This window comes from Heptranchias perlo, chromosome 19 (assembly GCF_035084215.1).
Source record: "Heptranchias perlo isolate sHepPer1 chromosome 19, sHepPer1.hap1, whole genome shotgun sequence".
Taxonomy (NCBI): Eukaryota; Metazoa; Chordata; class Chondrichthyes; order Hexanchiformes; family Hexanchidae; genus Heptranchias; species Heptranchias perlo.
The window spans coordinates 23,889,024-24,158,236 of NC_090343.1; the positions used below are offsets into that span (position 1 = coordinate 23,889,024).

The 269,213-nt window shown below is 41.6% G+C and overlaps 4 protein-coding genes across 6 annotated transcripts; 2 read left to right on the forward strand and 2 right to left on the reverse strand.

Annotated features, from left to right (window-relative positions):
* Positions 1–30,067: 30,067 nt before the first annotated feature.
* On the reverse strand, positions 30,068–83,451 carry slc17a9b (solute carrier family 17 member 9b). 2 transcript variants are annotated; one of them, XM_068000490.1, is made up of 13 exons: positions 83,101–83,451; positions 66,327–66,524; positions 63,115–63,254; positions 47,723–47,822; positions 44,368–44,498; positions 44,140–44,236; positions 39,911–40,007; positions 37,853–37,979; positions 36,663–36,697; positions 36,449–36,564; positions 34,505–34,560; positions 33,338–33,367; positions 30,068–31,653 (listed from the first exon to the last, which is right to left on the reverse strand). In XM_068000490.1, exons 1-13 carry the CDS (start codon positions 83,220–83,222, stop codon positions 31,511–31,513), a joined length of 1,392 nt encoding a protein of 463 aa, XP_067856591.1. In that variant the 5' UTR covers positions 83,223–83,451; the 3' UTR covers positions 30,068–31,510. The 2 variants fall into 2 exon arrangements, with proteins under 2 accessions (XP_067856591.1, XP_067856593.1); XM_068000492.1 differs by having other exon boundaries at positions 37,892–37,979; positions 83,101–83,450.
* An 8,964-nt stretch (positions 83,452–92,415) lies between these two features.
* LOC137335238 (glucose-induced degradation protein 8 homolog) lies at positions 92,416–119,862 on the reverse strand. The gene is made up of 5 exons (XM_068000493.1): positions 119,780–119,862; positions 113,079–113,206; positions 105,004–105,200; positions 98,952–99,149; positions 92,416–95,753 (listed from the first exon to the last, which is right to left on the reverse strand). Exons 2-5 carry the CDS (start codon positions 113,194–113,196, stop codon positions 95,580–95,582), a joined length of 687 nt encoding a protein of 228 aa, XP_067856594.1. The 5' UTR covers positions 113,197–113,206; positions 119,780–119,862; the 3' UTR covers positions 92,416–95,579.
* Positions 119,863–120,223: 361 nt separating this feature from the next.
* LOC137335239 (dnaJ homolog subfamily C member 5) lies at positions 120,224–177,643 on the forward strand. Its single transcript, XM_068000494.1, has 5 exons — positions 120,224–120,359; positions 157,141–157,257; positions 164,069–164,282; positions 166,214–166,388; positions 171,234–177,643. The coding sequence occupies exons 2-5, from the start codon at positions 157,151–157,153 to the stop codon at positions 171,323–171,325; spliced, it is 588 nt and encodes a 195-aa protein (XP_067856595.1). The 5' UTR covers positions 120,224–120,359; positions 157,141–157,150; the 3' UTR covers positions 171,326–177,643.
* A 6,915-nt stretch (positions 177,644–184,558) lies between these two features.
* LOC137335240 (enolase-phosphatase E1-like) lies at positions 184,559–217,068 on the forward strand. 2 transcript variants are annotated; one of them, XM_068000496.1, is made up of 10 exons: positions 184,559–184,866; positions 194,723–194,871; positions 195,454–195,619; positions 195,729–195,824; positions 201,222–201,455; positions 201,561–201,583; positions 201,665–201,789; positions 204,742–207,833; positions 215,275–215,390; positions 215,915–215,999. In XM_068000496.1, the coding sequence occupies exons 1-9, from the start codon at positions 184,699–184,701 to the stop codon at positions 215,368–215,370; spliced, it is 4,149 nt and encodes a 1,382-aa protein (XP_067856597.1). In that variant the 5' UTR covers positions 184,559–184,698; the 3' UTR covers positions 215,371–215,390; positions 215,915–215,999. The 2 variants fall into 2 exon arrangements, with proteins under 2 accessions (XP_067856597.1, XP_067856596.1); XM_068000495.1 differs by lacking the exon at positions 215,275–215,390 and having other exon boundaries at positions 215,915–217,068.
* The last annotated feature ends 52,145 nt before the right edge of the window (positions 217,069–269,213 follow it).

Here is a 269,213-nt window from a genome sequence, read left to right on the forward strand (position 1 = left end):
ATTTGGAAGCTTCAATTTGCTTTGTTGAAGTAGTACCAGCTGAGGACAGAGCGAAGGAATGCCAGCACCAGTTTATGAAGCAAATTGCAGATCTAAAAAGGCACTTAGAAATGAAAGGCTTTTGAACTTCTACCGTTACTCACCGACATTCTCCCTGATGAGATCAAATGGTGGCATCAAAGAGCATGTTCTTTCTCCTGAAAATGTCAGGCTGCCAGCAGCTGGAGAGCACAATGAATCCCTGCAGCCAGAAGTCAAGTAAATTGAAGCCCCTAAGGATGGGATGGGGGACAGAGGGAAGTATTTTAGAATGAAATATTCTCTCTACAGTGATATTCTCCTTTAACTGTGTACCACATGTATGATTGATTTGTCTTCCTTTCAGGGCATCGTTATGTTTACAATCCAGTCATACAATAGAGAGAAAATGAAAACTGCAAACGTTAGAAATCTGAAATAAAAATAGAAAATGCTGGAAATATGCAGTAGATCCATCTGCAAAAAAAGGTTAATGTTTCAGGTGGAGAACCTTTGGGTTAATGTTTTGGGTGGTGAATTTAAGTAGAAACTGGGTTCTGATGAAGGGTCTGTTCAGAACTTGATTTCTCTTTCAGATGCTGACGGGTCTACTGTGTATTTTCAGCATTTCCTATTTTTATTCTAGTCGTATAATACAGAGCAGACAAATGGTTCATTGATTGTACCTTTCCAAATGTTAATCTGTAAATTCTTAATTAAAATAGGTCAGTCTAAGTCTTCATTATTTATTAACTACTAGACTTTAATCACTAAGTTTATAATTTCTTTGCAGTATCCTTTGGGGTTATTTTAAACCGCAAGAACGGGTTGGTTGGGGACGGATGGGAGTTGAAAATAGTTGTTTTTTGGGTCGTGACCGTGGCTTTATTTCCGGGTTTAACGTCGGCGCGGAAAAGTACAGGCTTCCCACTGGGAATGCAAAGTCGGAAAATTTTGCTGTTGTGATCCAAAAAACCAACTCTTTTCAACTCCCACCAGCCCCCAACCCACCCATTCTTGACGTTTAAAATCACCCCCCTTGAGTCTGTTTTTTATTGTACGCCTACAACAGCATTCCATTAACTGCACATCCTTCTTCTGGGGCATAACTCCCTGGGTTGCAAAGAGCCTTTCTCTTCTTGCCTTTATTTCTACCGTCATTATTTCCACCACAGCTTCTGTGAATCTTGTGGGCCTTGATCACCGCAAACCTCTCAAATGATGCTCTTTTTGTCATTGCTTTTCAGCCTTCAGGTGCTGCTCCAGTTTTCTCTCTATCTCCCCCTTTTGAGTCACCTGGTGTGCTTCTGGCCATTTCTGGCAGCAGAGACCTAGTCAGTAGCAGGATTCTTGCTGAAATCCACAGTAAAGTTTTCCCCTGAACATTATATCAGCAGACGATAGCACCCACTAAAATACTGACCGCAGCACGCAGCATGCAAATTTTTATTTAAGTTGTCCAACTCCTACTTTACTGCTGGATACTTATTTTTTATGCTATTTCCATCTCACTCTTGCTAATAGTTTCAGCATTGCTCTTGGTGCCATGGTTCTTCATTTTTTCCTCCTTCAGGCATTCACCACAGGGGAGAATGGTGCTTCCCTTAGAGAAACATCTTTTCCTGTGTTATGTAGAAGAAGAAGAGGATGATGAGGGGTGACAACATAGGGAGGCCAGGTTGATCAGGTTGCTTAAGGGGCTTCGGGTGCCCACCTCCATATTGATATGAAAAGGCAGTCAGATTTCAACCTTACCATTTAGCAATGCTTAAGAAGGATGAGCTTCCTTTGTAAGGCAATTGTGTGACCTGCTTATCCTGGACCTGGAGCCCGCCTCTATCAGAGGCACCACATTACCATTAACAGAGGCACCACATTACTGCTATCAGAAGCACCACATTATCACTATCAGAAGCACCACATTACCACTATCAGAAGCACCACATTACCACTATCAGAAGCACCACATTACCACTATCAGAGGCACCACATTACCACTATCCAAGGCACCACATTACCACTATCAGAGGCACCACATTACCACTATCAGAGGCACCACATTACCGCTATCAGAGGCACCACATTACCACTATCAGAAGCACCACATTACCACTATCAGAAGCACCACATTACCACTATCCGAGGCACCACATTACCACTATCCAAGGCACCACATTACCACTATCAGAGGCACCACATTACCGCTATCAGAGGCACCACATTACCACTATCAGAGGCACCACATTACCACTATCCAAGGCACCACATTACCACTATCAGAGGCACCACATTACCGCTATCAGAGGCACCACATTACCACTATCAGAGGCACCACATTACCACTATCAGAGGCACCACATTACCACTATCAGAAGCACCACGTTATCACTATCCAAGGCACCACATTACCACTATCAGAGGCACCACATTACCGCTATCAGAGGCACCACATTACCACTATCAGAGGCACCACATTACCACTATCAGAAGCACCACATTATCACTATCCGAGGCACCACATTACCACTATCAGAAGCACCACGTTATCACTATCCGAGGCACCACATTACCACTATCAGAGGCACCACATTACCACTATCAGAGGCACCACATTACCACTATCCGAGGCACCACATTACCACTATCCAAGGCACCACATTACCACTATCAGAGGCACCACATTACCACTATCCGAGGCACCACATTACCACTATCAGAGGCACCACGTTATCACTATCAGAGGCACCACGTTACCACTATCAACCATAAGGGCACTCAACTTCAATGCCACTGGCTCTTCTGAGGCTGCTATGGGAGTCATATGTAATATCAACCAGTAAGCTGTACACCAATGCATCAAGCAAGTGAATGTTTGCACAAGCTGCCCAGTTCATCACCTTTCCTATAGGCCTAGCATATCAATATGAGAGGACTATCACCTTCTATAGAATCGCAGGATCTCCCAGGCACAAGGTGCAATCAACTGCACCCACATTGCCATATATGCCCCTTGAGCAAATTGTAGGTTTTAATGGAAGGATGAGTTAGCTGGAAAGAATGGCCTCCTTCATCTGTACTTATCTTTGTGAAATGAATAGATGGTCACAATATTCATAGCTACATCCTAAATAAGCAGCATTTTCAAAATCTAAGTGTTACATTTGTCTAAGCTTTGATCATTTGGTCCATATTGGCAACACCACTGGAATAGTGAGTGAAAATGCTTGACTTTCTATATTTATTATGGAAGGATGAATGCCGTGTCTTCAGCTGCTTAGGCCCTACGCTCTGGAATTCCCTCCCTAAACATCTCCGCCTCTCTAACTCTCTCTACTTCTTTAAGATGCTCCTTAAAACCTACCTCTTTGACCAAGCACCTGTCCTAATATCTCCTTATGTGGCTCGTGTCAAATTTTGTATGATAACGCTCCTATGTTAAAGGCGCTATATAAATGCAAGTTGTTGTTGTTCTTATCTTTTTTTCCTGTGAATGTGATATGTAAAGGAGACTTTTTCTCTTGCAGCAGTTCTAAATCTGTCCATTACATGTAATATTGTAAATGTATGACTGCACCAGGCTGGACTAAAGCTCAATGTTGAACAATATGGATTGGGCCAGAGATGGTGAGATCAGTTCACATACCAAGCTACAAAAACTGTACAACTAAAAAGAAAATTCATGAATACTAAGAACAATAAAATCAGAAAATACTGAAAATACACATCAGGTAGGTCAGTATCTGAAACATTTCCGGTGTGGCCTTTCATTGGAACTGGAACTGGACAAATGCTGATCAAGCTGCTGTATATTTCCAATATTTTCTGATTTTATTTCAGAATCAGGTTGATTTTATGAATACCAGTGGTGAGTTTTGCCCACTGGTCATGCATATTGGGAAAATCAGGGGCATGGTTTTCTCTCCATTATGGTCAGTTACCTACCAGAATTGCACATTTGTTAAATGGGCCCTAATATGTGAGACAGGTCAAGTGCTGTTGATTGTTTGATGTTACTGATTTAAGAGTTTATTTATATTTTTGTCCCTCAGAGCATCATGACGTATCAAATTCCTATTAGGAACAATAAAGGGTGAAGAGTTCAATTGCCAACAGCACTAACTCATAGGAGATCTAATGCCTTGCCCCTCCACTGGAAGTGAGCTGTAGGCGGGAAGAAAGGTGATTTGGAATGGATGAGTATTTGAAAGGGTTGAGATGTCACTATATATTTTCAGTACAGGAGCTCTCAAATGTGTTTTGCCCTTTCCATATCTGATGTTTGGGATGTAGTGCAAGATCATTATCTGCTTCGTACAGCAATACAGACGAAATATTGCAGCTGATATATAGAATGACAAAACTTGTAGTGAGAGCAGTAATTAGGTAATGAGTCTCAGTTTATGGAAAACTTTTCAATTGGGAAAGGGAAAGAATGAATTTTCTTTCATTTTCATTTAGTTAAAATGTGCCCTTTCTGAAGAAGTCTGTCATATTCCAGCTAAGACCAAAGTGATTAACATTTCTAACTCTACAGTACACATATGCCAGGCTTTTTTTAGTGGAAGTGATCAGAAAAATTAACTCGTTTTTCAAATTAGATATGTTTATACTGTACTCTCACTGCATGACATGTGGAGTGATGAATTAATCAAAGTGAAGTGCTGTTTGCATTTTCTGATTATACAGAAAGTGATTTAAACACAAACCTCTTTTTAGTTAATTCTCTTTCAGTTTGTAAACAGTAGCTCCTCAATATTGCAGTAAGAGTATAAGTGTGCTTCCTTCAATATCTCCACGTTCTGTGTTCCTGACTGCTCATATGCCTGCCAGCATGTTACACATTAAGGAGACCGTGTTGCCAATATGCCTTAGTAAGACTATGAATTGAACCTTTTGGCAAGCTTAATGACATTATTTTTGCAAAATTATATAAAATGCGAGGTAGTTGGAACAGATTCAGTCACTGAAGTGGGGAGGACGCACAAGGTTTTATGAACACTTGATGAACATTGTGTCTTTTTAAGAATTTCAGTACAACAATCAAATTTATGTTTGCTGAAGGTGATGTTGATCTTGTCTATAAGGCCAGAGCAACGTTCATGCCATCTGTCACCTTGACTATATGCAGTGTCCTCTGGGGAGAACCCGCTGGCTCCTGACCGCTTACAGATTGTACAGCCTGCATCTCCATAAGGCTCACAAGTACAGAGCCAGATGGCAAATGCATGCACACATTATGGGTCTTTATCTCTGTGCAGGAAATGTAGAAACCATTAGAGTTCTCTGTTGGAAAAATCTAGAGTTCCCTGTTAGATCAGCACTCACTGGCACTACCTGATTCATTAACTGTTGCAGTAGTAGGTGAATATATAATTCATAGCAAGAAAAATAAGATTATAAAGAAATTATTCCTTTTGTTCAATTAGTTCCGTTTTAAATCTTTCAACAGGCAAATTTACATGTCAGTACCTTTTGCAATTTCAAGCTTCGTAAATTAGGTCAAAACACAGTTTTGACCATTATAAAATCATGTATCATTATTGTAATGAATACAGTATTAGTAAGGAAGAAATTAAGCCTAATGGCCCTAGTACATTTTAAGAAGCTAAAGGAATCTTATCATAAGCTTTTGTAAAGGTTAGCGAAATTTATTTGGTTGCAAAATAAATTTACATTTTCCCATTTCAGACAGTAACAACTTTAGCACAAAAAACGTAAGCACAAAATAATCTATCCCATCATCCACCTCAAATTGATGATATTCACTAATTGCTTTTTTACATTAAACCTCTGAATGTTGGCTTTCCTGTACAATTTTCACAATGTGCACAGCTCCTCACGTGCAAAGCTGCATTCTCCTAAATTTCTCACTGTTGATTCTCCAGACCAGAATTAAAGAGTTGCTGTCAGAACACAAGCTGCTCTTTATTAACAATATTGTATTTTAACCTCTCTTGTTTTTTTACTTTATTTACAGTTATGATTTGCTGTAGTGTAAGAGGCAAAGTAAATTCAGTGGTGGAGGATTAATGAGATTTATGTTGAGAGAAGCTGCTCAGTTTTTTGGAAGAGGCCACCAGAATGAAACAAAATCAGATTGGCTATGGTGCCAGGTGTATTTGTTCTTCCTCAATCTCAATAGGCACACTGTAACACAGAGGTCAGAAAGTGTCAGGGGCAGTTAAACACTCTCAGTGTTCACTATGGGATAAGAAGCTTATTTCATCTCTCGCTGGAAGGATCTAAAACAATACGCTTGGTGACAGTGCAGCTCTCATTCTTTAAAACCATTCAATTGAGAAAGTGTGCAGATTAAGGCTAGAAAATAATGCTAATTTCAGCCTGAGCCTGAGAAACTCTTTGAAATCTAGATGCATCACTCTCAGTAGTATCAGGAATAGATCTGTTATAAAACAAACTATGTCAACCTTAAATTCAAAACATAAATATTGTTGGATTACTGCTCTTTTCTATATATTATATCCTGCAAAAGTATTAAATAGACCCAGTTTTGTTTCCACATTATTCTGAAGATAACTGCATTTTGTGGAAGAGTTCTATATTTGGAAGTTTCACAGGTACTTGAAACAGCTATTTAAATATTCTAAGTAGATTATGATATGTATAAATTATGACATTGTAGAGAGTTAAGCAATTATGAAAGGCTTTAAAGCAACAGATTAAGCTGCAAAGTTTATTAAAAAGTTTCAGTTGCAAGCAGCAAAGCATCTTTGTGTAGTTTATAAGTATTGTTTCAGTATACGATGGTAGTCTGAAAATCAAGAATTGTCCTTTTGTCAAATACTGGTGTGTAAAAGATGATATCAACAATAGCTGAAGAAAGCGTTCTCATGATATTGTCTGAGAGGCTGGTGTGACTAATTCTGAATAGACAGTGGGTCTGAAAATTTATTGGCTGTGATCCATGCGCATACGCCAGGATCATGCCCACTGGTGCCCTTCAGCATTGACCTTGCCAGGGTCTTTGGGAGGGCACTCATTAGCATGGGACAGGCAGGCATAAGCACCATGTTGGGCACATTTCCACCTCCTGCCCTTGGTGGCCAGAAACTTCAGCATTCACCTGCCCTTGAGGAGGGATTGCTCAGGCCTCCTCCTGACCCCAGCCATGACCTCCTTGGCCTTGTGTTAAGGGCTAATCTCCCAGTTTAAAAAAAATGTTGAGGGCTTTTTTCAGGAGTCCAGGCTGCATCTTTGGCCTGGAATAACTGGTGGGGCTCACATCTGCCCATGAAAAGGCCAGTACACTTTACCTCAGTGTACATCCCCTCCTCCACTGACACACTGGGTTCTGACTGAGCCAAAGGAGCAGGAACAGCCAGCATAGGAAGTCCCCATCCCTGACTGCACCTCTTTGCCATCCTTTGGCTTGTAAAGGTTTGGCGGAAGTTCCGCCTCTTACCAGGTAAAAATGAAACTCCAGAAAACTGTGAAGACCCAGTGCAGAACCCCTGAGCAATTTTAGCCCTAGTACAAAGTTTCTCAATCTTCATCATTGCGTGTCAGCATTTTTATCATATACAGCTTTCATACATTTCACTTTCATAGCAAGCTTTTCATTGATCACCCCAGAAAATTTGTCAGCTTTAGTTGACCTATCTGTAGCCAACTCTGACAAGGTTAAATTAAAAGGAAAAAGTGCAAATGCTGGAAATCTGAAATAAAAGCAGAAAGTGCTGGAAATACACTGCAGGTCAGTCAGCATCTGTAAAGAGTAAAAACAGCTTCTGATGTGTCAGGTGTGTACTTTCATCAGACATGGTTATATGTTGTGACAATTTGTTTCCATCTTCTAAGAAATTGGTTAGCAAATCACTTCATATATGAATCAGACTTATGAGGATAAGTTCTGGAAATACAAGATCTGAACATCTCTGACCAAGTACATGGGTCTTCCATGCTCTGTTTTGGATGATAGCTGGTACACCACTCCCTTAGTTCCTATAACGGATATTTTTACACATTCAAATAATTCTAACTGTTCTTATGTCTTTATTGGCACAGTCCACCCTGATATTACTATGGCTTGGATCTACCACTGTTTGCTCATAGAAACTGTAACACGAAATGGTCATCAGTGGAATACCTTTCTCTTTTTTAACATGCATAAAATCCTGAATCTTCATCTTTTCATCAAACAGGCACTAATCTTTCCATGACCATTGGTCATTAAAAAAATTCTTTGATACCCAGTTCTAGGTGCACTGTCTGGCTCAATCATAGCTGATTCATCCAAGGTAACTGATATAAATGTAAATGAGAAATAGACAAAATAAACAATGGGTATTTCCTGATGAGCAAATTTCTCCCTTGGTATCAAGCCATAAGGTAAATGCATATGTTTTATGAATAGAACTCTGGAAGCACCATGATAAACATGTGTTACATGTACCTATGTCACATCAGGAGATACTCATTTACCAACATTTGTCACTTTTCTATAGCCTAGACCTGGACAATGAATTTTTTTTTACAGCTGCTGATTTCCAGATGGCTACTTTTGATGTATAATGGTCTAGTTGCTAAATGTGAGACCTGGAGGATGAGTGAAAACAGTTTCATGAAAAGTGAAGCTATTCTGTGTTTTCTGTTTTTTGGAGGACTTCAAGAATCGATGATTATTTGTTATCATGTCCAAGAAAACAACTTCTCTGCTAATTGTATAAACCTATTTATTTGTAGTTATTGCCTAATAGTCACAGTTACAGTTTTCATTTTGGGGTAAATTCAATTTAGTCTTTCTCTTAGAAACATCCACCTTCACTTGTCAGGTATTTTAGATGATCTAGCATAACGCAGTAGAGTCTGTCTTTCTTCACACCTTTTAATAAGTTAATTGACATAATTATTTACATTTTAGCCATTTTTTACATTTTTAAACTTCTTAAAGGCTTCTCAACATAAAACGCTAAACATAGATGGCCTTAGGGACTTGGAAGTGTGAATTTTTTGCCAATGTCCATCTGACTAGTATTTTCTCAGTGTTCCCATGATTGAACCAGAAACAGTATTTGCACTTCTGAAGCAGACCCCACCCCCTTCCCTGTGGTCTCTGTTGATGGTCATAACCGTCAGGAGTTTTATCATGTTACTCCATCTGGTGGTAATCCTTCTGAAGAACCTTGTAGTTTGCCTTGTCTCTTAACTGGACAATATTCTAAAGAAATCCTTTCATTTATGATTGGGTGTTGTGCTCTCTTATCAAGCTTTGTAACAGTTTCTTGTACAGCCATAGGAAGAAAATTTTAAATTGTAGAGGTTAAATGCTCCCTCCCAAATATCCAGGATGGTGCATTTCTGTGCAAAACACTCTGGAATTTTTGCATTAAGAATAGTTCATTCTGGTTGTCATCTTTAGAGATTTTTGGTTTAAACTATATGGGCTCGAATTTAGCAGGCCTGCGGGTTCCCAGCGGGTGGTCCTCCGGGAGCGTCGAAAACGCGGACGGGTAATTGTTCGCGTCCCCCACGCGATCGCGGGATAATTGGACCCATTAAGGCCTGCTTCCGGGTTCTGCGCTCCCCAGCTGCGTGCCGGCCGGCTGCGCATGCGCAGTACCGTCGACGCGATGTAGGAGCTCCAGTTAAAGGGGCAGTCTCCCAAAGCCCCTCCTGCTGCAAGCAAGAGGTCTGGGAGAATGGCTCAACCAAGGGGAAAGGCTGCGCCCCGTTTTTCAGATCTGGCACTGCAGCTGATGCTGGAGGGCGTGAGGAGGAGGAGGGAAACACTCTTCCCTGAGGATGGGCGCAAGTTCCCTGCCGCCGCAACCAGGAAGGCATGGGCAGAGGTGGCGGCGGAGGTGAGCAGCAGGGGCAACACCCCAAGGACTTGGGAGCAGTGCCGCAAGCGCTTCAATGACCTGACTAGGTCTGGCAAGGTGAGTACACCAACGCACCCTCCCACATCCCGTCCCCACCATCACGCCAAGCAGATCACAACCCCCTCCTGCACAGCCACCACTGCGCTCCATCAGCAATCCTCACAGCCACTCATTCACCATCCTCGCCGTGCACGCAAGTACCCACCGTCCCTGACCCCACCCGAACACTACCACACACCCCAATCCCCATGCAATGGGATGGGCACGTGGCCCACACTTCCTCCCATCCGTTCCGCGCCACGCTCAACCCAACCACACCGATGCTCGATGCGTCTCACGATGCAAGACGCACCCACTCACACATCTGTGTTTTGCCTTCACAGGAGAAGAGGAGCAAGAACAACCGCGAAAGGGCACGCACCGGAGGTGGGCCGCCGCAAGTGGTGGAGCTCACCGACGCAGAGGTGGAGGCGCTCGACCTCGCCCGCACGCGACATTGCCTGTCGGTGGCCGATGGCGAGTGTGTCGCTGCCGAAATGGGCGGTAAGGGAAAGCTGACACTCAACACCCATGATCGCGAGTGACCGTATCATCACCTGCCATCAGGCGCACTGTCAAGTTGGTCCACATGCCTCAAAGTGCCCTCTGTTCTCTTGCAGGTGCGTCTTTGGATCAAGCGAGCATGGAGGGCGATTCCTCAGAGGACATGGCGGTCTCTGAGGGTGCATCGTCACATCAGAGCCAACCATCCACCAGCGCAGAGACACGCACCTCGGTGGGTCCCATTCGCCAACTAGTTGGGGTAGCACTTGGTGAGTCACTGCGCACGAGTGAGCATGAGCAGACCCTGGTGGCAGGGGCAGCCGCGGAGGGTCCGCGACGGAGGGAGCACTCATCTCCAGGCTCTGCTCAGCCGGACCCAGATGCTGAACCCAGGGGGCCACCAGAGAAAAGGAGAGTCGTCGAGGGCCACCAGCTAATTGCTGAGGTGCTGGCAGAGGTGCCGCGCGCATTGTCCACAATAGCGCAGGCGATGGAGGAGTCCACCTCCTGCATGTGGGCATTGGTGGCGCAGGCACAGGAGGGTACCGGCGACACAGTGTCGCGGGTAGGTGCGGGACTGTCTGCGGTGGAGGACAGGCTGGCCTCCCTCGAGCGTCACGCACAGCTCCACTTCGAGTCCTTGCAGGCCCTCACAACGTCTGTACGGATTCAGGGTGAGCAACATTCCGACGCCACCAACAGGCTGAGGGATACACTAGGGGTGGCCTTGCAAGGCCTCACACATGCCATCCAAACTGCCGTCCAGCAGGGTGGAAGGGGTGATGTGGGCCGAGGCCAAGAGAGGGATGATGGTGACCGGGGACATGGAAGCGGGGACGCCTCTCAAGGCGTCCCCACGTCCCACCCGTCGCCCACCTCTCAACCAGCACCCGCAATGGTGCCTCCTCTCCAGGTGGCCGAGTCTGCCCCTGCCCCGGTGCAGGAGGAGCAGTCTGTGGAGGTGCCCTCACGGGCACCGAAACCCAGGGGCCGTCCGCCAAAAGCATCTACCCGGTCAAGGCAAGAAGACGAGCAACCTGCCACTACCTCTGCTGGAGCCACAGGGGTAGCACCACGTAGGGGTTCCCGGAGAAGAATTCCAAAGGCCTTATAATCACAAAGGGAATACACCAGGGTGTTTATTATTTTGTACTTTGTTTCTTAAATGATGTCACATTCCACATATTAAATAGTCTATTCTCACCACTCCTGCCACCTCTCGTCCATTCTTCCGCGGCTTGTGCAGTAGTTGCGTTCCGTGGAGGCCATCATGACGGCGAACACCTGCTGCCACCCATTGGGCACACTGCTGTGGGTGCAGGATTACTGGCAGCACTCTTCAGTGGAGGGGGCTGGTATGGCCGCTCGCATGTGCAGGTGAGGAGATGCGAGCGCCTCGCAGTGTCTGACTCTAGGAGAACCGTTGACGTATGAGTGCGTCCCTGGCCCGGCGACCATCCCGGTGAGTCGCGGCTCGGCGCATGGGTCGTCCAACATCCTCGGGCGCGTCCTCCTCCTCCTCCTCCGCCTCCTCCTCCTCCTCCTCCTCCTCCTCGCCCTCGCCTTCCTCAATGTGGGTGGCGGGTGTGGATGGGGCCTCCTCCAGCGGCACCCCTCTCTGTTGGGCCATGTTGTGCAGGGCACAGCAGACAACTATGATTCGTCCCACTCTGAATGGTGTGTATTGGAGCGCTCCCCCAGAACGATCAAGGCACCTGAAGCGCATCTTGAGAAGCCCTATGGTCTGCTCAATTGTAGACCTGGTAGCAGTGTGGCTGTCATTGTACCGACGCTCCGGCTCGGTGATGGGGTTCCTCAGAGGTGTCATGAGCCACGTGTGGAGGGGATACCCCTTGTCGCCGAGGAGCCAGCCGTTGCCGGCGTTGGGTGCCTGCAGGATGGGCGGGACGGCGGACTCCCTGAGGACGAAGGCATCGTGGCAGCTGCCGGGGTATCTGGCGCACACGTGTAGGAATCTCTGGCGGTGGTCACAGATGAGCTGGGCGTTCATGGAGTGATACCCCTTCCTGTTGATGAACAGCCCTGGCTCATGCGGAGGTGCCCGTATTGCGATGTGGGTGCAGTCGATTACACCCTGCACCCGTGGGAAGCCGGCCATGGCATGGAATCCAACCGCCCTCTCCATCTGGCTGCGCTCGTCCATGGCGAAGTTGATGTAGTGGGAGGCCCTGCGGAACAACCCATCGGTGACCTGCCTTATGCACTTGTGTGCAGAGGACTGACAGACCCCGGTGATGTCCCCGGTGGCACCCTGGAAGGAACCAGATGCGAAGAAGTTGAGGGCAGTGGTGACTTTGACGGCGACAGGTAAGAAGATGCTGCTTGGTCCATCAGGGAGCAGCTCGTCGTTAAGGAGGCTGCAGATGTCGGCGACTACCTGGCGATTGACTCTGAGCCTCCGTATGCACTGCTCCTCGGAGAGGTCCATGAAGCTGAGCCTCGCTCTGTACACCCTGTGCGGAGGGTAGTGCCTCCTGCGACGCATCTCTCTCTGCGGTTGCCCTCCCTCCTGCTGTGCAGGTGGGTGTGCCGCAGCACCGTGTTGGGGGGCCCCACCTCTCCGAGGCGGACGGCGTGGACTGTGAGGCTGCTGGGGCTGGTCATCCTGTTCGTCCTCCGACGATGTCAACGCACCACCCATCTGGCAGGTGTTGGTGTGAGGGGTTGTGCAGGGTAGGTGGGTGGGTCCTCGGACTGGGGCTGCGGTTTCGTGTCGGTCTGTCCTCTGGCTTGGCGGGGGTTGGTGGAGGGCAGGGGTTGCCCTATGTGACGCGGTGGCCTCCTGCGTGGGTGAGGGCGCTCCCCCGTGGAGCGCACCTTGGCACCTGGCACAGGCTGCTGGCTGCAACACGCCTGGTTTGAAGGGTCCTGTTTCCCCCAGTGTGGGAAACTGACTGCTTTGACCGTAAAATCCCACACTTCCTCTTTTGACAGCTGCTTCAGCTCATTAACTGACCACAACGAGCAAGTTAAGTGCTCTCAAGTGGAACCCCGCTGGCTTTAATTGCCTGCGGGATTCCCACCAGCGGGGCTTGCGCGCGCAGCCCCGCACGTCAGCGCGGTACCCGGAAGTGGCCGGGATTTCGTCCGAATCCGGTCACGTGATCGGAGATCGGGATTTTCGGGGCCCCCCCGCTGGAAACCCGCCGGAAACCCGACCCTAAAATCGAGCCCTATGTTTTTGATATGAAGCCAGATTCAGAATCCTAAGGGTTAATTCACATCTTTTCTATTATTTTGATAGAGGAGGACAGGCTGGAGCAATTGGGGATCGATGCATTAATGAGCTATCCTGAAAGTTATTGAACCCGTCATGGAAGCTGTTGCCTTTACTGGTCTGGAGAATAGGTGATTATCACATTCCGACACTTCCAGAAGGCATTTATACGATATGTTGAGAGGAGCTGAATTCATTTGTAAACAGGATGAGGTTGTCTGGCTGAGGCCTACATTTAGGAGGCCGGTAGTCAATTTAATTGGCATCTCAGCTGGTGTATAACACTGAGAAGAACAAGAATGGCACCGTCATGGGCACACCTCACCTCCAAGTTCACATACATCCTGACTTGGACATATACCACTGTTCCTTCATCAGCACTGGGTCAAAATCTAAGAATTCCCAAGCTAACGCACTGTGAGAGCAGCATCAGCACAAGAACTGCAGCAATTCAAGAAAAAGACGCAACACCACCCCAGGGCAATATGTGAAAGGCAATAAATAGAATAATTGCCATCATCGCTTAGATCCCAAGAACAAAATTTTCAAAAATACAATCACTTAATACATTCATCTGAAATTCCTCTCTGTGCTATTTTAGGCAGGCTAACATCCTGGGTATTGAGGCTTTGGAAAGAGTGCAGAGGAGGGCCACTAGACTAATTCCCAGCATCTTAGTTATCAAGATAGGCTAAAAGAGCTGGGACTCTACACTTTAGAGAAGCGTAGACTTAGGAGTGATTTGATCGGGATTTATAAGATGATGAAGGGAATAGATTGTTTTTGAGTTGACAGCTTTTTCCAATTAAATAGGTTAGGGAGGACCAAGGGTCACAATTTTAAGTTGTACATTTTAGGTTAGATGTCAGGAGGTGGTTCTTTTCCCAGAAAATAATGGACCTCTTGAATAGGCTGCCGGCTCGTGCAGTGGATGCCGATTCACTGAATTCCTTCAAGCGAGCACTGGATCTGTTTCTGGTTGGTGCGGAGATCACCTCTTACAAAAGGTAGGTATTGCATAGAATTATCAGGGCCAGAGTGATTTCCTGGACTAATTTTAATCACCTAGGGGGAGTCAGAGAGGAATTTCCCAAGATTTTTTCCTCCCAAATTTAACGCAGAAAAATGCGAAGTGATACATTTCGGTAGGGAGAACGAGGAGAGGCAATATAAACTAAAGGGCACAATTCTAAAAGGGGCACAGAAGCAGAGAGATCTGGGGGTATATGTGCACAAATCGTTGAAAGTGGCAGGACAGGTTGAGAAAGCGGTTAAAAAAGCATACGGGGATCCTGGGCTTTATAAATAGAGTACAAAAACAAGGAATCCATGATGAACCTTCATAAAACATTGGTTCGACCACAACTGGAGTATTGCATCCAGTTCTGGGCACTGCACTTTAGGAAAGATGTGAAGGCCTTAGAGGGGGTGCAGAAAAGATTTACTAGAATGATTCCAGGGATGAGGGACTTTAGTTATGTGGATGGACTGGAGAAGCTGGGGTTGTTCTCCTTGGAACAGAGAAGGTTGAGAGGAGATTTGATAGAAGTATTTAAAATCATGAAGGGTCTAGACAGAATAGATATAGAGAGAAACTGTTCCCATTGGTGGAATGGTCAAGAACCAGAGGACATAGATTTAAGGTGATTGGCAAAAGAACCAAAGGTGACAAGAGGAAAAACTTTTTTACACAGGGAGTGGTTAGGATCTGGAATGCACTGCCAGGGTGGGTGGTGGAGGTAGATTCAATTATGGCTTTCAAAAGGGAGCAGGATAAATACTTGAAAGGAAAAAAATTGCAGGGCTACGAGGATAGGGAGGGGGAGTGGGACTAGCTGGATTGCTCCTGCATAGAGCCGGCATGGATTCGATGGGCCGAATAGCCTCCTTCCTTGCTGTAACTTATCTATGATTCTAAATTGGCCTGCGTTTTTATCTGGTTTTTCACATCTCCCAAAAGATCACATGGTTTTGGGTGGGACGGGTAGGGTATATATTGTAATACACAAGGTATCACAATTGTGTGGGACAGGTTGGGTGGACGAGAGGGTCTTTTCCTGTCCACCTTTGTTCGCATGATTCTCCACTAAAATAGTGGAGAGAGACATTACAGATGAATGCGTTAAGCAATGTTACCCTATTATTCAATTGTGTCATTTCAGAGCAAATATTTTAGACATACATTCGAGAAATGTATTGCTTTCACTGCCAGATTCATGGCCCTGTTCATATGAATAGGAATTAGGTAATATTGTGTAACATTGGAAGAGGGTTGAGAATAAGTGCCTTTAATAATAACATTTTATCTTTGAGAAAACTGCCACTGCACTAACCTGAATTTCACATCATAACATATTGGGGTTAAAAACAAAATACTCAGTATTAAGTTCTTGTTACTTTTGCTACAATAGCAGTTAGAGAAGAAATATAATTTTATTTGAAAAACAAAGATTTAATTTTACTCCCAATTTTTTTACTATAGTTTGCTGCTATTTGAGGTTACTATAATTATTGTGCCCTAAATCTCAGCAGCCGTCTTCAGATACTATAAATAGTATTTCAGGTTAATAATAATCAAAATCTAGGCATTTGAAGGAGATTGGTGGTTATGAAATGGGATTTTGTGAAGGCTTAAAAATCTGAAATTTTGCATGTACTATACTGCATTTAAATCTTTCCTGTTAAATTTTATATATGTATTGTACCTTAAATATGGTTTGAATTTTAACAGAAAATAACAAAAAATTCTCTGTGTTGTAGTAAAATTGCATTTTGGTTTTTAAGTACTTAAAATCTGCATCATTAGAATGCTAAGTATTTCATGTTAACAATTAACAATCCAAGTCCAAGCACTTGAAAAAGGTCAGTGTATGTGGAATACTTGAGGATCATCTGTACAATAACAGCAAACAGCAGTCAACATGAAATCAGAAGGGAAAAATGCTGCCTGACCACTTTAAAGAAGTGATAACCCAAGTGGACTGTGGTAAGCCCTATGACATTGTGTCATGTTGATTAAGTTCTACACTAATTAAATTCAAGATGTGGAGATGCCGGTGATGGACTGGGGTTGACAATTGTAAACAATTTTACAACACCAAGTTGTAGTCCAGCAATTTTATTTTAAATTCACAAGCTTTCGGAGGCTTCCTCCTTCCTCAGGTGAACGATGTGAAAATGTTCACCTGACGAAGGAGGAAGCCTCCGAAAGCTTGTGAATTTAAAATAAAATTGCTGGACTATAACTTGGTGTTGTAAAATTGTTTACAATTAAATTCAAAGCTGTGGGGATTCCGGGTGAACCTTGAGAATGGATAAGAAACTGGCCAAAAGGTAAGAAACAATAAGTATTTATTAAACAACTTATGTTGGGGTGGGGGGGTTGTGGGAGTACGGAGAGGGCTGTCCCAGGGTTCAGTGTGGGGTGCATTAACTTTTTCTAATTTACATAAATAACCTGGATTCAGAAATTGAGTGCAAAGTGCTTACATTTGCGGATGATACCAAAAGGAGAGGCAATGGAATCAAAAGAGACAGCTCAGAAATTATAAATGAGTTGGACAAGATATGTACGTGTGTAGAGTGATGGCAGGTGAAATTGACTGCAGACAAGTGTACAATGCTACACAAGGAATGAAGAACAGACAGCACATGCACTTCGTCAATTGCATTGAAATAATTATGGGCAACTCCGAAAGAGACCTAGGAGCCTTAGTAAACATAATGCCAAACATGTCCAACCAACGCAGAGCAGCAATCAACAAAGCCAACTGGATGTTGATCTACAGAGCCAAACTAGTAGAATATAAGTCAGAGGAGGCAGCGATCAAACTGTACAGTGCTCTGGACAGACCACACCTCCTATGACCCGTTCTGGTCGCCAAGAAACAATGGAGATGCTGGAGGTAATGCAGAGAAGCACCTTGAGGCTGATCCCTAGTGTCAGCGGTTTGAGTTATAAGGAAAGACTAGAGAAAATTGTGATCTTCAGCCTGGAAAAGAGGCGCCTGAGGGGTTATGGTATAGGAGTGTGTAAGATTGTTAGGTACAGAAAAATATTACCTTGAATTAAGTTACAGGAGTAAAACAAAAGAACACAGGTTCAAACTAGTAAAAGGTAAGATTGAAATCATGAAATTCTTCACACAAAGAGAGATCAACACATGGATTAGACTTCCAGATAGGGTAATGGAGGGAAAAACCCTGGAATCGTTTAAGAAACAATCGTATGCTACATTGGGGGTACATTAGGATATCTCTGGATGGATGAATTCAGATGAGCCAAATGGCCTTTCTCATCCATAATTATCTTATGATCTTGTGAATGAACACATTTTCATGCTATCATGTAAATCCTGACTTTGGGTTCTGAAGGAAAAGGCGCCCTCTAGTGACATGAGCTGTGCAAAGTAACTGAATAAATTCCTCTCTGCTATTTTCATGGAGAGCTCAATCCATTTCAATTAAATAAGTTAACATTCCCATTAAAATAGCAGAGTGAGGAATTTTGTCACAAGTTTGTTAAGCCTTCAGATGATAACATCACTTAGTAATTTCCGGGTTTATTTCTACATTCTGTCCTTCCTTTAATACAATTTACTTCGCAATATGATGGGCCAAATCTTCCTGGAAAAATAATGGCGTGTTAATGACACACGCCATTATTAATGTGCAAATTGGCCAGCAAGTTCAAGGAATGAAGAGATATGACTTGAGTTGTCAATCTCCAGAACTTGCTGGTCGATTTACATCGCTCCACCGTTTGCTTCACACAAACGACATCTCGCCCTTAGCCTTCCCGTTATTTTTAAGAACTTGCTGGATTTGCACATTAATTGCCCATAAAACTCACCGCAGAAAGTTAGGGCTCATAATTAATAGCAAAGTACCCTTTTAACAATGTGATAATTGTTAATGTAATACCAATCAATCTCTCCGGCCTAGAAAGGGAACAATTCAAACTGTTGAGTCTCGTCCCTGTTGTTAGAGATTTTAAAATTGTCTCTGTCTATTTTTCCTCTCTTTCTCTTAATGCAATCTTTCTTTCCCCCTCTTTATTTCTCTTTCTGTACCTGATTTGATTCTAAAATTCACCCTTTCTAATTCACCCTCCTTCTCTGTTGTGTTTCTGTTTCTTTCCCAATCCTTAAATATAATTTGTTAAGGAGATAGACTGTTTGTCCTGTCATTCACTAAGGTCCCTCTTCACGCCGTAATCAGCTCATCCTTCCAGAAAGTGCAAACAAAATTACTGTCACCCATTACATTTCTTAAAAAAAAAATTTGTATTGCATGGAAAATTTCTCAACCTTTTTATCTGGGACTACACCCCAACTACATTAAAATATTCTTGGTAGCTAATCTCTGTTACAAAAGAGCAGATTTTAGGAATAATTTAATTAGATTCTCTCAAACTATGTTATTTCGTGAGTTACTTTTCATATTAATTGAAAATTGCATCACATTCTAATTACTTAAATAGTTCTCCTGTGAAAATTTATTTGAAGGAGTATGTTCACAGGACAAATATTCTAAACCCACATATCACAACAGTAACCTAACTGGCAATCACACTGCCTCCACTGGAGCCAAGCTGTAAACCAGGCCCCCTGGAGCTCTACAGAAACCTCAACCAAATTCTGTGGCATGAATCATAGAATCATAGAATGATACAGCATAGAAGGAGGCCATTTGGCCCATCCTGCCTATGCTGACTCATTGAAAGAGCTGTCCAATTAGTCCCACTCCACCGGTCTTTCCCCATAGCCCTGCAATTTTTTCCACTTCAAGTATTGATCCAATCCCTTTTGAAAGTTATTATTGAATCTTCTTACATCACCCTTTCAGGCAATGCATTCTAGGTCATAACCACTCGCTGTGTAAAACAATTTATCCTCATGTCACCTCTGGTTCTTTTGCCAATTACCTCAAATCAGTGTCCTCTGGTTACTGATCCTTCTGCCACTGGAAATAGTTTTTCCTTATTTACTCTATCAAAACCCTTCTTGATTTTGAACACCATTATCAAATCTCCCCTTAATCTTCGCTGCTCTAAGGTGAATAACCCCAGATTCTCTCCATGTAACTGAAGTCTTTCATCCCTGGTACCATTCTAGTAAATTTCCTCTGCACCCTTTCTAAGGCCTTGACATCCTTCCTAAAGTGTGGTGCCCAGAATTGGACACAATACTTCAGCTGGAGCCTAACCAGTGTTTTATAAAGGTTTAGCATAACTTCCTTGCTTTTGCACAGTATGCCTCTATTTATAAATTGTAAACAATTTTACAACACCAAGTTATAGTCCAGCAATTTTATTTTAAATTCACAAGCTTTCGGAGGCTACCTCCTTCGTCAGGTGAACGATGTGAAAAACCTTTTCCCTGAGTCTGTAAAAGTTGGCCATTGACCAAAATTCATAGATGGAAGGTGCAGTTGAAAGGTCACCAAACGAATCAACAAAACACAGTGGAATGTGGGAAAAAAAACAAGGTTGAATTAAACAGCCAGCACCCAGTGAAGCCAAGGGTGATGTGGGAAAAAAAACAAGGTAGGATTAAACAGCCAGCACCCAGTGAAGCCAAGGATTTATAAAGCCAAGGATCCCAAATGCATTTTTAACAGCCTTCTCAACTTGTCCTGCCACCTTCAAAGATTTGTGTGCACACATATATCTGTGTTCCTGCACCTCCTTTAAAATTGTACCATTTAGTTTATATTGCCTCTCCTCATTCTTCCAACCAAAATGAATCACTTCACACTTCTCTGCATTAAATTTCATCTGCCATGTGTCAGGTCTGGCTGATCTGTTCTCTTACGTAGGGTTCGTTGGTTTCGCTGGAAGCCGCTCTCCTCTCTGGAGAGCTCGGGTGGCAGAGGAATCAGCCCAAAAGTCAAGGCTGAGTTGCACGAGTGAGGAATCCGAGAGATAAAAGAGAAAACAAGGGGTTTCGGGCTTCCACTTCGGGCACTCCTCTCTTGCAATAGTTTTTAACGTTAACAAGGTTACTTCAATGTTTGTTTAAAAGTTCTTTCAAAGCCTCCTAAAAGTCCTTGATGGGTTTCGATGGCCCCTTGTTTTGCTGCAGTTGCCTCTCTCGATGGGCTATTATTCTTTGAATTAATGCTGATTATTGATCACCTGCTATACAGGGCTCCTTTTGTAACCAACGTCCTAGGTGTTGATCAGTTTTGCTTTAAAACAAAGACATGACCCCACCATGTCTGGAGACGTGATTCACTGGGTCCTGGCTGTTTAATTCAACCTTGTTTTTTTTCCCACATTCCACTGTGTTTTGTTGATTCGTTTGGTGACCTTTCAACTGCACCTTCCATCTATGAATTTTGGTCAATGGCCAACTTTTACAGACTCAGGGAAAAGGTGGAATTCACTGAATTCTACACTTTAACAAATCCAAGTTGGCTTTCATTTATTAACCTATATTTTTCCAAATGCCAATTAATTTTGTCCTGGATTAATGTCTCTAAAAGTTTCCCAACCACTGACGTTAGGCTGACTGGCCTGTAGTTACCGGGTTTATCCCTCTCCCTGAATAGGGATGTAGCATTTGCAATCCTCCAGTCCTCTGGCACCACACCAATATCGAAGGAGGATTGGAAGATTGTGGCCAGAGCCTCCGCAATTTCCACTCTTACTTCTCTCAGCTACCTGAGATGCATCCCATCCGGACCAGGTGACTTTTCTACTTTGAGCACTGCCCACCTTTTTAGTACCTCCTCTTTGTGTATTTTTATCCTATCCTAGGCTGCAGCAAGTCTGTCCAGAATTTGAAGACACCTTAATCCTAATGTAATAAATATTTTTTAAATGCTGTACACAACAGCATTAAACTGGTGGATTTTGTTTAGAATAATTGTGCATAGTAAACTGTTTAAACACATTTCAGTATGCTCAGCCTCTTAAATTGTGTGCTCCTTCTCTCTGTTTACAGTAATTGTTTCCACTTAACACCTAGCTCCCTCACTTGACTGTTCCATTGATTTCAATGGAAAGGAAAATCGGGCGGTTTCTAATTGAAAATTGCCCAGAGTTTCTACGGAACCATCTGATTTAAAAATCTGACATTAGTGACATTAAGGAATCCCCAAGTATTTCACATCTTGCACAACTGCAGGTGAAATGTGTAAGGTGTGAAATGTATGAGGATTAAGGAATTGCATATCAATGAGGATTAAAAGTTTGGTGTCACCTGCACTATTCAGAATCAGAAGAGCAGACATTGGAGCCGATTTTTGCTTTTGGGCAGCTGACCGGCAGAGCGCGCCAGCCGGGTGACTAGTGAGCAAGGAGGCCAAGGCCATATTGAGCTTGGACCTCATTTAGAATTCACCAGCAAGCTGAATGTTGCAGCTCACTGGCTCTGGCTGGCACAAAATTGGACGGCTTGGATGCTGTGCTGACCCGCAGGTAGGTCTGGGCAAGGGAGGAGTCGAGTGCTGAGGGGTGATGAGCCCTGGCTGGCAGTGACCCACATTATTTTTGTGGAACCAGAAAGAGCACTCCTGGCTCCACAAAATTATAACACAAAAACTGCTCTGCAATGTTTTTGGAACAGGCATCATGGTTGGGGGGGGGGGGAGGGGGGAAGACGAGCACGCGCTCTGCCTATGTGTCCCTAACTACATCATAGGACCCTTATTTGCATAATCAAGAGGCCTACCACCTGAAACAGGTGGGTGCATCAGCTGCCCAAGGAGAGGCTCCTTTAAAAATGGTGGCCTTCGGTGTGTCAGAATTAATGGGGCGGTAAGTCTACCAACCTTGTTCTGAGGCTGCTATTGCCCTATTAATGCAGATTTGGCTGGATGAATCATAGAATCATAGAAAGGTTACAGCACGGAAGGAGGCCATTTGGCCCATCGAGTCCATGCCGGCTCTATGCAAGAGCAATCCAGCTAGTCCCACTCCCCTGCCCTATCCCCGTAGCCCTGCAAATTTTTTTCCTTTCGAGTACTTATCCTGCTCCCTTTTAAAAGCCATGATTGAATCTGCCTCCACCACCCACCCGGCAGTGCATTCCAGATCCTAACCACTCGCTGCGTAAAAAAGTTTTTCCTCATGTCACCTTTGGTTCTTCTGCCAATCACCTTAAATCTATGACCTCTGGTTCTTGACCCTCCCACCAATGGGAACAGTTCCTCTCTCTCTATTCTGTCCACACCATTCATGATTTTAAATACTTCTATCAAATCTCTCAACCTTCTCTGTTCCAAGGAGAACAACCCCAGCTTCTCCCATCTATCCACGTAACTAAAGTCCCTCATTCCTGGAATCATTCTAGTAAATCTTTTCTGCACCCTCTCTAAGGCCTTCACATCTTTCCTAAAGTGGAATGCCCAGAACTGGACACAATACTCCAGTTGTGGCCGAACCAGTGTTTTATAAAGGTTCATCATAACTTTCTTGCTTCCTTACTCAATGCCTCTATTTATAAAGCCCAGAATCCTGTATGCTTTTTTAACCGCTTTCTCAACCTGCTCTGCCACTTTCAATGATTTGTGCATGTATACCCCCAGATCTCTCCGTTCTCTGTTCCTGTACCCCTTTTAGAATTATAGTTTATATTGCCTCTCCTCAAATCCTGAAAATCGGCCCTATTGGTTCCACTATAGTTACAATGGGGAAAACTGCTTCGAGAAATGAAACCTAGTAGGAGTTACATTTCATACATATACATGGTTGTGGAAATTTAGACTCTAGGGTCCAGACATAGCCTCCTCTTAAAGTAATTTATAAAAATGTTTACCAAGTATTTTATATAAACTAAATATCTTATAGGAACCTATGGCCATAATTCTTATACATGTATGATGATGAACATAATTCTTAATGATTCATTGTTCATGAGTCAAGTTAGTCTATTCACTGAAGGTAAATCACCTCCCATGGGTCTTCACGGTATGTATTTTCCCCCCGAAACAAACACATTTTATTATTCAAATATTCAATATAGTTAGTTCAGACACATGGGAGTTTCAAAGATATACTTGGATTTTAAACTTGTTTTTACTTCATGTCATTCTAAATTATTTCTTTGATCAATATTGCATGAAAATAAACTTCATATGTACATTTTACTTAATTTGTTTGCTCATTCTAGGTAATACCTCCCACTATCTGTGCCTAGCTATCAAGTACTAGCTATCAATAGAAATACTAGCTCTAAACTGCAATTAGTAGGGAACAGAAGCCAGAAAATCATTAAAATAATAACCATGAAACCCACTGAAAGAATTGACATTTCCCATAATTATTAATAAGGTGTGATCTAGAGCTGAATATAGCAAGGGGAATAGTTCAATATAATGATTTGATTGGAAGCAAAGCAGTCAAAGCAGATTCCTTCTGGTTAGACTAGTTGTTCTCTGACAGAGTCAAATGAAAATTATCTAGATTCCCTGTGCAGTGCACTTTTTTTTACTGTCTGGCATTATTAAGGACCACCCGGCATCGGACCATTAGGTACCGGACACGACAAAGGCAAACCAAGCCCAGTTGACCCTGCAAAGTCCTCCTCACGAACATCTGGGGACTTGTGCCAAAATTGGGATCCAAGCAACAGCCTGACATAGCCGTACTCACAGAAACATGCCTTTCAGCCAACGTCCCAGACTCTTCCATCACCATCCCTGGGTATGTCCTGTCCCATTGGCAGGACAGGCCCAGCAGAGCTGGCGGTACAGTGATATACAGTCAGTCAGGAGTGGCCCTGGGAGTCCTCAACATCGACTCCGGACCCCATGAAATCTCATGGCATCAGGTCAAACATGGGGAAGGAAACCTCCTGCTGATTACCACCTACCGTCCTCCCTCAGCTGACGAATCAGTCCTCCTCCATATTGACCACCACTTGGAGGAAGCACTGAGGGTAGCAAGGGCACAGAATGTACTCTGGGTGGGGGACTTCAATGTCCATCATCAAGAGTGGCTCGGTAGCACCACTACTGACCGAGCTGGCCGTGTCCTGAAGGACATAGCTGCCAGATTGGGCCTGCAGCAGGTGGTGAGCGAACCAACACGAGGGAAAAACCTACTTGACCTCGTCCTCACCAATCTACCTGTTGCAGATGCATCTGTCCATGACAGTATTGGTAGGAGTGACTACCGCACAGTCCTTGTGGTGACGAAGTCCCATCTTCATACTGAGGATACCATCCAATATGTTGTGTGGCACTACCACCGTGCTAAATGGGATAGATTCAGAACAGATCTAGCAGTTCAAAACTGGGCATCCATGAGGCGCTGTGGGCCATCAGCAGCAGCAAATTTGTATTCCAACACAATCTGTAACCTCATGGCCTGGCATATTCCTCACTCTACCATTACCAACAAGCCAGGGGATCAACCCTGGTTCAATGAGGAGTGTAGAAGAGCATGCCAGGAGCAGCACCAGGCGTACCTAAAAATGAGGCGCTAACGTGGTGAAGCTACAACACAGTGCTACTTGTATGCTAAACAGCAGAAGCAACATTCCACTGACAGAGCTAAGCGATTCCACAACCAAAGATAAGATCAAAGCTCTGCAGTCCTGCCACATCCAGTTGTGAATGGTGGTAGACAATTAAACAACTAATGGGAGAAGGAGGCTCTGTAAACATCCCCATCCTCAACGATGGCAGAGTCCAGCACGTGAGTGCAAAAGACAAGGCTGAAGCGTTTGCAATCATCTTCAGCCAGAAGTGCCAAGTGGGTGATCCATATCAGCCTCCTGCCGATATCCCCACCATCACAGAAGCCAATCTGTGGCCAATTCGATTCACTCCACATGATATCAAGAAATGGCTGAGTGCACTGGATAAAACAAAGGCTGTGGGCCCCAACAACATCCCGGCTGTAGTGCTGAAGTTTTGTGCTCCAGAACTAGCTGCGCCTCTAGCCAAACTGTTCCAGTACAGCTACAACACTGGCATCTACCCGACTATGTGGAAAATTGCCCAGGTATGTCCTGTCCACAAAAAGCAGGACAAATCCAATCCAGCCAATTACCGCCCCATCAGTCTACTCTCAATCATCAGCAAAGTGATGGAAGGTGTCGTTGACAGTGCTATCAAGCAGCACTTACTCACCAATAACCTGCTCACCAATGCTCAGTTTGGGTTCCGCCAGGCCCATTCAGCTCCAGACCTCATTACAGCCTTGGTCGAAACATGGACAAAAGAGCTGAATTCCAGAGGTGAGGTGAGAGTAACTGCACTTGACATCAAGGCAGCATTTGACAGAGTGTGGCACCAAGGAGCCCGAGTAAAATTGAAATCAATGGGAATCAGGGGAAAAACTCTCCAGTGGCTGGAGTCATATCTAGCACATAGGAAGATGGTAGTAGTTGTTGGAGGCCAATCATCTCAGCCCCAGGACATTGTTGCAGGAGTTCCTCAGGGCAGTGTCCTAGGCCCAACCATCTTCAGCTGCTTCATCAATGACCTTCCCTGCATCATAAGGTCAGAAATGGGGATGTTCGCTGATGATTGCACAGTGTTCAATTCCATTCACAACCCCTCAGATAATGAAGCAGTCCGTGCCCGCATGCAGCAAGACCTGGACAACATCCAGGCTTGGTCTGATAAGTGGCAAGTAACATTCGCGCCAGACAAGTGCCAGGCAATGACCATCTCCAACAAGAGAGGGTCCAACCACCTCCCCTTGACATTCAACGGCATTACCATCGCCGAATCCCCCACCATCAACATCCTGGGGGTCACCATTGACCAGAAACTTAACTGGACCAGCCACATAAACACTGTGGCGACAAGAGCAGGTCAGAGGCTGGGTATTCTGTGGCAAGTGACTCACATCCTGATTCCCCAAAGCCTTTCCACCATCTACATGGCACAAGTCAGGAGTGTGATGGAATACTCGCCACTTGCCTGGATGAGTGCAGCTCCAACAACACTCAAGAAGCTTGACACCATCCAGAACAAAGCAGCCCACTTGCTTGGCACCCCATCCAGCAACCTAAACATTCACTCCCTTCACTACCACCGTGGCTGCAGTGTGTACCATCCACAGATGCACTGCAACAACTTGCCAAGGTGTCTTCGACAGCACCTCCCAAACCCACAACATCTACCACCTAGAAGGACAAGGGCAGCAGGCACATGGGAACACCACCACCTGCACGTTCCCCTCCAAGTCACACACCATCCCGACTTGGAAATATATCGCCGTTCCTTCATCGTCGCTGGGTCAAAATCCTGGAACTCCCTACCTAACAGCACTGTGGGAGAACCTTCACCACACGAACTGCAGTGGTTCAAGAAGGCGGCTCACCACCACCTTCTCAAGGGCAATTAGGGATGGGCAATAAATGCTGGCCTTGCCAGCAACGCCCACATCCCATGAACGAATAAAAAAAAAGTTAAAGGACAAACATGATTCCATCTAGTCAACGCAACTGTTTTAGTGACTTAAGCAAGTTAATCATAGAAGACAATTACTGCGATTTCCTTCTGATACTGCACTGTAGTAAATGAAGCTAGGAACATCTTAGGAACTGTTTCCAAGTTTTCACTGAACAAAGTCAGAAATTAAATCCTATGCGAATGACCACGGCTCAATCTCTCCTGAACTTATTGCTGCCTTTGACTTAGTCAAAAAATCCATCCAGTTCCAACATCATTTATCTGCTAGCCATCTCCATGGCACCGCTCTCTCCTAATTCATTCATACTTGTCACAACGAAGACATCGCATCTATTCCAATGGTTTCTCCATGTCTCCATGGTTACATTTAGTGTTGCAAGGGGTCCATTCTTGGTCACCTCTGCCTCCTCGTCAATATGCTGCCCATCACCAATGTAATACAGAAGCATAGGGTCAAGTGCAACACGTATATTGACACCACCCAGCTTCACCTCTTTGCCCGCCACAATGACCCCAAGGTTGTTGCAACACTTTCCAAGTGCCTGTCCGACTTTAAGACCTGAATGAGCTGAAATTCCTCCAGATTAATGCTACCATATTTAAACCATCTTTCCAGAATCCCACCAGCACCTGCCTCTGGTTTTAACTCCAATCTCCCTGGCTGCCACCTTGGGCCAAGTGCAGAGAGATTATTAAAGTACATTAACATTGTGCCTGGGTTAGTGCTAGCACTTAAGCCTTTCAAGACTGGTAGACAAACCAGTCAGTTGAGTTCCTTTGCTTGACTTCTACGTAGAGCTCTCAAACACTTCTCAGAAGGGAGTAGCTGCATGATCCCCACCTATTACAGTCTTCCTTGGAATTAACTAGATATTACGGGTATTGAAGTACCCTAAAGATCTGTGCTGAGACCGCTTGTTTTACAAATTTATACAAATGATTTGGGCATGGGCACAAGAAGATTGGTATCAAGGTTTGCTGATACCAAATTAGGGAGCATTGCAAACTGCAAGGAAGAATGTAGTTTGGCAGGCAGATTAGCTACCTAGTCTGTGTGTGCAGATAGATGCAGAGAATTACAAAGTAATACATTTTAAGAAAATAGTGAAAAAAAGGTAGCTAAATTCAAGAGTGAAGGAACAGAGATCCAAGGGTGTAGAACCATAGAAAAGATACAGCACAGAAGGGGGCCATTCGGCCCATCATGTCCGCGCCGGCTCGAAGAACAACCAGGTGCCCATTCTAATCCCACCTTCCAGCACCCGGTCCATAGCCCTGCAGCTTACAGAACTTTAGTTGCAGGTCCAGGTACTTTTTTTTTAAAAAAGAGTTGAGGGTACCTGCCTCTACCACCAACTCTGGCAACGAATTCCATACACCCTCTGGGTAAAAAAGTTTTTCCTCATGTCCCCTCTAATCCTTCTGCCAATCAGCTTAAAGCTATGTCCTCTAGTTCTTGAGCTCTCCGCTAGGGGAGAGAGGTACTTCCTGTCTACTCTATCTGGGCCCCTCATAATTTTGCACACCTCAATCAAGTCTCCCCTCAGCCTCCTCTGCTCCAAGAAAAACAACCCCAGTCTATCCAATCTCTCCTCGTAGCTGCAATTCTTGTAAATCTTCTCTGCACTCTCTCCAGAGCAATTACGTCCTTCCTGTACTGTAGTGACCAGAACTGTGCACAATACTCCAGCTGTGGCCTTACCAGCGTTTTATACAGTTCCATCATTACATCCCTGCTTTTGTATTCTATACCTCGGCTAATAATGGAGAGCATTCCGTATGCCTTCTTCACAACCTTATCTACCAGTGCAGATACAAAGATCTTTAAAGATTGGAGTTCAGGTAGAAAAGGTAATAAAAAACGTAAATGGATACATGAGTCATTGAATATAAAATTAAGGAAGTGATGTTGAATTTATACAAGACATTAATTAGCTACAGTTGGAGAATTGCATGCAGTTCTGGGCATCCCATTATAGGAAGAATATTACAGTCATGGTAAAGGTACAGCAAAGATTCACTAGCATAATAACAGGAATAAAAGATTATAGTTTTGAAGGTTCAAAAATTGGCCTTCTGGAACAGAAAATTATTAGGGGTCTCAGGTTTTCAAAATCACAAAGTTTTGGGGAGGGTAAAAAGTGAAAAATATGGTAACATGCTGTATGATGCAGCTCTCCTTTAATGCCAAACATATTTTGCTCCCTCCACTCGTGATGGATAAAGACACTACACCCAATTTGAGCAGATAAGAAAAAAATACACTAGTATTTTGAAGTTGAAATCCATTATATATGCCAGCACTGTATGGAGTGCACCTTTTCTTTTAGTAAATTAGGTGATAACACCATGCTGCATGCAGAAACAACTGCAAGAACAGATGTCTCGTGAATTTGTTTCTGGTGGTTTGTGTGCGCTGTGAAATGCTTGATACCAAGGGCAAGTACTCTAATGGATGCCCCACCATCCCGATTCAGCTAGTGATTAACTTTACATCTGAATTTCTCAATACAAGGGGCAGATTATTATTAAGCCCCAATCAGACAGTGATACGAATAGTAGTGATCAATGCTAAAAAATCATTTACAGCATTCAAAAAGATACTGGATAATTACTTAAAGAATAATAAAAGGGTATGTGAAGAAGCAGGAAAATAGGATTGTGCAAAATCAGTCCCCCACAGGGGCCTATATTCAGCACAAACAAAAAAACAAATTTACTTCCTTCTGCGCAAAATTTCTAGGCAAGAAAATAAGCTGCCTCTGCTCACTCTTTTATGCTGAGATATTACATTATTTGCTCATTGATCTTTTTTCTCGATAACATTTTTGATTTAAGAATTACTGAAATTACTTCTTAAAAAGTGACAATCTCGATAGTAGTATTGACATGTCAACACACTGACACTGCACAGTTTCAAATGATAAATAATAGGTTCTCCTGTATGAAGCACTAAAGATCAATTAAAAATTTTCAACATTTGTACATCTTAATAGACAGATCATTGGACAGAAAGGGCTGCACACCCAGCAAAACAGAAGATAAAATATTGATATACAAACTTTATTGCCATAAATATTTTACAAAACAAAAGCAGTTCAAAGTTTTTCAACTCAATCCAAAGAGAATTTTTTATCCCGCAGAGCCAATGATTTAGATATTAAGCACAATTTATTATTTAAACATCTTATAATTGCAATGCAATTTAAAGTTCACTCATTTTGTTTAAAATTTATATATAATTACATGAAATATTTCAGATTCTGAATATACAGACATTGATGAATAATACAAGTTTTGCAGATTTATTAAACTTATCTTTAATCTTATCTTATGCAGTAATCAGATAGACATCATAACTGAATTTAATTTGAAGCTCGCCACAAAGGCATTTGCTGCTCACAATGTAAAAGCTAACTACAGATGGCAGAAAGAGGAAACATGCCAAAATAAGTTTTATAAATTGTACATTTTTGAAAATGTTGATAATCATGAAAACAGATATTTCATAAGTACAATGATACGCCGTACATGGAACACATAAATAGTAAATAAACTGCACTTCACTACGTTGACAAGCTGACAGTGGGAACATACCGCCAGGAAGAATTCGGCTGGGATACTTGAATGAAGTTTAGTTTAAGCCAATCATTCTTATCAACAGAATTAATAAAAGGCAACTGACATACAGATTTGTAATCAACAAATGAAATATACAAAGATATGGAGGCCTTTAATGATAATAAATTGCAGAACTAGATTTTAGACTTTAGGTTTTGAAATTTGGTCTGAGCTGTGGAAATAACCAACTAAGATAAAATAAATAGTAACATACAAGTGCAAGAACTCTGCAGCAATGAATTGAAGAGTGTGCTCTTATTACTCAAGGAATTGGAATGTTAAAATGGATAACTGTACGCTTCAAGACTTAGAAATGAAGACTATTGTTGATCTAATATTAGTTACTAATATTAGAATAATGTGCTAACTGTTAAAACAAACATTCTGTGGCCACCAGTGTGCCTGTGGCCAATGATGAAATAGCTGATACAATGAAAGGTTCAAAGCCTGTCAGCTACATTTTTCCTGAATTTAAGCTTGGTTCTCCATTAATTAGGACCCTACTTTAAGAATACATGATCTGCATGTCATCTTACTGACAAGTTACAAATAGAATTAATTTTATTTTCTTCATAAGTTTATATTTTTACATTCTGATATATGTTCTATCCATGTAAAAATAGTATCTCTCCAACAAAATAAAATCACTAAAAATAGCGTAAACATTTTTGTGCATATTTAAGTACTGCTTTTGTTTGAAACAGGATTTCAGCAGCAGCTTGTTTATAAACAAAGTACAATAACGAGAAGATCAACAGTTCCTTGACCATAAACATCATTTCTAACATTAACATTTAAAAGTATATTCTATCTTTCTTCTTCAAGATTGTGTTCAATAACTTCAGAATTCAACTTGGTTTCAGATCATTACTTAAATGTCTACTCGTGTTGCTTGACCAAAGATGATAAAGATAGATAGGCCAAATGTGTTGACTATGCTGATCAAGTTGAAAACTGATGGCCAGGATCCTGAGCTTTCTATGAGGTAACCTGCAAAGTACACTAAAGCAACCCCTGTAATGAAGAAAAAGTAAAATTAACAATTTTGGTGTCTGTGGGGAAGTAGGAAGCATGAAAAAGAATCACTTGCATTTATATAGCACTTTTCACGACCTCGGAACATCCCAAAGTGCTTGACAGCCAATTAAGTAATTTTGAAGCGTAGTCACTGTTGTAATGTAGGAAACGCGATAGCCAATGGGCGCACAGCAAGCTCCCACAAACAGCAACGTGTTAATGACTAATCTGTTTTTAGTGATGTTGGTTGAGGAATAAATATTGGCCAGAATACCAGAGATAACTCCCCTACTCTTCTTTGAAATAGTGCTGTGGGATTTTTTACGTCCACCTGAGGGCAGAAGGGGCCTGGGTTAAACGTCTCATCCAAAAGACCGCACCTCCAACAGTATAACACTCCTTCAGTACTGTGCTGGAGCGTCAGCCTAGATTTTGTGCTCAAGTCTCTGGAGTGGGACTTGAACACACAATTTTCTGACTCAGAGGAGAGAGTGCTACCAACTGAGCCTTGTTCAAATCAAACCTCTGACACATCACTTAGCTGTTTCATTCAGCCAGTTTTGCATCAATGGGACATTGTTTTCACATGCACGATGCAAAATCGGTAGCAAAACTCATCGGTCAAGTTGGTGATCTGACTCCTGTGCGCACTAAAGTCAGGAGGTGCAAGACTATCTCCAGGATGCAGTTTTAAATCAATAACTGCAATCCAGTACAACATCAAGTCTAAAAGAGTTTCCATATGAATCATATGACCACCAGGGAATCTTCCTAATATTAAAAAAGTTAAATTTTATAAGGATCCCATACTCCTGTTTGCAATCTACAAACATTGCAATATAACAGTCAGCGAGAAGTTTTCTGCACACGTGTGCATACACTCAGCTCCTACCCTGATAGCCATAGAACACTGTGCACCCAACAGCATTGCATGGGTCTATCAAGTATGCATAGCAGCTTACAACTACTGCTCCGAACCTGGTAACTTCAGTAGATAATCCTAAAAAGAAAAATATTGAATACTATAGAAATGAAGCCTACTTTGTCTTCTTCCTGCCCCACCTCTATTTTCTTTCCACTTTGAGAAGTATGGACAGCCATTTTTTTCTTACAGTGTCGTTCCTTCAATGCCACTCTCCAAATACCACAAATTCAGGTAGAGTATGCATCACTTAAGATTCTCTCTAAAACTGTAAAAGAACATCTATTGAATTTGATCTTTGGGAGGGACGGCTGTGGGGGGGGGGTTTGGAAGGGGGAGAAGAGAAGAGTGGCGGGGGAAGACATCGCGGGTTACTCAGCCATCTCCCAGCCCGCCACAGTTAAACCAGAAGTAAGCGCACTCGTGGCGGGTTAGGGTTGGGTTTCAGATTTTTAACAATTTAAACCCCCCCCACCCCCAACCGTTGTTGGCAGGGGGGTAAAATTGGCCCCTATGTAGTTCTTGTAGACAGATAGAAAGGAGGCAAAGTCATTTGAGTGCTTATGAGTTCAAATTCCACAGCTGTAGAGATGGGTGAATGAGGCCATTACACAATACAGCTCTTGACTGAATATATTACAGCAGATATTATTGTGTAAACTTTGATAAACATTGTGTACATTTACAGGGCTGTGCCAAACCAAACATGCACAGCGCTGTGCTAACCCAAATGTAAAAGTAAAAAAAAAACATACTAACCGACTAGGGCTCCGCCAGTGTTCATAACACCTATGTAATTCATAAAACAAAAGTTAAAAATCCACATATACTAAATTTATTCCTCAAGAAGCTTAACTAAATAACGATTCTACACCAAAATTAATACAGTCCATAGAACAAGTAGATAACCAAGTTAACCATTTTATTAATTCAGCAGGAATATATACTGATCAGGAATTCCCAGTGAAATGTTAGTAAAAATTTACTGTCCCACAATTTCCAGTGCATGTTTAATGTTTGGGGGGGGGGGGGGGAACTGCAATTTGTACAATTTCACATTAGTGATTGGATATGTGTATATATTAATGTGCTGCTGTGGTGTAAACTGGGTCATAAAAAAAGGTGCAACCTGGGCAAAAGATCACTTAACAGGATTTTTAGGGCTGACTTTGGGCAATTAACTAGAATGTTTCCAATTGGTGCAGACACAAAAATCTTAAAAATCCAGGAAAGGCACACAAAACTCACACCCGCTGTATCACTGCAAGCTCGCTACATGATATCTTGCCTCCATTTGTTCATTTTAGCTTTCCTGGTTCTAACACCTATCTTGTATACCGGAATCTTTGTAGAATTATAGCTTTTAGATATTAGCACACATAAACTGATGATGTTTGGTAGATTCAAAACCTGCTGTTAACAATGAGAGATTCCACTATTAGCTACAGGCAGTCGTTCTAATGTCTGATTCATTTCTTAGGTCTAAATGGAGTGGTTCAGTGTACTGCTCTCGCATGCTTTGTACCAGAGTGCTTTAATGCAGATTAACACCCACCATTTCCCACTCCGCAAGTTCACAGTCAGGAACCATGTTGCTACAAGGCGGTTAGGCACTTTCCCACAAAAAAACAATGGGAGCAATCATTTTGCAGCACTGGCTGAGGGAGCAGGCCATCTGACCACTCCCAGCTAGAGAATGACATATGGCATGGGGGAAACAAAGAGTATAGAACAAAAAGTACTAATAAAATATATTAATCATGAGTTTGCTCTGACTATGAGCCTGGTTAATGATCATTGTTGATAAAGGTTGTTTGTAACTCCCTTGTGTTTCTGCCAACCTCTGATATAAATATTTCTTAACATGGCAAAGTGTAAAGGGTTTTTATTCCCATGCAAAAAAACTTAGTTGTAACTGCTACTTACCAAACAACGAGCCAGCGCACGATGGTGCTAAATCTAGAACATTTACAGACACCCCACTATTAAAACAAACAGAGAGAACAGTAAACCATCTGAACTTTACTTTCTATACAGTAGATTTTCACCTGGAGTAAAACGTAGTTCTGTGCAGCACTAAGACTAGATCAGCTAAATACAACTTTCAAGACTTCATACGAAAGCCTATTTAATCATTTATTTAGCAATTCAATCTTAAAAACTAGGACTTAACTTAATATTTTAAATCACTTGCGAGCATAATGTGCTATCATCTGTACAAACAAATGAACTTATATAGAGCCGTATCACATTTTCAAGAGTGCTTTACAACCAATGGATTACTTTTGAAGTGTAGTTGTTGTTGTTACGTGGCAGCCAAGTTGCACACAGCAAGATCCCACAAACCGTGAACGAGATAAATGGCCAGATAAATCGTTTTTTGCTGGTGTTATTTGAGGAGGAATTAATTCCATGGAATCTTTTATATCCACCTGAGCAGGCAAACAGGGTCTCAGTGTTATGTCTCATGAGAAAGACTTACACTTACATAGAACCTTTCAAGTCCTCAAGACACTCCACATCCAATGAATGACCTTTGCTTTGAAGAGCAGTCACTGTTGTTTTGTACGGCAAACACAGCTGCCAATTTGCATACAGCAAGGTCCCACAAACAGCAATGAAATAAATGGCCAGTTCATCTATTTTAGGTGTTAGATGAAGGATAAATGTTGGCCAGGATACTAGGAGAACTCCCCTGCACTTCCTCGAATAGTGCCATGAGATCTTTTACGTCCACTGAAAGGGCAGATGGAACCTCGGTTTAAATTCTCATCTGAAAGACAGCACTTCCAACAATCTAGCACGCCCTCAAAACTGCACTGAAACATCAGCCTTGATTACACGCTCAAGTTCTGGAATGCAGCTTGAACCTATAACCTTCTGGTTCAGAAGCGAGAGTGCTACCACTGAGTCAAGGCAGGTCAACAGGAAAGGGATGATGGATAAGTGGGACAGGATACAGGCAGCAGAGTTTTGGATGAGCTTATGTTTATGGAGGGTGGAGGGTGGGAGGCTGCCTGGCTGCCCAGGAGAGCATTGGAGGAATTAAGTCTGTAGATGACAAAGGTATGAAAGATGGCTTCAGAGACTGATGGACTGAGCTAAGAGTGGTAGTGGGCAATGTTACAGATGGAATTAGATGGTCTTTTATGATGAAGAGGATATGGGATTGGAAACTCAGCTCGGGGTCAAAAAGGATGCTAAGATTACAAAAAGTCTGATTTAGCCAAAGATGGTGACCAAGAAAGATGATGGAGCAGGTGGCAAGAGTACAGAGTTTCTGCCAAGTACTAAAAGTAATGGCTATTATTCAAATACAAGAAAATAAAGAAACAACTTGCATTTACATAGTATCTGTCACATCCTCATGACATCCCAATTCACTTGACAGGCAATGAAGTACATTTTTGAAGTGTAGTCACTGTTGTAATGTAGGAAAATGTGGCAACCAATTTGCATATGCGAAGCCCCACAAACAGCATGGAGATAAACGACTAGATCAGCTGTTTTAGGTATTGGTTGAGAGATAAATGTTGGCCAGGATATTGAGAAATTCCCTGCTCCTCTTTGAATAATGCCGTGGGATCTTTTATGTCCACCCAAGAGGGCAGACGGGGCTTCAGTTTAGAGTCTCATTCGAAAGACGACACCTTTAACAGTGCAGTACTCCCATAGTACTGCATTTAAGTGCAAACCTAGATTATGTGCTAAAGTGCCTGGAGTGGGGCTTGAACCCACAATCTTCTGACTCAGGTGATAATGCTACAATGGAGCCAAGGCTGATACCTTAAAATAGTTTCATACCATATATTGTAGAACCTAATAGATAGCCCAAGAGCTGCAAATTTAATACAACCAATCTTAGCTTACCTGTGACTGAAGGTCTGAAGTCCTAAACTAGTAGATAGAAATATTAAGGCTTGGTGATAGCTGGATGAGTAACTCAATAATTTGGTAAAGATACTGGATAATCCCATGGCAATCACCTGTTTAAAAAAAATCATCGGGAATTGGTTTTATTTCTAGTCTCGCACAGCTGAACTATTTCCAAAATGTTTTAAATAAAGTTTTTCAGTCTTCATACCTGCATTAACTTACGCACCTTAGCGGTATCAAACCCTGAAAAATACAAAAAAGTAAAAATCATAATATACAAAATATTACATTATCAGTGTTGACAAATGTACAAATTTCTCACCTGCATGAATGTTTTGTTTGCCAAAAGTGTTTATTTCAACATATTTCAACAAAAGAATAAAATATAACTTTGGCATTCTTTTTGGTTTTTACATCAGATTTCTAGCATCTGCAGTTTTTTTCTTTTTTACGGATTTGATTTATGGACTTGATAATAACTTTACCATACCTGATTCTAACAAATTACAGCTGAAGCCAATTAAGGAATCTATAAGGAATTTATACACCTTATAATTGATCATTTTTTCAAATTAAATTGGAAATGGATCAGAGCTGCTTATCACAATAATAAATTACATACTTTCTCTTCAAATTTCTTTTGTTTGAAATTGCCATTGATTGAGGGTAATTTTAAAACGTTTACAGTTTATTAAAGTGCACCACTAATAATTTTGGAAATGTAAAGGGAACCTTCAAAACATAGTAAAATTGGCACTTTGTAACCCTCCTCCCAAGATCTGTGTGTCCAATCGCACCCCTTTTTAAAGTGGCGTGGGAAGTTTCAGGAGCTAGAGAAGTCCAAGTTATTTTACTATACTGACTGCAGTGGTCCTGAAAAACTATTACTAGGTGATACATCATGGTATTGTGCACAAGCTGAGGAGGTGATCAAGCTATGTCCGATGGGGCCAAGTGTGTGGAAAGAGGCCAGCAATTATGTTTAGGGTGAAGGAGGGAGTCAGGTTAAGGTTTGCAACATCTGGGTAGCAAGGATGTTTGTTAGTAAAGTGGGATGGCTCACAAAAGGAAGATAATTAATTAAAAAGGAGGGGAGTAAAGGCAGAGGTGGATGCAGGAGCAGCATGTAATCATAGGTTTGTGCAGGTAGTCTCTGCTTCCAATGGCACAGTACCCAATGTAAATTAGCTGTACACACCAGAAAGTTGCTGATTTGATTCTATTCATTTATAATTAGGGCCAATGCTTTATGCTGACCAAGTCAAATTCCATTCTTATTATGAGGTTTGGGGATCAAATTCCATGATCCTATTATTCTATGAAAACTCTAAACCTGTAAATACTGTCTTGTACATTTTCAACTAAGAAAGATTTTGTTTTCCATTTCTTTCTGCTTACTCGTATAACATTGCAAGTCAGGTTGAGCTAGTTTCTCACCAAGCCTGATCAGATGATCGGACAGCAAGCCACCAAACAAGGAGAACGGGATTGCAACAGCCCATGGAACTACATTGAAAACCCAACCCTGAAAGATAAAGATAGAATGCAGTCAGCTCTCAATGAGAACATCCTTCTTCAAATTAAACTCAAAATCTTAGCTTAAATCATTCAAACTCAGTATCTGAATGCCCAAGATATTTATAATCCTATTTTGTCAGCTGCTCACCTGTTCCTACTAATGTATTCTCTTTTCCAATCACAAAGGAAGCGCAAGAGAGATTATATAAAGTTAATATACATCTCAGGATCAAAAAAGAAAACCTGACAGAAATTATTACAATAATCTCAATGAGGAGTCTGTAAATAATCACAAAACTCTGCTGCACCAACAGGGTAATTTTCCGACTTTGCACTGCTGGCAGGGAGCCTTGCCCGCTGGGAGTGTACACTGGAAATTAGGTGAGCGCTGCAATTAATGTTCAGAAAATCATGCACAGTATGGCACCTAAGGCTCCATGCTGGCAGCGTCATGTTGGAAAGTTACCCTCTGGTGCCAGCAGCAAAAGGAGTTAAATCATTTGTCTATGCACTGTACAAATGCATTTAAATTACAACTCCATAGGTATCTTTGCAGAGTGCTCATAGGGTATGAGCTGCAACCCTTTAAGTACTATGCTGACACCTTCCAAAATTATATACAATCACAGAATAATTTAACAAGCACTATGATATATGAATACAGCTTCTTGGTACCCGACAATCAACATGGGGCAAAAAAATCAATTATTCTCCAGGAAATTGCTCCAACTTGTTTGGCTAAATAACTTCAAATGCTACAGACTATGCCCAGAAGGAGGAAAGCAGTGACAAAAAGACAAAACCACTGCCAGACTGAACGGCTCAGGCTTTCCAACTCCCCTCGGTGAAAATAGTGAAGTGATGTTGTTATATCTTAGCTGAACAGAGATTTTTCAGCCAATGACAAAAAAAAGTAACTTTAAAAAAAAAGCTTAAAAGTTGTGGACCACCTGTGTTGGAAAGAATACAAAATGTTCCCTTTGTTTCACTGACTTTCCCAGTGGCTGGAGAGCTCTGTACAGATGAGTGGTAACAAAAACAACTTCATTATCTGCTTCTGTTTACAATGGCACTGACACCAGCCCCTCGGATTCGTCTCCAAAAAGTCAGAGGTGACATTACAATATATATAGTGGTAATTTGCTGCCAGTTTTCAGCAGTTGCGTTGACAGATCTGTACTGTAAAATGAGTAGTAAGATTGCTTCTTGGTTTTTGAAAAAGTTGAAAATATTAACAGTATGGCCTGCATATATTGTGCCAGGAAATAGAAGACAGACAAGTGAGCTTGAAGGGCATGAAGTGACCGTTTTGTGCTGTTTAATCTCAGTTCTCCAGTAGAGTACATGTGAAGTGTCATCATTTCCAAATTAGAAATCTATCCAGAGTTTGAAAAGTGCAGCCAAGTTTAGGTTTCAAAAGATTAACACTTATAAACAATCTTACATACTCACCAATTTAAATAGGAGTCTGTAATAATCATTAGCTTTTTTTTTTGCTCCAGGTTTTTCCTTCATTCTCCATATACCATGCAATGTTCTCCACCTGCGAGGGCAGGCAAATCTCTGCTACTGTAACTCTACCCAAGTGCTAAAAGATGCCCAGAGCCACCATGGGCACATGCCCTAGGATTTTATCCTCCCTGCAGGGGAACTGCCAAGCCTCAAGTGACCACTTCCTTCTGATGTCATGATCAAGAGCGGAACCTCATCACCATGGCTACAGATTTACAGTTTACACAGAAAAATGGACAATCACAGAATTTGATTCTGCTATTCTGAAATTCGTCTTGTTGAAGAACTTGTTTTAGTGAGGAAATAGAATATTGCCACATATAAACACCAAGTTCTGAGGGGCTTTTTGCTAAAATATAATAATGAATTAAGTTAGCTATATCTTATGAAGAACTAGATATGTTCCACAGGCTACAGACAACACACCTTAGATTCAGGAAACAAATCATGGAAGAAGGTTGGCATCCACGACAAAAGACAGAAAAAAGTGCTGCCCATGCAAACATGAGCTACAATGACAGCCCTGTTTAAAAAAAACAAAAATTATTAAAAGAATTACATGTAATAGACTAAATAATACAAAATAAGAAATGTAGTAGTGATGGAAAATCACCAAGAACGTGAAGAGACTGAGAATGCCAGACCTCATTAGAAAAAATATTAAAGACTCTCCCAAGATGAGGTCGTCAAAACTATGCATTTCCACTGAGTGGTGGCAGAGGAAAGAAGGTGCTTTTCTATTGGGATGGAGGGAAATAAAATTAAATGTTGCAGGAGACTTTAATTCAAAGTTAACAGAGCTGAACTTTTTTCACTAGATTTTTTTTTAGGGGGGTGAAATATGAGATATATATTCTTTAAAATGCTTAAGGGGAATTGACGGTGTAGATGTAAGCAGCCTACTTGACTTGGGCTGTGAGCAGAGAACTGCAAGTCACAGGTATAATATGAACAAGCCTCAATCGAGACCACAGATTGGAACACATCCTCCTCCCCGACATAGTGTAGTGGCTATGTGGAAGAAACTGCCAGCACAAAAGTTAATGCTTTATTGATTAACTCTGAAAAATGGAGGTGGATAAATATCTGGTTGGGAATGGATGGAAGATTATAAAGATAGGTATGGGCTGAAATGATAAGATCTTTCACAGGGCAGGATAGTTCCTATAATGTTAAGGTCGGGAGTTGACTGCCTTTATCATTGGAGGCTAGCTATCTAGAAATGAAGAGTTTACAAATGGGATGGATAGATATTCTGGAGTTTTATTGGATCACCTTTGCCAATCAGGAAGTATTCATACAGACGTTTTCTTCAGGAAAATAAATTAGGGGGGGGGGTGGGGTTACCGCAGAATTCATGATAGTGCGGATTGTACATGGTCTGTAGAAGGAGTGAGCTTGATGGGCCAAATGGCCTTTCCTCATTCCATGCTTTCTTATGTAAATCAACCCAGGACACTCACACGCAACTTATCAAAGGCTTGGGAGGAGGCACCTGCCTGTCCTCTCAACTGGACAATGAAATGGGGCAGGAGGGGAGGGAGGAAAGAAGGAAGATAGAATAATTTCTGGAGCACTTAGGTGTCACTCAATTACTCAAGGAATCAATTTAGGTTTCACCTTTGACAAATGATGAACATGTACTTTCAATATTTCTGGGAATAGCTGCAAAATTTTCAGTAAGCACTACCATTGATTGTTCAATCGCTCTAAATAGCCAGAATCTGTTATTCTATTTGCCTGCTCTACCTGTGAGAATCATCCTGAATGGAAGATATTGGGGTCGACCTTTAAGTCCCGAGTGGGAGCAGGGCCTGGCGAGTGACCGAGGGTGGAGGCAGGGTGGCCCAGCCGATTTTAGTGGCAGGGCCTCATTAGCATGCCGCTGGCTGACTTCCCGACCAATGTGACCTGGAAGTCGGCGGGAAGTGGATGCCCAGCTGTTAAAATCGAGCGGCTGGCAGCTGCCGCCAGGGACCAGAGGGAACAGTCCGGTCTGGCTCCAAGTGATCAGGAGGGGGGATCCGTCAGGGATCGTGGTTGGGGGAGAGGCAAGAGAACGCTGAGGCCCAAGGTTTCCTTGTGGAGCCCGGAGAAGCACTGCTCATAAGGAAACTTTTTTTAAAATTTAAAATCTTACCTTTCTGGGCCTCTTCTGGCCTCAAATCTACTTCCCAACAGATTCGTCTGGCAGGGAAGCCACCATTGCTCCCCCACATAGGCCTCAGGTTAATATTGCAGTCGAGCCCCAATTATATCATCTGAGCCCGATCTGCATATTTAGAGAAGGACCCTGCCGGCTTTGGGCAGGTGTCCTTGCTGACTGCAATTTAAAATTGTGGTGGGAACCCAGTGGGCAAGTCCCCCACTCCATTTTAACTACCCCCAACCCGGTTTCCACCAGACGGAGAAGGGTTAAATTTCTGCCCATTGCTTCAAAACATGGAACCTAGAACATCTATGGTTAAGTTATGATACATAGTCCACCCTGCAATCAGCTAAGTATCCATCCTTCACCAATCTCTTTTATCTTTAATTAATATCTTTTATCAGTTAAAAAAGAGACATATATTTAGCTATTTTTAGCATGGGAAGAAATTATATATTTCAGTTTGTGTATAAAAAAAAATCCCTTTGATTCTGTTTAAAACAGAATTTGCATCTTTTTGGATAACAACAAAATGTCCACAGTCCAACAGATGTGCTACACCCAAGCAAAGAATGCAAATTTGTAATGTCAATCTACCCTCATGTAAATCTTTTCAAGTTAATTATTGTGAGCCAAGGTCTCTCATTTGGATGTAATTATGTTAATTCTAATGTAAATACTGCCATCTAGAGGCTGGAAACCCCATCTAAAACTAGCAATCTAGCTGTGCCAAAGGCAAATCTCTCCTAAATAAACTAATACAACGGCTTGGTGATAAATTCCAAATCTCACTTAAAAAGCTTTCCACATACAAAACCATGCCTATCTCCTGCAATGTAGTTTCTTATGGACAAAATAAAATTTAAATCCTGCTGAAAATTCAACATTTTAGACCACAATTTCAATCTAGTCACTGAAGATTGTCTTTCACATTGCACACTGGCTTGGTAATGGTTGGATGTTATGCCTTTGCCAATTCTTCTTCAGAAGTATGAACTGTTGCAGTACCATTTCAGTACCACTAGATATCTCTAGCGTGTGCTGCACTCGACAGTACAAAGTACTACTAGTGACACCTGGTGGCAGAAGATCGATATGGCTTAAGTTCTTTTTCTTTTTCATAATCAACAATAACAACTTGCATTTATATGGCGCCTTTAACATAGAAAAATGTCCCAAAGCAAGCATTAAAAGGGGTACTATCATCTTGTAAAGGATCTATTATGCCATTTAAAGCCAATTAGATTATTAATCCTGGCAGACATCAACCCTCATCACACACACAAACCTTTTCCATAACAATTCAAAATTATAAAAGAAAAACAAGCAAGAATAAGAGAAAGTCCTATTAGATGAAGAATCAAAAGGATCCTAAGTCTTTACACTATAAATGGCAACTATAACAAACTAGGAAGTCCTAGTCTAGAAGCTTTAAAAATATAAACTTTACCAAGTCAGAATTTTCATAAAACGCAAAGTGCCAAAAAAATGTAAAAATTAATCAAAATAAATATACTGTTGATATTTTCTTAAATACCAGTTACAGAATTGACAAGGTTAATTTATCCTTGTTGCATCATGTTAAGTTCGGATTTTTATGCCACATAACCAGAAGATAATGAAAAAAAATTTGCAGTATCACTCAACTTGAGATACAATGCTTCCCTTCACATTCTGATCACTTCAATATAGGGCAGGTAATGTGTCACAGGGCAACATATCCACAAAATTCTACACTTGCTGCCAGAAAGCCACAAAAGTCCCAGAGACAGTGAAAATTTTTTTTTTTTATTCGTTCATGGGATGTGGGCGTCGCTGGCGAGGCCAGCATTTATTGCCCATCCCCAATTGCCCTTGAGAAGGTGGCGGTGAGCTGCAGTCCGTGTGGTGAAGGTTCTCCCACAGTGCTGTTAGGAAGGAAGTTCCAGGATTTTGACCCAGTGACTATGAAGGAACGGCGATATATTTCCAAGTCGGGATGGTGTGTGACTTGGAGGGGAACGTGCAGGTGGCGTTGTTCCCATGTGCCTGCTGCTCTTGTCCTTCTAGGTGGTAGAGGTTGTGAGCTTGGGAGGTGCTGTCGAAGAAGCCTTGGCGAGTTGCTGCAGTGCATCCTGTGGATGGTACATACTGCAGCAATTCGCAGAAAATGCCAGTTTCTAAGTGATAATAAAACACTTGTCACAATAAAGTCACTTGTCATACTTGTAAGCTAAGTTTAAACTCTAAGTTAGAAGCTTGTGAGTTCAAGCCCCACTCCATGACTCAAGCACATAATCCAGGCTGATAGCACTACTGCACTGAACTGTCTTTCAGATGAAATGTTAAACTGAGGCTTCATCTGCCCTTTTTGGTGGACATAAAAGATCCCATGGCACTACTTGAAGAGCAGGGGGGATCTTCTGGTGTCCTGGCCAATATTTATCACCCAGGTTGTGAAAGGTGCTATATAAATGCAAGTTCTTTCTTTCTTAAGCCATCTAGAAAGAACACTGCAGTCACTTACCAGACAGGAGCTCTTCTAAACAATTTTCTCCATGGAACTTTATTGTCCTTTGATTTCACTAGACTGTTGCCCAAACTTTCCAAAGATATAATCTGGTCTACATGACATAAATTGTTACTAATGTCATAAAGATATGAACATAACTGCACAAAGGAATAGCAAATCTCACTGAAGGCCAAACAATGATAAACAGACAGCAATTGTAACTAAGTAACAATGTATATTTACCTTCTCCTTTAAGGAGATATTTCCACATACAGTAGGCCCACAGTATGGAAGGAAAGCCAGAGAAGTAGAACACACTCTCCCAGCCATACCAGTCCAACAACACTGATCCAACAGCCCCGGCTAATAATGTTCTACAGAAACAAAAAAAGGGGTCAGGCTTCATTACCATCCATTGAAAAGTGATCAATCGCCATAAACAGCCAGTACTTCCTTTTTCCCAGTATTGTTATGTTCACAGAATTATTTTCCAAGTGTCAGCAATGCTCACTTTTCAACACAGTGCTATGCTTTGGTACAACACATCATCATACCATGTAAACATGACTATGGAACAACAACAATTTGAATTTATATAGCGCCTTTAACATTGTAAAACACCCCAAGGCGCTTCATAGGAGCGTAATCAGACAAAAATTGACACCAAGCCAAAGAAGGCGATGTTAGGACATGTGACTAATAGCTTCATCAAAGAGAAAGGTTTTAAGGAGCATCTTAAAAGGAGGAGAGGCGGAAAGGTTTAGGGAGATTATTCCAGAGCTTAGTGCCTCGAAGGCTGATGGCATGGCCGCCAATGGTGAGGTGAAGGAAGTGGGGGAATGAACAAGATGCCAGAGTTGGAGGAACAACTTGTTCTTGGATGGTTGTAGGGCTCGAGGAGGTTACAGATATAGGGAGGGGGGAGGCAAGGCCCCCCCCAGCCCTACTTCTGCATCTTCATTCAAAAAGGGATTTGAACGAGGCCAGCGAGCCCAGGGGTGATGGGTGAATGGGACTTGAGGCAAGTTACGATACAGATTTTGGATGAGCTCAAGTTTATGAAGGGTGGAAGATGGGAAACAGTCTAGCAGAGGATTGGAATTATCAAGTCTGAAGGTAATGAAAGCGAGTATCTGTGTGTATATACCAATGTTCTGCGAAATAAATAATTATTTCACCCCAAGTTTCTGACCGAGAAATCCTTGCTCCTTTCCTCCCTTATCCTCTGCAATGAGCGACTCCTCATCCTCAGTGATTTGCATCTCCATCTCAACTCACTTTGTCCTCCCTTAACCTTTCCCTCTATTCAACTCTCCTACACATATTCATGGCCACCTTCTTGACCTTGCCATTGTACATTGCCTCTCTACTATCTCTCGATCAAGAATAAGGCCATCTTTGACCATTTCCTTGTATCCCTCACCACCCACATCCCGCTACTCCCTTCCAACCCCACTTCTTTTGCATCCGTCCCTAGAATAAATTCTCCTCCAAGTCACTTACAACTGCACTTTCAAACTCCCAACTGACTAACATTAGGCCCTCCATTCACCACGATACTCTGCAGCTGTCAAACTGCTCAATTACTCCCTCTCCTCTACCTTTGATGCCCTTGTCCCCAGTAAAATCTTTACTCTCTCCCACTCTGGTTGTTCCCCCAGCTTGGTGATATTTTTGTCCGATAATACTAGTATGAAGCACATTGGGGCATTTTTCTATGTTAAAAAGCATTATATAAATACAAGTTGTTGCTGTTGTTCAAATCATGCTGTCGGTCGTGGCTCAATGGTAGCACACTCATCTCTCTCAGTCAGAAGGTTGTAGGTGCAAATCCCATTCCAGAGACTTGAGCACAAAACCCAGGCTGACACTCCAGTGCAGTACTGAGGGCATGCAGTACTGAGGCAGTGCAGCACTGTCAGAGGTGCCGTCTTTTGGATGAGACGTTAAACCAAGGCTCCATCCACCCTCTCAGGTGAACATAAAAGATCCCATGGCACTATTTCAAAGACGAACAGGGGAGTTCTCCCCGCTATCCTGGCCAATATTTATCCCTTAACCAACATCATCAAAATAGATTATCTCATCATTATCATACTGCTGTTTGTGGGACCTTGCTGTGCACAATTTGGTTGCCACAATTCCTACATTACAACAGTGACTACACTTCAAAAGTACTTCATTGGTTGTAAAGCAGTTTGGGACATCCTGAAGTGGTGAAAGGTGCTATCTTAATACAAGTTCTTTCGTTTCTTTCAAATCATTAAGCTGCTTTATTCCAAAGTAAGGTGGATGGAGGGGAAGAAACTAAAACACTATCTAAAAGGCTGCTTCACAGAAGTAAGCAAAATCCAACAGGAATCTATTATTTGTTTTGTAGTATGACTGCTTCACAAGGGATACCTGTATTGGGGAACTAAACTTTTGCCCACCTTTCATCCAGTGTCAGATACAGCACCAATTAGATATCCAGTAAGATTCCCTCCATAACCCTCAACCTATTACTACAGTGTAACATTTACATTTTCCACACTAGCCATCCTTATTAGCAGCCTCACCCAGGCATGTCATAAGCATCAGTATGTAGTTCTGTGCTGTGACAGAGTAAGTAGGGACTGGGTCAAGACAAGCTAAACCTAGTAAACTTTGGACCCTTTTAGCCAGCAGAAAGAAGAGAGTCTGGGTTGGATTCAAACTAGTTCCCAGGAGTGAGCCCACTGGGCCACATCCTAAATACAAACAAAATAGAATGAAAATCTAAAAGAAAACTCAGTACTCAGACGGCCTCAACCGGGATCTTGGGTTCATGTCACACTACACGTAACCCCACCAGCAAACAAATGTTATCTGTTTTTAATATAATGGGTCATTGACTGTCTTCCTTCTCTCTCTCTCTCTCTCTCTCTCTTTTTTTTGGGGGGGTTTGTATATTCGGTGGCCTTTTTAGGTGACACCTTTCTGTCTGCTCACTGTGATTGCCTTGGCAACGGGCAGTAATCACCAGGCATTGTTCTGTGATTTTCAAATGCGAAGGATTCGAAAATGTCATTTCCATACCGTTCACCTGACGAAGGAGGAAGCCTCCGAAAGCTTGTGGAATTTAAAATAAATTTGTTGGACTATAACTTGGTGTTGTAAAATTGTTTACAATCAGTACATAAGGTGATGCATTGTGCAAATCAAGTTACTAAACCTAAGCAACCAAAAACTGAAGAAACTAGAACAAGAAATTGCAGTAATGCATCAGCAGCAGAATCAACCAAGAGGAAGGGCACTTAGCTTATTCATTGTCTTGGCAGAGCTATTAATCCATTTAAAATAAACAGGTTAATGCCAGTGTTCAAATAGTTTACAAAGGGATGACATGAATATACTAAGCATTTGTCTACTAATAATAGCAACAGTAATTTCTAGCCTACAATGTTTCTAATACATTTACTAGTTATTTTTAGGATGCTAGTGATAAGCATAGGGGCTATTTGTTCATTTTATTTTGTGTTAAAACAGACAGTGTGGTCATCAGTTGTTAAGATTGGACTTTTCTACCCTTAATCTAAGGACTTATCTTCTTGGAATTAGCCTGAAAGATGTGACTTACCCAACCTGAGCACCTGTGCACACTGTACTGGAGGTAAACGCTCGATCACTTTCCCGCACTTTATTGGAGAATAGGCTTGCCAGGGATGGATAATAAACACCTAATTCTCGCCAAAAAATAAAAAATGAAAATATTATCCTATGTAATTATTACTTAGCTCAATTGCAATTATCATTTTAAGTTGAAAGAGTTAACGGTGCTCTCAGAATTAAAATATTGAGAACTTTTAAAATTTCTTAAAACTCTAAATGTCACCATGGGATATTTCGACATACAAGAGATAATTTTGAGAGAGACTGTTCCCAGAGTGGAGACTCAGTAGGTGGGAGCAAAAGTTGAGGATAGAGCTATCACACTCCAAGGCCAATTCTATGACCTGGCAACTCCCATCTAGTGAGGCTCCAAACCAGGAGAGGAATCTCGCAAAATTGCACCTATATAGTCTAAAGTGTTTATCCTGTTGATTGGCCCCATTCAGTGATTTCAGATTTGCAACATGTCACATTTGTGTTGTTAACTGTACAGCAGCAGAGTGTACACAGTAGTCATAGCCATTGCTAGCATCTCAACGCTATCTCATTTTATGAATGTGCATATTCAAAATAGGTAAACGGCCTAATGGCTGGTCATTCACATCACTGCTGTGCCGCAGCTAAACGTCAGGGTGTGAAAGACTGGGAGGGGCCTTCTGAGATGGACTTTAAACTGCAGAACAAAAAGGAACCAAAAATGGGCGGGGTATTGGTGAAATAAAAACTGATGCTTCTCGGAGTGACAACAAATATTGATTTTGTTAAACAAATTTTATAATATTAGCAAATAAAATGTATAAAAGTAGTTCCCTATTAGCTCAGTAGATGAATGTACCATGCAGAATGTTATTGAACCATAATCAGGAAGATCCCAGATTAAAATTAACCTTTGTTCTCAGGGTAACAAGGGGAAAAAAAACTCAGCATTGTTCCAGCTCGCGCTTGTTAATCGCTACTGGAAGTACACACGTGTGGGTGCCAGGCAAGGACAGAATTTGGCTCAATGGAGATGAACCCCATAGTCAAATAGCCCACTGGTGCTCACACAAAGAATAGCTACTTGGGCAGGGTGCTGAGGGGAAAGTGTTGCTAGTGGAACCATAAACCTGTCAGTAAAGAAAGGGGAGGGATATTGGAGGGAAATCAGAGGAGAAAAAGTATTTCTTATGTTTTACACATACAACAGATGGAAATATAGTAAAACAAACACAAATATAATGTCACATACAGAATCTGTAAATCCTTTGAGATTGAAGGAGCCTGGGTTTGTTATATACGAGACTGATTTTCAGCCATAGTTCTGAAATCCAGATCCTCACCAACTGCGGTAAATGCTAATCTGTTAAAGACTAACATGATAAATTCTTTAACTGCTGAAGTCCAGCCAGTATAAATACCATAATCCAGACTTGAGCCAACCCAAGCTGTCCTATTATTGTAAATGCAAAATGTTTCTCCTCAATCAACTCTACTTTGAAAGACACCAAAATACTTTATATTATTATAGAACCTGACTATTTGTTGGTGCAATTTTCAATTTCAAGCAGTTAGTCTATAGTTTCCACATGCTGACTTACATATTTATGACTTGTTATTTCATGATGCTGTAAACACATATTAACCAGAGTTTAACCCAAAGCTCCAGCACCCGACAATTAATGCAGCTTCCTGTATTTCACTCACCGGTGAACAGAGATTTTCAAGTTTTTCTGTGTGAGAACCTCCTGCTCTCTGTGTGAGAAACTCCTAGGATCCCCCTGCTAATACCGACACACTACAAGGGCCCTCCTGTAAGTATTCACACACTCCCAGAGACCTCCTGTAAATATTGATAGGATCCTGAGACCTCCTCCAAATAATGTCATTCTCCCAGAGGCCCTGTCCTCACTTCTGAAAGATAGTGTCAGCCATCCAAAGGAAAAATAATGCTATCATCGGGGGAAACATTTTTTATTAGTATATACAGCAACAGGTTAAAAAAACATATAGAACTTGGATTGCTTTGGAGATATCTTGAATCCCCTCATGGACCTAAGGTTTGGGGACTCTATTTTAAAAATATATGATCCAGAAAACAGTTACACTCAGATCCTTTACTCAAAGCACTCCATTATTTGGTCTGTACCATGATTTTTTTTCCCCCTCCTACATGCTTTGCTGCTTCTGGTTCTCAATGGTCTAAACTAAACTCACTTTTATATACCTTTTAAACTTAGCTCACAGGAAATCAAGGTGGGAGAACTTTGTATTTTTTTATTATAAATCAGAATATAACTAGGGTGGGTCGATGGAACATGCAACAGAAAATTTAAGTGCTGAATGTAATGGAAGGACTGAACTAGACAACCTGTGATAATAATTGAATATTCTAGCAGTGAGTGAAGTTCTGGACAGTGTCTTTGGACCTGGAGCTATAATGTGGGAAAATGTGAGGTTATTCACTTTGGTAGGAAAAATAGAAAAACAGAATATTTTTAAAATGGTGAGATACTATTAAATGTTGGGGCCCGATTTTAGCACCCGGTCTCGGGTGCGTTCTCGGCGGGGGGGCCTCTAAAATCCCGAAATTGAGGAGCGGGACCCGATCGAGCCTCGATCGCGCCCACTTCCGGGTTCCGCGCTGACGTGCGGGGGTGCGTGCGCAGCCCCCGCTGGTGGGAATCCCGCAGGCAATTAAAGCCAGCGGGGTTCCACTTGAGTGTATTTATCTAGGTATTTCAGGTCATTAAATGACCTGATTGAGCTGTTTATTTAACAAGTGTGGAATTTTACGGTGAAATGAGACTGTTTACCATACTGGGGGAAACACTCACACTCCCAACGGACGTGTTGCAGCCAGCAGCCCGTGGCAGCTGCCAAGGTGCATTCCACAGGTGGGGGGGGGGGAAGAACCTTCACCAACGCAGGAGGACACTCCGTAACATTGGGCAACGCCTGCCCTCCACCACCCTCCTCCAAGCAAGAAGATTCACCGGCGTGGAAGGGCAACCCCTGTGCGAGGACACACTTTTCTAGCGTGCACAACCCCGCAAACCTAAACCTGCCAGATGGGTGCTGCGTTGACATCCTCGGAGGACGAACAGCATGACCAGCCTCAGCAGCCTTGCAGTCCACGCCGTCCGCCTCAGAGACGTGCATCCCCACAGCACGGTGCTGTGGCACATCCACCTGCACAGCAGGATGGAGGGCAACCGCAGAGAGAGATGCATCGCAGGAGGCACTACCCTCCGCACAGGGTCTACAGACCGAGGCTCAGCTTCATGGACCTCTCCGAGGAGCAGTGCATACGGAGGCTCAGAGTCACTCGCCAGGTAGTCGCCGACATCTGCAGCCTCCTTAATGACGAGCTGCTCCCGGATGGACCAAGCAGCATCTTCTTACCCGTCGCTGTCAAAGTCACCACTGCCTCAACTTCTTCGCCTCCGGATCCTTCCAGGGTGCCACCGGGGACATCACCGGGGTCTCTCAGTCGTCTGCACACAAGTGCATAAGGCAGGTCACCGATGGGTTGTTCCGCAGGGCCTCGACCTACATCAACTTTGCCATGGATGAGCGCAGCCAGACGGAGAGGGTGGTTGGATTCCATGCTGTGGCTGGCTTCCCATGGGTGCAGGGTGTAATCGATTGCACCCACATAGCAATACGGGCACCTCCACATCAGCCAGGGCTGTTCATCAACAGGAAAGGGCATCACTCCATGAACGCCCAGCTCATTTGTGACCACCGCCAGAGATTCCTACACGTGTGCGCCAGATACCATGGCAGCTGCCACGATGCCTTCGTCCTCAGGGAGTCCACCGTCCCGCCCCGCTTCCACGCACCCAACACCGGCAACGGCTGGCCCCTCGGTGACAAGGGATATCCCCTGCACACGTGGCTTATGACACCTCTGAGGAACCCCATTACCGAGCCGCAGCATCGATATAATGACAGCCACATTGCTACCAGGTCTACAATTGAGCAGGCTATAGGGCTGCTCAAGATGCGCTTCAGGTGCCTTGATCGTTCCGGGGGAACGCTCCAATACACGCCACTCCGAGTGGGACGAATTATAGTTGTCTGCTTTGCCCTGCATAACATGGCACTACAGAGAGGGGTGCCGCTGGAGGAGGCCCCATGCACACCCGCCACCCACATTGAGGACGACAATGAGGAGGAGGAGGAGGAGGAGGAAGAGGCGGAGTACGAGCGAGAGGAGGAGGAACGACCCATAGCCCGATCACCGGCTCACCTGCGTGCTCGTCAGGCCAGGGAGGCACTCATATGCCAACGGTTCTCCTAACAGCACACTGTGTGAGGCGTTCACATGTCATAACGTGCACAGACGAGGGTCCATACAGGCTCCCTCCACAGAAGAGTGGTGCCTGTACACCTGCACCCACTGTATTATGCGCAATGGGTGGGACGGGGTGGTCGTCGTCATGATGAGGCGCACGGAAGGGACATATTGCACAAGCCGCAGAATTATGGACAAGAGGTGGCAGCATTGGTGAGAAAAAGTGAGTTTATTTTGTGTTGCCATTCAAAGACTGGAAATAAAAAGATAACAAATAGACAAACACCCTGGTGCAATCCCTGTGTGCTCACAGAACTTTGGGTTCTCGTTTCCTTGTACCCCTACGTGGTGCTACCCCTGTGGCTCCAGCAGAGGTGGTGGCAGGTTGCTCCTGTTCGTGCCCTGACCTGGTAGATGCTTTGGGCCAATGCCCCCTGGGTTTCGGTGCCCGTGAGGGCACCTCCACAGCCTTCCAGGCTGCAACCGGGGACATCCCCGGTGTCTCTCAGTCGTCTGCGCAGATGAGCCCTGCAAATACACCTACACCCACTCTGAAGTGACACACTGGGTGGCATCAGTGGTGGGTCCTCATAGGGATACCCAGGAGCGGGCATTATTGCACAAACCAGACAGGATTAGCGAAGACATGGCAGTAGTGGAGCCAATATAATGTGTGATGTGAGTTGTTCTTTAATTCAATAGAAGTATGAACCATGACAAACCCTCGAACACCCTTGTGCATCCCCTTCATGCTCACGACACGTTTGCCTTACGCTGCCGAATGCACATATGTGATGCATGCCCTGTGGCTGCAGCACAGTTGGTCGCAGGTTGAGTGAGGCCGGCCGTGAGAGAGATGCACGAGAGGGTGAGTATGGGATAGAGCCATGAGATTGTATGAGGATTGGGTTGCGTGGTAGTGGCGGGGTGAGTACTCGCGAGGTGAGTAGGTGCAGGTAAGATGAGGATGAGGTTTGAGTGGGTATGAGGGGTGATGTGACAGAGTAGTGTTGGCAGTGCCGAAGGAGATGTGGGGTGGGGGCAGTGTTGTGGCAGACGGAGTGTAGGGGAAAGACTACGTGTTCTCACTGTGGCTGACCTACTGAGGTCATTGGAGCGCCTCCTGCACTGTATGCAGATGGGCGATATGTTGGTGGCGCAGCTGACCCCCTCGGCCACCTCGAGCCAGGCCTTCTTGGTGGCAGAGGCAGGCCGCTTCCTCCCGGCCGCCGGGGGGTGGGGAAGATCTCTGTCCTCCCCCTCCTCCTCACCCCATCTAATGATACCTGGGGTGAGGCATCATTAAACTGGGAGCAGCCTTCCCCCTGGGCTGCTCCATGCTGTAATTTTTTCTGTTTGTGGCAGCATCTGTCAGTGGAGGACTGCCCCTTTAAATAGAGCGCCTCCAGCTGACAGATCTTACTGCGCATGCGCAGCCCGCCCGATGCGCAGATCAGCATCGGGGAACCCGGAGGAGCAGGTAAGTGGCTCCAATTAGTGTGTTGCCTGCTGCGATCGCGCGGGCAACCCACTAATTTCACCGGGCGCGTTTTCAACGCACCCGCTGGCCTACCCGCCGGGAACCCGCACCCCTGGTAAAATCGGGCCCTTGGTGTTCAGATGGATGTGAGTGTCCTTGTCCAAAAAACACAGAAAGTTAACATGCAGGTACAGCAAGCAATTAGGAAGGTAAATGGTATGTTGGCCTTTATTGCAAGGGGGTTGGAATACAAGAGTAAGGAAGTATTGCTGCAATTGTATAGGGCTTTGGTGAGCCACACCTGTGTGCAGTTTTGGTCTCCTTACCTAAGGAAGGATATACTTGCCTTATTGGCTGTGCAACTTGGGTTCACCAGATTGATTCCTGGGAAGAGAGGGTTATCCTATGAGGAAAGATTGAGTAGAATGGGCCTATACTCTCTGGAGTTTAGAAGAATGAGAGATGATCTCATTGAAACATAAGATTCTAAGAGGGCTTGACAGGGTAGATGCTGAGATGATGTTTCCCCTGGTTGGAGAGTCTGGAACCAGGGGACATAGTCTCAGGATAAAGGGTCAGACATTTAGGACTGAGATGAGGAGGAATTTCTTCACTCAGAGGGTGGTGAATCTTCTCTACCCCAGAGGGCTGTGGATGCTCAGTCGTTGAGTATATTCAAGTCTGAGATCGGTAGATTTTTGGACTCTAAGGGAATCAAGGGATATGGGGATAGGGCAGGAAAGTGGAGTTGTGATCGAAGATCAGCCATGATCTTATTGAATGACGGAGTAGGCTCGAGAAAAAGGAGCAGGAGCAGGAGTAGCCTACTCCTGCTCCTATTTCTCATGTTCTTATGTGTAAAGTGTTTGTGCTGAACCCAGATTAAAAAGTAGATCTTAACATAAACAAGATGCCAGATATTTTTAATAAGACATATTTAACATAGAGTCTACTAAGACTACTAGGTCTCTTTCAACTTTGTTCTAAGCTATTTCAACATCATTCATGAAGTATGTACGTATGTTTAGTTTTCCTGCCCATGTGTAGCACTTTACATTTGTCTGCATTAAATTTCATCTGCCATTGTTTTGTGCACTTGATATTTGTTCAACTCATTTTGTGTTGCAACACATACACAGGCCACATTCACACATTCCCGGTGATTATTTGAAAACTATCTAAGCTTTGCTGGGAATATATAGTTGCTTCAACACGACTACTCTGGAGAGGAGTTGTCAGAATGTGGGGGGGGGGGGGGTGGGGGAGAAAAAGAGGGGAAGAGGGAGGAAGAGTGCAGAGTGCAGAGACCACTGCTGTTTCTAATTCACATCAATGACCTGGATTCAGAAACTCAATGCAAATTTGCAGATTTAGAAATTACAAAATGGACATCTTAAACCCTCAACATGGACCTTCAGGGGTCAATTTTAACTCCCGGATGGGATGGTGGCCTAGTGAGCAAGCCGACTTCCTGACCAAGACAGCCCGGAGGTCAGCGGGAAATGGGTGCCCAGATGTTAAGAATCGGGCAACAGGAAGCCACCACCGGGGACCAGAAGCAACAGTCCCCGGCACTAAGAAATGTGGTCAGGAGAGGGGAAACGGAAGGGATTACAGTAAGAGGAGTGGGGGTGAAGCCCAAGGCAGGAGAGGCCCAAAGTTTCTTAAAAATAACTTACCTTGTTATGCCTCTTCTGGCCCTAGAGGGGAGCCCACCACAGCTTTCCTGGTTAGGCCTCAGGTTAAGATTGCAGGCCCCGATGACATAATCAGAGGCTAATCTGTTTATTTAAACAAGGACCCCACCGGCTTCAGGTGGTTGCCCTTCATGCCTGCAATTTAAAATTGCAGTCGGCAAGATCGTGGCGGGACGCCAGCAGGTTCAAAAATATTTGTAGAAATTGAAAAGTAAACTGAAAATTACCTGCTTTCATTTTCTTTGCAGTACATATCACTTCACAAGATACTACAGCAAGAATATTCTTAAAACTAAGTAAGTCTCGCCATCAACATTTCTATTCAAAATTGTCAAATGAAAAAAATCCTCAATATACTTTTGCATTTTATTTATATAGAAATTTTTGAAACTGTCATTTAAATGGAAAGTATTGAAGAGATTAAGGATCTACTAAGCCGGACCATATAAAGGGAACTTAATTAAGTACAATTAATTGAAGTGATCACTGAAGGACTCTTAATGACTCACCAAGCAATGCCTTACTAAAAGGCAAATTCAGGACTGATGTTAGGAAGCATTTCTACACACCAAGAGTGATCATTACCTGAAATAGATTTGTGATGGGCTAATGGAGGCAAAAAAAATCTGCAGTTGTTCAAGAGGCAGCCTGTTGTTGTGATGGGGGGAATCATAGGTTTCTATGGAAGGATGAGCTAGATGGGCTGAATGACCTCCCTCACCTGCTTATCTATGTGATAATTCATCTTCCTCATACAGACTCACCAACTCCTCCCAGCCAGTTTCTCCAACACTCAGTTTATACTAAATGTTTAAAGAAACAGAAATAGAAAAAGCACATTTAAAAAAAACAATCACAGTCCCTGACAGTAGTTTGATTTCAAAAGGAAATTCTGACTTTACATCGAGTCCTGAGCCAAATTTACATGTGATGTATTAATGGCTTTGGTCCAACCCAACTAAAGCAGAGTCCAATAAAACTAAAGTTGATCCCAATACCATGAATTAAAAATTAAACCTAATGGGAAGATTTCTTCTGTGCACCAGATGTAACAAAATCACAAAGTTGTATGTTTATCGTATCACTAAACATTGAATTACATAGAATCTTACAGCACAGAAACAGATCATGCAACCCTATTGATCTTTGCCAGTGTTTAAACTCCACATGAGCCCCCTCCCATTCTACCTCTCCCCACATCCCTCTATTCCCTTCTCCCTCATGCCTGCCTCAAGACTATCTCTAAATGTATCAATGCTATCTGCTTCTACCACTCCATGTGGCAGTGAGTTTCACATTCTCACCACTCTCTTTGTAAAGAAATTCCTCCTAATTTTTTTTTTGATTTGATTTGTTACTGTCTATCTTATATTCATGCCCCCTTGTTCTGGATTCACCAACAAATGGAAACAGTTTCTCCATATCCACCTTATTGAGCCCCTACATGATTTTAAAGACCTCTGTCAGGACTCCTTTTAATGTTCTCTTTTCCAAAGAAAAGAACCTCAGCCTGCTCAAGCTTTCCTGATAGTTGCATCTTCTCAATTCTGGTAACATCCTTGGAAATCTTTACTGCACTTTCTCCAATAGTTCAATATCCCTTTTCTAGTATGGAGATCAGTACTGCACACAATATTCCAAATGTGCTCAAACCAAGGTTCTATATAAATTTATTACCTCCCTGCTTTTGTATTCTTTTCCACTAGAAATGAACCCCAGTACTCTTTTTACAATCTTTATGGCCTTATCAACTTGTGTTGCTACTTTTAGCGATTTTGTGGATCTGTATTCCCAATTCTCTTTGCTCTTCTACCCAATTTAGTTTCTTACCTTTTTAGTTTCATATTTCCTCTTTGTCTACCTAATTGTCTTTTTTTTTAAACCTCTTTCCTAAGTTCATCATATTCCCTTTTGTCGTCCTCTCCTCTATTGTTATGTACTTTGCATATGCCTTTTTCTTTTGATTCAATTTTATCCTCATCTCTTTATTTATCCATGGTATCTCATTCTTGGCTGGTTTGTTCTCATTTTTTAGTGGAATATATTACTCCTAAACTCTTCTGATATCTCCTTTAAATATTGCCCACTGTTTTACCTGGTCAATATTTTTCTCCAGTTTACCTTCATTAGCTCCATCCTCATTCCCTCATAGTTGGCTTTTCCCCCAATCCATTACTTTAGTCTTTGTACTATCTATATCTCCCTGTCATTATCTTAAACCTTATTATATTGTTATCACTACTCCCTAGATGTTCTCCCATGTCTTTCTTCACCTATCTGCTCTGGTTCATTTAACCATTACTAGGTCTAGCAGTGCTTCCTCCCTCGTTGGGTTTCGTACATATTTCATCAGAAAGGAGTCTTGTACACATTGTAAAAACTTCATCCCCTTCTCCCCTTTCACTCCCTCTCAGTCAGTTTATTAAGGAGTAGTTGAAATTCCCCATGATTTTAATAGTTTTTTAAAAAACTCATTTCATATATTTGCCAACATATTTCTCCACCAATTGGTAGTCTGTAATATACCCCTAATAGTGTGACTGATCCCTTCCTATCCTTGATCTTAATCCATATGGATTGTTTCTATCTGCTAGTTATGTCCTTTCTTGCTACTGCCATCATGTTAGTTCTGATTAACACAGCTACCCTACCAGCCCTTCTTCCTTCCCTATCATTTCTAAACACATTATAGCCTGCAATATTTAACTGCCAATCCTGTCATGTCTGCAGCCAGGTTTCCATTATTCCTATTCCATCTACTTCCTCACTTAATTATTGACTCCAATTCCCCTGTTTTGTTGTTGATGCTCTATACATTGATATATAGGCAATTTAGTATGCTTTTATTTTTTATTACTCCTGCTTTATTTTTATCAGTTTTTTTTTACTACCTTTTCTGCATCCTGAGTATTTATGTCATTTTTCTTTTTGTACTTTGACTTTTGCACTCAGCCCCTCTTTTTCTTATCTTTAGATTACTATAAAGTAACAGAGAGGGTTGATGAAGGTAATACAGTAGATGTTGTATAAATGGACTTTCAAAAGGCATTTGATAAAGTACCACATAACAGACTTATTCGGAAAATAGAAGCAGCTGGGGTATTGTGTACAATTCTGGGCACCACACTTTAGGAAGGATGTCAAGGCCTTGGAGAAGGTATAGAGGAGGTTTACCAGGATGATACCAGGGATAGGGGACTTCAGTTATGTGGAAAAATTGGAGAAGCTGGGATTGTTCTCCTTAGAGCAGAGAAGGTTAAGGGGAGACCTAATGGAGGTATTCAAAATTATGAGGTGTTTTGATAAAGCAAATACAAAAACTGTTTCCACTGGCAAGTGGGTCGGTGATCAGAGGTCAAAGAATTAAAATAATTGGCAAAAGAACTAGAGGGGAAAGGAGGGGAATTTTTTTCACAGAGGATTGTTAAGATCTGGAATGCATTACCTGAAAGGAAGGAGGAAGCAGATTCCATTGGAACTTTCAAAAGGCAATCATACATATACTTGAAGAGGGATAATTTGCAGGGTTATAGGGAAAAAGCTGGGGTGTGGGACTAAATTAGACAGCTCTTTTAAAGAGCCGAACGGCCTCCTTCTGTGCTGTAAGATTCTATGATTCTACATCCACCCAAACCTCGACCCCTTTACTTGTTTAAAGTCTTTTCTACAGTTCTACTTATCCATTCCGCTAGGACCTTGCCTCCAGCCCAATTCAGACACAGCCCATCCCAGCAGTACAGCTCCTTCCTGTCCCAGTACTGGTGCCAGTGTCCCATGAACTGGACTGACACCACTCCGATTCTCCACATTGTTTTGAATCTTCTCTCTGGGCCTCTTTTTCTGTGGGTGGAAGGAGGAGTTCTGGGAAAAACAATGGATTGTTGGGGCTTTGCTATGAAAAAGGCAGCGGCTGACTGGCCAGCTAGCACTTCTCTTTTGTGGTGACAGCATATGCAAGTTGCTGGCTTTTGATTTGCCAAATCTGGCTGTATGGAAATTAGCAAATCCAAGTGTTGGGGGAAAATCCCAGCATTCATCCACTCTGGAATGCTTTTAAACATTGTGGGCCAGAACTTGCTGTCAAAAAAACTGTGAGGTGAATGGTGCTCGCTGTAATTTAAGCGCAAATCGCACAGCAACTTCAGGTGAGGGGCAGATGCACAGTTAAACACGAAAATCCAAGAGTTGCTGTCCCAGATGCGCCACTCCTCCATCAGCTTCATGAAAACAGCAACTCGCTGTCTGCCTCACCATTGAAAGGCGTAAAGTTCCTGTATTTGTATGATAGAGATGAACTAAACTCGCCACAGAAAGTTGTCTTTCTCATTTCAGTCTAAGTACCCTTTTAACGAAGTGATAAGTGTTACTTACTGCCAATCAACCTCTCTGACTGAAGATTAACTATTACAAGTTAATTAGGGGCCATAAATATAAGATAGTCACTAATAAATCCAATAAGGAATTCAGGAGAAACTTCTTTACCCAGAGAGTACTTAGAATGTGGAACTCGCTACCACAAGGAGTAGTTGAGATGACTAGCATAGATGCATTTCAGGGGAAGCTAGATAAGCACATGAGGGAGAAAGGATAGAAGGATATGCTGATAGGGTTAGATGAAGTAGGGAGAGAGGAGGCTCATGTGGAGTACAAACACCAGCATGGACCTGTTCAGCCGAATGGCCTGTTTCTGTGCTGTACGTTCTATGTAATTCTATGTAAAGTGTGGTGTCTCGTTCCTTCAAGTTTTAATTGTTGTTGGAGATTTTAAAAATGTAAAATTTTAAATGATTTTTAAAAAAATTTTCCTTTGTCTCTTCCTGTTTTAATCCAATCTTTCTTTCCCTCTATTTCTCTTCCTGAACCTGATTTGATATTGAACTTGCCCACTCTAATTTACACTTCCTTCTCACTACAGATGCTATAGGAAAGATAGAGCAGGAGGTAAGAGAGGAGGGGGAGTTGCGTTCTTGATTAGGGAGAACATCACGGCAGTAGTGAGGGAGGATATATCCGAGGGTTCGCCCACGGAGTCTATATGGGTAGAACTGAAAAATAAGAAGGGAGAGATCACGTTGATAGGATTGTACTGGAGACCCCCAAATAGTCAATGGGAAATTGAGGAGCAAATATGTAAGGAGATTACAGACAGCTGCAAGAAAAATAGGGTGGTAATAGTAGGGGACTTTAACTTTCCCAACATTGACTGGGACAGCCATAGCATTAGGGGCTTGGATGGAGAGAAATTTGTTGAGTGTATTCAGGAGGAATTTCTCATTCAGTATGTGGATGGCCTGACTAGAGAGGGGGCAAAACTTGACCTCCTCTTGGGAAATAAGGAAGGGCAGGTGACAGAAGTGTTAGTGAGGGATCACTTTGGGACCAGTGATCATAATTCCATTAGTTTTAGGATAGCTATGGAGAATGATAGGTCTGGCCCAAAAGTTAAAATTCTAAATTGGGGAAAGGCCAATTTTGATGGTATTAGACAGGAACTTTCAGAAGTTGATTGGGAGAGTCGGTTGGCAGGCAAAGGGACGTCTGGTAAGTGGGAGGCCTTCAAAAGTGTGTTAACCAGGGTTCAGGGTAAGCACATTCCTTATAAAGTGAAGGGCAAGGCTGGTAGAAGTAGGGAACCTTGGATGACTCGGGAGATTGAGGCCCTAGTCAGAAAGAAGAAGGAGGCATATGACATGCATAGGCAGCTGGGATCAAGTGGATCCCTTGAAGAGTATAGAGATTGCCGGAGTAGAGTTAAGAGAGAAATCAGGAGGGCAAAAAGGGGATATCAGATTGCTTTGGCAGATAAGGCAAAGGTGAATCCAAAGAGCTTCTACAAATACATAAAGGGCAAAAGAGTAACTAGGGAGAGAGTAGGGCCACTTAAGGATCAACAATGTCATCTATGTGCGGAACCACTAGAGATGGGTGAGATCCTAAATGACTATTTCGCATCGGTATTTACGGTTGGGAAAGGCATGGATGTTAGGGAACTTGGGGAAATAAATAGTGATGTCTTGAGGAGTGTACATATTACAGAGAGGGAGGTGCTGGAAGTCTTAACGCGCATCAAGGTAGATAAATCTCCGGGACCTGATGAAATGTATCCCAGGACGTTATGGGAGGTTAGGGAGGAAGTTGCGGGTCCCCTAGCAGAGATATTTGAATCATCGACAGCTACAGGTGAGGTGCCTGAAGATTGGAGGGTAGAAAATGTTGTGCCTTTGTTTAAGAAGGGCGGCAGGGAAAAGCATGGGAACTACAGACCGGTGAGCCTGACATCTGTAGTGGGTAAGTTGTTAGAGGGTATTCTGAGAGACAGGATCCACGGGCATTTGGAGAGGCAGGGACTGATTAGGAACAGTCAGCATGGTTTTGTGAGAGGAAAATCATGTCTCACAAATTTGATTGAGTTTTTTGAAGGGGTAACCAAGAAGATAGATGAGGGCTGTGCAGTAGACGTGGTCTACATGGACTTTAGCAAAGCCTTTGACAAGGTACCGCATGGTAGGTTGTTACATAAGGTTAAATCTCACGGGATCCAAGGTGAGGTAGCCAATTGGATACAAAATTGGATTGACGACAGAGGGTGGTTGTAGAGGGTTGTTTTTCAAACTGGAGGCCTGTGACCAGTGGTGTGCCTCAGGGATCGGTGCTGGGTCCGCTGTTATTTGTTATTTATATTAATGATTTGGATGAGAATTTAGGAGGCATGGTTAGTAAGTTTGCAGATGACACCAAGATTGGTGGCATTGTGGACAGTGAAGAAGGTTATCTAGGATTGCAACGGGATCTTGATAAATTGGGCCAGTGGGCCGATGAATGGCAGATGGCGTTTAATTTAGATAAATGTGAGGTGATGCATTTTGGTAGATCGAATCGGGCCAGAACTTACTCCGTTAATGGTAGGGAGTTGGGGAGAGTTATAGAACAAAGAGATCTAGGAGTACAGGTTCATAGCTCCTTGAAAGTGGAGTCACAGGTGGATAGGGTGGTGAAGAACGCATTCAGCATGCTTGGTTTCATTGGTCAGAACATTGAATACAAGAGTTGGGATGTCTTGTAGAAGTTGTACAAGACATTAGTTAGGCCACACTTGGAATACTGTGTACAGTTCTGGTCACCCTATTATAGAAAGGATATTATTAAACTAGAAAGAGTGCAGAAAAGATTTACTAGGATGCTACCGGGACTTGATGGTTTGACTTATAGGGAGAGGTTGGATAGACTGGGACTTTTTTCCCTGGAGAGTAGGAGGTTTCGGAGTGATCTTATAGAAGTCTATAAAATAATGAGGGGCATAGATAAGGTCGATAGTCAAAATCTTTTCCCAAAGGTAGGGGAGTCTATAACGAGGGGGCATAGATTTAAGGTGAGAGGGGAGAGATACAAAAGGGTCCAGAGGGGCAATTTTTTCACTCAAAGGGTGGTGAGTGTCTGGAACGAGCTGCCAGAGGCAGTAGTAGAGGCGGGTACAATTTTGTCTTTTAAAAAGCATTTGGACAGTTACATGGGTAAGATGGGTATAGAGGGATATGGGCCAAGTGCAGGCAATTGGGACTAGCTTAGTGGTACAAACTGGGCGACATGGACATGTTGGGCCGAAGGGCCTGTTTCCATGTTGTAAACTTCTATGATTCTATGTTAATTTCACAATCTTCAATCTGATTGATTAAGGAGATACACAGTTGCTTGCCCTGTTCACTCAGGTCCTAGATGCCCTGTTCCCCTCGCTGCAACGTTATCAGCTCGCACTTGCAGCAACTTGGCACACAAAAAATTTAAAAACCTAAACTTGCAAGGGCAAGTCTAACTAACGGCAAATGCTGTTAGCTGCCCTGCCACAGCAAATTATGGTCCAATGTCGAGAGAAAATATATCTTCCCTCTCCCCCCATTGTTGCTACTCACCCTGTAACAGGCCCATAAGGAATCTGGATATGGTTAAAAGAACGATTGGTGCAGAGCTGCAGTGTGCAATAAGTGGAGTTAGGATGATTACTGATCCCCAGGCAGCTGCTGAAAGCAGAAGTATTTTATCGCCACCCAATCTGTTTAAAAAAAATGGATAGTTTGTCAGTGATCCTTAATGAAAAATATAGCATTTTCACTGAGAAAGCATGAATGCAAATTGCAGCCCAGTTGGGTATCATTATCATTATTAAGTAAGGTATGTTACACATTACATGATACATTATAACAGTAACTTCAATTTAGAAGCACTTCTATGACATCTTAAGGTATTAAAAGTTCTTTCTTTTTACAAATACAGAAAAAATGGTGTAAATCTGAATTAAAAGCAGAGAAATGCGGGAGAAAACAGCAGGTTTGTTAGCAACTGTAAAGAGAAAAGGCAGGTTAATATTTCAGAACTCTGGGTTAATTTTAAAAAACTGCACTAATCCTAAACCCTAAGGAGACCTGATGCTAAGTGGGCAATATCAGAATGGTCCATTTCCTGTTGCTAGACAAAAAAGATTTTGAAGTTTCTCTTCCCCCCCCACCCCGCCTCTTTAAATTGACCTCAGCTGTTACACCAGTGATGCACAAGCAGATAAACAGCAGAGCTGCATCAACATTGAAAGGTTTCATTGGGGTAAGTTTACATCTTCATCACCTGGGTGGTGCCAGAGGAGATTGCACACCCTTCATTCTATTGAGATCAATGGAATGAAAATCAGGCAGGTTCTATAAAGAGCATACGACCCACCCTGCTAGATTACCATCCAGGCAGTGAAAATGGAAAATCTACCCCATTTTGACGGCTCATAAAAATCAAGTCACAAATTTAAACTAGGATGCTTTGATTGAAATTTGGAAACAGATTAACAGTGATATAAGCAAAATATTATAGCAGCTATTAATTTGTTATAAACACACACAGAGGTAGGACAAGAATGAACACTGTAGGCTACCCTAAAAAGAAAATAACATTTCAGATGTACAGAATAAGCAGACCATTTAATATTGTCATTTAAATGAGTCTTAGTTCTCTCCTTTCCTCTCCCCACCCCGAGCCAAATTAAGCACAGATAAACCTGTCGGAACCACCATCTGCTACTTTATCAGAAAATTCTGGAATTCAATTCTGTAGTTTTCTGCACCACCAGTGCAGCTTAGCTTCTGCTTGTACAGTTTATGCAGCCAAGTTAGAAAATAATATTTTGTTGTAGTTACACAGGAAAGACTGGTAACTTTCAAAACCATTAAAAATAGGAAATTATTACAGACAGAAAAAGAAAAAAAATCAAAAACAAAATGGTGATTTGGACAAACTACCCACAGAAGGAAAATATTCTCGCATTGATCAAGGGAAAAAAATCCCTGGAAAGCAGCAGTGCAATTTGTGCATAATGCAACTACAACAAAAACAGAAGACTAAAAATGGAAGATCATAATAATGTGTTTTAATAACTTTGCTGCTTCAAAGAAAATCTCAATCCTGTTTCGTAGCATTCTCACCCGAATAAGAAGATTGTGAGTTCAAGCCGAACTCCAAAAGACTTAAACACATAATCTAGGCTGACACTTCAGTGCAGCACTGAGGGAGTTATTGTTGGAAGTGCTGTCTTTCAATGAGATGGTAAACTGAGGCCCTGTCTGCTCTCTCTGGAGGACATTACTCAAAGAGCAGAGGAGTTCACCCAGTGTCCTGGCCAACATTTATCCCTCAACCAACTCCACTAAAACTGGTCATTTATCTCACTGCTGTTTGTGGCACCTTGCTGTGCTGCCACTTTTACATACATTACACATTTCAACAGTGGCTACACTTCAAAAAGTAATTAATTGGCTGTGAAGCACTTTGATGTGTTCCGAGGTTGTGAAAGAGGCTATATAATGCAAGTTCTTTAAGTCAGAGTTGAGTGAAATTGCAAAATAAAAATCACCCAAGCAAATGAATTTTGAAGTATTAAAACTTAAGATAGGGAGGGTGTTGCATGACCAGTGGTGACATTTTGCTGCCAACTGATAAAAATAAATGCCATATATTTTCACAGTTCACATGTTTAATACTACATGCCCATATAGATAAAGGGCAGCATTATAATTAGAAAACATTGTCCTGGTGATTGGGAGTTACATATTCTACATTGATGGGAGGTTTGGAACAGAAATCACTACTCCACATTTAGATTCTGCTCAAGCAATCAGCCTAGCTCCTGAATTCCAACGTTTCACCATTACATTCACGAGTACATAGCCAAATTAAAATTTTAAAACTTATTTTTAAATTATTTACCTGGGCACTTCAGGTCTTACTCACAACCATGAGAGATTGTATAGATGTAGTTGAGTAACCTCAAACATGTAAGGCCATGTTCACTGAAACAGCAACATGTCTACAGCGAAGAGTGAGCTGGCAGTTATGAAATTCATAAATATATATCGCATGACGAGTTGGAATTATAGGGTCAATAAATACATACCAGAAAGTTATATACACATTATAAAAAACAAAGCAACCACTTTCTGACATGTATTGATTGGCCATTTAATTACAACTTCATCATGCCCTCTCTGGTACATCTTTATCCTAGTGGATGATATAACAACTGCTAACATACCTATAATGCTATTTTTCTACATGTACCCCTAGTTTTTTTTTTACTAATGAGCAAAGAGGAAAACGCATCAGAAAAATCAGGTAAGAAGTACAGGAATCAAATGAATAACATATTGGAAAAAGTTCCATGAAAGCACAGAACAAGAAAAGGTTATTTGGCTGGTAGAGCGTGCCCCTTTCACAGACCAAGTACCAACATGATGCCATGTGGTGGCACTCATTAAAATAATTTATTTCATACTTAATCATCGTTTGCTTTTTTTAAATTTTCACTTGCGTGAAGAACACTGTGTTCAGGCCAACTAATAGTCACTTGCACCTACAAAGGAAAGTCTGTTGATTAATGGACTCTGAGGTTACGTCAGCCATTCGAGATGTGTCCCATAGCCCAAGACCAAACTCACCAACACAGTGATCAGAAGCAGATTGAAATGTTTATCTTTGATTATGGTACAGGTAATGTGCTCTAATAAAGCACCTTTTAAAATGCAGAAGTTATTTCATGTAACTACTCAAATATAAAGTTTTAAAGATTAACACAAGATCTCCTTCTCACCTGTCACTGATGTAACCACCCATGATTTGTGTCAAGCAGTAGCCCCAAAAGAAACTTCCAAGTACAATGCCAGACTGCTTCTTGTCCCAATCGAATTGTTCTGCCATGGCAGCTACACAGATAGGCAGAGTTACTCTGGCACAGTACAGCAGGCATGTGCCCATGAACAAAAAGGCAATCCATGTCTTGGCTTCTAACCTGTTGGAATCAAGGAATACAAAATGACCTCACCACTTTGGAGACATCATGAAAATATTGCTGTGGGCACAATGATGCAAGCTGTGATGTTGGCTGTTTTCCAAAGAACATGAGCATGGATAGTTAACATACTTCAAAGTAAATATTTTATTGTCTGCACACAGAAAATAGAACTAGAGTTTGTGTATAATACACTGTGCAGTGACAAGTGCAGGAATGTCCTCCAGGTAGAATTTTCCAGTCTCTTCTTCCCCCAGTCACACTGCTCCCATTTTCTCTTCTCCCTCCTTACATTCCACAGTGAATTGGAGCCATTCAGCACCTTTTCCAAGCGACCATTCCTCACATGTGCACCGGCAGATTCTTCCACTGTGAACTGCATCACAGCCAAGCCCAATTCTGTTCTCACCCAATGTCCACATACATTTATTTTCCTGAATAAGTCATGAATGGCTATCAAGAGCAAAAGCCTAGGCCAATTTTGTTTTCCCTCCCTGGCCCAGATCCTCAAATGATGTCCAGCTGAAACCAGCTAACCATTCAACACAGGTCAGGAATCAAACTGGAGACCTCCTGGTCTATATAGCACATAACAATTCCCTTATCCATTTGGCCATCGAGGGAGATGGCAATACAATTTCTAAATATATTTCCTTTGTGCACAGAAAAATATGCATTGGGGTTCTGAAATACAGTAACATGTAAAATTATTTTGTAGTTACAGTATTTTTTTTAGATACAAACTGGATCATAAACCCATTGTACAGTCCAACCCTGGAGTACTTATTTAAGTTTGGGGTCAGTGCAAGTGGCATGCATTGATGCGCCAACATACTGTGTTACAGAGTGTTGACATGCACTGCCCCACACTAAACTCCCAATCTGAGCCAGGGCACATAGGGGTGGCAGTGGTACTTTAACAGAACATAAACAGGTCACATGCTGAACAAAATACAACTGTAGACAGAAAGTGGCACTGTCTAATGCCAATTACTGCCGAACAAAACACTAAGTTACTGTTTGTGAGGAGAGGCCAATTTCCAATTTTTTAGGCACCAATAAATGTGGCAAATTCATAGTTGATGGCTCCTCATGCACAGCTGAAGGTTTCTCATTCACAAAGGTATTGGTATTAATGGGAAGGGTGGAGGGAAATAAACATCATCTGCTTCTAGAGTCAAATAGTAAAATTGTGATTTGCATTCTACTTCCCAATCATCAGAGACATGATACTCTTAAGATCAAAACATTCTTCCCACCCAAGGTTGACAGTGTGAAGTGACTGTTCATTGTACTAGAAAGATAGAGGGAAGATGACTCTGAGCAAGAGAAATTATCAACAAATGACAGTGGGGAAAGGGGGAAATTCTTCACCAGGAGCAAGGATTAGAGGGTTAGTGAAGTGCATGGAGGGTGGCCCAAAAATAAATCAAGGCTTGTTGATGGGTGGTGAAGTATATATTCTATTAAAAAAGCACAAGACTATGCATCTAGAAACACAATTTTCAATTGATCAGATTCAAATCAAATAGTTACACATTTTCTAGGAATGAATAGAGTTCTTTGTTAAAGATATGCCTAATCAGAGCTAAGGTGAAAGGGTTTGGGAAGGGTGACTGGCTCCGTTACTGAATTTAATATATTAGAAATCTTATGTCTGCATGTACTTCCTGACATTTTTTTCCATTATCAGTTTTAACATTTATAATGTTGCACTGTAACTACACCCTTCTGCCAGTGGGGGTGCTACAGGAGGTATAATGGTATAAATATGGACAATGGCAGTATAAAAATAAGGACATAATGTTTACTTTAAAATGGGAACTGAATTATGTCTGCACACTTTGGCCCAATTAACCCCCCTCCCACCCCCTTAACCTCACTTCACCTGAAAACTAAACTTGCCAGGCAATTTTAACTCTCCTCAATCGGCGAGAGAAGAGCAATGGAACAGTTGAAATGGAGCGGCTGTATTTCCCACTGATTTGAAATTTTAGTGCTGCTGGTTTTGGTAGCGGATGAGGCTCCCACGGGACTCTGGCAGGAGCCTCATTAATAAATACAAATTGCGGTCCCCTGTGATGGAAATTTAACTTGCTCCTAAGTGGGGGACCCACCAGCCACCCGCCAGGTGAACCTGTCGGGAACCTAGCGAGGCCACTGAAGGCAAGTTTTAAAAAAAAACTTTCCTTGGTACAGCCTCCTCCTCCAGGCCCCACCCTAACCCTAATGCAGTCTGGGCCTTTGCTACCCCAGGCTTCCTCTCCCCACCACCCACCCACAAGACCCTCGCAACAACCCTGCTCCCTCCCACACTTAGCTTGTTGCCAGCAGCCCTGTCCTGATGCCAGCGGGCAGCCTTTGGGCCACCTGATCTTTGGCCTCCAGTTGCAACCACCTTCAAAGCCTTCTCAAAATCTACCTCTTCAATCATCTCAACTTGCCTAATCCTTCTCTCCCTGCTGCTCAGTGACAACTCACTGTTTTTTTTTCCTGTGAAGCACCTTGGCACACGTATGTTAAAGTCACTGTATAAAAACAAGTAGTTGTTTAAAATTCTATGGAATTTGTAATGCAAGTAAATACAAAACACATAGGGGTAGATTTTGACTTTGTGCAAGAATACAATGGGTGATAGCGAGTCGGCTGTTTTACATCTCTCCTGATTTTTATTTCCATTGAAATCAATGCAACTAACAATGTCACTGGAACTCAGCGTGCGTCCGTCCGTCCGATTCACTATTTCCTTCCCATGCAAGTGCAGGAGTTGCATTACTTGACCATTCATCTCCTCCCACACCACTGCCCAGGGCCCCAAACACTCCTCCTGTGAAATACAGCAATTTACATGTACTTCCTCCAATCTAGTATACTGTATTCACTGCTCACAGTGCAGTCTCCTCTACATCGGGGAAACCTAACGCAGATTGGGTGATCACTTTTCTGAGCGTCTCCATTCTGCAACCCTGAGCTCTCTGTTCGCTTGACATTTCAATTCTCCGTCCCACATTGACCTCTTTGTCTTTGGCCTTCGACACTGTTCCAATGAAGCTCAACATAAACTCAAGGAACAACTCCTCATCTTTCTATTAGGCACTTTGCAGCCCTCTGCTATTAACATTGACTTTAACAAATTTGGATCTTAACTATAGCTCCCGGTTTCTCTCTGGCAGAAGGTGCTGGCAATGTGGGATGGGTGTGGGTGTGCCGGCGTTTCCAGGAATGGAGGGACAAAGCGGGTTGGTACTTGGGATTGTGAGCAATATCCTGATCAGAACACTACCGACGGGTTGGTCTGCACCCATGGTGTGGACTTAATTTTTCTTCCACCAGACTTCCAGGCCACTGCAGCCTGCTCTGCCTTGCCAGTTTTTCATGCTTGCCTTCCTAACCATCCCCCTTTAGCTATTCACATACTCATAAGAGACACAGTGAGTATGTGAATAGCTAAAGGGGGATAGGTAGGAAGGCAAGCATGAAAAAGACATATGTCTTTTATTTCTCTCACTATGCCTCCTGCTAGTGTCACTTCTGCCATTCAACCATCTCCTGTTGTCTACCCAAGCACATCACAAGTCATTCTATTTCTTTTCCTGTGTGTAGATTTTTTTCCCTTCCCCTTGTTCTGTTCTTTTTTTAAAAAGGCTGTTCATCTGTAATATCTTTCAGTCCTAAGGAAGGGTCTAAGACCTGAAACGTCAACTTCTATTTTTCCACAAATGCTGCCTGACCTGCTGAGTATTTCCAACTTTTCCTGTTTTTGTTCTCACATTTCCAGCACCTGCTGTATTTTGCTTTTTGTTTCTAGTGCCTGTGTGCTTAAGACAACAAGTGGTCTCTGTAAATAGTTTGCATGAAAGATCTAACATTCAAGTATCTAAGAAACAAAGCGACAGTACGTTTGAGGACAAAGTTCAACAGACAATCAGAAAAATCATAGGCTCTGTGGCCTGTACACCTTGAGAGGGCTAAATGCAAACAGTGCTTCAGGTTCAAGAAGAAGCTGAAGCCAGCTGAACAACAAACAAAGCCTGTGGCTGCCACTCGCCCGGGAGCAGGAATACAGATGGCCCAAGTCAAGCACTCAGCGAACCAACATTGATAGGCCACAAATATAAGGAGAGTCATTGAGAAACACCTTTCTTGAACATTCACAGAATGCAGGAAATATTTTCAAAGGAGATAGAGGCTGCTAACTCTGGTGAGTGAGCCAATCAAAAACTACTTCCTGACCACTGACTAAATGCAAAGCAATCATGGTTCACAGAACAGACAGTGATTTGTGATTGGCTCAAATATCAATTTCTTTGCTCTGCAGCTATCTTTGATGTGAACCAGCCACAATTGAGGTGTGATGCTCTAACGTTACAAGCTCGCTGAGTAAAAAAAATGTTTCTTCATGTCGCCTCTGGCTCTTTTGCCGATCACCATAAATCTGTGTCCTCTGGTTACCGACACTTCTGCCACTGGAAACAGTTTCTCTTTATTTGCTCTATCAAAACCCTTCATGATTTTGAACATCTCTATCAAATCTCCCCTTAACCTTCTCTGTCCTAAGGAGAACACCCCAGCTTCTCCAGTCATAACTGAAGTTCCTCATCCCTGTTACCGTTCCAGTAGATCTCTTCTGCACCCTCTCTATAGGCCTTGACATCCTTCCTAAAGTGCGGTGCCCAGAATTGAACACAATACTCCAGCTGAGGCCTAACCAGTGATTTGTGAAGGTTTAGCATAACTTCCTTGCTAGCTATGCCACTATTAATAAAGCCCAGGATCCCATATGCTTTTTTAACAGCATTCTCAACTTGTCCTGCCACCTTCAAAGGTTTGTGTATGTGTACCCCCAGGTCTCTCTGTTCCTACACCCCTTTAAAATTGTACCATTTAGCTTATATTGCATCTCCTCATCTTCCTACCAAAATGTATCACTTCACATTTCTCTGCATTAAATTTCATCTGCCATGTAACTGTCCATTTCACCACTGTGTCTAAGTCCTCCTGAAGTCTGTTACTATTCTCCACACTGTTTACTACATTTCTGAGTTTCGTGTCATCTGCAAACTTTGAAATTATACCCTCTATACCCAAGTCCAGGTATTTAATATATATCAAAAAGAGCAGTGGTCCTAATACTGACCCCTGGGGAACACCATTGAATACTTCCCTCCATTCTGGAAAAGCAACCGTTCATCACTACTCTCTGTTTTCTGTCCCTTAGCCAATTTTGTATCCACGTTGCCACTGTCCTTTTAATCCCATGGCCTTTAATTTTGCTAACAAGTCTATTATGTGGTACTTTATCAAATGCCTTTTTGAAAGTTTATATACACACATCAACTGCACTACCCTCATCAACCCTTTCCCTTACTTCATCAAAGATGATATAGATATATCAGTTGTAAATATCTTTTAAGTCGTTTACCAAATTGAGTCCAGACTTGTAAAAGCTGCAAATGAAGATATCCGAGGAGAGATCATTTATGTTTCAGTTGCCAAAGCTGTTTCTACGTAACTTTTTCTTACAAGTCAGATACAGACAAACCTCAGGAACAATTTCATCCAGTTTAACTCGTGTGCAGAGTTCCAACAAACACAAAAACACTGGGCTAGAAATTGCTGTCATAATAACAGTGAGGCTAACAGCGCTTGCCATTATTTATGCACAAATGCTAGAGCAACTTCAGGCAAGGGGCACATGCGTGGTTAAACGCGAATATCCAAAGGTTGCTGTCCTAGTTGCGCTGCTCCACCGTTAGCTTCGCGAATACAGCATCTCGCTGCCTGCCTCACCTTTGAAATGCATTGAATGGAGTGAAGTTGCTGTATTTGCACAGTAGACATGAACTAAACTTGCCACAGAAAGTTAAGTCTTGTCCATTTCAGTCTAAGTACCCTTTTAACAACGTCATAAGTGTTAATTACTGCTAGCCAACCTCTCTGGCATTGAAAATTAATTACAAGTGTGGAGTCTCATTTTTTAAGGTTTTAACTGTTATTGGAGATTTTTAAATGTAAATGTGTAAAAAAAATTTTACTTTTCCTTTCTGCCTCTTTTTTCTCTCTCTCTTAATCCAATCTTTCTTTCTTTCCCTCTCTTTATGTACCTGATTTGACACTGAATTCACACTTTCGTCTCAGTCCTTGCACTGTTAATGTCACAATCCTTCAATGTGATTGGTTAAGGAGATACGCAGTTGCTTGCCCTGTTCACTCAGGTCCCAGATGCCCTGTTTCCCTCGCTGCGCCATTATCTGCTCGCACTGTCAGCAACTTGCCATGCAAAAAAAAATCTAAAAACATAAACGTGCAAGGGCAACTAAAGGCAGATGCTGTTAGAAGCCCTGCCACAGCAAATTATGGCCCGTTATTTTTTTCCCTTGCTCCATAACTACAAACATTGTGACTGCCTTTAATTTACTTCATTATTAAATCTCATAGAAGAGAAACATTGGGTACTAGTTAGGGGATTGATGTCAGAGTCAGGTATTGGGGAAAAAGTGGGGGGTGGGGCAGGCAGGGGGAGTACCAAATAGAATAGGTCAAGGACCAATGCTGGCACCCACATTGTTTCTAACTTACATCAACAACTTGTTGCAACAAAAAACAATGTAGTCACACTCCCAGATGATACCAAACTGCAGGGAAGCAGGAAGAAAAAGAGTCAACAAGGAACCAGGAACCTACAAAAGAAGTTAAATAAAATCGTTGGGAGGGCAGATGAAATTTAAAACAAGTATGTGTAAGGTACTACATAATTGAAGAAAAAAATGGGTGACATACATACTGTATTGACAGTGTAGAACTACCAAAAAGATGAAGTTGAAAGATATCTAGGATATTGATTGACTTGGAAGTTGGCATGTCCAAGTACATTGGAACAGGAACTAAAGCAAATAAAACACTGCATTATATTGTCTGGTAATCAATAGATTATTAATCAGAGGAATTATGTTAGAAGTGTATAGTGTTTTCGTAAGAACTCACCTTGAGTACTGTGTCTAGTTATGGTTACCAAGAATGAAGGGAAACATTCAAACTCTGGAATTAGCTCAGAGGAGAGACAGGGAGCTGATCCTCAGCATTGGAGAACTAAGCAATCAGGATAAACTAGTAAAAGCTAAAGCTTGTCAGCCTGGAGAGGAGATTACCTTATAGAAGTAGGAACATAGGAACAGGGGTAGGCCATTTAGCCCCTCAAGCCTGTTCCGCTATTCAATGAGATCATGGCTGATCTGTGACCCAACTCCACATACCTGACTTAGCCCCATATCCCTTAAGATTTTTGTTAACCAAAAGTATATCAGTTTCAGATTTAAAATTAACAATTGAGCTAGCATCAACTACCGTTTGCGGAAGAGAGTTCCAAACCTCTACCACCCTTTGCGTGTAGAAGTGTTTCCTAACTTCACTCCCGAAAGTCCTGACTCTAATTTTTAGGCTATGTCCTCTAGTCCTAGACTCCCCAACCAGCAAAAATAGTTTCTCTCTATCCACCCTATCAGTTCATATTAATTTCTTGAAAACTTCGATCAAATCACCCCTAATCTTCTAAATTCCAGAAAAAACAACCCTAGTTTGTGTAATCTCTCCTCGAAATTTAACCCTTAGAGTCCAGGTATTATTCTAGTAAATCCATGCTGTACTCCCTCCAAGGCTAATATAACCTTCCTAAGGTGTGGAAGCCAGAATTGAACACAGTACTCCAGATGTGATCTAACCAGGGCTTTGTATAGCTGTAGCATAACTTCTATCTCCTTGTATTCTGGTCCTCTAGATATAAAGGCCAGCATTCCATTAGCCTTTTTAATTATTTTCTGTATCTGTCCATGACATTTTAATGATCTTTGTACATGGACCCCTAAATCTCTTTGGGCCTCCACTGCTTCAAGCTTTTCACCATTTAGAAAGTACTCTAATCTATCCTTTTTAGGTCCAATGCGGATGACCTCACACTTGCCTACATTGAAATCCATTTGCCCATTCATTTAATCTATTAATATCTCTCTGTAATGTTGTTATGCTTCCATCTACACTGCTTACAATGCTGCCTATCTTTGTGTCATCGGCAAACTTGGATACGTGGGTCTCTTTCCCGTCATCTAAACTGTTAATAAATACACAGTGAATAGTTGAGGCCCCAACACAGATCCCTGTGGGACACCGCTAGTCACATCCTGCCAATTTGAGTACCTGCCCATATCCCTATTCTCTGTCTCGTACCACTCAGCCAATTTCCTAACCAGGTCAATAATTTGCCCTCAATTCCATGAGCTTCAACTTTAGCCAACAGTCTCTTATGAGGGACTTTATCGAATGCCTTCTTGGCGTTCATATAAACAACATCCATAGACATTCCCCTGTCCAATACTTTAGTCACCTCTTCAAAAAATTCAATTAGGTTCATCAGGCATGACCTACCCTTTACAAATCCATGCTGGCTCTGTCTGATCAGCTGAAAATTTTCATGGTGTTCAGTCACTGTAACCTTAATTAATTATAGATTCTAGTAATTTCCTGACAACAGATGTTAGGTTAAGTGGTCCACGACCACATATCCGCTCCATCACCAAGACTGCCTACTTCCACTTCCGTAACATCGCCCATCTCCGCCCTGCCTCAGCTCATCTGCTGCTGAAACCCTCATCTATGCCTATGTTACCTCCAGACTGAACTATTTCAATGCTCTCCTCGCTGGCCTCCCATCTTCCACCCTCCATAAACTTGAGCTCATCTAAAACTCTGCTGCCCATATCCTAACTCGCACCAAGCCCTGTTCTCCCATCACCCCTGTGCTCACTGATCTACATTGGCTCCCGGTCCTGAATGCCTCAATTTTAAAATTCTTATCCTTGTTTTCAAACCCCTCCATGGCCTCGCCCCTCCCTATCTCTGTAACCTCCTCCAGCCCTACAACCCTCCGAGATCTCAGCGCTCCTCCAATTCTGGCCTCATGCGCATCCCCGATTTTAATCGCTCCACCATTGGCGGCAGCGCCTTCAGCTGCCTAGGCCCTAAGCTCTGGAATTCCCTCCCTAAACCTCTCTACCTCTCTCTCCTCCTTTATGACGCTCCTTAAAACCTACCTCTTCGACCAAGCTTTTAGTCACCTGTCCAAATATGTGGCTCGCTGTCAAATTTTGTTGGATAACGCTCCTGTGAAGCACCTTGGGACATTTTATGACATTAAAAGACACTATATAAATGCAAGTTGTTGTTGTTGATCTATAATTCCCTGGTTGCCCTCTCTCATCTTTCTTAAATAGAGGAGTGACATGTGCAATTTTCCAATCTAAAGTAACGGTTCCTGAATTAAATATGCAAGATATTAAACAGAAAAGGTAAACCAAGTTGAACCATAACAGAAGGACCAGGGGAGATGGGTTCAAAACTTGTGACGGCCAAGTTTAGGACTGATGTCAGAAGAATTTCTTCACAGTTGGAATAAATGTTCAGCAGTGAAGGCGAACATTTGGAGTCATTCAACATACTGTTGGAGGGTATGATGAGGGACTGTAGAGTTTACTTTTGAATGGATGAGCTAAGATGGGCTGAATGGCATTCATCGTCTGTATTTATCGTGATGTGGGCCATACTTTTTAAAGCAAAAAAGAATCAGTTTACATTAAGGCTGTGACCAATATTTTTTCCTAGGAGTAGAGCTTGAGTTTGGGCTGCTGAGTTTTTACAGAGGTGGCCTATATATGTGTCAATACAGTACCATTAATGCCAAACTCAAGGGAAGTGAGAGATAGTATGAAACTAAACGAATGAAGTCAAAGAACCGTAGCGATCCCACAGACTGGGAGAGATATAAAGAACAGCAAAGGGATACAAAGAAAGAGGTAAGAGCCGCAAAAAGAGAATACGAGAAAAAACTTGCGAGGGTCATCAAGGACAGTGCCAAACGTTTTTACAAATATATTAAGAGAAAGAGGGCGGCTAAGAGTAACATGGGCCCATTAATGTGATGCAGGTGATATTGTGATTGGAAATCAGGAAATGGCAGACTTACTAAATAGCTATTTTGTATCGGGTCTTCACAGTAGAGGATGAGGACAAAATACCAGAAATACAAGGAAAACTAAAAATAAATCAAGGGGAGGAACTAACCAGATTCAATATTAGTTAAACAAATGGTGATGGAGAAACTAATATTATTAAAGATAGACAAATCTCCAGGACCTGATGGTTTCCACCTTAGGGTATTAAAAGAAGTAGGTGAGGAAATTGTTGATTTGATAGTCATGATCTTCCAAAACTCTCTTGATTCAGGAATTGTCCCCTTGGATTGGAAAATTACCAATGTCACTCCACTATTTAAGAAGGATAAGAGAGATAAACTAGGAAATTATAGGCCTATTAGTCTAACGTCAGTTGTGGGGAAGTTACTAGAATCAGTTATTAGGGACAGAGTGACTGAGCACTTGGATAAATATGAGCTGATCAGAGAGAGCCAGCATGGATTTGTAAAAGGTAAATCATGTCTAACGAACCTAGTTGAATTTTTTGAGGAAGTAACTAACGTAGTAAATAAGAGGGTGTCATGGATGTAATATATGGACTTCCAGAAGGCATTCAACAAGGTTCCATACAAGAGACTTAACAAAAATGAGTGCGCATGGAATTGGAAGCAATGGCTTGGATAGGGAATTGGTTAAGAAGTAGGAGACAGAGAGTAGGGATAATGGGTATGTAATCAAATTGGCAGGATGTGACTAGTGGTGTCCCCCAAGGATCTGTACTGGGGCCACAGCTTTTCACTATATTTATAAATGACTTGGATGAAGGAATAGAGAGCCATATATCTAAGTTTGCTGACAACGCTAAGTTAGGTGGCACAGTAAATAGTTTAGATGTGAGCAGAAAGTCGCAAAGGGACACTGATAGATAAACTGAGTGTGCAAAACTGTGCCAGATGGAATTCAATGTGGGAAAGTGTGAGGTCATCCACTTTGGACCCAAGAAAGATAGATCAGAGTATTTTCTAAATGGTGAGAAGCTAGGAACTGTGGACAAGCAGAGAGATTTAGGGGTCCAAGTACAGAAATCATTCAATTCTAGTGGACAGGTACAAAAAATAATTTAAAAGGCTAATGGAATGTTGGCCTTTATCTCAAGAGGGCTGGAATACAAAAGGGGTAGAAGTTATGTTGCAGCTATACCCGAGCTCTGGTTAGGCCCCATCTGGAGAATTGCATTCAGGTCTGGGCACCGCACCGCAGAAAGGATATATTGGCCTTGGAGGAGGTGCAGTGCAGATTCACTAGAAGGATACTGGGGCTGAAAGGGTTAAGGTATGAGGTCAGGTTGCATAAGCTAGATTGTTTAGGAGTTTAAGGAGTGATCTAATTGAAGTGATTAAGATTATTAAAGGATTTAATGGGGTAGATGGAAAGAAACTATTTCCTCTGGTGGGAGAGTCCAGAATAAGGGGGCATCAATTTGAATTTGAAGCTGGGCCATTCACGGGTGAAGTCAGAAAGCACTTCTTCATGCAAAGGGTGGTGGAAATCTGGAACTCTCTCCCCCAAGAAGCTGTTGAGGCTAGGTCAATTGAAAATTTCAAAATTAAGATTGATAAATTTTTGTTAGGCAAGGGTATGAAGGGCTACGGAACTAAGGTGAGCAGATGGAGTTAACATACAGATCAGTCATGATCCAATTGAATGGCGGAACAGGTTTGAGGGGCTGAATGGCCTACACCGGTTCCTACGTTCACAACACAAAAAGCAACTAACAACTCAAAAACACCAAGGCCAGTGATTTACAGCGACCAAAGAAATCAAATTACATTTGAAGCCACCTGGAATTCTAGGATTTTTATCAGTGCTTTGGAGGAGGGAAACATATTTGGCAATTGTATGCTTTGTAAAAACAAAAACGCAAGGCTCTGCCTACGACAGTGAAAACAAGTAGTCATATGGATAATGCAATAGGACATGAGTTCAGTTTAATTTAGGTGGCAGATATCCCTTTATGTTAGGATTGTCAACCACCCCCTATTGTCCAGGAGTCTTCCGCAATAGGGTATGAATCTCCTGGGTATTGCTACTAGCAGCACGGGAAAACTTCACCCTTTAAATTTCTTGCCGCAGGAGCAGCCACCTGCCACAGAGAGCTAACCTCACATAAGGGTAACCTAAATGGGACAAGCTGTTGGAGAAACGGGGGAGGGGAAGGAGGGGGAGGGGAAGGAGGGGGAGGGGAAGGAGGGGGAGGGGAAGGAGGGGGAGGGGAGGGAGGGGGAGGGGAGGGAGGGGGAGGGAGGGGAAGGAGGGGGAGGGGGGGAGGAGAAGGAGGGGGAGGGGGGGAGGGGGAGGAGGGGGAGGGGAAGGAGGGGGGAGGGGAAGGAGGGGGGAGGGGAAGGAGGGGGGAGGGGGAGGGGAAGGAGGGGGGAGGGGGAGGGGAAGGAGGGGGGAGGGGGAGGGGGAGGGGGGGAGAGAGAGGAGGGAGAGAGGGGAGGAGGGAGAGAGGGGAGGGGAGGAGGGAGAGAGGGGAGGGGAGGAGGGAGAGAGGGGGGAGGGGGGGAGAAGAAGGGGGGAGGGGGGAGGGGAGGGGGAGGGGGGAGGGGAGGGGGAAGGGGGGAGGGGGGAGGGGGAGAAGAAGGGGGGAGGGGGGAGAAGGGGGAGGGGGGAGGGGGGAGGAGGGGGGAGGGGGGGGAGGGGGGGGAGGGGGGAGAAGGGGGGAGAAGGGGGGAGGGGGGAGAAGGGGGAGGGGGGAGAGACGGAGTGGGGGTGGTGTGGAACTGGATTGGAAAAGGGTGAAGTGGAACAAGGAAGAATGCAGGCCGAGAGGATTGGTGCTCAGGTGGGGGAGGAGGGAAACAGAAATGGGGTGAAGGGGGGAGGGAAACAGAAATGGGGTGGAGGGGGGAGGGAAACAGAAATGGGGTGGAGGGAGGAGGGAAACAGAAATGGGGTGGAGGGAGGAGGGAAACAGAAATGGGGGGGGGGTGGGGTGAGGGGGGGGAAAGAGAGGGAGTCTGTGGAAAGGGTTGGGGGTAGAGCCCAGCATTTCCTGCAGAGTTGGCAGCGGACGTGGTGAGTGGGAACAGCATCAAGAGAGAAGCAGCCAGTAAAGGCATGAGTAAAACCTGGACTTTACTGTTGGTAAAGTGAAAGATTGTTTCTACTGGTGGGCAAATGGAGAACAAGGCAATGGAGACCCCACTAGAAGTGCCAAGGGGGAAGGGAGAAAGAAGATTGTTGCACTGAGATCTATTAGACGATGGGATAGAAACATAGAAAATAGTGGCAGGTGTAGGCCATTCGGCCCTTCGAGCCTGCTCTGCCATTCAATATGATCACGGCTGATCCTCTATCTCAATACCTCTTGATGCCTGTTGTGACTAGAAATCTATCTAGCTCCTTCTTAAATATATTCAGTGACTTGGCCTCCACAGCCTTCTGTGGTAGAGATTTCCACAGGTTGACCACCCTCTGAGTGAAGAAATTTCTCCTCATCTCAGTCCTAAATGTCCTACCCCATATCCTGAGACTGTGACCCCTCGTTCTGGACACCCCAGCCAGGGGAAACATCCTCCCTGCATCCAGTCTGTCTAGCCCTGTCAGAATTTTATATGGTTCAATGAGATCCCCGCTCATTCATCAAAATTCGAGTGAATACAGGCCGAGTCGACCCAATCTCTCCTCATACGACAGTCCTACCATTCCAGGAATCAGTCTGGTGAACCTTCGCTGCACTCCCTCTATGGCAAGTATATCCTTTTTTAGGTAAAGTGACCAAAACTGCACACGATACTCCAGGTGTGGTCACACCAAGGCCCTCTATAACTGCAGTGAGACATTCTTGCTCCTATACTCAAATACTCTTGCAATGAAGGCCAACACACCATTTGCCTTCCTAACTGTTTGCTGCACCTGTATATTTGCTTTCAGTGACTAGTGTACAAGGACACCCAGGTCCCTTTGTACATCAACATTCCCCAATCTATCACCATTTAAATAATACTCTGCCTTTCTGTTTTTCCTTCTGAAGTGGATAACTTCACATTTATCCACATTATACTGCATCTGCCATGTATTTGCCCACTCACTCAACTTGTCTAAATCACCTTGAAGCCTCTTTGCATCCTCCTCACAACTTACAATCCCACCTAGTTTTGTATCGTCAGCAAACTTGGAAATATTACATTTGGTTCCCTCATCCAAATCATTGATATATATTGTGAATAGCTGGGGCCCAAGCACTGATCCCTGCGGTACCCCACTAGTCACTGCCTGCCACCCCAAAAAAGACCCATTTATTCCTACTCTCTGTCAACCAATTTTCAATCCATGCCAGTATATTACCCCCAATCCCATGTGCTTTAATTTTGCACACTAACCTCTTATGTGGGACTTTATCAAAGGCCTTCTGAAAATCCAAATAAACCACATCCACTGGTTCTCCCTTATCTATTCTACTAGTTACATCCTCAAAAAACTCCAGTAGGTTTGTCAAACATGATTTCCCTGTCATAAATCCATGATGACTTTGTCTAATCCCATTGATATTTTCTAAATGGCCTGTTATCACATCCTTTATAATAGACTCTAGCATTTTCCCTACTACTGACGTTAGGCTAACCGGTCTGTAGTTCCCTGTTTTCTCTCTCCCTCCCCTTTTAAATAGTGGGGTTACATTTGCCACCCTCCAATCTGCAGGAACTGTTCCATAATCTATAGAATTTTGGAAGATGACAACCAAAACATCCACTATTTCCATGGCTACCTCTTTTAGTACTCTGGGATGCAGATTATCAGGCCCTGGGGATCTATCGGCTTTCAGTCCCGTTAATTTCTCCACTATTCTTTTACTAATACTAATTTCCTTTAATTCCTCCTTCACACTGGTCCCTTGGTACCCTAGCATTTCTAGAAGTTATTTGTATCCTCTTCCGTGAACACAGAACCAAAGTATTTGTTTAATTGCTCTGCCATTTCCTTGTTCCCCATTATAAATTCTCCCATTTGACTAAGGGACCTACATTTGTCTTCACTAATCTTTTTCTTTTTACATGCTTGTAGAAGCTTTTACAGTCCACTTTTATGTTCCTTGCAAGTTTACTCTCTCTTCACCACAAGTGGCTATTGAGGCAGAGACTAGAACATCACTTAAAACAAATGGGGTAAGCAATCGAACAGGAGGAATATAAAATGATCGGGGGGGGAGGGGGAAATGAGGTTACAGAAGAATGGCCTCCTGTGGTGCTGTAAGCTCTATCATTCTATGAAAACTCTCCTTTATTGAGTCTGAGCCCAAGGAATGGTTTAGAAATGTTGGCGCTGAGCTGAGTTTAGGACACGTGTCCTGTGAAAAGTGCCCCAAACACCGCTGCTCTTTGTGCGATCTCTCAGTTTGGTCCAGGTCGGTCTGCGCCGGCCAGTTTTGACACGTGAAGTCCAAATACAGATTGGCTCTGACCGAGGCTCCCGGTTCAGTGTTGTCACCTTCACACAGAACCAGAGTCCAAATCAGAGTGCAAGGAGATGGGGTCAGTTAAAAGTGAAATTGACTGGGAAGCCTGACTGCACCTTGTGAAGTGCAGGGGGTTCTGACTGTGGTTACAGAGTGAATATCGGTGGGTTATAGGATTATTATTGATTACAGGTAGGCTATCAGGGCGTTACACCTATTACATATAGACTATCAGTGAATTATTGTATTACTGTTTGTTATGAGGGGAATTGGAGTGTTACCAACATTACTATTAGTTACTGCTGGAATCAGAGTTCCTCTCACCCCCTCCCTTGAAGCTGGTGTGAAATGTTTACTTAGGTGCCTTGTGATTTATGTAGAAAGTTGACTTGAAGATAAGTATGGCAGAAGAGGGGGTGCTCAGTATCATTGGATGTCTAAGGCAAAAAAGCCCTTAATCCATGCCTTTGGAAGCTTTTTAAAACATGAAGAACTGAATGTATGATATAAGGTAGAAAAGGGGGGGGGGGAAAGTAAATGTCATAACCCATGCCAAAAAATGGGGCTGACTCCCTTTTTCCCAGGCTCCAAATCCCAGAATTACCCCTGATGCTTTTATACGTGATTCAGACTTTTATACGTGATTGTCCCCCTGAACGACAGGGAAATAAGCACGTGGTATTACAACTTTAAAAAGCTTAATCTTTTCCTACAGACTCAGCATCGTCACGTATAGATGGCATTCTTAGGAAGGTAACTTTTGTCACGATGAAACTCCACATCCCCTACTTGAAGGGACAGTTTTCATCCAAATGTTTGTTAAAAGAAGTTTAGTCAAATATTGAACCCAGTGATGTGACTGGTGTCGAGTCCGATCAACAGAACATCACTGCTTTGCTTGGACATGGAACAAAGACAGTACAGATGGAAAGGCGAAAAGTCAGACAAAAAAGAAATCAAATAAAGTTATTCAAAACCATGGATTTACCTATTTAAATGTAGCATTTACATTCCATTTCAGTTCTCTTGAGATTTTGAATGATCTACCGATCAGCAGGGCAGATGGTGATTACTATTTACCTATAACCCAACTAAGGAAATGGGCGTTCAAACTGAGTTTTCAGTTTTAGGGGTATCTCAGTAATCGCTTACTTACCTTGACCAATATGTCCCATTGGGGTCAGTCGTGGCGATTGTTAACGACGGCTGTGGTGCCCCAGGATGGTTGAAGCCCATGGCGGTATTCTTAACGCCATTATCATGCACAGAAAAAGCCATCAATTGAACTTCCGAGCATCACAGTTTTTAGAAGGAAGCTAATCAGCAGTCTCCGGCCACGGAATCACTTTTGCTCGTGTGAAAAAAAGTACGCAAATACAGTTCAACCTAGAGCAGATGTTTTCATCACCATTTCTCCTCCCATCTAAAACCAAACCCGCCTGCTCCTCCTCCTCCGATCCGGATCTGTTAGTAATACGTGTCACTTCATATCGAAATCAATTTCAGGACTTCCGGGTACTTATTCCAAGTGTACAGGAAACCAGGGGAAACCCACCGAAGAGTCGCAGCGCACAATCAGTCATAGCTTCTGCCCTTTGAACCAGTGCCCCCGCTGTTCTCATTAAAAAAAAGCTGTCTGGCACCAGCCGAATGATTGCTGTTCACTCAAACGCTGTCTGGTTGTATGATGATGTGGAGATGCCGGTGATGGACTGGGGTTGACAATTGTAAACAATTTTACAACACCAAGTTATAGTCCAACAATTTTATTTTTAGGAAGGGGGAAGCCTCCGAAAGCTTGTGGGATTAAAAATAAAATTGTTGGACTATAACTTGGTGTTGTAAAATTGTTTACAATGGTTGTATGATAGCAGTCGACGCCCTTTATCTTTGCCGTGGGTTTAAAACCCACAAGATCATATGTGCAGAGATTACGAATACGTGTGTCACTTAATAATGAAACGCCCATGAATGAAAGTATCCCCTCGGTACAGAAACTGTTACCAGACCACTTATAGGTAGCGCCGGTAGAACTTTTTTAATGCTTTATTATGCAATGGTGTTGTTAAATTTGAATGTAATGTTTGCTTTTGCTGATGAATATAAGTCAATGTTTTTCAAATTTTCCTGCGGCGAGGGGTTTATGTCCCTTGCAAATATTGACACGCTCCCGGGAACCCTTTGCAAATATTGATACAGTACTAGGAGCAATGTCATGACTTTTGAAAGACTGTAACAATTATCCAAAGGAAAATAGCGCAATCTTTGCAGAAATTTATACATACCCGTTAATCACCCCTGGCATTGCACACAGGCAATCAAGACCAAGTGTAGTCTACAGCTGAAGGTTAGGGCAGAGGATAATTGCACCATGGCGCACAGATATAATTCCAGCCCCATTTTAAAGTCATACATTTTGTCCTTATTCTTATATTCTTTGATTTGATATTATTTCTAGCGAAATAGCAAAACGTACTGCAATTTGGGAAGCAGAGTTGATTAGAGTATTGGAGTAAAGGAGGAACTGGGAAATGTTATGCTCTAGCGGCAGTGTGTAGTTCCAGCATAACAAGCTTACATAAGTGATTTCTATTATAAATGTGGACATAGGAATTTATCATGGAAAAAGTTGAGACAAAAATGTGACAACAGGAAGTAAACACAGATTTAAATTTTTAGTATTATAGATATATCAACAGAAATAACATGCTAGTATGTTAAATACCAAAATCTGATGATTTTGTTGACCCCCCTGGAATCCTCTCATGAACCTATTAGGGTCCAGCAACTATAGTTTGAAAAGGTTGATGTATATATTGTAAATTGAAACATTCAGGCGAAAGATTTGGTCTTTTTAGAATGAGTGGCGAAAAGTTACTTTTGATGGATATCTGTAATGAAGAAAAAAAATCAAAGTAACACTAGGCGTAAGCTACAGAACCCCAGGCCAGCGTAAGGAGGACAATTTTTTTAATTCGTTCATGGGATGTGGGCGTTGCTGGCAAGGCCAGCATTTATTGTCCATCCCTAATTGCCCTTGAGAAGGTGGTGGTGAGCCGCCTTCTTGAACCGCTGCAGTCCGTGTGGTGAAGGTTCTCCCACAGTGCTGTTAGGTAGGGAGTTCCGGGATTTTGACCCAGCAACGACGAAGGAACGGCGATATATTTCCAAGTCAGGATGGTGTGTGACTTGGAGGGGAATGTGCAGGTGGTGTTGTTTCCATGTGCCTGCTGCCCTTGACCTTCTAGATGGTAGAGGTCGCAGGTTTGGGAGGTGCTGTCGAAGAAGCCTTGGCGAGTTGCTGCAGTGCAACCTGTGGATGATACAACTGCAGCCACGGTGTGCCGGTGGTGAAGGGAGTGAATGTTTAGGGTGGTGGATGGGATGCCAATCAAGTGGGCTGTTTTGTCCTGGATGGTGTTGAGCTTCTTGAGTGTTGTTGGAGCTGCACTCATCCAGGCAAGTGGAGAGTATTCCATCACACTCCTGACTTGTGCCTTGTAGATGGTGGAAAGGCTTTGGAGAGTCAGGAGGTGAGTCACTCGCCGCAGAATACCCAGCCTCTGACCTGCTCTTGTAGCCACAGTATTTATGTGGCTGGTCCAGTTAAGTTTCTGGTCAATGGTGACCTCCAGGATGTTGATGGTGGAGGATTCGGCAATGGTAATGCCGTTGAATGTCAAGGGGAGGTGGTTAGACTCTCGTTGGAGATGGTCATTGCCTGGCACTTGTCTGGCGCGAATGTTACTTGCCACTTATGAGCCCAAGCCTGGATGTTGTCCAGGTGTTGCTGCATGCGGGCATGGACTGCTTCATTATCTGAGGGGTTACAAATGGAACTGAACACTGTGCAGTCATCAGCGAACATCCCCATTTCTGACCTTATGATGGAGGGAAGTTGTAACTATGTCATCTGATCCCAATTTGCATTTATTAATAAGGCTCCCAACTGTTTCCAGCAGGTACTCTGGCCACCTAGATCAAAGCCCATAAATCTGATCGGGCGGAAGCCAAGCGGTAAGTCAGTGCTTCAGCCATACACACTATTTTGGTTCTGCTAAAATTAAAGCTCATGGAATTGAAGGCAAATTATTGACCTGGTTAGGAGATTGGTTAGGCGGTAAAAGACAGTGTAGGGATAATGGGTGTGTACTCGAATTGGAAGGAAGTGACTAGTGGTGTCCCACAAGGATTATTCACTATATTCATTAATGACTTAGATAACATAATAAAGAGCCATATATCCAAGTTTGCTGATGACACAAAGATTGGTGACATAGTAAGTAGTGTAGACGGGAGCATAAAATTACAAAGAGACATTGATAGATTAAATGAGTGGGCAAAACTGTGGCAGATAGATTTCAACTCGGGTAAGTGTGAGGTGATCCATTTTGGACCAAAAAAGGGTCGATCTGAGTATTTTTTAAATGGTGAAAAGCTAGGAATAGTGGAGGTCCAAAGAGATTTAGATGTCTGTGTACACAGATCACTAACATGTAGTAGTCAGATACAAAAAATAATCAAAAATGCTAATGGAATGTTAATCTTTATAACTAGAGGGCTAGAATATGAAGGGGAGGAAGTTTTGCTACAGCTATACAAAGCCCTGTTAGGCCACATCTGGAGTACTGTGTACAATTCTGGGCACCGCACCGGAGAAAGGATATATTGGCCTTGGAAGGAGTGCAGCACAGATTCAGGGCTCCAAGGATTAGATCATGAGGAGAGATTACATAAACTAGGCTTATAGTCCCTGGAATATAAAAGTTTAATGGGTGATTTGATTGAGGTTTTTAGGATTTTGAAAGGAATTGATAGGGTAGATAGAGAGAAACTTTTCCACTGGTGGGGAAGCCTAGGACAAGGGGACATAACCTTAAAATCAGAGCCAGGCCATTCAGGAGAAAAGTTAGGAAACACTTCTTCACACAAAGGGTGGTAGAAGTGCGGAACTCTCTCCCACAGAAAGCAGTAGATGCCAGCTCAATTAATAATTTTAAATCTGAGGTTGATGGATTTTTGATAGCCAAGGGTGTTAAGGGATATGGAGCGAAGGCAGGCTGAGCTACTGTCCAAAAAATTTTTGTTGAACCTTTTCAAGGTGTCCCCCCCCCCCGCCCCCACCTTGAAAAAAGCTGGATGACAGAGCTCTGCTTCAAACCAGATATTCCATACCTAGTGAGATACCAAGGTTTGGCTTGGGACCAAGTTAAATTTAGGTGCATGGTGTGGTGTGGAGGAAAATCTGTGCCGGCATTATAAATCAATACCAGACTGCTCATTGTTCAGAAACACTAAAGTCAAAAATCCTTTTACGTCCTCGAGAGGACAGGTGAGGCCTTGGTTTAACGTGTCATCTGTAAAACGGCACCTCTGACTTCACAGCACTCCCTCAGTACTGCAATGAAGTGTCAGCCTACATTATATGCTCAAGTCTCTGGAGTGGCGCTTGAACCCACGACCTTCTGACTCAAAGGCGAGAGTGCTGCTAACAAGCCACGGCTGACACTTTATCTATGTTAGCTGTTGGCAGGTTTTCATTGAAATCTATCAAATGTGCTTTTAATTTTTCTGAAATCTGTTATATCCATTTTTCATTAGATACATGCAATTCTTGACGTATTTATATAGTTTATATGGATATTTAAGCTTATTGTATGTACAAATTTAACTATATTTATACTTGAAATCATATCCTAAGTATATTAAATGTTATCTTTTGAATTGTCTGTAATTGTATGATACATTCTAACATACTATAAGCACTGAAAATAAAATTTCTAGTATTAACAACTTTCATTTATATAGCGCCTTTAACGTCATAAAACGTCCCAAGGCGCTTCACAGGAGTGTTATCAAACAAAATAGATTAAAATGTAAATAATTTAAAAAAACAGAAAACTTAACTCACTCACCCATCGTATCTTCCAAAAACTAAAACAATCTTCACCTGCGTAGGTTTCTTCTCTTTAAGGAGACTTGGACTTACCTTCTACTCTAAGCTTCGATTTTTCAGCTAGGACGTCACTTTCCTTCCTGAATTGCAATGAATGATACAGGAACTATATATCATTACACATACATGTCCATCAGCATTTTACACTAACTGTTGGTATTTCCCTGGTCCTGTCAGCATTTGCTAACTAAAATCAGCATTTTTTAAGAATCTCGGGAGCTGCAAGAAATGGGTGAACAATGGAGGTGACTAAGAGCTACAATGCAAAGTAGCTTTCTAATTTCTAAATAAAGCTTTTTCTGGGCTGTTTTACATTATTGACCTGTTTGCATTGCGCTCCCGCTTCTTGTAGTTTATGAACACCAGGGAAGCGGGAGAACAATGGAGGTGAGTAATACAAAGTAACTCAGAAAAGTGTCTGGCTGGGATCTTTTTCTCTGGTAATATTTTACTTAATGGAGGTGTAAAAAATCAATGACTAATAAGGAATTGCTGATGATTTCCAAATGGTGAAAATAATGTGGATTCAAAGAGATAGGCCATTTCCCTTTCCCGTGCTCATCTCTTGCAACTAATATCCCCCTTCTACCTATTTCATGTTTCTGAGATTTCTCCCTTTTACTTCCCACCATGTCTCCAAGATTCCCATTGGTTTCCTTGTATGTTAAAAGTTAGTTAAATGAAATCAATTAAATGACATATTTTAAATATCATCAATTAATAACAGGACTCAGGAGTGGGGCCTGAGGCTAGAGGTGGGTGGGCTACAGAGGGACTGAAGGCGGACAGCAATAATCAGGCTGTGCTGACAGCCACAAGAGGAGTGGGGCCACAATCAAAACCAGAATCAGACCAACGGGACACCATGCATTTAAGGGGAAGCTAGATAAGTACTTGAGGGAGAAAGGAATAGAAGGATATGCTGATAGGGTTAGATGAAGTAGGGAGAGAGGATGCTCATTTTTTTTCCTTTATTCATTCATGGGATGTGAGCATCAAGGCTAGCATTTATTGCCCATCCCTAATTGCCCTCGAGAAGGTGGTGGTGAACCGCTTTCTTGAACCGTAGCAGTCCGTGCAGTGAAGGTTCTCCCACAGTGCGGTTAGGTAGAGAGTTCCAGAATTTTGATCCAGCGACAATGAAGGAATGGCAATATATTTCCAAGTCAAGATGGTGTGTGACTTGGAAGGGAATGTGCAGGTGGTGGTGTTCCCATGCACCTGCTGCCCTCGTCCTTCTAGGTGGTAGAGGTAATGGGTTTGGGGGGTGCTTTCAAAAAAGCCATGGCGAGTTATTGGAGTGCATCCTGTAGATGGTACACACTGCAGCCACGGTGCGCTGGTGGTAGAGTGAATGTTTAAGGTGGTAGATGGGATGCCAATCAAGCGGGCTGCTTTGTCCTGGATGGTGTTGAGCTTCACTCATCCAGGCAAGTGGAGGGTATTCCATTACACTCCTGACTTGTGCCTTGTAGATGGTGGAAAGGCTTTGGGGAGTCAGGAGGTGAATCACTTGTCACAGAATACCCAGCCTCTGACCTGCTCTTGCAGCCACAGTAATTATGTATCTGGTCCAGTAAAGTTCCTGGTCAATGGTGACCCCCAGGATCTTGATGGTGGGGGATTCGGCGATGGTAATGCCGATGAATGTCAAGGGGAGGTGGTTAGACCCTCTCTTGTTGGAGATGGTCATTGCCTGGCACGAATGTTACTTGCCACTTATCAGCTCAAGCCTGGATGTTGTCCAGGTCGTACTGCATGCGGGCACAAACTGCTTCATTATCTGAGGGGTTGCGAATGGAACTAAACACTGCAATCATCAGCAAACATCCCCACTTCTGACCTTATGATAGAGGTAAGGTCATTGATGAAACAGCCGAAGATGGTTGGGTCAAGACCACTACCCTAAGAAACTTCTGCAGTGATGTCCTGGGGCTGAGATGATTGGCCTCCAACAACCACTACCATCTTCCTTTGTGCTGGTATGTCTCCAACCACTGAAGAGTTTTCCCCTGATTCCCATTGATTTCAATTTTATAAGGGCGACTTGATTCCACATTTGGCCAAATGCTGCCTTAATGTCAAGGGCAGTACTCTCGCCTCATCTCTGGAATTCAGCACTTTTGTCCATGTTTGGACCAAGGCTGTAATGAGGTCTGGAGCTGAGTGGTCCCGGTGGAACCCAAACTGAACATTGGTGAGCAGGTTATTGGTAAGTGCTGCTTGACAGCACTGTCGACTGCACCTTCCATCACTTTGCTGATGATTGAGAGTTGACTGATGGGGTGGTAATTGGCCCATGTGGAGCATAAACACTGGCATGGACGAGTTGGATTGAATGGGCGGTTTCTGTGCTGTAAATTCTATATAGTAGTAGGGCCGCAGGTCATCATTAAATAGCAGGAATTGTGGGGCAGAAAGCAGCGTTGGGAGTGGAGCCCAAGGATAGAGTGGGGCTGGAGGTAGATGGATTAGAGATGGGCAGAAGTAAAATTGGGACGTACAACAGCCAACAAAGGAGCTGGGTTACAATGGAAGCACAGCATCAGAATCAAGAATACAACAGGATAACACAATGGGACCACAGGCGGCAGGAAGTTTCAGCGCCACGCAGGGAATGAAGCCCACAGTATGTCAGCAGCTGGAGATGGGTTGGAAACATCGGGGCCGCAGCCAGAGCTGGGAGAGGACCAGGACCAGAGGGAAAGGGCAGAGCGAAGCGGGATGGAGCACAATTTTATTAGATATTAAGAAGAATTAAAACATTTTTTAAAAATCTGCTTACCTGACCTCAGGCACACAGACTTCGGTATTCACGTGCTAGGGGATAGGAAGGCTCCCCGGCTCCACCTGGTGGCACAGCTCCACTTGGTGGTGCAGGCGAATGGGGAAAGCACTACAGCTCCATCTGGTGATACAGCTGAACCTGCTGGCTAACATCTAACAATATTTTCTATTAAAGACTTGTACCTCTCTAAGAAGGCTGAGTGTTGAGTTTATAGGGTTTCAAAGAGCTATTACTGTCAGCTGAAGAGACTCAACAAAGTTGCAAGCTACAATTCCAAATATGCATCTATGCCTAAATCTCCCAGCAAAACTGGCCACCGCGTGTGTGCTGGAACTTGCTGTAAATCCCAACCCCCTCTGCTTTTGTGCATTGATATAAAAATACTGGACTAAAAACACCAGGAAAATCAATTTTAAGCAAAATTAAAGCAACCAGAATGTATTTAACAACCAAATAAAGTGGATCATGAACTTCTCAATTTTCTGAGGTAACTTTGTTAAGTGTTTTTTTTAAATTAAGCAAATACACGATGTTATGTGGGAGAAATGAAACGTTGCACTTTAAAAAATTTAATTAAATGACAATTTCAATGTATTCTAAATGAAATACAACTACTATAACCAATTAATTACATTTGACAGAACTCAAAGCGATTAGCAATTAAAAATTAATTAGGAGAAAATTCTGTTAGTACCATTATTCAAGTTTGTTGGGAGGTTCTGAATAAGTTGAATTTAAACGTTATTTAAGCAGAATCTTTTGGTAACATGGAGTTCTGTTGCAGAGATATTTGGTAAAAAGATGCAGATTCATTTAATTTTTTTTGAAGTTTTATTTTTCTTCACTATAAAAACCCATACTCTTATAAAAAGCTGTACCCTAAACAGACAGATGCCCATTTAATATCATAGGAAAAGAGCTGGTTTGCCCCCATGAGATGTGTACTTATTTATGCAACTGTATGTAAAGGGAACAAATTTGTTTATCTACCTGCAGAGGGTAAGGAAAACACCATGCTTGCATTCACCCGAGAGCTACTTGTAAATCCCCAACTCCTCCCCACAGTCAAGATAAAGTGCGCAAAATAATTTCCCTTTTTTAAAAAAGTGATGAGGATATGGGTTTGTGGCGCATGAAGGGTGACAGACCCATTCCAAAACTTTTGTACGGAGTAGCAAATCTTCCATGGCCTGCTCGTTGTAAGTTGGATGCTGTTTTATACAGACACCTAAAACGGATGTAAAAACATATAAATTAGGGGCCTAATTAGGGATCTATTCAAAATTAGTCAGTGACGAGTGGGCTAAGCATTGAGCCAGATAATTCTTCAGCTGTCCCCATACCAGTCAAAGAAAGATAAGTTGTAAAAAAAAGTTTTAGAAACACCGTCCTGTGGAGCCAGGAGGATCAGGAGTGCTCCCCCGACTCCACAGGCATTGCAGCTGGCCTCAAAGGGGGGGGGCGCGGCGGGTGGTAGGCCAAGATTTAAAATTTTAAAAAAGACCTATGTGTAGTGTGAATCAGACCAGTGTGCATGCGTTCTGCTGGAAGTCTGCATATTTGTTGTAGTGTTGTAGGCTTACTATGGCCCCCATAGATATTGTTTATAGAGGGGGCACCGCAATGCACCGGCTTGATTTTCAAAAGTCAGGAAAAGTATTTACACCACAACCGCGCATTAGAATGTGAACGAAGAACTTAAGTAAAGAAGTATTTAAGATCACTGGTCAAACATAAACAAAACTTTTATTTGTAAATAGTTATATTCAAATGGCAAATTATGAAATCCAAAAGAAATTTTTAAGTGAATTTTAGAAGATATTCATGGAGAATTTTGCAACCAAAATAAAATCAACATGCCTGTTTTTTTAAAGAAACACTATAATCTCTTCAGTTAATTCTAATGACTTGTTTCCAATTGTTCAGGTTGTACGTCAAAAGTAATAGTCCACAACATATAAAGTTTCATAACATCCTTCTCCCCCCTCACCAATCGAATTGGTGCACAAAACTAAGTTCATCAATCCAGATTTTTAAAAAAACATACATTTTTCCACCCCCCCCTTTAACATTATCCATCTTGTCAATAAATCTAAAGCTTTTTGTCTCCACTACTCTAACCAGAAGAGCAATCTAAGTGGAAATCACTCATTACGTGAAGAAATTCCTCCTGACATCAGTCACAAATTGTCCTTTCACCAGTTTTAGCGCATGCCCCCTTGTCCTAGTGTCTCAGAAGTAGTGTTCCGGATTTACCACAATATATTGTGCAATGCTAAAAGGTCCCCTCTCAAGGCTAAAGACCCCCAGTTTCTCCATGGAAAGTGGGAACAATGGAAGATTAGAATGCGCTAAGCGGAGATTTTGGAAATAGGAAAAGAATAATTGAGAGGGTACGAGAGTAAAGATCTCAAGTATACAGTTGGAAGAAAAGCTTGTCAAAAGTCACATTTATGAACAAGGTTCCAATGTTCCTTGTGATGAGGTTGATGAATATATGGAAAAGTTGCCCAGGGAGATAGAAGAGGCAATAGTGTCAAGCAAATTCAAGAAGGAGCTGGATAGTTTTTTTGACAAGTGATTGAGGGATATAAATACTTGTCAACCGTGTGTTTGGGCAGATGGATCATAGTGGTCCTTTCTGGCCCTGTGCATTCCTATGTTCCTCTGAGTTCTGGCATGTGGTCAGACAAAAAAGCCTCCGAACCACATACTGCTTGAGACAATACATTACACAACACTTCCAACATGAAACAATAAGAGTTGGTCAGAAACCAAGCTTTTAGACTTCTTTCAATATTCCATCCAAAGAAGTCCTTACAAAGAGTAACTGACCAATTATGGACTTTCACGTATGTTTAAATTTTTTGTATTTTTAACATTTGCTGAATTCTTGTGCTTTGTATTTATTTAACTGTAAATAAACAGAGTAGTTGCTTTAGTCTGCAAACTATAAAAGAGGACATTGCCAGTTGTGGGGGTAAATTGTTAATTAGTTCAGATCGTGGTGTACAAAGGCTAATACTGCTGTCTCCTGGAGTTTGCTCGGTCGCCTTAGGGAATTAGAAAAAAATTCCCATAATTTTTGCTGAATTGACCAAAGGGCTTTTTTCATCTCTCCTACGAGACAGTATTACAAGAGATAGGAGGACTGTGCACATGGTTATATCATCTGCTGGATGGTGAAGGGTAATGGAGCTGATGGTCTTTTCTATTCATATGCAACTCTAGTCTGTGTGAGCAATAACTGCCATTTGGCAGCGTAGCAATCAGATTACTGTAGTAGGGTAATTGTTCACCCCACTGATATGCATTTCAAGGACTGAAAAAGGGAAACGGTACGACTTTTAGATTGAAGGGAACAACGTATGCTTGTGCAAAAAGATGTTAAAACTGTTCAGAAAAGGAAGATTTTCCACAAAAACTCAAAATTCCAACAGTTTCCCTACAGAATCTTAAATTTGTACAACAGGGTTTACCAATTATGTGAATAATGTCCACGATGTGGAGCTTTCTCACTGTTGTGCTGAGCTGCTCCTGATACAAGTTCCTAAAGTATTAATCTATTGTGAGGAAACCTTGAAAACAAGGGGGGGAAAAAAATCAAAGTCCACATTTATTTCTGTGCAAATGTTCTCATCATTCTTGGACCAGCATTCATCCCATCTGTACCTCAGTTACATTTTTAAAGTCGATCTAGGGAATATTTACAAGACAGAAGACTGCATCTGGAATTTTCCTTCTACTAAGCCAACAATAAAAAGTTCTGGAAAATTAAATACATACTGTCAACTATTTTGTTTGAAAAGTACCAGACACGCAGAATTTGTATTCCTAAGCTATAAAACGAATTAAAATTGTTGTCAATGGCTTTCCATTGTACATTCCCAAAGTATTCGCTGATATATGCAATGATAAATTAACATCTTAGCATTTCTTTAAACAAAACATATCAGTAAGCTCAACACACACGTTATGCACACAAGAAAAAAGAGTTTAAAAGCACAATAGATGAATTTTAAAGTGTAAAGCACTTTTGTATTGGGAAATCATTATACTACTTTTTTCTGCAAGGAATTGCATTATATACAAATAACTCGTATCTAAGTGAGTCATTGCCACAAAATATACAAAACCTTGAGATTAAATACTATGACTTATAAGCTTGTGGATTTTAGTTAGGTAACAAGGCTACTTAATGAGAATTAACAAACATGTGAACTTCTTCCTGCACAATGGAAAATTTTAATGAGACTGACAAAAATGTAAAATGAATGGTTATTTTCTATAATTACATTCTTAGTATCCATGTTACATCCACAACTGGCTCCAAATAAATTTAATAGCAGTCAGTAGGACTGCTGACTGTATTAACAGTAAAGTTGCTGAGGATATTCCATCAGAAGAAATAAAGTATGAGGTTAGTTTCAGATGTAAGATGGATATTAGTAGAGAACAGGCAGACCTTTAGTAAAGTTGTTTTGAAAATATATAAACATACACTTAAGAACCGTTGGCATATGAAGCAAAGAAACTGCGAATAGAAACTCTGTACAGCAGCCAAAAGTAAATACCAAATACTCTGTATTTTCAGTCCAACGTGCGAAGTTGGTAAAGTTATAAGTTACCATAAAAATGAATTTAGGACTGGGGTGAATCTTGCAATCCCTTGACCCTTCAGCAGCCATTTGGTGGCGTTCCCCGATGTAATGCGATGGTGATACTTTGGAGTTCATCCCAGCCTTAAATGTGATTATTCTTAACCATAAAGTCATATTCACATGTTCTGTCATTTATTAGTGAATTTATTAACAGTCCTGTCTGATATACTGTAACCAGTAAATGTACAGCAAGACACTTCATAATCCTGTTCAGTCCCATCATACAGCCTTTATTTGGGTTCCTCAATTGTTCCCTTACTGAGGTCTGTCATCTTAGGATATTTAACTTTCTTGTGGTCCAATTCATTCTGTGCCCATAATAGAAGTTTTAGCAGTTTGGCTAGCTTGGGTGTTGATTCACGATTCTCATAATCCAAAATAGCCTGATTTACTTCACTCCAAACCTAGACAAAAGAAAAAGCAAATAAATTTAAGACTGTAGTCAATTAAAGTTGACATTCAAATTCAGTTTCTATAAAAAACACAAACTTCAGTTGGGTTCCAGGAGACACATTTTTACTGGCAAAATGAAAAACCACCAGCTTTTCATGACTGGTATCTTTATACTGATTCATACCCGATTCCATGCCCCTACATGGAGACCCTGGATTTTATATTAGAAATCATCAACAGCTGCGTAGTTGAGGCCATCTGTGGACTCAAGTCAACAATCAGATAGAACCTTTCCATTCTTGGATACACTAAACCCTGATTGAGTCACTTGATTACCTAACTGCTTCAAGATTAGCAGCTGGGAACAAAACAGCAACAAAAAATGTCACAAAAAAATTCCTGTGATAACTTTTCCTCTGTAACTAACTCATTAATGAAATAGTGAGAATGTGCAACTTTGAAGTGTGCAATTTCTGGGAATATAATTTTGTTGGTAAGGCATTAATTACAGGAGGAAAAAGATTCTCCTGTTCTTTGATAAAAGTGGAATTTCATTCTCCATAGTATGCTTTAACACTTGGCTTTACCTTGGCACAAGGACTGCTGTAATTCTTACTGATAAGTTAGGCAATAATGAGCTACACAAAGGTGTAACAGTAATGTAATTTCCAAGGAGTACTGAACAATATTATTATACTAGAAATGGTGAAAACAACTTGCATTTATATCGCATCTTTAATGTAGAAATATCCCATGGTGCTTCACTGAGGAGAAACAGAAACTGATTGGTAATAGAAGAGTTAGGAGAGATGATCAAAAGTGTGGTCAGAGAAAGAGGTTTTGAGGACGCTTTTAAAGGTGGAGACTGAAGTAGTTGGGCAGAGGGGTTTAGGAAGCAGTCCCAAATAAGGGCAAGAAGGCTCTGCTAGCAATGGGCGGGGGAGAGAATGCATAGGAGGCCGAAATCAGAAGGCTGAAGTGGTCAGTTCAGGACATTATTAGGTAGGTATTCTATAACCAAGGTCGCATATACAAGGTATTATTAAAAAAAGTTTTATCCCAATTCAATTTGAAGAAAATCTACGTAGGTGAGCTGTTTCCGTTCTGTTGAATACAATTTAGTTCTCTCCCGATGTTACTTTCAGTCTCTTTAGAATCATAGGAGGCCACTCAGCCAATCATGCCTGTGCCAGCTCAAAGAGCTACCATTGGTCCCACTCCACTGCTCTTTCCCCAGAGCCCTACAAATTTTTCCGTTTTAAATAGATCCAATTCCCTTTTGAAAGTTACTATTGAATCTGCTTCCACCACCCCTGCAGGCAATGCATTCCAGATCATTACAACTCGCTGAGTAAAAACATTTCTCCTCATCTGCCCCCCATGGCTTTTTTGCCAATTATTTTAAATCAGTGTCCTCTGTCAGTGGAAACAGTTTCTCCAGTAGGAGATGGCAAGTGTTGTCTTCACAGGCCACTTAGGTGTGCGACATGGAGCCTCGGGGGCTACATATAAAGTTTAAAATCAATGTTCCCATTTCTCAAGCTGTGGATAGTAACCAATAGTATCCTGATGTAGGATTTATCTACCAATGGGGCTAAGAGCTAAGAACAGCTATTTCCAAACCTTAATGTCCATGAAATTCAAACATGACAAACTAAAATGCAAAAGATGAGTGAAAATATAACCGAGTTGCCTGGGGTTTGTGGACTAGATTGTAACAAATTATATTAAATTAGGTCAACTAACCACTAGAAAAACACATCCCGTAAAAGTGTAGAAGTCAAAAATATGGAGAAGTTGAAATTCATAATTTCCGGACATACAACCACAATCTTTCACAATGTTGTCATTCTATTGGCTCCAAAATAAATTGTAGGTCTACAGAGCAGCTCTTCTACCATCAACCTTGGATAATTTGTTTGGTGAAGTTTTAAAAGAATAATGCAGACCTGGGAAGGGAGGGGAAAGGATGCTGTATGCTAGCTAGTAACTCTGTCTCCCCCTATAACTGCCAAGTTACATAAATTACTAGTTCCTTGGTAGGCAAGGTAAATTATACTTGCCTTAGAGTGAAAATGTTGTCCAAATAATTTTTACAATGAAAGCAATTAAGCATAACAATAACTACTTGCATTTACATAGTGCCTTTAACATAGTAAAACGTTCCAAGGTGCTTCACAGGAGCGTTATCAAACAAAATTTGACACTGAGCCACATAAGGAGATATTAGGACAGATGACCAAAAGTTTGGTTAAAGAGGTAGGTTTTAAGGAGTGTCTTAAAGGAGGAGAGAGGGGTAGAGAGGGAGAGAGGTTTAGGGAGGGAATTTTAAGAGATTAGGGCCTAGGCAGCTGAAGGCACAGCCGCCAATGGTGAAGTGATTAAAATCGGGGATGCGCAAGAGGCAAGAATTGGAGGAATGCTAAGATCTCAGAGGGTTATAGGGCTGGAGGAGGTTAGACATAGGGAGGGGTGAGGCCATGGAGGGATTTGAAAACAAGGATGAGAATTTTAAAATCAAAGCGTTCCTGGACTGGGACCTAACGTAGGTCAGTGAGCACAGGGGTAACGGATGAATGGGACTTGGTGAGAGTTAGAATACGGGAAGCAGAGTTTTGGATGAGCTCAAGTTTATGGAGGGTGGAAGATGAGAAGCCAGCCAGGAGAGCATTGGTTTAGTCAAGTCTAGAGGTAACAAAGGCATGGATGAGAGTTTCAGCAGATGAGCTGAGGCAGGGCGGAGACAAGCGATGTTACAGAGGTGGAAGTAGGCGGTCTTGGAAGCTCATCTCTATGTCAAATAGGATGCCAACCCAACCAAGCTAGACAGAGACTGGCAGTCAACCAAAATATTCAAAAAAAAACAAAAAATGTAATCATCTACATTAATTGTAATACTTTAAAAAAAAATTGATTCACAATTTGTTTACTTAAAGCCAATGTGCAAACATAATTTCAACATTTCAAAATCTGTCTGGACTATTTATTCAATGGATTTCATCCTAAAGAATAAAATTTTTTACTAAATTATATACAAAATAGTATAATTACATGCAATGTGACAATTTTACCACACATTTTAATTGCACAAGAGAGGAAATTAAAAACTTGGCATATTTAACAAATACATTGTTCCCAAAATAGCTAACATACTAAGCAAACTTCAACTAACAACAATATTTAATGATCAGATACTGAAAAACAGTTACCTTTTGCCTCTGCATCATATTAAGCAGATCCCCAAATGGTGATTCTTCAGGATTATCAAAAGCTAGTAGGGCCAGTGTACGTTCCATCTCAGTCAGACACTCTCTACTCTCCTCACCCTGCTCAGCAAGCTGAGTCTGGGCAAACTCCAGAGCTGCTTCTGTCTCACGCTGGCGAATCAACTCAATCAAATGCTGTTGCTGTAGAAAGCACATTTACTAGCATTAGTCTAATTATGCAACAACACAGCCAATAATGCTACTGATCCACAATTGTTCAGTAGCTTTCATCTTTTCTTAACCCCCTTGGAAAAATAACAAAACAAATAACAAAGTTTGGTTTACATACTAAGTATTGCTGCATTCCTAGTAATAGCACCATACCACCTAAAGGGTTGCATTTCATCTTTCAGTATAAAACTAGAGTCAAAAACTATTGAGGTCATTGGGAAATATTAATTCATGGATGATGTAAATACAAGGTTATTAGTCACAGCAGCTTTTTACCATCAGGTAAAAAACTAAAAATAGTTCAGAACTGTGCTTGAAAGATGACCCCTACGAATACAGATTCAATTTTTATCCAGATTATCTTAAAGAAATTTTTTTACCATAGAAGCGGCCTGACAACATTTGTTTTGCATCTGCAATGCTGTAGCAGTATTGCAGCAAAAAGAAAAAAAGTTGAAAGACTAAAGTAAATGAAAGTTTAAAAAATGATGAAATAGAAGGAAGAGGTATTTTTCATTGCTACTGCTAATAAATAAGGATAATTAAAGCAAACAAAACAAAGCAATAAATCACACAAATAAATCAGCAATATTAACCTGTGTGTCACCACCAAAAAAAAAATCTAATCTGGGGTGTGACTGAGCTTCCAGAGGTGCTTATGAGGTAGCTTGAATAGCAGCACTTCTCCTTTGATGCTTAAAAAAGGAGCACCAATTGCTACACTTCTAGGTACAGACTATCTGAGAAAAGAAAATTGGAGCCAGTTTTCAGCCATAAGCTTCATTGCCAAAATGGATGGTAGGGCCTGAGAAGCACAGAAAAAAGTAATAACTTTTTTTTTTAAAAAGAGGGGGGAAATAGCAGCTAAAATAGATACATAACTTGAAAAATCTATTCCCATTTACACAAACTGAACAAATCCTTTGTTAATGTAACAAATAAAGATGATAAGAAAGACATGGGAAGATGAAATTTAAAGAAAGAGTTACATTATAAATGTGGTTTGGATAGCTACAAAGAAAAGGTTTTCTTGTGATGATCTGGCCCAATAGATTCCACTGCAAATTAGTCCTGTACCAGTATTTGTATTTTATAGCCACAGTATTTGTGTGGCTGGTCCAGTTAAGTCTCTGGTTAATGGTGATCCCCAGGATATTGATGGTGGGGGATTCAGCGATGGTAATGCCGTTGAATGTCAAGGGGAGGTGGTTAGACTCTCTCTTGTTGGAGAGAGTCATTGTCTGGCGCGAATGTTACTTGCTACTTATCAGCCAATTACCGCCCGATCAGTCTACTCTCAATCATCAGCAAAGTGATGGAAGGTATCGTCGACAGTGCTATCAAGCGGCACTTACTCACCAATAACCTGCTCACCGATGCTCAGTTTGGGTTCCGCCAGGACCACTCGGCGCCAGACCTCATTACAGCCTTGGTCCAAACGTGGACAAAAGAGCTGAATTCCAGAGGTGAGGTGAGAGTGACTGCCCTTGACATCAAGGCTGCATTTGACCGAGTGTGGCACCAAGGAGCCCTAGTAAAATTGAAGTCAATGGGAATCAGGGGGAAAACTCTCCAGTGGCTGGAGTCATACCTAGCACAAAGGAAGATGGTAGTGGTTGTTGGAGGCCAATCATCTCAGCCCCAGGGCATTGCTGCAGGAGTTCCTCAGGTGTCCTAGGTCCAACCATCTTCAGCTGCTTCATCAATGACCTTCCCTCCATCATAAGGTCAGAAATGGGGATGTTCGCTGATGATTGCACAGTGTTCAGTTCCATTCGCAACCCCTCAAATAATGAAGCAGTCCGAGCCTGCATGCAGCAAGGCCTGGACAACATCCAGGCTTGGGCTCGTAAGTGGCAAGTAACATTCGCGCCAGACAAGTGCCAGGCAATGACCATCTCCAACAAGAGAGAGTCTAACCACTTCCCCTTGACATTCAACAGCATTACCATTGCTGAATCCTCCACCATCAACATCCTGGGGGGTCACCATTGACCAGAAACTTAACTGGACCAGCCACATAAATACTGTGGCTACATGAGCAGGTCAGAGGCTGGGTATTCTGCGGCGAGTGACTCACTGCCTGACTCCCCAAAGCCTTTCCACCATCTACAAGGCACAAGTCAGGAGTGAGATGGAATACTCTCCACTTGCCTGGATGAGTGCAGCTCCAACAACACTCAAGAAGCTCAACACCATCCAGGACAAAGCAGCCTGCTTGATTGGCACCCCATCCACCACCCTAAACATTCACTCCCTTCACCACCGGCGCACTGTGGCTGCAGTGTGTACCATCCACAGGATGCACTGCAGCAACTCGCCAAGGCTTCTTCGACAGCACCTCCCAAACCCGTGACCTCTACCACTTAGAAGGACAAGAGCAGCAGGCACATGGGAACACCATCTGCACGTTCCCCTCAAAGTCACACACCATCCCGACTTGGAAATACATCGCCGTTCCTTCGTCGTCGCTGGGTCAAAATCCTGGAACTCCCTTCCTAACAGCACTGTGGGAGAACCTTCACCACACGGACTGCAGCAGTTCAAGGCGGCAGCTCACCACCACCTTCTCAAGGGCAATTAGGGATGGGTAATAAATGCCGGCCTCGCCAGCGACGCCCACATCCCATGAACGAATAAAAAAAATGCCCAAGCCTGGATGTTCTCCAGGTCTTGCTGCATGCGGGCATGGACTGCTTCATTATCTGAGGGGTTGCAAATGGAACTGAGCACTGCAATCATCAGCGAACATCCCCATTTCTGACCTAATGATGGAGGGAAGGTCATTGATAAAGCAGCTGAAGATGGGTGGGCCAAGGATACTGCCCTAATACAACAGTATGTAGAAATAAATGCAAGTTGTTTCTGTAAAATTGAGAAATCAGGATGATTCAAAGTTCAAATTCAAATTTATTATGTTCAAAATACAAATAAGGATCAGACTTATGTCTGAATTTCAGCATCCAAGCTTCAATGAAGTGCAATAAATTCCATATATATTTGAAAAAAATGTTTACAGTCGAAGAATCATAGAAAGGTTTCAGCACGGAAGGAGGCCATTCGGCCCATCGAGTCCACGCCGGCTCTACGCAAGAGCAATCCAGCTAGTCCCACTCCACTGCCTTATCTCCGTAGCCATGCAAATTATTTCCTTTCAAGTACTTATCCAGTTCCCTTTTGAAGGCCATGATTGAATCTGCCTCCACCACCCCCTCGGGCAGTGCATTCCAGATCATAACCACTCGCTGTGTAAAAATGTTTTTCCTCATGTCACCTTTGGTTCTTTTGCCAATCACCTTAAATCTATGCCCTCTGGTTCTTGACCCTTCCGCCAATGGGAACAGTTTCTCCCTATCTACTCTGTCTAGGCCCTTCATGATTTTGAATACCTCTATCAAATCTCCTCGCAAACTTCTCTGTTCCAAGGAGTACAACCCCACCTTCTCCAGTCTATCCACGTAACTGAAGTCCCTCATCCCTGGAATCATTCTAGTACATCTCTTCTACATCCTCTCTAAGGCCTTCACATCTTTCCTGAAGTGCAGTGCGCAGAACTGGACACAATACTCCAATTGCGGCTGAACCAGTGTTTTATAAAGGTTTATCATGACTTCCATACTTTTGTACTCTATATGCTTCTATTTATAAAGCCCAGCATCCTATATGCTTTTTAACCGCTTTCTCAACCTGCCACCTTCAACGATTTGTGCACATATACCCCCAGATCTCTCTGTTCCTGTACCCTCTAGTTTATATTGCCTCTCCTCGTTCTTCCTACAGAAATGTATCACATGGCATTTTTCTGCATTAAATTTCATCTGCCACGTGTCCGCCCGGCCTGTCTATATCCTCTTGAAGTCTATCACTATCCTCCTCACTGTTTATGACCCTTCCAAGTTTTGTGTCATCTGCAAATTTTGAAATTATGCCCTGTACACCCAAGTCCAAGTCATTAATGTATATCAAGAAAAGCAGTGATACCAGCAGCGACCCCTGGGGGAACACCACTGTATACCTCCCTCCAGTCCAAAAAACAACCATTCATCACTATTCTCTTTCCTGTCACTTAGCCAATTCTGTATCCATGTTGCTACTGCCCCCTTTATTCCATGGGCCGCAATCTTGATGATAAGCCTACCATGCGGCACTTTATCAAACGCCTTATGAAAGTCCATATACACCACATCAACTGCATTGCCCTCATCTACCCTATCTGTTACCAAAAACTCTATCAGGTTAGTTAAACACAATTTGCCTTTATCAAATCCTTGCTGGCTTTCCCTAATCAATCCACACTCATCAAGTGACTTAATTTTGTCCCAGATTATCATTTCTAAAAGTTTCCCTGAGGTTAACTTGACTGGCCTATAGTTGCTGGGTTTATCCTTACACCCTTTTTTGAACAAGGATGTAACATTTGCAATTCTCCAGTCCTCTGGCACCACCCCCGCATCTACGGATGTTTGGAAGATTACGGCCAGTACTTCTGCAATTTCCACCCTCAGCAACCTAGGATGCATCCCATCCAGACCGGATGGCTTATCTACTTTAAGTACAGCTAGTCTTTCTAGTACCTCTTCTTTATCAATTTTTAGCCCATCCAGTATCTCAACTATATCTTCCTTTACTGAGACTCTGGCAGCATCTTCTTCCTTGGTAAAGACAGATGGAAAGTACTCATTTAGTACCTCGGCCATGCCCTCTGCCTCAGTGAGTAGAACTCATTTATGGGCCCTAATCGGCCCCAATCCATCATACAAATATTCAATTTAGAGCACTTTTTAAATACAGTTTTTCAGTGGATTTTTATACTCAAATGTGAACAAAGTCAGTGCTGCAAAATAGATCAAACACTCACAGGTCAAATTACCATGTGAATACAGTTTTTCTCCACTACATCCTAATAATGTCTTCAACCCCAACCTCAAAACAGCACCAACTACTTCACCATTCATCCTTACAGCTTCTCTGAATGAGATTGCCAATTTGTGAATAGTTTTGGCTGTTGACCCACAACCACTAGGCAGAGATTGCTCAAACTTGTATAGAACCCATACAGCTGGCAGACAAGGTATGGTCCCATTAGATAATCACAGTAATTATTTAAATTAAATGATTTACGGCACACAAATCAGATATGATTGAAATCTAATCAAGAACTGAATTACAACTAGAAACAAAACCCAAGTTTACCAATGACTACCATTAGTTCAGTAAGGACGTCTCCTCTCTTTACCAACCCCCGCCCCCCCCCCTTCAATTTAGTTATTCTTTTTGATCAGCTACTTTTTTTTAAAAAAACTTTTCCTCAATTTGGCTGACGGACAGACCAAAAAGAATTGTCTAATTTTGTCAGAGCTCGTTTTTCCTAAATGAACATGGAGCAGGATCAAGGGACTGAATGGCCTACTTCTGTACCTATCAGACTATAATCTTAACAGCCCAGGTAAATTTCAGCTTTACACCCAGATTGAATGAGATCAAGCACCACAGACCATTACATTACAGAGCAATTTTTGCTGGACAAGAGTGCAGGTCGCAGATTAGCCCTATAATTTTAATTACCCAGCTGCAACTCAGCTCCCATCCAGCAAGGTTCTGTACCGGGAGCCTCATAAAATTTATCTTTATGTATATTTAAGATGTGTGTTGTGGTCTGAGTAATGGTTGAATATACATAAAACAAATTTGTAAATGCATATTTCAACCAATAGTTCATCAAATGCTACTCAAGAGTTTTCAAATAGGACCTGGATTCCCCCCCACCCCCACCTTTTAAATAAAAAGATGCATTTCTTATACTTGAAGGTGAAGACTTCCCTACCTGTAAGTGGAAGTAAAGATAACGATTTGTGTCGAGCAGCTCTGGATGCAGACTATTGATTAGTGCAATGGCCTCTTGAATTTGTCCATTCAGTATCACTTCGCGAATTTTAATACGTTCATCAAGGGTGTCCGGATCAACACTAGGCTCTATCCCAGATTCCACTCTAAACTTTTCTGCTGCTTCCTTAAATCCTTCTGAAACAAAATTATACATAAAACAAAAGATGCCTCTATTAGCAGTAAGATTGTTAATTTTTAGCTTTAAAAATTTCACAATATTTCTAGCTTTCAAAACTATTCCTAAAGATGTTAATGTGAAATTTGGTGATTTTTCAGCTCACATAATTTCCCACAGTATGGGTGATTTTAATTCCATGCACCTCGTGCAGCTATACTTTGAAAGAATGCCTGCTGTGATCTATGGTCTTTCCCTTGCACCTCTCCAATGCAGCATCAAAATGCAAGTCACACGTGTTAATGAGTGTAGGAATAGTAGGAGAAGACAGGTTAATGTGTGGCTGGAGCAAAGGTGCAGGAGGGAGGGCTTCAGATTCCTGGGGCATTGGGACCAGTTCTGGGGTAGGAGGGATCTGTTCAAGATGGACTGGTTGCACCTCAACGGGAGCTGGGACCAATGTCCTCGCACGTGGGTTAACGAGCGCTGTGGCAAAGGGTTTAAAACTAATTTGGCAGGAGGAGGATGGGCACCAGGAGGAAACAGGAGAGGGGAGAAACAAGGTGCAGAGCACCGGGAGGGGCAAGTAGCACTAGAGTAAAGAGAAGTTCAGAAATAGGAGGGATTAGACTGGAGGCAAATGCGACATAGTCTAAGATGAGATTGGAGTGCGTGTGCGTAAATGCACGTAGCACGGTAAATAAGGTTGGGGAGCTGCAAGCTCAAGTCACCACATGGGACTACGATATAGTGGCAATAAGAGAGATCTGGCTCAAAGAGGAGGATTACATTCCTGCTACAAGGTATTCAGGAAAGATAGGGAAGGAATGAAAGAGGGAAGGAAAGAAGGGGGAGATTCAAGAGGTTCAGAGTAAACATGTTCCCACAATGAAAAAGGGTGGGACTGCCAATTCTAGAGCCCCTGGATGACATGGAGCATACATGGTAAGATAAGGCAAAAAAGGGAAGCTTATGTCAGACACCAAGAGCTCAATACTGCAGAAAGCCTAGGAGTATAGAAAGTGCAGGGGTGAAATTAAAAAGGAAATTAGGAAAGCAAAGAGAGGGCATGAAAAAATACTGGCAAGTAAAATTAAGGAAAACCCCAAAATGTTTTATAAATACATAAAGAGCAAGAGGACAACTAAGGAAAGAGTAGGGCCTATTAGAGACCAAAAAGGTAATCTACGTGTGGAGGCGGAAGATGTGGGTATGGTTCTTAATGAATACTTTGCGTCTGTCTTCACAAAAGAAGGGGACAATGCAGAGATTGTAGTTAAGGAGGAGGAGTGTGAAATATTGGATGGGATAAACATAGTGAGAAAGTATTAAGGGGTTCAGCATCTTTGAAAGTAGATAAATCACCAGGCCCGTGTGAAATGTATGCCAGGCTGCTAAGAGAAGCAAGGGAGGAAATAACGGAGGCTATGACTATTATTTTCCAATCCTCCCTGGCTACAGGCGTGGTGCTGGAGGATTGCTAACGTCGTACTGTTGTTTAAAAAGGGAGAAAAAAAGAGATAGACCGAATAATTATAGGCCAGTCAGTCTAACCTCAGTGGTGGGCAAATTATTGGAATCGATTCTGAGGGACAGCATAAATCGTCATTTAGAAAGGCACGGGTTAATCAAGGACAGTCAGCATGGATTTGTTAAGGGAAGGTCATGTCTGCCGAACTTGATTGAGCAGGTAACAAGGTGGGTCGATGAGGGTAACGCATTGGATGTAGTGTACATGGATTTTAGCAAAGCTTTTGACAAGGTCCCACATGGCAGACTGGTCAAAAAAGTAAAACCCATGGGATCCAAGGGAAAGTGGTTAGTTGGATCCAAAATTGGCTCAGTGGCAGGAAGCAAAGGGTAAAGGTTGACGGGCATTTTTGCGACTGGAAGGCTGTTTCCAGTGGGGTCCCTTGCTTTTTGTGGTGTATATTAATGATTTGGACTTGAATGTGGGGGGGCTTGATCAAGAAGTTTGTAGATTATACAAAAATTGGCCGTGTGGTTGATAGTGAGGAGGAAAGCTGTAGACTGCAGGAAGATATAACAGGCTGGTCAGGTGGGCAGAAAAGTGGCAAATGGAATTCAATCCGGAGAAGTGTAAGGTAATGCATTTGGGGAGGGCGAACAAAGCAAGGGAGTACACAATAAATGGGAAGATAGTGAGAGGTGTAGAGGAACAAAGAGACCTTGGAGTGCATGGCCACAGATCCCTGAAGGTAAAAGGACAGGTAGATAAGATAGTTAAAAAGGCATACAGGATACTTTCCTTTATTAGCCAAGGCATAGAGTATAAAAGCAGGGAGGTTATGCTGGAACTGTGTAAAACATTGGTTAGGCCACAGCTTGAGTACTGCGTACAGTTCTGGTCAAAACATTACAGGAAAGATGTAATTGCACTAGAGAGGATACAGAGGAGATTTATAAGGATGTTGCAAGGGCTGGAGAACTTTCGCTATGAGAAAAGATTGGATAGGCTGGGGTTGTTTTCTTTGGAACAAAGGAAGCTGAGGTGAGATTTCATTGAGGTATATAAAATTTTGACGGGACTAGATAGAGTAGATAGGGAGGACCTATTTCCCTTAGCAGAGGGGTCAGTGACCAGGGGGCTTAGATTTAAAGTAATTGGTAGAAGGATTAGACGGGAGCTGAGGAGCATTTTTTTTCACCCAGAGAGCGGTAGGGGCCTGGATCTCACTGCCTGGTAGAAGCAGAAACCCTCAACTCTTAAAAAGTACTTGGATGTGCACTTGAAGTTCTGTAACCTACAGGGCTATGGACCAAGTGCTGGAAAGTGGGATTAAGCTGGATAGCTCTTTTTCAGCTGGCATGGACAAGATGGGCCAAATGGCCTCCTTCTGTGCCGTAACTTTCTATGATTCTATAAAAGAAAGAGCTGGGGGTGGGGGAGTGGCAGTATTGATCAAAGAAACTATTATAGCACTGAAAAGGGATGATGTAGTTTTGGGGTCAAAGACAGAATCTATTTGGTTAGAAGGAAGGAACAACAGAGGAGCTATTATGCTACTGGGTGTATACTATAGGCCACCAAACAGTGGGAAGGAGATAGAGGAGAACATTTGCAGGCAAAGTACAGAAAGATGCAAGAAATATAGAATGGGGCAGTAACAGTGTAAAGGGCAAAGAGGGGGAGGAATTCCTGAAATGTGTTCAAGAGAACTTTTTGAAACAGTGTGTTTCCAGCCCAACCAAGAAGGAAATAGTGCTGGATCTAGTTCTGGGGGATGAAGTGGGGCAGGTGGAGCATGTTTCAGTGGGGGAGCATTTGGGGACAGTGATCATAATATCATTAGGTTTAGAATAGTTATGGAAAAGGACAAGGAATGATCAAATGTGAAAATGCTTAACTAGAGAAGGGCAAATTTTAGTGAGTTAAAAAGGGATCTTGCCCCGGTGAATTGGAATCAAAAATTAATAGGCAAGACATTAATTAACAACGGGAGGCCTTCAAGCAGGAGTTGGTTCGGGTACAGAGTCGACACATTCCTACGAGGGGAAAAGGAAGGGCATCCAAAGCTTGAGTTCCCTGGATGACTAAAGATAAAGAGAGATTAAAAGGAAATAGAAAAAGGAGGCTTATGACGAATGTAAGGTTCATAATACAGTAGAGAACCAGGCTGAATACACAAAGAACAGTGGAGATCTAAAAAAGGAAATAAGAGGGGTAAAGAGAGAGTATGAGAATATATTAGCAGGTGCAGCAGGTGATCAAGAAAGCCAACGGAATGTTGGCTTTTATTGCTAGGGGGATAGAATATAAAAACAAGGAGGTATTGCTGCAGTTATATAAGGTATTGGTGAGACCGCACCTGGAATACTGCATACAGTTTTGGTCTCCATACTTAAGAAAAGACATACTTGCTCTCGAGGCAGTACAAAGAAGGTTCACTCGGTTAATCCCGGGGATGAGGGGGCGGACATATGAGGAGAGGTTGAGTAGATTGGGACTCTACTCATTGGAGTTCAGAAGAATGAGAGGCGATCTTATTGAAACATATAAGATTGTGAAGGGTCTTGATCGGGTGGATGCAGTAAGGATGTTCCCAAAGATGGGTGAAACTAGAACTAGGGGGCATAATCTTAGAATAAGGGGCTGCTCTTTCAAAACTGAGATGAGGAGAAACTTCTTCACTCAGAGGGTGGTCGGTCTGTGGAATTTGCTGCCCCAGGAAGCTGTGGAAGCTACATCATTAAATAAATTTAAAACAGAAATAGACAGTTTCCTAGAAGTAAAGGGAATTAGGGGTTATGGGGAGCGGGCAGGAAATTGGACATGAAGCTGAGTTCGGATCGGTCAATGCCCTGTGGGTGGCGGAGAGGGCCCAGGGGCTATGTGGCCGGGTCCTGCTCCGACTTCTTGTGTTCTTTAGATTTGTGGTTGGGATCAGATCAGCCATGATCTTATTGAATGGCGGAGCAGGCTCGAGGGGCCGATTGGCCTACTCCTGCTCCAATTTCTTATGTTCTTATTTTCTTATAAAAGAGAACCCAAAGGTCTTTTATAAACATATAAATACTAAAAGGGTAGTCAAAGGAAGCGTGGTACTGATTAGGGACAAAAAAGGAGATCTTCTTGCGGAGGCAGAGGGTTTGGCTGAGGCACTAAATGAATACTTTGCATCCGTCTTCACTAGAGAAGAGGATGCTGCCATTGTGGCAGTAAAGGAGGAGGTAGTAGCGATATTGGATAGGATAAAAATAGATAAAGAGGAGGAACTTAAAAGATTGGCAGTACTCAAAGTAGAAAAGTCACCAGGTTCAGATGGATGCATCCTAGGTTACTGAGGGAAGGGTGCAAATTGCGGATGCTTTGGCTACAATATTTAAATCCTCTTTAGATATGGGGATGGTGCCGGAGTACTGGACGATTGCAAATGTTAAACCCCTGTTCAAAAAAGGGGAAGAGGGATAAATCTGGCAATTACAGGCCAGTCAGCCTAACGTCGGTGGTGGAGAAACTTTTAGAGACAATAATCCGGGACAAAATTAATTGGCACTTGGAAAAGTATGGGCTAATGAAAGTCAGCATGGATTTGTTAAAGGAAAATCATGTTAGACTAACTTGATTGAGTTCTTTGATGAAGTAACAGAGAGGGTTGATGAGGGTAGTGTGGTTGATGTGTATATGGACTTTCAAAAGGCGTTTGATAAAGTACCACATAATAGACTTGTTTGCAAAATTAAAGCCCATGGGATTAAAGGGACAGAGAGAGCGTGGATACAAAATTGGCTAGGGGATAGAAAGCAGAGAGTAATGGTGAACGATTGTTTTTCAGACTGGAGGAAAGTATACAATGGTGTTCCCCAGGGGTCAGTATTAGGACCACTGCTCTTTTTGATATATATTAATGACCTGGACTTGGGTATAGGGGGTATAATTTCAAAGTTTGCAGATGACACGAAACTCGGAAATGTAGTAAACAATGTGGAGAATAGTAACAGACTTCAGGAGGACATAGACAGACTGATGAAATGGGCAGACACATGGCAGATGAAATTTAAAACAGAGAAGTATGAAGTGATGCATTTTGGTAGGAAGAATGAGGAGAGACAATAAACGAAATGGTACAAAATCAAAGGGGGTGCAGGAACAGAGAAACCTGGGGGTACACATACACAAACCTTTGAAGGTGGCAGGACAAGTTGAGAAAGCTGTTAATAAAGCATACGAGATCCTGGGCTTATTAATAGAGGCAGAGAGTACAAAAGCAAGGAAGTTATGCTAAATCTTTATAAAACACTGGTTAGGCCTCAGCTGGAGTATTGTGTTCAATTCTGGGCACCACACTTTAGGAAGGATGTCAAGGCCTTAGAGAGGGTGCAGAAGAGATTTACTAGAATGGTTCTAGGGATGACAGACTTCAATTATGTGGAGAGACTGGAGAAGCTGGGGTTGTTCTCCTTAGAACAGAGAAGGTGAAGGGGAGGTTTGATAGAGGAGTTCAAAATGATGAATGGTTTTGCTAGAGTAAATAAGGAGAAACTGTTTCCAGTGGCAGAAGGGTCAGTAACCAGAGGACACAGATTAACGGTGATTGGCAAAAGAGCCAGAGGCAACATGAGGAAACATTTTCTTTTTTACGCAGCAAGTTGTAATGATCTGGAATGCACTGCCTGAAAGGGTGGTGGAAGCAGATTCAATAGTAACTTTCCAAAGGGAATTGGATAAATACTTGAAGGGAAAACATTTACAGGGCTATGGGACTAAATGGATAGCTCTTTCATAGAGCCGGCACAGGCATAATGGGCCGCATAGCCTCATCCTGTGCTGTACCTACTACGATACAAGAGACACTCTGCTGACTGCATGGTGGTCAACCACCACAGTTCCAATCCCCTTCCTAGTGCACCCATACATAGCCTTTGCTCTTTTTGTAACTCTTATCTACCATATCCAAGCTGCCTCCAATGCTACCTAAATTTAACCTAAAATTATTAATCCTAAGATTATCTAGATTCATTGGAACATTAAGATCTTTTCAATTCCATCTCCAATCCTTCAGTATTTCTTCCTCAATTTCAGCTTTGTAGCTGGTTCTCATTCATTTGAGGGAGGTCATTCTATCTCCTATAGCATTGACCATATATTGGCCTACCTCCAGCTTCAACCTAAAAAGTAAACTATTGTGGGTGCATAATTAAAATGCATTACACATTTTGAAAGTTTGGTACTAAATTGTGATTAGACCGCAAACACAATAATCAAACTGAATTCATTGCAGGTGACTTTGGACTGGGGGAGAGACAGGTGGTGGTCAGGATCCTTCTACCAAAATAAAATGTGTCACAAACCAATAGCTTCTACTGTCTATATTTGGATTCAAAGGACCAATCAGCATAATTGTGTAAGGAAGTTCTCTCGATTACAGCATACTCCTCCAGCCAAACCACTGGTCATAAACAGCCATAGAACTTCTAAAAACTATTTTGCTGCAATCTGAAGGGTACCAGCAAATTTTTTTTTATAGGACATTGTATATTTTGTGGGGTTTTTTTGGCTAAAACATCTCAAAACAATGATAAATTACTAATCAAAGCCAAAAGAGAGTAACAATAGCAGCACAAAGCTACAGAGTGGCACTCTCATGCCTGAATTCCATATCACAGCCGTGGCATTTTTTAAGTACTTATTGATTTCAACAATAAACTCTGGAAATTCAACTATAAATGACCAGCTGATGGGGAAAAAAACTTTACTATTTAATTGAGCTAATAAAGAAATAAAAGCCTGAATCATTTTCCACGGACAGTCTTGTTTAGTTAATCTTAAGGCCATTCAATTAGACTTAACCTTTTGAGGACTATATTATTTCTGTGACAATGAGGGCCTATTGAGAAACGTTCTGGACAATTCTACTGCAGAATACTTACCTTGCAAGGAAAATAAGGAAAAATTAATTCTAGATTTCACTTTCATTCACAATGGCATGGTTTTAGAATCTAGGCCATCCCAAACACAAGTAAGGAGCACAGCAACAGTTCTAATCATTAGTAGTACTACATCATTTATCATAGGTGTTAGTACCAGAATATCATTAGGAACAAAATGAAGAACCACCTGCAACAACACCCGAAACATTAACCTGCCTTTTCTCTTTACACATCCTGACAGACTTGTGTATACCAGCCTTTTCAGTCTTTACTATTTGGAACAGTTTTTTTTTTAAAGTTACTTTTCTCTCAATGTAAAACTTTTAGCTGTCCCAATTTTTTGTGCAGCCTCAATGCTAAGAAAATTAATTTCCTCTTCAGATGAATTTTCTTTTTGGCAAAACAGATTTGATAGCAAAAATGTTGCCTGCAATATGGTCATTCTATTACAAGACACTTCCAAAATCATGTGTAAATCCTATTGGTCTAGTTTGCACTAGTCTTACCAGTAACTAGATAGTTCATTATGAGACGATTCATGTCAGCTCTTTGGATGTGTAAATTATTGAGTTTTTCCATCCATTCATCTTTAGTAATTTCATCAGGCTTTTCTGTATAACTCATTCTGAAACACCTAAAAGAACAAAAATAAACCAATGAAATATGTCCCTGAAGACTAATTAAAACAAGGAAAGGTAATTCTTACTCTTAAAAAAAACCTACAAACCATCTTTAAATTGACAAGTAAAAGTAATCAAAAATACCGGATGGAAAACACAGAGATATAGAAACAGCCATATAGATCTACTTGCATTAACCATAGAGCACTTTTTCCTAATACTTATTTTTTTTGGGCTCATCAAAATAAATGATCATTACTTGAGAATGAAACACTTCTCCACCAACTTTTATATGAAGTTCATCATGGTACAGTAATGAGAAAAATGCTGTTTTATATTTACAAAGAGAAACATTTTTATGACAACACAATTTAGAACAGGGCACTCACAGAGGCTGGAGTATAAAATGCATCCATAATTATTAGATTAGTAAATAAGTTAGCATTTTAAACATAAAAATATATAATTTAATGAAAAATTATAAACTTCAGAACATATCTATGCAGGGTTATTATTAGAAAGGAGCTCCTGTGTACATTCTATCAACCTTTGGTTATTGTTATTTTAGTGAAAATGTCTATTAACTGAAAAAAATCTCTCTCTTCATCCAAGTGCACTACTTCCTGCAGTATTTGGTCAAGAGACATGAATAAATGTTAAAATTTGATTACACCATATTCTCAGAGGGAATGAGCTTGATAGAACTTCGTTGAAGTGGGAAAGATGGCATTTAGTCTAAATTATCAGAATATAAGAAACAACAAATCAGAGGAAGGTAAAAGGACATTAAAAAACTTGCATTTGTTATGCAAGAAATGCTACATTACATTTGCTACCCAAAATCAAATCAGGATACTACCATAGCAATAAAAAAATTGAAGTGATAGCAACAAACTGCACATCTAACAGATATTTGGACACAATCTGAAAATGCACTTGATCAAAATAATTTACTGGTTGTCTATATATCTGTATACATTAAAAATCTTGCATACGGCATGCATTTCCAGTCCACAAAACTTGCTTCATGTCATGATTTATGGTTATGCATTTCATAAGAATATAAGAAATAGGAGTAGGAGTAGGCCATACGGCCCCTCGAGCCTGCTCCGCCATTCAATCAGATCATGGCTGATCTTCGACCTCAACTCCACTTTCCCGCCTGATCCCCATAGAATCCAAAAATCTATCCATCTCAGCCTTGAATATATTCAATGACTCAGCATCCATAGCCCTCTGGGGTAGATTCACAACCCTCTGCGTGAAGAAATTCCTCTTCATCTCAGTCTTGAATGGCTGACCCCTCATCCTGAGACTATGCCCTCCCTAGTTCTAGAATCTCTAGACAGGGGAAACAATCTCTCAGCATCTACTCTGTCAAGACCCCTCATAATCTTATATGTTTCAACGAGATCACCTCTCATTCTTCTAAACAGCAGAGAGTATGGGCCCATTTTACTCAACCTCCCTTCATAGGATAGCCCTCTCAACCCAGGAATTAATCTAGTGAACCTTCGTTGCACTGCCTCCAAGGCAAATATATCCTTCCTTAGATAAGGAGACCAAAACTGTATGCAGTACTCCAGGTTCGTACTTCATTTCTGTCAGTATTTGCCATTATAAATTGCTGTGTCAACTTTTCCTGCTTAATTTTGTTGTCACAATGTAATTGCAGACTCTGGCCATGATGTAGCTCTCTGAAACAAGTTTCTAAAGTCTTGTTTCTATCTGTCACCATCTTGTATGCAAAAAACAAATCAACTGACAACATGGGAGATGCCATGGGTTCAAGAAAGAATACAAATCTCAGGAAGATGCTGCAAATGGAGAGTTTTTTTTGGGAACGTCACAATAGTTGTTAAAGCATCGTTATATAAATAAATTTTAAAATTGTACCTCTAATTTTATTTCATTATCCTTACAATGTTGATAGATAATGATTTTAAATATTGTGCTGTGGTAAAATATGTACCATGGCTCTTAATTTGAATTTTGCCCATCACCTTTCTGATTTTTACACCAGCATTGGTGAAATATTCAGCCTACCTTGGATCCCTTTATAAAGATAGGTGAGGTTCAACTTATTTTCTCACAATGCCCTTCTCAGATTTCAAAATGCATATTCTGACAGATGTAAGGAATCTTACAACACCAGGTTATAGTCCAACAAATTTATTTTAAAATCACAAGCTTTCGGAGATTATCCCCTTCGTCTCCGAAAGCTTGTGATTTTAAAATAAATTTGTTGGACTATAACCTGGTGTTGTAAGATTCCTTACATCTGTCCACCCCAGTCCATCACCGGCATCTCCACATCATATTCTGACAGAAGCATTAAGTAATTTTAGCTGTTGGACAAATTTAGAATAGATTTCAACTTAAGAATAATTATCAGAATTCATCTTGCACAGCAAAAGTAAAGTCAAATACATGATAACACATGATATCAAAAATGATAACACATGGTCATCACGGTTTTAAAAAGTAATCCTCTATATATTAAATGGAATTGTAAGATATGCAGAAGTTAAAAACAAACAAAAAAACAATTTTTTTTAGAAATATATGCTCGGTATCCACTGGATTAACCAAATATTAGATCAGCAGAAATGTGATTTAAAAACTTTTTTGGATTGAAGATAAAAATTAAAATTATTACATAATTTACAAAAAAAAATTCAGCTACAAGCCTACATACAAAATATGTTGTAAACTTTGTTGTGGCAAGGCTAGATTCTTAGCCAACTGGCTACACCTCATCATTCAGTCTTCTTTTTAAAAAAGTAATCTAAAGGAAAAACTCCCAAGCCACAGTCCAAAAAACTTATTTAATACATGGAACAGTCTGCCAATATGTAGCTTTTAACATTAACTCATCACATACATATAAAAAAAACAAGTTTCAAGATGCATATTTTCTATCTACTTGGGAGCTGCCATTTCTCTCTTTGGAAATTAACAGCATGTTATCACTAAGTATTTGTCGATCCATTTGGAGGTTTTTGCCTCCTTCTACATACTTCAATCTTGAGAGTTACCTGAATTTGGGAATTCTGGGTTGATGTCTTGCAAGACGATCCCCAAGATGGATATACAAATAGCAACTGTTACTTACAACAGAACATGCAGCATGAAGTTATCCACAACCAGAACCATATTTAGGCAACATGGATATACGTATTTAGGCAATAACAAATAATATGTACATTTTTCAAGAAATCATTCTCTCAAAAAGGTGAAATCAATTTTATTTTTAGCTACATTAAGATCTCACATGCATATCTTGGAGCTCATTACTGTATTAAATCACAGAACTTTATCTTGTTCAAAAATGTAAATGCATCACATTTAAGGCAGGTAGAACAGAAAGTGCACTAGGTCAAAATTCCAAATGAACATTCTAAGTGCACTGTGGTTTCTACTATACTGTAATAGCCAACAGCATTGTTATTATTTCAACAGTGCGCCAATAACTGTTCCAAGAGTAGCAATGGTACTCTAATAAACAGTACATGTGAGACATTTACTGTAGTTTGCAGGGGCAATGTTAATAGTTGCTTTGATAAAACTACTTATTTCCTTTAGAAATTTCTAGTTCATTATAGATTGTCAAAACCTTCTTCAATAGCTAGATCAGAATTCAAGGCAATAACAGAAATCAAACAAATAACTGCATTATACCCATCTATCTATTTGACAAAGTACTCCAAATTCCCTGACCTAGATTACATGGAAAGTAGTGTGATGGCACATTTATTATGGCAAAAGGCGATTTGGATTTGGCTGAAACATGCTTAGAATTAAGGATTAATGGTGGAAAATAATCTGCCCCTGCATAAACAAGAAGCATTCAAGAGGTAGAATGCATGCTGGTGAAATGTTAGATATCTGTCAGCATAAACAAGTGTTGAGTCTGCACAAGGTACTGGTACAGCCACATCCCAGATTACTGTGTACAATCCTAGTCACATGTATTACAGCAAGGATATCAGGCATTGAAGTGGTGCAGAAAAAGTCAAATTTGATCCCTAGATGAAGACATCTGAGCTATGAGAGGTTGAAAGACCCTGGGATTGTTTATTCTGGAGAAGAGAAGTCCATGGGCTATGTCTTTCCAAGTATTCAAGATTCTTAATGGGATAGATAAACTAAAATCCAATATGTTTCAGATAGCAACAAACTCAAGTTTAGAAAAGGGAAATTGCATGGGCAGTTTAGATTTTTTTTTAAATTAACTCTCAGGATGTGGGTATTGTTGGCAAGGCCAGTATTTATTGTCCATCCATAGCTGCCTTGGATACAACTGAGCTGCTTGCTAGGCCACTTTAGAGGGCAGTTAAGAGTCAACCACATTGGTGTGGGACTGGAATCACAATTAGACCAGACTGGGTAAAGTCAGCAGGTTTCCTACCCTAAAGGACATTACTTTTAATAGTAAGTTGCCTGTGGTACTGCCCACGGTCAGTTGAATTGTGTTTTTTTTAAATCCACAAAAAAATTTGGATTGAACCCATTACTTAAAAAAATTGCATTCATTTTATTTGTCATTTAAAATAAATATCACATGGGCGTTCAAATTGCAGCCCCCAAGCAATCAGCCATTAAAGCCCAAATTCAGTTCCATTTGCACTTATATTTCTTATTTGCTGTTTTGTCCTGTGCTGTGGGCTTAGAAATAGCTTTTCTTAGCACTAATACCTCAATGGTGGATAAATCCTAAATGAGAATGATAAGTTCGGAGAATTAAACAAATTAATAGGAACGTAGATTTAAACTTGATGGTATGAACACAACTATGCAGCTGATGAAGTCAAAACACTTCAGCACTGACACAAGCCTTTTTTTTATTATTTCGGTCCAGTTGTCTGAAAGGGGTGTTACAGGAACCTCCTTTTTTTCATTCTCTCTTAAATCTACTACCTCAAATTAGCTACCTGACAATGACACCTGAAAGCCATATCCAAACCTCCAGTTGGTGAGGAAATGGTTGATATCATCCCATATCACCTGACTGCCAATCTGAGGGTCACAAAATGCAGAAGATACAGAACAAATGGTGATACCCAGTGCAGATATATTACATATGATGTATGTTATGATGAACCAAACAGGGTCTGAATTTATTGAAAACTTGTAAAATGTTATGTTGCCAAGACCAAAGTCATATTCTTTAGCCCCCACTAGCATCTATAAGTATCTGCTTTGACTCCATCAACCTCCCAGGTGGAACTGGAGGGGCAGAGCCTTGGCATACTGCTTAACTGGAGTGAGTTTTTATTCCCCTCTTCTGTTCCATTACTAAGTCTGCTTTCTTCCATCTTCACATCACCTGCCTCACTTCTCCCCCACTAGCATCAAAACTGTAATCCAAACTCTATCATCTCAAAGTTTGATTTCTCAAGTACACTGATAGCTAGCTTCTACTCTCCATAAATTACAACTCATTCCAAGTCCATGTTACCATACATATCCACACACCCAGTCATGCACTCCCAAAATCAGATATCCTTGTAAAGGTCTACACCTTCGTCCTTACCCAGCCTACCTCGGCGATCAACTCCAACTATACATCGCACAATGCCCACTCCCTACCTCCCACACTATTCCTTGTCCCCACTCCACCATCAGCAGCTGCTCCTTTGGCACTTCACCCTGTCTTGTGAAAGTCCCTCCATCTTGATACCATGTTTTTACATTCCATCAAAAAAAACTTCTTTGATTGTACTTTCAGCTCAATTCCCTAGCTCGTTCTCTTTTTGCTTGTATTCACTTTTTTCCTTCATTATTCCACAAAGCACTGTGAGATGTTTCTAGTCCCTGTGGAGTGCTGTAAAAATGTTAGTAAACATATTTGTAACAAGTGAAAATCCTGTTTACTTACATTTAAAACTGCTGTTGGAAATATATATACACACTTAATAAAACCTTTAAATTGCTACATTTTAAAAGTTTGTTCCACAGACCGAAAATGATATCTGTTCAGCCGAAAGGTCATGTTTTACACAAAATGTAAAGAACGAGAAAGTTTAATCTTCTGAAAGCTGAAATTCTACCTTGTATTTACTAGAACTAATAAATGTTTCAACTTAGAAACCGACATGGGCCTTCTATTTTTATTCATATTTCAACAAATTAAACCAAGCTCTAGAATATCTTAATCCATATTGGAAGATACACACCTACAACATGTACAGACCTTAATCTCAAAAACTGCTGAAGATTTCCTTCTTCATAAGGGCTCCACTCATCATTCCCTAACCCACCGCCTACGTTAAAATGAAGTTTTAAAGCAAACTGTGATGTAGAAACGTTCGTAAGTGAATCAAGTTTGTTCAAGCAGTGAAAGGATTGTAATGCTCGATATGGAATTTTTACATGGGGGGGGGGGGGGGCGGGGTAGTCACTGCGTCGCCGAGGCCTACGTGTAGGGGACAAACAATACAACTTGCCCCACATAAACAAAAACATTATCAGCTTAAACAGAGTCGCAGGAACATTTAATAGCCTCATTTAGTTTCATTTGCACACGGTGGTTTAAAAACAATAGACGCTTTCAAGGCGCTAGATTTTAAACTAAGCGAACGTACCTCAAATGTGGAAGGTTTTGTTTGTACCCAAATCCGAAAGCAGGAAAACTCGCGATCTTTCCGTCAATGAAAAGTTTGGTTGAACTTGCACGATTCAACCGAACTTGCCTACCTCCTTCTACAGCGCGGATTGGTGATTTACTGATCAGAGCCATTCGACTACCGCATCGATAGGGCTCGCGATTGGTCAACATAGCTGTCAATCTTCTGTCGTCACCCTAATGCTGCTCGCAGCTCTCGTTGCCGGTGAGAAGGGGGGAGAATCTCTGCGCATGCGAGAGCGCCGCGGCGCATGATCGGACTTGGCTTTTTTTTTAATCGCTTAACGGTCGGTGAGTGGGCGGCATTCCAATTCCCAGGGTGCAGAGCGCAATGCAGCGCGAGACTTTTTTGCTCTTCCAACGGTAAATGGACGCTGGAGCGCGAGGGGAGGGGTAAGGGGAGGAGAGAGAGAGAGGGGAAGTGAAGAGAAGAGAGGAGGCGCTGAGCGAAAGGTGAAGTGCTGACGGAAATATCTGTGATATGGTTCATGTTGCAAGAGGTTGACGAAAATCGACTCACCGCAGAGAGAGAAAAAAAGGTAAAAAGTGGCGGATCGCAGGGTCAGCACCGGGTGTTTTATTATGTATTCTCCCTCCCATCGCCGCCTTGCCTTTGTCCCGGTATTTAGTGCTGAATGTTGTGCGCGATCTAAGCGATGCATGATGGCGTTAGGTCTGATCCGCTGCCGCAGACAACGCTATAAATCTGCCGCTCAGTGGATTTGGAGAGGATTTATTCGGCTAGGTTATTCTACCGTTTTAAAATTTTGTAACGTCTCCTTTTTTTAAAAAAAAAACCTAGAAACCTTGGGTTAGCCTTGAGATGATTTTAGTGGGAAGGCGGCATATAGAGATCAGCGATCGTTGTCGACAGTCACACGCTTTTGAATGGGGAGCTCCAGGGTTCGGATCAAACGCAAAAAGCAGCATTGCAGATTTTTCTTGCACAAATATGGAGAGAGCGAGAGGAAATACATGCTTCAATACCGGGGATAATTAGCTTACTGTCGGCAGTTGCCAATGGCAGATCCTTCATGCTATGATTTTATTTATTGAGGGTGATATTCAGTAGCATTTCTGAACTAAAATGCGTCAGAAATCAGATGAGATCGGGTACCCCGGATTTCTGCAAATGGTGAACATCCGAGAGCTGAGTAATCCCTACTCGTTCCAGCCTAGGGTGGGGGGGAGGGGCTGGATGGGTTTTTAATCATGATGTATTTAACCTTATTGCTTTATAAAATGCAGTGCGATGCTCCGTTAAAAACTCACGTTTCTCATGTTATATATCACATTCAAGGATCCTCTTAAAATATGTTCCAAATATTTTGCTGTTTTTTCAGTAACAGCGCAGTTTCCAGCTGACACATTTACGTTGTAAGTACATTTAAGATAGCAGCAGAGTATGCATACACTGCTCTTCATATGATGACACGAGAAAATGGCTGGCTATTTTTAATAAGGCATTAGCAATTTAATAAATTTTTGGCTTACACCAAAAATATAGGAGAAAGGTATGTGTATATATAGAAGTCATGGCTGCTGCAACTTTTAGTGAATTTTTGGTCTCGGTTGACAGAAATTTTAATAGAATTTAATATAATTAAATTTTAGCTATTGAGTTTGAGAACACTACCAGATTTGTTACTTTATAATTGAAGCTTATTCCAAACTTGAAGTCGATATAGAAATGCCAATGATTATTTACAACAGCTGAATAATGCAAAGTGAACAGATTTTATCAGTTAAATATTGCATTATTGGTGTGGTACTGAATGCAAGTGATGATACATCTGTAATGAAGCCTTAACTATATTGTTGCATTCTTACTACTTTTCAGGATGAATATGCAGCAAAATTGGAATCTAGCTCCAATTATAGAATCTCACAGCACAGAGGGAGGCCATTGTGCCTGTGCTAGCAGTTTGAAAGAGCTATCCAATTAGTCCCACTCCCTTGCTCTTTCCCCATAGCCCTGTAAATTTTTCCCCTTCAAGTATACATCCGATTCCCTTTTTAAAGTTACTATTGAATCTGCTTCCACCACCCTTTCAGGTAGTGCATTCCAGATCATAACAACTCACTGCATTAAAAAAATTCTCCTCCTCTCTCCCTGGTTCTTTTGCCAATTATCTTAAATCTGTATCCTCTAGTTACTGACCCTTTTGCCAGTGGAAGTCATTTCTCCCTATCTACTCTATCAAAACCCTTCATAATTTTGAATACCTGTATTAAATCTCTTAACCTTCTCTGTGCTCAGGAGAACAATTCCAGCTTCTCGTGTCTCCACATAACTGAGGTGCCTCATCCCTGGCACCATTCTAGTGAATCTCCTCTGCACCCTCTCCAAGGCCTTGACATCTTTCCTAAAGTGTGGTGCCCAGAATTGGACACAAACTCCAGCTGAGGCCTAACCAGTAATTTATAAAGGCTTAGCATAACTTCCTTGCTTTTGTACTATATGCCACTGTTTATAAAGCCCAGGATCCTGTATGCTTTTTAACAACCGTATCAACTTGTCCTGCCACCTTCAAAGATTTGTGTATGTGAACCCCCAGGTCTCTGTTCCTGCACCCCTTTTAAAATTGTACAATTTTGTTTATAAAAACAGAAAATGCTGGAAATACTCATGTCAAGCAGCGTCTGTGGAGAGAGAAACACAGTTAATGTTTAAGGCGATGACCTTGACCCAGCATCCAACGTATTTTGTTTATATTGCCTCTCTTGATCCTTCCAAAATGCATCACTTCACACTTCTCTGCATTAAATTTCACCTGCCACGTGTCTGCCCATTTCACCAGTCTGTCTATGTCCTCCTGAAGTTTGCTACTATCCTCACTGTTTACTACATTTCCAAGTTTTGTGTCATCTGCAAACTTTGAAATTATGCTTTGTATTCACAAGTCCAGGCTGTTGATATATATCAGAGTTGTGAGCCTAATACTGACCCCTGGGGGGGGACCATTGTATACATCCCCTCCAGTTTGATAAACAACTGTTCACCACAACTCTTTGCTTTCTGTCTCTTAGCCAATTACGTATCCATGCTGCCACTGCCCATTTAATCCCACAGGCTTCGATTTTGCTAACAAGTCTATAAAGTGGCACTTTGTCAAATGCCTTTTGAAAGTCCATATACACAACATCAACTGCACTACCTTCATCAACCCTCTGTTATTCATCGAAGAACTCAATCAAGTTTGTCAGGCATGACTTGCCATTAACAAATCCACGTTGGCTGTCATTTGTTAACCCATGTTCTTCCAAGTGATAATTAATTTTGTCCTGGATTATGCTCTCTTTAAATTTCCCCATCACTGACTTTAGGCTGACTGGCCTATAGTTACCAGGTTTATCCCCCACCCCTTTTTTGAACAGTGCTGTAACATTTGCAGCTCTCCATTCCTCTGGCACCATTCCCATATCCAAGGAGGATTGAAAGATTCTGGCCAGATCGTCTGCTATTTCCACCCGTACTTCCCTCAGCAACCCAGGATGCATCCCATCTGGACCTGCTGACTTATTTACTTTACGTGCTGCCAATCTTTTAAGTACCTCCTCTTTATCTATTTTTATCCAATCCTATTTCTCTACCCCCTTCACCTTTACCACGAGATTAAGGGGAGAGTTTCATCTCACCAGTCTGGGCAAAATTTGAATCCAGGTCTGAGGTGCAAGACTGGAGTCTAACTCACTGCACCACCTGGTTTATGTGAAGTCAGGTTTTAAAAAAAGCACAAACTATTAAGTTTGTAATTTTTAAATCCAGCAAATAACTTGAATTCTAGTTCCTTTTCTAAATCCATCTGAATGTATGGATGTCACTACTAAATTAATGTTGATTTGTGAAATTTGCCAGCATTTGCTGAGTAAATAATTGGACTTTGTGTTGTGCAAAATGCACCTTTTAACCTTTTTTGAGGACAATGTGAGTAATATTAGAGCAAAATAGAAAATCTGGCATGAGTCCAGCTTTTTCTTTGTTTAGAGATTACTGTAAATGATGGTTGTGTTCTGCTTATTTATTCAGTTCCATGGTATTGTATTCAACATTTAGAATTGCAAAGAATGCAACTTATAGCTGTTGTATGTAATGGAAAAAAAAATGAAGAGACTCAGCAATGGTGAGAATATGACTGGTCCAGTTAACAGGTGAAAGTATTCTAAATATGTGCTGACAGCACTATACTTGCAATCCATAGGAAGCATCTTATGCAGGTTTTTTTGTAGCTAGCTGCACCAAAAACACATTACAGTAAGTACATAATTTAGTTTCTGTTATGTACCGACCAGTAACTTCTGTTAGCAATTAATTGGTTCTGCGGTCAAGTTGCTCTGCAGCCTTAATTTGTGCCTTGAAATAGTACTTGTTTTGAAAATGTGTAAGAAAACTAAGTATTCACTAGGAAGAAATTCCCTTGAAGTTTATTAACAAAATGTTTATTATTTGTTGGACTGTTGTTTTGGGACTTTATTTTATGATTTGTGCACATCTTGATTCAGTGGTATCATTCTTGTCTGATTCAGAAAATCATGGGTTCAAACCCCATTCCAGGACTTGAGCTGACACTTCAGGGCAATATTGAGTGAGTCCTGAATTGTCACAAAGTTGTCATCTTTTCGATGCAAACCCCTGTCTGCTGGGAATTTTCCCGGTCTCCTGGCTAAATTTTCTCAACCAACACCAATTTTCATTGATATGGCACCCTTAGTGTAGAATATCATCCCAAGGGGGAAAAATGCATCAAGGTTTTATCTCTCAGCATCATTTGAAAATGAGTTCTCCAGTGTCCTGGCCAATTTTTCCGTCAACCAACACCACCAACAATAAATGTTTAACTGGTCATTCATCTCATTAAGGTTTGTAGGACCTTGCCGAGCACAAATTGGGTGCTGCATTTGCCTACAAAACAAGTGTCTAAACTTCAATAGTAATTCATTATCTGATACCCTGAGGATGTGAAAGGTACTATCTAAATGCAGGCTCCTGCCTCCTCTTACCTGCCAGGTTATAGCAGGTAAGTAGAATGCCGTTTCCATTTGGGACACATTGCTGCAATCAGGCACTCCCAGATGAGATGTGACGTCATTAGATGCAGAGTAAAGCACCTTTTACTCTTCCCTAACAATGTGTCTCTGCCCCAACCTCAAAAGCACTCCTTATTGCAACAGGTGAAATTTTTCCTATTTCTCAAACTAGCCATACTGTGGCTTTTCTGAGTAATGTTGGCAATGAAGAGGGCAGGGATGTTCTGTGGACCTATGCCTACTCGGAGCTGCATTGAAACTACCCAACTTCATTTCTCATTAGCTCTTGCAGCCTGCAGGCAGAGGAGACTTTCATCTCATTAGTCTGTACTGGATTTGAACCCTGATCCCAGAGGTGAAAGGTCGGCGTCTAAACACTGTACAACTTACTTTGCCTAATATGCTTTTACTATTCAGTGTCAGAAATTTTACAGAATTATTTTTGCTGATGATTTAAAAATCTATTTAATTTGAAAGCAGCAAAGGAAATTCAGCCCTGTAGAATATTGAGACATGAGTTGTTCATTAATTTCATCTACCGGTAACTTTTAACCTTGATGACTAATGTTGCTGAGTCCTGCAGTTACATGAAAAACACTAACTTCTTCAACTGTTTAAAGCATATGTATTGTTTTCATTCGGTTAGAGAAGAAACAAATCTCGATAAACAAATTTATCAAAAAGATAAATGTTTTTACAGGCCCCCATGTGATGCGAGTTTGGTTAGTCTCAGTCATATTCCCAACAGACATAAGTACAAAATTTCCCCAATTTGGTACTAATTCCTACTCAGTCTGATAAAGAAAAAACTTGCATTTAAATAGTGCTTTTTACAACCTCAGGACGTCCCAAAGCGCTTTACAGCTAATGAAGTACATTTGAAGTGTAGTCACTGTTGTAATGTAGGAAGCCACCTGATGTCTGGATGTGGAAAAGAGAAAAAAATGTTACACCAATTCAGTGTGGGGTACTCTTCTGAATTTCAGGCTAAGGCACAGTGTTGCTGAATAGAGATAGCTTTACTCCGTGTTTAATGTTGATGGTGGGTGCCTGATGTAGAAAGTGCTTCATTGCCCAGCATTAACATCCCTCGTTCTGAGCACAATTTTTTTAAAATGATTAGGAAATGTTCATGAAAGTATTGTCTTGTCCTTGTGCCATTACAATTTTATAAAAATGTTTGGTTTTTTTGCCAGAAATTGCATCTGTGGGATAGTAATCTGTAGAAAGATTCTTTATTGGTGATCTTTTCCCCAGTGCTTTTGCTTGTATTAAGGAGGTAATAATACAGTCTGGAAATTATTACAAGTTACACTCACATTGAGTGTTTTCATAAATCAAGACACTATTCTAATAGTTTGATTTCTTGCTGACAGTATGTGAATATGATCCTTCCAATGTGACATCTAATTGCAGGATGTGCCATGTGGTAGGTATAGAACTGCAGTATGGTTGAATCGCATTAACTGAGATTACAGTTACCTAACCAGGAATTGAAAATAAGCTGGCCTCTGACCATTTCCTTGCCGCCCTCCCCATTCCCACTCTCTTATCTCTGCTTTCTCCCAGCACCATTACCCTCGGCATCTGCCCCTGGGGGGAAAAAGAACTCTTCCTCCATTCCCGCACGCCCGCTGCACCCAGTTTCTTCACTAAATCACTTCCAAGCTCACATCTCCCTCCTCTCCTCTAGCTCTTTACCTGCCACTGCTGCTACTGACCTGCTCTACCGTTCCTTCGCTACCCTCATTCCCACCCAGTCATTCACAGTCTCCCACTCCTGTGTGCAGTACTCATTCTTGCTCACTTCCATCTGAGGCCCGCAAACCTGGCGCATGATCTACCTCAACCGTATTAAGCACCAGTATGTCGTGCTCTCCTCCATCAACTACGACTGCTTGAGGATGATTCTTGGAGGAAAGAACAACTGAAGATTCCTTTTCTCCTTAATGATCTACCTTCTCAAATCCCCTTTCCCCAGGGCCTCTATCCTTGCCTTCAAAACTAAGTTAGAAGAGTTCATGGATTTCTATTTTTCTAAGATCAAGATCGTGTAGCTGACTGTGCTGCTACGCCCCCTCGCCCTACATCTGATCCCCCATCCTTTCCTAGCTCATCTCTTTCATGAGATCTACCTCTCATTCTCTCAATCCTCCACCAACTCTACACTTGGCAAAATTGTTAATTATTCCTTTTACTCAGCTAATATCCCTCTCCCTTTCAAAACTGCTGTCATAACCCTCTCTTCAAAAAATCCACCTTTGACACATCCTACCTACACCAGCAACTACCCATCTCTAACTTCCATTCATCTTCTGAATGTGTCCCAAGTTTGTGCCCATCTCTCCCAAAACTCCTTGTTCAAATCCCTTCAGTTCAGCTTCTGCCCTGCCCACAGCATTGACACCATCCTGGCTAAAGTCATAAATGATATCCTCTGTGGCTACATTATCCCTCCTTGACATCTCTATCGTGTTTCACATATTCGACCTCGCCATCTTCCCTTATCAGCTCTTCCCATGCTACAGATTCCATCGCTCTCTTGCTATATTCTCAGGCTGAACCATGCCCTCCAAGGTCGTCTTTGACCTGGAGCCAAGCATCGAACCCCATAATCCTATTCATCAGTAAGGCCACTTACTTCCAGCTATGCAAAATCACTTGCATCCACCTCATCTCACCCCCACCATTGACAAAACCCATATCCATGCTTTGTCACCGCGAGACTTTTTTTGGATGTCCTCCTTGCCAGCTTCCTCTCCTGTATCCTCCCTAAACTCCAACTTGTTCAAAACTCAGCCACATAAATCTTCTCCTGTAATAGGTCGCACCATGTTTTCGCAGATCTAAACTGGCTCTCTGTCCCTCAGCGCATTGAATTATTTAAAATACTTTTGTTTGTCTTAAAACGTTTCCAAGGCATCGTCCCGACCTACGCTCTGCAACCTTCTCTGGCTTTGTGTCCCCTCCAGTCCTTTGACTCTGGCCTTCTGTGTATCTCCTCTCCCTCCCCTCCCAATGCTTCAGCCATCTTAGCCCTGTTCTTCGGAACTTTCTTACTAAAGCCTAACTAGTTCTTCCTCCAACTTTAAAAGCCTCCTCAAAACCTTTTCAACCATACATTTGGACACCTAGCTCTTCTACCACAGCTTGGGGTCTAGTCTTCTTCGAGGATCTTTTGGGATGTTTTCTACATTAATGGCACTGTATTAAAAGCAAGAGTTGTTCAGGTTGTAATGGTGTTTTGTGGGGTTCTCAATGTAGCTCAAATTCTGTATTAGATTAATGAAAGCACCTTGTTGCATCCCAGAACATCCCAGAGTACTACGCATTCAATGAATTACTTTTGATGTGCAGTCCCTATTGTTATGTAGGTAAATTTGACAGCAATTTAACACATAACAAGATCCCACAAACAAAAATGAGGTGAATGACTAGTTAATCTGTTTTGTTGGTGTTGGTTGAGGACCATTTCCTGTTCTTCAAATAATGCCACTGTATCTTTTATGTCCATGTTATTGGGGAGGCATCTGAAGGGTTGTATCTTCGACAATGTGTGACTCCATCTGTGTTACACTGAAGTGTCAGCCTGAGACGGGGTGTGGTGATGATGCTTAAACTCACAACCTTCTGATTTGGAGGCAGGAGTGCTTCCATTTGAGCCAAGCTGATGTGCTGCAGAATGTACAACGTACCAGGTGTAACAATCCTTAAAATGGCAATTTTCCGTAAATATATGGTTACTTAGGCAGCCAGTTTTGTTGCCCAAATTGTGACAGTAATTATATTAATTCTAAGTGGCTTGGTTAAAATGAATATTGTCCAAAATTGGCTATGGAAGGGTTGCTTTCAAACCCATATTACAGATGACGGCTGTCTGCTACAGTGCAGTTGGTAAAAGCTGTTCTTGGAATATTCTGTGCCATGAAGCTGCCATGATCAAACAGATGGTGTCTGCTAATGTGGAAGAACTCTGTTTGCTTCAGCACAATTTCACTTTTTCTTTCTTCTCCACATTTGCCCCAACTTCAAACAGTTTTAGTGATAAAATATGTTGAGAGCTTTTCTGAAATTTAAATATACAAAGTCTATTCTGTAAAAACAATCTCTAGCGCATTATATGATATTGTATGATGCACATTAGTTTACTGACTTCTAAAGGGTCTGGCAAGCCAGTTTAAAAAGATTAATTGCCATCTCAAGCAAAAATTCTGCAATCCTGCCAGTTTTTATTTGGCACAGTACTTTAAGATCCCACAGAAAATTTTAAGAATGTATGTTTTAAACCATAGAAGATTCTCAATTAATGGATACACTCTATTAAGAGGGAAGTATTTATAATTTATGGCAAATTGAGTATTGAAATTTGAATTGTTAAGTCTAGTCCTTAACCTGTTCAAAAAATGCCATTGGGAAGAGTCAAGGAACCATTAACTGTTTATTGTGATTGCTTTAGTTAATGGATTTTAGTAATTGAGGATTAGTTAGTTAAATTAAAAATGGATTTATTTTTTCATTTTTATCTTTTACTAGGAGATCATACTGACAAACTAATTTACACTAGCCCAGAAATTGCTTAGAAAAGAACGGTGAGCTCAACAGTGCTCACCGTTGTTAGTGACAAAATTGAGGAGCAAATTCCAGTGTTCGCACATGCGCAGTGAAACGTGGAAATCCAGAACTTGCTCCTCGTGGTTCACTGGTGATGAGACAGCTTCGAATTAAAGGTATATCGCTGGCTGCAATCAGTGAAATCATTGAACAAGCGCCCACTTGCTCATCTGCCCAACTGGAAAATAACTAATATCGTCACAAAACAGGCATGCTTAAAAATACCAGGTCTAAACTAAGTTTTAATGACTGCCAAACAACAAAAAATTAACTTTTAAAAATGTGGCGTCTCATTACTCTCTTTTTTAATGACCAAAAACTATTAAAAATGTTTTTAAATTTTTTTTTTACTTTTCCCTTCTGCTTCTTATTTAATTTGATTCTTTCTTACCCTCTCTTTTTTCGCTGTCTATAACTGTTTTTACAATGATTTTAATGTACCTTTCACTTCCTGGATTTAACATTGCAGCCTGCAGAAACAGTTTCGCAACTTGTCAAAAATGCTGCAGTCTGATTGGTCGAGGGGAGACAATGATCCTCTCGCTTCTCCCATTGGTCCTAACATCACTGGAGCTAACGCTGGGTGGTTCTTCACTTCCTATTAGAGGAAGTGCCCACAGTAAAGACTGCAGTAAGTTAGTGGGTTACTATAAATCCATGGAGAAGTGAACACTATTGGTTCGCCACTCCAAGCAATTTCTGGGCCACTGTGTCCAACACAGGAAGCCTGCAGAGCTTTGTTCCCTCATTCACTTCTAATTTATGGAAATGAATAAGCTAAAGCATTGTTCTTCTGTAACAATAAAGGTCTTTTGTATTATTTGGAAAAGGTAATTGTCACCTGTTCTCTCTTGGGGGAAGAAAAGATAAGCAGATGCATCAATTTTTGTTATAGATCAGTGTTTCAAGAGATGAAATTGGGACAAGCATATGGCGCATTTCCTCTGAGTTGAACCACAGAGTTGTAAGACACATATATATTAACACCTGTGATTCCCATACAGCAGATTCTCAATTTTATCTGAACTGTTGGAAGTTTCAGTGAAGGGAACATTAAACTGCTTGGGCAAGAAGATTCGAGGCTAATTAACCTGCACTGCTCTTATCCACTTACTGTCTGGTTCCATGGTGCCTATGAGAGCCCATCTTCATTTGGGTAAATGATACATGTGTGGAAAGACCTAAAAAGAAGAAAATTAACTTCCCCAATTGCAGAAAACATAAATTGCTACAAAATGGGGAGTTGTTGCTTAATAAGTTGCGGGACCTGAAAGACAATGGGCTCGATTTTGGTGCGTTCGTGGCGGGGGGGGGGGGGGCTGCGAAAATCCGGGATCCCCGGGGCGGGTCTGGAGCCTGGCTCCAACCCGCCCACTTCTGGGTTCCCCAGTGACGCATTCACATGCGCGCAGAGCCCCCGCATGTGGGACTCCCGCCAGCAATTAAAGCCGGCGGGGTGCCACTTAAAGTACTTAAACAGGTACTTCAGGTTGTTTACAGACCTGATTGACCTGATATTTTCGAAGGGATGGGAATTTGAAGTGAACTGAGACTGTTTCCCGTACTGGGGGAAACACTCCCATTTCAAATGGACGTGTTGCAGCCATCAGCCTCTGGCAGCTGCAAGGTCCATTTGACAGGTGGGGGGGGGGGGGGGAGACCTTCACTCATTGCAGGAGGCCACTCTGTCACTTTGTACAAAGTTTGGCCTCCACCACCCTCCCCCTAACAATAAAATTCACAAACTTGCACACTTACCCAGGTGTCCAGACACTCTTTCCTACCTTGTGGACCCCCTCAACTGTACATCTTCCGGATGGGGGGCCGCCGTAGCTGCAGTCATGACCTCCTCGGATGGCAAACAGGATCACCGGCCACGCCATCCACCTCTGACATGTGGAGCTCCACAACACAGTGCTGTGACACACCCACCTGCACAGCAGGAGGGAGAGCAACCACAGAGAGAGATGCGTGGCAGAGGGCACTACCCTCGGCACAGGGTCTACAGGCCGAGGCTGAGCTTCCTGGACATCTCTGAGCAGCAGTGCACACGGAGGAAATCGTGGACATCTGCAGCCTCCTTCATGCGGGGCTGCTCCCGGCTGGCCTGAGCACCATCTTCTTACCTGTCGCTGTCAGTCACCACTGCCCTCAACAACTTCTCCTTCGCATCCTTCTAGGGTGCCACCGGGGACATCACCGACGTCCCTCAGTCGTCTGCACAAAAGAGCCCTGCAAATACACCTACACCCACTCTGCAGTGACACAATGGGTGGCATCAGGTGTGGGTCTTCATAGTGATCCTCAGGAAAGGGCATTATTGCACAAACCAGACAAGATTCGCAAAGACGTGGCAGTAGTGGTGACAACATAATGGGTTATGTGAGTTGATCAAAAATTAAATATAGGTAAACACCATGACAAACCCTCAAACACCCTTGTGCATCCCCTTCATGCTCACGACACGTTTGCCTTACGCTTCCTACTGCACATATGTGATGCATGCCCTGTGGCTGCAGCACAGGTAGTAGTGGCAGGTTGAGTGAGGCTGACCGTGAAAGAGATGCATGAGTGGGTGAGTATGAGATAGAGCTATGAGATTATATGAGGATTGGGTTGAGTGGTAGTGGCGGGATGAGTACTGGCGAGGTGAGTAAGTGCAGGTAAGATGAGGATGAGCTTTGAGTGGGTGTGAGGCATGATGTGACAGAGTAGTGTTGGCAGTGCAGGAGGAGATGTGGGGTGGGAGCGGTGATGTGGCAGACAGAGTAAGTGTACTCACTTTGGCTGACCTACTTAGGTCATTGCAGCGCCTCCTGCACTGTAGGCAGGTGCGCGATATGTTGGTGGTGCTGGTGACCTCCTCTACCACCTCGAGCCAGGCCTTCTTGGTGGCAGAGTTAGGCCACTTCCTCCCGCCCGCCGGGGGGGAAGATCTCTATCCTCCTCCTCCTCCTCACCCCATCCAATGATACCTGGAATGAGGCATCATTAAACCTGGGAGCAGCCTTCCCTCTGGGCTGCTCCATGCTGTAATTTCTCCTATTTCCTGCAGCATCAGTCTGGAGGACTGTCCCTTTAAATAGAGTTCCTCCAGCTGACAGACCTTGCTGCGCATGCGCAGTCCGCCTGTCGCGTAGCTTACCAGTGGGAAACCCGGAAGCACAGGTAAGTGGCCCCCGTTAGCCTGTGATTCCGTGCGGAGCACACTGATTTCACCGGGCGCGTTACCCACGCGCCCAGTCATAAGAACATAAGAAATAGGAGCAGGAGTAGGCCAATCGGCCCCTCGAGCCTGCTCCGCCATTCAATAAGATCATGGCTGATCTGATTCTAACCTCAAATCTAAATTCATGTCCAATTTCCTGCCCGCTCCCCGTAACCCCTAATTCCCTTTACTTCTAGGAAACTGTCTATTTCTGTTTTAAATTTATTTAATGATGTAGCTTCCTGGGGCAGCAAATTCCACAGACCTACTACCCTCTGAGTGAAGAAGTTTCTCCTCATCTCAGTTTTGAAAGAGCAGCCACTTAGTCTAAGATTATGCCCCCTAGTTCTAGTTTCACCCATCCTTGGGAACATCCTTACCGCATCCACCCGATCAAGCCCCTTCACAATCTTATATGTTTCAATAAGATCGCCTCTCATTCTTCTGAACTCCAATGAGTAGAGTCCCAATCTACTCAACCTCTCCTCATATGTCCACCCCCTCATCCCCGGGATTAACCGAGTGAACCTTCTTTGTACTGCCTCGAGAGCAAGTATGTCTTTTCTTAAGTATGGAGACCCAAACTGTATGCAGTATTCCAGGTGCAGTCTCACCAATACCTTATATAACTGCAGCAATACCTCCCTGTTTTTATATTCTATCCCCCTAGCAATAAAAGCCAACATTCCGTTGGCCTTCTTGATCACCTGCTGCACCTGCAAACTAACTTTTTGATTTTCTTGCACTGGGACCCCCAGATCCCTTTGTACTGTAGTACTTTCCAGTTGCTCGCCATTAAGATAATAACTTGCTCTCCGATTTTTCCTGCTATAGTGCATAACCTCACATTTTCCAATATTGTATTGCATCTGCCAAATCTCCGCCCACTCACCCAGCCTGTCTATATCCCCTTGTAGGTTTTTTATGTCCTCCTCACTCTTTACTTTCCCTCCCATCTTTGTATCCTCTGCAAACTTTGATATGTTACACTCGGTCCCCTCCTCCAAATCGTTAATATAGATTGTAAAGAGTTGGGGACCCAGCACCGACCCCTGCGGCACACCACTGGCTACAGGTTGCCAGTCCGAGAATGTACCATTTATCCCGACTCTCTGCTTCCTGTTAGATAACCAATCCTCCACCCATGCCAGAATATTACCCCCAATCCAGTGATTCTTTATCTTGAGCAATAATCTTTTATGTGGCACCTTGTCGAATGCCTTCTGGAAGTATAAATACACTACATCCACTGGTTCCCTTTTATCCACCCTGTAGGTTATGTCCTCAAGGAACTCAAGCAAATTTGTCAGACATGACTTCCCCTTCGTAAAGCCATGCTGACTTTGTCCTATTAAATTATGTTTATCCAAATGTTCTGCTACTGTCTCCTTAATAATAGACTCCAAAATTTTACCCACCACAGATGTTAAGCTAACTGGTCTATAATTTCCAGCCTTCTGCCTACTACCCTTTTTAAATAAGGGTGTTACATTGGCAGTTTTCCAATCTGCCGGGACCTTTGCCGAGTCTAGAGAATTTTGGAAAATTATTACCAAAGCATCCACAATCCCTACTGCCACTTCCCTCAAGACCCTAGGATGTAAGCCATCAGGTCCAGGGGATTTATCCGCCTTGAGTCCCATTAATTTACTGAGTACCAATTCCTTAGTGATTTTAATTGTATTTAGCTCCTCCCCTCCCCTCCCCCCCCCCCCCCCCCCAGAGCCCCCTGTTTGTCCAGTGTTGGGATATTCTTAGTGTCCTCTACCGTAAAGACTGAAACAAAATATTTGTTCAGCATTTTTGCCATCTCCATGTTTCCCACCATTAATTTCCTGGTCTCATCCTCTAAAGGACCTACGTTTGCCTTAGCCACCCTTTTTCTTTTTATATAACTGTAGAAACTCTTGCTATCTGTTTTTATATTTTTTGCTAATTTATTTTCATAATCTATCTTCCCTTTCTTAATCAATCCTTTCGTTACTTTTTGCTGTCTTTTGAATACTTCCCAATCTTCTATCCTCCCACAAAGTTTGGCTACCTTATATGTCCTTGTTTTTAGTCGGATACTATCCTTAATTTCTTTACTTAGCCACGGATGGCTGTCATTTCTTTTACACCCTTTTTTCCTCAGTGGAATATATATTTTTTGAAAGTTGTAAAATAACTCCTTGAATGAACACCACTGCTCATGTACCGTCTTACCCTTTAATCTATTTTCCCAGTCCACTTTAATCAATTCCGCTCTCATACCATCATAGTCTCCTTTATTCAAGCTCAGTACGCTTGTTTGAGAACCAACCTTCTCACCCTCGAATTGGATATGGAATGTAACCATGTTATGGTCACTCATTCCAAGGGGATCCTTAACTAGGACATTATTAATTAATCCTGGCTCATTACACAGGTCCAGGTCCAAGGTTGCTTGCCCCCTTGTTGGTTCAGTTACATACTGCTCAAGAAATCCATCCCTAATACACTCAATAAACTCTTCCTCAAGGCTGCCCTGCCCAATTTGATTTGTCCAGTTAATATGATAGTTAAAATCCCCCATAATTATAGCTGTTCCCTTATTACATGCCCCGACTATTTCCTGATTCATACTTCTTCCAACAGAGTTGCAACTATTAGGAGGCCTATATACTACGCCCACGAGTGTTTTTTGCCCCTTATTATTCCTTATCTCTACCCAAACTGTTTCATTATCCTGATCCTTTGTCCCAATATCTTTTCTCTATTACAGTGATTCCTTCCCTTATTAACATAGTCACCCTTCCTTCCTGCCTGCCCTTCCTGATTGTTAAATACCCTGGCATATTTAATTCCCAGTCGTTGTCACCCTGCAGCCATGTTTCTGTAATGGCCACAAGATCATACCCATACATCATTATTTGTGCCGTTAACTCGTCCATTTTGTTACGAATGCTACGTGCATTCAGATAAAGAACTTTCAAATATGTTTTGTGACACTTAGTTCCTGCTTTTTCCTTTTTTAACACTTTACCTTTTACTCCATACCTTCTGTCCCTTCCTGATACGCTTTCCTCTGTCTCCCTGCTCAGGTTCCCAACCCCCTGCCACAGCTTTGATGCTGGGTTAATCGCCTTACGCCTTCTAGTTTTCATTTTATCTGTCGTGCCTAAAGTACCTAAAATGCCTAAAGTACACTTTCTTTCCGCTGCTCTATGCTTTTCCCTTTCACTTGTTCTTGAACAACTGTTTGTACTATTTGTATTGTAGATTTCCCCTGGGTCTTCCCCTCTCTTGCTGCTCTCAACTTTATTCCCTTCTGACTCCCCGCTCAGGTTCCCATCCCCCTGCCACTCTAATTTAAACCTTCCCCAACAGCACTAGCAAACACCCCCGCGAGGACATTTGTCCCGGTCCTGCTCGGGTGTAACCCGTCACGCTTGTACAGGTCCCACCTTCCCCAGAACCGGTCCCAATGTCCCAGGAATCTAAATCCCTCCTACACCATCCCTGCAGCCACGCATTCATCCTGTCTATTCTCCTGTTCCTATACTCACGCACACAGTGGACCTGCCCCTGCTGCGCACCCGCCGCCCTTCTAATATCGAGCCCGATGTATTGTGGGAATAAACTAGCTGTGGTGATGTCAAGCGTATTTCATTAATCAAATTTCCATCATAAATACTAAATATCTTGCTTATACTGGCAATTAGAGGCTGCATTTATGTAAACTTTGGATTTTTTCTGTTTCATTGATAGAAACATTTTTAGGGAAAGCCTTCTAATTATAATTTATTTGCAATAGTAGGAGTTCATTTCACTATAAAATGTTTAAAACTAAGGCTTCTTTTTGCTAACGAGTCATTCCTATTTGCAGCATTATATTGGTAGACTCCACACCTTTTCCTGCTGTATTAACATCCTGAGATCAAATTATGTTAATACATGGTGCAGCACTGAAATACCCTTTCCTGGCCACCATTAGCTAATTAGACTGCATTGGCTCTTGATGTGATTTGTGCAGCTTTCTGTGTAGCCATTTTATTTCTGTGATATATGTTAGATTGTATTGCAAAGCAGGAGAGAGGTGAAAACCCATGTTGAAATGGAACCTTAACATGAGCTGTATTTTTATCATCCAAGAAACCAGTTAACTTTATCCCAGCTGTGCAGATTGATGCTCAGCAATGTGTTTGGAAGACAGGCAAAGGATAAATTAATTGTTTTATTTTCTCAACTGTTAGGCTGAGTTCCCCCCACTCCAAATGAATAGGAAGTGAGAGCAAGCCATATTAGTTATTATTGAATTTAGACAATTTTATATATTTAAATTGTATTCAGGACAGTTAACCTTGTTCATGCTATGCTGTGTCCCCCTGCCATAGATGCAGGATAATGTAGTTTATAGATTCCGTCAATGCTACACCACAGTTGATCTTTCTGTTTGCAACTTGTTACTTGTTTTTAGGGATCGTAAAATTAATTTTTATCAGCTTACACAATTCATGTATTTCTTTGGAAAGTGAATCAACTTTCCCCCTAGATTTGAGGGGGTGGAACCTAGTTTCCCATTGTCCAGAGATGCACATGTGTTGCATCCATGACATCAGTGCACACATTACAACCTGTACCTTGTCTTGCTAATGTCATGGATGCAATGGGCATACATCTCTGGACTTGTTTTTTGTAAGAAAAGAAACATGGCGTGTGCAATTTGAATATTTTTAAAGGAAACTGTTTCAGTACTGCTGTGATCTGAGTCAGCCTTCAATTCTTTATATTGCAGCAAATATCAATCTTTCATTCCCAGTTTGGTACAACAGTGCAGTGACACAATTACAATATCGGTAATCCCCTGATTCAAGGCTGACTCAGGTCACACACCAAGGCATCGTTTACTAAAAGCATGATTACATCCCACCTTCTATGTGGCTGGAACCATGTAATAAACTTAGAAGTAAAATTGAAGAACCTAAGTTTGGATAAAAAGCTATCTAGGGGTTAAGTGACAGGCCAGTAGTGAGCCCAATTAAAGCGTTGTCCATAAATGATAGCTAATTTTGTGTTATCATTTAGCTTGATTGTACCTCTAAGTCCCTTTCTTGTTATCATGAGTTTTAGTATTCAAAAAACTTTACGAAAGCCTTATTCCAATATTCATTTTGCTGCCGCTCACTGTCTAAGCTCACACTTGGAAGTACCAGAGGCTGGCCAATACTACTGGAACTGTACCCTTGTGTGAATCAGTGTCTTCAGAAAAGGGGGGGAATGGAAGAAAAGTTCAGTCATAGTGCTGTTCCTAAGGCCACAACCATTGTATAAGTTCCATTGTTAGCTGAATATTAGGAAAAGTTACTGCAAACATATGGGGGGATGGGGAGGGAATGAGAGCAGAAACATGATGTTGGGGTTAAATCCCCATGAACTGTTGTGTAGTCTTGTATGCATCATATACAAACAATTAGTAAGCCACTGCTTGTTCAAAAGTGTTTGTATGTTTCCAGAATTGTTTGAACAGTTGATTAGCCAGAATGCATAGATAAGAACGATGCAGTATAATTTTGACTTTAAATACATCTGTGTAGAATTAAGCATCAGATTGAACAAATTGTATCCTTTATGTTACTAATCTTTGGTTTGGACCGTGCTACAGTGTTCTTTTGTAGGTCCAAGTCCTCTCGCTTCAGTGAGTAATGGAACTGTTGCAGGTCAGTAGAAGTTTCAAATAAATTGACATGTAGATGCAAGTTTGCAATACTGTATTTAGCAACTGATTATCAACTTTTGTGTAAATATAATCAACTTGTGAAAAGGGGCCAACGTTGACAAATTTGTGTGGATAACTATTGCATGTTAGCAATGTTATCCATTACATTTGTTTGGTTTTGAAATTATTTTGCAGGCTATCAAAGTAATCCTGCAGCTTAGTTAGCTAGGGGGGGGAGACTTCACATTAGAGGGAAATAAACCATGGGTGAATTGTTTATTTCAAGGTAATGCAGTTTGTTGCTGGTGTCGAGATTGTAGTATGGCTGTTTAATTCAGTGCGCAATCTCTGTTGATATGGCATTCGAACAATGATGGTCAGGAAAAGACCCTCTGGTCCATCCAGCCTGTCCCACACAATTGTGATACCTTGTGCGTCACAATATACACATCCCGTACCCCACCCAAAACCATGTGATCTCCTGGGAGAGGATTAAAAACCCGGGCCAATTTGGGGGGGAAAATTCTTCGACACCCTTAGGTGATCGAAACTAGTCCAGGAGATCACTCTGGCCCTGATAATGCTATGTAGTACCTACCTTCTATACGAGATGCTCTCCGCTCCAGCCAGAAACATGATGGCTTGAAGGAATTCAGCAAATCGGCATCCACCACACGACCGGCAGTTGTTTCCAAAGGTCCATTATTCTCTGCGATTAAAATCACCTCCTGAAAACTAGGCTAGATCTGATCCCTAGGCCTCTCTAACCTATTGAATTGGAACAAACTGTCTATTCAAACACAATCTATTCCCTTCATCGTTTTATAAACCTCAATCAAATCACCCTAAAGTCTACACTTCTCTAAAGTGTAGAGTCCCAGCTCTTTTAGCCTATCTTGATAACTAAGATGCTTCAAACCAAAAAAAAAATTAGTGGCTCTCCTCTGCACCCTTTCGAAAGCCTCAATATCACCCACTATGTGAGGAGACTAAAACTGGATACAGTATTTATTCTAGCTGAGGCCTAACCAAGGTCTTGATATGGTGAAACATACCATTGTATTAATTTGTGCTGTCCAGTTACCAGATAATTTTTTCCTTTTTACCTGAATAATCCAGCGCTGCTGATAATTAACCTTTAATAGGATGCTCTTTAATTCTTTTGTAGTGTTTCTTGTAAAGTGCCAAATGCTGTGCATGAGGTGCCCACTGAATAATTGAAAGCTTTAGCAGTTGTCACTTCAGTTTTTTTTTAATGTTGCTTGGTTTAAACTGCCTATGCTGCTAAAACTACTACAGAAACTTGACCATAACCTTGTGAGAAATGCATTTTGAGAAAATAATTGTGTTTACACTTGAAATAAGCGCCCTGTGGAAAAACGCAGATGCATTGTACATGGCTTCAGAATCAATAGATACATAGAAGTTATAACATGGAAACAGGCCAGTCTGCCCAACCATTCAGTTTTGTTTATCCTTCAAATGAGCAAATAGTTTTTCATCACATTTACCCACCTTGTTCAATGGAAATAAAAATCAGGAGAGATATTGGCTGCCAATTCGCTATTGCCTGTTTTACACTATTGCACAAAGTCAAAATTATCCCCATTTGAGTTGGCATACTTCCTCCTCTGAATCTTGGATTTCAAACTGATGGGATGAAAGTCTCCTCTCTGCTTGTAGGATCTTTAAGGAAATGGGTTTGGTGCTCTCAATCCAATTCTCGGTGGATGTGGGCAACAACTGAAACTGTCCATAATTGGCTTGAAATCAAAAATCACATCCAAAGAAAAAAGAAAAAAATAATCAGTATAATACCATCTGCATTTAGGGTTATGGCACTTTGGGACAGAGTACAGGGACTATTGCTGCTCATCTGGCCCATACTCAACTTGACCAGCAAAGTGTATGATTCTGACTTATGTTTTTGGGTCTTTTCTGTCCGTCCTTCTTTTGATTATTTTGCCTCTCGTATCTTAGGTCACTCTTGTGGGCAATTGCCAACTCCCTGTACCCAAGTGTCTATCTTAGGCTCCAGATGTAGGTAAGCTTTTGGTAACATGCCTGGGATAATGAAACAAACTTTATTAATTACTTTTAGCTGCTGGACTTATCCCTTCATATGATCCATTTTGTCTTTGAATAAAGCATCATGCCTTCAGACCTTGTTTTAAGTTTAAAACCATTAAGCAAATTTATCTAACAAAAGATGAACAAGCAAATAAATGTCATATTTACAGTAGTAAGTCTATTATCTAACTTCTTGAGTAGACAAAGTAATTTAAAAAATTACAACGTTAAGAACTAAACTAATTCTTTGCAAATAACATTCAAGTACATTCCGTTTAGTGAGCTTATCACTGTGGAATCCTGTAATAATGTAAACTGTTTTCTTGGAAATACCAACTCAATGTTTTTTTTTCCTTAGGAGTTTCAAACTGACTGGTCCTTCCTTTAAATGAAGCACCAAGTTGACTTTTGATTTAAAGAGAAGGCCCCTTTTTTATATCCCATAGAGTTACTTGGACTTCATGGATTTGAATATGTGACCATTCAAGTTTAAAAAGGAACTGGTAGTCATATACAAACTGCTCCTTTTTTAGCTGGGTCAACTTCCATGTTTTTTCCAGCCCACTGCATTATACAGAGTCTAGGAACAAGAAGTGCATATTGGGAAGATAAATACATTGCCTTACACTTCCTACTGCACATACCTGATGCATGCCCTGTGGCTGCAGCACAGGTAGTGGCAGGTTGAGTGAGGCTGACCGTGAAAGAGATGCATGAGAGGGTGAGTATGAGATAGAGCCATGAGATTGTATGAGGATTGGGTTGAGTGGTAGTGGCGGGATGAGTACTGGCGAGGTGAGTAAGTGCAGGTAAGATGAGGATGAGGTTTGAGTGGGTGTGAGGAGTGATGTGACAGAGTAGTGTTGGCAGTACAGAAGGAGATGTGGGGTGGGGGCGGTGGTGTGGCAGACGGAGTGTAGGGGAATGAGTCAGTGTACTCACTTTGGCTGACCTACTTAGGTCATTGCAGCGCCTCCTGCACTGTACGCAGGTGCATGGTGCAGGTGACCTCCTCTGCCACCTCGAGCCAGGCCTTTTTGGTGGCAGAGGCAGGTCGCTTCCTCCCGCCCACTGTGGGGAGGGGGGGGGGGGGGGGGGGGAGATCTCTGTCCTCCCCCTCCTCCTTCTCACCCCATCCAATGATACCTGGAGTGAGGCATCATTAACCCGGGAGCAGCCTTCCCCCTGGGTGCTCCATGCTGTAATTGTTCCTATTTCTTGCAGCATCAGTCAGTGGAGGACTGCCCCTTTAAATAGACCTCCTCCAGCTGACAGACCTTACTGCGCATGCGCAGTCCACCCGACGCGCAGCTCAGCAGCGGGGAACCCGGAAGACCAGGTAAGTGGATCCAATTAGGCTGCGATCGCACGCGGGGCTGACTGATTTCACCGGGCGCATTACCCACGCGCCCAGTCGCTCCCCCGCCGCGAACCCGCAGCCCTCCTAATATCGAGCCCATTTTGACTTTGATTTATTTTGGTGCTGAACACAACATGCCATTTGTTTGGTTATAATCCTGTTCTTCCTCTATCTGCATGTAGTGATTTGGTTGATGCCTGCCTTTCAGATAGGAATTTGACTACACTGTAGAGAAGTGTCAGAAGCAAAAAGAACGTCACCACTTGTGTTGACATCTGCCATGTCTTGTAGATAAGAAATGATCAAGCAAAGCTTCCACATTGGATGTAATAAGACAAACATCCATTTATTCTGACTCAGTTTGTGAAGCTATAGATCCAGTTCAACAGCTTATTAAACACACCACAAAAGGCCACTCACTGTTTCTATCCTGGTAATACCATCCTTTCCTCTCAACCTGCTTAAAACTGAAGCAGATAAAAATTACCAGAATAATTTAGCATACCAAATTACTGTAGAAATTATACACGTCCTAAAATGGAGCATGGATAGATTCTGCATTATACAATGGGTGTTACTTCAGGAGCATTGTGATGCCACTATTTAATTGGTTACAATGTATGCCATGTGATCAAGTGTCTTTTGCTGCCATGCTTCTCTGTTCAAATTCCATCCTGCCCTCTCCCAAAAAAAAGGGAAGGAGGAGGAAGCAAGCATACTAACAATTTCACAAACATTTGAAAAACATTAATAAAAATCGGTAATGGTGAGCTGCATTCAAACCTAAATTTACTTAATAATGTAGAACTGCATAATCACTATAGGTGTTTGCTGTCACTGATACACATCAATAAAAGTTAGATTCTCTTATTTAAACAAATATATTTTAAAATGAAAGTGACTTGATAGAACATATCAAGTAATCCCTGATGTGTTGCCATATTTGAACATCAAATGAAATTGACCACATACACAAACTAATGATAAAGATATTGGACTGTTTTATTTTGCAAACACAAAATATGGAAATGTTTTTTATTCATGCATGTACGTGTATACAGAAAAATGATCTACAGGCTCACCTGATCACAATGTGGGAGCACTGGTTGAGTGGAATGCTGAAGATTCAACATAGACCATTTCAATTCTCCAGGTGTGTCAGCTTCACTCAATTGTTAGCACTCTTACCTCCCAAGTCACAAGGTTGTGGATTCAAGCCCCAGAAAAGGATCTGTGCACATAATCTAAGCTAGCACTCCAGTGCATTAGAGAGTGTGCTACATTGTTGAGCTGTTAAGTTTGTTAAAGTGGATGTAAAAGATCCCACAAAATTATTTGAAGAGCAGGGAATTTTCCTGGTGTCTAATATTTCTCCCTCAACCAACATGGCCAAAAATCAGATTAACTGGTCATTCATTTTATTTGCTCTTTGTGGGACCTTGCTGTATGCTAGTTGGCTGCTGTGTTTGCCTACATAAATTGATTGCAATTCTTCAAAAAGGAATTCATTGAATGTGAAACACTGAGCCATCCTGAGGAAATAAGGTACTATAATCTTCCAATTTGTTATTTCCATGCAGAAGTGATTTGAGAAATGTGCAGTACCAAGTGACATGAAATAGCTCTAGTGGGCTTTGTAGCTAGATTATAGTGCAATTCAGTGGGCATTAGAGATATGTATTAGGTAAAATCAAGTCTGCACAAGCTAAACATTGTGTGTTTTATTGGATAAATGTTATCTTTTTACATGTCAGAAATGTGTCTGTTTAAAAATCCCTTTAGTATATCTCTTATAACTAGGTATACCTGATGTTCACTTATATTGTCACCAAGGAGCTGAATTGATGGCCTCAGATGTCCACAGGCTAAATTTCCACTGAGGAGGATAGCATGAACATCTGATGGTGAATCAGCAGTACAGGTTGGAGGAAGCATTTTTTAAAAAAGGAATCACACAAAGGAGCAGCAGAAGAATGCTGTTTCAGGTTGAAGGGGATGATAGCATCATAACCGAACCTGAACCTGTCTCCCACTGTCCACAAGAATAGGAACCTTGGCTGACTTTTTCTTCTTCCTCCCTAGCCCAGTGATACCGAGGGCCATTGTAGTGCCCCACTGATACCCCAACTGAGATCCACTAAAACCATGGATTAGAGAGCTTTCTGATCTGTAGAGTTTAGTAATGCACAAAGTGGTGCTGTAGCCACTGAATGATCAGGGGAGCCCAAAAAGCATTTCAAGTTGAATGGTGTTATTTGTGATATAAGTGAGCTTGTTAAAACCCCAGAGTTGGATCTCCCTTGAATCTGGTTTTGATGATGGGATCTTTTATCAGTTTTAATTGGTGTACTATTTGTTTTAAGCAGTGTTCACTCTCAATTGTGTAGCATAAAGCTCTTTTTCTCACATCAAAGTCATATGGCTAACAGTGTGGACCATTAAATTACGTGAAAACCTTATGATCAAATTGACTATGATATCTATTCTATCCACCATTCATCCTAATTAACTTGTCTGTCTGTCTGTCTCTCACACACACACACACACACACACCAGAGTAGTAAAGTAGACATTTCTAATTTTAAAAAAAGTATATTTAGTAAAACGCTATCTGAACAACAACAGCTTGCAATTTTATTGTGCCTTTTTAATGTAGAAAAAAATTCCAAACCAAAGGAGGAGATTTTGGAAGGGGAGATGCAGCTGGAGGGGTTTAGTGAGGGAATTGCAGAGCATGGGGCCGAGGTGGCTGAAAGGCATGGCCACCGATGGTGGGGCTAAGCCTGTTGTACGCCAGGTACTCTCAAGTCAATGCCTCTTGAACTTGAAGCAATAAAGATGGCGGTCGTACCAGGAGAAATGACCGGGATGGGAGACAATGAAGGTTTGTCTGGGGACAAGGGGATCGGACATGGAAGTAAAGGCGTACTTGAGCAAATCAACAGCTACAAAGGTATCATGGCATATGGGGAGCCAAAGGCTAAGCATTTGGTTTGAAAGTGCAATTCTAAGTAACTTAAGCAGAGTTTTTTCAGGGGGTGGATGCAGGAGATTGGAAAGGAGTAGGGGGATATGGGTGGTGAGGGGTACAAGGAGATGGTGAGAGATGGCCTTGTCAGTGATCCAGGTCATGGGAGATGGTGTGGTTGAGGGGTGGTGTGCATATGTGTAGGAGAGTTGATGTGGAGGAAAAAATTTAGGTAAGACTGGAGGGCTATGAATTCAAAGAAGGGGGAGCCGAGATGTAAATTGAAATCACTGAGCATAAGGAGTTGCTGAGGGAGGAAATGAAAGAGGATATCTTCAGTTGAAACTTGGGGATTGTTGGACAATGAGGATTGTAAAAAGGCAATAGGGGTGGAACAGGGTGAGATGCTCAAACGAGGAGAAGGTCCCAGAGAAGTAGGAGGAGATATAATTTGGTGATGAGGGCCACACAGCCATTGTGGGGAGACTTCAGTAAGGAGCAAGGTGTCAACACCCATGAGAAGTTTCAGTCAAAGCCAGAATGTTAATATCATCCCTAATAAAGTGGTGGATGGCAGGATCTCAGTATACTTTTAAGACTATAATAGGATCCTAGTCAGTTGCTGTTGTAGATCTATCAAATAGACTCATTGGAAATAATTGACACAGCAGAGCAAATCTGTGACAGATTCTGGATATTTTTGGTGTGGATTACATTTGAAAATTCTCTGCCTTTGCCCAGTTATGGAGTGCAATCTTTCACTAGGAAGATGGTCAATCATCAGCATTGACCTGGAGTACTAAAAACCTGCTGGCTATGAGATCAGATTGTCAAGTCTGCCACAATGGATTGGCCTAGTTTGGAGCTTCCATCATTAGGTGGTATTTTGAGTTACTTTAACCCCAGAGATAGCGCTTGCCCTCAAAGGTGAATCATCAGTCTAGATTGCACTGTACTTAATAATAGTTGAATTGAATTCATTTTCTTGTAAATTGTTGATGTGCACAGATTTCTATTGTATCATTGCTCCAATTGGTGTTTGAAATTTTTGTGCATGATGTTTGGCAACCTGTTTCTTTCTAATATCTGTGTAGCTATTCTAGTAGAGCTGCCACATTGCAGATCAATTAAATAGCATTGATAGTATCTTTGTAGTGTAGCATCTATTCTTAGGGTAAGTCATTCCTACAGAGAATTGCACTTAACTAATCCAGTGTGGGAGTACAACAGAATTTGAATAATTGTATAATGCAGATTTCTGGACTTTGGCAATCGCCATTTCACTAGTTTTTCTTTTTTCTGTTTTAAAGGCTTGCCTCAGAAATGCTACTATGCAAGTCCTGTATCACTTTAGATTTACAACATTAATCCAGTCACACAGCCTCTGAATCTACTGTATTGATTATGTACCAATGTTTATGGAAAAAGACCCAAAGTTACTTCTACCACAAGCAGCATGTTCCTACTTTTAATTATATTTTCTGGGCTTCCCTGATGATTCAGTGGGTAAATGGACCATGTGGTGCTTAGAGAGTATGGTTCAGAGGGTCTGGCTCTAGGTATTTCCTCTGTACCTGTAAGGAAATAAGTGAAATCATTTTAGAAAATTTTCTGCAAATGACTTCACTGAGATAAAGGGTGCTCTATTGGATAACAGTAGAGCTACTGCAGAATGTCTACTGTTGGAATGCTGCATCTGTAAATATTGATTCTGAAGTTTCATGGTTTTTGCTGTGGTTGAACAGCCCTCTGCCAGGGGCATGCCTCCTGCTGCTCCTTCTCTGGCCTCCTTCCAGATGCCTGCCCTGTCTTTCAAGGGCTTGCTCCTCAAAATGGGATCACTTCAACAATGGACACTGCCTCTTCTAGTTACAGATCACTTCCTCTTCTTGTGAGCAGCCTTCACCTACAAAAATATAGACATCATTGATTAGGTGACTCACCCCTGACTGTAAGCTTTTCTTTTGGGTTTTGCTATGGATGGAAGGTTTGGCATCAGATGCTATGTACACTGGCAGTGGGTTATTATGGTCTTGGGTGGGCACGCTAAGAGCGGGATGCTAAGGAGTCTTATTGACAACGTAAACTAAGGCTGTGCTTAATGATCAGGGTGGTGAATGTGAGAGCTTAGTGCTGGTGGTATACAATGCATCATTCTGCATTGGAACAGCACAAGCAGGAGATCAGTAGTCCTTCCACCTTTCCCTTTCCGGTAAGGTCATTGATTTTTTTGTAGCACTGGGGCGAAGTTCTCTGAGCATTGCTTATAGCATTTTTTTCCTGCCACCTGCCAAGTTTTTCTCCTCAAGTTTTCATTCACATTCTTCCTACTTTGAGGAAACAGAAACTCCCTTCTACCCGGAGCAGGTGCTCCACGTTGTAATTATTGAAAGACCGTGCAAGAACTCGGGAGCCACAACTGCCTGATATTGTTCTATTATAGTCTTCTAAAGTAACTAACTAAATTAAGGCAAGAAGTTAGAATAGCTAAAAACGTATCAATGCAAAAATTATTTGTGAACACCTACTCTTGTGCAAACAAGTTGCCTTACTCCCTTTACTATCTGCAGGCTTTAAAGGCCTGACACTGCCTAACTGTTTCCTGCCCATCATAATGATGCTACTGTGCCTGCTTGCACAATATCACCCCCCACCCCCAGCATGCTAGTTAAGGAACACAAAAAATGTGGGTTACCCAAAGTACTTCACAAGCAGATGAAATCCACTTCAGAGGGCTGGCAACAGAGACCCAGCAAAATGGGACCCCTCTATCTGCATTAGCTGGATTTGAACCCAAGTCACCAAAGTGAAAGTACATTGTGCTGTCTGATCCCTTTCCTAGTTATATTTTAATTTTTGGGAAAGCTATTTGGAGCTGGTTCACTGCTGGTGCCAGCCTTGCTGGTTTCCACCAATTGGTACCTTCAGTGGGTCTTTACCAGATATAATCTCTGCCTTCAAACAGTATATGGCTTTGTGAAGTGCTGCAACAGTTATCAGAAGTATAGTAAGACATTCATTCAAATGATTGCATGTTATAGATTATGCCCCTGAGGTTTGATTGTTGAAAGGACTGCATCTATTTCCCTGGTATTGCTGCCCTGCTGGGTTACATCTCTTTGGTAGCTGAACTGGAAAATGCAACTTCACTTAATGTTAATTTACAAAGCCAATGACTGCTTTAAATGCTGTAATAGGATATGAGGTTTTCAGCCTTTATTTTGTATTCTTTAATACCAATGACTTGAGGATAGGGATGCATTAGGTTTTTTAAGCTATATATTTTTTGTTAATCTCTTTTTTGAAATACCACTCCTCACAATAAGAGGTGGATTATTGGAAATTAAAGACCTCCTTTAAACTTATTTTACAATAAAACCAACTAATAAAGCTGTTGGTAATTGGTTAGTTAACTAAACTGGTTTAAAATGAATTTTCACTGTCTCCAGTTTATTATACAGTGTTTTACACCAGCATGGAACCTGGATTATCTGCATTTTCTATTATTTACCAGAATTTCAGCTACAGTGATCTATTTTTTTGCACTGAGCTTCAAATTTTCTGTCATATCATGGTGTCTGCCTTGGTTCAATGGTAGCATTCTTACTTCTGAGTCAGAAGGTCGTGGATTCAAGCCCAGCTCCAGGACTTACACACATAATCTAGACTGACACTTCAGTGTAGTGTTGAGGGAGTGCTGTACTGTCAGGCGATGCTGTCTCTTGGTTGAGACGTTAAACCAAGCGCCCCGTCTGCGCTCTCAGATGGACGCAAAGGATCCCTTGGCATTATTCAAAGAAGAGCAGGAAGTTCTCCTAGTGACTTGTCCAACAGTTTGAAATGGTATTGGATCTGGAGGTAGCAAGCACAATCTTGTGGTGCAGTGTGAAACTTGGTGAGTTAGTCTACTGCACAGTCGTGACCCGTCCCTTATGGAGCAATTCCCTTATCATTGCTACCTGAGACCACTTATTGTGTGTGCTTTTGGAAGGATACTGCTGCCTCATAATGGGAAGTGCACTGATGATCAAGTTATGATCCAGCCACCAATATTAATTATGCTATAGTATTTCCAGATTCCTGCTATTTTCTGAGGATCTGAAAGGCACTGTTACTGAATGTTCCAGGTAATGAATCCTTGGAGCTGTGCAGAATTTTGGAGAAATGTTTAAAGTTCCATGATCCACAAGTTCAAGGGGTGTCAATTTGTGCTAGATCTCAAGGTGATGGGGAAAAAGTCCCTTTTTGAGGAAGGTGAAATTTGTGACTAGTTTGTGGAAGGACACAATTTGACTTTTTTGTGGAGCCATTTGTCCATTGTGATGGTCCCCCTTTTCACACCAAAATTTGAATCCGCTTGCAGTAAGTTCTTTTAGGAGATTGCAGTTGTGGCATGGTAGGGTGAGGACTGACCTGCCTAGGATTTTGTAAGAGTAAGGAAAATAGGGAGAATATCTATCTTCAGTGTGATTGTTCTCAATAGTGGGCTGGACAGGCCATTCCATCTGTTCAGGTCTATTTATGGGAGGGAGAAAGCTTCCATTATACATTTGTTATTCTGCCGAAATACTTGAACCCTGTTTTCAAGCACACAATGTGGTAGATGTAGACAAGCCGCATGCTCTTCCTAATGCAGAGGATGATAAACAAGTGGAATAGCCTACCTAGTGAGGCAGTGGAAATGGAGGAAGATGTACATTTTTAAGAGTGATGGATGGATTATTGAGGGTGGCTGATTCAAATTTATCGAAACTGGGCTATCAAAGGGTATCAGGCAAAGTGAGGTGAGAAATCTGTGATATTTGGGACCTAACTGATTTGTTAATGGTTGTTTGTGGTCCTGTCTTTTGATTCTAAGGAAATTGAGACATGGTGGGGGAAGGGGACGGACGGAGGGAGGGAGGGAGCGATAGTTTAATATATCTAGTAACGTATCATGGGTGATATATCAGGAATATCCCAGAGTTTTTTGTGAAATTGGCTACATGATTTTTTTCATAAAGGACTTAGCATTGCTAGTGGTTAGGAAGGATGATGCATGAGATAACACCATCTAATGGATAGGGTGAGCATTAATGGCACTCATTTGTTATTCTTCATCTTTTCTTTCATAAGTTTATAGCCAAGATCTAGCCAAATTCTTTGGTGGAAAGCACTTGGCAAGCAGTAGAAAGATTGGCTACGTGTGATCAATGATGAGTTCTGCTTCACTTCCCAGCCTATGTGACATGGATGTGTAATTCAGCCCACTGACATTGGCGTTCCATTAAAGTAAAAATATAAGGGTAGTAGGAAAATCTATTCCTAGTCCTTCAGTGGAAGAGGAATGTCTGGGAGGTATCTCCATTTGGAGGCAGTTTTACTCTAAGAAAAGTACAGGTGTGTTTTGTACGTTGCAGTGATGCATTATGTTGTGTTGCCTGATGGTGTTGCTCTAGAATGTGAATGAAACCCATTTTGTTTTCAGTGGACTAGTCAGGATCTACTAAGTCTAACTGGAAGGCATGCATTTCATAGTTAGTGTTGAGAGGAGTAGTTTTGTAAGATGCACATAGAATCATCGAAAGATTACAGCACGGAAGGAGGCCATTCAGCCCATCGAAGCCGTGCCGGCTCTATGCAAGAGCAGTCCAGCTAGTCCCACTCCTCTACCCTATTCCCGTAGCCCTGCAAATTTTTTCCTTTCAAGTACTTATCCAGTTCCCTTTTGAAAGCCATGATCAAATCTGCCTCCACCACCCACTGTGGCAGTGCATTCCAGATCATAACCACTTGCTGTGTTTTTTTTAAAAAAAATGTTTCCTCATATCACCTTTTGGTTCTTTTGCCAGTCACCATAAATCTTTGTCCTCTGATTCGTGACCCTTCTGCCAATGGGAACAGTTTCTCTATCTGTTCTGTCTAGACCCTTCATGATTTTGAATACCTCTATCAAATCTCCTCTCAACCTTCTCTGCTCCAAGGAGAACAATCCCAGCTTCTCCAGTCTATCCATGTTACTAAAGTCCCTCATCCCTGGAATCATTCTAGTAAATCTTTTCTGTACCCCCTCTAAGGCCTTCACCTCTTTCCTAAAGTGCAGTGCCCAGAACTGGACGCAATACTCCAGTTGTGGCTGAACCAGTGTTTTATAAAAGTTCATCATGACTTCCTTGCTTTTCTACTCTATGCCTCTATTTATAAAGCCCAGAATCCCGTATGCTTTTTTAACCGCTTTCTCAACATGTCCTGTTACCTTCAACGAATTGTGTACATATACCCCCAGATCTCTGTTCCTGTACCCCTTTTAGAGTTGTGCCCTTTAGTTTATATTGCCTCTTCTCATTCTCCCTACCAAAATGTATCACCTCGTAGTTGTCTGCGTTAAATTTCATCTGCCGCGTGTCCACCCATGCCACCAGCCTGTCTATGTCCTCTTGAAGTCTATCACTATCCTCCTCACTGTTCACTACACTTCCAAGTTTTGTCATCTGCAAATTTGGAAATTGTGCCCTGTACACCCAAGTCCAAGTCATTAATATATATCAAGTAAAGCAGTGGTCCTATACCAACCCCTGGGGAACACCACTGTACACCTCCCTCCAGTCCGAAAAACAACCGTTCACCACTACACACTCTTTGCTGTTACTTAGCAAATTCTGCATCCATGCTACTACTGCCCCTTTTATTCCATGGGCTTCAGTCTTGACGACAAGCCTATTATGCGGCACTTTATCAAATGTCTTTTGTAAGTCCATATACACCACATCAACTGCAATGCCTTCATCTACCCTCTCTGTTACCTCATCAAAAAACTCTCTCAAGTTAGTTAAATACGATTTGCCTTTAACAAATCCATGCTGGCTTTCTCTAATCAATCCACACTTGTCCAAGTGACTGCTAATTCTGTCCCGGATTATTGTTTCTAAAAGTTTCCCCACCACAGAGGTTAAACTGACTGGCCTGTAATTGCTGGGTTTATCCTTGCACCCTTTTTTGAACAAGGGTGTAACATTCGCAATTCTCCTGTCCTCTGACACCACCCCTGTATCTAAGGATGTTTGGAAGATTATGGCCAGTACTCTGCAATTTCCACCCTTATTTTCCTCAGCAACCTAGGGTGCATCCCATCCGGACCGGGTGACTTATCTACTTTAAGTATATCTAGCCTTTCCAGTACCTCCTCTTTATCAATTTTTAGCCCATTAAGTATCTCAACTACATCTTCCTTTACTGAGACTCTGGCAGCATCTTCCTTGGTAAAGACAGATAGAAAGTACTCATTTAGTACCTTGGTCATGCCCTCTGCCTTCATGAGCAGATCTCCGTTTTGGTCCCTAATCGGCCCCACCCCTCCCCTTACTACCCATTTACTGTTTACATGCCTATAGAAGACTTTTGGATTCACTTTCATGTTGGCTGCCAGTCTAGTCTCATACTCTCTCTTTGTCCCTCTTATTTCCTTCCCCTCTGAACTTTCTATATTCAGCCTGGTTCTCACTTGTGTTATCAACCTGACATCTGTCATATGCCCCTTTTTTTCTGCTTCATCTTACACTCTATCTCTTTTGTCATCCAGGGAGCTCTGGCTTTAGTTGCTCTACCTTTCTCCCTCATGGGAATGTACCTAGACTGTACCCGAACCATCTCCTCCTTAAAGGCTGCCCATTGTTCAATTACAGTTTTGCCTGCCAACCTTTGATTCCAATTTACCCGAGCCAGATCTGTTCCCATCCCACTGAAATTGGCCCTCCTCCAATTGAGTATTTTTACTTTAGAGTGGTCTACATCCTTTTCCATAGCTATTCTAAACCTTAGCGAACAGCGATCGTAGTATCATAAGTGTTCCCACACTGACACTTACTCCATTTGGCCCGCTTCACTCCCCAAAACCAAATCCAGCAATGCCTCCTTCCTAGTTAGTCTGGAAACGTACTGGTCAAGAAAGTTATCCTGAACACACTTCACAAATTCCTCCCCCTCTTTGCCTCTTAGTTTAGTTTACTTCTATCCCAGTCTATAATAGGATAGTCGAAATCCCCCATTATCACTACTCTGTGGCTTTTGCACCTCTGTAATTTCCCTGCAAGTTTGCTCCTCTGTATCCTTCCCACTTGTTGGTGGCCTATAGAATATACCCAGTAGTATAATGGCACCTCCTTTTGTTTCTTAACACTAACCAAATAGATTCTGTCCTTGACCCCTCCAGGACATCCTTCCTCTCCAGCACTGCAATATTCTTCTTAATCAGTACTGCCAGCACCTCTTCCCCCTCCTTTCTTTCCTTCCCTGTCTTTCTTGAACACCTTGTATCCAGGAATATTTAGTACCCAATCCTGAGCCAGGTCTCCGTTATCGCCACATCATTTGTGTCTTTGTCCTTATTGCACATCAATGTGATTGTGGCTAATTTGAACGATCCAATAGGATGTCTATTCTAGCACATGGTGAAGGAGAATCAGTAGCAGTGGTGTATGTTTAGGGAGTAGAATTCAGCAAGGAACCCATCAGGCCCTTGAGTGTTTACAGATTGTAGGCTGCTTTACTGCTCTTTGGATCTTGCCGGTCAAGATTAGGGAGTCCAGTTCCTTTCAACAATTCCATCAAAGTAATAAAGATCTTGTTCCCGAAAACTTGTAATCCTGCTCCACATCATAACAGTGGTGGCGTGAGACTTCTGTTGTACCCCAAATTACAGTAGCCTGTGCCAGTATTGGCACAGCTAGGGTGCCCATTGGTTGGGGTTGGATCAGCAAAATGGGGTACTGGTGAGTCGCTTGGGGGCAAAGCTAGCAGGTCTAGCTGAAGACTTTAGTAGAGTTTTGAAATTGGCCCCTTTAGAGGAAGGCCAATTTCACAGGGACCAGCTCTAGCTTCTTTGAATGTGCCTGAAGCACCCTGGTGAATCCCACATCTGCTGAAATGCACTCTCCACTTTCATCTTTTATATTGATATTTAAAGTATTGAAGCAGTCAACATGAACTTCCCTGTCTGATTTGATGTATGCAAATTATATTGTTTCTTGTCCTGTATACAATACGCCTTTTGAAAGTACATGGACTTCTAAAAGGCATTTGATAAAGTGCCACATAATAGGCTTGTCAATAAAATTGAAGGCCACTGAATAAAAGGGGCAGTGGCAACGTAGATACGAAATTGGCTAAGTAATAGGGAACAGAGGGCAGTGGTGAACAGCTGTTTTTCAGACTGGAGAAAGGTATGCAGTATTGTTCATCAGGGGTCGGTACTGGGACCACTGCTTTTCTTGATATATATTAATGACCTGGGTGTACAGGGAACAATTTCAGAATTTGCTGATGACACAAAACTTAGAAGTGTGGTAAACAGTGAGGAGGATAGTGATCGACTTCAAGAGGACATAGACAGGCTGGCCGTGGGCAGACACGTGGCAGATGCAATTTAACGCTGAGAAGTGTGAGGTGATACATTTTGGTAGGAAGAACAAGGAGGGGCAGTATAAAATAAAGGGTATAACTCTTAAAGGGGGTGCAGGAACAGAGAGACCTGGGGGTATATGTACACAAGTCATTGAAGGTGGCAGGACAGGTTCAGAAAGCACACAGGATCCTGGGCTTTATAAATACAGGCATAGAGTACAAAAGCGAGGATGTTATGTTGAACCTTTATAAAACACTGGTTCGGCCACAACTGGAGTATTGTGTCCAATTCTGGGCACCGCACTTTAGGAAAGATATGAAGGCCTTAGAGAGGGTGCAGAAAAGATTTACTAGAATGGCTCCAGTGATTAGGGATCTCAGTTACGTGGATAGATTGGAAAAGCTGAGATTGTTCTCCTGGGAGCAGAGAAGGTTGAGAGGAGATTTGATAGAGGTGTTCAAAATCGTGAAGGGTCTAGACAAAGTAAATAAAGAAAAACTGTTCCCACTGGCAGAAGGGTCACGGAGCAGAGGACACAGATTTAAGGTGATTGGCAAAAAAACTGAAGGCAACATGAGGAAAACCTTTTTACGCAGCGAGTGGTTAGGATCTGGAATGCACTACCTGAAAGAACAGTGGATGCAGGGTCAACTTTTTTTTTTATTCGTTCATGGGATGTGGGCGTCGCTGGCGAGGCCGGCATTTATTGCCCATCCCTAATTGCCCTTGAGAAGGTGGTGGTGAGCCGCCTTCTTGAACCGCTGCAGTCCGTGTGGTGACGGTTCTCCCATTGTGCTGTTAGGAAGGGAGTTCCAGGATTTTGACCCAGCGACGATGAAGGAACGGCGATATATTTCCAAGTCGGGATGGTGTGTGACTTGGAGGGGAACGTGCAGGTGGTGTTTTTCCCATGTGCCTGCTGCTCTTGTCCTTCTAGGTGGTAGAGGTCGTGGGTTTGGGAGGTGCTGTCGAAGAAGCCTTGGCGAGTTGCTGCAGTGCATCCTGTGGATGGTACACACTGCAGCCACTGTGCGCCGATGGTGAAGGGAGTGAATGTTTAGGGTGGTGGATGGGGTGCCAATCAAGTGGGCTGCTTTATCTTGGATGGTGTTGAGCTTCTTGAGTGTTGTTGGAGCTGCACTCATCCAAGCAAGTGGAGAGTATTCCATCACACTCCTGACTTGTGCCTTGTGATGGTGGAAAGGCTTTGGGGAGTCAGGAGGTGAGTCACTCAAAAAGGAATTAGATAGGTACCTGAAGGAGAAAAATTTGCAGGGCTACAGGGAAAGAATGGGGGAGTGGGACTAGCTGGATTGTACTTGCAGAGAGCTGGCACAGACTCGATGGGCTGAATGGCCGCCTCCTGTGCCGTAACCATTCTATGATTCTATGACAGGTGACTTTCAAATTCTGCCCTTTGTTTTTATCACTTACTGAATTTCAAGAATTTTACTGGCAGTAAGTAATGTGGACAAAGCATTTTCTGGAAATAGTGACTTGCCTATTAATCTATCAGAGAACTATTTGTGATGACAAATATTTAAATCAAGATTATGCTTTAGTCGTATACTGGATAGCTATAGTGTGACACATGTTTTAGAAATGTCTGCCCTCTGTAGTTCTTGCCATAGCCATCATCAATGATCAATAGAATGATGCAATTCATAGATGAATTTGGCAGCACGCTAAAATTAGCTTTATGGTTTTGTAAACCCTTTCTAATAAATGCAGTGACAAATCACATAACCACCTTGCTTAAAGCATAATAGATGGACAAGGTGGAAAAAAATGTGTAGAATAATTAGCCACAACAGTAGTAGGTAATGTATGATGTCACTTATGAATCCAAAATCTGGTTTAAAATGGCTAGCCCGTGCAAATATGTATTTTTTTTATACTTGCATTATATTTTATACAACAACTAAATTGTATGAATGCCTATATGTACATTTTCTGAGTGAATTGTGTATTGGGTGCAGCAATAAAAGATGTGCAATGTGTAAGTTTCTGTAGTAAATTAGAATGTGCTGTGTTGGTATTTAAATATCTAAAATCCTCAATCTAAATCTACTAATAGAATTTGTAGATAAGGTGGAGTGAAATCTAAATCGGTTAGTATAAAACCTTGGTTTACAAATGGGTGTGTGTGGGAGGTCATTATCGCCCTTTTTGTTAAGATGAAGTTTATTGCTTTAAGCATTTTCTATGTGAAAATGTAGCAAAAAATCAGATGTTTTGTTATAAGTTGGGATATAAAAAATTGTGTGTAATGCAAGTTATGATACTGTAATAGGCAGTCATAATGTACAGTAAAATATCAAGTAAGAGCAAAAATGATACTTGCCTAATGTACATGTACCTACTGAATGATTATGATCTATTGTATGTAACTTACTGTCCTACATGAATAATTTTTTTGTTTTACTCAATACCTGTAACCAGGAGGTTTAAAGCATTATATAAAATGAATTTCACTGTAAATTCAAAAAATGAGAGTATGCACCACACCATTGGAGGTTTCTAGGTTACAGCTGACATCCCTGTTAAGTAGTGTAGGATGCAGTTTTTAATCCTTTAGTCAATGCAGGTATAATAAACTGGAAGGATGAGGTCATCTTTCTCTCAATTTGTTTCTTGTATCCAATAATATTCATGTTATTTCTAAAATGCTAACAGAATGCGTTTCTATAATTAAAATTCATTATATGCCTAGAAACCTCCATACTGTCATCTTTGAATTTACAGTGAAATTCATTTTATATAATGCTTTAAACCTCCTGGATACAGGTATTGAGTAAAACACAAAATTTATTCATATAGAACAGTAAGTTACATACAATAGATCATAATCATTCAGTAGGTACATGTGGCAAGTGTCATTTTTGCTCTTACTTGATATTGTACTGTACATTATGACTGCCTATTACAGTAAAAAAAATGTTAATTGAACTAATTCTTTGTTTGCTGAGAAACGGCCTCCCGAGATCTAATTATCACTTCCTTTTTCTGTTTCTTTTAGTTGGTGCAAAATGGCTGACCAAAGGCAGCGTTCACTATCCACCTCGGGGGAAACGCTATATGTTGTTCTGGGACTTGACAAAAATGCTACACCAGAGGACATTAAGAAATCATACAGGTACGTGCCTAAATAATGAAGAAGCAATGAAGATCTTGAAGCAAAATATCTAAGTCTTGTGTCGCATATGTATCAACCATGATACATCTTTCAAAACCATCACACCTGAAAGTGTGGCCTCTGATATTGCACTTCAGATTGTCGCACCTCAAAAGGCAAAAATTAATGACCAGCTAAAATGGGTGCCAATTATAAATCCAAAATGTAAACAAATCACAAGTAGTTTGATTTAATTGGTAAGGACCAATAAGGAATGAGTAAGAGCAGAAAAGTGAGAAATCAAATTGTTCAATTTTATTTTTTCAAGGCTACCAATCCCGAAGCAGAAAGTAGGCAAAACCGACAGTCAACTAAACTTGTGAACAAAGGTTAAAGACACAATCTCTTTTTTTCATCAGTTAGCTAGGATTTACAACATTGAAAACCCATTTAAACAAAAAAGTTCAAAATAAATAGCTTATTCTTACTGAGTTGCCTGTTCAGTTTGTAATGTCCTGGAAAATGTTTTCTCAGAAGACTATTCTTTTTTTGGGAACCTGAGACTTAATTTGAAGTGCTTGTCTGGTGATTGTCTTGAATTTTTGAAATGGGCTTGGTTTATTTTCTTCCTTTCCTCCTCCAATACTTACACACTCCATGATGCCCATTCTCCATGCTTCCAACCCCCAGCCTCCCCAGTACTACCACACCTCAGGATCTCCTCCCAGACCTAACCACTTCCTTCCAGTGCTTCCACATTCCAAGGTCACTCTCCCAAAACTACCGAAACCACACTGCCTTCTCTTCTATGGTACCCACAACCTAACTACCTCTTATCCATCTTCAACCCAGAACATTTTCCTACCAAATACTTCTGTATCCTGAGCTCTTACAAGCAAAGTAAGCAATAAAATTATCTGTAGAGTTAAATAAACAATCACAAGCCACTTACTTGTTTTGTCACACATATCAACATAATCGTGGAATTCAAAGTCAAAAATGGAATTTCATTTATTAAATCACTATATATTAGGGGCCATAATAATTTGTTGTGCGTTGCATAGGAAAAATACCACATCCTTCGACTTGCTGTGAGCAGCTTACGTTGGAGACCTCTATGACATTGTTTGAGCTTGACGTTATTCCACAGTAACTAATTTTACAGTTTGCCGACTGGATGATCTGAGTTTAGGGATGTAATGGCAATGTATGACCGCTGGGTGGCACAATGGTTCTGATAAAAGTTCAGGATGGGATGGAAACCAGAGTAGGAAGCTTCACCACCTCTCTTCCCACCGTCTAGGGCCGCAAAACACACTTCCAGGTGAAACAGTGGTTTACTTGTACTACTTTCAATTTAGTGTACTGTATTCGCTGCACACAATGCAACCTCCTCTACATTGAGGTGACCAAACACTGATTAGATGATTGCCCTGCTGAACACCTCCGTTCTGTCCGCAAGCATGACCCTGACTTGCCAGTCGCTTGCCATTTTAATTCCCCTTCCCACTCCTACTCTGACCTCTGTCATCGGCCTCTTGCACTGTTCCAATGAAGCTCAACGCAAGCTCGAGGAATAGCACCTCATCTTTCGTTTAGGCACTTTACAACCTTCCGGATTCAACGTTGATTTCAATAACTTCAGATCATAACCACTGCTCCCATTTTGTTCAGTCAGCTAATGCTGGTAATGGTTCTGCTGCTGCCATTTACAGCTACTCCTGATCAATCTTTTGTTTCTTAACCTGTCCCGTTACCACCTTCCTTGCCTTGCACCATCATCCCTTTTTGTCATTTAATCATTCGTGCCCTCTACCCTATCACAGACCTTCCCTTTTGTTCTTTCCTCCTTTCTCCTCCCTTTCCCTCCCCACCCCTCAACCTTTCCCTGGCTCTGTACTTAAAAACTTTAACTCTTTTTAACATCTTCCAAATCTGACGAAAGGTCTTCGACCTGAAACGTTAACTCTGCTTCTTTCTCCACAGATGCTGGCTGACTTGCTGGGCTTCTCCAGTATTTTCTGTTTTTATTTCAGATTTCCATCATTCGCAGTATTTTGCTTTTGAGAGAAGGGGGCTTAATGGTTGGCAGAGAAGTCTGTGGAAACTTCACGAAAGGCGTGGAGTATGTTACTGTGTCAGGTCGAGTAGGAAAGAACAAGAGGGGAGGCTAGATTATGCGGGTGGTAGCTCAAGTCAGAAGTATGTCCACAGCTCCAGTAATCAAGTGGGAGGTAGGGCTGCGAGTTGGATCCGAGTCATGGTATCACATAGGTTAGGGAAGCACAAGGGCAGGATGGGAATTGGGATTGATGTTATAATAATTTGGTGGGAGGTCAGGCTAAAATCAAATCTGAGGCTGTACTAATAGTGAGAGGTTGAGTTCAAAGTCAAAAGAATCTGGGGGTGGTAGATTGGGAAGTGGGGATGAAGAAGTTGCGAATGGGCAAATAAAAATTTGAGGCTGGCAGTAGTAAGCCTGACAGAGAAAATAATTTGAAGTGACTTGCAATATTGCATTAGTAAGAATAAGTGAGATTTACAATTTATAATTGTTACTGGGCATATTGTTATAACTGTTAATTTTTGATGGGTTATGAAGAAATTTGCATACAAGACAATCAGCTCCAAGAAATTTACCTGGAATAATTTGCTTAATTTTTGCTTACATTTACTAATGCTTAACTGTAAAGCCTGATGTGTGACAGGACAGGAAATGTGCGTGCATATACTGTACTATTTTTAAACATTATTTATATGGAGATTGTGTAATGTAAAGAATTGGATATGAGGTTTTGGCCAGGGAAAAAACAAGTTTTGTGAAATGGCAGGCTAATAGTATTCCAATTATATGTATGGGGCCTGGATCATTAAATTGTGTAATATTTTTACATTGAGTCAGTCAAGTGATATGTTGCTGTCGCTACAGGACCACAGTAAACATTAGAAATCACATTCTCGGCCATGAACTACATACAAAGATTGCAGGGGACAAACAAATTGTAATAATTTTTGTGGTTTAGTTAATTCAAAAGAATGAAGATGGGGCAGCAGTTTGTTTCTGAATCTAACCAAGCTTGGCATTTCAATGTTTTGTGGATTGGCTACAAAATAAAGAATTTGGGCTTCTGATTTTTTTTTAAAAAAGCTTGCAGGTTAATGGAGATTGATTGCTGTTTTGAGCAGAGAATTTCAGTCACTCATTTCTAGCAAGTTGTCAGATGTGCGTGTGCTTTTCGTTTCTGCTGATTTTATAAAGTCTTGTTTGTTGTGGGACAGTGTAACTTGCATTACTTTTTAAATTTGCAATGAAAATGAACAATTAATTCCTTGTTATGTGCTTGAAGTGTTTCAGCAGCTACAGTCTGTTTCTCAATTCAAAGTCACTTAATTTTTTTGAATTATTAGAAAATTTGAATTAACTCAATTCCTACTTTGCTATGTTATTTACTATGTTTAATTCAAGTTATTGGATATTCAATTTTTTGTAGTACCAAAAACATCAAATTATCAGCAGTTTGTATTTTAACATTTTATCAAGTCCTTCATGGGTATCCATTGGTTTGGAGTAAGGAGGTTAGCATTTAAATGAAATAACCGAAATGCCCTCATGGCACAGTTGAGCACACTGCCTGTTGGACTGAACCATGCAGAGTAGGAAGGTCCCAGGGTTTTTCTCCTGTCTATGCCGAGTTAGCTGCTCTCAGCTGGTTGGTAGTAGGTAGCATGACAAATGGCTCCAGTGACTCTTGGAAAAAGGAGAGGAAACTAAAGTTCCAGTGGAAATTTTATGTGTGGACTCAACTGATGCCCCCATGGTAGATTATCATGCCATTGCTTTCATGAAGAATGGTCACTTGGAGGAAGTATGAGAGAGCAGCTAGCACCTTTTAAAATCACTTTCCAGCACTTCAAGAGGCGGGGGATGGATATATAACTCATCGCTAGGTGACCATTTCACTCCTAAATTCAGAAACGTCCATTATTCCCCATATTAACCAAATAAAGATGTAATCATCTTCTTCTGTTAGAAAAGTTGTGATTTTAGTGTCTATTATAATAATCAGGAAACCTTTCAATTTCTACAAGCTTTTTAAATCTGATATTAAATGCCATAATTATTAAATAAAACACTAGAGGGCACAGTTTACTCGTATGAAGATGCTCTACCAGTAATTTTAGAGATGGTATAATGCACAGTAAATTCAGTTACATGTACATCAGTGTTTTTAAACTGTTTCTATTGAAATTTGGAATTGTCTTTGGCTGAATTTGTTTAAAATGAGTCAAACATTGCAAAGTTGTGATCAACCGGAGAATGATGTAAACACGCTTGGGATATTGCTTTTAAAAGTTTGGTCAAAATTTTTTAAAGCTGATAGTAAATATGAGTGTTTTTTCTTAATATGTTAGATGATGTGCTGTTCTAATGATTGGAGTGTTATACCAGGTTATACAGCTGCAGAGGTGGCGCTCTGTTTAAACGAAGTACACAGCTTGAGGTAAAATGGAATTTAGTTGCAGTTTGAGGGAAGCTTACAAATAAAATGGCAGCTTTTCTTTTTAATACTTTTAACTCTTTCGCATGTGATGTTTTGAGTGTGATTGACATGCTCAAAACTTTTATAAAGTTAAATAGATGTACAATAATGAACTGAGTTCAGTGGGAAAATTTGGGGGAAGGTATCTTTACCCTCAATTTTCCTGAAGGTGCTAATTTTTATTGGGGTTTGTTTCCTTGGTACCAAAGGCCCTCTAGTAGCTTTTCCATGTGATCATTCTTCAAGTGGGTGCCTGGGCAGTGACTATTAGCAGGCTATCACAGATGAGCCTGTTCCTGTCCTCAATCAAGCCCTACACATGCATGCTTTTTCAATAGGATCACTGAATAGCCATCGTAACTGTGAAATCTGGCTAATTAAATGATTTGTGAATTCTGTTATGATACAGCTGAGTTCCTGCAGTTTGGGAACAGCTCTCACTAGTACTAGACGCAGCAGCTGGGAAGTGAATGGTTCTCTATGATGAGCAAGGCAGAGGTTTAGGCTGTGGGTGCAGGTACTACATGGGTGTGCAATGGAGCAGACGAGAAGAAGTGTCAGAGTAGGGGAGGTCTGGAATTCCTATCATAAAATTTATTTGGTGTGTGCCGTTGGAACTTGTACAAAACAATGATGGTGAATATGTTTTAGTTGTACTTTGTGATGGCTCAAATGATCTATCTCATTAATCCTGTTGGTTTGTCAATACCTACAGGAGTATACTGTGACTTATTTTGAAATATTACCCCATGTGTGAATAGTAAAAGTTTTTTAAAAAATCAAAATGGAGAGGTCATTACTCCTGCGTGTTGAGCACAACAATGGGTGTCACAGATTGGAAAGATGCAGATTCAATTCACCCATTCAGATTGCTTCCTGATCCATGACATGCAGGTCACAGAAGCATTTAGTGGAAGTTGTGGTATCTCCCTGGAAGGGTGAATGCTGTTATACCGTGCATCTTGGTGACTGAACAATGTGAGCATCGGCAGAGGTATAGAAGTAAACCAGCTGCCAGTCCACCTCCTTGATCTTGCCATTTCCTCTGACTTCTCTACTCCCATGATCCCGATCACTGACAAGACCATCTCCGACCATTTCCTTGTATATCTCGCCACCCATATCCCCTACCCTCTTCAAATTCCACTTTCTTCTGCATCTGCCCTTGGTGGGGGTGAGGGAGAAACTCTCAAGTAGATTACAACTGCACTCTCTAGCTCTCAAATGTCTGACCTTTGGCTCTCCATTTTTAAAAATTAATTCTCTGAATGTGGGTGTCACTGGCAAGGCAGGCATTGGCTATCCCTAGTTGCCTTTAAGTAGGTGGTGCTGTGCATAACCTCTGCATCCTATTCAATCCTAAGCTGAGTTTCTAACCCCATGTCTTCTCCATCACAAAAACCACCTACTTCCACCTCTATAAAATCACCTTCCTCTGCTAATATCTCTGTCCTCAATCATGCCTTTTGTCACCTCAGATTGGATTATTCCATTGCTCTCCTGATCACCTTCTCATCCTTCACGATCTGTAAACTTCAGCTTATTCAAAACACTGCTGCCGCTATCCTATCCCACACCAAGTCCCGCTCAAATGTCACTCCTATCTTTTCTGACCCAAGATGGCTTCTGGTCCACCAACGCCTCAAATTTAAAATTCTCACCCATGTATTTAAATTCCTCCATGGCCTCCTCCCTCCTTGTCTCTAACTTCCCATCCCAAAACTCTCTCTTCCTCTAGCCTCTGTGCATCCCCTCCCTTCACCCTACTATTGGAGGCTGTGTGTTCGGCTGTCCCATGCTCTAGAATTCCCTCCTCAAGCCTCCTTCAAATCCACCTCTTTGACCAGACTTTTGGTCATCCCTTAATCTTGCCTTCTTTGATTTAGTGTCCATTTTTTATTGAAACCCCAAGAGATATTTCTACATTAAAGGCACTATATAAATGCAAGTTGTTTTTGTTTGATTTTTCTCATTGGTCTTGTCAGGGTCCTTTGTCACCAATGCATACCATGGGGAAAATGTTAAGGGATGTGCTCTATGTTGGAGGGTAAATAGTCTTCGCAAAAACCTTACCAAAAAAAATCTACAGCACAATGTAAAATTGGGTAGCATACTGAAAGTTAGAGTTCCACAAAGGACTCTTAATGTTACACATCAATCTCTAATGTAACTTAACCTGGAAATATTTCAATTATAGTAACTAGGCTGATACAACTCAGAAAATTGTTCCGTTCTTGAGTGTTAACAAAATTGAGCCATACTTTTAACTTGTGTGTTGCTTTTTTACGCAGAAAACTTGCACTGAAATACCATCCCGATAAGAATCCGGATAATCCTGAAGCTTCAGAGAAATTTAAAGAGATAAACAACGCTCATGCAATTCTAACTGATGCAACAAAGCGGAATATCTATGATAAGTATGGTTCATTGGGTCTGTATGTGGCAGAGCAGTTTGGTGAGGAGAATGTAAATACATACTTCGTCCTGTCCAGCTGGTGGGCAAAGGTGAGGATTTCTGATGGTGCTGAAATATTTAACAACAACATTTAACACATTCACTTTTAATAAGACGCGTGGCATTTTACAACATTTTGAAGTCTTAACTGGGCAGCCAGCTGTCCTGACTATTTCAGTATTTTGGTTTTCAGGAATAGGGATTTGAGCACAAAATATAAACTGACATTCCAGTGCAGTACTGAGGGAGTACTGCACTGTCGAAGGTGCTGTCTTTCAGATGAGATGTTGAACTGAGGCCCTGTCTGTCCTCAGGTGGATGTAAAAGATCCTATGGCGCTTTTTCGAAGAAGAGCAGGGCAGTTTTCCTTCAACCGAAGCCTAAAAATATATTGTATATATGTCCATTATATAATTGGAAAAGATTGGCATATCTGTTAGGTGCAAATCCTGAGTTGCTTGCACCTCTGAGAAAATCCCAAATTTCAGGCAAGTGTAACAGCCCGAAGCATTTTCTGCTGGCATCCACCAGTTACTCAATAAGCATCTTTATCCAAATGGAATACCTATCCTTCATTTCATAATGCTTATTTGTAACTTCCATTCATTACTTAATCCCACACAAAGTAGCATGTTCTTTTTAAAAGACTCTACCTTGAGATGGTACAAAATACAAGCCTTCACTGACCCTTTTATCAAGTTTTTTACTTTTATTTAGTTTACTGGACAAGGATATTTTGAATTTATCCATCCTTTTTAAAAAAAAACCTATATATAATTTTACACTAATCTTTTGATTCCCCCCCCACCCCCTCACATCCTCTTCCTCTCCTGAAGACATTGATTGATGCTGGGATATGGTTACATAAATGCATGCAGCCTCCCCACCCAAATGCTCATTCTAATGAGAGTTTTGGCAGCATACTCAATTAAGATCTTCAAAGCCAACACTTGCACTCATGCACTTTTTAAAGCAAGGGTCACAAATGAAGGTCAGCAACATGACCATGCTGATTTTTTCCCTCCCCGTGTCCAGAGCCACTAAATCCAGTGAAGTGCCCTTACTGTCACCTCAGGTGAGATGAGCTGACAGTACAGACCGGGACCTTCTGGTTTATGTAGCACAGTTACATGCTGCCTTTACCATTTGAGACACTGAAGCAGCTGGATTTTACATTTTTGAAGTAAATTTTAAAGGGTATTATTATCGGGCATTAATGCTGCAGGTAAGCAATCTATTTCATATTGACTGCCTCTGTTGGAATCTCTAATGTTTAACGATTTTAACCATGCAATCAAACACACTTTAAAAACTTGAGTGTTCTGGGTAGCAATGCAGCTGTTGGACAGAATTAGATATTTTGACACATTTTAACATTTTCTGTCAAAGTTAGCTCTTCACTTATGTTGCTTTTAAAACTGTGCAGAAGACCACTGCTGAATTATGGAAGCCATATTAATTGTAATTATTGTGCCTAATGCATTATTCTTTCTCTTGATCTTCTATCCATATTAGCTAGTTATTTGATGATCATTAAGTTTATATGATGAGCAATTTTGAAATGATTTGCCTTCGTGTTTAAATTTTTTTCCCTTTTCCATTTCCTGCCCTCTCCCATTCATTGGGTAGAAGGCTACGACAGTCTGCAGCATGTTGCTCAGATTCTTCCCATCCAGTTTCTTATCCATTCTCTTTCCCCCTTACCGCCCCAGGCAAAGAAATAGCGTTGTAGGATTTCAAGCATTGAATTTTAATCATCACCTATCAATTGTCTGAATTTAGGAATGATTTATATTTGAAGAATGTTTTTGATGGATATTTTAAAAAGTGACTAAATATGCACATTTTGCAGTTTTTTTATAGAATTCTTTGGAACTTTGTACCACAGGAGTATTCAATCAGCGATTAACAGCTTTTTAAAAAAAAGGTAGTTAAATTGGGCTATCATCTGTTAATGACAGGATTTTTTTTGTAACTGCAGGCTTTGTTTGTCTTCTGTGGAGTGATTACTGGCTGTTACTTCTGCTGCTGCCTCTGCTGCTGCTGTAATTGCTGCTGTGGGAAGTGTAAACCGAAGCCCCCCGAGGGGGAGGAGCATGAGTATTACGTCTCACCAGAAGATCTGGAGGCACAGCTACAGTCCGACATAGATAGAGGTAAATGGAACATCTAATTTGCACTGTCAGTCTTTCTGATATCGAGAAAAAACTCCTATGTATAGAGTTTTCAAAGCAGTATTTTTGAAACTATTACATCAGAGCTAAAACTTTTAACTAGTTTCATGATTAACTGTAAAAATATATGGTAGCCACTTAAGACTTTGCTTGAGACCAGACCCTCAATAGGAAATATACATTTTTTAAATGAATACGATATCAATATTTATATTGAATGGATATCTTTATAAATACCTCAAGTTTATCCCAGTTGCGATGAAGTCTACCATTATTTTGCAGCTTTGCCATTTATAAATTCTACAAGTCAATTGATAGGTCATGTGGATGCAGTGTTTTATTACGTGAATGAGTTATGCAGATCAGCATTGCAAATATAAATGCTTGTCTGTCACCTGGTTCATAGCACTGCCTCGGATGCTACTGAAGTGATCAGAAAAAAATGTTTTCTTGCAAAAATTCTTTGAAACAAGTTTTAAGAATTACAACAACAACTTGCATTTGTATAGCACCTTTTAGTGTTGAAAAACATCAACGGTATAAGAAAATGAGCAATGAGTTTTCCAATATCCTGGCCAATTTTTCCCTCAACCAACGTCGCCAAAAATTACTTAACTGGGGTCATTCATCTTTGTGGGATCTTGCTGTGTGCAAAATGGCTGCCTATTTAGCAACAGTGTCTGCACTTCAAAGTAATTGTATGTGAATTACTATGGGACATCCTGATAGATGTGATAGGTGTTATCTAAAAGCATGAGCTCTTTCAATATGAAACCAAATACTGCCTCAAATCAAGTTTCACATTAGAACATCTGATTCCCAACCCAGTGAGACGAATTTTTTGCTTAAACTTGCCTGTCTTCTTTGGGCAATTTCACCTATTCTTAATGTAAAATACATTTTTGTAGTGCCTGTCAGGGGAAGGAAAAAGTTATCCACACCAGGCCAATCTATCAACCAGTCAAGGAACAATTTGAATGATGACCAGTCATCAATATTTTCCCACTGACCGAGGCAGTTATGGTGTGGAGGTGGGTGGAAGCTGGGAAAATATTGGTACATGAATCAGAACAAAGATGAAAGCTCAGATGCAAAGGAGACACTGAGCCACCTATGTAATGTTCTTTCACAGTTCCTTTTTTCCCAACTTGCAGATTTAGCTATGTTAGAGAGTCTCACCATCAGCATCCATTTTATTTTAAAAAATCAAACACTTAGAAAAGCATTATATTTAATATTCATTTGTTTTGTTTAACCCATTCTTTTTTCAAATAAAAAAGCAATTTGATGCTCGGCCAAGTGTTGATTGTTGTGAAATGCTGGCTATAAGGAGTTACTGGTACCACGTGTGAAATAACTGAATTATCAGTAGAGATACTAATAAGTTATAAACTTGAGGATGGTTCAGCATTTTGTGTGTGCCCACACAACTCTTAATACTGTGCCAGCCTTAGTGACCCTTCCAAGCCTGTATTGTCAATAATGATGACAACAGTTGATTTGTAATAAAACTTGATTAATTTGTTAATCCTGTTTGTCATTTTTTTAAAACAGGAGTCTGATGGTTAGTCTCACACTTTAAGAATTTACTTCAGCTTATTAAATGTCACTTAGCAAGCACTTTACACCAGCTTTCCTTAAAAGGTGTTGATGACTTTCCTATTCCAAATCCAAGCAGTATATCTCCCAGAGGTAGTACATGTAAATATAACTCGTGTGCTATAATTCTGGACCATGAAGAAAATGTTCAACCATTTACTACAGTTGTTTACTTTTGCCATTTTGAGGGAGGGTACATTTTGATAGCTGTGACATTACCGTTGCAGCATTCAAAGAAGAAAGGTTTTTTTAAAATCTGATGTAAAAAGGGCAACATAATAGTTTAATTACAGTGGGGTAACGGTTCCTCTGTTGAGGTTAATTCATTACCAAATTCAGTATTGTATAACACGAGATAAACTGTCCAGCTTTTTCTATAGAATTTGGTCCGTACTAAAACATCAACATAAGTAAACGTAACAAAAGCTTTCATCCTTAGCAACCAGTTTCATGGACCTAGGTTTACTATAATTACTATAAACCTTTGTAAAGTCATTGCCATTTCCACTGATATAATTGTAGTCAAAAAAATGATGCTTATTGTACCTTAACCTGTTAACTAAGTCACATCCTGGGAATGTAAAAACAGTAAAGCAGTACATAAAGGAGTACAGACCATATTGTTATTAAATCAGCCATAAATTTATGTCGGTAAGGAAAATAAACTTTATAAACTGTGTTGTATCATATTAATAGAAACTGGCCACTAGTAATAGCCATTTGTAACTGCTGTATGTTCAATATGGCCGTAACTAAATGTATCAGAGCAGCAGGAATGTTCTTAGCTAAAAGACGGTGTGAAAATTTCAACTGACTGGAAAATTCCAGATTTCTCTGATGCAAACTGCTGATACTGTGATGGTTTAATTCACTTAATAGTAGATTTGTTGTCTGCATAAATAGTTTTTCATAAGTTTCAAAGAAATGCCCTGAAGTTTAATTCCTTAACTTCCTGGATGTTGAATTTTTTAATATTCAGAATAGTGTCTTTCATGCCCAAATACCATGAAAGTGTCCTGTCAAATCTTTCACTAGTATAGTGCACCTTGAATACCATGGAACCTGGGACCTAGCAGTGCACCTTGGCAGTAATACTTGTCTAACCACATCATGCAATAGTGTTCCCACTTTTTGGAAGTTAGGAATAGCTGGGGAAGAGGAGAAAATGCTGATAGTGCTCCATTTTTAAAAAATGTTCCTAAGTACCATAATTGAAATGTATGACAAGCTGCCATGGAATATGAAAAATATTCCATTGTTTCCTGCATGTACTTTTTTTTTCAAAATTTGTAATCACTGAAACATCAGCTCTTAATTTGAAATGGGGCAGACAGACTGAGAACAATTGGATCAGTGCATGTCACAGTATTTTAGCAGATGCTGTCTCTTAAGCAGTCATTCATGAACACTAAGTCTGGTAGTTAGTGTCATTCCGCATCTGATATCTGTAAAATAAATCTGCACACAAAAACCTAGTGTATACACCTCACTGGTCAATCATACATCTGGAAATGAAGCGGCATTCAGAATCCTGATTAATACAGAATGAAAAGTCATAATAGTGTACCTGTTTTTGAAGTTTTATTTTTACAGATTTGACATATTTTGTAACTGGTCTAATTACAGGTGCACATTGAAATGTCAAGAAGTATTCATTTGCTAAACCAGTGTCATTCTTATTGGTACTCCTTTCCACATAAACTGAAAAACCAGGTTGTCTAAAATGCATTTATCACATGAAATGTGAATTCTGAAGCTAGTAGTTCTTCTGAATACAGACTTAAATTAAATTATCTATAAATTTATTCATAAATTGAAAAACTACAGAACAGCAATGATGTTGGTGCAGTAGGGCAGTGCTAATTCAGAGGATGAAATATTTTTATAGTAGCTAAAGCATAAGCACAGTCTAGAATGTTGACTTGTTGGACAAACCACTGTCATGTAAAACACAGAATTCATAGCTTTGGAAATGATGCTTAGTTTCCTTGAGGTTATAAAAAAATATTATTTATAATGGGTTTAGTCCTGTAATCTCCTTGTGGATATTATAGCCCAGATTTTCCTGCAACTGCGAGATTGGTGACATATACCGTAAATTTAGCCATCTAGCACATCTATCTTGCCGTCACTAATTTTCTCCATATTTTCCTGCATTTCTAATTAGAATATGTCACAGTGAGCATGAGGGCAAATCAGAAGCGGCACATTTTTCCCAGCGATTTGACGAACACATTCTGCTTTTGCTTCTGCTTTTTTGTGTAGCTGGAGCAGTGCTCTAAGCAGAGAACATAGGAATAAGAATAGGCCATTCAGACACTCGAGCCCGTTCACCATTCAATAAGATCATGGCTGATCTGTATTCTAACTCCATCCACCCACCTTGGCTCCATATCCCTTAATACTCTTGGCTAGCAAAAATCTATCTATCTCAGATTTAAAATTATTAATTGAGCTAGCATCTACTGCTTTTTGTGGAAGAAAGTTCCACACTTTTACCACCCTTCGCATGAAGTGTTTCCCAACTTCTCTCCTAAATGGCCTGGCTGATTTTAAGGTTATGTTCCCTTATCCTAGACTCCCCCACCCGTGAGAAAAGTTGTTCTCTATCTACCCTATCAATTCCTTTCAAAATCCTCAAAACCTCAATCAAATCACCCCTTAAACTTCTATATTCCAGGTGTTATACTGTACTGAATTTGGTAATTAATTAACCTGAACAGAGGAACAATTACTATATGGAAGAACCCCAGGATGTATTTACAGGTCATTCAGGGAAGGGGGTATATTTAATATATGCATGCAGCTTTCACTTTGCCTTAGGATTGGATGTCCTTTCTACTGGCAATATTCTTACTTTATACTGGTGCCATGTTCAAATGTGGAAAACTGAACTTATTACCAACAGTAGCAAGCTTAATGATTTACCACTGGTAATACCCTTTACTGTACACCCATAGGAAATCTAAACTAGCAAAATGCACTTTGACTGAGTTAACAGAGCTTTTTTTTATTCTTCCTGTTTTAAACATATTCAGTGTGGCTGCTTGAAATTAAAATCTGGGACCCAATATTAAGCTGCTTTTCAGTCAATGAAATATCAAGACACTCAAGTGTGCCTGAAGAAAAGAATATTATTTTGGTTTCGGATACATAAAAGATCCAGAAAGAATACATTCTTTGAAATTAGTTTAAAAAATGATTGGTTATTGTGTTTTCTTTTTCCAGAGGGAGACGGAGCAATTGTGGTGCAACCAACATCGGCCACAGAAACAACCCAGCTGACCAGTGACAGTCACCCCAGCTATCACACTGAATGATTTAGTTAAACCAAGTTTGCTCTTGTAATTTAAAAATTATATTTAAAATTCATTTCAACACTGGGATAGTTAAAGCTATAGATAGGGGAAAAACTTTCACAAGATTGTCTGCCAAGATGAGAGCAGCCACCAACATTGAGGAAACCACCTTCCCTTTATTTTGCATTTTGCCACTGTATGTTACATTCATAACAAAGTACTGTAGCGAGCAGTATTTAAAGCCATTTAACACTTTTTATTTGAGTTACATATTGTAAGATGAGTACGGACTGATGTCATATAACTGTTGATTGACAACAGAACCAGTGCACATAAACAAACAACCAAAATAGGTACAGCTGGAAACTTAGTGACAGTCATGCTGTCCTCTCCTTTTGTTAGCTTTTGTAGATTGTGTTGCCAATCATGAGAGTATATGTATTTTTTTAATGCTTTTTTTTGTTGGTGGAGCAGGTAAATATGGCCAACAACTATCTTTGCCATTATGACATGTTTTGTGCTCAAGATTCAAGGAATTTTGTTATGCAGTCAAAATTTGTTTGCAACAGGAATTGGTACACCATCCATGCTAACCAAACTAGCATGTAGTAAGAAGATGCTTCTGTTGTGAACACACATTTCTTTACTCTGATTTCTATACCTGGATTCAAATAAATGCATGCCAATAAAGAACATTTGGGGTTACAATGTGGCAAAAAATTGCTTTGTATTAACAATAATTGTACATACACTAATCTCTTAATAAGCACCCAATTATGAGATTAATTTTGGCTAGTAATCATTCTGGACCAGACTATCTAAAGCATTTTTCAAAAATTCTAAAATATTACACGCAGTTCAATATTAAGGCTCAATAATACTGAAGTTCGGTGTTATAATTCAGTGTGGTATTTTGAGATGGTATCTAACTGCCAGTTTCTAACATTCATGTAATACTCAATTCAATAAATTTCCAACAAAGTATGAACTCATTCAATAGCTGTGCTACAAGCAAACATACACACAAGAATCAGATGACTATTTGTGAAAGGAAACTTAAATATTTCTACTGTGACACCTCAAAAATTAGATCAGTGAGCCAGTGTAATCAATTGTGCATATGTGAGAAGAGCAGATGAGGGGCAAAATTTGTTTAAAAATAAGTTGCTTACATTTTTTAACATTCTAAATGATTAGTGTTTCTGGAAAATAATTCCTACATGCACAATTCTTTTTTCACTGTGTGGGTTGCTTGTTTCAATGAGGAAGAAAATAAGAATGCTGAGCAACAGATATAATGCATTTGTGCATCTGATATACTTATTATAATACTGATGTATGGTACTACAGCACATTTTGTCTCTGAGGCAAGTTATTATTTGATCTAATTTTCTGTTTTGAATGTTCTTTTCAAAGTGTTTCCTTTCCCCTTTTTCTCCTTCTCCCTTTTCTAAAATGTAGAACCTTTCTTGCCTTTTGGAATGTGTTTGCTGTCTGTTAGAAACTGAACTTTCCTAAATATACATTTCCAGATTAATTGTGACATGTTTCGATGCCATACATATTTAAAGGGATGGCCCTTGGCAGCAGCATAAATCATTTCTATAACCAGTTTACCACTTTAGTGTATGGAAGTGTTAAATTTAATTTGATGCAGGACTCTCCAAAGTATTTGTGAGCCTTCCCTTATGAAGTGCAAGATGCAAAGTTTAAAATAAACCTTTAAGTCATTTATATTTCAACCTCTGTCAGTGTGTCACGACAGCTGCAGCAAATTGCTAGGCAGAGTCCAGACTGATTCACAACATTTTATTAGAGTTAATACTGTTCTCCCACCAAGCATTGCTGAGACTTTTCATAAAATGTTTAAAACTACTACCCACTCACTTCTGAGACCTGGGTTTGAATTCTGTCTGGACTGATGGGGCGAAAGCTCACCATTATCTGCTGTAAAAGTCATAAGTGAAGTGAATCTGGATACTCTCAACCCAATTCCTAGGGGCTTGATCCCACAAAACTGCCCTGAATTCAGTGTCAATTCAGTGCCTGCTAGCAATGTCACTCTGGTCACAGGATGGCTGATGTAAGGAAGTAAATAATTATCAAATTGCTGCTGAAAGTGTCTCTTTTGAAGTTGGAGCTGAGGCTTGTCATGGCAGTGCTGAGGGATCTGAGTGTTTGAAATGGAAAAATAGATTCAACACTAAAGTCCAGGAATGCTGCACTTTGCTTGCAGCTCTCATTTCATCAAGCTTTGATAGTGGAATTGATTTATATACATTTATGATCTTGCAGTTTCACAAATGGACCAAGTGGGTTTTTTTTAGCTCTAAAAGGGTTCTAGGGAAAAGCTTTCCTCTGCACTTCTTTTCTCCCTTGTGGTCTACTTGAAATCCAGGTTGTTTTTCTTGAGTTTCTGTTCCCTTATAAAACGTGCCAGAGTTGGAACTTTAGTCTTACTTGCTTGTCGCAGAAATGATAGATGGTTGTATTTGAACATGCCACTTTTAAATGAAAGGTGATGGAGAAAAGCTGGGATGGTTTTCTGTAAAGTCATGTAGTTGTTTGTGTTGTGTTAAATTGGACTGTTATTATTGCTGAACTATGTGGTTGTTTGTTACTTTTGCGCAGTCCTTTCCCACCAAATCCTCTGTTTGTGTGTGTGTGTTTGTGTTGTGACAAATAGGTTTTAGTTGATCCTCATCTGTACTGTCTTTTTGAATAAATTATTAGTATCTTTTGTATTATCATTGTATTGAAAAAGAAACAACATAACAAAACCACCAAATATTTGAAAACTGCTCCTTAACCATTGTAACATCAAAAGTACTTGTTTTTAGGAGAGAGTGTTGTTGTAGTGTGACCAAGTTACATCCCATCTCTGTCATATTTCATTCCCTAATTGCTGGTTTTGTGGCAAGCAAAATGGGAAAGCTAGTGCATTTAATTTTTGACCTCAGTGAGCCTTCAGTCATCGAGATCTGAACAGAATGATAGCAATTATTTGAGCGGAAGCAACAATAATTTTTTTTTAAAATCAATTTATTAAAATAATGCAAATTTTTATTTAATTTCTTTAGAATTGGCTCTTTTAGACAAGTAACTACTTTAGTATGGATGATGATTCACTAATTATTGCACTGGATATTTGCTTCTGTTTAGATTTTAATTTGTATAGGATATAAAATGACTACAGATATTTTATGCTAAGATTAGCACTCTCTGTAAACTGGGTGTTGGATAAAAGTGAGAGATTCTGGCAGAGATGAGTTGTTATATTTGAGTTGTAGTAAACTGAGGTTCAGATTTTTGAAGGGTCAACAATTTGTCATTCTAAATATTTTTCCACCTTGACGACTTATACCTCCGTGCTTAAATCATAAGAACTGTATTGTAAACTTAGCACATCTAGTCTGCACTCACTTTAGATTGTCATTGCTAGTGATCTGGTTTAATCTTGATGTCATAATTTTACAGTAGCAAAGCCACAAAGTATTATACTGGATGTTAAATACAAACATTATCTTTTTCCTTTAAAATGTACTGATTTTGTTCCTGTGGGTAAAAGGGTGTAGTGAATTCCAACATTTTAATTCAAATCTCCAAGTATCTAGTTAAAGCTTCCTTGAATGTTGAGCCTCAAACAAATTGTGTAAGTCCTGCATATATCCAGTTTGCTCCTTAGCTGTGCTTAATGATGCCATTGCTTCCATAAACTTTTCAGAAGTGGTCATTCTGATTTTTTTTTTGTACTATTTTTCAACATACTCACAAACCACATGAGTTGATGTTTAGATTACTGAAGCAGATCTGCATGAATATGCTTCTTGTTTAAAATGTCTAGATTTCTTGCATGGTTGATACCATTCTTGATGAATACCATATTGAATTTGTACTATTATCATTAATGCAAGGAAGTTAAATTATTGAATGGAGTATTGAAAAATTACATATTAATTCATAATCAAGTTGATCTAGCCAACCAAATTGCTTGATGGATGGCAGAAGACATGTCCTAGGTAGAATGGCATCTCTGTGCATAAAAACCATTGCAATTTAAAAATGGATACCAATGGACCCAAAAGGCACAAATGGAATTAGTGTTGGTGTTTACAGGGCAGGTACAATTTAGGAAATGCTTAGCATAGGTCAGCCCTGTTGGTGCCCACAGTCTTGAATGCTTAAGTTAGTATCTAAAGCTTTCCCTCATTTGACTATTCTGAAATGTTTATGTGCATGTAGTATTTCCTTTAAAAAAAATTCTGTCCCTTCATTGGTTCTCACTTCATGTTTATCCATCAGTTGGTATGGTAGATATGGAAGCTGCAATCTCCAAGGCTCTTTGATACTGCTTGCTCTAGTGAGGTACAAGATGGTCTCTCTTTTCTGTGCTTCAAAGTGCATTGTTGAATCAATTGAGGCATGGCAACTGACTAAACTTATTCCCAGTACAGTTTCCAGTTTCAAGCACCCAACAGTGTGAGCCTTCAAAGCTATGACCACAGAATTATGAAAGCATTGTCCCTAGATCACCCTGTCTCCACAGTTTTGTGTACATTCCTTCTAGTTCTGATATTTATCATATAATTAAAACTGGTAATGTTAAATTAAATAGTTTTGTGCACAATGTTCATCTTTAATAAAAGTTTTACCCAAAGTGAATTAGCATTACCAGCATGGTTTGCTTCATTTTAGTTAACATGAAATTTAAGTGGTTTCAGTCTAGTCAGCTGTCACAGTAATACGTCTGCTCCAGTAATATTTGCAAATGTAATGCTATTGTGGAGAATTTAACTGCTTTCTTCTGTAATGAATCAGTATGACATGCACATAGAATATAGGAGTAATTGGTTTTTAAAAAAAATAGTATATCTTGTAAATTATTTCATGTTTGTATATGGTTATTTTCATGTCATACATAGAAGTTTATATTTAGCATTATAGTGTGAATTAAAAGAACACAAGTTTTGAACAACTTTAGGTATTGCAGTACTGAATAATGGAGTACAGTACTTTTTTCATGTAAGTTAAATGATCTACAGAATCTTGCAATACAGTTAAAGCATTCCCAGTAAGGATTACATTATGTATATAGGTGAACAGTGTCTGAATAAAGAGGACAGGTGCTGTGTGTAGTTTGGTATTAGTTTTTCTGCCATTTGTATGTTGCTGATAATTGTTAGACCCACTCACAGTTAATTCAGCAAGCTGTATAAAAGCACTTAGTTACCCCAAAAGGTCAAATATTCGAGTGATCTGCATGACCATTTAAAAATAGTTTGCAGTCTGCTTTATTTAATTAATTATCCATTATTAAATATTAGTTACAATGTCCACATGTAAACATAAGGGGAATCATTTTAATCTAGTGACCACTGGTGATTCTACAGTACTGAAATGCTGATGAAGTTAGAATAGGAACTCACCATTTTTGTAAACAGATAGTAATTATTTTAGTAATTGTGCCAGGTAATTGCCCTATTTATTACACTCTTGGATTACAGTAACTAATTGAAGAAAAGCAAAATTGGCTAGTGCAACAAGTATCTCTATAGTCTTTATTATGTTGAAGGATGAAAGTCTTTTGTTGCCTATGTTATTGCTTCCTCCCACCCCTCCCCACCAACTAATTCAATGAAACCTTTCAGTTCTTCAAATTAGGTTGTAAAATGTAGTGAAATATTGTGTTGTGACTAAATGTCAATTTCACAGAACAAGGATGTAATAGTTTGTCTAAAGTACAATATAGAGATATCATACATACTTTTTAGTTTGTAATGTAATGCTGGAATTTGCAACTACAGAAGAGATACATGTTTTATTATTCAGTAAGTTTCTGTTGTGCCAGTCATCAAATGAGCTTATATACTGTTTTTTTAATAATAAGCTACTAAAATTGAAATTAATAACACCATCACTATTTATTTGATGCACTCTGCTCTCTCATGGCACAGGGATAACACTAAACCAACTGAACTACAAATTGTCCCAGATGTTGTTGGGTGTGGCTGCAGAGAAAAAATTGTAAAGCCAGAATGCATTGTGTGAACTGTATTTGAAAATAGACATTCTTTAAAATTCAAATTATTGGTGTAAAAATAGAATAAACCATTGTTATGCAACATTTTTGTTATATTCTTAAATGACCATAGTTGAACTTGTATGTACGTAGATGTGGTTATGTTAACTACAGGACTTGACGCCCACGGACTCCTGTACATACAATAAACTGTAATGTTTGTTTTAGCATGGTTATTTATGTACTGTATGTCTGAAAATCATTGGTAATTTATTTGATTTGCAGTTGTAAAATAAATGTGTTTCTGATGCTTAAAATCACAGTTGTGTGCATTTGCTTTATTTTCTATACCAAGCATACCCAAACTCCTCCACGTTTTCAGTTTTAAAAAAATAGCTGTTTTCGTGTAGTAGAAGACACTATATGATCACTTGTTATTAAGATTGGTTACAAAATAACTATTTCATTTCTTAATGTACAAAATCCACCTTATATACAATTTTATCGTGTGTATATATATATATATATGATAAAATTGTGCAGTGGCTTCATCGTATATATTTTATACACTTTTTTTAATAGGAAGGAACATTGATAGTGTAGATATGATCACTTGTACAGCAGTTTAACATGCTTCAGGATTGATGCAGACACTGGGTGGTGACAGTATATCTGGTTAGTGGTGCATTCTTTCTGTACAGCTATGGATCAATCATATCTTCCTCTCATTAGTCTCAGCCTGTTCTTCCCTCTGCAAAGGTGTTCAGTAGGTTTGTGAGGAGCCACCAGGAAGGGGTGTTTGCACTTTCCCTTTTCTAGGTAGAAATTATGTTTTCTGACACATACTACAGGTGCTTCTAGTAGCGTTTTGCTATATCTTCTGGCTGCAAGCAGGGAGAGTTGTGTTAGTCTGTAATCTTGGACCCAGCAGATAGGGGAGTTCATCAGAGCTGGCATCCAGGATCAGTTCCCAAAATGAGGCAGGACCTGGCAATGTGTATAAATATGACATTCCAGCTAGAATTCTCTCCAGCATTCATCAGTTGGAGAGACAGAACCTATGACTCCCATAATGGGATGGAGAGTGTGGTGTGTTCAGTATATTAGTTTGTATTGACCCCTATGTGCTTTACAAGTTATGTCAGTGGTGTTCCCATGGGCTCGATTTTACCAGCGGGTTTCGTGTGCGTTTCCAGTGGGGGGGCCCCGAAAATCCCGATATCTAGGCACGTGACGGGATCGCGCCACAATCCCGCCCACTTCCGGGTTCCCCGATGACGTGCGGGTGTGCGAGCGCAGCCCCCGCTGGTGGGAATCCCGCAGGCAATTAAAGCCAGCGGGATGCCACTTGAGTGTATTTATTTTGCTTGTTCAGGTCATTAACTGACCTGATTAAGGGACTGTGTGTGATTTTGGAGAAACATGGGACTGTTTCACACACTGGGGGAAACAGTCCTAGTTGAACTGGACGTGTTGCAGCCGTCAGCCTGTGGCAGCTATAAAGGTCCATTTGACAGGTGGCGGGGGAGACCCTCACCCATTGCAGGAGGCCGCTCTGTCACTTGGGACAAAGTGTGGCCTCCACCACCCCACTCCTGACGGTCAAAGTCACCAACCTGCACACTCACCCCGGGGTCCGGAGACATGTGCCTACCTTGCGGACCCCCTCAGATGTACATATTGCGGATGGGGGCCGCCGTAGCTGCAGTCATGACCTCCTCGGAGGGCGCACAACATCGCCAGCCTCGCCATCCACGCCGTCCACCTCTGACACGTGGAGCTCCACAACAGAGTGCTGTGACACATCCACCTGTACAGCAGGAGGGAGGGCTACTGCAGAGAGAGACGCGTCGCAGAGGGCACTAACCTTGCCACAGGGTCCACAGACCGAGGCGCAGCTCCCTGGACCTCTCTGAGCAGCAGTGCACACGGAGGCGCAGATTCACTCGACATGTAGTTGTGGACATCTGCAGCCTCTTTCATGCAGAGCTGCTCCTGGCTGGCCCCAGCACCATCTGCTTGCCTGTCGCTGCCAAAGTCATCGCTGCCAAAGTCACCACTGCCCTCCACAACTTCTCCTCCGCATCCTTCCAGGGTGCAGCCGGGTACACCGCCGATGTCTCTCAGTCGTCTGCGCGGAAGAGCCCTGCAAATACACCTGCACCTACTCTGCAGTAACACAATGGGTGGCATCAGTGGTGGGTCCTCATAGTGATACCCAGGAGCGGGCATTATTGCACAAAACAGACAGGATTCGCGGAGACATGGCAGTGGTGGTGCCAATATAATGTGTGATGTGAGTTGTTCTGAAATTCAATATAGGTAACACCCATGACAAACCCTCAAACACCCTTGTGCATCCCCTTCATGCTCACGACACGTTTGCCTTACGCTGCCTACTGCACATATGTGATGCATGCCCTGTGGCTGCAGCACAGGTGGCGGCAGGTTGAGTGAGGCTGGCCATGAGGGAGATGCACGAGAGGGTGCGTATGGGATAGAGCCATGAGATCATATGAGGATTGGGTTGCGTGTTAGTGGCGGGGTGAGTACTCGCGAGGTGAGTAGGTGCAGGTAAGATGAGGATGGGGTTTGAGTGGGTATGAGGGGTGATGTGACAGAGTGGTGTTGGCGGTGCCGAAGGAGATGTGGGGTGGGGGCAGTGTTGTGGCAGACGGAGTGTAGGGGAAGGACTACGTGTTCTCACTGTGGCTGACCTACTGAGGTCATTGGAGCGCCTCCTGCACTGTATGCAGGTGGGCGATATGTTGGTGGTGCAGGTGACCTCCTCTGCCACCTCGAGCCAGGCCTTGGTGGCAGAGGCAGGCCGCTTCCTCCCGCCCGACGGGTGGAAGAGCTCTGTCCTCCCCCTCCTCCTCACCCCATCTGATGATACCTGGAGTGAGGCATCATTAAACTGGGAGCAGCCTTGGGCTGCTCCATGCTATAATGTGTTCTATTGGTAGCAGCATCTGTCAGTGGAGGACTGCCCCTTTAACTAGAGAGCCTCCAGCTGACAGATCGTACTGCGCATGCGCAGCCTGCCCGACGCACAGACCAGCAGCGCGGAGCCCGGAAGAGCAGGTAAGTGGATCCAATTAGTGGTTTGCCTGCTATGATCGCGCGGGCAACCCACTAATTTCACCGAGCATGTTGACCACGCTCCCGAAACCCAACCCGCCGGAAACCCGCAGGCCTGGTAAAATCGGGCCCTATATATTCTTTGGTTATCTAGATCTTGCTCCCATACTCTTTTTTTAGATTTTTTTTGTCATGGAAGAGGTGAGCACAATGTTCAGAGCAGAGATATATTGTGGGAGTTTAGAATATGTAGCTGAAAGAAATTAGTATTATTAAAAAAATAGTACTAGAGAAATTAATGGGACTGAAAATCCCAAGGACCTGATGATCTACATCCCAGGGTTTTGAAAGAGGTGGCTTTAGAGTTAGTGGATGCATTGGTTGTCATCTTCCAAAATTCTATTGATTCTGTAATGGTTCCAGCAGATTGGAGGGTAGCAAATGTAACACTACTATTTAAGGAAGGAGGGAGAGAGAAAATGGAACTACAGACCTGATAGCCTGACATCAGTAGTAGGGAAAATGCTGGAATCTATAATAAAGGATGTGACAACAGGACACTTAGAAAATAATAATAGGATTTGGCAGAGTCAACATGGATTTATGAAAGGGAAATCATGTTTGACAAACCTATTGGAGTTTTTTGAGGATGTAACTGGTAGAATAGATAAAGGGGAACTGGTGGATCTGGGGTATTTGGATTTTCAGAAGGCTTTTGATAAGGTCTCACACAGGAGATTGGTGAACAAAGTTAGAGCATGTGGAATTGGAGGTAATATACTGGCATGGATTGAGAATTGATTAACAGACAGAAAACAGAGTAGGAATAAACGGGTGTTTTTCAGGTTGGCAGACTGTGACTAGTGGGGTACCGTGGGGATCGGTGCTCGGTGCTCGGGCCTCAGCTATTTACAATCTATATCAATGATTTGGATGAGGGGACTAAATGTAACATTTTCAAGTTTGCTGATGACACAAAACTAGGTGGGAATGTGAGTTGTGAGGAGGATGCAAAGAGGCTTCAAGGGGATATAGACAGGCTAAGTGAGTGGGCAAGATCATGGCAGATGGAATATAACCTGGAAAAATGTGAAGTTACCCACTTTGGTAGGAAAAACAAATGCGGAGTATTTTTTAAAATGGTGAGAGATTGAGAAATGTTGATGTTCAAAGGGATCTGGGTGTCCTTGTACATGAGTCACTGAAAGCTAACATGCAGGTGCAGCAAGCAGTTAAGAAGGCAAATGGTATGTTGGCCTTTATTACAAGAGGATTTGAGTAAAGGAGTAAAGAGGTCTTACTCCAATTATATAGGGCCTTGGTGAGACCACACCTGGAGTATTGTGTACAATTTTGGTCTCCGTACCTAAGAAAGGATATACTTGCCATAGAGGGAGTGCAACGAAGGTTCACCAGACTGATTCCTGGGATGGCGGGATTGTCGTATGAGGCGAGATTGAGTGGACTAGGCCTGTATTCTCTAGAGTTTAGAAGAAGCATTGAAATGTACAAAATTCTTACAGGGTTCGACAAGGTAGATGCAGGGAGGATGTTTCCCCTGGCTGGGGAGTCTAGAAGGGGTCACAGTCTCAGAATAAGGGGTAGGCCATTTAGGACTGAGATGAGAAATTTCATCATTGAGGTGGTGAATCTGTGGAATTCTATGTAGAGGCTTTCATTGAGTACATTCAAAACAGCTTGATAGATTTCTAGATATTAAAGGCATCAAGGGATATGGGGACAGTGCAGGAAATTGGCTTTGAGGGAAAAGATCAGCTATGATCTTGTTGAATGGCGGAGCAGGCTCGAGGGGCCGGATGGCCTACTCCTGCTGCTATTTCTTATATTCTTATGTAGAGGGGTTGATTCTCATTGAAGTTTGGAGTGTTGCAGTCTCCTGGGGTGATTACACTTACACAACTTGTACTGTAATTGCAGTTATTCCTCAAAAATTGCAGACCCTCCTTAAAACCCACCTCATGGGCCAAGATCCTCCTAATATCTCTGATCATGCTTCTGTGACGTACCTGGGGGCATTTTTCTACTTTAAAGGAGCTATATAACTAACTTTTGGTTATAAATGCAAGTAATATTGAACCAAGGCTGAAGAGCCATCCTGTTTTCATGTTAGCTTGCTCATTCCATATTACTTTTGTAATCTCCCTTACCACGTTTCAGATTTGTTCTGTGTGCAGCTGTCTCGAATCTCTGGTAGCAGGAACCATATTTGATCAGGAACAAGTTGAGGAGATCTTTATATGACTGTAAAAATTGATCCAATGCAGATTAATATGGCAAAATCTTTCAGTAATTCAATTTCCTTTGCAAAAGGACAGTAGTGCTTAAACTATCGTTTGTTTATTGGCAAAGGTGATGGTTTTGCTTCCCTGTTAGAGATACTTCAATCCTAGCCATCTACCAACTGAGAGCTGCTGTGGGATGGAAAGGTCAATTCACAAAAGAAAATGCTGGTACTATTAATGTTTTCCTCCCTGTTTTAAAATAAATAAAAATATCTGAATCTGGACTTTCACACGTTTGGCTTTATGATGGTGCCTTAATTCTATTTTTTTGAGATTTAACAGCAATATTTTAAGAGCTGGGAGAAAGTTGCCATTCAGTCTGTCATTTTAGCTGGGGAAGGGGGAACAAGAGTAAAATTGTACCTAAAAATTTTTCTTAAAAATTTACCCTGCAGACTATTAATAACAGCCTTGGAACTAAATATTTTCCTGTCTATCTGCCAATGCAGACTGTTGCACAATTACAAGAACATTAGCCATCTCCAAAGCTCCAAAATGACTCTCAAAATGTTAATGATGAGGCAAAATGTAATAAAATCAGGGATGAATTCTAAGGAGTAATGAACATTGAATACTTTTATATCTGACCAACTAGCATTTGAGATGTTTAAATAAACTCTTTTTGTAAATATCTCTGCTTGTCTTACTCTAATTGTTTATGCTTTCTCTCTCTTTCTATTTTTCTTTCTCTCCATCACTCATGTCAGCTACTTACAGCTGCAACAGCATTTTTTGTGCATTACTTTTGTAATCTCCCTTACCACGTTTCAGATTTGTTCTGTGTGCAGCTGTCTCGAATCTCTGGTAGCAGGAACCATATTTGATCAGGAACAAGTTGAGGAGACCTTTATATGACTGTAAAAATTGATCCAATGCAGATTAATATGGCAAAATCTTTCAGTAATTCAATTTTCTTTGCAAAAGGACAGTAGTGCTTAAACTATCATTTGTTTGTTGGCAAAGGTGATGGTTTTGCTTCCCTGTTAGAGATACTTCAATCCTAGCCATCTACCAACTGAGATCAGTCGATAACATTTTTGGACTATTTTAAAGTGTAATGTTAATATTTTTTCTATGAAGATCAAACCATTAAAAATGATCAAAAATGTTGTCATTCTACATACTGAAATAATTGTTTCTGCCATCTTTAATACTGGCCGATTAACTGCATAGAAGAATTCCAGGCTTGCAAGCTGGAAATTCACTTGCCAACACTCCTGTAGAAATCTTTTTAAACATCTAAGTTATTGAGCATTGGAGAACTAGAAGAATGTCAAGCATCAATAGATGGACTGCTAGCCTTAAAGCTACAGTTCTGCAGCTTCTGCAATAGTTCAGTCGATAAACGTACCACCTGGTGTGAACTGTGCCTTGGGGACAAGGAAGGTTCGAGATTCAATCTCTGCTATATGTTGTTAGTTGATCCCACCTATTGTAGAAGTTTGCCAATACAATTGGCCTCAATGCCTCTAAGTTAAATCAGGAAGGGGAAAAAAAAAGAGTAATCCTGGCTAGAAATTGTGCATGTGTGAGGAGAGGATCATAAGATTCATAATTACAGCAGATCTACTACAGAGAGAAATTCAAGTGATCAATTTCAATTTGTGTTAAAGCAACATTTTGTAGTTCTGTGCTATAAATAAGTTTTGCCTTAAACCAGTAGGCCTGTAAGTCATGAAGTTAAAATTGCTGTGTTCCCTTGTGATATGAATGGAAGTAACATGAGAAGAGTGATAGTTCTTAAACAGAATTCCAGACTTTTCATATATGGGCAATGGCATGTCTTCTTGCACAACATGTGATGCCTGTGACTTAAATTAAACACAATGACAGATTGGTGATGCACAGCAACGCACCATGAAGCTTTCAATTCTGACCTCCTCCTGTTAACCTAAAAATATTTTCCAACGAAGAGAATCTGAGAAAGCAACAGGAAAATTACATGCTGAATCCTACAGTCTTGAAGTCTCCCTGCAAAATCTGTTTTTGACATGTCTATCCCGATGGAATACAGTTCAATATACAGAGATTCTCAGACTATGGATAATTTGGAGAAACAGCTGATTTGCCCAATATGTTTGGAAATGTTTACCAAGCCTGTTGTGATCCTGCCCTGTCAACATAACCTGTGCAGAAAATGTGCCAATGATGTCTTTCAGGTGAGAGATGTGTTCTAATTAAGCATTTGTGTATATCTGCTTCCTGGGAGTCAGGTATATCTTAGTCATAATTAAAACTTCTCTAAATATAAGATGCACATTCCACATTATTCCATCAAAAGTATAAGCACTGATTTGGGAAAAACACTGTTCTGTCTAACAATAGCTATATTTTGTTACAAGTATTTTGCTTAATTTATCCTCCTACATAATAGGAATTCAGAATTATTTCAATTTCACTCTGCTCCACCACCTACAGTAAGGCCGATAGTGATTCACTACTGACGGACCTTCAAAAAATAGACCAAAGGCTTTTTAAAATATTTACTTATGGTACTCTTTGAAGGGCAGTGAATTAATATTTCTTTCAAAGGGTAATGTTTTAAAAGTATTTTATGAGGTGGTTTTGTATTAAAATGGGTAAATATTTTTCAAAAATATTTAGAATCCTAGTTTACAGAATGTAATTATTTTTAGAAATAATGAAATGGAAAAGAACTTGTGTGCTTAGTGGTTAAAAGGCAATTCAGATTACTTCTAGGCACCCACAGAGCACTTAGTATTTGCAGAATGGCTACCATGTTTACTAAAAAGGGGAGAGGAATAAATCTGGTAACAAACGACCAATCAGCCTAACGTCGGTGGCGGGGAAACTTCTAGAAAGCATAAACCGGGACAAAATGTCACTTGGAACAACATGGTTAATAAATGACAGCCAACATGGATTTGTTAAAGACAAATCGTGTCTGACAAACTTGAGTTCTTTGATGAAATAACTGAGAGGGTTAATGAAGATGATGCAGTTGATATGTATATGGACTTTCAAATCGGCATTCGATAAAGTTCCACATAATAGACTGGTTAGCAAAATCGAGGCCCATGGGATTAAAGGGGCAGTGGCTGTGTGGATACGAAATTGGATACAAGACAGAAAGCAGAGTAGTGGTGAACGGTTGTTTATCAAATTGGGGGAAAATGTACAGTGGTGTCCTCCAGGGGTCAGTATTAGGGCCATAGCTCTTTTTGATAAATATTAATGACTGGACTTGGGTATAGAAGGCAAAATTTCAAAGTTTGCAGATGACACACAACTTGGAAATGTAGTTAACAGTGAAGAGGATAGTAGCAGACTTTAAGTACCCAGGATTCTATGTGTAACCAACTTAAAAGCCGAGTGGGGACTTTTGTATTTCAATCCATTTCAAGCATTCAACTGGAATATTTTCAAATGAAACCCAGAAGAATTACTTGTTGTTTAGATACCCCTTTTTTTCCTCCCAAAGCTTGCAGAATTTTGCAAAATAAAAGATCCTTAAATGGTAAAAGAACTGCTGTGATACACACATTTTATTTTTCTTACTACATTATATACCTACAAGAATAATTTTAGTGGTGTTTTTAAATGAAGGAATGAGTTTCAAAGAAAGAAAACTTTAGAATTAGATTGACTGCATTATTTTTTATAATATCTATTGTGTTTATATTATAAGGGCCAATTTTGCAATCTTGACAAAATGGCTGCTGGGAACATAGCCAGGATCTGCCTGGAAGCACTGTCGGCTGGCTTTGCTAGATTTGTGACATCATCCCCTGAAACTATTTTAATCGGCTCCCTGCATAGGTTCCAGGAATGCAGAAAGCTTGCTGATTGCCAATGGGACGGCCAGGAATCCAGTTAGGTGGCAGTTCATAAAGGGGAGCAACACTTCTGGCAAGCAAAATATTTTTTTCCTTTACTGCGCAATGAACAGAGTCAGTAATTTGCCCAAGACTGTCCATCTCAATTTGAATAATGGGTACTCCTGCTGGAAGTCCCGCAAAAACAGGGTTACAATTTTGGTTCTAAAAGACAGTCTCCTGTGAAGGCTGAGGTACAAAATGCCTCGAGTGAAATGGTTGCAAGAGTGAACAGTCTCCTAAGTCCATAGAACGCATGCTGCATTCCATGCTCCACTTAGGATAGGCAGCATATCAGAGACAAATTCCTTGGGGATTTGAGTTTGAGTTTCAGGATGGCACACTGGGTGAACTACAACACATGAATGAGGAGAAGCAAATGTAGGTAGCAGCATAGGAACAGGAACCAGCTAACTACAGGACTGCCCCAGACATTCCTTGAAGGTATAGGGCAGGTATTGGTACTCCTTGTTGTTTGTTGATAGGATAAGTGAAAGGCTAATTAGGAAGTCATTTGAGCATATGCACTAGACCCTGTAAGGTATATGGTAGTGGTTACTGCAAGTTGTGAAATTGAATTCAATAAAGTTAGTAATTTGCACCAGAAAAATAGCCATGAAAGCTGCCAGATTGTTGTAAAAACCAAACTGGTTCACCAATATCCTTCAGCCTGGCAACCCAAACAGTTGTAAAGAATTGCTACAAAGTTCAATAAAGGAAAAATATTACTAGACCCATCAGCACAACCCAGGCATCATGGAAAATATAATATCAATATCAGCCCAGTAAACCCCGCAGAATCCCCCCAATAGCATTTGGGAATGGACGCTAAAGTTGGGCGAGCTTCCCCACAGACTAAAGCAGCCATATTCACCGAATCATATAGAAACATTAGGAACAGGAGTAGGCCATTCAGCCCCTCAAGCCTGCTCCACCATTCAATTAGATCATGGCTATCAGCCAATATCCCAGACTACTTCATCACTATTGCAGCATACATCCTATCCTATTGAAAGGATAAATCTACCAGAGGTAGGGAGCACAGTGGTATTCAGTCAGGTGGAAGCAGCCCTGGAAATCCTCAACACTGATTCCAGATCCCATGAAGTCCGATGGCTGCAGGTCAAACAAGATCAAGGAGACTCCTGATGATCAATATCTATTGCTCCCCTCCCCTCACCCCTCTCAAATAACAAATCACTTGGAGAAAGCCCAAAGGGAAGCAAGGGCATAGAATGTACACTGGGGCAGGACTTAAATGTCCACCACAAAGAGTGGCTCGATGTTACCACCACTGACCAAGCTGGCTGAGTCTGAATCTTAAAGGACATAGTGCCAAAATGGGCCTGCATCAGATGGTAAGGAAACCAACACACAGGAGTAATCTACTTGACCTCATCCTCACCAACCTACCTGTCCATGGTAATATTGGTAGGAGAGATCAGGGCACAGTCTTTGAAGCTACATTTTATCTCCACAATGAGGACTTCATTGTGTAGGATGGACTAAGGACAAATATTGCAGCCCAAAATTGGGCATCCATGAGGCACAGTAAGTCATCATCAGCAGCAGAATTGTATATCAATACATTCCTCTCTCTTCCATCACCATCAAGCTGGAAGACTAGTCTTGTTCAATGGGAAGTGCTGAAGGGCGTGACAGGAGCAGCACCAGGCATATTTTAGAATCCAGTACCAAGCTAGTGGAGTTACAATACAAGGCTAACCTGCAAGCTAAACACTGAAAGTAGAAGGCTATAGACAGAACCAAGTGGTCCTGCAACCACCAGATCAGAAATGGTTAAGAGAATATAGGCTCCTAGGTCCATAGAACGTATGGACCTAGGAATCTGTCTAACCACCTCCCCATGACATTCACGGCATTACCTTTGCCGAATCCCCCACCATCAACATCCTGAGGGTCATCATTGACCAGAAACTTAACTGGACCAGCCACATAAATACTGTGGCTCCAAGAGCAGGTCAGAGGCTGGGTATTCTGTGGCGAGTGACTCACCTCCTGACTCCCCAAAGCCTTTCCACCATCTACAAGGCACAAGTCAGGAGTGTGATGGAATACTCTCCACTTGCCTGGATGAGTGCAGCTCCAACAACACTCAAGAAGCTCGACACCATCCAGGACAAAGCAGCCCGCTTGATTGGCACCCCATCCACCACCCTAAACATTCACTCCCTTCACCACCGGCGCACTGTGGCTGCAGTGTGTACCATCCACAGGATGCACTGCAACAACTTGCCAAGGCTTCTTCGACAGCACCTCCCCAATTCGCGATCTCTACCACCTAGAAGGACAAGAGCAGCAGGCACATGGGAACAATACCACCTGCACGTCACCCTCCAAGTCACACACCATCCCGACTTGGAAATATATCGCCGTTCCTTCATCGTCGCTGGGTCAAAATCCTGGAACTCCCTTCCTAACAGCACTGTGGAAGAATCTTCACCACACAGTCTGCAGCAGTTCAAGAAGGCAGCTCACCACCACCTTCTCAAGGGCAATTAGGGACAGGCAATAAATGCTGGCCTTGCCAGCGACGCCCACACCCCATGAACGAAAAAAAATGCTGCATTATATGTTCCACCTGACATAGGTAGAATATCAGAGTCAAGAACTAATAGCCTCCTTCCAATCTGTAAATTGATGGGAGCCATCATCAAAGTGCAAACAAGTGACACATACACACCAATTATCTGCTTAGCGATGTTCATTATGTTGGAGCCACTTGGCTCCAGACGTCATTACAGACTTGATCCAGATATGGATGCAAGAGCTGAGTGCCAGAGGAGAAGGCAAAGCAGCTTCGATCAAGGCAGCATTCAAAACAGTATGGCAACAAAGATCTTTCACAAAACTGAAGTTAATGAGAGTCAAAGGGAAAACTCTCCAATGGTTGGAGTCATAACTGATGCAAAGAAAGATGGTAGTTGTTGTCGGAGACAGTCCCAGGACATAACTGCAGGAGTTCCTCAGGGTAGCATCCTCAGCTAAACCATCTTCAGCTGCTTCACGAATGACTTCCTCTCTATCATGAGATCAGGAATGGGGCTGTTCACTGATGATTCTAAGTGTTCCATTCGCAACTAATCTGATAATGAAGCAGCCTGATCTACAGAAGGACATGGATAACATGCAGGCTTGGCCTGACAAGTGGCCGGTAACAATCATGCCACATAAGTGCCAGGTAATGACTATCTCCAGCAAGAAAAAGCCAGCCTTCAATGTCACCACTATCGGCAAATTTTCCACCACCGCTAGAGGATCACCAGTGACCAGCCATATCAATACTGCAGCTATAAGGATAGGGCAGTGGCTTATCTTATGACTCCTCAAAACCTCTCCACCAGCTACAAAGCTCGAGTCTGGAATGCTATCGAATACTCACCACTCACCGTGATAGGTGCAGCCACAACAACGCTCAAAGAAGTCAATACCATAGCGCCTCTTGCCAAACTGTTCCAGTACAGCTACAACACTGGCATCTACCCAACAATGTGGAAAATTGCCCAGGTATGTCCTGTCCACAAAAAGCAGGACAAATCCAATCCGACCAATTACCGCCCCATCAGCCTGCTCTCAATCATCAGCAAAGTGATGGAAGGTGTCGTCGACAGTGCTATCAAGCGGCACTTACTCACCAATAACCTGCTCACCGATGCTCAGTTTGGGTTCCGCCATGACCACTCGGCTCCAGACCTCATTACAGCCTTGGTCCAATCATGGACAAAAGAGCTGAATTCCAGAGGTAAGGTGAGAGTGACTGCCCTTGACATCAAGGCAGCATTTGACCAAGTGTGGCACCAAGGAGCCCTAGTAAAATTGAAATCAATGGGAATCAGGGGGAAAACTCTCCAGTGGCTGGAGTCATACCTAGCACAAAGGAAGATGGTAGTGGTTGTTGGAGGCCAATCATCTCAGCCCCAGGACATTGCTGCAGGAGTTCCTCAGGGCAGTGTCCTAGGCCCAACCATCTTCAGCTGCTTCATCAATGACCTTCCCTCCAGCATTAGGTCAGAAATGGGGATGTTCGCTGATGATTGCACAGTGTTCAGTTCCACTCACAACTCCTCAGATAATGAAGCAGTCCGTGCCCGCATGCAGCAAGACGTGGACAACATCCAGGCTTGGGCTGATAAGTGGCATGTAACATTCGCACCAGACAAGTGCCAGGCAATGATCATCTCCAACAAGCAAGAGTCTAACCACCTCCCCTTGACATTCAACGGCATTACCATCTCCAAGTCCCCCACAATCAACATCCTGGGGGTCACCATTGACCAGAAACTTAACTGGACCAGCCATATAAATACTGTGGCTACAAGAGCAGGTCAGAGGCTGGCTATTCTGTGGCGAGTGACTCACCTCCTGACTCCCCAAAGCCTTTCCATCATCTAGAAGGCACAAGTCAGGTGTGTGATGGAATACTCTCCACTTGCCTGGATGAGTGCAGCTCCAATAACACTCAAGAAGCTCAACATCATTCAGGACAAAATAGCCCGCTTGATTGGCACCCCATCCACCACCCTAAACATTCACTCCCTGCAGTATATAATAATTACAGGACGCACTGCAGCAACCCTCAAAGCTTACTTCAACAGCACATCCCTCCCCGACAACCTCTACCACCGAGAAGAATGAGCAGTACTGTCATGGGAACATCGTCATCTCCAAATTCCCATCCAAATCACACACAATGCTGACTTAGACAATGACATTCATTCATTGTCATTGAGTCGATAATTGGAATTATTTACATGAAACCATTGTGAGAGCACCATCACCACAAGAACTGCAGCACTTCAAGAAGACGATCCATTAGCACCACCTTCTCAAGGTAGCTAGGTATGGGCAATAAATGTGGCCTTGCCAGCATTGCCTACATCCTAAGAACAAATAGAAAAACAATGGGACTGGAATTACTAGGAGAGGAATCCTGGGGATATGGGGGAACCAGGGATGGATGGCTGGAAGCATTAGAATGACTCTGGGAACAGAAAGGACAGGGAAATGGGATCTAGAGGTTGTGAGCACTGAAGGGGATCCCAGAATCACACACTGTTTGGGGTTGGGGGGAGGGGACATCTGAAGGGGATGGTTTGAGGTCCAGTAGGGATTTGGAGCATGGAGGAAAGAGTCTGGCAGTATTGGTGGTTGCTGAGATCTGGCAATATTATGGGGAATAGCTTTGTAGGGTGGTGAGATCCAGGAGAATGGAACCCAGATTATTATTTGTTCGAAAAGCTTTAATCCAGTTTACTATATTATTATAAATCCGGTTTAAGTAAAATACATGTTAGTTTAGCCGTGATAGCTGTGAACAGGGAAGGGCTGTCTGTCTTTATCAAAACAAGCTTTTTTTGACCTTGTGACAGGAAAGGCCCTTTTTGACTATTGAGCACCTGATGCCATCCTCATGGCCTTGTTTTGAAGTAGTAAAAGGGAAGTCATCCGGAGCTTTTTATTATTTGGTGTGAAGATAAGGGCTATGGACATCTCGGAGAGGAGTGTTAGATGCCAAATGTTGGTTATAAGGAAGTGAGACTGACAGCAGCCCCTTCGGGACAGAGAGGATGATTGATGGGAAGCTCTTACAGAGCTAATTGTGTTTAAAATGTACATAAACTTCTTACTAGAGCCATTATACTTTGGAACAAACCACCTTACGGCCTTTTGATTAAGAACACGAACAGCAAAAGTATAATTACTTACACTGTTGGCTCGTTTTGAACCATCAGGCCCAATCCACATTGTGTTCCTGCCTACCAGCCTCCTTCCTGAACTGTCCACAATTCCTTCATTTCACCCCCTCACGCACTATTATCATTTTCTCTATCGTCAGCCAGTTCCTGGGGGGATTTTAACTGACATCAGGTTTCCGGTGGGAACCCATTGGTTTCAGTTAGATTCTGGCCTGCCCACAATACAATGAGGCCACAGCGATTTCAACCACTGGGCCACATTAACATGTTGCCGGCCAACTTCCTGCCTGGATCTGCAGGAAGTGAGCAGGAAGCAGCTGCCGACCTGTGGAAATTCAGGCAGTCCTTGGCCACCCGCTGGCACTCAAGTAATTGGACCCCAATCTGCATATTTAAAGAATGACCCCGCCAGCTTCAGGCAGGTACCTTTGCTGCCTGCTTAGAAGAACAGGTTAAAATGGAAGACAGTGAGATTCAGCTGGGACATCTGTGGTTATGTCATCTGATCGATTTTAACTGTCTACCAACTTAGTTTCCACTGGGTGGGTAGGGTTAAAATCAAACCCCCTCTCATAGTGTTCCTGTCCCAGAGAGCACTTAAGCATTAATTTTCTGCTTCCTAAAATGAATGGACACATAATCATGGGCTAGGGGTGAACAATTTCCTAGTATGCACTCCTAGCCAGAAGAGTAGAAACAGAAAATGTAGTGTGCTGTTTGCCAATGTATACAGTCTTTAAACATAAATTTCCATCAGTAAACAAAGATTACCACCTAAAACATAATTTATGCAGTTTCGAAGTTTTATATAAATGAAGAAAATACTTAAGCCTCAAAAATAGTTCAGTAGAAAGAGATTTTTTAACTGATGTTTCACCAACAATAAGCAACAATCCACTCTCTAATAATCTATGTTTTTTTAATTGTCAACATAGAAACTATAATCACAGGTGCTGCTATTCGTAGGTGATGGCTGTTGCTAATATATTTAAATAAATGCCAGATCTGCCTAAAATAAAGGTTTGGCAATTCAATCTCCAATTTATTTCAAAGTCGTTTGAAAAAAGCAGAGACTCTTAAATCCTCATTGGTTGAGGAAGCACACCTTTCTACCCTTCAAATCCTGTTGGTGTAGAGATTGCTGGCTGGAAAATTCTGCAAACTGCATATGTTCAGAATGCACAGAAATCTCTCATCAAATCCAGTCAAATATCCAGGCTTTTGAGAGAGGTTGAGGCCTTGCAGTAAACACTTTAATTAAAAAACACAAGAGGCAATTCAATGGATAAATTTAATCACGTTATTGTGAAATGTTTAATTTTGTGATATTTTTTATTTTGTTTAAAAACTTATTTTGGCACTATAAATTTCAGTTACTGAGAAAAATGGCACAGGAGAATTTTTGATAAAGTATTTTGAGTGATTCAATTGTTCATCAATGGTGACAGACAACTGTTTACATAAGGAAATTCAATTATATGTGATTACCATAGAAAATTTCAATGTTAAACGTTGACATAAAAGAGTGACAAAAAATTGTGACCACAGGAACTGAAGTTTGTGAATAGGAAGCCCACACATATACAAGATTTTTAATATAGATGTAATTCTTGATAATTTCACTAACATAAATTAACTAATTGCAGTGAAAATGAAATTGCAGCTCAATTGCAAATAGTTAATTCTATAGAGTCACATTCATTTCATTTGGGCTTTTAGTTTCAAAGACATTAAAATTGAGATTTCTAAAGTTGAAATTCAATCGCAATATCCCAGACTGCCATGAAAAATTCCCTGGTACAGGGATGCACCTTTCCCTTTTCTCCTTCAAACCATTAGAGATCTGTGACTACCCAATTATCAAGATAGGTTTCCATAGAGTCTGGATGCACTCCCACCTTTCGACCATAAGGAAATATAGATTTCTTTCCCAACAGTAGCACCATAGATCCAGTCAATATTCCATCACTATACAGGTGGAGATCACAGGTCCTTCTCCCAGCTTTACTATAAAATATCAGATAGATGATCATTACTGAATCCCCAAGCAATGCAGGCGTTGCTTCCTTTTAAGAGACATTACTCCATGTATGAGCATGTAGGTATGGAATAATAGTCTTAAACGTTTACATTCAGACTATTTTGTGATTCCAATTCAATTTGCTGTTAATCCCTTGCTATCTCTTAACAATCAGCATCCATGACACATTTTGAAAAGGAACCTATATAATGGACCATCACACCATTGATGCCTCATTATAGCATTTCGGTCACTTATACAAAAGATCGTACGTCTCTTGCCCTTCACACTTGTAAAATATTTCTCCTAATGCAACACCAGCAATGTCATATCCTTTCTATTATCTTTATATTCTTCGATACAATTTTTGCTTCTAGATGTCACAGTTGCATGTCCTAATACTGGTCTGTGTAACCTAAATTGGACTTTCCTTTGTTAATAGTCTCGTGGCACAGCTATAGGTTCAGGGGGTCGTTTCCGGTGTCCATCCTGTCGCCATGAGGTTGTTCTGGACAGACATGGAGTTTATGGACTGCAAAGAAATTTATTGGTGGAAAATATTATAGACATTTACAAACAAGAATCTTCAAGGTAGGAATTATATTGTTACATGTCAGCGAAACCAAAGGAAAATGGTACATCTTTGGTACGACTTCATGATCATTGATTGCAGTAAAAAGTTTTATAGGGAGTAAATTTTACCACTTGGAATAATACCCATGGAGGGTTTTTTTTATCTGAAGCAGTTGTTGGTTAATCAATGAACAATTAACCAGGATCAAAGAGGAGAAAAACATATTGTTTGAGGTAAAATCTGGATGTGAAACCGGCTGACATATACAAAGACGAATTGCATACATATTATATCACACTGAATTGATCCAGAATTTTACCTATTGTTTGCTGTTAGGAAATACAATGCTTTGTATGTATCAGAACATATTCACAAAAATATCTTAGAAAGACAATGAATGTCAATGACAAGGGTAGTATGGGGAAATAATTGTGATGATGGCAAAGGAGGCATTTATGTGCCATTAGCACAATCTTAGAGAATGAAGACTAAAGTTTTATGTTTAAATGAGTTTTGATGTATCTTGTTGCATTTTATGATGTGCTGATTGGTCACTTTATGCAATAAATAATTCAACAATTTTTGTACAATCAATCCAGGTCTACTACAAAATCTGAACAGCCAACATGTGAAGAGCATGATGAGGAAAATATTAATATATACTGCAGTTCATGTGAGGTACCCACCTGCTCACTATGCAAAGTATTTGGTGCACACAAGGATTGTGAAGTTGCCCCTCTTCTAACTGTCTACAAACAACAAAAGGTTGATCTAAATTTTAAGCATTTGTTGCTGAGGTCACTGAATACTTACGCATATATTGGAAACTTTGAATTTAAATGTTAAACTTGCTTATGTTGCCTTTGTTTTCTAGTGTGAACTTAGTGATGAAGTTGGAGCACTTGTTGCAGCCAATGACACAATGCAAGCATTTATTGTTCATCTAGAAGGAACTAGCCAAAATATTGAGGTAATCATTTATTTGAACTCTCTTTCTAAATCATACAACATTTCTATCCCTCAGCTCTGCCATCATGAGCTTCCAGACATGAAAATGAAATTGCAGTCATCTCCACAATTCCAACATGGTTGCTCCAGAGATTAACCAGTAGAACAGTTGGACCTCCAAATAGTCTGTGAATGAGGCAACCTCCCCAGACCTGGATAAAAGCCACAACAACTTTTGTAGCACCATTAACCTAACAAAATATCCCAAGGCTTTTCAAGGAGGTGTTAATGGACCCATGCAAAAAGAGAAAGAGAAGTTAGCGGTGGTGACCGAAACCTCAAGCAGAGTAAGTTTTGAGAAGATTTTTGAAGGTAAGGAGAGAAAGAGAACAAGGGGGAGAGATTTAGGAAGAGAATTCGAGAGTGAAAGAAAATGCTGAGTGAAGGCTCTTCCACCTATGGTGGAGCAGGGGGAGGTGAGATGCAAAGTAGACCAGAGTTGGAAGAGTGGAGAATATTTGTCGAGACATAGAGTTGAAGAAGATTGCAGAGGTATGGGGGAGTAGGGTTGGAGAAGAGGCAGAGATAGGATGGAGCGAGGCCATGAAAGTACCTGAAAATAAGAACACGAATTTAAAAGTTAATGCGATGGGGGATGGGGGCCAATGGAGGTTGATGAGGATAGAGGTGATAGGAGTGCAGGATGTGATATGAGTGGCAGCGTCCTGTGTGGGATTAAAGTTTAAGTGAGATAGAGATTGGAAAGCCTGTGAGAAGAGTGTGAGAGAAATAAAGACTAGGGGTGATTATGGTATGGATGAGATTTTCAGCGGCAGATGGGGTAGACATGTAGGTGAGCAGTGTCACAAAGTTGGAAGTAGGTGATCTTGATGTTGAACTAGAAGTGAGATTTGAAGTTCAGCTCAAGTTTTAGCAGAAAGTGGATGTAGACGGTGAAGGAGATGAATAAGTGATCAGAGGTGACTTGACGGTGATTGAGAGCTTTGAAACTTCAACAACTCAAGTGATGGTAAGGTCAAGGGGATTTGTGTGGGGATGGGTGGGGGAGTTATTGTACAGAATTTGAGTAAGCGCAGGAGAACAGGGAAGTTTAGTTGTGGGTTGAAGTCACCGAAGAAGGAGGAGATATTCAGTGCAGAGTCTGAGTGAGGAAAATAGGAATGAGATTTTGGCAAGAAAGTCACTGGAAGGCTTGGGTAGGTAACAGGCAATGAAAGTTGCAAAAGAGAGCTGATGATAGGTGAGATGCTTTAATAAAGATAAAGAATCAGAGGGGCAAGGGGACAGGTTGGGTGAATGTGAAGATGAAAGCCAGGCTAATGCTACAATAGTTTGTTTGGGGCCTGTGGTGGAACATGTAGTTGAGAGCAGCAGCCTCAGTGAGAGGGAAAGAGTTGCCATCAATAAATCAAGTTTTAGCTAGGCCCAGGATGTCGATGCATTTGTCCAGGATGAGGTGTTGGACTGGGAGGACCTTGTGAGGGAGTGGATATTTACAGGGTATACAGAAAGCATGGGTTCACTAATGTCCTTTAGGGAAGGAAACCTGCTGTCGTTACCCGGTCTGGCCTAAATGTGACTCCAGACCCACAGCAATGTGATTGAATCTTAATTGCCCTCTGAAATGGCCTAGCAAGCCACTCAGTTGTAAAATCTCGCTAAAAAAAAGTCATAATAAGAATAAAACCGAATGGACCACCCGGCATCGGACCACTAGGCACCGGACACGATAAAGGCAAACCAAGTGCAGTCAACCCTGCAAAGTCCTCCTCACTAACATCTGGGGACTTGTGCCAAAATTGGGAGAGCTATCCCACAGACTAGTCAAGCAACAGCCTGACATAGCCATACTCAAAGAATCATACCTTTCAGCTAAAGTCCTAGACTCTTTCATCACCATCCCTGGATATGTCCTATCCCACCGGCAGGATAGACCCACCAGAGGTGGCGGTAAAGTGATATACAGTCAGGAGGGAGTGGCCCTGGGAGTCCTCAACATTGACTCCGGACCCCATGAAATCTCATGGCAACAGGTCAAACATGGGCAAGGAAACATCCTGCTGATTACCATTTACCGTCCTCCCTCAGCTGATCAATCAGTCCTCCTCCATGTTGACCACCACTTGGAGGAAGCACTGAGGGTAGCAAGGGCACAGAATGTACTCTGGGTGGGGGACTTCAATGTCCATCACCAAGAGTGGCTCGGTAGCACCACTACTGACTGAACTGGCCGAGTCCTGAAGGACATAACTGCCAGACTGGGCCTGCGGCAGGTGGTGAGCAAACCAACACGAGGGAAAAACCTACTTGACCTCGTCCTCACCAATCTACCTGTCGCAGATGCATCTGTCCATGACAGTATTGGTAGGAGTGACCACCGCACAGTCCTTGTGGAGACGAAATCCCGCCTTCGCACTGAGGACACCATCCAACGTGTTGTGTGGCACTACCACCGTGCTAAATGGGATAGATTCAGAACAAATCTAGCAGCTCAAAACTGGGCATCAATGAGGTGCTGTGGACCATCAGCAGCAGCAGAATTGTATTCCAGCATAATCTGTAACCTCATGGCCCGGCATATTCCTCACTCTACCATTACCAACAAGCCAGGGGATCAACCCTGGTTCAATGAGGAGTGTAGAAGAGCATGCCAGGAGCAGCACCAGGCGTACCTAAAAATGAGGTGGCAACCCAGTGAAGCTACATCTCAGGACTACATGCATGCTAAACAGCGGAAGCAACATGCTATAGACAGAGCTAACTGATTCCACAACCAACGGATCAGATCAAAGCTCTGCAGTCCTGCCACATCCAGTCGTGAATGGTGGTGGACAATTAAACAACTAACGGGAGGAGGAGGCTCTGTAAACATCCCCATCCTCAATGATGGCGGAGTCCAGCACGTTAGTACAAAAGACAAGGCTGAAGCGTTTGCAACCATCTTCAGCCAGAAGTGCCGAGTGGATGATTCATCTCAGCCTCCTCCCGATATCCCCATCATCACAGAAGCCAGTCTTCAGCCAATTCGATTCACTCCACGTGACATCAAGAAACGGCTGAGTGCACTGGATACAGCAAAGGCTATGGGCCCCAACAACATCCCGGCTGTAGTGCTGAAGACTTGTGCTCCAGAACTAGCCGTGCCTCTAGACAAACTGTTCCAGTATAGCTACAACACTGGCATCTCCCGACAATGTGGAAAACTGCCCAGGTATGCCCTGTCCACAAAAAACAGGACAAATCCAATCCGGCCAATTACCGCCCCATCAGCCTACTCTCAATCATCAGCAAAGTGATGGAAGGTGTCGTCGACAGTGCTATCAAGCGGCACTTATTCACCAATAACCTCCTCACCGATGCTCAGTTTGGGTTCCGCCAAGACCACTTGGCTCCAGACCTCATTACAGCCTTGGTCCAAACATGGACAAAAGAGCTGAATTCCAGAGGTGAGGTGAGAGTGACTGCCCTTGACATCAAGGCAGCATTTGACCAAGTGTGGCACCAAGGAGCCCTAGTAAAATTGAAATCAATGGGAATCAGGGGAAAAACTCTCCAATGGCTGGAGTCATACCTAGCACAAAGGAAGTTGGTAGTGGTTGTTGGAGGCCAATCATCTCAGCCCCAGGACATTGCTGCAGGAGTTCCTCAGGGCAGTGTCCTAGGCCCAACCATCTTCAGCTGCTTCATCAATGACCTTCCCTCCATCATAAGGTCAGAAATGGGGATGTTCGCTGATGATTGCACTTTGTTCAGTTCCACTCACAACCCCTCAGATAATGAAGCAGTCCGAGCCCGCATGCAGCAAGACCTGAACAACATCCGGGCTTGGGCTGATAAGTGGCAAGTAACATTCGCGCCAGACAAGTGCCAGGCAATGACCATCTCCAACAAGGCAGAGTCTAACCACCTCCCCATGACATTCAATTGCATTACCATCGCCGAATCCCCCACAATCAACATCCTGGGGGTCACCATTGACCAGAAACTTAACTGGACCAGCCACATAAATACTGTGGCTACAAGAGCAGGTCAGAGGCTGGGTATTCTGCAGCGAGCGACTCACCTCCTGACTCCCCAAAGCCTTTCCACCATCTACAAGGCACAAGTCAGGAGTGTGATGGAATACTCTCCACTTGCCTGGATGAGTGCAGCTCCAACAACACTCAAGCAGCCCGCTTGATTGCCACCCCATCCACCACCCTAAGCATTCACTCCCTTCACCACCGGCGCACTGTAGCTGCAGTGTGTTCCATCCACAGGATGCAATGCAGCAATTTGCCAAGGCTTCTTCGACAGCACCTCACAAACCCGCGACCTTTACCACCTAGAAGGCAGCAGGCACATGGGAACAACACCACCTGCACGTTCCCCTCCAAGTCACACACCATCCCGACTTAGAAATATATCGCCGTTCCTTCATTGTTCCTGAGTCAAAATCCTGGAACTCCCTTCCTAACAGCACTGTGGGAGAACCTTCACCACACGGACTGCAGCGGTTCAAGAAGGTGGCTCACCACCATCTTCTCAAGGGCAATTAGGGATGGGCAATAAATGCTGGCCTCGCCAGCGACGTCCACATCCCATGAACGAATAAAAAAAAGAGATCAACTGAAGGAATCTGTGGATACAAAGGATTGGAAAGGGAGGTAGGGAGTGTGGTGGACTGGAGATGTGGTGAGAGAGAAGCATGGGGTAGTTGTGCACTGCTTTGGAAGTTGGGAGTTAGAGAGTAAATTGAAGAGGGAGCTGGACGGCATTTTTTTCTGGGACAATGGGTAAGGATAGTGGGTTGAAGGAGGACAGGGAGATATGATGGTAAACAAGATAAGGAAGTTGTCAGAGACAGTCATATCTGTAAACCAAAACTCTGCAACTTCTCCTTTAACCTAATCTTCCTAAATATCCCCTCAGCTATCATTCACTTAAGCCACTTGTCACATTCCTCCTCTTGTACCAAAACTTCCTTCCTCTCATGCCATCATTCCAGCTAATGCCATTAAACAAATCTATGATGACCCTATGTGTAGCTAATATACAGATCTGTATATGAAAACATGTATGCATCTGTGTAATTTTAAAAAATACAGGTACAATCATTAGCAGAGCTAGAAATGGTGCAGCCACATTAAATAAGCAATCCATGCATTTGAATTCCAAGCCCACATTATGTCATCAGGTCTCAGTGCATCATCCCACATCCTTTAAACAGGACCAATGTAGTACTTTTTTCCTGTCTCAGTCAGTCATATTGAAATGTCACAGGGAAATAATCAACAGTGGTATCAATGAAGTTTTTCCCAGCTGGTCTTGGGGGGATTGCATTATGATTGTCATAATGATACCGTATAAAAATACATTGCTCTCATTCTAATAAAAGCTGTTCCATTTTGTCTTACAGGACAACTGTAGAAGCCGCAAACAAATTATGTGTGAAAGGTTTGATTGCCTGTTTGCAACTTTGAAAACAAGAAAGCAGGAGATGATGCAAAGAATCACAAGCGAGCAAGATGAAAAAAGGAGCCACTGCAAGTCTTTGATAAAAATGTCCACTGAACGTGTACGGTCCATGTCTAAGCTTGTAGAATCTGCACTGCAATTAATGGAGGAACCACAAATGGCAGTCTTCCTACAGGTATTAATATTTTTCCAAATTTAGTTTTAGTCAGCTATCTCTCTTTGTTTTTCTTGCAAGGACATTCCTCAGATAATTCTTAATTTAATTATTTTTCTTTTACAGAATGCAAAGATGCTGACAGCAAAGTAAGTTTATACGACAGTTTAACATCTAACAATTGAAGAAACTAGTTTGAACCTAATTAGTGAAGTTTCTTGTATAATTAGACTTTCAGAGGCAAAGAGAGCATCAGCAGTCGAAGGGTTGGAGCATGGTTATGAAAATATGGATCACTACAATCTGGATTTTGAGAAAGAACAGAAACTACTCCAAGCAATCGATTTCCTCAAAGGTAAAGGAGCCTTTCTGCATACATTTATTCTTCACAGAAATTACTTAATTTCCACCTGTGTTGTATAAATCAGCTGCCTTATTACCTAATTTAAGAAGTATATATGTTATTTAAAACAGTTTAAAATCAATATATTAACCTCAGCAGATCCCCTGTGACATTGCCCACACTGGGGCCTGGATGTTTAGCTAGTAAAATGGAGCTGGTTTTTGACCTGCCCTGTCCCTTCAAGGCTAGTGGTCAGGTATTTCCTATTGGAAATTTCTCTGGTTTAACAGCTACTTGCTTACTCTCCCTAATGAAAGGGCAGATCATCTCAAGGTTAGAAAAAACAACAGGAAATGGCTGACTTCCTTTTTTTGATATTTATTTTTAAAATTATTTAGTTGTGATTTCTTGTTGCTTTATATAAAGCATGGCAACTGAAGTGTGATGAATACACACATGATGCAAAATTTTTATATAAAGATTAATAAATTGCCCAAGGCATTGCCCATGGCCAGTTGATGAATATAAGTTATTTTTTTAGATACAAGATGGCAACAAAGTTGGGAGAGAGATTTCAAATATTTGTTCCACACAATTATCTAGCAATCAGAGCCTGCAACAGTTGACGAATCTAAAACTGAATACGAAATGTTGACATTGCAATTTAGAATGGGAAAAGTTGACAAAAAGCATGACCAAAAGTCTTGACAAACATATGAACATACGAAAATGATGGATAGGAAAAGACCTACTGGTCCATCTAGCCTGTCCCATATAGTTGTGATGCCCTAAAATCACGGTACAGACAGTCTCTACCCACCCAGAGCCATGTCATCTCCTGAGAAAGGCGAAAAACCAGATAAAAACACAGCCAATTAGGGGGAACAAAATCTGGAAAATTCCTCTCCGACTCCTTTAAGTGATTGAATCTAGTGCAGGAGATCACATTGATCCTGATTTATATTACAGGGTGCCTATCTCTTGTACAAGGTGATTTCCGCCCCAGCCAGAAACAGGTCCAGCTCTCTCTTGAAAGAATATAGTGAATCAATGTTCACCCCAGGAGCTGGCAACCTGTTCCATGGCTCCATTATTCTCTGGGAAAAAGAGAACTTCCTATCATCCAACCTAGTTCTGCCCTTACATAACTTGTAAGCGGGACCCCCTGGTCCTCCATAACCTATCCAGTTGAAATAATTGGTCCACATCAACATAATCTAGTCCCTTCATTATTTTATAACCTTCAATCAACTCGCCCCTGAGTAAACTCATTTCTGACCGGTCAGCCACCTGGCTAGTAAGGTTGTGATGGAAGAAATGGCTGAAATCATCAGAGATTCACACCATCACAATGTGATTGCTCTGCAGTTTGCAGAAGCTTTAGTCAAACTAATACCAGTGAGTTTGCATCACATATTGATTAATTTTCTTACAAATACATTTTTTTTCAGTTTCAGTATACAAACCATGATACCAAGAAAGCTAGGTCTGTCTGACAGAGATGATCAATGGTACATTATGTGACAGATATTTCTGTAGTTACTGGACTGTGCTTCATAGGTTTCTCCAGTCTGAGGAATTAGCTTGTCCCATTGCTTCTTTACTTCTACCATCTGCAAGGTTTTTGAATCTGAGCATCAGTTATGTAAATCCAAATAAGCAATGACAATCAGTGTAAGGGCATTTAAGTAGTTAGATATGTTCATGGAGTGGAGTTAGTAGAAGATAATGAAAACAATTAGAATCTTTACAGGAAAAATATACAGTCAATCAGCTAGCTCTTCTTGTCAGAAAAAATGACCATAAAGATAAGGAATATAGTTATCCATAAAAGAAAAAATTAGCATTAGATTATGGTTCTTATTTTTTCCATCCTATGAGTTAGATAATTGAACTTCTACTGAAAATATAGAATTGTATTACATAACTGTTAGATTAACCACTTGTGAATTGTTTGTTTAATAAATATTATTACTATTTTAAACTCAAGAGTAACAGCAAATGAATGCAGATAGATAGCTATAGGCAGAATTGGACAGTTGACTGACAAATGATGTGTTATTTTCAAAGTTGAAACCAAGCCAATAACATGAGTGAGAAACATTGACCTTTGGGTTGTTAATATACACCTAAATAGTTCCAAACTGTCATTAGTTTAAAAGCACTCTGTTCCACTCAAGAAAGTTAACAATATCCATATTCTACAAATGCCATCCAGTAGTGAAATATTTAGGGCCCAAAAATGTGTAGCCCCAAAATCCTGACATAAGTGCCAGGGGATGCACCCACCTGTGACCTCTGGCACTGACCCCACCAAAAAAGCAGGGCATGGGAAGGTCACAATTATAATATTATGGGCAGATGTCCGCACCTGTAGGGATGCATCTCGAGTGCCCGCCAGAGGGTAAAGGCTGTAAAATGCAGCTAATTGTGCCTAATCCAGGTATTACCTTAGAGAAGTACCCAAGGTTTGCCCAGATAAGAGGGTTAAAAAGTAATGAAAACATTTAAACCATCTCCCCAGATAGTCCTATATCTGCCAGATGGTGAATCAGTATACCTGCTCTCATGGTCATGTTCTAGAAGATTTCTCATCTGGTTCTTAAGATTTATGTCTTTTGTTAGATTTTTTAGAGTAATATGAATATTCATTAATGCCCATAAAAGTTAATGTCAACAGCTATTGTTCATGTATAATTAATCCATAATCCAATTTACATTTCTCTTATTACACCCAAAACTATATTTTTAAAAACTGGAGCAAAGATTCTAGGGCTTCATATACTCAAATAATCATAGGTTGACATTGCTTTAAACATTTCAGTTAAAAGAAATTAGAAAGGGTAGAGACCAAACTACTTCTGTAGATAAAAATATGTATTTTAATAGTTTATTGGACCAATTAAATTAGATTAGTTTATTGGAATCTTATTTAATGATAATACAAAGCATATTGATTTACAGTTGAAGAAGAAACTGAAGAAGGAGTTGAAGAAGATGAGGAAGATACAGCAGACGAGAAAGAAGACAATGAAGTTGAGACTGGGCCTTCAGAAACTGCAGCAGAATTGTCTGGTACTGAAACTTCAGATGCTTGGGCTGAAGTCTTTGCAATGGAGAAATCTAATACTGAATCTTCAGATGCTGTGGTTGAAATCCCTGCAATGGAAGAACCCACTAATGAACCTTTAGGAGTTATAGATAAACTTCCTTCAACACAACAGCCCCACACTCAACCTTCAGGTTTTGTGGTTCAAGCTCCTGACAAGGAAAAACCCAATGCTGAGTCTTCAGGTGCTGCGCATGAAGTCCCAGAAAAGGAAAAACCCAATGCGGTGTCTTTAGATGCTGAGGTTGAAGTCCCTCAAGAGGAAGAGCCCAATGCTGAGTCTTCAGGTGCTGTGGTTGAAGTCGCTGAAGAGGAAGAGCCCAATGCTGAGTCTTCAGGTACTGAAGATGAAGTCCCTGAAGAGGAAGAGCCCAATGCTGAGTCTTCAGGTGCTGTAGTTGAAGTCCCTGAAGAGGAAGAGCCCAATGCTGAGTCTTCAGGTACTGAAGATGAAGTCCCTGAAGAGGAAAAGCCCAATTCTGAGTCTTCAGATACGGTTGCTGAAGTCCCTCAAGAAGAAGAGCCCAATTCAGAATCTTCAGGTGCTGTGGTTGAAGTCCCTCAAGAGGAAGAACCCAATGCTGAGTCTTCCGGTACTGAGGATGAAGTCCCTCAAGAGGAAAAGCCCAATTCTGAGACTTCAGTTGCTGTGGTTGATGCCATTGAAGAGGAAGAGCCCAATGCTGTGTGTTCAGGTGCTGGGGTTGAAGTCTCTGAAGAGGAAAAGACCAATGCTGAGTCTTCAGGGGCTGTGGTTGAAGACTCTAAACAGGAAGAGCCCAATTCTGAATCTTCAGTTGCTGTGGTTGAAGTCCCTGATGAGAAAAAGCCCATTGCTGAATCTTCAGATGCTGCGGTTGAAGTCCCTGATGAGAAAAAGCCCATTGATGAGTCTTCAGGGGTTGTGGTTGAAGTCCCTGATGAGAAAAAGCCCATTGTTGAGTTTTCAGGTGCTGTGGTTGAAGTCCCCGATGAAGAAAAGCCCATTGCTGAATCTTCAGATGCTGCAGTTGAAGTCCCTGATGAGAAAAAGCCCATTGATGAGTCTTCAGGGGCTGTGGTTGAAGTCCCTGAAGAGGAAAAGCCCAATGCTGTGTGTTCAGGTACTGTGGTTGAAGTCTCTGAACAGGAAGAGCCCAATTCTGAATCTTCAGGTACTGTGGTTGAAGTCTCCGATGAGGAAAAGCCCATTGCTGAATCTTCAGATGCTGCAGTTGAAGTCCCTGATGAGAAAAAGCCCATTGATGAGTCTTCAGGGGCTGTGGTTGAAGTCCCTGAAGAGGAAAAGCCCAATGCTGTGTGTTCAGGTACTGTGGTTGAAGTCTCTAAACAGGAAGAGCCCAATTCTGAATCTTCAGATGCAGTGGTTGAAGTCCCTGATGAGGAAAAGCCTATTGCTGAGAGTTCAGGTGCTGTGGTCGAGGTACCTGAAGAAGAAGAGCCCAATCCTGAGTGTTCAGGTGCTGTGGTTAAATTCGCTGATGAGGAAAAGCCCATTGCTGAGTCTTCAGGTGCTCTGGTTGAAGTCCCTCAAGAGGAAAAGCTCAATGCTGTGTGTTCAGGTACTGTGGTTGAAGTCTCTAAACAGGAAGAGCCCAATTCTGAATCTTCATGTGCTGCAGTTGAAGTCCCTGATGAGGAAAAGCCTATTGCTGAGTCTTCAGGTGCTGTGGTTGAAGTCCCCAATGAGGAAAAGCCCATTGCTGAGTCTTCAGGTGCTGTGGTTCAAGTCCCTGGTGAGGAAAAGCCTATTGCTGAGTCTTCTGGTGCTGTGGTTGAAGTCCCTGGTGAGGTAAAGCCTCTTGCTGAGTCTTCAGGTGCTGTGGTTGAAGTCCCTGATGAGGTAAAGCCTCTTGCTGAGTGTTCAGGTGCTGTGGTCGAAGTCCCTAAAGAGGAAAAGCCCAATTCTGAGGGTTCAAGTGCTGTGGTTGAAGTCCCTGATGAGGAAAAGCCCATCACTGAGTGTTCAGGCGCAGTGGTTGAAGTCCCTGATGAGGAAAAGCCTATTGCTGAGAGTTCAGGTGCTGTGGTTGAAGTCCCTGATGAGGAAGAGCCCAATTCTGAGTGTTCAGGTGCTGTGGTTGAAGTCCCTGAAGGGGAAAAGCCCATTGCTGAGTCTTCAGGTGCTGGGGTTGAAGTCTTTGAAGAGGAAGAGCCCAATTCTGTGTCTTCAGGTGCTGTGGTTGAAGGCCCTGAAAAGGAAAAGCCCAATTCTGAGTCTTCAGGTATTGTGGATGAAGTCCCTCTAGAGGAAAAGCCCATTGCTGAGTCTTCAGATGCTGTTGTTGAAATCCCTCAAGAGGAAGAACCCAATGCTGTGTGTTCAGGTGCTGTAGTTGAAGTCCCTGAAGAGGAAGAGTCCAATGCTGAGTCTTCAGGTGCTGTTGATGAAGCCCCTTCAGTGGAAAAATCCAATGCTGCATCTCCTTTTGTTAAGGATGGAGTCCTTGCAATAGAAGGGTCAAGTCCTGCATCTCTAGATGTTACAGATGCAATTCCTGAAACAGAAGAATCCAATGAGACATCTCTAGATGTTGCAAATGCAGCCTCTAAAATGGAAGAATCTAATGCTTCAACTCTAGATACCACAGTACCTGCAAGAAAAGAATCCATTGCTACAACTCCAGGTCCTTCGGATCAAATCTCTGTCATAGAAGAATCCATGGCCGAACCTCCAAATGTTATAAGTGCAGTACCTACAATGCAAGAATTGAGTGCTGCACCTTCAGATACTGCCAATGCAGTTGCTTCAGTAGAAGATTCCATTATTGCATCTCCAATTTCTGTGTGCAGAGTCTCTGCAGTGGGTGAACCGAAAGCTGCATCTTTAACTGCTCTAGATGGAATCCCTCCAGGTGGAGAGTCCATAATTCCATTAATAGATGTTGAAGCTGGTAAATCAGCACAAGAAGCTGAAGTTGAGGTGTTTGAAACAATTGTACAACAGGTATGTATTTCTGCATTCCCATAGTGTTAACTGAGCACATGTATGACAAGTAGACAGTGTTAGAAAGGACTGACTTTGAGTCACCTTGAATGCCAATTTGAAAACTGTTTTTTATGCCTTTGTGGATGCCATAATACCTTAACAATGACCGAAGCTTCCAAAAAACATGTGCTAACTAGTTACCTTTCTTATATCAGCCCCTACCTAAATTCTTCCTTACATGCCTAACTCTCTGACAATGTCCTATGGAATTTAAGATTTCCTCTATGTTCTTCACCTGTGCATATTGGCTGCCACTCTGGACCAAAGTCCCCTACTCACACTTTTCCTTTTTGATCACCTCTGGGCCTGTTCTGCTCCCTCCTTCTCTTCATTTCATTCAGCTGTGCCCCCTTTAATCTCCCCCTTCTCCAGCACCATACTTTGATCCTTCTCACTCAACACTACTTGGGAATTTTTATTTTGGAGAAGTTTATGGAGGACAGTGAATTCAGAGGAGAGAGGGCAAGGAATGCTGAAATGAAGGTTGAAATCACCGAGGATGAGCAGTCACTCAGTGCAGAGGCTGAGAGAGGAAAGGAGGAATGATATTGAATATGCTGTCACCTCCCAAATCCGTGCATATCTTGTCTTCAACTCCATATTTGAATCTCTCCAATTAGGTTTCCACCCCTGCCACAGCACTGAAACGACTCTAATCAGAGTCACTGACAGCGTCAACCATACCATCCTTCGCCAACACTTCTCTCTTGTCCAGGTCAGTGGGACTCCACTCGCCTACCTATCCAATTGTAACCAGAGCATCCACAGCAATGGCTCCTTTTCCTGTCCCGCAACATTACCTCTGGAGTCCTTCAAGGATCTATCATTGGCTCCTTCCTCTTCCTTATCTTCCTGCTGCTCCCTGTCGACATCAGCTGAAGACATAGGGTTAGCTTCCACATGTGTGCTGGCAACAGCAGCTCTACCTCTTCATCACTTCCTCCACCCTTTGTAAACTTCAGCTCATCCAAAGCTCTGCTGCCTGTATCCCATCCTGCACCAAGTCCCACTCACCTATCACTCCTATCCTTGCTGACCTAGATTGGCTCCCAGTTCTTCAATGCCTCAATTTAAAATTCTCAACCTGATGTTTAAATCCCTTCATGGCCTTGCCCCCTCCCACCCCCGATTGAGGGGCAAAGTATCAGTGGTCATGCTGCTGGAGGTTGTCCAGTGGAATCAGAGGGCTAAGAAGAAGTGGAGAATCAACTATGAGTTTGCGGAGGTTGATCCAGCAGAGGTCTGTAGTGACCTCAGGTAAAAGCAATGTGCACCAGTGAACCGTTTTCGGATCCAGACTCGACACTGCAGAGGTACGTGTGGCTGAAGCAAGAGGCCCAAGGATCGATAGAAATTGGTCCTAGGGCTTCATCTGCATACTCGGGGTGAGGCTCCACAGGAATCTTGCCTCGTGGGAGAAACAAATTTTGGGCTGCCTGCCTCGTCAGCAGCAGCCATTAGGTAATTCCCGGAAGAGGGGTTGGAATGGGCTACCGGGAGATGGGCCGATGGACTTATGGAGTTAAGGGAGCATCCGTCTCCATACTAGCCTCACCCCACTGCTGCTGAAACCATTGTCCATCCTTTTATTACCTCCAAACCCAACTTCTTTAACACCTTCCTCAAAGCCTCCCAGGCTCTTGCTGACATGACCTCCAACTTGTCCAAAACCCCATTGCCCACATCCTGTTCTGCATTAAATCCACCTTGCTCATTACTTGATTCTCAAGGACCTCCATCAAATTCAAAATCATCACTGTTTACAAATCCTTTTGTGGCCTTGCTCCATCTTACCTCTGTAGCCTCCTCCAGCTTTGTGTACCAGCCTGTACTCTTTGGTTTTCCAACTCAGGTCTCCCTTACATCAAGCACCTCCCTCTGTTCCACCATTGGTGGCAAATCCTTCTTTGTCCTACTCTGGAGCTCTGTCCCTCAATTCCCCTGCCTTTAAAACCCTCCTCTAAACCTGCCTGTTCAACTATATGCTTGGTCATCTCTATTGTCTTTTACTACTGCTCAATGTTCATTTCTCCCCAGTGAAGGGTCTTGAGATATTTTCTATCTCAAAGGTTCTATATAAATGCAAGTTGTTGTTGGCAGTACCTTTTATGGTTGTTCCCTACAGAAGCTACAGTTATTAATTGCTCAAAATATGCTCTCACTTTACATTTTTCCTTGAACTAGTCAACTTGCTCCTGCAGTACTACTAAAAGCTGCTGTACAGTTGAATTTAATGTGTGATTTTGATTTGATGCTGTTCAAATTAAGCTTAGACAAGTTAACAGGTACTGTTGCTTTATAGAGTATTAAGATTGTTACTATGTAATTTTCTTTTAGCTGAAAATGGTATTATCATAGTATTGTTTATGACTGTTGATACATTGGTTTTTGCTCTTATATGTGGCCTTGCCAAGGATGATATATTAAATGGAAGTTACAATGCTGACAATTAAAAAATACAACTGTTGGCAGTGGTTGACGAAGAAACCAAATTGTACCCAGGTTGGTATAAGTGTGATTCCTGGCATGTGATTAAGCCCACCATGCCTGTTACAAGTACCAACCAGAATGCCACCTCTCATGATCAGACTGTACCATCATCAGTGACAGAGAATGAGATGCAGCCAGAGCCCAGTTCTGTTCCATTTGCTGCAGGCTCACCAGATGCCATTAAAACATCTAACTATGAAAACAAAGTGCCATCACTTGCAATGAAGGTCAATAAAGAAAGACTTTAATATCTGTTCTGAAGAAGTGGCCATCAAACATTGTAGGACTGTGGTGGTTTCCCATAGCATCATACATTTCAGTGTCAAGCTCAGACATTCATCTGTAAATGCTTTTTACTTGTTCAATCTGTCTGCATTCCTTGCAGCAAAGAGCACTACTTGATTATAGCTTTTTTTATGGAGCTCAAGAGCTTTCGGGGAAAAAAATGTACAGTCCAGAATTGTGTTCCTAGTGAATTACTGCTTGTGACAAATTGGATTTTTGTCTGCATTGGCTGATTTTAAACTAATCAGCCTTTCCAAGAAAATCGAGCGGGCGTATAGCTGATCCATTACCGTCAGTTTTCCCCCGCACCCGAAGTCAAAATTACCCCCATAATGTTTCTTTAATGCTAGATTCAGTACGTAAGGGTTAACTCCCAGGCTGCACACAACAATTTTTAGCAGTAAGCCAGCTGTTTGGTTTTCTATTAGATTGTCCTCAAGATGCAGGTTTGTTTAGGCTCAGACAATAGTAAATTGAAGTGTTAATTAGTCATCGAGAGGTAGGTCCATCTCAAACATTTTATGTTACTGTAAAAAGAAAGCTCTTTGTGACTGCTTGTAGCCCAGAGTGTCATTCTATTCTATTTGGACAACAGGAACTTACCCATGCAGACACTTGAAAGCCTCCAGGTCCCACATCAAACAGCAGGCTCTTGTCTCAGGGTAGTGACTGTGATTGACAGTCATTCTTGGATCCCTTGAAGAAAGGAGTAGCCATTGTTTGGCTGGGCCACACTATGATTGATAGCTCAGTGGACAGACATCTCACAAACTTAAGGGCAGTCGGTTCACAGAGAGGCAGTTTCTCTCTTTCACTCAAAGCTGTTGGTGATTTTGCAAGCCAGCAGAAAGTTCTGAAGAGTTAAGCTAGAGTAGGTAGTCTTCTATCTTACAACCCATGGTTAGAAAGAAAGTTGCATTTTTATTTTCATAAACTAAGGAGTGTAAAGGAATATATGTATGTGAGCCTTGACAGTGGTGGCATTCTTGCCTCTGAGTTAAATGGCTATGGGTTCAAGCCCCACTCCAGGACATTCCAGGCTGACATTCCAGTGCAGTACTGAGGGAGTGCATTGCCGGAGGAGTCATCTTTCAGATAAGACGTTGAACCGAGGTCCTGTCTGCCTCCTCAGGTGGATGTAAAATATACCATGGCACTATTTGAAGAAGAGCTGGAGAGTTCCCCTGGTGTCCTGGCCAATATTTATCCATCAATCAACACCACGAAAACAGTTTAATTGATTATTTATCTTGCTGTTTGTGGGACATTGCCATGTGCAAATTGGCTGCTGCATTTCCCTACAGCACAACACTGACTACACTTCATAATTCATTGGCTGTGAGGCACTTTGGGATATCCTGAGGTCATCAAAGATGCTTTATAGATGCAAGTTATTTTATATGTTTTCATTGTGTTAAACTGTATACTGTTCATTCATGTATTTTATGAAAATAAACCAGTTATTGGTCTAAAGCCTGTGCTTCATCTCGATAGAGTGCTTGTTCAGTCCTCCTTCCTTAAAGAAAGAATTCACATAGTAATATAGTAAGACAGTAGCAGTTTCCGGCAGATCTTCGGTCCATCTAACCCATCTATCCATATTATTCCCTTGGTGCTTTTCCAATAACCCTGAATCCTATTTGTTGACAAGAACCTGTCAAGTACCTTCTTGAAATTCATTAGGGTTTCTTGTTCCATTACCCTTTTAGTAAAAACGTTTCTCCTGCATTTCCTATTTTTGTTTTGTTGTCCTTAATTTGTAAATATGGCCCATTGTGCTTAAATTCTGTACAGATTGAAAAGCTTCCTTGGATCCAATTTGTCCAAACCTTTCATAATTTTACACATTTACATAAGAACATAAATAGGAGCAGGAGTAGGTCATCCGGCCCCTCGAGCCTGCTCCGCCATTCAACAAGATCATGGCTGATCTTCTACTTCAATGTCATTTTCCTTCACTATCCCCATATCCCTTGATGCCTTTAATATCTAGAAATCTATCGATCTCTGATTTGAATGTACTCTATGACTGAGCCTCTACAGCCCTCTGGGGTAGAGAATTCCAAAGATTCACCACCCTCTGAGTGAAGAAATTTCTCCTCATCTCAGACCTAAATGGCCTTCCCTTTATTCTGAGACTGTGACCCCTGGTTCTAGATTCCCCACCAGCGGAAACATCCTCCTTGCATCTAGCCTGTCGAGCCCTGTAAGAATCTTGTAAATTTCAATGAGATCACCTCTCATTCTTCTAAACTCTAGAGAATACAGGCCTAGTCTACTCAAGCTCTCCTCATACGACAATCCCGCCATCCCAGGAATCAGTCTGGTGAACCTTCATTGCACTATGGCAAGTATATCCTTTCTTAGGTATGGAGGCCAAAATTGTACACAATACTCCAGGTGTGGTCTCACCAAGGCCCTATATAATTGCAGTAAGACAACTTTACTCCTTTACTCAAATCCTCTTGTAATAAAAGCCAACATACCATTTGCCTTCCTAATTGCTTGCTGCACCTGCATGTTAGCTTTCAGTGACTCACGTACAAGGGCACCCAGGTCCCTTTGAACATCAACATTTCCCAATCTCTTACCATTTAAAAAATACTCTGCATTTCTGTTTTTCCTATCAAAGTGGATAACTTCACATTTTTTCACATTATATTCCATCATATCCCCTCTCGGTCTTCTCTTTTCAAGAGTTAAAAGAGCCAGAATAGTCAATCTTTCCTCATACGTCATTCCCTTAAGTTCTGGAATCAACCATGTAACCCTTCTCTGTCTCACCTCCAATAACTGAGTATCCTTTTTAGGAACATTAGAACATAGAGGCAGAAGTAGGCCATTCAGCCCCTCGAGCCTGTTCCGCCATTCAATTAGATCATGGCTGATCTGTACCTCAACACCATTTACCCACCTTTGTTCCATATCCATTAATACCCTTACCTAACACAAATCTATCAACCTCAGTCTTGAAAATTTTAATTGACCTAGCATCCACAGATTTCCACTACCCTTTGCGTGAAAAAATACTTCCTGATTTTACTCCTAAAACACCTAGCTCTAATTTTCAGATTATGCCCTGTTATTCTGGAATCCCCATCAAAGGAAATAGTTTCTTGTTATATAAATGCAAATAGTTGCTGTTATTGTATCCACCCTATCGAATCCCTTTATCATTTTAAACACCTCAAATAGATCACGCCTCAACCATCTAAACTCAAGGGAATACAAACCAAGTTTATACAACCTGTCCTCATGATTTAACCCTTTAAGCCCTAGTATTATTCTGGTGAATCTGTGCTGTACCCCTTCCAAGGCCAATATATCTTTCCTGAGGTTCGATACCTAAAACTGAATGGAGTAATTCAGATGGGGCCTGACCAAGGCTTTGTACAACTGAAGCATCACTCCCTCGCTTTTGAATTCCAACCCCCGTGAAATAAAGGGCAACATTTCATTAGCCTTATTGGTTATTTTATGTACCTGTGCACTAACTTCTAGTAATTTCTGTACATGGACAGCTAAATCCATTTGCTCCTCCACAGCTCCTAATCTCTCAACATTAAGAAAATATTCTGATTTGTCTCTCTCAGATCCAAAGTGGATGACCTCACACTGCCCCACATTGAATTCCATCTGCTGTAGTTTTGACAACTCACTGAGTCTGTCTATGTCCCTTTGTAACTTCCTGCTCCCATCCACACAACTTACTGTGCCTTCTAACTTAGTGCCATCTGCAAACTTGCATATTCAACTCTCTATTCCATTATCCAAGTCATTAATATATATGGTGAAAAGCTGAGGTCCCAGTACAGATCTCTGGGGAACACTACATGCAACATCCCATCAATCAGAGTACATTCCTTTTATCCCTACTCCATCTCCAACCAATTACCAACCCATGAAACACCAAACAAACAGCAAGATGGGTCCCAAACACCTTTTTACACTTGATAATCAAGCATGCCCAAGTGAGGAAAATGACCACTTTAAGCATTGTTATTTTGAGTGGCCATTCCTTTTTAAGGCTCCCAAAGAATATTGTTTAGTTATGGTATGAAAATTAATTTAAATTAATTACATTTCCATCAAACATCATACAATGCTGCATCACAACATTGGCACATGGTTTAAAATGCCAAATACCAAACTCCATACCAATCTTAAAGCTATACCTTTTGCATGAAAATAACAAAATATCTATTAAGAAATACAGTGAACTATCTCATACTGTAAAGTGCCACGGTGGACTGATGTATCAATACTGAGAGTTCTGACCTTGACTGGGTTGCAAGTTGATGGTGCTGAGTGAAACCAGACACTTTGAGGAAAGAAATTGGGAGAGTCACTTTGAATCATTAAATATTTCCTAAAGGTGGGTTACAGAGCAGCTTCAGCAGAAATTTGAAAGTAGTTTGTCTGCCCACTCTATTGTTGAAAGAGGAGATAAAAACCTTAAAATATGGAAGACAATATTGATTAATATATGTTTATATAGTAGAATTGTCCAAGATTTCCATACTTATGTCAAATAGTGCTTTTTGGTGCAATGATTAAATGGTCTCTGCATTGTCATTTGTCTTCATTCCAATGTATGTAGTACTGGTCTGTTATTCTTCACTAGGCACTAGGCTTCTGCCTTTCAGTATTGGCACTGATGGTCATACTTCTCAACCTTTGGAATAGGATTGAATACATGACTTGTACATGGAAGGGTTGAATGGACTTATAATGAAGAAGGTAACATTGCACAATTATTCTAGAATCTTTAACAAACAATAAACAGCAATGTAATTTTGTTTTATGTCCACATTACATGTTAAAAAAAAACCTTTTTGTTCCATTTTATTTGTCCAGGTTTGAATGTTAATAAATGTTGTTTTATGTTCATATTACACATTAAAGAAAAAAATTGTCCCCCACCATTTGTCCAGATGTTTGAATGTTAATAAATATTCTATCAATTGATAATTATCCTGAACATCTTTTCACAGCTTCAAATTTCATGCATAGTAAATGTATTATCATTTGTAACAACTTAAAACCTATGATTTTTAAAACTAACATTTGAACATTTAAAAAGATAATAAAATAGTAAATATTTTTGAAAAAACCTGCATTTGTTCAGAATATTCACGTAGTTAGTTTGCGTGATACAGTTTAGTTTTGGAAAGTTAATTTCCTTCACCAACCTAATTATTTACAAATTTAAAATGAACAAATCTCAAACTTTCCATGAACTTACTTTGCTTTTCTTCCTCCAGATGGAAAGCCCAGGTTCTGCTACAGAAACCACAGTGCAACAGACGACAAGTCGTGAACTGAGCACAACTGACTCTCCCCGCCATATCTTTTCATTTTCATGGTTGAATGCTCTTACTAAGTAGAGAAGCAGAAAGATCTATCAGTTTTTGCAATACATGGAGAAAACTTTAAGTGGTGACTGGCATACGGGTATGTGTTTGTTGGTCATACTTGAAGTGACAAGTGCAATTAATATTGCAGAATTGTGTGAGATAGCAGTTTGTTAAAACAAAAGTGGTCTATGTCGTTTATAGTTTATTCCATAAATAGAGAATGGGCAATTATATGTATTTCCTTCACAAAGCTGCAACAGTCCTTCAGCATTATTTGTAATGTTCACTTATCACAATATGTTCATTTATTATAAACACATAATTAAAAAGGAAACTACATCACACAGCAGAAGACCTTGCTCTGTTAAACATGCAAGTTCTGCATTTCTTTTGTAATAAAACAACAATTGGCAACTATATTTTAGGTCTTAGTGTGTCTATTGATGCACATCATTGTGCAAGATCTGTACTCAACTGAAGAATTCTTGAGAACATCACTCACTATTAAGGAATAATGATTTGAAACTAAGATGGCGGAAATCCTTTAATACAACCTGGATATTAATGGGGAGTTAACAAATGTGGCACCACTTCTGATGAGAGGTAATTCACTATGTTTTATCTTAACTAGAATAAGGCTGCACACTAAGCACTAAATGGTGGTTTGCATCCATTATAAAACTCTACCATTAATGTGCATTGTTTATTAAATGACTTGTGTGTAAATCAGAGGGAAATAACGACATTCATTTGACTTTTACAGAATGTATGTAATTGAAATATGTCAGTTTGGGCTGTGAGCTGTTTGGCATATCAAATTAATGGTTTATACTTTGACTAATACCTGGTCCCTCAGAATCACTTAGGATATTTTAATCAGAGCACTTCAAGAGTAAGATTAACAGAAAATATTGAATTGCAGTTTAGTTTTTCCATTTGCTTCCTTTGTAATAATAACTGTGTGTCTGCCATCTAAGATTTAGAACTGTTTTGTTTGGTGTTAATTCTTCTGCTGCAAGTTACAAAGCAACACCAAAATATTATTAAGCCAAATACAGAAATGTTTCCTTGCTTTATTCACTCATCATACAATTCCTTTCGTTAGAGCTGACAAAAAGCATTTGATTTCCCTGAGGGGTTTTGTTTGACTATACAAAACTATGTCTGTGACACATATACAATTATTAATACAAACATGTAAATAATGCACATTATCACAGATAACTCAAGATTAAAGAAAGATTTCTTTTCTAGATGTAATGAGCACAACACAAGACCCAATGGCCACGTTCACCTCACACAATTGCTTCATCCAAGTCAAGATGCTTTCATTTCCTTTCCTTCATTAAAAAATGATTTCCCTTTGGAAATACACATTCTGCCATGCATTTTAGTTGCTATTAAAATTGGAACTTTTGTTTTGATGCTACAAATTGAGGCAATATCAACGTTGGTGGTTAGTAATTTCTTTGCTGCTTTTAGTGTCAGCACCAGGTCAGATAAATCAGGAGTGTCCAAACTTTATGTTTTTGTGGACCATATGGTGCATACCCCAGATCCTGAGGAGGCGGGTGGGGGGGGGGGGGGAGATTGGGAAGTCCACATATAAAGTTTACATTTATCTTCCTGTTAATTTGCATTTATCTGAAAAGTTGCTGATGCTAATAGACCTTGGTGTTCTGATTTAGGATTTATTCAACAATGGTAAAAAACAGCCCATTGCAAACCACCAGGCTCACACAATTCAAACCGGACAACAACAACTTGCATTTATATAGCACCTTTAACATAGGAAAATGTGCCAAGGTGCTTCACAGGAGCGTAATCAGACAAAAATTGATATTGAACCAAAAAAGGAAATGTTAGGACAACTGACTAAAAGCTTGGCTTTAAGGAGGGTCTTAAAGGAGGAGAGAGAGATGGAGAGGTGCAGGGAGAGAATACCAAAGCTTAGGCCCTAGATGGTTAAAGGCACAGCTACCAAAAGCGGGGCAAAGGGAGTGGGGGATGCACAAGTGGCCAGAGTTGGAGGAATGCAGAGTTCATGGAGGGTTGTAGGGCAGGAGAAGGTTACAGAGATAGGGAGGAGTGAAGGCATGGAGGGATTTGAACATGAGGATGAGAATTTTAAGATCAAGACATTAGTGGACCGGGCGCTATTGTAGGTCAACGGGCACAGGGGTGATCCGTGAGCAGGACTTGGTGTGGGTTAGAATGAGAACAGCAGAGTTTTGGATCAACTCAAATTTTTGGAGGTTGGAAGATGGGAGGCCGAACTGGAAAGTACTGGAATAGTTGGGTCTGGAGGTAACAAAAGATTAGTTGAGGGTTTCAGCAGCAGATGGGCTGAGGCATGGATGGAGACAGACGATGTTACAGAGGTGGGAGTAGGCAGTCTTTGTGATGGAGAGGAAATGTGGTTGGAAGTTCAGCTCAGGGTCAAATTGGATGCCGAGGTTGTGAACAGTCTGGTTCAATTTGAGACAGTGGCCAGGGAGGGAGATGGAATCAGTGGCGAGGGGACTGAGTTTGTGGTGGAGGCCGAAGACAATGGCTTTGGTCTTCCCGATGTTTAATTGGAGGAAATTGCAGCACATCCATGGGGCAGCATGTAGATAAAAAATAGGAGTGGGCCAAGGATAGATCCTTGGGGAATGCCAGAGGTAATGGTGTGGGGGTGGGAAGTTAAGCCATTGCAGGAGATGCTCTGCCTCTGACTGGATAGGTAGTCCCACTAAGCTGGACAATGAAGGAGAGGAGTTGGAGGAGGATGGTGTGGTCAACAGAGAAGGACAGCAGAGAAGTCAAGAAGGATGAGAAGGGATAGTGAAGGATGGTCACAGTCACATAGGATGTCATTGACGGCAGATTTGAAAGGGAGTGGGCCAGTACCTGAGGAGAGGGAACCATTTACAACATCAGCTAGCATGGGGTCCAGGAAGGGAGGTTGGCTGGTCATCAGTTTAATGGGAATAGGGTCAAGAGAGCAGGAAGTGGGTCTCATGAACATGATGAGCTCAAAGAGAGCATGAGAGAAGACAGAATAGAAACTAGAAAATAAGAAATATAAGTGCAAATAGAACTAAGTTGCATAGATTTTGAGGACCAGATTGCCAGGGCTCACGAGCAGCATGTGGCCCACATGTTGTAGTTTTAATAACCCTGATGTAAAGCATGGGTCAGATACAGAGACTTCCTTCTCAACAATTTGTCTTATAATAGAATGTTATTTCAATTTCTCACACCGGCTGTTTTTGTGACACTGTTAACTAATGCAGAATTGTGAATAGTTTTGTAGTGTACACTCACGTCCACTAAAATTTGGTTCAAATACTTAAATTTACACTTTGGATGCTTTGGGGTAGAAATTGGTTGCATTGTGCCTATTTTTAGGGCATAAAACTAGCACAAAGTATAGCAATTTAACAGTGGGACTGCCTACACCCAATCTGCGCAAGTGTTGGTGCCACTGTTAAATTTATGAGGCTTATTTTATAGGTGTCCCGAGTGGATACTCAAAGCAGGCGTTAGGCTCCTTGATTATGTAAATTAGGGCTCCTCCGGGTCCCACAAAAATAGTTTGAGCCGTTGCCACCCTTGGCTCCCCTGTCCTCCATAAACATGACTCCCCCTGCCCCCCGCCCTGCCCAGACTTTGGTAGCTGCATCAGGTGCCCATTTGAGGCAGGCAGCTCACCGGTTCCATTTGAATGAGGCCCGGGTCCCAAAATGGCTCCAGCCTTCAGGCCTCTTTCCTGTCAAAATGGGTGGGCTATCGGTGAGGTCTGCCAGCTGGCTGACCAAAATCTAAAATCTACCCCAGCGATGGTAACAGCAGAGCAGGAGAAACCACGAGGCAATTCCCAGCCAGTGCGTTTAATTTTAAATACTTCAAAAAAAATCATAAAAACTGACCATGATCTGAACTTTGTACCTACATGTGTTCCAAGATTACTCAATCTGCTTTATAATTAGTAACCAAATTAAGCACTATTTTAAATCTTAGCCTCTTATTTTTTTTTAAAAAGGTGATTATTGACATGTAACAAATCTACACTACACTCTGAAATTCTGTGCAAACTGTAATTTAATGCAAATCTACAAGTTTAGGGAATATTGGTGTGAATAATGATAAGAACTTCTATTCCTATCCTAAGAAACTTAGTATACAATTCATTTGCTTATTTTCTGCATATCGTATTTTAGGTACTATTAGCAGCACTAAAGTAGACAGTACTTTGGGGAAAGGGAGTTATTAATAATGCAGATTAACAAACATTTAAGTTGATTCCAAGAGTCAATTAATTTGTAAACTCTTGATTCAACTCAGAAAGCATTTGTTAATTAGAATTATATGAACATTTGGTGGGATATAATTAGTCTACATCGTTACAATGAGACCTTCTTTGAGCAGCTTTGTGCTTCCCAAGTGATGTTAATCTACAGTTGATAAGTTGTTCAAATTTTGTCTGATAACACTCATGTGAAGCACTTTGGAACGTTTTACTATGTCAAAGCCATTATATAAATGCAAGTTGTTGTTGTAGTTTGCAATTAGCTTAGACTTCCTGTTTTAACTTATTTTTTTTTACTGAGTTAGTTCAATCTTGTTGGAATATTAAACCATGTTGTAGAAGAAATGGTTGATTTTGACAATTAAAAAATCTAAAGCAACAGTTTCTCATATTGTTTGTCATGAAATTTCAAAAAAGTAATCACAAAGTAATGGCATAACATCACACTATTCAGTTCCAACGTGATAAAGAACCATTAGTTAGTATAACGGCTGTAAGAAATATAGCATAACCACTACATTTAATATAAATGAAACACAGATTTAGAACAATTTCATACAAAACTCAAAAATATAAAGTTCTACTAAGAAATATTTCCTGACTATGGCTACGGGGTGGGAGACGGGATGGGGAGCGCTCACTCCCGCTCCTACTGGCTCCACGGGATGTTTTTTTAAATCAGAAAACTTTCCTTCACTTACCTGGAGTTGATGGTCATGGGGGCCACTGAAGAATCCTGAGTGGGCATCACCGACTAATTTCTTGATGGGGTCCTTCAACAGTTGTTAAGCTCCCAATTTACTTATTTAAGGGGCCCAATGCCTGTTTTAGGGACCGCCCACATCGTCTAAAAAGGGTCCCATAAATTTAACAGTGGGACCAATGCCTGTGCAGATTGGGCGCAGGCCGTCCCACTGCTAAATTGGTATGCCTTGCGCCTGTTTTACGCCCAAAAATCCATTTTACGCAGACCGATTTCTACTCATTTATGCACCAAATGGGCACAGCAAATGATCCCTGTACCCGAAGGTAGAGGCTTGCGACGAATTGCTCCTCGTCTACATAATCGTGGAGAGCTACCGTGCTTTCAGCCATCTAGACCCTAAGTGCTGGAATTCAATTTCATGCCATCTGCCCTGCTGGCAGCAATCCTCAGGTAAGTCTCAGGATGGACAGGGGGCGGAGAGGACCATTGTCATCCAAGGTGCCCGACTGAAACTAGCATTAGGTCAATTGCCTATGCAATTCAAAGGCCAAATGCCTGTTTCAGGCCCCTTTGCCAATTTGTGCCCCTTTTCTACTGCGCATAACAGCCAAACCAGTGGGCCTTAAAGGGACCACAGGAGGCTGCCAACAAAAAGGTAAGCACAAAAAAAAGTGTACTTACTTAAATGTGGAGTCAGGAGGAGCAAAAATGCTCATCCGAGCTCCACATTAAAACTGTGGGCTGCTGTCAGCCTGTGCTTGCCACCTGCCCACCCCCCAACTAACCTGCTGCCGTAAGCCGGTATCCCGTGGTGGGCGAGCTGCTCACCGGTAATATATAAATGGGGTTGGCAGACCAATTTCCAATGGTCCTGCTGCCCGTTGCTTTAGGCGCATGCAGCAGCAGCTTCTAGGCCATTGTGTAGAAGGTTCCCCTGCAGTGAGGACCAGAGTGGGGATTTGAATCCTATGCTCTGACCATCCATGGCAGTCACGTGTGGCCACATGACCGATTTGTGCAGTAAGGTACTATAGCCTAAAAGTTTTTGTTATTAGTGGTGAAATGCTTAATGTAATCTTGTGACATTCCTCTGACCCTTATCTTAGCTCAGGCATTAACGTCAGTGTTGAAATACCAAAAATAGAAATATCACATGAAAGCGCTAAAATTGCACCATTAATCTGGCCAATAGTAATTTCTAGGTATAATGCTGACCTGGAAAACTGGGAAAGGCTGCAGCACGAAAACCACAAACAGGAAGACTTTTCTGAAGCATTTAAAATACCGATGCACGTTTACTGGGTTTTATTATTAATATAATAAATTACAAGCACTGTTACCAAAGAGGCGAAAACCAAGTGATATGTCACGAAAATTAGCCAGTTGTACATTCTTTACGGTAAGTTCCGTGCTGTGTAACCGTTTCATTACACATTTTGTACAGTTACAATATATGCTGCATAATCTGAATACGATGGATTCAAATACAGTGTTAAATGACATTGTATAATACACGTTACACATAAGTATCGGACAACTAATTGTAATAGACTCATTGTCAGACGATTGCATCATTTTCCTATGCTTTCCATCATCAGTCTATTACTCGCTGCTTTCTGGGCCATTTTTTCAGCTTTGGCCATTCCCAGGAATTCTCTCAATAGGTGAAAGGTGAGGTCGAGGGAGTTGGGTTTTGACTTGTATCTTTTTGATCGATACATGTCGTCGTTGCCTCTCTGAAGTTCTTCGGCACTCTGGCTATTTGAAAGTACGTAGCCCAGAGTTACCAGGAATGGCTCTTGCCTTTGAGCCGTGGCCTTTGAGTCATCAGAAGATGCTTGGAGCAGGTTCTGGCGAAATGGTAGATGTAGACTGTGGTCCCACTGTTCCAGATCTGGCCCGGGCTCCTCCCTGCTGTGCGAGTCAAATCGCTTGGTGTTTGTTATAGGATGCGACTCTTTCGCAGGAAGGAAGCCGAGCACGAATAGAGATGTTGCCAAGATCAGTTTATTCATGTTGACAGGCTGTTTGACTAGATCTTGGACTCTAAAAATACGAAAACAACAGATTATTTCACGTATAAAGACAATGGCATTGTCGTGTGCTCAGCAAGATTCGTGACAGGATTGGATAAACACAATTACAAATAAGAGCCTTTCAGAGGTTCCTCCAATAAAGACATTCTCTTAAACCCACTATGTCCATGTCTCAGTCTATCACTGTTGATTCCGATTCAGCCCTGACAAGATAATTCTCTTATTAACAGAAAACTTTTCTGCAAACAGTTGGGTGATTGTTACTGCATATATTATTCAATTACAGAATGTCTAGTCACTATCTGTAGGATTATACTCCAGGCTAACCAGTTGATGTCAAAGTCAAATCTCTTATTTGTTCGCAAAGGTGCACTTTTAAAATAAGGTAATTCTACGCTACAGACAATTTTCACATGACATTGACAGCACAAGTTATCTGCCCTCAAAAACTGGATAGTAAATGTTGCAAAAAATAATGATTGTAACGATTATGTACGACTAGTTCGCTGACGCATATTGCAATTATTAATCTTTGACATACTTGTAAAACTTGTCCTTTAACCCAATCCATAATTCACTAAAGCAGCAGAAACTTTCAGCTATATCGCTGCGCTTCCCGGATCAGTTACAGTTGCTGTCATTTTCTAACATATGGTCACTGAAAAATGTCTTCGTCGACAGTTTTTAAAACTGCAAATACAGCATGGATTTTGTTAAAGAATCATAGACAATTTATTATGGATCATTAAGGTATATTAAAGCTATCCATTAAATTGTATTTACAATAACTATTTTTGCCGGTATTACTCAGCCCGACCAACCCGTATTCCTGTATTTATGAGGAACTTACTTCTTGAGATTCCTTGGATTTTCTTGCCTGTTTCCCCCTCAATACAAGTGCTGGAAGTGATGTGATACCAAATGGATGACAGCGGAATTGCGACATTTATATAGAAGTAAAAGTCCAGCAACTTTCAACATGTCACTGAGCTAGTGTCCCAAGTGAAACTAATGCGTGCCAGAGCGTAGAAATCAAGGCATTCCCTAAGTGACTTTTGCCATTTTAAAATGAGTTTACATAACAGTGACGCCAATCAAACGGCAGAGTTCATGGTCCTTGACGTAAGAAGACGTTTCCCGGTTGTCGAGCTGCAAACTTCAGTGTTCCGATATTTTCATTGCAATTTCCTCCGGAGGATAAATTGGAAGGAGAGGCGGATCTCTCATCAGACAGCGGCGCTCGGTGTGAGCGCTGTCTGTGGTGCTGAAAGGAGCCGACCACTGCAGTGATCAGCTCGAACTCATACCAGTCTTTACCTGATAATAGAAGACTTTAAAACTCTGAGAATCCGCAGCGATCTCCTCTAATGTTGTTAGAAAAATGCACTACTGGCGAACGGGGGTTAAACAGAAAAACTTTAATCGAGCTTCCGCTATCTGTTCCAATATCTGACCCAAAGGGTGAGCTCTGCACCTGCTAGTTTACACACTCCGTGGTCTGGGACTGAACTCAACGGCAGAATCCAGCAGCCCCGTGCATTTTCCCTCACACAATTGAATGTAAATATTAAAGGGAAGGGAACCAACGTCATGGAAAAATCAGATTGTAATTATTTCACTACAATAACCAGACTTTTTAAAGTAACATAATTAAATAGTCGGTTACAAGGATGCGATTCCCAATCCCAGAAATGACAAGAATCTTCGGGTTGATTGAGCAACGGGGCAGTGAGTAGAAACATCACCGCAGTCGATAGAAATAACTTCTTCAGGAAAAAGAGACTGGGAGAGTGTTGAATTTAAAGTTTAACATTTCAAATCACGGTCGATGTAGTATTCCGAAAATAAGATAGAGTAACTTTAAAGTGCGAGAGAGATTGTTTTGAAACCATTTAAGCTGACAAAAATAACCTAGCTCCTACAATGTTTTCTTGGGGCTCCCACGAGATAAAAGAGGAGTAAGTGTCGATGTAAGCGAATTATTTCATCGATTTCTCTCCATTTCTGCTAGTGCAGTGTGGAGTTTTTATGATTTATTTGCGTTTTGTGGTTGTTTTAAATGATGTTGAACACTGGGTGCCCTATGATACCATTTTCACTCCGTATCACTGTGTGTCTCCTCTCGGCTCTGTCTTTTTCATATAGCCACTCATTCCGGCCCATAAGTGGGGCTGGGTAAATGTATCCTATCCTTACATAGGATAATCCTTTATGGAATATGTAGCATGTATAATAATAATTCGAAGAACATTTCTTAGTTATATGGTTGTAATTGGCCTTACGTAAGTAATGACCATCTCCAACAAGTAAAGGCCTAATCACCTGCCTCTGACACCATCAACATTTTGGGATTTGCTTTTGATCAGAAACTTAATTGGACCTACCATATCAACATGGTGGCTACAAAAGCAGGGCAGAGGCTGGGAACTTCGTGAGGAGTGGCTCACCTCCTGACCCCTCAAAGTCTTTTCACTATGGACAAGACACAAGCCAGGAAAGTAATGGATTACATACCATTTGTCTGAATGGAGAAGCTGTAACAACACTCAAATAGATTGACACCATCCAAGACAGAGGAGTGAAGTTGATCAGTGCTCCTGCCACTGGATTCAATATCCATCCCCTCCATCACTGGCACATTGTGGCTGTGGTATACATTATCTTCAAGATGCAATGCAATAGTTCATCATGCTTACTTTGATAGCACTTTCCATGACCTCTATTACCATCAAAAACAAGAGCAGCAAGATCATGGGAGCACCATCACCTCTAAGTTCCCCTCCATGCCATACGCCATCCTGACTTGGACATATATTGTCATTTCTTCATTATCATTGGGTCAAAATCTTGGAAATCCCTACCTAACACCATTGTGGGAATATCATCACCCTCAAGGACTGCAGTGATTCATGGAAAAGTCCGCCTCTCGGGGCATATGGACTTGGGCAATAAATACAGCCCAGCCAGTGTTGCCCACATCTCAAAACTACATTTTTAACAAATCTTGTAATGTAAAGGGCCCTATGCAAATATTGCAGAACAAGACATTCCAAGCAGGTTACTTCAATTGATTATATCAACCACTGGAGTGTCAGTAATACCCAGAGCACTTTGCACTGTTTTATTCTTCAAAGAAGTCATTCTTGATAGAATGTTAATTTCGATAAGCTAAGCTGTCACATCATGTGAATTAATAAATTAAGCATTAAATGTTTGTCAATAAAATGAATGATAAGGGCAAGTAGTATCTAACTGATAGAAGTTTGGTCAGTGATTAGAATCTGCAGTACCACTCTATTCGAAGATACTGAACAGACTGTAAGCTTATTTAAAACATTTTTAAAAGTTCTATTAATATACAAACTATTTTTTCAGAAACAATTCTCTCGTCCAAAAATATTTTAATCAACATTTGAACTGTCAGTCCTGAAGATTTGGATCTCTCCACTTATTGTGCTCAAGTGAATGCTTCAGTGAGCTACCACCCCCACAGTGATGGCCATTTGCTTGGGACATCCTTCAACAACAGATTTACTGAACAAACAAGTCATAAGAAGGGAAACGTAGGCAGTTCCAACAGCTGATTTCATTTATTTTCATGAGCTGCACTGACATATATTTTATAAGGCTGTAGCTTCACACCTCAAAGGTTTTCCTTGCAAATACATTTCTCGTGTTCTAACAGGACCAATAGGTAGTGCATTTCCATAGCAAAATTATTCTTTTAAAGTTGACATCTATATTCTCTATCTATAATATATTAAAATTCTTGACTTTTCCTTTTCATTATATTTATTTCCTGTTGTCATGATTTAGTAATGATTTTGTAACATTGGTAATGCCTAGAGGTAAGGACTATTTCTATTACTTTTTTTACCTGCTATTCACACTTCCCAACATCGGCCATTAGCTTTCTATCTCCAGCTACTATTTTCTTTTTATGTCTCCTCACTGCAAAGCTGAAGGCAATACTGCTGCTGATAATTTATCATTTTTTCTTCAGTTTATTTCTTTGCCCCACCATCCAGCACCCCCAACTGCACTTCAACCCCTCAAAGGTTTCTCCACTCCATTCACCCACTCGTGGGCCTCTCCTTCCCTAATTGCCACAACCTGCCTTGATGTTCAGCTGTTCATAGGCTTTTGTTGTGTTGCATTGCTGCTATTTAAAATGTTATTATTCTGCTTCCTTCATACCTTCCTGCCTGACTCACAACAACTTGCATTTAATCGTGTCTTTAACTAGAAAATCATCCCAAGGTGCTTCACGACGATGTAATGAATCAACAATGGATGCTGAGCCAAACAAGGAGATATTAGGAGGGGTGACCAATAGCTTTGTCAAAGAAGTGGACTTTAAGGAGCGTCTTAAAGGATAAGGAGGTAGAGAGGTGGAGGAGTTTCGGGATGGAATTCCAGAGTGTGGGGCCTAGACGGCTGAAATCCTGGGACGATTGAAGAGAGATGCACAAAAGGCCAGAGGCGGAGAGTTCTTTGGAGGTAAGGGTGGCGGAGACAGGGTTGGAGAAGGTTACAGAAATGGTGGGGAGCAAGACCAAAAGGTGACTTAAACACAAGGATTACAATTTTAAATTGTACCTATTGGGGGCTGGTAGCTATGTAGGACAGCAAGGGTGGGATGATAGCTGGCACAAAGGAAGATGGTTGTAGTTATTGGAGACCAATTATCTCAGCCCCAGGACATTGCTGCAGGAGTTCCTCAGGGCAGCATCTTTGTCCTAACTAACTATTTTCAGCTGCTTCAACAATAACTTTCCCTTCACCATGAGATCAGAAGTGGGGTTGTTCACTAATGATTGCATAGTGCTTAGCTTCATTCACAACTAGTCAGAAAATGAATCAGTCCATGCCCGTATGCAACAAGACCTGGGAAACATCCAGGCTTGGGCGGATAAGGGTCAAGTAACATTTGTGCCACGTATGTGCCAGGCAATGACCATCTCCAACATGGGAGAGCCCGACCACCTTACTTTGACATTCAATGGCATTTACATCACTGCCATCAATATCCTGGATGTCACCATTGACCAGATATTCAATAGGATCAGCCTATAGGCTGGGCACAAGAAGTCAATATCCATGCCCTCTGCAGCAGGGCGAGAATACGGGATCACCCTCCAGCAAGCTGGTTCCTGGGCCATTCTATCCTCCTGCACTTGCTCCTGTGTACTTGTGCCTGGTGCATCTCCCAATGACCTGACCCTCTAAATTATACATGGTGCCAGTTTCTGAGTTGGTGCCTGCAAGGGTAAGGTCAAGTAATGGTGTGTCTTCAGGAGGCCTGCCCTCCTCTTCTCCACTGCAAATGGACCCTTACTTGTGATACATCCTCATGTTAAATCCCTCCATGGCCTTGCCCCTCCCGATCTCTGTAACCTTCTCCAGCCCTACGACCCTCCATGAACTCTGCGTTCCTTCAATATTGACCTCTTGTGCACGCCCACTTCCTTTGCCCCACAATTGGTGGCCGTGCTTTCAGCCATCTAGACCCTAAGTGCTTGAATTCCCTCTCTGAACCTCTCAGTCATTCGCCTCTCTCTCCTCCTTTAAGACGCTCCTTAAAACCTTCCTCTTTGACCAAGCTTTTAGTCACCTGTCTACTTCTTTGGCTTGATGTCAATTTTTGTCTGATTATGGTCCTGTGAAGCGCCTTGGGACGTTTTACTACATTAAAGGTGCTATATAAATGTGAGTTGTTGTTGTTACATAGAATGTACAGCACAGATACGGCCCAACAAGTCCATGCCAGTATTTATGTTCCACACAAGCCTCAGCCCACCCTTCTTCATCTAAACCCATCAACATATCCTTCCATTCCTTTCTTCCTCATGTGTTTATCTAGCTTCCACTTAAATGCATCTATGCTAGTCGCCTCAACTATTCCCTGTGGCAGCGAGTTCCACATTCTAAACACACTCTGGGTAAAGAAGTTTCTCCTGAATTTCCTATTGGATTTATTAGTGACTATCTTATATTTATGGCCCCTAGTTCTGGTCTCCCCTGCAAGTGGAAACACCTTCTCGACATCTACCCTATCAAACCTTTCCATAATCTTAAAGACCTCTATCAGGTCACCCCTCAGTCTTCTCTTTTTTTTTATTCGTTCATGGGATGTGGACGTCGCAGGCGAGGCCAGCATTTATTGCCCATCCCTAATTGCCCTTGAGAAGGTGGTGGTGAGCCACCTTCTTGAACCGCTGCACTCCGTGTGGTGAAGGTTCTCCCAGAGTGCTGGTAGGAAGGGAGTTCCAGGATTTTGACCCAGTGACGATGAAGGAACGGCGATATATTTCCAAGTCAGGATGGTGTGTGACTTGGAGGGGAACGTGCAGGTGGTGTTGTTCCCATGTGCCTGCTGCCCTTGTCCTTCTAAATGGTATCTTCTAGAGAAAGACCCCCATCAATCTTCCTGATAGGTATAACTTCTCAGTTCTGGTATCATCCTAGTAAATCTTTTTTGCACCTTCTCCAGTACCTCTATATCCTATTTATAATATGGAGACCAGAACTGTTCACAGTACTCCAAATGTGGTCTAACCAAGGTTCTATACAAGTTTAACATAACTTCCCTGCTTTTCAATTCTATCCCTCTAAAAGTGAACACCAGTGATTTGCTTGCTTTTTTTTTATGGCCTTATTAACCTGCATTGCTACTTTTAGTGATTTGTGTATCTGTACCCCCAGATCCCTCTGCTCCTCTACCCCATTTGGAGTCTTATTTTCCAAGGATTATGTGGCCTCTTTATTCTTCCTACCTAAATATACCACCTCACACCAATCTATATTGAAATTTATTTGCCAATTACGCCCGTTCTGCAAGTTTATCTTCCTGTACTTTGTCGCAGACTTCCTCGATATTAACTATACCCCCCAATTTAGTGTAGTCCTCAAATTTTGAAATCATACTTCCAATTCCCGAGTCCAAATCGCTTGTGTTAATGGTGAACAACAGTGGTCCCAGCACTGATCCATGTGGAACACCACTTCCCACGTTTTGCCAGTCTGAGTAACTACCTCTAACCCCTACTCTCTGTTTTGCAGCCAGCTTGCTATTCTTTCTGCTATATGCCCCTGACTCCACATGCTCTGACCTTAGTCATGAGTCTACTATGCAGTACATTATCAAAGGCCTTTTGAAAATCCAATTATACTACATTACCCTTGTCCACCCTTTCTGTTACTTCTTCAAAGAATTCAATAAGGTTGGTCAAGCATCACTTCCCCTTTTGAATTTCGTGCTGACTATTCTTTATTATATGTTCGGTTTCTAGATGTTTTTCTATTACATCTTTGTGTAAGGATTCCATTATCTTTCCTATCAACGAAGTTAAGCTAATTGGTTTATAGTTCCCTGGACTTGTTCTATCTCCCTTTTTAAATATAGGAATCACATTAGCTGTCCGCCAGTCCTCTGGCACTACTCCCTTTTCTATGGTCCATGTTGTTCATGGACCTGGAAAGAGAAGACAGGAATGTGAATTAGCAGAGACAGATGAGTCACAGCTCAAAGCAGAACCACTCTGTCATGCACAATATGTGAGGGAGAGAGTTCAGTGAGAAGAGAAAAGGAGGGTAAGATGGCCAAACAACCTATGGAGCGTATCTTTTGGCCTCACCAGTTACAACACCCCTGATGCATCCACTGCTCACAAGTTCCAGTGCAGCCTCTTCCAACAGGCACAGGACTTGTATGGATTTTGGCCCGCTTCCTGTCCTTGTCTGCTTCCTGATATTGTGTGCCAGCTTGTCAAAGAAAAAAGGGAATGTGTGACCTGCTGAAAAGTTGTGAAGTTGTGTGTGTCTGGGTAGAATCCTGTAATTGGTGTGTGAAAAATGCCACAGGTGTGGGAAAGTGAAGGGAGTAATTGTGAGGACAGTAGCAGGTTCAAAATGTGCAAGTAGCAGCAGAAGGAGTTCCAGTGATGTGTGCTGGAGTGATTGGAGGAAAGTGATGGGAAGCAGGGGAGAGCTTGTGACTTCTGGGACTACAGGTGATGCAGGGCTAAGCAGAAAGTAATAGAGATGTGAGTAGGTGTCTTACTGTAGCTGATCTGGTCAGATCGTTGGATTTCTTGCCACATTGTAGATAGGTCCCGAGTGCAATGCTCCTTGCTTAAATTGATCTGCCACTTCTGACCACTGCTGTTGGGCTACTAGCCTTGGCAGTCTTCTCCCATCCACTGGAAAAGGCAGCTCTCTCCTCTTGGTTACCTTCTCCACAAAGACATCCACAGCAGTGTCTGAAAATCCGGGTGCCCTTACAGAACTGCTCCTCGACACCATCTTCACTTTATAACAATAATTGAGTGTTTATGATTCAAAACAGCAAATGTGCACCTCCCCTTTAAGAGGTGCAGGCTGCTTTTAAATGGTGTAGTTGCCACCTGATTGTGCACCTGTCCAATCGGCGAGCTGGCAATAAACAATACGAGTAGAACTGACAGTTCACCAATCATAATCAAATGAGACACGAGCACCAATTTGGCTCGTGCCTCTCACCAACATCATTGGGCACGTGTATCGATCACTATGCACATTTTGTGCCCATTTTTGGCACAAGTTGAATTTCTCCCCCATTGATTTTAAAAGTGCTAAAAGCACTTGAACCTTAAACCAGTTCCCAGTAATGGCCAGGACCAGTTTTTGGATGTGACTCCGAAAATCTGCTCTCAAGCGTTCATAAGATAAAGTCACCTCGAGTAATTTCTAGGCTTAAGTGGTATTTTTGTTTTGCAGGAAAAGTTTTTTTCATTAATGAAATTTTGTTCCATGTTATGACATTCATATCTAATGTATCAAGGAAGAAATGTCTACTGACATTTTAAGAAGTGGCATGTTTGAAATTGTTATTCCCGAGGTGATTTCCTGTACCCCATTGTGTGCCATGATTTCTCTGGAGATTGATACCTGGATTCCTGTACTGGGAATAATTAGTACACTTCTGGCTGTTAAAATACGTCATCTCTTTTCTCAAGAAAAACAAAAGTAAAGGCACGCAAAACGAAGGAACAATTGAAGCTGTCAGACTTGTCAGTATTCTGTACTCAGGGACTTCTTTTAAAGACCTAGTTAAGTTGTCCTGGATCTCAACAGGGACAGGATGCCTGGCTCCCCAGAGAATTTGCCACAGCAGTAAAGAAATCCATGTCTAACCGTTAGAAATGATACAATTGACTGATGCATTGTAGACAATATTATCATGAGGCATGTTCCATATAATAACCTTTTTGTATAGAACTGATGTGGTAAATTCACTGTCAAGCTCCAAACTATTTTATAAATTAATAGCTGATCTGTGGTGATATTGCTCACAATGTTATTGAGCTGACAAAACAGTGAGGATGATTTTGGTCGTCCAGCAGTAAACGTGTGGGAGGTGGGCAGAGTGAGAGCAGTGCCACCCAGAGCAGTGAGCAGAGGACCCATCCCAGTTTGCTAGTTGCCCCTCATCAGCATGGTTGAAACACAAAATGCGCTCCGATAGGTAGCTCACTGATTAGGAAGTGGGAAATCAGGTGCTAATGCAGGTTCTTAAGGGCCTGCAGCAGCTTAAAGGGGAGGTGCTTTTTTGTGGGCCAGCTTCTCCTGTAGGACTTGGCTGTAATGCTGTAATAAATTTAATGATCTGACCAGGAGCCCTAAGGTAAGACTCCCCTTCACATCCCTAATACTTCCTGCACAACCACAGCGCTATCAATCCTTCCCTTCCCTGCTTCTCATGGCTCTCTATACTTTACCGTACCTCCTTTCTGCTTGCATTCACACCCTCAAAAGCTACTACTGCCCTCACAACTACGTCTCCCTACTGGCCTCACTTGCTGCTTCTTCCTGTCTTCGTGTACACTATGGTAAGTTGTCTCTTTTTTGTTGAAAACCTTTGCAGGGGGCACCTATAACCATCTCCACTCTTCTTGCAGGAGAAGCTGGCACACAACAGGAGGGAGGCAACCAGCACAGGAGGAGGTCTGGACATTCTGTAAACCCTGTGCCTATGGAAGAGAATGGCATCAATATAATTGGAAGATAAGGAGCAGTGAGCATCAGAGATGGTGAGTTGGAGGCTTGGCATGGTAGGGTATGTTGGCATCTTCACTTCCTTTTCCCTTTATATTTAACTCAGTCACACACACACAGTCACACAATGAACATGACAACCTGTTGGTGTATTATGCTGCCATAGATCTACTAATGCTTACCCTCATGACTACATCCTAATTCTTGTTCCGCTTCTCTTTTTCTAGATCAATCAGATGACTCAGTTGGCACAGTCAGAAAGATTGATGCAGACACCCCTGAAGACAATGTATCATCACTTGCTTTTATCCTGCTGAACACATCGCAGAAATAGGCATTTCATGTAACTAAGAAAGTGAGTTTGAGGGACTGCACTAGAGGATTGATCGAGCACAAGTGAGCCAGAGCATGAGCAGGTGGCAGTGGGCAAGGAAGAACCAGAAAAGAGCTAATCAGAGAGCCAGCTCTTGCCTAGCTCTGCTGAAGAGGACAGAGATGCAGACTTCAGGGGCTCAGACTTTAAACAGAAGATGACTTTTGTGCACCAGTAATTGCTGAATGCATTGGACTGCCTGCCAGGGAACTTCCAGAACATGTTGGATAGAATGGTGGATTGCTCTTTCAACTTGTTTGGGGTTCGCAGACCTGGCATCAAGAATCTGCAGTCAACCATGGAGCATGTGGCCACCTCAATCGATGTTATAGCTGAGCCCCCCATGCAAGATGCTCTGATGTTAGTAATAGCATCTCTCAGGCATGCTACTTCAGGCCCTGGGCTCAATCATCTCCTATGCCTTGGACCGGCTAGGAAAATGAATGAATAAGGGATTGATTGGATCATGAATCTCTTACATTCTGCTCCACCGCAGATCAGTACGAGTGCTGAGGCACAGCCCAGGGAGTAAGCCTTGTTACAGGAGGCTGCAGAGGCCCACGACAGCCTGTCTGGAGAAGTAGAACCTCCTCACCACTGTTCCTGAGACAGATCCAGGAAACTTACAGCGGGGCTGTACACCCTATGGACTGGGTAGAGCCTTTTTCGAGCAGCCCCCATCGACTGTCGTCTCCTAAGAGGCTCAACTGCTGCTCCTTGTGTCAAGGCAGTCTGCGGCTGCTGTTGTTGCCCCTTTTGCTGTATACATAAAGGTTAATTATAAAATATTTAAGTCCTGAATTTCTGTGGGAGTTCTCGCGATCTCTCATCGTAACTTCAGCAGGAGATCAACAGAACCCCTGAAGAAACAATGTAAATGATCCTGCAGATATTCAGAGCCATATTTATTATAGAGATTGTGAACCATTCAGTATTTTCTTTATTTGAGGAACTTAGCATAATCCAACATCTACTGTAAATATATACATTATATTAATGCTGTGTATTTGCTTGGATCTATCATTCAATAAATGAATTTGGCAATTAAAGTATAAAACAAAGTCCAATGTTTGTGATATTCTGTCACTTAAAAAAAGACATAAGGAAGATCATGTGGAGGTACCGAATAGATTGAGTAACTAAAGTAAAATCTAAAGCAAGGCTTTCTGTTTATTATCATAGGCACATTATCAAAATGTACCTAGATAACAGGGCCAGAGAAGGTGCTCTTGAATCTGGAAGGAACCTAAGACAGTAGTGTAAACTATGGAAGCTGAAACATTTAGACTAAGAATAGCAGAAAAGACCTAAAATTAACAGGGACCATCAACAATATCAGCCGACTTGCTGCCTACAGATATATAAATCAAGTGTCTGATACATTGTTAAGTAGGGTCAGCATTTTCACCTTTCCTACTGAGTAGCAACAGGAATGTGGAATAAGTGTCTAATTTCACCGGACTGCTGGTTTTCATAAAGTACAGTGGGTGACTGATGGCATCCATGTAGCCATCCAGATAACAGGCTCCTGCTCCTCTAGCACTACTGCTTGCTTCTCCTCACTCTTTAACTATAACTCACACAATGCTACTTCCTCAAGCACAATATTTACATCCTTCAGGTGTGTGCTGGTGCTTAGAAATGTTGGTGAGAGTGACACAGGTTGCTGTGAGGTACAGTCTTGCCCTGCCCTACTGGCAGTGCAGATAAAGCTGCTCGTCCAGGCCTACAATAAAAGAAGAGGAAAATATATTAGAATGGTGACTTCAAGAAATAGAGCTCAACTTGCAAAATATTATTGTAAACAATTTTACAACACCAAGTTATAGTCCAACGATTTTATTTGAAATTTACAAGCTTTCGGAGGCTTCCTCCTTCCTCAGGTAAATGTCAGGAACTCCTCGAAGCCTACGCATTTATAAATCACAGAACAATACATGGTGATTACAGATAGTGTTTGCAACTGCCCGTTGCCAAGGCACCTGGTGGGTGGTTCATACTCCTGTGACTCGGCCAACGTTGTCTACCTCATACGTTGCAGGAAAGGATGCCCCAGAGCATGGTACATTGGCGAGACCATGCAGACGCTGCGACAACGGATGAACGGACACCGTGCAACAATCGCCAGACAGGAGGGCTCCCTCCCAGTCGGGGAACACTTCAGCAGTCAGGGACATTCAGCCACCGACCTTCGGGTAAGCGTACTCCAAGGCGGCCTTCGAGACACACGACAACGCAAAATCGTCGAGCAGAAATTGATAGCCAAGTTCCGCACCCATGAGGACGGCCTCAACCGGGATCTTGGGTTCATGTCACGCTACACGTAAGCCCACCAGCGAACAAAAGCTATCTGTTTTTAATATAACGGGTCATTTGCTGGCTTTCTCTGCCTTCTGGATGTTTCTGCCTCTTTTTTTTTCTGTTTGTTTGTTTTTTTTTGTTGACTGTATAATCGGGGGTTCTGCAGGTAACACCTCTCTGTCTGAACACGGTGATTGCCTTGGCAACGGGCAGTTGCAAACACTATCTGTAATCACCATGTATTGTTCTGTGATTTATAAATGCGTAGGCTTCGAGGAGTTCCTGACATTTACCTGAGGAAGGAGGAAGCCTCCGAAAGCTTGTAAATTTCAAATAAAATCGTTGGACTATAAGTTGGTGTGGTAAATTTGTTTACAATTGTCAACCCCAGTCCATCACCGGCATCTCCACATCATGCAAAATATTACGTGATGGGATAGTATTCATCATGAACTTTGGAGACACCTCCTCCAATACTGCAGGCAAGAATATGCATGGTGGCCTCCTCAAAGTGAGTACTTTCTAGGCCCTTCCCCATTTCAGGTTTGTTCCTTTTTATTATGTACTATCGTGTCTTGCAAGCAGAGAAGTAGTCTTGAGATGTTGTAAGTTTAAGAAGCACATACGGTGACTAACCTGTGACCAACCTGCAACCCACCTTGTGAGTCAGTAACAGAACATGCTTCTTGCAGGTAGGGTGCATTAGAAGGATTTACTATAAAGAAAAAAGAGAAAGACTTTCCCGAACTCAGGATGTCCCAAAGCGCTTTACAGCCAATTATTTATTTGCAAGGTTCCACAAACAGCAATGTGATAGACTAGATAATCTTTTTTAGGTGTTGGTTGAGGGGTAAATGTTGGTCAGGACACTGGGGATAGCTCCCTTGCTCTTCTTCTTCAAGACCCACTCCAGAGAATGCAGCACATAATCCAGGCTGACATTTCAGTGCAGTCGGAGGTGCTGTTTTTTCGGATGAGATGTTATACCAAGGCCCCGTCTGAATTCTTAGATGGATGTAAAAGATCCCACAGCACTATTCAAAGAAGCGCAGAGGAGTTCTCTCCCGTGTGCTGGCCAACATCACTAAAACAGATTATTTGATCATTTATCACATTGCTGTTTATGGCACCTTCTGTGTGCAAATTGGCTGCCACGTTTCCTACATTATAGCAGTGACTACACTTCAAAAGTACTTTATTGGCTGTAAAGCACTTTGGGACATCCTGAGGTTGTGAAAGGTGCTATATAAATGCAAGTCTTTCTTTCTTTAAAGATGATATGCTATGATTGGGAAGCTTCTAAAAAACTTCCAGCATAATGATTAGTCAGGCATTCACATATTGTAGTGAAGCCACCTTGGGTCTCCTGGTGTAGTTTCCTTTGGAAAGAGAAGCTTTCAACACCATATCTGTCAAAATGAAGTAATTTCACCTCACTGCAGATGCAAGTGTAAGGGCAGCTTAACCTACCAGGTTCATAGGTCTTCCTCTTCTTCTAAACACACCACCTCAGAGGCTTCCCATTGGGAAATGCATTGGTGTTAGTAAAGAGAGCTTGGAGGCAAAAATACAATAATTCATGATAACTGGGACAAAGGCTTGTCTATTATATATTAAAATGGTGAGTGGTTGCAGCATTCTAATGGTTGTATGCCTATAGGTGGTGCTGGGAGAGTCACATCATGTGACTCATTAACTGAAGTGGGATTCCCCCAACATTATGTGACCCTCAATCAAATGTTATTAAACTGCTTATTTGAACTCTTGTTGCAATTCTTAACATTTGCCATCAGGTGGCATTACACCAATGCATTGCTGGAGCATAGCAAACATCTTGGTAAAGGTGAGATAGGTAAGTGTTTTATTACCTTTCTCTGGCCTTGCTGTCCACCCCATCCACAAAAATAATTTATGAACCTCACACTCAACAATTTTTTCTGATTGACATAGCTTAATCATGTCCTTGCAGCATTTCAGTTCTATGGTCCTGCTGAACTTCACCTCCATGGACCAGCCAAGCTTCATCCGCAGCCCACTTTCAGTGCCTCCACACGAGGGAGTTTCAGACATGGGCCCAGCAATCCTTGCCTCTACAACAGAAAGGATTGTGGAAGTTGTTCCCTCTGAGTCAGCTGTTTACAAACATGAAATTGACAGGCAGGAAAAGACTACCTGGTCCATCAAGCCTGCCCCACACCATGATGGCCGGACCATCATGGCTAAACACATCTTCCCTCCCCAGCCTACCCCCTCACACCCATCCCTGCAGCCATGTAATCTCCTGGGAGAGGCAAAGAAACAGAAAAAAACAGGGCCAATAGGGAAAAAATACTCTGTAAAATTCCTCTCCAACCCCCTCAGGCGATCGAAACCAGTCCAGGAAATCACATGGACCAAGTGTTATCTATAAAGACACTTACCTTCTATTTGATGCGATCACTACTCCAGTCAGGAACTGGTCCATCCCCCTCTTTGAAGGCAGAGAGTCAACACCTACCACACCAGCCAGCGATGTATTCCAGAGACTCACAATTTTCTTGGAAAAGAAGAACCGCCTAACATCCAGTCTATTCCTAGTCTTCCATAGTTTAAACTTATGTCCCCTGGTCCTCCCCAACCTGTTAAACTGGAATAATCTATCAATAGGGACGCTATCCAGCTGTTTAATTATTTTATAGACCTCTATCAGGTCACCTCTAAGTCTACGCTAAAGTAAATAGACCAAGGTCCTTGAGCCTATCTGAGTCGCTGAAGTTCTTTAAGCTCGAAATCATTCTTGTAGCTCTCCTCTGGATCTTTTCCAAAGCCACTATATCACCCACCATGTAGAGGGACCAAAACTGGACACACTACATTAGATGCAGTCTGACCAGCTACCTATATAGTGTCAAAATGGTATCCTTTGATTTATACTGAATGGTTCTATTAATACAACCCAATACCTTGTTAGCTTTAACTACAGTTTCTCTAAATTGGTCATGAACCTTTAGTGATCTGTGCACAATAACACCAAGATCTTTTTGTTGCTCAATCTCTTTCAGTATTGTTCCGTGCAAATGATATGTGTGTTCTGTGTTTGCCCTACCAACATGCATGACATAACATTTATCTAAATTAAAGGCCATTTGCCAATATGTGGCCCACTCCCCTAGCACATTGAAATCTTTTTGGATTTGATTGCACTCCTCTACCATCTTAAACCTTGCGCAGATTTTGGTGTCATCTGCAAACTCACTTACCATACTCCCACCACCACCACTGTCCAGGTCATTAATAAAGACCGTAAAGAGTAATGGGCCTAGGACCGATCCCTGAGGGACAACATTAATAACATGTCTCCAAGCTGAACCACATCCATTAACTACAACTTTTCGGCTGTGGGATTGCAGCCAATTCCTAATCCAGCTTGTCAAATTTCTATTGATACCACAAGATTCTATCTTATGAAGTAACCTAGTGTTAGTTACCTTATCAAAGACTTTCTGAAAGTCCAGGTAGACAATGTCTACCGGATTACCCTCATCCGTTACCCTAGTGACTTCCTCAAAAAACTCTATCAAATTTGTTAGGCACGACCTTTTTTTCGGAAGCTGTGTTGTATATTTCTAATGGTCCCTTCCTTTTCCCAGTGATCATAAAGGGCACCTCTCACGATCCCGTCTAGCATATTCCCAATAGTTGATGTCAAGCTGATAGGCTTGTAGTTCTCCGGCTCTGATTTGTCCCCTTTTTTGAAAATAGGAACTACATGAGCTAGCTTCCAGTCTAAGGGGACTATCCCTGACTCTATTGAACTATTGAAGATATGGGCAAGGGGCTCACATAGCACCTGTCCCATCTCTTTAATCACCCTTGGATGAATATTATCCAGACCTGGAGCCCTATCATTTTTGAGCTTTCCTAACCTATCCAAGGTGACATTACTATCTATTTTAATATTAATAATGCTATTCAATACTGAGCACCCCTCACATAAGCATCGTCTACAGAGGTATAGACTGATGTAAAATAGTCATTTGACAACTCTGCCATAACCTGAGAATCGGTTTGAATCTGCCCTACAGTATCCTTTAGTAGCCCTATATGGTCCTTTATGGTCTTCTGCCTATGGACATAGCTAAAAAAGCTTTTGCTATTGCTGCCACTATTATACACCATTTTCTTTTCCAGAAATCTCTTGACTAATCTTATGGCTGTTTTTGTCTTCCTTAATTGCATGCAATAGTTTTCCCTGTTCTCCTGTGAGTTAATTGCCTTAAGAGTATAGAATGCATTCTGTTTCATTCGAATTTGCCTCTGTACATTCCTTGTCAACAATAATGGTTTTGTTTTACCATGTACCCTTCTTTCAACCACTGGGACATATATGGTTTCATTTCTGTTTGAGAATGGTTTTAAATAGAACCCTTTTGTCCTCGGTACTTAATTGCCTATCTAGTAGGGTCAACAAATGGCCAGTTCTTCAGCCATTTTTGTAAAGTTAGCCCTCTTAAAATCTGGGACCATCATTAGATTGGCTGCAGCCTTGGATTGGCCAATAAGATTAAACCTAATTAAATTATGATCAGAGCTGACTGGGTGTTTCCCCACTTGGAGGTCTGATGCAGCCGTAGAATCACTGCTAAATATCAGATCTAGAATTTGTTTATCTCTGTTGCCTCACCAACATGCAGTGTAAGGAAACAATCATTTATGGTGTCTACAGAAGTCTCAGCTACTCTCCCCACCACACTAAATGCTTCACCATCGGACCATTTAATGCAAGGAAAGTTCAAGTCTTCCATAATGCAAATTGGGCCCAGGCAAGAAACCATAGCAATTTATGAATGAAGTTCCACATCAGCTCGGGATGCCTGTCCTGGAGATCGTCAACAGGTGCCAATCATAAACTTGAGGTCATTAACTTGGACTAATTGAATCCAAACATTTTTTTTATTTCATGAATCCAAACAGCTTCAGCTACTACTGATGTGTTAATATCTCTTGCCACAGCAGGCAGATTATTTCTGACAAATACGGCTACACCACCTCCCTTCTAACCTATTCTATCTTTCTTAAAGCAGTTATACTCTGCAATATGGCATTCAACACCATCATTTAAATCAAGCTATGTCTCAGTAACACCTGTAACATCTGGGATTTCTAATGCTGCGTAAGATTGTAGTTCCAGCAGTTTATTTCTAAGACTTCTTGTATTAGCATAGAACCATTTCAATGGTTTGATGACAATCAACTCAGGCTTCTAAGGCTCGAAGAGGACCATCCCAGCCCCCAAACCTGATCTCACTCAGGGAGCACCTCATACAAATAGTAAATTTGGAGCATGGGAAGTAAGTTAGCTGACACAAAGGGTAGACATGGTGTTGAGTAGTTATAGATAGGATAATGGGAAATTTTGGCACTTTTTGGTGAATGTTGTTCTTCAAAGCGGACAAGTTTATGCATATAGAGCTGGAAATTCTTTTAGGCCTGTTTTCGGGCCTGAACTAGGTGCCATGCACAGTGCACATGTCTCATCCAGGAGGGCTGAGGTGGCCCAAAATTCCTGTTCTGGCAGGAATCTGTGCATAGGTTGATAAATCCAGAGCTATAGAGATGTTAAGCTAGTTCCATGGATTCAGACAGAACTTGAAGGGTCCTTTATTATTCTAGAGAGCAGAGTAGTTACAGCACAAAGATTACCTGGGAATAGATGGCTGAACTGGCTAATTGTACCAATATTGGTCTGATCAAGGCAAAGGGCTGGGGGGGGGGGCGGGGGGAAGATGACAATAATAGTAAGTTTCTTTTATTAAGAATTTTAGATCTGGGGTGAATAGATAGACATTGGGAAGTTAGAGGACAGATACAAGGCTTCTTCTGGTGTATGACTAAATGTATTCCAGATATTGAATGAAGTTTAGATGTAGGAAGTGCATACATGAATGTGCCTTGTTAGAGATTGAAACACTTCTCATTCTGAACTGACTCCTGGTATTATGGAAATTAATTAAAAATCCAAATTAAAATTACTTTAAAATCAGGACAAAACTCCTTAATAGGTCTGAATAGTATCTGGTTGCTTAGCCCACACCTGGTTTTGTAACCCACAGCAAACTGTTTATTTCACACCAAGGGTTTCTGATAAATCAAACCCAGGTAGTTCTGAGGAGAGAGTTTTTGAAGTTCACTTTTTGATGCAGTGAAAGTTTAAGCTGAAGAACTCCACATAATATTGGTACTGGAATTATTAGCAGTCAGAAGCAAAAGTTAAAGCAAACAAATCATAATGTGAATCAATTTTATTTTGAAGTATCAATATGGCAGTCTGGTGAGTTGAATTTAAAGGATAAAGTCATTATATCCATGCTGTGTGACTCACATTCTGGCTTGCTAATTATGAAGTAATTGTACTGGCTTTTGGAAGACCACGTTTACATTTATATATTTAGGAAAATAGGAAAACAAACACCACTAACAAAAAGTAGATGTATTTTCAGATTTTTTTTAAATGGCCACATAACTAATACTGCTTGTGCACTCACACAATGTTAAAAAAACCATCTGCTACAAGACATCATGAAATGAAGATCACTGTTTTATTGATGCAAACAATAATGATTTATCTAACATTACATAAATGAGCAATTAATAACAGTTCCAATATTTTACATTATGGATAGATTGTAGTGTGCTTATAAGATATAACCTTACATAAACAACTTGTATATTTCCTCTGAATCTTTCAAATAAGTGTTACATCTAACAAGTATTGTATACATACCACAAACTGTATGCAGTTAAAAGACAATATAATTAGAACTAATTTTCAAAACTCAGTATCATACAAAGTACATGCAATTACACACATTTTCAAAGAGAGATCCAAAATTATGACAAAGACAAATGAGATTAGTATAGATAAGTGCATCAGAATAGAATGCAGTGACTGTCTAATTTTGTAGAGCAGTGAATCTAAAATATATAGACACACACTCTGATGCTGATGGGCATGCAGTGAAGTTGCAGAGGAGTTTTGCATTTTTCTTAGCAAACAAGAAATGTTTCATGGGCTGACGAACCTGAGATTGACCTTCATCTTCACCATTCTCAGGTTAGACAGTCCTTGAGGCATGTCTCAGCACAATCATTCAGCTCTTGTCCTCCACCAATCCTTTGGTCCTGCATGGGATTCATTACAAACTATAAACCTGGAGTGAGAACATTTCTGTTCAGGTGTCAAATCCTCAAAATTGTCAAATAATGGAGAGAGACAAGCTTTAAATGGAGAATAAGATCTTGTAATTAATGAAAATTTTTACCAAAATGATTTGTAAATGTGAATGTACCCATTGTAAATTTCAAACAACTTCAAAATAATTGGTTTTGTAAGCTACATGCAGAAAGCATTTCAATATCAGAGCTCTCTGATTTTCCTTTAAAAAGTTCACACTAAGATTTTCTATTAATGTTTATGCTTTACTTTAAACTGCCAAAATTAATATGAACGATGCCACAGATAGAACCAGTTCAATGAATCTACCAACATTACATAAAAATGTCATACTATAATTCTACAGTTTAGTTTTTTTTCTTTTATTTAGAGGGCTCTGCATGGCCTCCATAATAGCCCAAGAATAACAGTTAGTAATATTAGCAGATAGGATACTTAATGCTGTCCATTATTTTAATGCAGCCATTAACCGTTTATTTTAAATGGGTTAACACTTCTGCTGAAAAGGTACAAAAAGTAATCAAAAATGCTAATGGAATGTTGGCCTTTATCTCATGGGCCAGATCTAGTTTAATATCAATTGTGGGGAAGTTACTGGAATCGATCATCAGAGACAGTGGTAATTTTAACCTAACTCACCAGGCGGGAAACCCACAGGATCAGGTGGAATGCTGGTTTTACGACCATCCCAATATTACTTTCCAATGGAGAGTAAAATCGGGCGGGTTGTAAAACTAGCGTTGCTCCCGATCCCGTCAGTTTCCCGATGGGCAGGTTAAGTTAAAATTACCCCCTCAGAGTGTCTGACCACTTGGACAAGTATCAGCTGATCAAAGAGAGTTGGCATGGATTGGTGACGGGTAGGTCATGTCTGACTAATACAGTTGAATTTTTTGAGGTGGTCACTAGGAGACTGTCTATGGATGTTGTCTATATGGACTTCCAGAAGGCATTTGATTCCGCACAAGAGATTATTAGCAAAATGAGAGCGCACGGATTTGGAGATAACCTTGCGACATGGGTCGGTAGTTGATTGGGAGGTAGGAGACAAAGAGTAGGGATAAAGGGATTGTTCCGTGATTGATGGGATGTGACAAGTGATGTTCTCCGGGGATCTGAACTGGGGCCTCAGTTTTTCACCATAAATATTAATAACTTGGATGAAGGAATATAGAGTTGTATATCCAAGTTTGTAGATGACATTAAGTTAGGAGGTACAGTAAGTTGTGTGGATGGGGGGAGGAAGTTACAAAAGGACATAGACATACTAAGTGAGTGGGCAAAACTATGGCAGATGGAGTTCAATGTGGGGAAGTGCAAGATCATCCACTTTAGATCCAAGAAAGATAAATTGGAATATTTTCTCAATGGTGAAAAACTAGGAGCTGTGAAGGAGCAAAGGGATTTTGGTATCCATGTACACAATTCACTAAAAGCTAGTGCACAGGTACAAAAATTAATCAAAAACGCTAATGGAATGTTGGCCTTTATCTCAAGGGGGTTGGAAGTTAAAAGTGAGGAAGTAATGCTTCAGTTGTACAGAGCCTTGGTCAGACTTCATCTGGAGTTCTGCTTTCAGTTTTGGGCACTGAACTTCAGGAAAGATACATTAGCCTTGGAAGGAATACAGCGCAGGTTCACCAGAATGATACTAAGTCTTAAAGTGTTAAACTATGGGGGCAACTTGCATTCCCCTGAATTTAGAAAGTTGAGGGGTTATCTAGTGGAGGTAAAACTATTTCCTCTCGTGGGAGAATCCAGAATAAGAGGGCATAATCTTAAAATTAGAGCTAAGTCATTTAGGAGTGAAATCAAGAAAATATTTTTTTTACACAAGTAGTAGTGGAAATCTGGAACTCACTTCCCAGAGACTCTGGATGCTGATTAACTTGAATTTTCAAGACTGAGATCGATAGATTTTTGTTGGGTAAGGGTATGATATAATTGAATGGCGGAACAAGCTCGAGGGGCTGAATGGCCTACTCCTGTTGCTATGTAAGGAAATGTCTTAACATACATTTGTTATTTGATGGCTAATATTGCTAGATGCTAGGCTATTGTTTCAAAGCATTATATACCAAAGTCTACATTTTACAGATTTCTGCTCCTAGCACGCAAGTTCACCCCCAGGAATGCATATCAGGAATTAGGGCACAGAGAACAATAGGCCGTGCAGGCCATTCCATCCATTAAAATTAATGGTCAAATAATCTTGCGGGGCCCACTAATCGCCATATCTGTCCACTGGGATCACCAATATTTGCTCTCAGTGGACAAAGAAATGTTTGTTCAGATACAACATATCAGAATTAATAATTTTATGTATATATTTACAAATACTGATGGCAAACAATTAATAACCAATATTAGAAATGAATTATACCCTTTGTGGGGAGTCAGTACTCAAACCGGTGAATCAACCACATAATAGAAATAAAAATTGGCATTTCCACAGTTAGCACCCCAAAAACAGTCAGCACTTTAAGGAGTGGAGGGGAGAAAAGGGAGTCATAGAATCATAAAATTATAGAAAGGTTACAGCATGGAAGGAGGCCATTCAGCCCATCGAGTCCGTGCCGGCTCTATGCAAAAGCAAGAGTCAATTGGAAAATATATATATATTTGTGCCATTTATTGCTAAGTTTATTTTAACAACAGTCAATAATTCTGTGATTCGTGAAGAAAAAATAACTCACAAAAATTATTACAAAACAAATCATGGGTGGTATCAAAATATCAGTTTTGTGTTATTAGTTTAGCAGTGATATAATGGTGCGGACAGAGCTATGGTCATGGTGAAAAAGTACAGCTTGGTTCCCATTCGTGTAGTTTAAAGGCAGCAGATGCGCTGTCCAGATATTACAAACTAATTTGCTGCTTTTTACACAGAGTGACCAGCATGGTTCCATTTATGTGGGTCCAAACACATTTCAGAATGTATTGATTGCAAGTAGGGCCATTGTTAGCACCTAATGAGAAATACAAGGCAATTTAATGATCAGCTGAAATAGCTATGTTTTTCTTTATCTCAATTCCATTGTCTATTTTATTTATTGTTATTGCCATTGGAATGCTATCAGAAATCACAATGAAGCATTAATTGACTACTGATAGGATCATCTTCATTGTTAAGAACAGCACAGAGTGCTACTTAGGACAAAGAGACTGGTACAGAAACATAAGATGCTGGGAATACTTAGCAAGTCGGGCACAGCATCTGTGGAGAGAAGCGACAAGTTAACATTTCAGGCATTGCCTTTTATCTGAACCAGAAAATATTAGAGATGAACAGCTTATATGAAGGACCGAAGTAAGGGAAAGGTGAGGGGGAAAACATATACACAAGAAAAGAAAAAGATGAGTTGTAAAATGATTTGGTGGAGAACAGGAGGTAGTTAACTGACAGACGTGATAATAGCATGAGACAAACATGCTGATAGCATGATGTGTGAAATTAGAAAAATCAAAGACATGTATGGGACCAAGAGAATGTGTAAATAGTTAAAGCAGGTTAGCTAAGTTGGAGAGGGGAGCATGAAAACCTGGCAAAGCGGAGCAGGCTCCAATGGCCCAGGAGTCTGGTGGAAGAAAAAGGCAGGTCAATATCAGACTTGTGGTGCATTGTTAACAGAATTTCAAATGACACCCTGACTTCAATCTGCACATAAATGAAAAGAATTACACATGACATTGAAGCAACATAACCTGTACCAAGACATTCTGTTCAATCTAATAAAGAAATTATGGGTATATTTCATTATTTAGAATAAAATATTCAAATCAGTATCCGTGCAAAACAGACCAGAAAGGCACACAATTTACACAATGTCAATTTGCACAAACGTGCTATAGTGCTAGTTTCAAATGTTTTTGATTCTGAAACTACAGCTTTAACAATCTACATAAACAGGCCACTATCAAGTTTGGTACCAATTTTGGTGACTGCACTTAAAATCAAGGCACAAGACCAGTATCAGTATGTATATAATGTTTGCACCATTACCATTCCAGGGCTTGTACCATCACTGTTTCATCATCAATGAAAGAGTAAAAGTTAAAACCATACATCATTCTATATTTGACATTACACACCAGTTTGAACACCATTGAAAGAAAGAAGGAACTTGCATTTCTATGTCCTCTTATCCTGTGTTCAACCGGGATTGCTTTTGAAGTGTAGTTATTGTCGTGAAGGCAAACGTTCACTCCTTTTTCCACATTAACACTTTTGTTTCATGTATTCATGCTACTGAAACATTCTTTAGTAGATATGAATATGTATATTAACTGAAGTCCAGCCAATCTCATTTACTCACAGTATCAAATATGACAAATTGGCATTATGTCAGTAGATGGACAGGGCACTTGCAAAAAAGTTAATGTTTCTTATTCAGCATGGACATAAGGACAATTTTTTTAATTCTTCTGCGATGAGATTTCAGACATTTTAGAGTTGATAGGATCCATTAAATGAAGACCATCAAGTCAAATTTGTTATCTAGAAGTGTTCATATAAATGCTACAGGGTGTAGATAATGCATAAAATTACATATTTATTGTGCTCAATGACAGATAGCAGTTCAGGTGTAAAAACTACAGCTACCAGAGCCCAACAGCAGGAGCTAGACTGAGATTCTCTGGCGCTCAATTTTTAAACCTATTCTTAATTCTATTTGTTTGTTTTGACTACTGCCTTATTTTCAAAAGTATTCTTTCACATTATAGTTGTGATAAGGTTCAGCTCCTCATTCAGGTGAAATTCCAATTACTGATACTGGAATACAGTAAGACTCTCATAAGCAACACTGAATGATTACTGTAAATCTGAAATAATTCTTAGTGAGTTAATGGCAATTCAAACATAGGTGAGTTTTCTTTGGCACATAGTGGTTCTGACAGAATGGGTCTCGTTTTCAGATGAGGTCCCATCTCATCTTCTGGATCTGATATTTTTGCATTCTTAAAGGTGACAGAGACATATATTCTGAAAGCTTGACAAATGTGTCAGGCACTAGATTCAGAAAACTCCAACTATATATTTAAATTATCATAAAGTCACTTCAGATTCAGATATTCACTCTTCCCAGCCTCCAGGTTTCATAAATTATATTTTTTGTTCCCCTCCCAATTTTCTTCACTCCTTTCCTGAACGTGCTGACTCTTGTGGTACAATTTCACATGAACCAGCTGCCCTCTGGTGCCTAATACAAGTGAATTATTATCCATGTGTTAGTTTCTATGTGAGTGCAGGCGGGTTACTCAACTGCGGGGAGCACCACAGCCATGCCCGATCCTGTCTGCTCCCGACATCAAGTTTCAGCAGGGGTCACTGGGTAGTGCGCAAGAGTGGGAACCGTGGCTAAAATGCTCCCCTCCCTAATCGAGGGTGCTAAGGCCAATTGCAGCACCAGCCCAGTTGAGATCAGATCGTTCAGTAGAGACCAGGCATCAATCTGGGATCGCGCTGTGTGACTCAGTTTCACACTACACAGTAAATGTATCAACTCACCCATGGGTGGGGTTATTCTATCATTTTTTGATGGAAGTTCGTTGGTTGCTTTGAGGATGAACATTTTAAAACATTGTGTTACATGACTAAAAAATGAGAACAGAAAATTTTAGGGAACATTTCTAGGCTTCATGTGGCCTTTACTCCAGTTTATTTTACCTATCAGATTTTTATTTCTATATCAGAGAAATAAATAAAATCAACTCTTGGAAACAAAGCCATGCTAGGCTAAGAACATAAGAAATAGGAGCAGGAGTACACCATACGGCCCCTCGAACCTGCTCCGCCATTCAATAAGATCATGGCTGATCTTCGACCTCAACTCCAGCTTCCTGCCCGATCCCCATATCCCTTGATTCCCTTAGAGTCTAAAAATCTATCAATCTCAGCCTTGAATATATTCAACGACTGAGCATCCACAGCCCTCTGGAGTAGAGAATTCAAAAGAATATCTAACATTTTTATTGATGGAACAAGACATGCAAAATATATACATTGTAATTAAAACTCCCAGCCACCTTAACCTTTTTTGCAGAATGCGGAAGCATTCCCAAAACACTTCACAGTCAATGAAGTACTTTTAAAGTGCAGTCACTGTTTTAATTGTGGGAAATACGGCAGTCAATTTACACACAGTAAGGTCCCACAAATAGCAATGAAATAAACAGCCAACTAAACTGTTTTAGTGGTGTTGGTTGAGGGACAAATGTTGGCCTGAACACCAGGAGCATTCCCTTGCTCTTCTTTCAATCATGCCATGGAATCTTAAACGTCCACCTGAGAGGGCAGACGGGGCCTCAGTTTAATGTTTTATCCGAAAGACGGCATCTCTGACAGCATAGCACTCCCTCAGTACTGCATTGGAGTGTCAGCCTAGATTATGTGCTCAAGTCCTGGTGTGGGGCTTGAACATATAATTCTCTGATTCAGAGATGACAGTGCTACCATTGAGCCATTCTACATATTGTATGTGGCCTCCTTAATTCCTCTAATTCTACAATACACTCCAGTCTTAAAAAGACACAGGCATCATTTTTGCTCTAATGTTATGTGAAAAAAGTATAATTTCTGCAGCATAATGGTCTTTCAGAACTCAAAGGAGTAATATAGACAGCATAATACCCATATTAATAAAAAAAATCCTCTTCTAATGTATTGAGGACATTTTATATTATAACTACCACCTACAAGGATGCCAGTACTTGCTTTGACCCAAGATGTTAACAATTACCAAATATTAAACCATTCATATACAGAGTCTATGATGGTTGCTATCAGTCTGCTCTAAACTGTTGCCAATATCCTCATTGGCACATGTGGGTAACAAATTTACTGACATTTTTACCAGTTGTTACTTTTAACTAATTTACTTTAACATCATCAAACTGAAAAATATATTGGCTCAGTCCTAAGATCTGCAATAAGATTCTGAAACCATCTATGCTCATTGCAACTCCTAATTCATAACTGCTGTCATTCCCACTGATCACGTTTACAATTACTTTAGTCTGAAAAATCTAACAATTCTTTAACCTGTTACTCCTAATACAGCAATTTTAATCTAGTAGATTGGCGGGTGGGGGTTGATTATTTACAATGTATAAGAATGAGGTTACTAAAAACACCCTGAAGGTTCTTTTTATCATATTCGTTTCAGAATTGACTAGTTAACAATGCTTAAAAATAATTCTCAGTAACCATATCCAGGAGTCTGTTTTGGAGCATCCCTCAACATAATTTTCAGAATTGTTTTACAAAAATTGACAATTTGACACAGCACATTATATTTGGAGCCTACATTTCAATAAAAACCATCATTGTGGCTGAAAGAAAAGCTGTTTATATTATTTTAATCTGTTGTTAGTAAATGTCAAAAACACCCATGCTTCTCAATACATTGAAAATACCTAGTATAAATGTGCATCTGATTGATGTGTAGTAATTACGAACTAAATGTAAGCAAAGTGAATTAACCATAATTTTTTGTAGGAAATGTGTGATGTGGAAGTAGAAAAGTTGTTTATACCGCTTCTCACAGAGTTTGAGAGCAAGTACTTATTCTACTGTATAAAAAGATATAGGATATGTCTCCAGTCAAAGTGAGTCTTGATACTAGTTCCTTAGAGGTTGACATTCCTGATCCATTTTTGCTCTCCACAGCATGAATTATAAAATAAAGAATAAAGTGAAATTTGTATTTGAAATACTCTGCTCCAGAAATTCTTTTCTTATCCCCGTTGCCTAGGATATTTTTTGCTTGAATAATTTTGTAAAATGAAGGACCTCAGTTGGTTTCCTGATGAACAAAGGCAATTTTTTAAATCAATGAGGTAATATGATCAAATAACGCAAACTAAAACTCTAAAAATATGAATCAATCTTTAGATCTATACCCTAGTACATTTGTGTTACAGCATGCATTTTAATTAGTCATACTTAAATCTTAAAAGCAATTAAAATCAATAACTAAAATAAACATCAGCATATTTTGATAGTATGACTATATACGATAAATACATCTTACCTGTTTACATGGGTTGTTCAAGGCTCAGGTGCTTAGTTTCAATGATAGAACACTTGGAGAGCCGAACAATATCTACATATCCCTTTAACAACCTCCCCAAAAAAGTGAAGTACCTACTTCAGTGATATATGTACACTACAATGTCCTTTGCATTATGCCTCCAAAAGGCCAAGATGCTTTGAACTGGCTACTATATACTATCACACAGTAAACTCACTTCCTGTTTACCAATTGTAGTATGGTTTGTGGTGAATTTTCCATTACACTCAAGGAGGCTTGTCGACTCATTTTTCACTATTTTTTAATGTAATTAATTAAAAGTAGATACTTTATAATAAAATCAATAAAGATTGATGTACAATGCAAATGAATTATAGAAACAGAAAAACACTGCAGTGTTTAAACATTCCTGTGCAATATTGTTACTGTAAGAATACAACATATATAAGATAAAAAAAAGCACAGAGAGACTCTCTCATGGCGTCGTCTTTTCACAGCCATTAATTTTTAAATGCCCCCAGATTCCCATTTTACATATTTCTTAGATAAAAGGTCCCAGTTTATTCTCACTACACACACAGACTTGCATTACCTTGCACTGCAACTGAGGTTAAAATTGAATCAAAGACAATACATGGCATGGTAACTTCTGACACCAAATCCAACCATTTAAAAATTAAAAATATAAATGTTAGCTATACCAAATCAATAATTTATGTCAGCTAAGGATTAAAGTAAGTATGTTGCAATTATGGAAACAGATCACAGATATTGTTAGTTTCCATGTTGTGAGCTGAACCACAGCATCCTTCCTGTCTTTACTCTGAATAAAATCTTTAGTTTTTTCAAGTGAAATATATCGGCTATGAAAATATTCAAAAATTAGTGCATTTAGAATCAATTCTTAAAGATCTCAGTCATATACTCCACTTGTAATCATTTCTCGAGTATAGAGTTTACAGTGATAAACATACCGCCTACCCTCTTGTGGTACTTGAGAATGGAGGGTCTGGTAATTGCTGTGCTCGTATCATGAGCACTGACCTACTTGAATTTGGTCATTTGCATTTTAAAATAGGGTTTAAATGGTAATGTTTAAATAAACAGTGACAAATATATTTCACAATAAATGTTTGTATGGTCAATAAGAGCATTTAAATTATTCAGCTGCATCCATTAAATCATCAGGGTTTATTGCAAACTGGAGCTATCAGACACAAAGGATATGGTTTATGGAAACATGAACCACTAGTGATACTAGCCACATTCTCACCAGCACCACAGGGGTAAGTCAGTTATGTTGGCTGTGGCACCAGTGGTTTGCTTTCCATAAGTTATTTCAACCTGACGTGTATTCTATTTATACATGTACAAACTTAATCAGAATTTTGCAAGAGTACTTCTACTACTAAATTCCCATCCGTCAGCACAACAGCAACGATGGGGCCGATTTCGACTTTAGAGGTCTAGGATTCAACAAGTGTTTGACCATTAATCCTTGCATACCCTCACTATGTTTAGCATGCCAACCGAGGCATGGTCCACAGGTGTGGCACTTGGAGCCACTAGTGAGAGCTGAGTGAGTCATCAGGACCAACTGCTAGTAAAACCACCATTCCAGGCGTGGTTGTTTACCATGCAGAGGTGTTACCTTTAGGGCTCATCTCATACACCCCATTTTTCAAGAGTACCCATGTTATTTTTGGTAGTTTGTCACCATATTTGAGTGTACTTGGTTAACATTCCAGTCGTAGAGTGATACATGATGTGAGGGGTTTTTTGTTGTTGAGATACCCAGGTGACTGGCCAGTGACCACTAAAGTTCAAAACTGTAAAAGAAGTCGAGGTAAATCAGGATCTAGTGAAAGCAGAGTGAGATGATGGGTTCATGCATCTTTTTTCACTGTGAGATGTAGGCTGAATCATTAGGATAAGGGTATACAGGTCACAAAAAATCTGTTTGGTAGGATAATGAAAAAAGATGTAACATTTTCAGTGACCTGTTGAGTGCAGCTCTAAAAGTGTCATACTGGAGAATCAGCTAGAATTACATAGAGAGAAGTTACCACTGCTGGAATATTCACCTTACCATAACCACAACTGTCAGGAATTTCCTTGTGGATTCTCCCATTCTGCTGCAGTAGCTTTGACGGAAGTTCAGAGGAAACCCTCTTTACATGCCTAAACTGGGATTCCACTGAACGTCCACTGAAGTTATGGTGGTGGAGCAGAAAAAGATCTGAGGAAATTCACCCCTATCATATTTTTTTTCCTCAATTTTCTCACCTTTACTTCCTTTCTTTCCTGAAACCACTGCTGGGATATGGTTCTACAGGCACCAGCAGCCTTGCCCAGGTGATCATTTTTCACATGCGAAACTAGACATTGAAGATTGGCAGTCTTTTGAAACATGGTGGGGGGTTCACAGTGAAGCCTCATCTGGTGCTTCCTCTCAAGCAGGGGGTCACTGGAAAATATTCATGACCAGCTAATTTTCCCCCTTCCCTAATCCAGGGGCAATCAACAATAACGTGCATTGATATAGCACCTTTAACATAGTAAAACATCCCAAGGTGCTTCACAGAAACATAATCAGATAAAAACTCAAGGGCAATTAAGGATGGTCAATAAATGCTGGCCTTGCCAGTAACACCCACATCCCATGAATGAATTTTTAAAAACTGACACAGAGCCAAAGAAGGAGACATTAGGTGACCAAAAGCTTGGTCAAAGAGGTAGGTTTTAAGGACCATCTTAAAGGAGGAGAGGTGGAGAGGTTTGGGTAGGGAATTCCAGAGCTTAGGACCTAGACGGCTGAAGGCACAGCTGCCAATGGTTGGGTGAAGGAGTGGGGGATACACAAGAGGTCAGAATTGGAGTAATACAGAGTTCTTGGAGGGATGTGGGGTTACAGGTTACAGAGATAGGGAGGGGCAAGGCCATGAAGGTATTTGAACACAAGGATGAGAATTTTAAAATTCCGGGAGCCAGTGTAGGTCAGCGAGCACAGGGATGATTGATGGGTGAGTCGGACTTGATGCGAGTTAGGATACGGACAGCAGAGTTTTGGATGAGCTTGAGTTTATGATGGGTGGAAGATAGGATTAGAATAGTCGATAAGTTTTATTTTTATTTAAATATTTAAATGAATATTGAATGCAATTTTGTGGCTTTTGCACGGGGTTGCACTTTTTCCCTGAAATGTCCATTTTGAATTGGTGCAAAGGAAACTCCATGTGTGATGGAACCTTCAAAGGAGAAGAGGCTTTGGATTTTTTTTGTGTTACAATGTTTACAGCACCTGTGTTGCTTTTATTAAAGTTTTTTTTTAAATTATGAAATTCTTATTAATATGAATTTATCATTATATTTGGGGGACAGTTTTTATTTACACATTATGTAAAATTTTGGTTTAAAATTTTCCCTAAAAAATCACTCATTATGTCCATTTAAGTAACTGGTAAGTAAACTGTCAGTAAATCATTTATGGAACTTCAGCAGAACATAATCAGGTGAAAAAAAAGGGCAAAGAAACTCAGGGGGCAATCAGATGCAAGTGCAGAGCCCACAGTGAATGTAAAGTTAATGGTGGGGGTTGATTTGAATGCACCCTAATGCAGTATTTCATGGGTGAAATAGTACAAGATGAGAGGGCCTTCTTCTTGAACCGCTGTGGTGAAGGTGCTCCCACAGCGCTGTGAGGAAGGCAGTTCCAGGATTTTGACTCAGTGACAATGAAGGAATGGCAATACATTTTCCAAGTCAGGATGGTCTGTGTCTTGGACGGGAACTTGGAGGTGATGGTGTTCCCATGCACCTGCTGCCCTTGTCTTTCTAGGTGGCAGGTTTGAGAGGCGCTGCTGAAGAAGCCTTGGCGAGCTGCTGCAGTGCATCCTGTAGCTGGCACGCACTGCAACCATGGTATACCACTGGTGGAAGGGTGATGTTTAGGCTAGTGGATTTGGGCTAGCAGGAAGTCAGTTTGGAGAGTTTTGCTATCTGCTGCAAGGGCACCTGCAGCCAACTGCAACATAGGCATGTCACTGTGACTCTAATGGGCACTTCAGCCCTTATGTCTTAGGCTTATTGCCAACATGCGCTATAGGAAGGGTATTATGTAGTACAAGGAGGGAAACCCTTCTTGCACCCACCTCATAGCATAATGGGTTCTTTGCCAGTCATGAAATAGGGATTGGGTGCTGCACTACTCAGTCATTTACTCCTAGGTTCTGTATTGTGCTTCCACATTGGGTTTCATTCCCCTTCAGTTTACCTGGCACTTCTTCCCCTTACACCTCCCCCCACCCCCCACACCTTCCTCCACCTTCAGTCTTGGCAAAATCTGCCAATGGGTTGACGTGCTTTTTGGACTTTTCTAAAGGCTGTTAGGACTTTTCCCCCTATACATAGCCATTCTCTCCACAAATGTTTCTTTTTTTTAACAATGTACATAGAAGCTTTTTTTGAAATCCCTTTGAATTTCACATACACCACAACTATCCAGTCCCTCCCCCTACCTCCCACCCATTAGATTAGCTCCCTGCACAAGGCCAAACTTGGACTCGGAGCCATGAATGATCATTAGAATGAGCTGACCCAGGAAAATTGAATGCAGTCAGAAACCTACACTTCTAGCTACATCTGCACCAGAATTTAGCCATTCTGGACTAAACTTCACCAGAAGCCAAAAATCTACCATCATGTCTCACTGCGTGATGCTAATGCATCAAAGAATAGATTCTGCGTTTGCCCATTGCTACCATAATCTATTAAACATATTGATTGATGCTCAGTCGGAGATGTATTTCCTGTAGTGGTCCTGAGGCACACAGACTAGGAAGGTTCCAGATTCAACCCCAGGTCTATGGCATGTTAACTGATCTCAGTCAAGGTGATGGTGAGGATGTACAATTGGCTTCAGTGTCTCCTGGCAAGGAAGGGAAAATCTGTCAGGGTTCTCAGTCCTGATCGCTATCAATTGGTTCATGATGGAATCACACATATGTGGATCTTGGTTAAGGACATTATTGGGCTCAGTCAATTATCCCACCAATGGCCACTGTCCAGAGTGATGCATAAGAAATAGTTGAGCACCAAACGGCAGCCACCACCACCCATGGAGCTGTACTCCAACATGAGTCAACTACATCATAATTGGGCAATTAATATAGTAAACTTTAGCACAGTCTATAATAGTATGAATTAGTCTATTCAAAGACAATATATGAATGTGGCCATAAATGGTTTTAACAATTAACAGCACTAAGAGGATGAATATGGGGTTAAAAACTGGATTAGATGCAACATAATATAACTGCTTCCCATCCAGCATAAGATGATACACCAGGCATAGGTTAAACGTCCAGTAGAGGGTAGTTCTTTATTTAAAAGTAAAATACAGAGGCCAGTCATCTGAGGATTGGATTTTTGGACCCATCCCAACCATTACCTCAGAAACAATTACCTAAATTAACTGGCAGTATGCCACCAGTTTTTCATCACATTCCAGTATATGTTCCTCCATACAGTTCAACAGACTTAATTAAATGATCTTTCTTCAATCATTTCAGTAGATCACAAACCACTTCTAAACATTAATAAATGGAAAACAAAAAATTCACACTAGCCTGACTTACCCAACTATTGTGTTAAACAAAACAAATTGTGCAGCAGCTCCTGGTTAGACAATTTTTGATGGTAAATGGAAAAAAAAATATCCAAACAAGGAGGGGGGCATAGATATAGAATTATCAATAGCAACACAAAAGGGGATTCAAGAGAAATTTCACACAAAGAGTGTTATTAAAACATGTAAGATTAGAAATTCCAGAGTTTGAGGGACAAAAATCTGTTGGCTATCCCACCAGTTCAGGCTCGTGTATGGTGAGGTCCACCTGCATGAAACAGGCAAACTTGCCTATCATATGTTGGCTCCACAATACTGCATCCAAACAACATGTCAATGCAAGAAGAATCGCTATAATGTATTATCACAAGTGACTATTTAGACACAGACTATACCACAATTTAAAAGGGGATTGGATGAGCATTTAAAAGAGAAAATACAGGAATACAGGGAAAGGTAGAGAAATGGGATTAGAGTAGATCTCTCCAGTTGAAGAGGTAGCACCAGCAAAGGCACATTAGGTCGAATGGCTGCTTTCTGTGTTGTAATTTCTACGATTTTATTAACAATATGGTTGATTATGCATTTCTTTACTCTCAATATGTAGTGAAGATTGAATGACTACTTCATCATGCATTCATCATGAAAATTAAAGAGTCATAGAGTCATAGAGTCATAGAGTTATACAGCACGGATAGAGGCCCTTCGGCCCATCGTGTCCGCGCCAGCCATCAGCCCTGTCTACTCTAATCCCATATTCCAGCATTTGGTCCGTAGCCTTGTATGCTATGGCATTTCAAGTGCTCATCCAAATGCTTCTTGAATGTTGTGAGGGTTCCTGCCTCCACAACCCTTTCAGGCAGTGAGTTCCAGACTCCAACCACCCTCTGGGTGAAAAAGTTCTTTCTCAAATCCCCTCTAAACCTCCCGCCTTTTACCTTGAATCTATGTCCCCTTGTTATAGAACCCTCAATGAAGGGAAAAAGCTCCTTAGTATCCATCCTATCTGTGCCCCTCATAATTTTGTACACCTCAATCATGTCCCCCCTCAGCCTCCTCTGCTCCAAGGAAAACAAACCCAATCTTCCCAGTCTCTCTTCATAGCTGAAGCGCTCCAGCCCTGGTAACATCCTGGTGAATCTCCTCTGCACCCTCTCCAAAGCGATCACATCCTTCCTGTAGTGTGGCGACCAGAACTGCACACAGTACTCCAGCTGTGGCCTAACCAGTGTTTTATACAGCTCCATCATAACCTCCTTGCTCTTATATTCTATGCCTCGGCTAATAAAGGCAAGTATCCCATATGCCTTCTTTACCACCTTATCTACCTGTTCCGCCGCCTTCAGGGATCTGTGAACTTGCACACCAAGATCCCTCTGACCCTCTGTCTTGCCTAGGGTCCCCCCATTCATTGTGTATTCCCTTGCCTTGTTAGTCCCTCCAAAGTGCATCACCTCGCACTTTTCCGGGTTAAATTCCATTTGCCACTGTTCCGCCCATCTGACCAACCCATCTATATCGTCCTGCAGACTGAGGCTATCCTCCTCGCTATTTACCACCCTACCAATTTTTGTATCATCAGCGAACTTACTGATCATACCTTTTACATTCATATCCAAGTCATAAAGACTTGAGGCCTAGTGGCAAAATTTCATTTTGTTTGTTCTGTTTTCATGACAATGGTTAGAATTATGGTCAGGAAATGTTTTAATATGAAACAGATGTAATTCTGAGGTGTAGGGCCCGATTTTACCAGGCCTGCGGGTTCCTGGGGGGTAGGCCAGCGGGCGCGTTGAAAACGCGCCCGGTGAAATTAGTGGGTTTCCCGCGCGATTGTAGCAGGCAACCCACTAATTGGAGCCACTTACCTGCTCCTCCGGGTTCCGCGCTGCTGATCAGTGCGTCAGGCGGGCTGCGCATGCGCAGTAAGATCTGTCAGCTGGAGGCTCTCTAGTTAAAGGGGCAGTCCTCCACTGACAGATGCTGCCACAAACTGAAAAAATTACAGCATGGAGCAGCCCAGGGGGAAGGCTGCTCCCAGTTTAATGATGCCTCACCCCAGGTATCATTAGATGGGGTGAGGAGGAGGGGGAGGACAGAGATCTTCCCCCCAGCGGCCGGGAGGAAGCGGCCTGCCTCTGCCACCAAGAAGGCCTGGCTCGAGGTGGCAGAGGGGGTCAGCTGCGCCACCAACATATCGCCCACCTGCATACAGTGCAGGAGGCGCACCAATGACCTCAGTAGGTCAGCCACAGTGAGTACACGTAGTCTTTCCCCTACACTCTGCCTGCCACAACACTGCCCCCACCCCACATCTCCTTCGGCACTGCCAACACTACTCTGTCACATGACCCCTCATACCCACTCAAACCTCATCCTCATCTCACCTGCACCTACTCACCTCGCGAGTACTCACCCCGCCACTACCACGCAACCCAATCCTCATACAATCTCATGGCTTTATCCCATACTCACCCTCTCGTGCATCTCTCTCACGGCCAGCCTCACTCAACCTGCCACCACCTGTGCTGCAGCCACAGGGCATGCATCACATATGTGCAGTAGGCAGCGTAAGGCAAACGTGTCGTGAGCATGAAGGGGATGCACAAGGGTGTTTGAGGGTTTGTCATGGTTCATACTTCTATTGAATTAAAGAACAACTCACATCACACATTATATTGGCTCCACTACTGCCATGTCTTCGCGAATCCTGTCCGGTTTGTGCAATAATGCCTGCTCCTGGGTATCCCTATGAGGACCCACCACTGATGCCACCCAGTGTGTCACTGCAGAGTGGGTGTAGGTGTATTTGCAGGGCTCTTCTGCGCAGATGACTGAGAGACACCGGGGATGTCCCCGGTTGCAGCCTGGAAGGCTGTGGAGGTGCCCTCACGGGCACCGAAACCCAGGGGGCATCGGCCCAAAGCATCTACCAGGTCAGGACACGAACAGGAGCAACCTGCCACCACCTCTGCTGGAGCCACAGGGGTAGCACCACGTAGGGGTGCCAGGAAACGAAAACCCAAAGTTCCGTGAGCACACAGGGATTGCAACTGGGTGTTTGTCTATTTGTTATCTTTTTATTTCCAGTCTTTGAATGGCAACACAAAATAAACTCACTTTTTCTCACCAATGCTGCCACCTCTTGTCCATAATTCTGCGGCTTGTGCAATATGTCCCTTCCGTGCGCCTCATCATGACGACGACCACCCTGTCCCACCCATTGGGCATAATACAGTGGGTGCAGGTGTACAGGCACCACTCTTCTGCGGAGGGAGCCTGTATGGACCCTCGTCTGTGCACGTTATGACATGTGAACGCCTCACACAGTGTGCTGTTAGGAGAACCGTTGGCATATGAGTGCCTCCCTGGCCTGACGAGCACGCAGGTGAGCCGGTGTTCGGGCCATGGGTCGTTCCTCCTCCTCTCGCTCGTACTCCTCCTCTTCCTCCTCCTCCTCCTCATTGTCGTCCTCAATGTGGATGGCGGGTGTGCATGGGGCCTCCTCCAGCGGCACCCCTCTCTGTAGTGCCATGTTGTGCAGGGCACAGCAGACAACTATAATTCGTTCCACTCGGAGTGGCGCGTATTGGAGCACCCCCCCCGGAACGATCAAGGCACCTGAAGCGCATCTTGAGCAGCCCTATAGCCTGCTCAATTGTAGACCTGGTAGCAATGTGGCTGTCATTATATCGACACTGCGGCTCGGTGATGGGGTTCCTCAGAGGTGTCATAAGCCACGTGTGCAGGGGATATCCCTTGTCGCCGAGGAGCCAGCCATTGCCGGTGTTGGGTGCGTGGAAGAGGGGCGGGACGGTGGACTCCCTGAGGACGAAGGCATCGTGGCAGCTGCCAGGGTATCTGGCGCACACGTGTGGGAATCTCTGGCGGTGGTCACAAATGAGCTGGGCGTTCATGGAGTGATACCCCTTCCTGTTGATGAACAGCCCTGGCTCATGCGGAGGTGCCCGTATGGCGATGTGGGTGCAGTCGATTACACCCTGCACCCGTGGGAAGCCAGCCATAGCATGGAATCCAACCGCCCTCTCCATCTGGCTGCGCTCGTCCATGGCGAAGTTGATGTAGTGCGAGGCCCTGTGGAACAACCCATCGGTGACCTGCCTTATGTACTTGTGTGCAGAGGACTGACAGACCCCGGTGATGTCCCCGGTGGCACCCTGGAAGGATCCGGAGGCGAAGAAGTTGAGGGCAGTGGTGACTTTGACGGCGACGGGTAGGAAGATGCTGCTTGGTCCATCCGGGAGCAGCTCGTCATTAAGGAGGCTGCTGATGTCGGCGGCTATCTGGCGAGTGACTCTGAGCCTCCGTATGCACTGCTCCTCAGAGAGGTCCATGAAGCTGAGCCTCGGTCTGTAGACCCTGTGCGGAGGGTAGTGCCTTCTGCGACGCATCTCTCTCTGCGGTTGCCCTCCCTCCTGCTGTGCAGGTGGGTGTGCCACAGCACCGTGTTGGGGGGCTCCACGTCGCTGAGGCGGACGGCGTGGACTGCGAGGCTGCTGAGGCTGGTGATGCTGTTCGTCCTCCGAGGATGTCGAGGCGGCCCCCATCTGGCAGGTGTTGGTCTGAGGGGTTGTGCACGGTAGGTAGGTGTATCCTCGCACTGGGGCTGCGGTTCCACGTCGGTGTATCTTCTGGCTTGGAGGGGGGTGGTGGAGGGCAGGCGTTGCCCTATGTGACGGAGTGGCCTCCTGCGTTGGTGAGGGGTCTCCCCCACCCTGTGGAGTGCACCTTGGCAGCTGCCACAGGCTGCTGGCTGCAACACATCCGTTTGGAGTGAGACTGTTTCCCCCAGTATGTGAAACAGTCTGAGTTGAAGGTAAAATCCCACACTTCCTAATAAGACAGCTGAATCACGTCATTTAATGACCTGAACAAGCAAAGTAAATACACTCAAGTGGCATCCCGCTGGCTTTAATTGCCTGCGGGATTCCCACCAGCGGGGGCTGCGCACGCACCCCCGCACGTCAGCGCGGAACCCGGAAGTGGGTGGGATCGAGGCGCGATCCGGTCACGCACCTGGTTATCGGGATTTTCGAGGCCCCCCCCACCGAGAACGCACCCGAAACCCGGTGCTAAAATCGGGCCCCTAGTGTTATTTTGACAGATGTAATTTTCCATAATCCTCCATCAGTCTCTAGAGAGTGCATCCATGAAAACTTCAGTGACGATATTCATTTCACCAGGGTCTAAGTATATATTTTTAACAAAAGAGAAAATGGAGTCTTTGTATTTTGTGACTCTAAAGAAGCTTCCTGTCTGTCAAGTTCCTGCCTTAATTTTAAAGTCAGCTTCCATCTTTATGAAATAGTTTCCACTAAGTACAATTATAATCATTTTTAGATACTAATCTGCATTTCTCCCTCCTGTAGGAGCTTCCTTCTTTTGTGCTCTCCAAGTGCCATAATCTTCTCATAAAATAATAAGCACCATGTACTGAAGTGACTTGATAACAAAAATACCAGATTAAGTGCTAAGATTAGAAACAAAATTATTTGCTATTAAACAAGCACAAGTTTACATGAAATAGAACTTTATGTATTTTGAAACAACACATTTTGATATAGTTTCTAAAACAGCGAATAAGTGATTTCAAAAACCTTTTAAGGATATCTCTAACGTTATGATAAAGAGGGAAGATTTTGTCCAAGTTAAACTGTATTGCAATAAAATGTTATTCACTTTATGTAAATTGTTAGACATTTACCCGCATACTTCAGACTTACTGCTGGCTCAACACTGCTGTACCAGCCTTTTCAAAAATGGCAATAAAATAATCTGCCAAATACTACAAAGTATAATTAGCTGCTTCTTAGTGTTCTCTTGGGGAATTAATACAGCATTGTTACAAATTCATAGATATCTTCGTGGGTCAGTAGTGCCAGTCTCTCCCTTAAGTGGTTTGAGCATCTTTGTATGGACGTTGACTCCCAATGCTCCATATCTAATTGTGCGGTAGCGGGATCCAGGAGTGTTAACAATGAAACTCCCTTGTGACCTGAACCGAATTTCCATGTCTTACACACATGTCTTCAATCTTTCTGAAGGCAGATCGAGGCACAGGGTGAGTTGAAGTTTGGTTTGTAGCATTAGCTGCTTTATTCCACAGTAGACAAACCACACAGAACAATGAGATTGATGAGAGTTGCTTGATACAACCAGTACAACTTCTGTCTGCACACTGTTACAAAAATGAAGGACAGATGTGTGCTAACTCAATTTAAAAGCACAATCTCCCTGTTCCAGTACCGCGGACAGTGGTTCACTCCCTTTGCAGCCTCTGTTGCTCCACTGACCCTTGGGGCTGGATTCTCGTCCTTGATACTGCCTGAAATGGAGCAGGATAGCGGTGAAGAATGAGAGAAAATTTGGGCAGAGAATCCTTCTGCCACCCCACTGCCCGTCCGGCACTTTCCTACCCCGCCCTGTTGGGACCGATGTTGACCTTCCCTTCCCCATCGGTTTGCGGTAAATGGTGGCAGGGGAAAAGACTCTGGTCTCTGGTCTATTAACCTCCCATCCATCCCACTTACTGCTACTCTTAGGGCTTCCCATGGGGAATGTGGCAGTAGGTCCTGGGAAATGGTGGTAATAATCCTGAAGCATCCCCATGGAGGGAGAGAGCCTTTTACCTGCCTCTTCCACCTCCATTCCACCTACATGCTGAAGGTCCCCATCTCAGTGGGACATCTAAATCCATTCCTCGGGGAGCTTCTGTCCCATTAACACCATTCCCACTCTGCTGGTGCTGCAGAATTTCCCTCTTCTGCAGTGCAAGTTCCCCCTTCAAGTTGGGGCTGGATTCCTGCTAGGAGCCCACCCTGAATACCGAATGACCCCCGAGCCCAGAATCCAACTGGGAGAATTCCAACCTTGCTGTCTTTGTTAAAAGCCTCTCACAGGCCCCATAGATTTCAAAAAATGCTTCCAACACCAAGGTGCAAAATATCCTTCTGAATAAGCAGATATGACTAACGAATCGTCTATTATTTGTGTCTATGGGGTAACTTTCCATTTTATATGGCTTTTGCTAAAAAATAACACATCTTAGCCTAGCTCATGTCCAAGTCTGTTCTGTGAAAACAAGGACAAGTATTAGTGTAGTAAAAGATATGATGAATGCAGCCTTCAATGGCTTTAACAACTCACGTTCTCTGATATTTTTATTCAGATCTCAGATCTAATCTGTCACTGAAGCACCATTCTCTTTTTTACAGGTGCAGGAAGTTATTTTGGTCAATATGCACTTAACAGTGAGCCTTTTGTCATCTTCTTCCATTGTAGTTGACTGTTATATCCTCCCACGCAAACCCTTTATTTACATTAAATGGTGATTGTAGTTTAAATATTTTATGTTTTATCATGCCAACCTTTTTGTGTCTGGAGTGTGCAATGTCTAAATAAATTCAACTTTGCAAGGTTTGAGGTAAGCTTTAAAAATTAGATCCACTGTTCTCAGCAACTCAGCATTGGAGATGTTACTTTATTCACACACAATACTACAGAATAAGTTTAAGGTGTAAAAGTATTGTAAGTTTAGCATTTGTGAGAAGTCATTTCCACTTCACATCGACGTTAATACTTGTGGTGTAAATCCAAGTCAGGGTCTAACCAGGCTTTGGAGAGAAAGGGAGGTAGTCTCATAATACTTCAGTTTCATCCTGCATGGACTGTAAATCCACTGTGGTTTACAAAATGCTTGGAGTCTGTTAAATCCCACAGGCATTTTATAAGCCTATTTACATAGAGTTACCTAGGGCTCAATTTTAAACTTAAATTGCGGTTGCATTGGGGGCGGGGGGGAGGCTGCGAAAATTGCAGAAACGCAGAGCAGGTTCAGAAGCCAGCTCCAACCCCCCGACTTCCGAGTTTCCCACAAACGCACCTGTATGTGCGTGGGTGTCCCGAATCCGGAAGTCTCGCCGGCAATTAAAGCCAGCGGGATGATAGTTAAAGAACCAAATGTACCTCATTGAGGTATTTAAGACACTTTACTGGTGACATATTAGGTAGTTAGAATGATTTTTAATTTACCTGGGCGGCTTTCCCACGGCTTCTGATTCATGCCAGGTGAAGCGCCGGATCAGGCAAAAAGAAACAAAATAAATTAAATAACAAACCTTTGCACAAAGTTAAAACCCAAAATCAGCCTAGCTTTCCACCCTGCTCCGACGTCCGATGTCCCCCTCTCCGATCTCCCCCTCTCCCCCCCGTTCTCCCCCTCTCCCCCCCGATCTCCCCTTCTTCCCCCGATGTCCTCCCGATCTCCCCCTCTCCCCCCCCCGATGTTCCCCCGATTTCCTCCTCTTCCCCCCGATGTCCCCCTGATCTTCCCCTCTCCCCCCATGTCCTCCCGATCATCCCCTCTCCCCCAATCTTCCCCTCTCCCTCCCCGTGTCCCCCCAATCTTCCCCTCTCCCCCCCCGATCTTCCATTACAGCCCCGGATGCATCTCGCTCTCTCTCTTTATCCTCCCACCCTTGCCGTTGCAACTCCTGTCTATCAGGCTGGCTGCCAGGTGCGAAACCAGAAAGAACGTTAATCACCATCAATTACATTACGATCGTGTCGGAAACGGTAAGTTTTTTTTATTCGGGTTTGCCACATGCACCTTCACCACCCCCACCAACCCCCCACCCCCACCCCGCTGCCAAACCGCCACCATTTCAAAATTGAGCCCATACAGCCAACAGCACAGAAACAAGCTAATTGGCCCAACTTGTCTTTGCCAGTGTTTATGGTCATGAGCCTCCTTCCAGCCATCTTCATCTAACCCTATCAGCATACCCTTCTATTCCTTTCTTCCTCATGTGCTTATCTAGCTTCCCTTAAATGCATTTATACTATTCGCCTCAACTACTCCTTGTGGGAGCGCGTTCCACATTCTTACCACTCTTTGGGTAAAGAAGTTTCTCCTGAATTCCCTATTGGATTTATTAGTGACCAACTTATATTTATGACCTCTAGTTTTGGACACCCCCACAAGTGGAAACATTTTTTCTACGTCCACCCTATCAAACCCTTTCATTATCTTAAAGACCTCTATCAAGTCACCCCTCAGCCTTCTTTTTTCTAGAGAAAAGAGCCCCAGTCTGTTCAGTCTTTCCTGATAAGTATATCCTCTCAGTTCTGGTATCATCTTTGTGAATATTTTTTGCACCTTCTCCAGTGCCTCTATATCCTTTTTATAATATGGAGACCAGAACTGTGCACAGTTCTCCAAGTGTGGTCTAACCAAGGTTCTATAAAAGTTTAACATAACATCTCTGCTTTTCAATTCTATCCCTCTAGAAATGAATCCAGTGCTTGGTTTGCTTTTTTAAAGCCTTATTAAACAGTGTCACTACTTTTAGTGATCTGTGTATCTGTACCCCCAGATCCCTTTGCTCCTCTACCCCATTTAGACTCTTATTATCCAAGCAGTATGTGGCCTCCTTATTCTTTCTACCAAAACGCACCACCTCACACTTAGTTATATTGAAATTCATTTGCCAATTACATGCCCATTCTGCAAGTTTATTAATGTCTTCCTGTATTTTGTCACATTCTTCCTTTGTATTAACTACATCTCCCAATTTGGTGTCGTCCGCAAATTTTGAAATTGTACTTCCGATTCCCGAGTCCAATCATTAATGTAAATTGTGAACAACAATGATCCCAGCACTGATTCCTGTGGAACATTAATTCCCACCTTTTGCCAGTCTGAGTCCCTACCCTTAACCCCTACTCTCTTTTTTCTGTTTTGTAGCCAACTTGCTATTGGTCCCGACTCCACATGCTCTGACCTTAGTCATGAGTCTTCTATGTGGTAACTTATCGAAGGCCTTTTGAAAATCCAAATACATTACATCTACTGCATTACACTTGTCTACTCTTTCTGTTACTTCTTCGTAGAATTCAGTAAGGTTGGTTAAGCATGACTTTCCCTTTTGAAATCCATGCTGACTATTCTTTATTATATTTTCAATTTCTGGTTGTTTTTCTATTGCATCTTTGAGTAAAGATTCTATTTTCTTTCCTACAACCGACGTTAAGTTATCCAGTCTATAGTTCCCTGGACTTGTTCTATCTTCCTTTTTAAATATAGGAATAACATTACCTGTCCGCCAGTCCTCTGGCATTATTCCCTTTTCTAATTAATTTTTCTATATATGTAATAGTGCCTCTGCTATCTCTTCCCTCACCTCTTTTAATATGCGTGGATGCAATCCATCTGGACCAGGGGTTTTATCCTCTATAAGTCTGATTAGTTTGTCAATTACTTTACCTTAAGTTTTTTAGTGAGCAGAGACCTTCCCCTCTATATTCCTAAACTTTAAAATTTTTAACTTTCGGTACAGAGCTCTGCATGTGTGTACCATCCAGGCATGTGCAGAGATCTCTCCTAAACAAATTACATTCAGACAGGAGCCATGCAACATAAACATAATTCTGCCTGGCTGGAACCTGAATTGTAACTACCGGTCTCAGCCCAGTAGCTGCAATGTAAATGACCCTAAATGTTCAGATCTGTATTGCAAAATGACGTATCACAAACTGGAATTGGAATTCCATGCCTAAAGCCCAATAAACAGAAAATTATTCATTGCTGATTTAGGCTTTGAATACTGAACCTACTTCATAGATTTTCATAGTTTTTAAAAAAATATATTTATTCAGCATGCATGAGTTAGAAATTATTTTAATTCTGGAAGTACAGAGCAAGTGGATAGAGAAATTGATGATAAACTTTGAAATATCACAAATGAACTAATTTTAAGTACAATCACACACCCCAAACCAGGTCAATTTATGTTGCTTATTCAAACTGAGCTTAAATGACTATGTGCGACTATTTTTCTGTGAGAGGAGCTTTGAGGTCCACTCCAAAATGTGACTAATTCCTTCGGGAACAAAACAATTCTGTTGGACTGCCTCCTATCCTGCTCCAAAAAAAAAATCATACACACCAACCATCCAACTTTCCCATTGCCAGTATAAAAATACCCGCCATTTCTCGTTAGTTAATGGTGGGGCTAATTTTCTCACATTGGTGCTTCTACAGGGGAGACACTGCACTGCAGATACTCCACATGACCGATCCCAGGAGATCTTCCAGGGTTGTCCCTAATTATACATTTTGGCGCAGAATATGCACATCACTGAGAACTTTCATAATGAAAGGAAAGGAAAGAATTTTTTGTGCTGCTGCAGCAATGTGATTACATATTGGGGGGACATTTTTAAAGCTGTCAAAAATCAGTGGGGATCAAAAATTGAAGGCAGCAAAAAAGTTGTGGTGGGGGGAACATTTCAGCTGGGGAAAATCTCTGGGTGGAAAAAGAGACTGTCAAAAAACAGTGGATGGGAAAAAAATGTGGAGGCAGTAAGCATAGCCTGTGGCACAGGATCCAAACCTCCTTTGATGGAGGTGCTGCTACAAGAGGTGTGTGCAAGGAGGGCTGTCCACTTCGACTCCAGGGCACCCTCCCTGTAGGAAAGCAGCGCAGTAATCCTGGATGTGGTGGTCAGGGTCAATGCTGGACTTAGGAACAGGTGCAGAAGAAGTTGCTGAGATATGGCTACCCAACACTACCACATACCAGGTAGAAGGCTGAAGTATGTCAACCTGTTACATATTTACAACTGGTCCATGTAAAGCCGACAGATAACCTTACTGCTCTTTCATTGCTTGTTATACACAACAGGTAATGCATTCAAGCTGCAACTTACAACTGAAACACTTGGCATGCTGTCATCTTAAAAGGTATTCCAACAGCAAATCATTCTAACTCAACCAAGTTGCATGGTTCATTATTGACACTCAGAATGGATTGCTGGTGGGGCACATTGTATCACTGTATGTGCTCCTTGAACTTACAACATCTCAAGACTAGAAGAGCTTAGAAGAGCATCGACTGAGCAGGGAAAAGTGAATCCACATGCCTCTCCCAAGCTGAGAAGTAGTACAATCCTGCTCTTGTTCTGTTTTGTCCCCTTTATCACTCATTCACAGACATACATACAACCACAAAGACATCACGCAAGTATCTTGAAATGTAAACTCTGTTTCCAGGTGTTTCTTGGAATCAACATTGTAACAGTTGTTCCTTTTCTGTCACTGTAGGCCTTGTAGAACAGTCTTCCAGTAGCCAGAACAGACCAGCAGCTCACAGCACCTGACATTCCTCTTGCTAACACGTGTTAGCTCCAGCAAAGCTACACATACTCCAGATGGATGCCATCAGCCACCCTCTGTACTTTGAGCAATGTAGCAGTGCAGTTATATCATGGTACTGTTGCTATTCTACAAGAAATTAAAGTGTTGGCAATGCTCAATGATGCATTAATTGTCTATTTGATATATCTGTGAGTAATGATACTGCAGATAGTTTCTATACTGTCCTGTGAGGGGCCAGAGTCAGAGAAGTTGAGTGTTGGTAACCTTGACTGCCAATGTCAGTGGTGTCTATATGTTGCAGATTGGCTGCAGATGTCCTTGTAGCAGATGGCACATCTGTCTGCCTATGACCATTGTCATCTGGGTCTGCCAAGGCTTTCGTTTGCAGTCGGTGGCGTGATGGTGGATGCA

Excerpts from the sequence above, each read along its gene's own strand:
- LOC137335239 (XM_068000494.1), top strand. The coding sequence starts at position 157,151 with ATGGCTGACCAAAGGCAGCGTTCACTATCCACCTCGGGGGAAACGCTA. Across the intron at positions 157,258-164,068 it reads GACATTAAGAAATCATACAG|AAAACTTGCACTGAAATACC; the intron begins GTACGTGCCTAA and ends TTTTTTACGCAG. Across the intron at positions 166,389-171,233 it reads ACAGTCCGACATAGATAGAG|AGGGAGACGGAGCAATTGTG; the intron begins GTAAATGGAACA and ends TTCTTTTTCCAG.
- slc17a9b (XM_068000490.1), bottom strand. The coding sequence starts at position 83,222 with ATGGCTTTTTCTGTGCATGATAATGGCGTTAAGAATACCGCCATGGGC. Across the intron at positions 63,255-66,326 it reads GGTGGTTACATCAGTGACAG|ATTGGGTGGCGATAAAATAC; the intron begins GTGAGAAGGAGA and ends TTTTTTAAACAG. Across the intron at positions 40,008-44,139 it reads TTTAGAAGAGCTCCTGTCTG|GGCTGTCATTGTAGCTCATG; the intron begins GTAAGTGACTGC and ends TTTTTTAAACAG.
- LOC137335240 (XM_068000495.1), top strand. The coding sequence starts at position 184,699 with ATGTCTATCCCGATGGAATACAGTTCAATATACAGAGATTCTCAGACT. Across the intron at positions 201,584-201,664 it reads GCAAAGATGCTGACAGCAAA|ACTTTCAGAGGCAAAGAGAG; the intron begins GTAAGTTTATAC and ends TTGTATAATTAG. Across the intron at positions 201,790-204,741 it reads AGCAATCGATTTCCTCAAAG|TTGAAGAAGAAACTGAAGAA; the intron begins GTAAAGGAGCCT and ends ATTGATTTACAG.
- LOC137335238 (XM_068000493.1), bottom strand. The coding sequence starts at position 113,196 with ATGAGTTATACAGAAAAGCCTGATGAAATTACTAAAGATGAATGGATG. Across the intron at positions 105,201-113,078 it reads AATGAACTATCTAGTTACTG|AAGGATTTAAGGAAGCAGCA; the intron begins GTAAGACTAGTG and ends ATTTTGTTTCAG. Across the intron at positions 95,754-98,951 it reads ATATGATGCAGAGGCAAAAG|GTTTGGAGTGAAGTAAATCA; the intron begins GTAACTGTTTTT and ends TCTTTTGTCTAG.